At 31.4% G+C, this 276,625-nt stretch overlaps 32 protein-coding genes and 1 pseudogene across 53 annotated transcripts; 18 read left to right on the top strand and 15 right to left on the bottom strand.

The window, feature by feature from the left end:
* The first annotated feature begins 758 nt into the window (after positions 1 to 758).
* Positions 759 to 3,502, top strand: LOC148194834 (NADH-ubiquinone oxidoreductase B18 subunit). Its single transcript, XM_088095834.1, has 2 exons — positions 759 to 1,138; positions 3,301 to 3,502. Exon 1 carries the CDS (start codon positions 819 to 821, stop codon positions 1,113 to 1,115), a length of 297 nt encoding a protein of 98 aa, XP_087951960.1. The 5' UTR covers positions 759 to 818; the 3' UTR covers positions 1,116 to 1,138; positions 3,301 to 3,502.
* A 17,735-nt stretch (positions 3,503 to 21,237) lies between these two features.
* On the top strand, positions 21,238 to 25,314 carry LOC124839547 (myb family transcription factor MOF1-like). Its single transcript, XM_047315392.2, has 6 exons — positions 21,238 to 22,110; positions 22,211 to 22,287; positions 22,406 to 22,442; positions 22,943 to 23,099; positions 23,285 to 23,531; positions 24,889 to 25,314. Exons 1-6 carry the CDS (start codon positions 21,984 to 21,986, stop codon positions 25,180 to 25,182), a joined length of 939 nt encoding a protein of 312 aa, XP_047171348.2. The 5' UTR covers positions 21,238 to 21,983; the 3' UTR covers positions 25,183 to 25,314.
* A 3,051-nt stretch (positions 25,315 to 28,365) lies between these two features.
* On the bottom strand, positions 28,366 to 32,824 carry LOC124839543 (uncharacterized). The gene is made up of 7 exons (XM_047315383.2): positions 32,472 to 32,824; positions 32,341 to 32,387; positions 32,077 to 32,218; positions 31,790 to 31,973; positions 29,705 to 29,834; positions 29,035 to 29,205; positions 28,366 to 28,920 (listed from the first exon to the last, which is right to left on the bottom strand). Exons 1-7 carry the CDS (start codon positions 32,665 to 32,667, stop codon positions 28,762 to 28,764), a joined length of 1,029 nt encoding a protein of 342 aa, XP_047171339.1. The 5' UTR covers positions 32,668 to 32,824; the 3' UTR covers positions 28,366 to 28,761.
* A 1,366-nt stretch (positions 32,825 to 34,190) lies between these two features.
* LOC124839545 (mitochondrial pyruvate carrier 1) lies at positions 34,191 to 37,412 on the bottom strand. Its single transcript, XM_047315387.2, has 5 exons — positions 37,254 to 37,412; positions 35,963 to 36,073; positions 35,787 to 35,841; positions 35,562 to 35,697; positions 34,191 to 34,518 (listed from the first exon to the last, which is right to left on the bottom strand). Exons 2-5 carry the CDS (start codon positions 36,053 to 36,055, stop codon positions 34,479 to 34,481), a joined length of 324 nt encoding a protein of 107 aa, XP_047171343.1. The 5' UTR covers positions 36,056 to 36,073; positions 37,254 to 37,412; the 3' UTR covers positions 34,191 to 34,478.
* Positions 37,413 to 38,060: 648 nt separating this feature from the next.
* LOC124839546 (kinesin-like protein) lies at positions 38,061 to 40,202 on the top strand. Its single transcript, XM_047315391.2, has 6 exons — positions 38,061 to 38,494; positions 38,610 to 38,658; positions 38,791 to 38,842; positions 39,154 to 39,323; positions 39,512 to 39,625; positions 39,888 to 40,202. The coding sequence occupies exons 1-6, from the start codon at positions 38,121 to 38,123 to the stop codon at positions 40,044 to 40,046; spliced, it is 918 nt and encodes a 305-aa protein (XP_047171347.1). The 5' UTR covers positions 38,061 to 38,120; the 3' UTR covers positions 40,047 to 40,202.
* A 2,570-nt stretch (positions 40,203 to 42,772) lies between these two features.
* Positions 42,773 to 62,715, bottom strand: LOC124839542 (Sec23/Sec24 protein transport family protein). Of its 2 annotated transcripts, none has more exons than XM_047315382.2 (25): positions 62,559 to 62,715; positions 61,510 to 62,404; positions 59,468 to 59,701; positions 59,200 to 59,274; positions 58,573 to 58,671; positions 56,016 to 56,127; positions 54,749 to 54,876; positions 54,178 to 54,297; positions 53,242 to 53,322; positions 52,688 to 52,765; positions 52,498 to 52,590; positions 51,291 to 51,345; positions 50,514 to 50,590; positions 50,050 to 50,121; positions 49,841 to 49,924; positions 49,005 to 49,124; positions 48,854 to 48,922; positions 46,310 to 46,387; positions 46,042 to 46,180; positions 45,662 to 45,826; positions 45,043 to 45,188; positions 44,543 to 44,722; positions 44,219 to 44,307; positions 44,073 to 44,104; positions 42,773 to 43,177 (listed from the first exon to the last, which is right to left on the bottom strand). In XM_047315382.2, exons 2-25 carry the CDS (start codon positions 62,320 to 62,322, stop codon positions 43,068 to 43,070), a joined length of 3,249 nt encoding a protein of 1,082 aa, XP_047171338.1. In that variant the 5' UTR covers positions 62,323 to 62,404; positions 62,559 to 62,715; the 3' UTR covers positions 42,773 to 43,067. The 2 variants fall into 2 exon arrangements, with proteins under 2 accessions (XP_047171338.1, XP_087952060.1); XM_088095934.1 differs by having other exon boundaries at positions 61,510 to 62,324; positions 62,559 to 62,705.
* A 5,256-nt stretch (positions 62,716 to 67,971) lies between these two features.
* On the top strand, positions 67,972 to 71,179 carry LOC124839541 (uncharacterized protein At4g15970-like). Its single transcript, XM_047315380.2, has 4 exons — positions 67,972 to 68,412; positions 69,081 to 69,446; positions 70,159 to 70,640; positions 70,756 to 71,179. The coding sequence occupies exons 1-4, from the start codon at positions 68,152 to 68,154 to the stop codon at positions 70,805 to 70,807; spliced, it is 1,161 nt and encodes a 386-aa protein (XP_047171336.1). The 5' UTR covers positions 67,972 to 68,151; the 3' UTR covers positions 70,808 to 71,179.
* A 1,956-nt stretch (positions 71,180 to 73,135) lies between these two features.
* ARC3 (GTP binding protein) lies at positions 73,136 to 84,098 on the bottom strand. Of its 4 annotated transcripts, XM_088097759.1 has the most exons (17): positions 83,699 to 84,091; positions 81,912 to 81,970; positions 81,514 to 81,578; positions 81,001 to 81,135; positions 80,677 to 80,725; positions 79,977 to 80,089; positions 79,825 to 79,896; positions 79,563 to 79,673; positions 79,116 to 79,297; positions 77,105 to 77,380; positions 76,931 to 77,007; positions 76,445 to 76,830; positions 75,767 to 75,795; positions 75,222 to 75,326; positions 74,949 to 75,086; positions 74,346 to 74,512; positions 73,136 to 73,559 (listed from the first exon to the last, which is right to left on the bottom strand). In XM_088097759.1, the coding sequence occupies exons 1-17, from the start codon at positions 84,019 to 84,021 to the stop codon at positions 73,525 to 73,527; spliced, it is 2,322 nt and encodes a 773-aa protein (XP_087953885.1). In that variant the 5' UTR covers positions 84,022 to 84,091; the 3' UTR covers positions 73,136 to 73,524. The 4 variants fall into 4 exon arrangements, with proteins under 4 accessions (XP_087953885.1, XP_047171333.2, XP_087953883.1 ...); XM_047315377.2 differs by lacking the exon at positions 75,767 to 75,795 and having other exon boundaries at positions 83,699 to 84,090; XM_088097757.1 differs by lacking the exons at positions 75,767 to 75,795; positions 81,912 to 81,970; positions 83,699 to 84,091 and having other exon boundaries at positions 81,434 to 81,554.
* Positions 84,099 to 89,798: 5,700 nt separating this feature from the next.
* Positions 89,799 to 91,470, top strand: LOC124839544 (soyasapogenol B glucuronide galactosyltransferase pseudogene; annotated as a pseudogene).
* A 3,433-nt stretch (positions 91,471 to 94,903) lies between these two features.
* On the top strand, positions 94,904 to 96,391 carry LOC124839538 (soyasapogenol B glucuronide galactosyltransferase-like). The gene is made up of 2 exons (XM_088097904.1): positions 94,904 to 95,155; positions 95,275 to 96,391. Exons 1-2 carry the CDS (start codon positions 95,042 to 95,044, stop codon positions 96,250 to 96,252), a joined length of 1,092 nt encoding a protein of 363 aa, XP_087954030.1. The 5' UTR covers positions 94,904 to 95,041; the 3' UTR covers positions 96,253 to 96,391.
* A 10,167-nt stretch (positions 96,392 to 106,558) lies between these two features.
* On the top strand, positions 106,559 to 113,639 carry LOC124839540 (protein indeterminate-domain 4, chloroplastic). 2 transcript variants are annotated; one of them, XM_088096640.1, is made up of 5 exons: positions 106,559 to 106,845; positions 106,972 to 107,221; positions 107,602 to 107,998; positions 110,465 to 111,653; positions 113,298 to 113,639. In XM_088096640.1, exons 2-4 carry the CDS (start codon positions 107,068 to 107,070, stop codon positions 111,624 to 111,626), a joined length of 1,713 nt encoding a protein of 570 aa, XP_087952766.1. In that variant the 5' UTR covers positions 106,559 to 106,845; positions 106,972 to 107,067; the 3' UTR covers positions 111,627 to 111,653; positions 113,298 to 113,639. The 2 variants fall into 2 exon arrangements, with proteins under 2 accessions (XP_087952766.1, XP_087952765.1); XM_088096639.1 differs by having other exon boundaries at positions 106,559 to 107,221.
* An 11,198-nt stretch (positions 113,640 to 124,837) lies between these two features.
* LOC124827799 (proteasome subunit alpha type-5) lies at positions 124,838 to 130,762 on the bottom strand. Its single transcript, XM_047300946.2, has 10 exons — positions 130,643 to 130,762; positions 128,908 to 128,945; positions 128,691 to 128,772; positions 128,492 to 128,572; positions 127,854 to 127,967; positions 127,677 to 127,778; positions 127,219 to 127,277; positions 126,025 to 126,127; positions 125,310 to 125,375; positions 124,838 to 125,203 (listed from the first exon to the last, which is right to left on the bottom strand). Exons 2-10 carry the CDS (start codon positions 128,919 to 128,921, stop codon positions 125,111 to 125,113), a joined length of 714 nt encoding a protein of 237 aa, XP_047156902.1. The 5' UTR covers positions 128,922 to 128,945; positions 130,643 to 130,762; the 3' UTR covers positions 124,838 to 125,110.
* Positions 130,763 to 131,573: 811 nt separating this feature from the next.
* LOC124827798 (Tetratricopeptide repeat (TPR)-like superfamily protein) lies at positions 131,574 to 135,889 on the top strand. Of its 2 annotated transcripts, XM_047300945.2 has the most exons (8): positions 131,574 to 131,698; positions 131,849 to 132,033; positions 132,128 to 132,360; positions 132,909 to 133,158; positions 133,678 to 133,823; positions 134,094 to 134,299; positions 134,652 to 134,776; positions 135,165 to 135,889. In XM_047300945.2, coding segments are annotated over exons 1-8 (1,731 nt in total). In that variant the 5' UTR covers positions 131,574 to 131,696; the 3' UTR covers positions 135,749 to 135,889. The 2 variants fall into 2 exon arrangements, with proteins under 2 accessions (XP_047156901.1, XP_047156900.1); XM_047300944.2 differs by lacking the exon at positions 131,574 to 131,698 and having other exon boundaries at positions 131,712 to 132,033.
* A 1,096-nt stretch (positions 135,890 to 136,985) lies between these two features.
* On the bottom strand, positions 136,986 to 138,769 carry LOC124827797 (soyasapogenol B glucuronide galactosyltransferase-like). The gene is made up of 2 exons (XM_088097730.1): positions 138,222 to 138,769; positions 136,986 to 138,102 (listed from the first exon to the last, which is right to left on the bottom strand). The coding sequence occupies exons 1-2, from the start codon at positions 138,726 to 138,728 to the stop codon at positions 137,125 to 137,127; spliced, it is 1,485 nt and encodes a 494-aa protein (XP_087953856.1). The 5' UTR covers positions 138,729 to 138,769; the 3' UTR covers positions 136,986 to 137,124.
* An 8,115-nt stretch (positions 138,770 to 146,884) lies between these two features.
* Positions 146,885 to 152,778, top strand: LOC124827796 (GHMP kinase family protein). Its single transcript, XM_047300940.2, has 10 exons — positions 146,885 to 147,349; positions 148,109 to 148,307; positions 149,023 to 149,086; positions 149,195 to 149,258; positions 149,349 to 149,429; positions 150,397 to 150,483; positions 151,075 to 151,232; positions 151,346 to 151,394; positions 152,032 to 152,153; positions 152,248 to 152,778. Exons 1-10 carry the CDS (start codon positions 147,134 to 147,136, stop codon positions 152,468 to 152,470), a joined length of 1,263 nt encoding a protein of 420 aa, XP_047156896.2. The 5' UTR covers positions 146,885 to 147,133; the 3' UTR covers positions 152,471 to 152,778.
* A 1,486-nt stretch (positions 152,779 to 154,264) lies between these two features.
* On the top strand, positions 154,265 to 156,684 carry LOC124827794 (protein trichome birefringence-like 36). The gene is made up of 5 exons (XM_047300938.2): positions 154,265 to 154,777; positions 154,946 to 155,117; positions 155,203 to 155,384; positions 155,487 to 155,645; positions 156,053 to 156,684. Exons 1-5 carry the CDS (start codon positions 154,335 to 154,337, stop codon positions 156,348 to 156,350), a joined length of 1,254 nt encoding a protein of 417 aa, XP_047156894.2. The 5' UTR covers positions 154,265 to 154,334; the 3' UTR covers positions 156,351 to 156,684.
* A 2,447-nt stretch (positions 156,685 to 159,131) lies between these two features.
* Positions 159,132 to 161,806, bottom strand: LOC124827795 (Radical SAM superfamily protein). Its single transcript, XM_047300939.2, has 7 exons — positions 161,330 to 161,806; positions 161,095 to 161,258; positions 160,911 to 161,001; positions 160,649 to 160,806; positions 160,250 to 160,421; positions 159,690 to 159,800; positions 159,132 to 159,495 (listed from the first exon to the last, which is right to left on the bottom strand). Exons 1-7 carry the CDS (start codon positions 161,645 to 161,647, stop codon positions 159,415 to 159,417), a joined length of 1,095 nt encoding a protein of 364 aa, XP_047156895.1. The 5' UTR covers positions 161,648 to 161,806; the 3' UTR covers positions 159,132 to 159,414.
* A 1,009-nt stretch (positions 161,807 to 162,815) lies between these two features.
* Positions 162,816 to 173,087, bottom strand: LOC124827793 (uncharacterized). Of its 14 annotated transcripts, none has more exons than XM_088097765.1 (17): positions 172,954 to 173,087; positions 172,164 to 172,236; positions 171,674 to 172,078; positions 171,145 to 171,388; positions 169,994 to 170,271; positions 168,882 to 169,031; positions 167,995 to 168,768; positions 167,793 to 167,887; positions 167,382 to 167,441; positions 167,172 to 167,260; positions 167,014 to 167,079; positions 165,579 to 166,205; positions 165,097 to 165,171; positions 164,877 to 164,947; positions 164,660 to 164,717; positions 164,082 to 164,328; positions 162,816 to 163,873 (listed from the first exon to the last, which is right to left on the bottom strand). In XM_088097765.1, coding segments are annotated over exons 2-17 (3,891 nt in total). In that variant the 5' UTR covers positions 172,166 to 172,236; positions 172,954 to 173,087; the 3' UTR covers positions 162,816 to 163,223. The 14 variants fall into 14 exon arrangements, with proteins under 14 accessions (XP_087953891.1, XP_087953898.1, XP_087953895.1 ...); XM_088097772.1 differs by lacking the exon at positions 172,164 to 172,236 and having other exon boundaries at positions 171,674 to 171,863; positions 171,983 to 172,078; positions 172,954 to 172,971; XM_088097769.1 differs by lacking the exon at positions 172,954 to 173,087 and having other exon boundaries at positions 171,674 to 171,734; positions 171,825 to 171,863; positions 171,963 to 172,947.
* A 5,113-nt stretch (positions 173,088 to 178,200) lies between these two features.
* On the top strand, positions 178,201 to 185,421 carry ACR12 (ACT domain-containing protein). Its single transcript, XM_047300920.2, has 10 exons — positions 178,201 to 178,461; positions 179,863 to 179,917; positions 181,042 to 181,164; positions 181,688 to 181,782; positions 183,029 to 183,113; positions 183,302 to 183,361; positions 184,483 to 184,538; positions 184,672 to 184,777; positions 184,855 to 184,923; positions 185,063 to 185,421. Exons 1-10 carry the CDS (start codon positions 178,325 to 178,327, stop codon positions 185,123 to 185,125), a joined length of 849 nt encoding a protein of 282 aa, XP_047156876.2. The 5' UTR covers positions 178,201 to 178,324; the 3' UTR covers positions 185,126 to 185,421.
* A 222-nt stretch (positions 185,422 to 185,643) lies between these two features.
* On the bottom strand, positions 185,644 to 187,598 carry LOC124827790 (uncharacterized). Its single transcript, XM_047300918.2, has one exon. It carries the CDS (start codon positions 187,059 to 187,061, stop codon positions 186,126 to 186,128), a length of 936 nt encoding a protein of 311 aa, XP_047156874.2. The 5' UTR covers positions 187,062 to 187,598; the 3' UTR covers positions 185,644 to 186,125.
* A 3,656-nt stretch (positions 187,599 to 191,254) lies between these two features.
* TTN1 (ARM repeat superfamily protein) lies at positions 191,255 to 203,873 on the bottom strand. Of its 2 annotated transcripts, XM_047300917.2 has the most exons (17): positions 203,498 to 203,868; positions 202,866 to 203,413; positions 202,408 to 202,510; positions 200,591 to 200,767; positions 199,793 to 199,978; positions 198,633 to 198,749; positions 198,360 to 198,464; positions 197,530 to 197,700; positions 197,223 to 197,438; positions 196,546 to 196,744; positions 195,603 to 195,808; positions 195,261 to 195,485; positions 194,609 to 195,181; positions 194,259 to 194,528; positions 193,474 to 193,518; positions 192,120 to 192,305; positions 191,255 to 191,796 (listed from the first exon to the last, which is right to left on the bottom strand). In XM_047300917.2, the coding sequence occupies exons 1-17, from the start codon at positions 203,678 to 203,680 to the stop codon at positions 191,506 to 191,508; spliced, it is 3,801 nt and encodes a 1,266-aa protein (XP_047156873.1). In that variant the 5' UTR covers positions 203,681 to 203,868; the 3' UTR covers positions 191,255 to 191,505. The 2 variants fall into 2 exon arrangements, with proteins under 2 accessions (XP_047156873.1, XP_087952774.1); XM_088096648.1 differs by lacking the exons at positions 191,255 to 191,796; positions 192,120 to 192,305; positions 193,474 to 193,518 and adding an exon at positions 193,531 to 194,008 and having other exon boundaries at positions 203,498 to 203,873.
* Positions 203,874 to 205,804: 1,931 nt separating this feature from the next.
* LOC124827787 (uncharacterized) lies at positions 205,805 to 209,229 on the top strand. Its single transcript, XM_047300916.2, has 2 exons — positions 205,805 to 206,491; positions 208,560 to 209,229. The coding sequence occupies exons 1-2, from the start codon at positions 205,945 to 205,947 to the stop codon at positions 208,736 to 208,738; spliced, it is 726 nt and encodes a 241-aa protein (XP_047156872.1). The 5' UTR covers positions 205,805 to 205,944; the 3' UTR covers positions 208,739 to 209,229.
* Positions 209,230 to 210,467: 1,238 nt separating this feature from the next.
* LOC124827786 (ferredoxin, root R-B1-like) lies at positions 210,468 to 212,574 on the top strand. 2 transcript variants are annotated; one of them, XM_047300914.2, is made up of 2 exons: positions 210,468 to 210,625; positions 211,890 to 212,574. In XM_047300914.2, the coding sequence occupies exon 2, from the start codon at positions 211,911 to 211,913 to the stop codon at positions 212,379 to 212,381; it is 471 nt and encodes a 156-aa protein (XP_047156870.1). In that variant the 5' UTR covers positions 210,468 to 210,625; positions 211,890 to 211,910; the 3' UTR covers positions 212,382 to 212,574. The 2 variants fall into 2 exon arrangements, with proteins under 2 accessions (XP_047156870.1, XP_047156871.1); XM_047300915.2 differs by having other exon boundaries at positions 210,488 to 210,625; positions 211,903 to 212,574.
* A 2,795-nt stretch (positions 212,575 to 215,369) lies between these two features.
* Positions 215,370 to 216,872, top strand: LOC124827785 (replication protein A 14 kDa subunit B-like). Its single transcript, XM_047300913.2, has 3 exons — positions 215,370 to 215,542; positions 215,958 to 216,216; positions 216,495 to 216,872. Exons 2-3 carry the CDS (start codon positions 215,961 to 215,963, stop codon positions 216,557 to 216,559), a joined length of 321 nt encoding a protein of 106 aa, XP_047156869.1. The 5' UTR covers positions 215,370 to 215,542; positions 215,958 to 215,960; the 3' UTR covers positions 216,560 to 216,872.
* A 3,724-nt stretch (positions 216,873 to 220,596) lies between these two features.
* Positions 220,597 to 222,371, top strand: LOC124827784 (uncharacterized). Its single transcript, XM_047300912.2, has 2 exons — positions 220,597 to 220,884; positions 221,913 to 222,371. The coding sequence occupies exons 1-2, from the start codon at positions 220,788 to 220,790 to the stop codon at positions 222,197 to 222,199; spliced, it is 384 nt and encodes a 127-aa protein (XP_047156868.1). The 5' UTR covers positions 220,597 to 220,787; the 3' UTR covers positions 222,200 to 222,371.
* Positions 222,372 to 223,281: 910 nt separating this feature from the next.
* LOC124827783 (Polynucleotidyl transferase, ribonuclease H-like superfamily protein) lies at positions 223,282 to 226,728 on the bottom strand. The gene is made up of 8 exons (XM_047300911.2): positions 226,489 to 226,728; positions 226,347 to 226,418; positions 226,079 to 226,202; positions 225,907 to 225,994; positions 225,360 to 225,497; positions 225,190 to 225,277; positions 224,974 to 225,094; positions 223,282 to 223,666 (listed from the first exon to the last, which is right to left on the bottom strand). The coding sequence occupies exons 1-8, from the start codon at positions 226,568 to 226,570 to the stop codon at positions 223,483 to 223,485; spliced, it is 897 nt and encodes a 298-aa protein (XP_047156867.1). The 5' UTR covers positions 226,571 to 226,728; the 3' UTR covers positions 223,282 to 223,482.
* A 3,364-nt stretch (positions 226,729 to 230,092) lies between these two features.
* On the top strand, positions 230,093 to 231,624 carry LOC124827772 (B3 domain-containing transcription factor VRN1-like). The gene is made up of 4 exons (XM_088097274.1): positions 230,093 to 230,182; positions 230,438 to 230,840; positions 231,032 to 231,171; positions 231,275 to 231,624. The coding sequence occupies exons 1-4, from the start codon at positions 230,099 to 230,101 to the stop codon at positions 231,506 to 231,508; spliced, it is 861 nt and encodes a 286-aa protein (XP_087953400.1). The 5' UTR covers positions 230,093 to 230,098; the 3' UTR covers positions 231,509 to 231,624.
* Positions 231,625 to 234,246: 2,622 nt separating this feature from the next.
* Positions 234,247 to 236,659, bottom strand: LOC124827782 (hemerythrin HHE cation-binding domain protein). Its single transcript, XM_047300910.2, has 3 exons — positions 235,719 to 236,659; positions 235,360 to 235,514; positions 234,247 to 234,878 (listed from the first exon to the last, which is right to left on the bottom strand). The coding sequence occupies exons 1-3, from the start codon at positions 236,290 to 236,292 to the stop codon at positions 234,624 to 234,626; spliced, it is 984 nt and encodes a 327-aa protein (XP_047156866.1). The 5' UTR covers positions 236,293 to 236,659; the 3' UTR covers positions 234,247 to 234,623.
* Positions 236,660 to 242,671: 6,012 nt separating this feature from the next.
* On the top strand, positions 242,672 to 248,581 carry LOC124827781 (coatomer subunit delta). Its single transcript, XM_047300909.2, has 12 exons — positions 242,672 to 242,816; positions 242,944 to 242,999; positions 243,560 to 243,599; positions 244,435 to 244,658; positions 245,037 to 245,279; positions 245,367 to 245,541; positions 245,713 to 246,020; positions 247,048 to 247,246; positions 247,336 to 247,489; positions 247,795 to 247,857; positions 247,946 to 248,042; positions 248,154 to 248,581. The coding sequence occupies exons 2-12, from the start codon at positions 242,997 to 242,999 to the stop codon at positions 248,241 to 248,243; spliced, it is 1,596 nt and encodes a 531-aa protein (XP_047156865.2). The 5' UTR covers positions 242,672 to 242,816; positions 242,944 to 242,996; the 3' UTR covers positions 248,244 to 248,581.
* Positions 248,582 to 250,058: 1,477 nt separating this feature from the next.
* Positions 250,059 to 253,952, bottom strand: VAMP727 (vesicle-associated membrane protein 727). Its single transcript, XM_047300907.2, has 6 exons — positions 253,795 to 253,952; positions 253,144 to 253,387; positions 252,857 to 253,055; positions 252,657 to 252,777; positions 250,587 to 250,649; positions 250,059 to 250,441 (listed from the first exon to the last, which is right to left on the bottom strand). Exons 2-6 carry the CDS (start codon positions 253,331 to 253,333, stop codon positions 250,298 to 250,300), a joined length of 717 nt encoding a protein of 238 aa, XP_047156863.1. The 5' UTR covers positions 253,334 to 253,387; positions 253,795 to 253,952; the 3' UTR covers positions 250,059 to 250,297.
* Positions 253,953 to 254,989: 1,037 nt separating this feature from the next.
* LOC124827773 (omega-6 fatty acid desaturase, endoplasmic reticulum isozyme 1-like) lies at positions 254,990 to 255,756 on the bottom strand. Its single transcript, XM_047300897.2, has one exon. It carries the CDS (start codon positions 255,743 to 255,745, stop codon positions 254,990 to 254,992), a length of 756 nt encoding a protein of 251 aa, XP_047156853.1. The 5' UTR covers positions 255,746 to 255,756.
* Positions 255,757 to 260,127: 4,371 nt separating this feature from the next.
* On the top strand, positions 260,128 to 262,041 carry LOC124827778 (F1F0-ATPase inhibitor protein). Its single transcript, XM_047300906.2, has 3 exons — positions 260,128 to 260,347; positions 260,421 to 260,525; positions 261,819 to 262,041. The coding sequence occupies exons 1-3, from the start codon at positions 260,204 to 260,206 to the stop codon at positions 261,834 to 261,836; spliced, it is 267 nt and encodes an 88-aa protein (XP_047156862.2). The 5' UTR covers positions 260,128 to 260,203; the 3' UTR covers positions 261,837 to 262,041.
* A 2,480-nt stretch (positions 262,042 to 264,521) lies between these two features.
* LOC124827777 (Duplicated homeodomain-like superfamily protein) lies at positions 264,522 to 266,596 on the bottom strand. The gene is made up of 2 exons (XM_047300904.2): positions 266,001 to 266,596; positions 264,522 to 265,270 (listed from the first exon to the last, which is right to left on the bottom strand). Exons 1-2 carry the CDS (start codon positions 266,390 to 266,392, stop codon positions 264,934 to 264,936), a joined length of 729 nt encoding a protein of 242 aa, XP_047156860.1. The 5' UTR covers positions 266,393 to 266,596; the 3' UTR covers positions 264,522 to 264,933.
* Positions 266,597 to 276,625: the final 10,029 nt, after the last annotated feature.

Here is a 276,625-nt window from a genome sequence, read left to right as displayed (position 1 = left end):
TAGGTTTATTTGTGACAACGGACATGTTGGAAATTTTTCTGGTACATTTTCATCTTTAATATACATAGTCTAATATATATATATATATATAGAATTTTCGATTTGGGTTGGGTTCATTTATTTGGATCAAGTAAATTGAGGTTTGTTTTTTTTTGCACATCTTATATTGTAACATTTGATCTCTCGGCTTTCACCTAATGCACTCTTTCATCTTCATCACTCTTACCTAACAGAATTAATTATGCCTTTTATTTCTAAATTATAACACGATTTTAGTTTTGATCGAATGTGATTTATTGTCTGACACATCAATTTTATTTTCTTCCCTTGCAATGGAGTATAGATGTGCAATGGCAACACCATAAGTATAATATCAACCGAATTAATCATTTTTATTATTTTTCATAATTATGTTAAAAATGTTTATATCTTCAAAATCATGAATAAGTATTGTTTTATTTATGTTAAGACGTCATAAATATAATTAATTTGTTATCCACCTTCGTGTATTTGTAGATGTATCAGAAAATTAGAAAAATATTATTCCCCTCCCCTATTACTATACTAAATTATATTTTCATTAGAGTTTTTATAATTTTATTGTAAGCTTAATTAAATTTTAAGCATATCATAAATTTAAATATAATTAAATTCATTTTAAAAGATTACATTTTTTTATTAAACATTTATTCTTTTTATTTTCATTTAAATATTATTTAATTTTTAAATTTGAATAAGGGTATATAGAAAAGCATGTAGTATAACCCTGGGGAGGGAGGAAATTGATACACAGAGAAGAGTGTGTGGGAGAAAGAACGATGGAAGTTGAAGGATCGTCGAAGAAGATGATAGCGACGCAGGAGGAGATGGTGGAGGCTAGGGTTCCCTTGGCGTATCGGGATCAGTGCGCCCATTTGCTCATCCCTCTCAACAAATGCAGGCAAGCGGAGTTTTATCTTCCGTGGAAGTGCGAGAACGAGCGTCACTCCTACGAAAAGTGCGAGTACGAGCTCGTCATGGAGAGAATGCTTCAGATGCAGAAGATCCGCGAAGAACAGCAAAAGGCCGACGCCAAACAACCGCTAATCCTCGTCCCCAAACCCGCCAATGCCTGATTCCTTTTCCTCTACCTTTCGCTGTAAGTTTTTCAATTACTCTCCTCTGCGCTTTTCTCTTATCGTCAATTGTCTCGCCACATCACTGATCGCCCTCTAGGATTAGTGGATTCGCGGTTCTTGATTCTTCGGCAGTGCCCTATTCACGTTCTTGTACTTTACTAATTAAAATTGATAGGGCTACTAACAATTCAATTTGCCCCTATATCAAGTAATTAATCCCTTTTCCGGGTCTATGATAGAGTTCTTATGATTATACTATTATGTTATCACTTTCTGTACTGATTGTGTTGTGGCTGAAAAACAACTCTTGATACTATTCCATGTTGCAAATGTGGTTACCCTTTTAAGAGCAGTACTGAAGACTGGTAGTTTGGGGGTACTATGCAGTGTATAGTTGAACCTAATACTGGCTGATGGGGAGTAGTGTAGGACTGAAGGGTTGTAACCCTAAGCTTTGTATTGATAGTACTAATATGATTAATTTGGCTGGCTTTGTGTGTCGTAATCAAAATATTATTCTGTTTTGTTTCGACTGTAAACATCAGTATGCGAGAGTTTGTAAGATACAAAAGATATACTTGTTGAAATAAATATAAATAAATCTGCGTAAGAGTATACTTGAACATTAAGTGTAATAGGAATCTATTATGTTATTAACTCTGGCTTTTCAGTTCGGTCTGCTTTTCACTCTTCTGGCTTCCTCGTGACTCTTTTGCTGCTTTTCTGTACATTGGACAAAATTAGTTTGAATTTTTGAAACTACTTTAAATTTAGTTTTGATTTTAAATTGGAATTTAAATTCCTAGTCAAAGCTCACAATGAGTGGTGGATGATGAGCCAATGACATTTTGGTTGTAGCCATGTAGAGTATGACGAGCTAACGCCACCCTGGCCAAGGCTAACTAAATAATGTCTTGACCAAATGAGAATGTATCAAGATTGTCATTGATTTTGGATTTTGTTTTTAAATCCTACGAAATATCCAATTAATTGAATTTGATTTAAAATCCATCCATTAAAATGGATTCAAAATGGTTCGATTTGGTGTGGTTATGGATTGATTTGGAATTTCTGCACACCCTTTTTCTTGTGGGTTTTTGATTCTGCGAAGCAAGGACTTCCTCGTATCCCTTTAGACATGTCATGGAAGCAGTGTTCGCCTCAAGGACATGACCACTCAATTTCATAATTTGCCCTCTACACATCACACTGCTTTCCAACCCCTCTCCTTTTCCTCCCCAGTTTCATTGTGTGAAACACGAGCGTCTAGGTATAGTTGTGGATGAGGGAGATGCTGATGAAAATACCTCGGTCATCATGTTTCAGAAGACATAAGCGACATGCTAACAAGGATTGAATGTAACTTTTAACTTTTTTTTTTAAACGAAGAAAAACTCTTTTTAAATCTTTAATTTTCAACCTTAGATTTTTTTTATGTCTTTCAGATACAATAATTCTATATTAACATTATTTTCACATATTTACGAAGAAAAGATAGAGAAATGTGAGATAAAAAGGACTGAAGTTAAAAAAGTTGTATGCAAAATTAAAAAAAAAATAAAAATGCAGTGGTGTGAAAATAGTATTGTTAGAACAAATTAAGCTCAAGTTTTGTCATGTATATACACACACACTTTGTTTACCATGTTTTATGTTGTTTTTGTTTGTTATGTCGTGCCCGAATCTGTGCAACATAGTTTTGCTTTGATTAACTTGTGACACAGGAAGAGTCTGTTTTCTTAAGCTCATGAGGCTCTAAATCAACTTCGTGAAACAAATATAGCGAGCAATATTTTCTTTAAAAGAATAAATAAATAATTTGCCGCAAGATTTATGAATAGGTAAGTTTTGCATACAGCTGAATCTATAATTCTCTTGGATGTGGTGATATTTATGTTATGCTCTTCTGGTTAGACTCTGGTTTGCCGAGTGGTAATGATCAATGATATAAAACTGTTCTGCATTACTATAAGTAAATAACAAAGGGGTATTTTTTCCTAGCAGAGTAGCACTATATGGTTATAAGTCTATCTTTGTAGATTTCATTTCCACCTTCATATCCTTTACATAATCTGTTAACCTTCTTAACCTCTGCCGCTACCCCACACATGCGAACACACAAAAATCTCTATTTTATGCAGTTTCTATATCTTTTTGTTCATGTATTTTTAACTTTTGACAGGAACCATTGCTTGGGACAGATGTTATTTCATGTTTTGCTATTGTATGGATCAAAGTTACCTTGGAGTGTTTGTCCAAAGACTACTTCAGAGTTTTTGTACTTTTTTAGCTATTTCTTCTGTCATGGACCCATGTTTCTGCTTGGAAGGAATAAAATTTATTGTTAACATTTCATATACATATTAACTGACTAGTTTCATGCACACATCTTGTCCATGCCCTTGATCACTTTCAATAGCTTACTATTTTTAGATATTTCGTTGCCACATTCAGATGCGATTCTAGAACACCTGCCCAGTGATCTAATCTAACGATGTAATTAGACATTTGAATGAGGTTTGAAGTAACCCTGTCAACATGAATTTTGAGATGGTATCAAAGCCGAGGATGTAATATAGAATTCTGAAAAGACGATGATTTACTATATTAAGGAATAGAAAGAGTGTTAAGTTGCAAATTAGAAAATCCTGGGAAGAAATAGTATTATGTCATGAAACAAGATTCCACGACAATGTTTAGGAAGGGAAATCAATTCATTCTTGATTGCATTTTTAAGTTGGGTTTTGGCACTGCCAATTTGTTGGTGTTTGACCAGTGAATATTCCTGAGGCTTATGAATATCAGCATCTAAATATCTGACCGTGTCATAAGTCAGAGGATTTTGGGCCGGGAGTATTATATGGTTTTTGAATTTTCATCTTTTTATTGGGCTTGACTTTATAGCCCTGTATACGAAGCTTCAGTAGAGCTGTTTTTGGATAGTTAATAGAAATGATACTTTTTCTAACCTGATCAGTTGAATTCGTCCTGATTGGGAAATGTTTTCTGGATGCCCAAACTGTGGTTATCTTCACTTCTGTAACCAAGGTTTATCAGAAACATTATTTTCAATTGAGTATCGATGGGCATGAATTAATATGTTTACCCCGTAATATATCTGCATGTAATTGTTCTTTTTAAAACCCCTCTAGCAAAAGAAATTATAATTCACCTTATATAAAACATCTGTTTCTTTAAAAATTGATAAGAAAACAGTAGCAAACGAATTCTATTCCAGGACTGAGTTTAAGTGGGGTCACTTGACCTTTATTAGGCCAAATGTCCTGTTGTGCCCTGCAGCTTTAGTTAAAGGAATGGCAGCACTGCTATTGGATATTGGATGTGTCAATTATTTCTATTGGCTCACAAATTGTGTACAATTTTAGTAATTTCTATGCAACCTTTTGTGCACAACAGGTGCCGACTTAAAGGAAGCATGGACCTTTACACAGTTGGCTAGCGTCTTGGGCTCGGACCATCTTTTAACTGTCTTTTCCAAATACACTTTTGAGGGGAAAAATTAAAAGAAAAAAATCATGAAAATTTGACTTCTTTTTTTACAAAGGTGGAATTAATTTAGGTATAAGTTAACATGTAGAAAATTTATTATATAATTTTTCCAGAATTCCAATTTCTTTTTTAATTTGTGCGTAAATTAACTCTTACTTCTTCTTTTTCTAGAAACTTTTTTCAAAGAATAATCCAAACAGACCCTTACTTACAACATATCTATAACAGAAAATAAATAAAAGGTCTTGGTTTTTTTTTAAAAAAATAAAAATTGTCTATTTTTAATATTTCTAATTTTGAAATTTTATTCTCTGAGCGGTTGAATAGATAGTGCTTAGAAAAATACCTTTCAAAATTTGAGAAACTATTAAAAAAAAAAGGAGATAAACTGGAATTTAAATAAAAGGAGAAAATTAGTTTTGTTCACCTGTCCCTTAAAGCTAGTCAGAATAAGTGGAATGTACGCCGTGATGGACCTACTTGGAATTACTGTCGGCAATTGCACATCCTTTTATTCCAAATTTGTATGAAAATAAGCCAAACAAGTTTATTAGTGTATCCCTAAATTTATACATTATCTCATTATTGAGTGAGAGACTCCTATGTCAATATAAAATGTGTAGAATCTTTATATTATATTGTAATGTTATTTAGGGTAAAATATGCTTACATATAAAATTCCCATAATATTAAAAACAGTACTATTTTTATCTCTGTTAGCTCTAAATGTATTTTTTAGGTCTCTAAACTTTAAACATATATTTTGTAGGGTTCTCTAAATTTAAACTTGTTTTTAGTCTTTAATATAAACGAAAAAACATATACGAATAATGGTTTTAAGTGTTAGTTATATATCGAACATTATTTTTCATTTTAAATTTAAGTTTCATAATTTATATTAAAAGAGTGTTTGGGGGGCATTGGATTTGGTCGGGTAGAATTTTGACAGATCCATTATCCAACCCACTAAAAAATATTGGGTTGAGTTGGGTTGTATTTTTATGATAAATTCAATTCGATCCACTCTACAACCACTAGATTGAGTGATTAAGATTTGAAAAAAATTCTCTTAATATTAAAAATTATAATTTTCAAGTATCTCCTAATAAAAAAATAATACAATATTTATAAAAAATAATTCAATATTCCAAATAAGCTAATATGTCAAATCACACAAGTTTGTTCAAATTAATTTAATACATGAAGCGAAATATAATATAATTTGGCTACAACAAAAGTATTAGTAAGGGTGTATCTCGGATCATACATACTAAATTCATCCCTTAATTCCTTTAAGAGTATGTCATTTAAATTAGATCAGATTCGATCCAATCATAAATAAAAACTCAATGAGGTAATGGGGTAAGCTCACAAGACATGTTTAAATTGTGGAGAGACAAAAAATAATTTGAATTTTCATTTACGCTTAATATATTACAATATTCCCTATTATTTATCATTTATTAAATAATTGTTCTCATGGGCTCGTGTGTTGGGTACGCTACTAATATATTATGGAACGTAAACGTGAATAAAAGTTAATAGAAAATTAGGAGTTTTAAAAGTAATGGTCTCGTGTCAAGGGAATGAATAATGATTGAACAAAAGCTACCTACCACCTTGACTTTACATTCTCAAGGCATTGAATTTGGATTAGGTTAAAAACAAAAGTTTGAATTTAATCGATTCATTGTCGTCTGTCTCTCTGTGTGCCTTTTAAGCAAAAACACCTTCTCCCATATCACATACCAACAACTTTGACATCTTCCGCCTACAAAACAACCTCACACGCCTTCATAATCCAAAAACTCACATTATTTTTATCTTTTATACATTATACTCTATGCTATTAGATCGATCGGATGAGACCATCAAGGAAGAATGACCGGTCTCGGTAAGTCGTGGTTAGCTGTACTAGACGATATCCAATCAAGACAAGTATTGCTTACTAATCGATAGTATGGTCATGAAAAGGGGAGACCGGACATACAACTCTAGGATAAAGGCTCTTAAACATAACACATAATCAAGATTATTGATAAAAATTACTTAATGAAAATGAGTTATATTTGGCCATGATTAAGATTTCACTAATCACAAGCTCATTTGAAACGTATAAATAGAGGTAATTACATTTACTGGGAATTTAAGATTTTATTGCAATCCTCAATCATATTAATCACTGACTTGAGTGTACTGAACGTTCAGAACTACTTAAACTATCTTGAAGTAAAGTGTGAATGAATGTTTTATGAAGATCATCACCGTATGTCCGAAAGATACATCTTTAATGTCTTTCTTTTTTACTAGCTACTTAGTAATAAAATTGAAAATTGTTCAAAAAAGAAAACCAAATGAAATTAAAGAAGCAAAACGGTGAAGCTGATAAGATGCATGCATGAGTTAGACATACATATGCAACACTTGATCCAATGATGGGTACGTTGGATGGTATTTTTTGACTTTGGTATTTGGTAGAACTAATAATGTAGTGAGCATTTAAAAAGGGTGATACAGTAGAGTATACACATACATATATAGTAAATATGATTTGACGTGAAGAGAGCGTATATATAATGTAATTTAAGATTATTCCTTACAATGTAAAGGCACATACCAAAGTGACAGGTGACAATTGCATGCAATAATTCTGATTATTAGCCATAGCATGCAGTTTAGGACCAATATAATCCATATTCTTGACTAATTATTACTAATAAGACGATAATATTGAAGAGAATGACACAGAGATGAACACGAAGTGTCGATGCAGAAAGAAGTCAATGGAAGCACTTTATTGGGTGAAATAAAGTAATAGAAAAATAGAGATTCTTTGTCTATCGAGGGAATATATGATGACTAATGGAGATAGGTCCCATTTTCGTTGTCTCCATCTTCGTGCTTTGCTTTTGTTTAATCTTGTAAGATACAGAATTAGGTTTTCTTTTGTTTTCAAACCTTATAATATGCACGTAATTCGCTGTAGAAACTTCCAATATATAATTCATCATCACCTAATCATATGCCCTTCGTGTCATGCATTTATTTTGGTAAGTTTCTTCTAGGCTGTGTTCTTTTAGGGTGATTTGGGGGAGATGATTTGAGGGAGATGATTTGAATGGATTTGAGTGGATTTGAGGGTAATTTTGTTGTTGTTTTTTTGAGTAGATTTGTGGGTAATTGGGAGTGGATTTGGAAGTAAAGTTTGTGAGAATTAGTGTAAGATTTGATTGATGTGATAGATTTAAAAAATTTGTTTAATTAGTAGAAATTAAAGATTACCAAAATGTCCCTAGTAATATAAAATGTTATTTGTTAATGTTATATTTAATTGTAAAAATGTTTATAAAGAGTAAAAAATTAAAAAAAAATTAAAATTAATTTTTTAAAAGGTAAAAAAATTATAATTTAGTAAAATGAATTTATTAAAAAAATTATAATTTTTAGAAGTAAAATGAATTTAGTAAAAAAATTATAATGCTCAGAAGTAATTTGCAAACAACATCTATTAAAACATCAATTTTTGGAACTGCTTATCAATTATAATAATTAGTTTTAATTATATAGAAAAGCATTTGAATGAATTGATTTCATCGTTTGATTATTGTGGTATAAATTACAAAACTGATAACCTAATTGGAAAGAGTAAAGAGAACAAATTCTACCCATTTAGCTCTAACAATTAACTTAAATAAAGAAAAAATAGATATACAACAATTTGCTAATAAAGATTAATTATTATAATTTAAAACAAATTATTATAATTGATACTACTGAATCTATAATTGGATTTATTCCTACGACACTACCACACCCAATAGAAAGAATAACATACCTTTAAGAACTTAAAAATGTAATAAAAAAATGAGTTATCAAAACGAAAATAAACCAAACTCAGAAGAAGTGAAATTGCAATTGCAACCCTAGCCGAAGGCTTCCAACCAGCTCAACAATTTATTCTAGTTTGGACCCAATTAATTTGTTATGTTTTGAACAATTTATTCTGGAAGAGTTTGTTATGTTTTGAACAATTTGTTATGTACACTCCATCCTCCACCCTCCACCATCATCCACCTTCATCACCTTCAGCTGTTGTCTGTCAACAACAACAACAACATGCATCACATCCTCTGCTACGTCCATCCTCCACCATCATCCACCATCCTCCACCTTCCTCACCTTCATGCGGGTCTGTCAAGAAGAAGAAGAAGCTGCAGGCCATCCGCTGTGCATCGTCCAGGCTCCGCCATGCTCCACCTTCGTCTCCTTCATTTGCCATTTTCAAAGCCAAACGCCACAAATTTTCGAATGCTGGTAACCGGTTACTTAGTGCGTAACCGATTACGTATGGCTTCGTTTTCATCCTCTGCAGCGTAACCGGTTACAGCGTCCAATAACCGGTTACAGCGTCCAATAACTGATTACACCACCCTCGGTTTTAACTTCCTTCACCCGTAGCCACATCTCTGCACTGTATTTTACATAACCATGATTGTCTTCTTCCTCTTCAACCGCATGCTTCATCTTCACCCGCCCATTTCCTTCCCTTCAAAACACACCACCCTTCTTCGTCTTCAACACCGGCCGTCCACCACACATGCCTCCAACCTGCAACAACATTTAAAACTCTTCACACCTCACCATTACCTGATATGAACTCCTCTTCTCCTTGCACATAACTTCAGCTCATCCTCATACACCAAACTTTCTGGTTCATACACTCGCTTGTTTCACACACTCGTACACTCACCAAACAGATGTGCCTCCCTTTTGAAGGGGTCTTCCTGAACTTCAAAATCCATGTAATTGAAACCAGCTCATGCACGAATCTTTACTGTTTGGCAGGAATCTTTGCAGTGTAGTGTAGGGTTGTGTCAAGTAGAGAACCTTATCTCTGCATAACCCAGTCATCCCTATGAATGGCCTTTGACCAACACCAAAAGTGAGCATCTCCCTGCAGTGCCAAACTATGTGGGTAATATTTTATGTTATTATCTATTCGGTATTACGCAATTGGGCCAGGGCAAATGTGTAAATGGGTAACAATCCGCGCAAATCATCTCAATAATACGAAGATTGTTGAAACCGTGCCATCCCGCAAATCCGTCCATTTCCGTCTTCGACAATCACTTCAAACGAACAGACTCACCTCTCTCTATCGTCGCTCGCAAATCACTGTAAACAGTGAATTCCTCTCATGCGAACACAGCCCTAATCTCTATATTTTATCCATTTACTTTTCTTATTAAAAATGAAAAACTGTTCATTTATTTAGTCTGTATCAAATCACCATCGTGCTACACTCAACCTTTGGCTGTTTCCTTAAGTCATGCTGACGCTTATTGTGTGTCTAAATGACCAAAAATTTTCGATACTGCTGCCTATGTGTTAACCTTTTTTTCAATAATGTTTCTTTCTTTTAATTCTCAAAGTATATTAATAAGCTTTTTTTTTCTTTTTTCCATTGGGTATGAATATATCTATCTTAATATACATGCAGTCCTTGATTATCACATTAACTAATCTTGACATAAATTCCTACTATCATTTATTAGGAAAAGATAGTATTTTTACGCTTATATATTATATCGGTTCAAATCTATCAAATATAAAAAATAATTTTGTAAACAATGTTATTCTCATTCCATCAAATAAGTATACTAAAAAATACAGTTAATAATTTTTATTAAATCTTTTTTTTTAAGTAGTCTAAATATATGTTTATTGAAATAATATCCACGTATAATAACTAATCTCAGCAGTTTTATATTATAATTATTATTGATTATTCTATTATTATATTTGAAGTAAGAATTATTCTAATGAAAACATAAATTTAAGGTTCATGTTGATTCTACAAATACAACTAATATTTTTTAATAAATACTCACTATATTTATAAATATCATAAATTTTTATTGTAACATAAGTGTTAAAGAGTCTTTTGCAAGTGAATCTTTTCTCTCTAAACAATAAGGAATATTTTTCCTACTATCAAAAGCATTCACATAGTCAAATGCATATTATGGTTTTTTTTAGTTTATCATGTTTATATATAATTTATTGCATACATGCACGTTTGCAATTCCAGAAATGAGTTTGAGTAATGATAAAAATGAAAAATAATTAGCTCGAAGTCATGAGGTAGACGGTGAGATTATGAATAATAAGAACAAGATATTGAAGATCTTAATTGTGTATGACTAATTAAACAATCAAATCTAAAAGAAAGGGTATTTGGATAATGAAACTATTTTTACTAGTTTTAGAATCGATATAGAAAATTTCTATATACAAAATTTGATATTTTCTATATTTTATGCATATGTACCTATTCTCGAATTAGTATAAAAAATATTTTTTAGTCCATGTAAAAATCTATATAGCTGGGATTCAATGTAACGGCATCCTAGAGGAGAAATAAAGTTCAACCACTTTCCTTCTTGGATCCTATTGACTATTATGATTTAATTAACATAAATAAATTTGTGGTAAATAGTAAAGTAAATTAATATTTGTCAATATTCAACGTTAATCAATTTTTTTTGTTTTTTTTAATTTACTAGACCTGAAAACAGGAAAACAAAAAAATTCAATTTCTGGTATTTTATAAAGCATGAACTATGAACATGAAAACAGAAAAACAAAAAATTTTAATTTTTGGTATTTTATAAAGCATGAACTATGAACATGTAGTGTAGTATCAACAACAAGTGTAATACCAACAACAAACAACAATAATAAACAACAAAGAAGTTCAATCAAACAACAACAACAAAGAGGTTCAACCAAACAATAACAACAAACAAGTTCAACAAAAAAACAACAAACAAGTTCAACAAATAAGTTCTTCGAAATGAAAATGAAAATTAATCTTCAAAAGGTGGGTTCGTCGAAATAAAGTGTTGCCACCAGTGAGAGAGAAAACAGAATGCGTCTATGAATGAGAAGAACACGAAAATAATTGGTCAAAACAAACAAAAATCATACATAAAGTAGTTAATTAACATGCATTTGTAACAAATGAAAGAAAGATTACATATGATGGTTGTCAAACTTTGTTCCAAAAAAGTTTGAGCAGAGAAAAGGGTATCGCGTTAAGATAAAGTGAATGAATTTTCAATCTCTCGCTAAAATTTTTATTGAATTCACTAATATTTTAACGTCTAACGCTGGGGCATTCGACGTTTTATATCTTTTTGACATCTAATTATAAGGAATTCGATGTCATAAGTAAATCTTCGCGCTAAACATTTTTGCAAAATTTAGCCAATATAACAAATTGACGTCAAATTACAATTCTAAATGACGTCTAATAATTGCATTTGTTTACAAAAATGTCACCGATCATTTTTAACATTGATTATTTTTGCACTAATGACTAACTAACGAGTAATTTGGTTTACCATATAATATCAGTCATTTATAATGTATATATTCGAGGACTGAAGCTCCTTTTGATTTTTAAAAGATTTCAAATTAAACTTCAAGCTTCAGGATTTTTAAATGTAAAATTGAATTTTCTAAACCGTGACAACAAAAAGATAGTATTTGTGAATCCAGTTAAAAGAAAACCTGTAGGAAAAGACCACCTTAAAACTGAAGAAGACATAGGCAATATTAATAATGTGTAAGACATACTTTTTAGCTTGAAAATATATTTACAGCATGATATGTAAATAGAGGATGTAATGTTTATGGAAAAGTAATGTTTGACTAGGTAGGAGAAGCATAGCAGAAAAGTGTTGACAGTATAGTGAAATCAGAGAAACGTGTATTATACTCTTCAATAATGGAGTTCAAAATAGAAGTGTTTTGTCGGATGTAATTGTGTGTAATGGTCCCTTTATTTCTTTGTCGAACAGATTGTCAAAACAAGTGGGCAAAGAAAAGCATAAGCATGGGGTCAAAACAATTTGTCTTTTTGCCGAAATCCTAAAGCAAAAGGGTCTAGAAGAAGCTCTGATTGATCAGCCACTGTTAATTGTCAAACAATGTTTTATGTAGTAACGTGCCTTGATTTAAGTGTTCGTTTGAGAGGAAAAATGAAAGTTAACGTTTGTTAGGTTTCCTTGAATGAAGGAATGAGAAGGAAAGTGGGGTTTGTGTTTGTTGTGTGTTGTGTTGTGTTGTGTTATGGATGGATTCACGATCCTTTATTGACGATTTGGTTTTCATGGCAAAGAATGTCAAACCGAATTTAGGGCGTAGCAGGTTTTTCATTACACGTGCGTCATTTTCCCACTTTTCTATGCTGTAAACCTTCATTGACTTATGCTATTGCAGTGCCAGCAATTCATTAGGTGCAAATTCCAGAGACCACGCAACGGAACCCATGCCCACACTTTTCAATTTTCTACCCTCCAAATATCCATTTACTCTCTTTTACACTTTTTTTTCTGCATAAGCTCAATTACTTTCTACGTATAATTACTTCAATCATTTACGTACGCGTATAAAATTATTATTTTATTAATGAGGAAGTTCGTTAGAAAAATCAAAGATAATAACAATATATCAACCTGACTATTAGACTCTTTGCATATTTAGTGTAATTAAAACCTCTACTGCTACTTCGTCTAAGTTTTAATCTCCATGACCAATTTCAAAGGATGGATTTTCATCTACGTTTTTCTTTAAATTCTAAAATATTTGCCACATATATCATCCATTTAGTAGTTTTTCGTGTTTAAAGAATTTATAAATAACTGACAAATTTAAGCTCAACCCAAGTTCACATTTGATCAGTGACTCATCCTATCACCATGAGATAAGTTTCAAAATCAAACGAATTATCCATTTGTATAAATTATAGCCTTAATTACCTGACAACTTTACTCGACATTAATCAATAATAATTTTAATTGAAATTTAGTAAAATATTAATCTGTTTTACTTAATTTTCTTGTATTATAAAGAAACTGCAATTAAAAAAGGGAGATAAGTCGGGAACATCAAAGAAAATTCTAAATCACTTCAGTGATGAAAATCCTAATTATACAGCACTCAAAAAATAGAACTTAAAACTCAATTTTTTCCCACACAGAACAAATCATAAGGAGAAAATTAAAAAGGGTAAAATCAGACATCCCAAAAAAAAGAAAATCGAACTTCTTTGACTATCATATAAGTCAATTTCCACAGAGAAAAAATTTAGAAAAGTAGAAATAAAGAAGATAAATTCAAAAAGTCAGACCAATTTTATCTTACTATTGATACCCCTTTCTACAAACCAAACTCACCACTCTTTTTTCTTATTTTCTGACGAGAAAAGTCAAAAACTATTAAACCTATTAACTTTCCATTTTACCTCATTTTGTTATGCTCACACTCTTCCACGAGTATCAATTATTGCAGTCACGATGCTTATATATATATAAGAAAATAATAATATTTTATTCTTATAACTCAGGGTCATATTTTATGTTATGTTAGTATATTTTAGTGAAAAAGTTTTATAAAACCTAAATCGTTTGTCTTATGATTGAATCTCGAGTTTTGATATTGATTGTTTTAAATTTTATATTCCAATTCAAACAATCAAAATATATTTAGACGATATAAAATAGGTGATGTTTTAGTTTTGATTTATAAATGAATTAAAACACAAAATCATAAATAAATAATAAAAAAAATAACTATAAAGTTTCGGTTATTTTAATAATTGAAATGAAGTCAATTATATTTTTAAATTTTTATAATCGATTTTTCATAATAAAATCAATAACATGTTTGGTTGAAGAAACAATTGATAAGTTTATTAATTTACCATGTTATATTCATATTATATAACTTTGAATCCTAATTTCAGTTATATTTAATTTTTTTCCTTTAAATAGTTAACACAAGGAAAAAGTATAATTCATTTTTTTATACGTTTATTTTATCAAAATTCACAAATTAGAAAACAGTGTATACTGTGAGTATGAATGGTATAATCAGCGACGAAACTTATAAGAGAGTAAGCGTATTGTAAGTGCCTCCACTCCATTATCAAATTCACAACACTTTTTTTTATAACATAGTCACCTATTTATGTTGTCGAAGATCCACTAAAAATGTAGTTATTTCATATTATCGATTTACATGCAAGATAAAGATGATGACGTAAGAAAAGTTCGTTCATTTTACATTAATAATTTGAAGTTAAAAGTATACTTAGTTTAAATATAGTCCCAGATTTTGTTATCAAATTTGTCATTAGATATAATATACACGTAAAATCTAGGCTAAATGGATTAGTTTTCATTAATTTGAAATTACAATGATATATTATGAATATAAATTAAGATTTCTGTAACTATGTTTTGAATTTTTAATGTTATCTTGTGTGAAGAGGAGGAGAATAAATAATGAAGTAGAAAAAGAGAAAGTAACGAGAGGAGAGTGATGAATAATGAAAAGAATATTTAATTTTGGTTGTAATTTAGTATATTATTATAATTTGGATTATAGGAAGAAAGAAAGCGAGGAGAGTTGGCACACGTGCCGAGGCACATTACCGTTCGCCTGCTCACGCCAAAGGTTACCGGCGGCCTCGAGGGCAGCCCATTGAGGCTCTGTTGTTTTCCAGCGAAGAAGAGTGGAGATATTTTGAAACGAATCCTGATAATTAATAAAATTAATTTGTGATCCCTGTAAATTGAAAAATTAATATTATCCTATCTTTATCTTGTCTGTGTGAGAGAGAGAACAGTGGTATGTATTAAATTAAATGCTGTTTGGACTGTTCCATAAGCCATCATTCGATTTGAGCAGGAATTTCCAGCATTCTCTTCCTTTACTTTCTGCCATTTCCATCATTATAAAACTCTGACATACTCAGAGGATGAAGAGAGAGACACACACACTGTTTCTTAATTCTCTCTCCCAATCTGCACTTTTCTGCCATCTTTTAGAACAATTCCTTCTGATTAGCTGAGAATGCCATTTTGTTTCTTTCCTTTCCTCTCTTATAATGCTCACCTGCTCCCTCACTGCCCCAAATAAATACTCCTTTTTTCTTTCAAATCCTTTCCTTCTTTTCAATTCTCCCTCCAACTTCTCTGCATTTAACATAACAACTTCATTTTCAATTTAATTCCACTTTCTAAATTTATCTTATTTTAATTAAGGTAACAATTTCAATACATTTTTTTTACATTAAAACACATATTTTAATTATAAAATTAAATATTTCTGAGATTTTACATTCATATCTGTATTATAAATTCGAATATCGTTATTTGATGTTCAATCTCTAACATTATATCATATTGTGCTTTTATTATATGCTTTACTTATATAAAATTTTGTAATTAATATTTAGAACGTTCATCTAATATCTCATATATTAATATTTATATAAGTATAAACACCGAAACTAATTATCATCTAATATCATTAGAAGATGGTTTTGAGTAAAATAATACATGTATTTGAAGATGAATTGATTGTTATTTTTTTTAAGTGGATTTGAAGTAAAACGAATTTAGGAGTAAAATTTGTAAAAATTAGTGTATGGTCTTGTCAATGTACAAATAATTTTTTTTAATTGGTAAAAATTGAAAATTATCAAAATATCCTTAATTATAAAAGTAATATAAAATTATAATTGTTAATGTTATATATAATTATAAAAATATTTATAAAAAAAATTAACTTTTTAAAATATAAAAATGATAATTTAATAAATTGAAATAATAATAATAATAATAATTATTATTATTATTATTATTATTTTTTAATTCATCCCTGTGAATCTATTGCATAGAGAAATGTATAAGGATAAAATTGAGAGTGAATGATACTTAGCTGCAAATATGCACAGACGAAAGAAGATTAGAAAAATCCTTTCTCCTGTAAATTTGCACTTCCAATCGCTCTGGGATGTTTTAAAGTGAACAATTGATTCCAAACAGTAATAAACTATAACAGTATATTGATTCAAAACGAACACAACATTATAGTCTATTAAGAAGAAAAATAATAAAAAAATATTTAATAATAATGATAATAATAAGATTTGAATCCAATCCACATAAAGCATTAATATTATTTTTAACTCAAAACATTAAGATAAGATAATATGTTGATGTGTTTTTATTTTTATAAAATGTTTCATTTTTTTATTTTTGTTTAATGTGAGATGTAGATTTTTTTTTCAAATTTTTAACTTATATTGAGTTCGAATGAGTGTGATTGAAGATGAAGTTTGAAGAAATCATGTTTCAAACTGACTATTTAAATTGTTTAAGAGTTGTATTATTAACTTGTTTTTGAAAATATATCTAAAATTAAATGTTTTTGCGACCAAGATTGATTTTCTTTTATTTTTTATCAAATAGAATATTTTCATTTATACAAAAATAAAATAAAAATTCAAGTTTTATTCTTATTATTGTTTTCATTGAAGTAAAAATATAATTAAAAACAACTTGTTCTTAGTCATATTTTCACTTAAGCTAAAGTAACATTGACACTGTAATTCAATTCCTATGCAAAATTTGTTCAAACGGACACAAATTTTGTGAAAAGATTTTCGCTTATGGTATTTTTCTTTTAAACGTACAATCAATATTAATTTGTATGTTTAGCTGTTTTTTTTCTAAGTGAATTTTGTTATATTAAAATAATTTTGAAGACGATAAAAGTTATATGAATGTGTAATCACGTATATATGTGAGTTATTGTTTATTTTTGTATTAAATATTGATATTTATGGTATAACAAAATCTCTTTATAGTTTAATATGCTTAATACAAATTATACAGTTATAATTATTTTTATGTATACACTTATTGTAAGTTCGTGTTTAACTATCGTTAATGAATTATTTCTTCTATATCCTTATTTTATGTTAAAAATTTATTTCAATAACTTCTTACTTTATTACGTACACAAATAAAATAAAGACCATAAAGAATTTATTTTGAACTTTCTTACGTAAATGTTTATACATTTTTAAAATGTAAATACCTTATATATTACAAACCCTCTTATTTGTTTATAGTATAATGAATATTCTGTTTCCGAGTGTTGTAACATTAAGTATGAAATAATTGATTATTATTCTATAAATAGATACTAGGCTCTCAATAAATAAACTGTTTAATTTGAACATTTTTTTATATTTATTTATAGTGTATATTTAGCGTAATAATACTTCAGACACTTTTCAAATAAATAAATTTACACATTTTTTTTATTTCATCAGATAAATTAAAATATTTATAAAATTTACAAAATTTATAGTTTTCTTTTAATTTAAACAATATCATTCTTATTCTGTATATCTTTTCTTTTAATTCTTGTTTTTTACTTTCTAATCCACTGCACCCACACACGCAAATAAATAAATAAGTAAATTATCTATATGTCAAATTATACGACGTGGATTTTATTTTAATTAATTTCATGTGAAAAAATCTCATCTGTTTAAGAAAATGAGTGTCAAATATAAGTGTCTCTAATTAATTAAAGATTAATTTAAAAAATAATAATGTTAAGTAGTTAAAATGTTTGTAGTTAAAGTTAAAGATTAATTTAAACTCTAATATACAAATTAATTATTTTTTTATTAATAATATAGACCGTGGTATTAATAATTTTTAGTTCATTAAAAATATATAATTTAGTTAGTATAATAATTAATTATTTTTACTTCAAAATTAATTGCTATTTAATAATTTTTATCACATAAGTTATTGAACTATTTATTTCAATGAAACATGTTGGAATAGTTTAAAAATCCGAGTATATAACTAACAAACACTCACTAAAATACAAGAACATGTATAAAATGAAATTTTGTTTATCAAACCAATCATTAGGGACCTACCATACAATGAACAAGGATCAAATTATATTAATCCAACTCAATATTGAACTAAATTCTAATATTATTGCTTATTTTGACCTAGATTTTGCATATTATTTTGATTTGACTTAAAGTTATAATTATTTGTATGTTTTTATTTATTTTTTATTCAAAGGTGAGCTACGACGAAGAAAAAAAAAAGGTAAAAAGAGTCAAACCCTATCGAGTTTATTACATTTTTCAAAAGTTCACATTTATATATTTGTAAAATATTTATAACATTCAAGTCATTAATAATAGCTTTAGAAGAATAAATACGAGTAAAAAATCCAGAATATACAATTTATTAGATGGTAATGTGAATTTATAGAATTTTGAACATAGTTAATTAATCACAACAAAAAATATATCGGATTACAATTTGTAAAAGAATATATTTGATTACATTCGGTAGGCTGCTCAGCTAACAAGTGTTACACAAGCAAAACACAATAATATTATCTATTATAATAATAATAATAATAACAATATAATAATAATAAAAATAATAATAGTATACTCTCAATCTAAATATTTTGAAAATCATTCATATATATTTTCTACTTTGTATAATTATAAAACTAAAAATTTATGAATCTTATAGAGTGATATAAAATATAACTATTTAACGAGCTTTTTAAATCGAATTATACCTACTTCAAATTTTCAAACATGTATTTATTTAGTCACTCAAGTTTTAATTTTATTTATTTGATGCGTGGACAACTTTAACAGAATAAATGTTATTAGTTTTGTAAACTATCAATCCATTTATTTAACTTAAATAATAAAAATTATAATTATAACTATGAAGTTTTTATGGGTTAGGTTACCGAAAAGCAAATGCATTTGATGATATGGGTAGCCAAATCAATTCCTTCAAGCTATCCTTCAACTGTATAGTCTCATACCTACACAGTCTCTAGATCCCTCTCATTCCAATGTATGTTCGATTCATCAATGTGTCCCTTCCACTAGAAGCCTGTCAGGAGTCGTTACTTGTCTGTGTCCCTTGCACATCGTACTTCTTGCATCGTCGATCATTTCCGTCCTCTTCAGTGCCCGGGTGTCACATCTTGTTTCTTGTGCATATGTATATATTATTTTAATTTATATGTTTACCAAATTAAACATAAAATTTAAGTTTTTGAGATTATTTTTTAATTTGTAGAAGATTGCGATATAATATATAAAAATTGTTCAATTAGAGTAAGTTTTAAAGTTATAAGATATATAATCGTTATTTTACTAAAACTTTAATAGAAGTGAATATTTATTTTAAAACAAGAGGAATTATTAGTATCATTTAATATACTCATATTTTAATTATAAGTATATACTTACTTACTAATACATTGATTGATAGAAGATATTAAAGTGTACAAAATAATGATAAATTAATAAAAACCTTGAATTATAGTATTTGAATAATGTAATGATGATGATAAACAGGTACTAAGCATGATTGACTATTTTTCTACATACATACTTAAATGAGTCCGATGTTAAAAAAATAACCAATCCGTAGTTAAAAATTAATTTATTTCTCTAAAATTTATAATATTTATTCTAAATAAACACGAATTCATTGTTACACTCTAATATTATTTTTTCATAAGTAATTGAGTTGAAAAAAAATATTTGTTTCGGGAATTCTCGCTCTAAGAAAATAGCCGTAAAGATGAAATAAATTGTGAGAATACTGTAATATTTAATAAGTTTTATAAGTAAAGAGAACAAAGTTGTAAATGAATTATTATAATATTATTGCAAATGATAGAATATAAATATTGAGAATATATAGTAAAGAGAGTTGATTGATTGATTTTGATGGCACATCCCAGCGGTGTAGATTGACAATAGTTCAGAGTTGAAATTCCACATACGGAATTCATCACGTTGACGTAAAGATCCTTCCAACGATCCCAGCCGTTGATTTACGATGGGGTAATTTCGAGGTGCCACCATCTGATTTATTTTGGTGTCTATTGGGATGACAAATTTCGTACGCATCCCATCAGTGTGCTGCTTTGGCTATTTTTTGTAATTATTTTCTTTTATCTTATCTTTCTCATCTTCCACTCTCACCTTAATCACTTCCTAAATCTTAATCCTTCTGCATCTGTCTTTCTTTGACTTCCTTTTTTTTCTTTTATTTTTTTCTTGACATGAAAGATATATTCCCTACGACCTTAACAGAAATGTCTAGTCAATAATTCATAAGTCCATCTTCAATTTTGTTCAGATATTCTTCATAATTTTCTATATTTTTTTTTAAAAATTATTTTTTTATTTCTTTTCCATCCCAACCATGTGGAGCTTAAAACAAAGACATATTAACATATTCAGCTCCAAAAAGTACATGTAAAAAGCTCTCATGCAGTTGTTTAGAGTTTGAAACAAGATGGATAAATAGTAAAGTTAACAATTTCATGACAGAAACGAAAAAGATCGAAAGTAGAAAAAATATGAAAAAAGTGTGGTAATAATAATATTATTATGTGTACTATTTCCCATGCACGTCCAAATGGCATTACAGGCAGTTTATTGCTTGGCACACAGGTAACCTAAGTTTAGATTAGGGCTAGAAAGAGTGTGGGCCCCAGAGAAAGGGTAGAATGGTCTGCGAAAGATTGCAGTGAGGGCAGATCTGTGAAATTGTGTTGTGCAATAATGATCTTGCATTCACACAATGTTCATTCACAGAAAGGATAGTATAATAGGTATAATAGTAATAATAATAACTAGAAAGAAGAAAAGTATTTTCATGGGGTCTTACACAGTGATGATGACGACGTTGGCGTATGTAGCAGTGGTCATATTCTAATGAGTAAGTCTTTGTAGAGAGAGAAGGAAAAAGTGGCGTGAGAGAGAGAGAGAGAAGCAAAGGTCAAAGCGAGGCAGTTGAGTAATTGTAACACCGTTGATAGTACCCATTATATTGGCAATTGCATAGGTGTAATGATTTCGTGGAAGGTCAGTGCAAACAAGATCAGAAGCCTCCTCGTGATTTTTATCTGAGAAAAAGCGTTTTGAGTTTTCTGCTTTTTGGGGATTTCAGTTTTGAGTTTGTAGTAGTTTCTGTTCCCTTTATTTATTTTCTAGTTTATCTGATTGCTCCTTGGCAACTTAAAGGTACAGCAACCACCGTATATATCAGGTATTATCAGTGTATGTGTGTGTGACTCCTAAGGAATTTGCAGAGCTCTTACACATGTCTTCTTCGTCTTTTCATTTTCTCTCGTGATATTCCTCCTCTCTCTCTCTTTTGCCCCCTCTGCTTTCTGTTTGCGTGGGGAGCAAAAAGCTCATTCTTTTCTCTCTCTCTCTCTCTTTCTGATATATAAGACTGAGAGGTCCAAACAAACTAAACTTCTTGTGGGCAAGACGTAGGACCTTTTGGTGTTGAGGAAGAAACACAAGAAAGCGAAGAAAGCGAAGGTCTTTTTTACTCAACCAAGGGTTTCGATATATATCTATCTATCTATCTGCTTTGCATATATAAGATCAAACTGAACATGGGTAGTTGTGGAAGAGAAGGAGCTGTCAGGCAATATATAAGGTCAAAGGTTCCTCGTTTAAGGTGGACTCCCGAGCTGCACCGTTGCTTTGTTCACGCCATTGATAGCCTTGGAGGTCATCAAAGTAAGTCGACTCGTTTTTCATTTTTGGATATTTAAGATATAGGATCCGTTTTTCCTGGCTATTATTAATTTCTGTTTTTTTTTTTTTGTTATCTTTTCAGAGGCTACTCCTAAGCTCGTTCTTCAGTTGATGGATGTTAAAGGGCTCACAATTTCACACGTCAAGAGTCATCTTCAGGTTAGGAACGTTAGAACAACACGGTTTTTATGACCAGTCAAAATTTTGCTGATGCATGGTTATGTTTCATTTTCGGTGTTGTTTATTGATGTCGGGTTTCTCTCTTTACACAAACCAGATGTACAGAAGCATGAGGGGCGACTTGGGGAGACAAGGTACCGAACCCTCTTTACTGCAAAACACACGAACAATGATAGGGTCTTAATCTTTGTAGTTGTTCCTCATGACGATCGTGGTTCCTCAAGAGTATATTTCTGTCACGTATCCATGCCATACGTGGGGAACTATAGACCATGCTCTGTGCATTGAATGCTGATTGTTGTTTCTTCTCTCGGTACATATTTGAAGTTAAAAAACACATCCTATGAGCTCGCACTTATACACAAGTTGGGAAACTTGAAACTGAGTTGCACATTTATTAGTCTCTTCTTTACCATAACAGTGTAGGGAGAAGAAGGAGGCAATGTCCTTTTAAATCTTCCTCTAATGGCATTTTGATGAAATCCACAACTTTTTTTTTTCTGCATTGTTCATACACAACAAAGGTCGTTCGTTGCCGGCATGTGTTGAAAGCACAAGGCATTAATTGCTAACATGAAAGAAATGTTATGATTATTTTATAATGTGTTGGTAAGTGGGTACGTGTATTTGTCAGGTAGGACACACTCCCAACATAGGAACCAATCTTTTGAGGAGCACGATGATGGGTGTGTTGATGAAGTGAATGATGTTTGCGTTGAGTATTCATGTTCGAAACCCATGGGAATAGAATCTGATTCCTTCTTCGGCCACAGCAATCTCCCTCCGAAAAGGTCAGCCTATATAGCTTTATTCATCTCTTTTCTCAGCTGAAATAATTTCAGACTTTTCAAACGTCAAAAGAAAAGAGAAGCAAAAGAGAGCGGTGTTACGCTTGCCTTGATCTTTTGCTTTTCTGAGCCAACTTTTACTTTTTTGCTTCTTTTTAAATTCCTTTTCGTTTGGATTCTCTACTCAGAGCAAGAATCGAGACGAGGAGTTCCATCTCAGAGAGTCTGCAATGCAGCCAAAGATTATGTGATGCAGTTCCAAATCCGTACTGTTTTTATGATTATCTGCAGAAGCCCATGGCTGAGCACAAGGGAATAAAGGAGTTCTGTAAGGCTTCAACATGGCAGACACAACCCCATTCCTCTCTGTTACTACCACATTTTCCCACCCTCACTTCATTCCAATGTCCTAACCAACAATCAGATTTCCTCCAGGTCTCTCGTCTCTTCTTTTTCTGTTATGCTTTTAATTTATTATTTTAGGGTTTTTGCACTGTGGTTAATTGGAGTTTTACTTCCATAATACACATAATTATAGTCTGCATTAAATGCCGATATTCACTGTAAAGTATAATAAATAGCTGTGAAACTTAAAAGAATGCAAAAAAGTTTTATTCCTTGGAGGGATGCCGAGATGACCAATCCATAGGGTGGAAGCACTCCACTTTTGTTCAGTGTGATCTTACGTTTTGTCTGTCAAATGTGCACAGCTTTTGGGATCACGTTGTGTGTTAAATGGGAAACCGTTGGTTAATTTCTCAGCTGCCTGTGCCTCTTCTTTCTCTATCTTTTATAGAAAAATATATTATTAAACTATTATTAACTTTGTTCTGAGGTTCAAACAGGAAGCTCTTTTGTAGAAACTGGTGTCATTATTAAATAGTTTGGGTTGGAATGATTTCTTTGGGTGAAGCGATGTTAAAAGTGTTGCTTAGTATTATTAGTTTTGATATTGTTGTAAAGAAGTTGGTTTTTTGAAAAGAACAGCAGTTAAGTGTTGCAAAATGAAGAGTGGCTAAAATAAGGAAACGTGAAGTGTTGAACACAGGTAGACACATTACTTTATGTAACATTTAATCTGGTTGTGGAGTGGTTAGATTGTTTTGGTCCCCTTTTGTACGACTTGAGATTGTGGTGGGAATAGAGGAGAGGGTGCTTGTGATTGTCCAAAATTTATCATAGGCTGAAATGTGGCCGAAAGGGTCATCATGGCTTCTAATTTATATTCTGAGTTTTTTCACATTCAGTGGTCCTCCCAAATTATTGAAATTCTGACTTTGCAAATGGAAATTTATCTATGCCCTTTATTGCATCCATACGGATACTTCTTTTGAAGGTAGAGACCCCACAAGTAGGACTTAACCTCAACTTCTTTCCTCTCCATAAAATCCAAAACTTATAATTGCTCTCTCTGGATCAGAAGAAAGATAAAGACGTCAATGTATCTATTTTTGTTTGATTATACAAAATAAAAAATTCTTCTTTACGTTTTCAGTCAATTCAAATTTTAAAACTTTTCCAACACCATGTTTCTCTCTCCTTCCTTTCTTCAAACTTTCTTCTCATCTGCACAAGTCCACATAACATTTAGTCAAAAAATGCATGTGGGGGTGTGATTAGGAACATGATTTTCAAAAAGTATATTTGTTGTTGTTTTGAGTGTGTGTGTGTTGTGTGTATATATATATGTCTTAGGAATAGTGGTCAAATGAATAGGAAGGAAGAGTGTTGTTACTTTGCAGAAGTGAGATTTTTGAGACACTGTTGGTAATGTGTTTTGTGGTGTTTATAGGTGACAACATTAAATGAAGGAAAGAGCAGTGGAAAAGGAATTAATGTAGATGTGAACACTGAGACAGGTGAGGCAGAAGTTGAGGATGTAGGAGGGTATGAATTGTCATTGTCGCTTACATTGCCAAATCCTTCACCTCAGAGAAGTAATTGTTCATGTTCAGGCAGTGAGATCAGTGAGACAATCTCATCATGCCCTGCTGCAGGGTTTAGCAACTACAAGGACTGCACCAGTTCATCCAATCTCAATGAAACAATTAATTTGGACCTTTCTTTAGCCCTATGTGGCAATTGATTTCATCCACTATTGTAAAATCAATCTATTATAGGCATAATCTACTCTACTCTACTTTTTCTTTTCTTTTTTTTCTCATTCTCTTCACTAACAATTTTGCTCTTTTAATCCATTTGTTCACTTTTCTATCAATTAATCCAGACATGCTGTGTCAAACAGACCATCTTCTAATATCAATATGCTTTCTTTTTCCTTTATGAAGATTGTATCATAACTTTGTACAAAGATCAATTCTCATGAGTTTCCATTAGAAAATAGTACAAAAAAACATAACAAAATGTAAAATGTCACTACTTGGTTGATTTCTAGTTGAATAACATGTGCAAAACATGAGCATCTGTACAAGAAAAATTGAGAGCATGTACGAAATGCAAAGGCTGGATTCTAATGAGTTATACAATTGTCTTTAGAAGTGTAATATATATGATTAAATAGTAATAACTGTAATGATTAATACGAACAGACACAAGCCTTTTCCTTATTTACGTTTTTCTATATATAGAAATATACGTTTTAACGACAAAACATAAATATTTTTTGTGAAACTAGAATTGGGAAATTATGTGAAACTAAAATATGTCATAACATTACAGTATACAATACCCGAAAATAATTTCTTTGTATTCGATTGAATTACTCTCATAGCCGTTCTAAGTAAAATCTATCCCATCAATTACTTCTTAACATCTATAAGTAAATAATACAATTATTATGTTAATGAAATGAATATTACAATATACGAAAGAGATAAAATAAATTCTAAAAAACATTTAAAGCAAGATAAAAACAAAGAATTTGAAGACTCAAAGTATAAAGTAAAATTTTGAATTTATGGAATTTTCACAGGTAAATAACAATCTTAAAGCCATCGAAAATATTCATAACTCAATACTCATGCATAATAATTTAGCTAATAGTGTGAAAGAATAATTAAAAGCCAAATTTCTTACAAATATTTTATAAGGCAAAACACATGTTTTACTATTTCAACATGTATTATTTTGGATAAATAGTATTTTTAGTTTCTATATTTATACACTGATTTATTCTTTTTCTTTCATTTATTTTTTACTCAATGCGGTTTTTATTTAATTTTTTAAAAAGATCCAACATGACACGTTAGATAAACATCAATGATGAATTAACATATACTAATATAACCACAAATTCATTTTATGCTTTTTGTTGTTCAATCCTAAGACAAAAATGAAAAGAATGACAACAACCTTGATCTAACGAAAAAAATACATTAAATCATTATTGCAACAAAACATGCTATTAAGTGTATTATTTTTTATGACATTTTTCTTTTACAAAGTAAAGATAATATTTGAAAGCCCTATTTAATGTATGATTAATATATTAAAAGAAGAAAATGGAAAATCAAACTGGTCCATTTATGTTGAAAACTACATATTAATTGGTAGACAGTTACTTTATCCAAACTTTGAAGACTTGTTTAACGTAAGAGAATTATCCTAGGTCCACATTGACCCTCTCTATAGCCATCGTCTTTACTTCACATGTTACTATGATTTGGTTTTGTGGGAAATCATTCTTGATGAACAGTGTTTTGCCCTTCCGCCAGTGAAATTATTTAATTCTCTGATATAAAGGTAGAGCTACATGCCAACATAGTTAAATTCTTTTGCTCTATCTCCATAATTCTACTGTTATTTTTATAATTAACTGCATCTCTGTCTCAATCTGACATTTAGATGTCAGGTCAAAGTCTGAAACAAAATGGGTAAAAATGTTAATTACTAGCTGTAGCTAATAAAAATGTGTTGTTGGGAGTTTCTCACACCAGCCACATGTAGGGTTAGAAATTAATTCAGTGCTCAGTTTTATAATTTATAAAGTTTAGTTTAATATCATTTTGGTTTTTACTTGTTTTTTTATCTGTGTATTTATCTCGTATAAAAATAAAGTTAACTATAAACAGAAGCATGTGTGATTCAAATTCACTTCTTTCATTCAAGGAGTTAAATTTTCAATCATGTCATTCATAAATCAAAACACGAAATAAATCATGAATCATCGAATGAAGCTTGAAAGTAAATTGGATAACTTGAATTCCTTGAGTCGTAGGTACTAGGTACCTGTGTCGCACTGATTCGAAGTAATTAACATTGTAGAAAAATGTGGTTTGGGTTTGCTTGTGAAATAGCATAATTTGGTTGGATAAGGGTGGCTAGGATTTTGACCAAATTTGGTTGTTTGGTTCCATAATGGTAGGGTTGTGAGCATGGTTTGTGGGAGAAATTGAAAGGGTGACAAACTTCATAAATGAAAAGAAGAAGCTATTTGTTTAGGAATCTGACAAGCTACTAGAAAGGATTTAACTTTTAGACTTGTCATGTTTCATTGCACAACCCTTTATGTTAATGATAAATAATGAGATTAGACGCACTACTTGGTGGTTAAGCTTCATTTAATGATAGTTTAGAATGTAATTTTTTATTTATTTGTGAAAACACAAAAAAAAAAGTATATCAAATCAATAATTGATTCATAGAAATGGCCGCTGCATTAGTGGTTTTATTGAAATCGAATTCCTATCGTGAAATATATAATAACATTTTAGCTTTTAAAATGATTACTTTCAAAGTAGAACGAAAACGTTTATGGTTGGTTAGCCATGTAAGACAATTCCTGATGATGCATAAACATTGAACCCACAAATGAAAGAGATTGGATATTTTGAATTGAGGTGTTAAGCTATTATGATAACGAAATAGATAGATTGAATAATTTTAAGTAACAGTAATATGAGAAAAGTAATTATATATAAAGAATTGATAAGAAAAAACTGTAGAATACATATATAGAAATTCTCGCTTTCCTTTCATAATTCAGTTTAACGTAATGAAAAGAGACTACATACATATATAAGGTCATGGATGTTCAAATTAACATATTTTGTCCTTAAAAAAATCAATATAAAGCTATTCACTTGTTGAATTAAAAGCCAATTCTACAACTTAATTTACCACTATCCACTGAACGATTCGATCTTGAATTCACGTAGAATAAGGTTAGAGCTAGAATATATCATTTACATTCTTGACAAGACATTTTTAATGAGTACGAAAATTATCGGCACGAAACGGAAATAGCAATATTCTTCATAAAAAGCAACCATTAAAATGAAAACATCCATCCATCATGCAAATGGTACAGTTGCAACTAATCCACAGTCTTTTGTCATTAAAAACATCTCAATTTAATGCACTACTTTCCATACAAAGAATGCAAGTGTTCTACATAAAACTTCAGAAACCAGCGAGTATACGAAGAAATGTAGCGGATAAAGCTGGATATGTACGACGCGTATTCAACTTGATTTCGCAGGTCACATTTAATATTGAGATATTAAGATATAATAAGCTCAACAAAAATGGAAGGAGTGGAGAAAAGTAGGTAACTACAGATTTTACTTGTGATAAGTTAGAAAGGTAAGCTATTTCTTATTTCTAGCTGGTGTTTTTCCATTTCCATTTGCAGGGTCATACGAAATCCAATAGATATAGCTTCTAGGATGTGTAACCTGACAAAGCAACATTGTCCACGCAGTGTTCATGGAGCTAAAGAGGCTTCCTTAGTATTGGAAGTCAAGGCTTTGATGCATAGTCGAGGCTTTGTACTAACAAGGTTGCTGGGGAGGACAGAGACTGCGACTATTCTGGACCCATTGGGTACTCCAGAAAGGGGTAGCAACTCAACAAGCACAGAGAGCTGCAACGCCAGTGCTAATCAATGCTCAGAGTATATATAAATACAAAATACCAACTGCATAAAGGAAAATACCAACAGCTATAAATAGTTCAAGGTAAACAGTACGTCTTTTACCTCTGGAGACCTGAGATCCACTACTGAATCTTCCACAACATGATTGACTGCAGACGCCACCACACCAAAGCATTTATTACGGTCCAGCAAACTAAATGCTTTAGAATCATTTGAATTTTCCTTCGCAGATGTATTTTCTTCAATTCCTCTTCGGTTGAACCCAACAGCAAACTACAATGGCAGTTTATAATTATTTTCATGTGAGATCGATAACCGATGTACATCACATCTAAAGAATGAAATTTACCAAAATATAATTTAACTCTGAAAATATCAACATGAATATAACTAATTCATATAGAAATTATTGTGTGAAACTTACTTAGACTATATTTGTTTAAGAAATCAATTCATTTACAAATCATACCGTGTTTATATTTCATTATTTGTACAACCCAAACATGCTTTTTATATTTATATTGTACTAAATATGTTTTTTTCTATTAGAAAGTTGAGAAAGCTCCAGTATGTGCAATTATTGGTTTGACAATCAAAACAAAATCTTGGCTCTGGCTTCAGTTGTCATTGACACATAATCGGTAAATATTCGTTCAGGTTTATTGAAATTCAAATTTTAATTAAAATCTGTGTATCTCAAGTGATGAAAATGGAAATCAACGTTAGCTTATGCAAGGCTGATTTTCAGTTAAAAGGAAATACTGTATTGGACCTTTAGAGGTCGTTGTAGTTTGTCCTGTTTAGCAGCTACAAATTTTTTAACAAGCATTGACACTACTTCTTGTAATTCTTTTTCGTTCAAACTGCAGGTAGCCTGGATAGGGAAGATGCGATGACACCAACTGCAGTAGAAAATATGTTCACTATTAGATAAAAAAATGAAGGTACAGAAATCAGAGGGAAGAGCTTTTATAGTATACATCCACAAGCCTACATATGTCCACTCAATAAGTATGAAAAAAAAGAGAATACAGGTAGAATTTGCGTGTCCATATCTGCAATCAATCAACATATCAGCCATTCTAAAGCTAATTCTGCGGTTGTTAGAACTTGAATGTTCAATAAACAGAAACAAACAACAAATTAGCAGAGATGGCAGCCTAAAAGCCGAGAAAAACAAAAACGGATGAATTTAGAACAATTTACAAAATAACAAAGAATTGTACTATTCTTTAAGTTGAAGTTATAGTTTTAATCTAACAAATTTATAGGCTACTAGTTCGCTTTTGCAAACCTAAACCCACCTTATGGGAAAATCAAAGAGGAGGGAAAGTTATCCGGAGAGAGGAATATTATTCAGATCTGTCTAGATAAAGTTTTATAGGGAAAGGGGATTATATTGTTTTCTTTCAGATAAGAACCTTAGTAAAACCACAACATAAAAACTAGTCATTGTAATTGGGCAGCTGGGGGCCTTGTAAACCCCAAATAACAATCCAATATTTTCAATATTAAACTCAAGTCTAATACCTTACAATTAAATTCTACCATCAGATCAAGTTTCACAGGCCTTGGCATCCACATGAGCCATCTGTGCACGATCCCTTTTGATTAGCCTCGAGTGAGAAAGTTCTATTACCAACTGATAAGAACTAAATTTTAGGAATACTGATCGGTTGGGCCTAAAGTGGCTAAAGGATTATATTGGATGGTGCTTTTTTGGAAGACCACCACCTCCATTGATGTCAACCATGGTTAAGGTTGGAGCAACTTGCTGCCTTCTCTGACCAACCAGTCCCAACCTTCACCTCATCCAACTATGCTCGTGCTCACCAAATCAAAACTCCTCAGCCAAGTTGCCCACCACCTCAACAATTTCCCTTTCCCCCACTATATATACCCACCTCCCATTAACCCACATATCGCTCTACTGTTCCATATCGCCCTCCCCCATTATACACCCACAAACACATTGCTAACATCCATCCTCCCACCCCTTCAACCAAATATCTCCACAGATTAAAAACTCCCCATATCCCAGTTTTCGTTCCCTTCCTCGTCAGTCTGGCATTCCATTCATTCTAACGGAGAATCTCAGTCAACATCTTCCATATGCTATTTTTTTCTTCATGTCACTCAACACCCACTCATCACATATGGCATGTGCCCCCTCCTTATTGCATGACATGTGTACCCCTCCACGAATTCTAACCAACTTTATACCTATTGGACATTCACTTCTTTTGGTGACTTTTTCCCCCCAACAAGAATTTCAACGTGACTTCCAAACAATCTGATTATTTTAACATTTTAATTTTTCTCATCATATCATGTAGGTGATGTCCCATCAAGTCTTTGGCTGCCTTGCGACATGCCCACGCCTTGATTGCCCTAACATAAAACTTGAGTACTTGACCATCCATTTGCCACTTAAATGATAAGAGGACATCACAAATAAGTCAAGTTGTGAAACTGAAAATGGAACAAGCAAGTGAAGCAACACAATATTACAGAACCTTAGCAAGGGGCCTGTCTAAGGATTAAAGGTCAAATGCATCCATCAAGCTGCATTATGTAAAATATCAAGCTATTTCCTTTTCGTTAATCAACCGGTAGGTCAGATTCACAAATGGTCCACTGGTTACCAAGTTCAGCAACTTCATTACCACTTTCCTATCAATCAGGTCCCTCTAGGACCAACATCCATGGCTTAAAATTTCAAAGTTCCCCTATCTTTGCCTTTGATAGCAAGGCAATGGGGGACAGAACAAGTTTACACTACATCTAGCATCATTGCCATGCTAAAACACTAAACAAACAAAACATTTGTAACACAAGAATGAGCAAATTTACTTACACCAACAAACTTCCATTCCCGGATTCCAAAGCTTGGATGATATTTGAGACAATATTAACTGTGTCAGGTTGTGTGTGACTGGGAAAGGTAAGGAGAATCAACCCATTCCTTGTGAGCTTAACCAAAGAAAGATCAGTTACTCCATCTCTGTCTGGTCCTGCTTTAACAGCACTTGAAAGTTTACCTGCCATCAGAAACAATAAAACGTGGCTGGCTGTTTAATAAACCCTATCAAACAACATTCCATCTCCCAAAACTGAGAAAAAAGAAGTAGATAAACTGAATACCATCTTCAGAGTCAGCAGTAGCAGACTCAGTTTCCTTGCTATCCAAACATTCCTCACCAGCATCATCAATCAACTTCCGTCTCTTGGAAATACTATTCTCGTTAAGGTTGTTTGAAGAGTCAAAATGACCCGGCTCAACGAACTGTAACAACAATTATATATGGGTAATGAGACAATAAAGAAGCCATTTTCACTAATTTTAACAAATAAGGGAATATTTATGGTAGGAGGTTATTTTCAGGAAGAAAGAGAAGTAAAAGTGACCTTACGAAGGATGGCGATTGCTTCTTTTGTGGCGCTCTTCTCTCGCTCTGCAAAGAGAAATAGAAAATGAGAGAAATGAAAGGGAAAAGGGAATGAATGAGAAAAAGAAGATGATGAAGAAGTAACTGAACTGAGAGTGCAAGTGATGAGAAATCCAGAGTGAGAGTTACGAAGAAGAGAAGAGGGAGCGTTGTAGTCGAAACGAGGGAGGTTGATAACCGCCGCATGCTGCTCCCATGGACTCATCGTCTCCTTCTCCACTCCCTCGCTTTTCTTTTCCGCCATTCTCTCTCTCTCTTCCAAAAACCCTTTGTTTCTCTCTTCCATAAACCCTTTTTTTTATTAGCAAAGAAAACTGTTCATGCTTACTCTCTGATCAATCACAAACCCTTCTGCACAAATTCTGAGTTTCTTCTCAAATTCGAATAATTTCTTGGCTTTAAAGAGATCACAAAAACAAAATTGCTCACAATTGAATGTATGTACTCCAAAGATAAAAGCCTCTTTTTTTTTTTTTACTTGTCATTTGATTTTACCAAACTAGTCCCTATATTTAAAAATATTATCGTTCGTGTCTTGCTTGCTTTAGAAAAAAAATTATATATCAATGTATTTTTTTTTAAATATTAGGAGAAAAATAATTTTAAAGATAATAATATTCACTATACCATCTATTTATTTTAATGAAATTTGTTTATTTTTACCTTGTTATATATTTGTATCTATCCTACCTCTTTTTTTCTATCAAACATAGCTAAAAAGATATTTAACCATACCTGTAAAAATAAATAAATAAATAAAATGTGTTAACTCTTATAGAAATAAAAATATCTAAAAATGATAAATATTATGATTTATTATCTATTGATACTATAAAATAATTTACATATTTGAGACCATTAGACTCTTTTTATAATCATAGTTAGGCTTGACCCTTTTTCAGTAATATAATATAAATTAAAATGCTTAAAACCCGACACGCATTAATACTAAAATTTAATTAAAATATACTAATACTGATAATATAAATTTAAAATGTTATTAACTTTTAAATTGTCGTGCAACTACAAATTAGTCTTAGAAAGATAATTTAACAACGATAATGGACTTTTTTAGAGTGAATACAAAAACAAGAAAATAGAGAATGGTGCAGACACATTGTCTAAGCAACATGACAGTGTCCTTTTTTTGAGGTGAAGTTGTAGATGCCATTTCAAAAGAAACAACCACCATCCCTTACTCCAACTGCAACAAAAGTATCACTACAATCAGGGAAATAGAATCCGTTTATCACTCATGGCTTAATCTGATTTTCCAACTCCAACAACTAAACCAAAATTTTTATATTTATTTGATGAAGTGACAAGATTTTCTTGCTAAACCTGAATCAGAATTTATTACATCAATTTCAAGAATAACTCTTACAAGACTAATATTTTAAGAGTTTCTTTTTCTTTTTCTTTATTCTTCTTTACCTTTTCCAAATAACATTTTACTGTTATAACTGAAGGTCGTGAGAACATTTTATTATTATAATTGAAGGTCCTATTTAAGATGCAGAATCTAAATTCCATGTCTAACCGTGTCTTATAGAACCTAAATCTTAACTTATGACACTTTTATTAGATATACTTAGGAAAAAACATGTGACTATTGTACAGGTTTAACTTTTTTTCTAAAACAAGAAAACATAAGAAAAAAATCAAACAAATTTCTTTATAAATTAAAACTAATTAATAAAAGTTCTTATATTGATTTATTCAAAGTTAATTTATAAATTAAACTTAATTTTTTGTATGAAATTATTTTTATCTCAAGAACATTAACAAAAGAAATGTCACAGCACAATCTTCAACACTCAACTTCAAGTTAGTAGTTTGTAATTGAAATGAATTTCGGAAATAGACAAATCTTTGTTTATGCTTTAAGATTAAACATTCATGGGTCAGTCAATATGTAAGACGTATAAAACCCACCCATACGCCTTCAAATAATTTAGACTTCCGCTGAACTAGGCCAGAATCCTTAGCAGTTTCCACAAGGCCCTTCTTACCACCACTGATCACTTATTCAAACGTCGACAAGTTCAAATGCAAAATCTTTTAAATCACTACACCGAGGAAAGTGTTATCATCATGTTACTGAGATGAAGTTTCCTCCTTCTTATCAGACAGATTCCTTAAAAAGAAAATGCAAACTTCATCAGTAAACAGTATATCCAGCAGTCCATTGAGCTAAAAATAAATATATGACAATGAATAAAAGACCGGTTCAAATATTGCGAAAAGGAGCACCCCACATTACATAAACAATTACAGAGAAAGAGATATTCTTAATCACACTCTTCTTACATTAGGATTAGATAAAACTTACGTGACTCCCACTAAAATACACGAGCTCTACGTAGTAAGAAATACTGGTGATGTGTATCAACGTCTATGTAACATGGATTCGGACACAAACGATTCGACACGTGTAGTTCCAAATGTAGAATATAAGAACACAAATGTATATAGTAAATATTATGAATTATTTAATTTAACAAGCAATATTTATATACTAAAAAATCATCTATAAACAAAGATAATCAAATATAATAATCTAAACATATTGTCATCTAATATAAAAATGAATCTAATTTACCTGTCCAATATCCAAAAAGTGAAAAATAGTAATCATATGATATTTGTTCTTTATTTAGATAATCATAATAGAAATTTATGCAATAAATTTACAAATTCATGGATTTTAAGAAAATTATTGTTTTTCCATTGGAGTTTGAAGTGGACAATTCACTGGTACGTGTCATAAATGTGTCGTATCCAGGGTGTTCGATACCAGTCGAACACAAGGACACACCATTTGTGAAGTGTGTCCGAGCTTCATAGGTCAGAGTATTTCTAGGAGTTCACACTATTCAAGTAGAGATTGAAGTCGTAATAAATCATAATAAATCAAGAGCATGGTCATTTTCAAATATTTTCATTGCACAAAGTATGGCCAATTAATATTAGGCCTAATTTCCTAGTAGAGCTTGTTAATTGAAGAAGCTTTTTCAAACACCACACCCAAAGAGAGTCCCTGGTGACGATCTATAAAAATACAAGAGGAATGCATAACAAATACAAGTTAAAATAGCATTTGTAATTGCAGAGGGCAGCAAATAATAGAATAGAATAAAAACATAGTAATTTAGTTTCGCTAATATGCAAGCTGCTTACCCCTCTGCCCTTGCCCATCGAGAGAATTGATAAAGTTGAACAGTTTCATTTGAAGCATGACAAACAAAAAGTAGATAATTGCGTGGCTGTACCATCCATGCAAATCTCATGAACAATGCTGAATAGATACACATTGCTGCAGCATTAACAACAAACAATAGATGCAATAAGCAACCGACTGGGAAAAGGTTTCAACATTTTGTGGGACAGAGATGATAGATAAACCTCCTGTCATGTTGCCAGAGATCATTTCTGGAGGTTTCTTCATGTCAGCCAATCCCTTTTAACAAAGATTAGTTTACAATTCAAAGATTAAGACCAATGTGTTACAAATAACTAGTCGAGTGAATAAATGAATTTCTTCAACAATATAAACATATGATCATATGAGTGAAACTCACAGCTGCCACAAATCCCCAGTTGGCAACAGGTCCCCAAAAGTGTGTAGTTTTGGGACCCATTGGACTGTTCCAAAATGCTCTGAAGGAAGCCATACAATACCGGTGCTACTTCTGATTTGTCATTACAGATTGTAAGATGACTTCAACACAACAGAAATATAATAACTATGTATGTAAAATGCAAATATTTATTTAATATTAAAACCCGCCAAAGTAAGACGTGAAAGTAAGGTGGTTTCTCAGAAAAAGACTCATGACCATGAGCCCTCCTACATATTCAATAACATCCCATTGCATCATACAGTTATTCCACTCACAGGAAAGAAGAAACAAAGGTCAGCAATCACCCACTACATCACGGAGTACAGTGTAACAGTTCTACGAGACCTCTGAGTCTGTTATTGATGGCTATCAAAATGATGAATTGTTTATATACTGTTTGGACAAACATTTTCATAACCTCCAGTCATCTTATAAAAAATAAAATAAGATGAACAAATGAATTGAATTTCATCCACTAGAGATAGTTTATGTATAACTTAAACTTAGTTTTTCTTCATGCTTTTTCATGCTTTCTTCTCCTAAAAAATCCAAACATGACAATAATTTAGTAATAATCCCCGAAAAATTATGTGCTACTCTTTCAATCATTTTATCAGTTTTAGATTTTCGAGATCCTTGACAACGGTTTCTCTAACCAAACAAAGTCATAAACCCTGATCACAACAGATTCACTAAACCACTGAGAGGGTAAGCAGAAACTCCCTCTAATTCTTCTCTGTAAAGAGCAAAGCAAAGGTATGACTATGAAGATCTAATCAAACATTTGCCAATACAAAAGCATGATTTCTTCTCTTCTCCTATCCTTTCATTTATTTACTTCCCGTTTTAGTGTGCAATGTCTACTGTACAAACAGGCAACACACCGTTCACATCCATTAAAAAATTAAATAAATAAAAAAACATATGAGTAACTGTCTAGATTCAGCCAATCAATAAAATGATGGAACAAAGAATGTTGTATAATAATAAAAAGGGATTCAATTAGGTCAAATTACTAAGTGTAGTTTATAGAATGAAATGAGATGGAGAGAATTAGGAAGCTGAGATATATCAAGAACTGGAATTAAAGATAGAAGGAGAGAGAATCGATGTTGATTGTGGGAGAGAATGTTGTATTATAATAAAAAGGATTCAATTAGGTCAAATTACTGAGTAGTTTATAGAATGAATTTGAAAAATTATGCTCAAGAATGAATAAGATGGAGAGAAATGGGAAGATGAGAGATACCAAGAACTGTAGGAATGAGAATCGCCTGTTCAATGCGGACGAGGACAGCGCCGGAGAGTCAAATCTGAAGGAAGGGTTTTATTGCTTTTGATTTAACAACTCACACCTCTTCAAACGCCATCACTATTTGCGTTTCACCACTTATGGAAGGGGAAATGATACAATGTACATTACAATTTTTTGTTTTGTTTTACGCCTACTTACAATTAATAAAACTATATTTTTATTTTTAAATATACTTTTCCTTTTGGAAGAATTAAGTAGAAAAAAATAAATATATTAGACTAGTTTTTTTATAATTTTTATTACTAAATATTGTATTTGGAATAATGTGAAGAATAAAAAATTTGACTTAAATTCATAAAAATATTTCGTATAATGTTATTTTTTATATATTGATAAAGATGAGCTAAATATTTTTACATCCTTTTTTAAAGATGAAATTATGTGATTTTCCAAAATAATAATATTTCATATAATTTTACACTTTTTTCTTAAGGATAAGATTGTTATGAATTTTTAAAAATAAAATTATAATGAAGCTTGAAATCCTAAAATGAACCATATCTATTGCTCATAAGATGGTTTAGTGTAATAATTTCATTTTTAAATATCTCAAAGTTTAATATTTTTTAATTTACTTAATTGTTCTGACTATTTTATTTTATTTTTTTCCACCTAATTAGACCAATATTTATTTGTCAGGTCGTATTTTCTGCAAACGAAATTGGTATATTTTATTAAAATGATGATTAATTTTAATAAATGAAATATTCATTGTTAGGCCTGAAATACCACTTCCATTGAAGGAGAACAGCTTCATCAAGTGTTACCATTTTCACAAGACATAACATAACCTTCAGACACATGACCCACCAAGTGGTAAGGCCCCTAAGACAGTGGCCATGGTTCCACCACCACCGCACTTGTGTCACCCTTCCCCTCCTCCTCCACCGCCACCACCACCATCACCACCACCACCACATCCACCTTCTTTCTCCTCCACCACCTCATCCCAGTACATCTAAAACACCTCCAATTTCTCACCGGTTCTCGTTTGCCACACTCGCTTCGTCTCGTCCTAAACTTCGAACACCCAACTCTCCACTACCATCCACCTCTGACACGGATCTAGAGGGCAAGAAGAGCCGGAACGAGCTGAAGCGAGAAGCCAAGCGCGCTGTCAAGTGGGGGATGGACTTGGCTTCCTTCTCCGCTCCACAAATCAAACGCATCCTTAGGTTTTCGGTCGCTCTTTTCATTTCCCGTTATACCCTCTTACTTTTCCTCAATGCCCGCTTCGCAAAGTTCCCACCTTTGCTCAAAACATGTGTGCTTTATGTTGGGTTGATGCAGGGTCGCTTCCTTGGACCAAGTTGTGTTCGAAGCTGTTATGCTCGTTAAGGTGCTTTTTTCTTTTCTTTTGTACCATATTCATGACAATGGGAATATCTTATGTATCTATTTAACAGGTTGTATAATTGTTCTTGTGGATTAGTCTATTGTTGAAGAGAAAGTGTTTGTTGTTTTGCCACAGAGACTGGGACCTGATGTCCGGGAAGGAAGGCGGAGGCAGTTCAATTATATCGGTAATTAATTGCTTCCAGAGCATTTCAATTATATTGGGTTCAATGCATTATGCATTTACGATGATAACAAACATTCAAACCATGATCATATTTTTTTGGATTACAGATGTGTTTTTTCTGCTCTTCCCATTTTGTTTTGCATTAGTTATGAATCGATTTTTTCTTGTTAGTTACTTTGTTAACGTATCATTTCGCGCCAATTGGGGTAGATTACTGTACAATTGCTAATTGATATATACGTGGTAAGTTGATTTGACATTATGTATATCCTGCAGTGCAGATTCATGTTCTTCATACATAAATTGTCTCAGGGAAATTGCTACGGGATGTGGATCCTGAGTTAATGGATCGATTAATTAAAGCTACGAAAGATTCAGATCACAAAGAGTTGCAAGCTTTAACTGGCTTAGGGTCTGATAACCCTGAAGATGATGATGATGAAGATGACTTGGTTGAATCTGAATCAGAGGAGGACCAGGAGGTATGCATTCAACATTCATACTTGAACGATATACAGACTACACACGACTCTACTAAGTTAATACCACACCTTAATCTCACTCTCTCACATTAGGGTGTTGTTTGCTAAATCTGTCTGATGTATTTACTTATGATGTAATAATTATTATTTCCTTGAGGTGTATCCTTATTTTTGGAGCATTTTATCAGGAATCCAATTGGCACGATGGTCAGGTGACAAGGTGGTTTGATGGTTTGATCAGCAAGGACATTGAAATCACCAATGAAATTTATTCAGTCCAAGGAGTTGAATTTGATCGCCAGGTAGACTCTTTACTAGGTCGAAAAGTGTAAATCGTTGTACTTGTGCTGCTGCTGTCAGATTCTGATCAATTGTGACTCATACATTATCTTAACATGGTATGGGAATTAATTTCTAGAGCTTATTTCAAATCAACCAACCTAAAAACTTGAGGATGATGGCTGTGTCAGTTTTCAAATGAAACACTATATATTCTATACAAAAAGTATAATAGACCTTTTGAAAAGAACCTTCATTTATACGTATAATGAATATGTTTAACAGGAGTTGCGAAAGCTTGTACGTAGAGTGCACATTACTCAAGAGATGAAGGCTGATAATGAAGAAGAGGAGAAAAAAATAGAAACAGCAACACTTGGTGCTAAGAAGGCTCTTACTCGTTTCCTTAGTGGCCTTACGAAGAGAATCCATCATGAATACTAATACGTCAATTGATCAATGTTATTTTAAGTTGGTATGTCTTGGATTTAAGAATTTACCAAGAATTACATTGCCTTGGTGTGATTACATGCTGCTGAAAATCTTATATTCTTTTTTTAAGTTGACTATCACATAATATTTTGAACTCTTTTCCGTAAATTATTACTTTTATTGTCCACTGAATTTTTTACGGCTCAAAGATTTTGGAATTCGGGGAGTCATTAAGCATTAGAAAATGTTTGTATTAACTACTCGAAAATGAAAAGTGATAATGTTTTATTTGTATTATAATATAGCAATTTCACGCTTTTGAGAATGATCGTGGAAAAGTTTAACCCAAAAATGCTTCGGAAAATATTGTTTCTTAAAAGATTAAGAATGTTCCAGCATTCTGAGATTATTCGAAATCTACTCATGTAATTAACATTTTATTTAGGTATTAAAAAGCATTTAAGTTAATAATTATATTTGGTGGGATTAAAGGCAATACGAGTTCATTAATATTTTCACTGGATATTTCCAGCAGACAGCGGTTTGAAGAAACATTAGCGGTGGTCATCCGAAAAAAGGCACTAAAAAGGATAAAAAAAAGTCACTAACAAGGATAATATATTTAAATATTGTAAATGAATATCTTGATAGTTATAAAGTTCTGACCAATATATTGATAGTTATAAAATTCTGATTAATATCTTGATATCGTTTCCAGATGAATATTTTAAAAGGAATATCTTGATAGTTATAAAATTCTTACCAATAGTAATACGATTTTTATATAGCCTTGTTATGACCAAGAATTTGGGTGAATGATAAGTGTAAAATTATGTCTTCATTTAGCGTTTACTTTTTTTTTCTAATTAGTTTTTGTACTTAAAATATTATTTTACTCGTTGAGTATAAGTTATAAAAATATGTTAAAAATAATGTTTAGTTGTATAAATGTGTTTTAGATTTTCTGACGTGAATTAGTACAGCCGTAGTAAAAGATAAGCTTATAAAAATGTGAAAATAAGTTAATTAAAATTGTACGATATCTTTAAAATTAAGTCAAAATCAATAAATAATCAAACTTAAGTCAAATATCACGTGAAAATAGTAAAAAGGTATAAAAAAAATGAGAAATGGAGAAAAACTGACAAAATGGCCTATACAATTTTATCTATCTCTTTTAATTGAGAGAGTTTTGATAATGCAGTAATCTTTTTTTTAAAAGATAATTTGGACATATATTTTAAAATATTTGTGTTAATATTTTTAAATTGTTGAGTTTAATCGAGTGATTACTATAATTAATTTAAGTGTCTAATTTTAAATTAATTAAATAACAATCTTTTGAAAAATCAATGATGAATTCTTATTTGAAAAAGTAAGAAAATCAACTTAATTTCATCACATTTATTTAAGTATTTTACATTGTTCATTTTTTTTGAAACATTTCCCCATTTTCATCTAACTAGGTGCATTTAAATTTGCAATTTCAATTCATTTAAATTTATTTAGGTGCATTGCTTACATGGATTTAGAATAATTATTTTTATTGTATTTACTTAACCCTTTTTAACGTAAAGTTAAATTATTAAAAATAAATTTTGAGTTGGTTGAGAGACTACTTGAATTAGTTTTATCCTAACTAGTTAGGAAACAAATACTAAAGTTGTTAGAATAAAGTAATGTTAATAAGTAATATTAATTTGATCGTATTATCAAATTTAGCTTACATATTTTAGTTCTTATTTGATTTTTTTTAGTAGCGTACATATTTAATTACTTTTCCTTTTGTTTTTAGCTTTTCTAATTTGGCAAATTTAGCATTAGCAAGAAAAAGTTTGTTTTTTAGTTTTGATTGAGGATTTTTTTATTCTAGAAATTTTGGAAACTAGTTGGTGTTAAGTTTGTGCAAGTGATTCACCTCTTTATATTATACGGTCTCAACTTATTTCATTTTAGAAACTTTTTTCAAAGAAAAATATGTAAAACAGTTTCTCATTCCAAAATAGTTAACAGTGAAATTTTCAAATAGCAGCCAAATCAATCATATTTTCAAGAGCCTTTTTAAGATCCACGTCTTGAATTACCTCTCTCGGATTGAGTATCCACCACAACAACAATATTTTCCATTTTGTTTTCAGCAACAACCATATGTTCAATTACAGTTTTAATTGCTCTTGCTTATATTTTTAACTTAAAAATTCATAAAATGGATGTTAAAATTGTTTTTTTAGTAAGAGATTTAGAAGAGGAACTATATATATTAATCAACTTGAGGATTTTATATATGTAAACTTCTAAAGTTTTTATATGATTTAAAACAAACACCCAAAATAATGACAAAAAATTTGATCAATTGCTCGAAATACATAATGACACAAAAGCTGTCCATTTTTATTGTCTTTCCCTTATTTCTCTCTTAGAAGTCTGTTATTCTCAGAACTAAAAAGGTTAAAAAGGAAACGAACATCTAAAAAGGTTAAAAAAAGAAACGAACAGTGAAGACTGTGTCCACTAACATTTTATTCAGAATTTAAACAAGATATACTGTTATTCTCCATCAAGTAAATCTATGTATCGCGTTTCAATTGCATTATAAAACAATTTTTGTTCTTTTTCATTTTAATTTCATACTTTTCGAGCATATATTTTAATTGTCTAGCACTGAATCCAAAATGAATATCAAACAATATTTTCATAAAAGATGTGAAATTGTCCTTACTCTATTATTGTCCTCTCAATTTATTAAAAATGACACAATATTTCGCATTAAAACACAATTGGACATAAAATTTGATATGTCGAGTAACAGTAGAGCCCAAAAAAAAAAATCTCAGATAATCCAACTATCACCATCATTAATTATCTTATACAATGTACATCAACAAAACTTGACAAAATGTGTCGCATGGTTTTCCTCTGACAAACTCAAGGCATTTGAATGCGCAGAAATACGCAGAAATCTCACCTATACTTGGGGCTTGCTCTATCTTTAAGGTCTAAAAGCTTGCAAAAATGAAGCTGCCATTATACTCTTTATGATGTCATTTTATTTTGAATTTGCCTATGAACATGGATAAGAAACTCTACATAGGAGAAGCCACCCGCGCTCTTGTCTTCTATCATATATGAGAAGAATAACATTCCTGATGAATAGTAAATAACATACATTAAGTTGAAAAATCAAGAACACCACCATAACAATTGTCTACAGATTTCTTTCTTCTATTTGAATACTTCCTAGTCTAAGCCTAGCAAACCAACAACAAAACTTATTAATCAATGCAGCATCTGTTTAGGATTTCCTGACAAAAATATTCCTTTATGAATTTAGCAGACAAGTTGTAATTTACTCAACGTTATCGATACACAAACTTTATATCTTTTGAACTTGAAGATAGTATTCCTGGCTAAAAAATGTTATATAAAAAATATCGGGTTTTGCTCGTGTGACACAAGCAATCCCAATAATATGCAAGAATACTAGAAAAGAGAGATCATAAAAATTCAATCAACATACTCTACTGCCAGCATTACAAATACCACTCCATGACAAACCAATCCAGAAAAGTTTCACATAGCAAAGCATCATCCTAGGAATTTGCCAAGAGCAATCATGAAATGAAACATATAACCACTGAGCATGTTTAAAAATGAGAAAGAATGTTTGGGGACAGTTTATAAACGATGGTGAAATAAAATGTTCAGTTGAAATGAGAAAAAAAGCTCAGCATTTCTTTTAGAAACAAGTTTGCTCAAGTGGACACCCGTGAATTTTGAACATTAGGTACCAGGAGGCAATGGTTTCCAAGAAAACATCGAGCACTGGCTCAAGAAGAAAATATCGCCACAAAGAATAGGCAACATGTTTGAAGACAATACAATTGAAAACTTTGAAGACATTAAAAAAATGAATGAAACACCGGCAAAAGAATCTGAGGTTTTATGTTCAAAATTAACTTCCATATGTTATGTTAATAGCTAAAAATCCAGTCTGTATTGAACAATCATTTACACAATCATTCTATCTAAAGCACTGACCTGATGGATCCCCTTTCCTGCAGAGCTTTAACCTGCACAGATATAAAGAGTATTAAAAACATGCATTTTATTTAGTCATCAAATCACATGGAAATTTATTTGAAAAGGTCGGAAACAAGCAAAAATTCCCAAAACAATTAGCTTACCGGAGGTAGGAACATCTTTGCCGCCGTATCTCATTTATCACTTCATTTAACCTCTTCGATAGTGGATTGTCATATTGCTGCAATACAAACTGATAAAACATAATTGTTAACTTAGAATAGCCAGGTCTGAAATAAACAGCTCATTGAAGCATCATGATTAAAACAACTATTTCTTTCAGCATACTAGAAGGAGTCATATAGACTACTATCCATCAGATATGATTTAAGGATGATATGAAGTTTCCTTCAAAACACACCCACTGCTAGGGATAGAATGTTAGACAGGGACACCAGGAGAGAAAGACAAGACAGCAAGCAAATTACCAGAGTAGGGACTTCGTCAATTGTAGCAACGCCAAACAGTTTCCTCACAATGTCATGATTCACAGAGTCTCCAACATATATCAAACAATCGTGACCATTCTCAAGAAGATATATTCCATCATCACTAATGTGTTCACTAGAAAGAGGAAGAAAGGCAGGAATAACAGAATCTTCATCTTCCTGCAATTTATAAAAATCTATCAGTGCCTCACGAAGTAATATAAATACAAGGTTTAGGTTAACAGGCATCGGTACAAAACATAAAACGAATTCATCAAAAACATGTTACCCTCTTCAACACCTACAATACAACGGTAACAAATTTTCATATAAGTTAATTGGCTTGCACCACATTCCTATTTTCAAAAATAAAAGCTTATTAACATTTTCAAAACTCATTATTATGTTCTGATAAAATAATTGCTAATATGTAATATTACACCACATTGCTAATATCATGATTTTTTTATATATTCTTTTAATATGATTAATCAATATACCTTTGATTCAAGATCATGGATAGCCACCATCCTAGGATACACAAGTGGTATTGCCAATGGAACAGAGATAGAGGACACATAATTTATCCAGAATGACCGTTCATCTATTTTCCCCTCCGTTCTCAACCCTGTACTCTTAGTTAATGCTGAAAAAGAAACGAACAATGGAATTAGCACCCACTTATACGGCCCTTCTTAGAAGACCATATGTCAAAGTTTTAACTTCATTAATCTGGCCATTGACAAATCAAGCGATGTCATCTTTGACAGTCATCATCAATTAGCGAAAACAAGATACTACCTTCAAAACAGAAGGACCATCATAAACAAAATATTGCTGAAGTCAATGACCAGAGTATTATTATCCAATAAAATGCACGATAAAATATTCTAGAAATGCAGTATCATTCCAATGTTGGTCACACTTGTTGGTGGCATATGAATGCAAAAATGCAAAAGTAAAAACATACAAATATAAAGAAAAAGAAAATTGGTTAAAGATGATCTGTTAAATAAAAGGTAGAATGCAGCATATGAATAAACTGTTACAAATAATATCTTCAGTTCCATCACATTGCTCATCAGAAAAATTCTGCAATGCATGAAAATTCATACATACCAAGTGTGTACAGGGGCAAAAGCTTTAGTGCCTCAGGGAGAATAAGTTGTCCAGATGAGGACACCGTCGCACAAAATTTACGGTATGAAAATAGTGCATTGATGCAAAGGTTTGTCACTTGTTCCCGAACAAGTGGGAGTGGCTTTGAAGGAATCTCATTAGCAGCTGCAGGAAAAAAATAGTTAAAACTCCACCCAAAAATTATACCTGTAAACACTATCTAAAATATGAACAGGATGATACCACCACGGAATCATTTACAATATATAAAGCCAACAAAATTCAGCATAGAGCTGTTAACAACAATCCATACATGGCAAAAAGAAGAGTATAGAACAGAATAATAATAAGGGAAGTGCATAATCACGAATGATGTATACCCTGTTTTAAGAAACAGCAAAATTGAGTGTCCAAATCAGCTGCACGGAACAGATTACTGAGCATGCTAGTGACAGGAAGAGATAAGGTCACCACACGTATTCTTCTTTGGCCGTATAGAGTTGTGTAAAGAAGGGCACACTGAAGAGTTGGAGAATATATAATCAGAACAACAGTACAATATTTTCACCCAGTGACAACTTTCAAAGTAGGGTGAACTGAAGATCGTAAACCCCTTGGAATAAAGTTGAGCAGTAAACTTTCTAATACCTGAAAAGCACATTCTGATCCATCCTGTAACTTATCGTCATGTTTCAAAGTTACCATGAAATTTTTGTCACAGTCAATCTGCATAAAAGAAAAATTAGGACACAGGTTGAGCATTTCAAAGTATTTTAATTAATTCTACTTTTGGTAAACAAAGAAAAAATGGCACGGGTAAGTCATAAACAGGACAGACAGCATACCAAATATTGTTTATGGGCCAGTCTGTTTACAGTTTAGAAAGCAGTTACTCTGGTATTAAATAATCTAATTGCTATTTTGAAGAGATGTTAATTAATTTTTTTAATATCAGAAAAATAACTTTTTAAGAAAATAAGTTCTTGGCAAGTGAGTTTATACTTAATTTAGTCTCACAAAATCAACTTATAAGACGAGAATTACATCCTACTTGTATGTTATAATTCAGCCTTATTCTTGATAGGTCTCCAACAAACTTCCTCTCACCGACAAATGAACATCTCAAGCATGAGATTAGGTAATAGAAGCCCGATAACAATGGCCCAACAGCCCCAAAGAACTTGACTAGAATAGACTCTAAATAGGTATGATACCATCTAAGTGGATTAATGTCTAACTCAACTATATAAAACTGACTAGTAAAATTAGAATTTCACCCCCACTTACAAATTATAATCTCACCCTATTCTCTTTGGGATCTCCAATATAAGTAATTGATTTTATGAGAAACAATTATAAATAGCTTTTGACTATAATCAAACTTCCAAAACACATCAGAAACCAAAAATGTGATTCAAAAAAGTGTTTCTTTGGTGAAAAAAGATCTTAAATAAACTAGCCCTATAACTAATTCCAGGAATACCACCCTCCCCACATCTTTTCTGTGTTGATAGATGGCATCCACTCAGACAAGTCAATTCAGTAAAATTTAGAATAGAAATAAAATAACATAGTTAGCCCCCAGTTTAACCTACAACTATAAAAAAGTCCATAAAATTAATGTCTCCAGCACTTCAATTCTTTAGTACGTAAAAGATTTCGATAAACCAGTTAATAATCAACAATGATGGCTTTCCAAATCCTAACGACAACAAAAACAGATATCCTTAAATTAACTTCCTTCCCTTGTCCCTCAATTTTGTACAATCTTCTTTTGGAATAGGAAAAATGTGTGGTAGGTAGAATTTTCAAGCATTGCTATTGATGAGAAACAGAAATGGATGAGACTAACTGCAGTAGTTATTGGTGACAGATAGTAGAGATCTGAAATAGAAATTAAGATTTCTAATGATATATGTTCAAACCTCAAGTTTGCTAAGATAGCATTGCTTATTAGTCAACAAATTGAGGTATTCTCCGCTTTTGGAACTTGGTAGCTCCATCATGATTTTACTCTTAAAAGAAGCCTCTATAGGTTAAGGGAAGCCTATGAATAGCCCTAGGCCTCGTCTCTTATAACAATGTTAGACATTTGACCATACTGGAACATAAGCCCAACTCAAGGACAAAGGGGAACAAGTGTTCGCTTTTGATGCTCTTTTTGTTCCTAAATGACGTCAATGTTTCAACCTCAAGTCTACTAAGATAACATCATAAGAGTTGATCACCGAATCCAAATTATTATCCACTTTAGAGTTAGATGGCTTTGTCACAGTTTTGTCCTTAAAAAATTCATTAGTAGGCCAAGGGTCGTATATATAAATAGTCATTGGTTTTAACTCCTAAGTGATGCAAACATTTGGGCGTACTGGAACCATATCTATAATGTTACACTATATCTATATTTCATTCCATATAATCATATAAATAAGTAACAAAATGAAAAAAATAAAAATAAATAAATAATAACAGAATCATCATAGCAATAGAAGTTAGTAATATTTTCAAAACAAACTTGTGCGTATTTTCAACAGTTTCTAAGACAAACTCATTTCAGAAGCCATGGCAATGGATCAAAAAGCTCCAATACCATATTGAAAACAACTTACGATAAAAGAAACTTACGAGTTTTTGTTTGCAGCCATATAAGCCTACACGCTCTTCTAAAAGACTAAGAAGCTTCAGCAACATGACATGTAATAAACTACTCTTACAGAATACAACATATAATGATGGATCTAACTGACTAACTAACTAATTATCTCATAAAAGGAGGTATAAGAAGAATTAGAAATGGAGATCACTGTTTTCAGTAACATATCCGTAATTTATGGACAATTCAAACATATTAACTAAATCTGAAACAGCACAAGTCTAGTTGGTGATAATATTGATTACATCTATCCAGAATGCAGCAAGCTTACACAATTATGGAACACTTCTACACAAAACAAATTCCAATAGTTTTGTTGAAAAGAGGACTAATCCCAGCAGTTTAAACATTTTAATCATATCTGAACTATGATTTGGCATATATGAACAAGTTACATTATACGATTAAAAAAGTCAGCAGATCTAAATATCTTTAATCATTAACGTGTTAATACACAAACAAAGATAAAGTAAAGATATGCACAATGTCTATATACACATTCATATAATTATATCTGGAATCTTGAAAATTATACAAACCCCAGGTAAGTCAACATCAGTTGGGATGCGTTTACAGAAGTTGCCATAGTATTCCTGCACTTGGATACCCTGACAAAAGAACAAATGTGAAATTTGTGGAACCTATTTGTTTCATGAAAAGGTACCAAAGAAAGTGAAACAAACAGACTACCTGACTGCACCGCACACGCATTACAGCCTCAAAACCTTGTGGCCTAGTGATGTTCCATCTAAGATCATTGTAAAGTTTTGCCGTATCAGAAATAGCTGAGAAGGGATAATAGTAATAGACCTGTAAAAAAGTGAAAAGTTACGTTAGTAAACAAAACAAATAATTCAAAATGATGGAATGTGTTGAAAGGATTAGTAACAAACAAGTCACGTGTTGGGTACATGTATAAGTATTCTTATTTATAATGAAGAGATGCAACAATAATGAACCAAATCAATATCTAGTAGTAAGAAATATTTGGTAAGTTATTTCCCTATCAAAATGTATCATATATCCCTATTTAGTGTAATCAAATAATATTTGTAGCATAATCAACTCATGTCCCTAATAGAATGAACGTAATAAGTGTTGATGAAGAATAAAACACTCTATATTCCACTATTGACTTGTGAACAATCATAGAATCCTCAACGAAGATGGTATCATTACAAAACCCTTTAGGATTATACGTAATGTTTCCTCTTTCTTTGAAACAACTACTTCTTATTACATACTTCTGATATGATTTTCAATTATTTTCCCCTTGAACTACATTTCCTTCATTAAGAATTGTTAAAAGTGTCTCCAGCATTCATAAAGAGGGAGATTTATTGATGAAGCCGTGAGCAACTTGTGTCATTTGTAGTAGTAGCATATTAAAAATAACTTAATTTTCCATCATTACAACAAACATCTGATCAATATAAAAAATAACAGTGATCAGAGCTTCAACTCATTTAGCATGAAAAGCAATAACACATTAATAATTTGAACAACACATAAAAATTCACATAAACCTGTCCACCAGTAGTCCGCGGGATGACAGATATGGAAGCAATGTCTACATAAGTCTGAGTAGTCACAAACACATCAACACAAACCTGCAGCATAACAAAATAATTATACTTAACTAATCCATAACAAGGTGACCAACAAACAAGCTCGCAAAAATCATCCAGTCATAAAAGTAATGCCTGAATCACATGAAAAAGTAATCAATATCAACCTGATACTCAGCAAATTCAACAGCCAGTTCCTTGAACGTTTTATCTGCAGGTTGAAGTAATTTATGGGCTTCCTGAAATTGAACAAAATTTAGCTTTCATTGAAGTAGAAAAATATAAGAGCACCAACCTTTCAAAAGGTAGAACAGATAAAACAATATCAGATGAATCATGGAACAGATGTTATGCAAATGAATACTCCACATGTTTTCTTTTATAAATTAAAACATCAAACGCTGCATCAATGAAAATCAGTATCCTTTCCATTTTCATCACTAGATATACAACTGGACTTGCAAACGCGTTGAATTTATCCCATTGCAAACGCGTGGAATTTATCCCATTCCATGTCACCACTAACCAAGCTAGTGCTTATACCAAGCAAATGAAAAAAATAAAAAATTCATATATTTTACATTATACAGGACAAAATCCAACAATTCAACAACCAAATTGAGACAGATACCTTTTCACCTGCAGAGATGTTTGTTCTACCTTCAGCCTCCCGTGCAGAGAGGGCACCAATGCCAATAGATGGCAAGACTGGAGACAGCAAACCAAAAGCGTGAAAAACATCGAACACACTCAATGATGAGTCAGACAAAAAAACAAACACACAATCTCACACAAAGTATATAATACGGAAGAAGTGGACTAAGATAAAAACAACATGATGACAATAAACCAAACAAAAGATTACAGGATTAGGGAAACATAACAATATGCAAATGAAGATTTAGCCACAGAAGACAAACAAAAATATTCTAATACCACTATAAGTACTGTTTCAAAATGTGTTAATAAAATTTAAAGGCAAGAGAGTTTAATGGCAATATGTTGTTTACTAAAAACTTCTTTCGTGCTGAATTGACAAAACATGTTAATTATTTTATTTATTCAATTTCTGTAATTAAATTGTGACATTGGTAAAACTTTTTAAAGATATTTTTCTTTTATTTTGACCCTAATTGTGCATTTCAGAATATTCGTAGTTTCTAATTCTGATCCTGAATTTTACTTAATTCATGTCCCAAAAAGAGAAAAAGATTTGGTCACATAACAAATGTGGCAGATGCATACTTTCAAGCAAGAAAATTGGTATAACATGAACTATATAAAGGTCAGTCAATTAATATATTTACAAATGTGGCAGATACATACTTTCAAGCAAGAAAATTCGTATAACATGAACTATATAATATAAAGTCAGTCAATTGATATATATACAAGCTGAGAAACTCACCTGACTGGAAAACCAACAACTTTCCTCCAGTGTCCTTCATTGCGAGGAAAGCTGCCTAAAAGAAAAAAAAAAAGAGAGAGTATAATTGACATGTATTTATATTCACATTTTGATCTATCTAGCTTTGATAGAAGGACTAGTTAAACTTAGAGTGAGGACAGTAAAAATAATGTCAAATGCAATGTAAATAGCTTGTTAGAAATTATTTGGTTACTAAAGCACACGTCAAGGGAAATAGAGAACCAAATCAACGAATAATATGTAAAGGGCAGAAGACAGAGGTGGATTTTTGGCTGTAACAACCTTGCCATTTTGGGCAAGGTGAATGGGAAATAGAAAGCAAGGAGAAATTGACGAAGGGCAAGGATAAAAGGGAGAGACGGATCCTGGTGGAAGGAACCAATCGCATAGTGATTGCTTTTGCCCATGGGGCAGGGAGGAAGCTGGGGGATTGAAACCATTTTTGTTTCTGATCTTGTTTTACTTCTGTTTCTGAGGGATAACAGAAGACTACCTCAGCTATAACAATTCCATTCTCCATATTTTCCTAAATAAACTGAACAGACTGGCCTTTACAAGGGAAAAACTACATTAGAAGAAAAGGAATAAATATGTGAAGGATAAGTGTAGGACAGAAAGGTATTTGCTTGGAAGAATAACGGAAAAACAAAGTAGTTAGTTTTGAAAGTTAGCACAGTTAGTTTGCAGAGGGATTAGCTATCCAACTAGAGAGAAGGGATGGGTAGGAGGACCATTCAGGGAAATGTATTTTAAGAGATCCACGCGAGTTCTCAATTAGGAAAGGAGAAACCCTTTGTCAGGAGAAAATTAGTAGGACTCTTTATTTTGCATTCACCTCAGTCTAACAATAACAATTTTTTTCTTTACTCTGTTTCTTTACTCAAAATGAAACTCAAGCAAAACAAAATAAAATACCAACCCCTTCAACTTCTGTAGCATATTACAAAAAGATACCCTATGAAACTTAAAATATTCTACATCATAAAGACATCCAACATACAGCTAGGAAATCTGAGTTCGGGTGTAGATAAAACCTCAGAAATGCAGCAAATTAAAAAGTTAGAGAGTTCAGTCATAGTTGGTCCTTTATTACCCTTCCCTTCTTTTGAGGATTAATCATATTTTGACAACCATTCCAGCAAATAACAAATAAAGATAATTACAACTTTAAAGAAAAATTCAATACCTTGATAGCTGCACCAAAGGCTGATTCGGAGGTTCTATTATTTTGGAACATGGTAGGAATGCTTTCAAGAAGTAATTGTAAGTGTTCACGGCACTAAATGCAAAAGAAGCAAACAAGTCAAATATTGCCAAGTGAATACTTTCTCCAAAGATTATTGCCAAAATTCAAGGAGGAAATATTTGAAACTAACCTCAGATAGTGGAACAATTACGTCAGTTTGTAAGGGAGTATAAACATCTTGGACATCGGGAACGATGAGCATCAGTGGCTACAAGTTTTGAATTTCAAAATCAGCCTGAGAATCAATTACTTAAAATTGGAAAATGCAAAAAGCTTATTATCTAAACTATTCCACAGTTAGTTAGAACTGTAAATGGTAAATTCATCAAACAGTTCTCAAAGAAATATTTTTGAAGATATAATCCACACAACTCTCACAAATTCTAAACATCAATACAAACAAATAAAAATAGATAACGCATGCATCAACCGCTAAGAAACAAAAAAATCTGATGTAAAAAACCAAGCATTGCTCAGTTTTCCAGACACCAGTTAACTGTAGTATATAAATTTTCTATCATGGGGGCTTTTATAACAAAAAAAATCCATATTCAATTTTACATAACATTATGTATTTCTAAAGAACATACAAATTTATAAACTACATGAAAACATGGACTTACAACTAAATCTTGCAAATAAAGAAAAATCAGAATATATTTAAATTGTGTACTTGATCGATACCTGCTGCAGTGCACGTTTCAAGTTGTAGAAATGAATTGTTGAGTCAAAAGTTGCAACTCCCACAAATGTACGAGGACCCTCCTGTAGCAATATAACCAACAAATTTAGTATGAAGTATTTGTCAAGATATATTAGGGTGTCAATGTAGTCCAACAAAACCAAAGGAGTGTGTGTACGTGTGATTGTTTTTAAAACTCAAGGAATGCATCTATCTGTAATGTACGAAGTAATAATGAAACATTTTTAAAACAAATGGGAGGTTTGTGTAGAATTTTAAAAATTTGGGGATTCTGAAATCCAAGAAAACCTTACAGAATGTTCTTATAATCTACTCAAGACGAAACCCAAACCTTCCTAATCGAAATTCTGTCAGATATTGACCACAAACAGGACAATGGTTTACCAAAAGGAGTGTGAAAACAACTAAAAAGCCCTAAACAAGACACATATTTCAAAATTATAATCATTTCAATATTCCATGTCTCCCAAGTCTCCAGTTGTCTTTCTTGGGTGTAAAATATTGAATTCGTTAATGTGTACATCTGCTAAGTATGCTACCAATGTTAAATATGTTAAAGCCGCTCAGGCTCATTGGATGAGAAAGGATAAAACAAAGATCTGATGCACACACTTCTCCCTTGTAAGGAATAAATAGTGGGAAATTGCATTTTAATATTTCCCATCCAGTTCAAACAATTCATCAATTTTATTTCATTACTTGATTTGGAAGTTTCATTATTTGTTTCCGAGGCAGGTGGAGAAAAGGAGGGAAGAATCTTAAAGGTTTATCTTTTCTATATTTAAGTACCAATTCAAACAGTGCATAATGAAGCAACGTGTTTCAGTCCAGTGAAACAAAAGAAAATTTGGAAAATATTAAGCATCATACAAACTGTCTTTTATAAATTATTCAAGTTGCCAAAACTCAGAACTCACAGGAAGGTCCGAAATAACTTGACTTATTGCACTGCAAGCTGCAGCTGCTGCACCAGTTTGAACAGAATTCATGGATACATCAATGAGAAAGAAGTACACTGCAGGCATTGGCTCACGAACCTACACAAAAATAGTGAATCACACACCAGTGATAACAGACACTAAATAATGAAGAAACAAGAATAAAAGAAAAATAAGTCTTGTTCCAGGCAGAAGCATAAACTGCTTAGTTTATTATTAGCTTATACCCATGAATAAACTAAGCCAACCATATACAATTAACTACACATAACCAATCCAGTACACAAAAAATAAAATAAACCTGACTAAAATACGAGCAAACAGACGTGTATAAAACAGGCAGCAATAGCATAAAACGTAAATAAGCATGAAAAACAAAATTGTTCCAATATTTTATCTACGGTGATTTCCTATACATTACTAAAGTACAACTGCTCAAGAATTATTTGGTTCAGACATTTAGTAAGCTGCTACCTGTTCACTTCACAATTTCAGACTAACCAAGATTCATCATCGTTTATAGCCTGGTATATTTTACAAACAAACTAACCATGAATTCTTTTGTTGCAACAAATTCAACGGTCCCCCTACACAGCTCAGGCCTTTCATCAGCATCTCTACGCCGACCATCTGGACCTAAATTGCAGTGGTAGTCCCGTGGAGTTTCATCACTAAATCCTGGAACAGAAATATTAGTGATAAGATGTTTTGATAATGTCACAAATTGACAAAAAAGTTTAATAAATAACCCATCGCAAAAAAGCTAGAATTATGAGAAAATATTGAGACCTTATATGTAATCCACTGTTTTTTTTTATAAAAAAAAAAAAAGTAAAACCAGAGATACTATCCATATTAATGGCACATTGTAGGACTGCTTGCAATACAACTTTTACCCAGATATGTGTGTCATGTCTACTTGACCAGAATCTGTTCTTACATGTTCTTCTTTGTCCCTTTATGGAATTTTTCATCCTTTTTGGTGGTGACGGATCTTGAGTACTTTGAATAAACAAACAATATATGCTATTATTTTATGACACTTCATTAGCTCATCAGGTGGTTTTAAATATGATTAGGCAAGTAATATCTAAATGGAGTAAGGCACAAAATCTTCTTGAAGGGCTTTCCTTGACAGATATGAAGAGGAATAAAGCGGCTTTGCTCCATTAATGTTTTCTAGCACTTTCTTCTTTACCTTGAAGAATTTCTCTTATCAAAATATTAAAAAAAAAAAACGACAGTCTATATACACTACACACCGAGGTTAAACTGTGTTTATCACATTTTTGGGTGAACAACTTAATTAAGCACTGCTTGTTGAGCTAGTTTTTATAATTTAAGTGTTGCAGTATAATTTGCTACCATTACCGAAGAAGGAATTAAGTTAAATTGTATTCAAGTAAGTTGTAAAAATATTTTAAGTATCCCAGAGCACTTGCTAAAATAAGCAAAAGAGAAGCTTATTAATATACAATAAGCTATTTCCATCAATTTCTCCAAACATCCATACAAGCATTGAGTCATAAGATAAGCCTATATAAGTTCTTTGCAACACGCCCTTAAAACTAAGCATTAAATAACTAGTGCACCAAAAGCATAAACTTGTGATACAAATAACAATACCAACCAACCACTAAATCACTGATTAACTTATCTTTATACCAGCCGAGGACAAGAAATTCCCATTTCTCCTCTAATCACTCCAAGGGGAAGTAACATAAGATATTGTAACAACGTGTCATTTGCAGTTTACATAGTATGACAACAAAAAATAGTAGGATGAGAAACTGATAGCAGATATAATTAGTACTAACCACATAAATTGCATATGAAACGCCTTCCCTGATCAATGAATTTCATGAAGGGGTTAATGTAAGCCTTGCAACGAGAGCAACGAACAGGACCACTCTCTCCAAAATCAACAACCTAAAGTTGTATGCATTCAGTCAAAAGATTTACTGAGAAAATAAATACACAAATTCTTCATTGGGGGCAATATTTTAGAATTAAAAAAGAGTGAACTTAGTGAATAATATAACATAGTTTACATTCACCACAACAGCTGTACAAAAAAAAAAGATTTGAAGACAATAATTATGGGCTCAACAGCAGGCACTAATCGTATTAGTGTAAAGTATAAACAATTGGAAATGCTTAGCAAAAGTGGTGAAATATTTTTTTTCAGCATTCCCCACTGGCAAATATATTAAGAAACAGAAAATTATGCTATGAACAAACAAAAAAAACCAAATGATGTTAGTTCATGAATCTTTAATGTGGAAATTGTTTAGGGAAATTTGTTCAAAGATCGTTCAGTTAAACAAGTTTGTTTGATAGTTCATGGTAGTCTACTCTTCGAGGATCATCTGGTGAAAGGCCTATGACCCACCTAAGGAATGAAAAGTGTCATGTCTAGTAAAAAGATTCTCATCTACCCATTTGGTAGACATCTCGTCTACTGGTGAAGAGTGTCTCATCTAGCAGTCTGATGGGAGTGTGTCTTGTATGCTCTTGTGGTGGAAGGTCACCTTGCAAGCCATTAGCATTGACTGCTGTGTAGTGCATCTAATGTGTTTCCATCTAGTCCAAGTGCGAAACACACTGTTTCACGTGTCACGGATTTTGTTGAGTGATACCTAGAAGAGTTTTTTATATTCACGTAGTATATAATAGATACCTTGTGTAAAGCATGACGATAGGTTGTTGTTGTTAGAGAATTATAACATTAATTACATTGTGAGAATTCACTATATTGAGAGAGTGGCAATTAAGTTGTTACTTATCTAATTACATTCTCCTTAGTAGTTGGTAATCAAAAATTCAAAATTCTCCTTAGTAACGGATATTTAGTTGTTAATGAGGCTTTGAGTATGTCATCTGCTCAAGCAAGTAACGAGAAGACCTAATGGTTAGACGACATAAAGGAGGAGATGAATTCATTTCGTCTGAACAATACTTGGACTTAGGTTCACAGATCTATGGTTCTAGATTGGTTAGTTGTAAATGAATTTTCAAACAAAAAGGATGGAATTCCAGGAACTAATCAGAACAGATTCAAGGGGTGCTTGGTGACAGGAGGCTTTACTCAGAAGGAAGGAATTGATTATAGTGATATATTATCTCCAATAGTAATTATCATATCCATTCAAATGTTGTCAGCCATAGTTGTTGAGCTTAATCTTGAGCTGCAACAGATGGACATTAAGATGGTGTTCATATGTTGAGACTTACATGAGACCATCAACATGAAACAAATAGAAGGATTTAAGGTACCAGCAAGAAGGGTTTTGTAAGTTAAACGGATACTTATATGGTTTAAAGTAGTCCCCAAAGCAATGGAACAAGCATTACAATAATTCATTACAAACATTGGATTTGAAAGTAATAAATATGATACATGTGTTTACTTCAAGTTCCTAGTAGAAAATCACTTCATGGTATTGTTGGATGTTAATGACATTTTAATAGCTACCAATACTAAATCTGAGGTTTAAAAGGTTAAGGGGAGTTAAATGGTAAAGTTGATGTGAAGGATTTTGTAGCTGCTGATATTGGGTATTGAGAGATCATTAGACAACACAAGTTGTAATATCTATGTGTCACACAAGATGTATCTCAAGAAGATCAATGAAAAGTTTGGCATGACAAACTTGAAACATGTTTCCATGCCTCTGGTTTAGCATTACAAGTTGAGTGATAAACAATCTCGTTAAACAGTGGAGGATCATACCAATATGGATGTCATACCATGTGCAAACATTGTTGGAAGGTCAAACTACAAAAGGTAGTGGCTATGTAGACAACTAAAGTTGACTACATTATCAAGACAGAAAAAGCCTTGTGGCTAAGGGTTACCCAAAAAGTTGAGAGTGTAAGATCATGCGAATTGATTCTCCAGTACCATTATATCCACACATTGTATATAGATACTTTGTATAAAGCATCACAGTTGAGTTGTTGTTAGAGGATTGTAACATTGAGTACGTTGTGAGTGAGAATTAATTGTATCACAGTTGAGTAGTAATCACTAAAGTTCTCATTAAATTTGTGTGAGAAAAATCTTGTTCTTAGTGATTTGCTCTTGGATGTAGATTAGAGTTATTAACACTCTAATTGAACCATGTTAATTCTTGAGTTTCTAATTTTCTCTTTGTTCCTCCATTTTGTTTCTTGTTTCTTGTTCCTTGTGGTGTTTGAGGTGGACGTTTCTAGTTTCCAATGAACTTGTGCTATAGTTCCACAACACTTAAAATAACCAATTGGCCATCAAACATTTGAGAAAGATGAATTAACCTAACTTAAAAAAGAACACAAACTAATACAAAAAACATCTACAACTAGCACACTTCAAAAGAAATAAAAAATCAGTACTTGAATAGGCTCCTCAGATGGGTGTGGAAGGGCCAGGGGTTGGACTAGCATAGCCAATTGCATTCCTGATGTTGCCAAAAGATCAGCAGTGAAAGGAACCTAATTTATTGAAAAGAAGAACAAAGCAAACCAAAGAAAATCAATACAAATTACAGGTATCCCTAAATTTTCAAATTCAAGTAACCAACGTCAGAATATTATTGTTAAGACCAAAATTCACTTCAAATAAAAGATATTTCTTTAAAAAGAGAAGAAAACATCAATAGAATCAGGCATCTTCTTAGGGGAAACATATTGATAAAACTCTTCAAAAACCAAATCATAAAATACACCAGAAGTAAAAAGATGTTTACGCAGTCACAAATACAACTCTATACAATCAAGGAATAAAAAAGAAGGGTGTCTTGGTGCATGACTGCATGAGGCTGCCACCTAGTGGGAGTGTATGGAAGATAGACATACACATCCTAGTCCGGCAAGTGGGGAGTCTATTTCCAATAATTGAACACCACTGCACCAAGGCTCATCCTCCATAAAAACAAGTAATACAGATACGAAGCCTGGAAATCATAGCATTTCTCATAACCTTACATAAAGATTAATAACATTGCAGAAATTAGACATGACCTGATTGATTGTGCACTTCATGTAACGTGGACTGCAATTCCCTGTATCTCTTACAATGAAATCACTTGTAGCAGACTGAACAAAAAAAAGGTAGTGCAAGGTAAATGACTTTCCAGAATAATGGAGAAGAGGTAATTTATAATATGAAAGACCAAGAACAATCATTTGGACTTAGTAAGCCTCAACTTCAACATACAGTAATTTATCTCTATCTCTAGTTTGTTGAAAAGAAGAAAAAAACATGGATCAGTAATTTTCAAATGACTACCGGAGGAATGGTTGCCTGGTTGCCTTGACGAGTTTCATGCAAAATAACAGAGGAACCAGGAGTAGGTCTTGGAATTTGATTGGGATCAATTTTGGAAGGCCCTGCCATAGGGGCTCCAGTTTGACCAACGGCAGGTGATATGGTAGTAGTCATAGATTGATTTGCCATTGGTGGTGGCATGCCAAACATCCGAGGAGGCTGTGAAGGACCAGGAACAGGAGGAGGTGGTGCTACCTACATAATTCCAATAATCAGAATCCATACAATTTTTCAAAAGATTGACAAATGTGCATAGGACATATTACACACAGTTTGGGTACTAGATATGGTAAGGTATTATCATATCTATTTAAAGGCTTGTATTTTTAAGACATTATACTAAAACTCATGTGAGACACAAATGAGAAGATTTGTATAACAGCATAAAAAACATATCATATTGTGTCAGTTTTAAATAAAGACCAGAGGCAACAGCAGATATGTCGTATAAGAATAAATGCTTAAGGCCTGTTTGGGTAGGGTTCTCCATAAGAACAAATAGGAAAAGGGAAAATGAAATAATTTGACCATATGTTGAAATTAGTTTATGCATATGTAAAAATCATCTTTCAGATAAGCTAATAAGAGGAAGTTCTTGCAAATAAGTCTCTGGAGAAACTCATTTCATTTCTTCCTTCTTATTTTTCTTTTCTTAGAAATGCTCATGGAAATATTTATCCATACAAACGCTTCCTTTAACCATTCACAAGCACCGAACTTGCTGGAAATAGGAAAGAAACAGGAAAAAAAAATCAAAATAGGAATGAATTGGACAAATAAGTGGGAAAGCTTCAAAGGTTCCTTATTTTTTTATACAGTCATGTTATGCACATGACACATTAATAGTTTGCTCTAACTAGTTAGAGGAAAATACAACAGATTCAAAACAAAACTTGTACCATTGCATATATATAGGACATGTTCTTTTCTGGTATCCTTACTGTGATGGGTTAATAAACAATACTTGTATGAGGATTACTAATCAATACCTGTAATAAGAGAATATCCTGCCTCGTGTTTCTTTTTACTTCAACTTTTAGAAAAAAAGGATATAATCATATAGATGCAATTTTACATGGTACTGGAGAACATATTAATACAGCATAATTAAAATGGTATTTCGTCTTAATTAGAAGCAGAAATTATGAATATAAATGCAATCTTACTATTTGATCAATATGCACAGGAAAGACTCAACATGTTAAATATGTAAACTTGAGGTCATAACTTTCTGGGTGTATTAAATATCCAATGTCTGTTTCATGAGCATTTTTTAAGACTCTTTTTGCAACAAAGATTCTAATAAAAATTCTACTTGTAAGTTTTTTTTTAATTTTAAAACCAACATTTCAATGAACTATCTCTACTGAAGATTGAACTATGGAACCACAATTTAGAACCTCCATTTGACGAGCAAACATAAGAAACCTCCATCAAATATGAATCCTCTTTCAACCAATTAAAAACAATGAATTGCTGTAGGACCACAGCTTTGCTGATGATGCCCACACATATCCTTGTTTATAAATGCATGAGTTAATAAATTTGTGAGAAAAGATACGCAAATGTTTTCTGAATTTGCTTGAGTGCATTTTCCTACCGGAAGAAGAAGAGACTTGTTTTATAGCCAAGTGTATTACAAAGATACCACTACTTACTAGATCCATTGAACGTAACTATAAGAAATACCTAAGCTATTTAGACAAATTAACAATAAAGAAGCTCTTATCTCCAAAAAAAAATACTATTTCAAACAAAAAACCCGTGCTCTAATTTCTCCTGTTATGCACAAGACAAAAAAAGTTTAGAAGGTCCATTATTTTGTAAATATGCTTATGCTAAAGACCACGTAGTCGCCAAAATCCTTTTCCCTTTAAAAATGCAGAAAAAGACTGGTCCATGTAGTATTGGTACAATAATAGGTCACTTTTTTTTATCAATTCATCCAGCACATATTGTGGGTAAAAAACATACAATAAAGTTCAAATGTATAGAAGAGCTACCTGCTGGGATTGCATCTGCCAAGAAGGGGCTCCAAAAGGTGAACTTGGAGGCTGCATTATTCCTTGAGATGCCATGGGATAGGGGGCTTGGGGACCAACTGGACCTGGTGGAGCTCTCATGGTTGGAGGAGGTCCAACCGGAGGTTGTGTCACACTGGCAACAGGAAAGCGTTGGGGACCTGCCAAAGCCCCGGAAGAAAATACAGGCGGCCCATTATTCATGAAATTACCCGATGCACTGGTAGGGACTACAGCCGGGGGAGCACTCATTGGCGGTGAAGAAAAAGGACCCGGACTAGGACGAGCACCAGGAGTCGCTTGAGGTGGCACTAGCGGACGGGTTTGTGGAGAACCACCGGGAGGAGGAACCCCAGAAACAGGCGCAACAGCACTAACCGACGGTGGAAGAGAGCCAGGAGGGGGTCTTGACACAAAAGATGGAGGTTGACCAGGAGGTGGCCCAGTGGGCCTTCCAGGAGCAACATTTGGTGGAAATGTAGACAATGGTTGTCCAGTAGGAGGCCCTGCAGGCCTCACCATGGCTCCAGGAGGTGGCCCAGGTCGTGAAAATGGCGGTGAGGAACCAGGGAACCCCGGTGATGAGGCCGAAGAAGGAAAAGGTGGTGGTTGACCAAATGGGGGAGGTCTGGAAACAGGATTCGAGGTCATGGGAGGCCGATTAAGATTCAAATTGTGCATATTATCAGCGAGTGCATCAGGAGTGCCCCTGATGTTAGGGACATAATTAGGGGGAGGTGGCTGTGGTGTGTTACTGCCGGGTCTAGGTGCCCCTGGAGGCACAGGAGCAGCCATTACTGAATCAAATGAAATCAAATCCAAACTCAATTTCCAATAATCCTTATCAAAATAGTACCGCAGAAACAAAGATCCAAATCTACAAGGATTACAGATTCAAGAATCATTGCATTATTCAAGAAAATTGATTAAAAAAACAAAAAACAAGAATAATAGCACGTGAGCATGAATCGAGAATAAAAATGATCGAATAAGAATGCAGATTACGGCGAGGTAAAGGAATACGGAAAAACCTGACGCGAGATCGGTCGAATTGGAAAAAATTGGGAGCAGAAAGATGAGAAAGAACTTGGATCGGAGAAGGGGGGTTTTAGAGAGTGGTTAAATGGTGCGTAAAAATAACTTATATATCACTGCCTATTTAATTTGTTTTCGGTAATGATGTGTAACTGTTTAAGGGCCATTTGGTTCGGGCATTATCATTTCCAATTGCCAAACCTCCGCAATGTTTTTATCGTCTTGTACCACTGGTCCAAATTGTTTTTTTTTATTTTTTAAATATTCACTGAATTCTTTAATTTATATTTAAATTATACTATATTCTTTAACACTGATCAAAAAATGCATTATTTAATCAAATTTATGTTAAGTTTATTAAGACATAAGTGATTTTGGTGTTAAATAATATAATGATTTTATTTTTAAAAATAAGCTCAAGTTTATTTTATATTCTTGACCATCAAAATAATCATTTTTTTAAAACAAAGTTATCTAAAAAAACTATTGTAAACCTTTTTTTACTATTTAAAAATAATCCTTCGTAAAACTTTACTTATCCCTTCGTCGAGTCAAATCAATTCAAAATAAAGTTTTAGGACATCTGTGAAGTTTACGGATGTGAGACTATTTTTTAATGGATAAATGATTGTAAAAGGGATAAAAAGAAGTTAAAATTATAAGTTAAATTGAGTATAAAAATTAGAATATTAATTATTTGGTTATTTATTTGCAAAGTTAATTATCTCTCTAAACACTTTCTTTTTATATTGTTTTTTATTTTTCTAACTTTTATAAGTTGACAACCGTCTTTTTCTCTATATAGTATCAACAAAACAATAATAATAAAGTAAAGTTCAATTATGAATATAAGAAATTTCATTTACAATAAATTCATTTTTGTTTGTAAATTTCCTACGTATAATATTTTTAAAGTTTATGTGCATGGTTTAAATATTCACAAGTTTATAAATTGAGAAGGTGATTTTTTTTCAAAATAAACATTTGATGTTTTTTTTTCTTTTCTTGGTCCTAGAAATTTTTTTTTATTAATATTTTATATTCTTTCATATCTCACTATATCTATTTGACTAAGAGGATAAGTGACTCTCACGTAAACATGGTGAAGTTAAATTCAGTTGGATGCATTGTGATTGAATGCTGTGTTGAGTTGAATTTAAATTCGATTATTGTATCATATGAATTTTTAGTGAAAACTACAAAGTTGAATTGTTAAAAAAAAATGGTGGTACTAAAATATATTTGTAATGTTATGGTATTTTAGAGGAAGTAAGTGTAAATATATTTTTTAAGGATACAAACTTTATTTATATCTGAATCATTTATATTTTTAAACATGTTTCAATTAGAGCTCTTAAATACTTTTGTTGAAAAATGTATATTTTTTTATTATTTTGTTTTGTCATGATTTTTCAGAGTGATTCTTTTTAATTTTAAAAGAAAATGATATCGCGATGATTGTATTTTTATGTATTTCAAAGTTTATCATATTTATTATAAAAAATATATTATTGATTAATAATCTAATTAATTTAGTTATCGTTCATAAAAAAAACAATATAAGTAAGAATTAAACCTAACGCGATTCTAAATATAAAAAAATAAAAACTTTAATCATTTTTTATTCGAAAAGTAAAAAAATTAGTAATATAAATCTTAAACATAATTTTGTACTGATCATAAATATCGATCTTGTAGTTTGACAATATGAGAAATTATAGAATGATTTATACCAAAATTTATTATTTCTCTCCAAATTACAAATCAAATAAGTTATATTTTATTAAGATCAATAAATAGAGATGATGCTATAATTAAAACTGATAATAAAAAAATAATATTATACCTTTAATTACTTATTTGAATCTTTTTCATAACAATTTAATTTTTTTATAATAAATATAATGTGTTTATCATAAAGTGTATTTTTTTATCATGGTTTTAATTCCATAACTTTATATTTTTTTTTTCTAATGAACTATCATATGATAATGAATGATCTATGAGTTTTGAGAAATGACGAAAATTGTAATAATACTTAATATAAACTTATTTGAAAACAGTTATAAATGTTTTTCATATTAAAATTAGGTTGAAAATGAGAGTTACAATTTTATTTTGAAAACATTTTTTATGATGATGTAATTAATGACTTTTCAATGGAAACCCATATTCACTTCCTTTTAATCCATGATTGTTTCATTTAAGATGTAAATGAGTTGCATACAATTTACAAATTAATAAAACTTGACTCAGTTTAAAAATACTGTTTGAAACTTTTTAATGAAAATAAAATGTTTAAAGTACACATTTAAAAGATTAATGCTTCAAGATTTTTAAATTGTTTCGCTGCAATATTTTGTTATCATAGTTACTTGCATCATTGATATATGTGAAGATAAGTGCTATGTTTTTTCTTCCTCTCAATAGCCATACTATATAATTAATAAATTAACCAATATTCTATATTTAAAATTTTATAATTTTAATCATAAATTTAACTTAATAGGTTGACAATGGATTATAGAAAAGGAATATGTATTGAAATTAAATTAAATATAATAACAGTTTATTTCATTGAAAACGTCTTACTTTTAATTAAAAAAAACTAATAATATAATAACAAGATATATTAAGAATAAGAATAAGGTGTAACATAAGTGATATTTTAATTTTCAATCTTTTGTATTAAAAACATAATTAAATGACAGTTATACCGTTTTAGATAAAGAAACTGTTTATTTATAGAATTATATAAATATGATACTAATGATATTAAATGGCGCATTAATTTTTTTCTAACTTTGGTTTCTTAATTATATTCACAGATATCAGTAAAGAAGTAATTTTATAAATGTGTTCAGAAATAATCGTAATTTTATAAAGCAAATATTTAAAGAAAACGTAAACACATTTCCGAATTTGAAAAAGACAAAGTGTAAACAATTATCGGAAAAAAAATATATTAAATATTTTTCAGAAAATGAAAATAAAGTTTTGCATTTTAAATTTCATAAAACTTAAATAAAATCTTTGTTCCATATAAAAATTAAAATTAAACACATAATTTTACTTTATTTATAAAGTGAGAAAGAAGAGAGAAGGTAAAGATGAGAGAAGGGAGAGTAAGTCTAAAATCAATGAAATATTTTTTTATTGAAAATAACTATTCTCTTATTAATTTAACAATGTGGATTATAACGAGTAGAGCTGTCAAAACGAGTAAGCTGCTCGACCCAGCCCGGTCCACCAAAGGCACTTAGTGAGTCGATCCAATCCGGTTCACTTATTAGCAAGTTGAAAAAATTTGAATCTGGCTCGACCCACCACAGGTTAGTGGGTTAAATAGGTTGGCTCATTAGCTCGTTTAATTATAAGTTTTTTAAAATAAAAAATTAATTTTTTTAATTCAAATCTAAATAAATGTCACTCTAAAACGATGTTAAACTCCAAAAGACAATTCAAAATAATAAAAAAAGGTATAATACAATCCCAGCGTAATCCAAAAACATGTACGACGAACAAATATGTTTTTAATATTGTTAATTTTTGTCTCACTTATCCATTTATAATATTAGAATGTTAAATAGATAAATCTATAATAGTTTTCTCTCTTGAAACATCTTTTTTATCACTATCTACCGAATAATAAAAAATGCTAACTAATAATATTAAAATACAAAATAATAAATAATTAAATTAAATTAGGTGGGTTGGTGAGCCGGATTCAACCCGGTGAGTCGGGTTCTAAGTGAGCTGGGTTGAAAATTAGTCCGCATACAAAAATTACATTTTTTTCAAATCCAACCCGACTCAACAAATCTGTGGTGAGCTAGGTTGACTTACAACCCGTTTTGACAACACTAATAATTAGGGATAACAAAAAAATGTGGAAACGAGGATATTTATCAGTCGATATTTATTAAGTGCGGATAATGAGAGTATTTTAATACTCCACTTTAAATAAGTCGAATGTGAGTATTATATTATATGACCTACGGTATCCGTTACTTGGAAAAAATAATAATAATAATTTAATTTATATTTTAAATTAAATTAAATTAATAATAAAATTAATTTATATTTTATTAGGTTAAATTTAATTAAAATTAAATTTTAATTTATATTATTTTATATTATATATATTTTTTGTAATTTTATTTAAATTTAAATTTTAAAATATATAAAATATATTTTTTAAAACTTTTTGTAGATATGCGTAAATACCTATGAGTTTTAAAATATACGTGAAAATTTTTTAAGCGATTAGCCGTGTAAGTAGCAGCCGAATTGCGAATCAAATTTTTGTTTTGCGAGTTGAATTACATATAAATATTTAGGTCACTTATACTTTATTAGTACTTCATTGGGCTTTATATATATAATTTAAACTTTTAAAATGAATTAATAGAAAGATAAAGAATAATTTATTCTGAAAAAAATTATTACATAAAATTGTCGTGTTTTTCATCGAGACTTACAATAAAACTTAGGAGATTATTATTATAAAATCAAACTGTACTAAACTATTTTTTATTTATAAATTCTATATTTTAATGATAAAATATTTAAACTTCATTTTTCTTCTAACTTTTTTCTAAGAAGTCATATTATGAAAAAAAACATTAAGAACAACTTTATATTTACATTAATAACATTAACAAAAGTTTTATAGAAAAAAAAAACCATAACCACCTCTCCCTCCCTTCTATCTCTATATATTAACATTAATATTTCATCAATTACAATTTATGTCCTATAATCTATTTTTTCACTGCGGTAATAAATGACAATGTATTATAATTCATTATTATTAGTTTTTATAATAATAACGGTAATAGTAATTTTAATTGATTCACAATGTAATATTTTTACACTTAAAATATGTAAACTTATACTCTTCAATCAAAAGTACCGTTAATATAATTCTCATTGTTTTGACAAGTGTATTTTATGTATTTAAATTGTCATACTCATCAAGACTATACTCTTAAATTTTATATATAAAAAAGGTTGGAATTAAAGTAAAATTTTCTCTAAAAACCAGTGAATAGAAATCATGTAGAGACTTTGTTAATAACACGTCTAAAATTACTACTTCTATCATTACCTAGAAGTTTACGGATGATGACAAGTGACATTGAAAAATATAATGAACATCTCTGTTTTATTAATTTCATAAGCTTTTAGGAAAAATAAAATAGAGATAAAAATAGTATATAAGCGAGTGAGATTTATCATGTTAAAAAATCTTAAAAACAAAAGAAATTAAAAAAAAATAGGGTGTTTTTCGTGTTGACTCACTGCAGGTAATTGTAAAGGTGCAATGCCAGGTGTGCAGACAGTTAGAAACGGTAACAAAATGAAAGTAACAATGAGTGTGAGTGCAATGGGCACACTTAACACAGTAACACCAAAATGCGTTAGGCATTGCGTTGGTAACAGAATCACCTCGAATCTTGAGCTTTTCAACTTGCACACACAATTTTCGTTCATCCAATCCACCCACTTCTTCACACCTCTATTTTTGAATTTCTGATGTCTCGTTATCTCTTCACGCAAACGCTAACATTGCTAACATGACCTCTCATGCGCCGTCAGAGGACACGTTTTTCCTCCGCCAGAGCGACGCGTGGCTTAGCAGCTGCTGATCTCTCTGCCGGCATGCTTCGGGAGACCAAAGTCCTCCACTTACGGCGCGCCGTCGCCGCCTCGTTCTTCTTCGCCACCGTTTCCCTCTCTTTGTTGGTCCTCTTTGGAGACCTTAATTCTCGTAGATTCTTCTCCACCTTCCATTACTCTTATTCCCTTTCTAGCATTTTTCCATCGGTGTACAACGATCCCGTTGCGGTCAGTACTGTTGCTTGCTTCGTTCTGTTCTCTCGTATTATCCATTGTTTTTCATTTCCTGCTAATTGTTGCTGCGTATTCAGTCACTTCTATGTTTTTCGCATGCTTAATTAGTTAAGTAATGCATTGTCTCATTACCTATATTTATTTAACAATTAATGCACTGTCTTGTGTTTTTACGTGATGTATCACCAATTGAAATGCCATTGGAGCTCTAATTTCTTTCCAGTGTTGAATAGTCTCGATGTGTTAGTTTTAGGAAGTGTATTTTATGCATATCATTGAGAGACGCCATGAAATTTGGGGAATTAAGTGTGGTAGTGTCAATAGTACTGATGATTTTCGCTGGACATTGAGTGTCAAGTTTCTTTAATGGATATATTCGCAACTTTCATATATTCTCAAGTTTAGTTGACTGGGGCAAACTAGGTTTATTAACTATTAATTTAGTTTATTATATCATTAGAAACACTTGTAATAGCTAGTGATTTCCCAATGTAAAATTATTGTAGCGTCTGGTGTTGATATGAATCTGTCATACTTTAGTCATTCTCTGGTCTTATGAATAAAGTTATTCAAATGCGAATGTTTATAAACACTAAATCCATTTGTTTTATCTAGTTTCATAAGCATAATAAGCATAATCTTCATCATTGACTCTCGAGCAGACTAGCAATGAATATCCACTCGAAAAGGTCCTGAATGACGCTGCTATGAAAGACAGAACAGTAATCTTGACCACGTTAAATGAAGCATGGGCAGCTCCAGATTCAATCATTGATCTTTTTCTTGAGAGCTTTAGAATAGGAGATCGTACCCGTTCCTTTTTAAATCATTTGGTAATCATTGCATTGGACCAAAAGGCATTTGCACGCTGTCAGGTTATACACATTCATTGCTTTTGTCTAGTTAGTGAAGAAACCGACTTTCGTGAAGAGGCGTACTTTATGACTCCTCGCTACTTGATGATGATGTGGAGAAGGATTGATTTCCTACGTTCTGTTCTTGAGATGGGATACAATTTTGTGTTCACAGTAAGTTATTTTTTCCATCACTAATAATACCTCTTGCACCTCACAAGGACTGACTTGTGTGAACATTAAAGTGGTTTTAGTTTTAGTGGCCATGGAAACATTCTAAAAGTTGTGAAATTTATTATTTTTTGTGATTGATTTTCTTATGATGTAGTGCGTAATGGGAAAAACTGTCTGTCATGTGAGTGAGGGAATGAGTTACTTGTAAGTTTACTTTGTATACTTGGCTAATTGATTGAGTATTTCACAAACAAATAGTAGTCTATATTGATTATAGCAATGCATGGTGGTCTTTATCTATGTGGCAAGATTTAGAATTATTCTATTCTGGGTTTTGTTTGATAAGGAAAAGTAAAATATGGTTGTGGTTAATATAATATTCTGATCAAATCTTGAGGAAAATATTATTCTTGGTTATTTTTATAGAACTGTATGTTGAGCTAAACTTCTGCCTCTAACTTCCTTTTCGGAATTTAATTTAAATTGAAATTCGCAACTGATAGGAACTAGCGCATCAGTGCAGTGTCATAACGGCAAAGTTTAGGCTATACATTTTATTATTGATGCTCTCATGTATCTTCCTACACCGAGTTGTCTTTTTGAAAAAGGGGAAGATATGAAAAGGACAAGACTTCGGAAAAATCTATAGAAGAAGCTAGATAAATTTCAGAAGTATCTTAATTAGATACTTACTTTGGTGTTCCTGTCCCAGGATGCCGATGTCATGTGGTTTAGGAACCCATTTCCACACTTTCACGTTGATGCAGATTTCCAGATAGCGTGCGATCATTTCACAGGTAGATTTGATGATGTAAACAACAAACCCAACGGAGGGTTCAACTTTGTAAAGTCCAATAATAGATCAATAGAATTTTATAAATTCTGGTACTCTTCACGAGAAACCTATCCTGGATACCATGATCAAGATGTCCTTAACTTCATCAAGGCTCATCCTTTCATTACTTATATTGGACTGAAGATGAGGTTTTTGGATACATCTAATTTTGGTGGTTTTTGTGAACCAAGTAGAGATTTAAACCATGTTTGTACCATGCATGCAAACTGTTGTTTTGGTTTGGATAGCAAGCTTCACGATCTCAGAATAATGCTTCAGGATTGGAAACATTATTTATCTTTACCTCCAAGTTTGAAGAAGTTGTCAGTTGTTTCCTGGAGGGTTCCTCAAAAATGCAGGTTGGCCGTTTACTCAAGCTTTTCTATAATTTAACTTTGTTTTTCCTTACCATTGTGAAACAACTCTTTTTGACTTCTCATTTCCTGTTATTAATGGGGTGAAACTTCACCTCAGCCTTGACTCTCTCAGGCCCCATGATGCACCAGAAAGGAGTCCTGAAGAATAAAGTGTTAATTCCATACATATCTGACTTAAATGTGGAAGTTCAACTGTGCACTCGGATGAAGGTATGGATTAGGATAATCAACTTTGCTAAACCGATATTTGATGGAAGAATTCTTCCAAGTAAAATTACCTTAGGCAATGTGTAAGATGTAATAAGCTGTTTAATTCGTTGATTTTTTTGTGTGTTTTCCTAGAGCAAATTTTCTAACATTATGGTACTGGAACTATTTTCTTAGCCTCAACAATCAACATCCATGCCTTCATCTTTTCCCTCAATAAAGAAATTCAGAAACAGAAACCCAACAGGTCTTAACTAGTTTGAAATTGAAAGGACTGTAGATGAATTGTTTGAAAAGCTACTTTCTGTCTTTAACCATTGCCCTGCTTCCGTTTCTTTGCTCCCTATTACACAATTACTAATTTTGCTGTTAGTGAGTCGCAAGGTTTTGATAAAATTGAATGCTCTTAAATTCGTAGCTCTTCGGAGGGACGGTATGCAGACAGAGTCAGATAACCACCTAAGTATCTAAGTTCATATTAGGCACTGGGATGACATGAAAAATTTATTAAAAAAAACATAAAAACATAAAAAATTTACTAAAAAGAAAAAAAAAACATAGGAGGTATTACACAAAAAAAAAAAAACAGAAAAACAGGGAGGATATTACATTAATATTGAAGTGAGATATTGACCACATAATTATAAGACATTATTCTCTTTCCCTTTTCATCATATCTTTTATATTATTTACTCTATTTATTTTTACCTTTTCAATCTATCTATACAATAATTTCTAAGTGAATCTTTGTAGACAGAATAACGTGTTCAGAAAATAAAATAACTTCAAATATTCAATCACAATGTTGTATATATTCCCATAATATAGATTAGAATACATATACTCAATTAAATACTTCAAATATCATCATCTCTCCTTTTGAATTTGCATTTCCCACACTTTTCTTGTAATTAGAAAAAAAAAAGCTCCATCTAACTCATTCCCGAAAATTATTTCGAAAAAATTCGTCCAAAAAGCCATTCTTTTTAATATACCAGTTTTTTCATAATTTTCTTTTGAAAATCCAAACTAAATCGAAGTCGACAAATTTTAATGTCGCAGCTTTTATTCAAAATCGTTTTATGGCTCTCAATAAACTATTTCCAAACCAATTTTAAACTAAATTTTAGTTCAATACGTTTTAATTAGGTTTTGCAGTTAAATATATTTCAAATGAATTTCAAACAAATTATTCAAATGCCGTTACACACTCCAAAAACATGAAACGACCAAATTATCCATAGATATTGTAAACTTCGTTATATACGCACAAAAATTGTATCTTTTCTTAAAAATATGATTTTATAATTCTCATGCAATTATAGAATAAACTTTCCTCAGTAGTTCAAAAATAATTCTGAAGCGAATTTTTAAAAAATGTTAAATTATTTCTGGAATAGTCCTTAAATATCCTACCTCCCCACTTTGAATGCTGGAATGATTATACTACACATTATCTTTGAGATTTGCTACAGCTATTATATATATAAAAAATAATAAAAGATTGGTAAAATTTTGGCAATCTAGTTAAACTTTTTTTCTTCACAAAACTCATTCCGTAAAATAAAACCATTTGAAAATACTTGGGTAGTGGACTGTCTATTTGAATTCTTTAATTTTAAGATTATAATTCAATTTTATAAAATATAGTGTCTGGACAAAATATCTAAGAAAAAATAAAAGTTCTAGAATTTATGCACGTAATCACTTACAAGAGAAATAAAATGACTTAACATATGGAAAAATAGGGCCAGAATTTAAAATCTCTTATGTCTGTTTCTCTTCATATTTTACTAAATTTTAATTTTAATTTTAATTTTTATCAAATACACCAGATAGGATTATTCTTTTACCAGTGTGATATTTCCAGCTGACTTAAAACAAAAAGTTAATAAAAAAGAACTTCAACCAATTTCGAAAAATAATCCAAATAGATACCGGCTCCAATAGTTGTTATCCTATGAACTAAACTATTGTCTATAAATTGAAAAAATTTGCCACAAAATCTTAACTAAAGAATAACATCGTGATTAAAGCAATCATAAATATTAATATTTTAAAATTAAAAATTATTTAACATTGAAGTAAATTTGATAATTTATATTTCGGGAGGCGCAGGTTGCCGCGCAGGTTGCCACTCCCATTGCGTAGGAAGAAAGAGCCTCAAAACAGTTCCATACAAGTTTTGTTTCAGAATAGCTTTGTAAAAGTGAACCTAATTTAGTTTAGTCAATCTCGCAACTCAAAAAATGGTTTAATGGGATATCAGATAACATATACAAACAGATCAGATAAGCTTGTTTACAGTAAATTACAATACAAGATTTTTAGATATATGGTACACTGAAGATTCAGTATATGATGTTTCATATGCTAAAACTAATGCAAAAAACAATTCATTTTGTCTACTCAAAGATATAGTTGGTTTCCGAAATACTTTTAAAACCCGAAATATGGATACTAGCAACTTCTACCAGAATAGGTGGAAAAAGAAGCCAGAGGGTAGATTGGCCACGTGGGAAGATAAAGACAATAATACAACACAAAAAGAGATAAATAAAACATTAAAAAATGGAGACAAAGACTAAAATGCACAGTAATTACAAAATTTTCGGTACCGCATTCGCCCACCTCGTTCATCTGTCCAAATGCTTGCTATCTACACGAACACCATGATCCCAAATTTCAGTGTACCTGTTCATGTGCCAGTTACGCACGCAAGTCAATTTGGTGACAAACAACCATACTGGCAGGAAGGTCTAAATTTCGTTTTAGACCCATCAACTGTGTCTACTTACAAGTACATCAACTGTGTCCTTTTACAAGTACAGAAAAGGTGAAAAATTGAAAATTCTGACGTTTCAACTAAACAAATATGAAAGTCTACACAAGTTTGTGATATTGCATTGCAAGACTTCTGACTCCATATGATTGAACTTCTATTGTTAATATACAAGGACGGGCACAACCAAGCACTTTGCTACCATGTGGGGTCGGGTACAAGGGTTACAGGACTAATATTTTGTCTTAACTCATGTGTCTACTATAGACAACTTATTGACTTGTCAATTGTTTGGCACATAGTTTTCTCAGTTTCACCCTACCGTATCATATGTTCTACAATAGCGCTACCCCAAACTTTTGCTAATGCACTTATGAAATGAAACATTCACATTTCTGCAAGAATTTATTTTCTTGTCTTCCTATCATTGAATAATCAGTTCCCAATAAAGATAATTATAGAACTATATATTTTTATCAATAAAATAATTAACAAGACAAATGTTTTAACTTGATATGTTAAAATAAATATAAGCCGCACAAACACACTGTAGCTTAATTGCTTTTGTCAATTTATATCTTTATGAAGGCCCTTTGTTATCAAATTGAAGCTCATATCTGGCAGAAACTTCATATGTTAACAATTGCATTGGTAAGAATATCGAAACTTCACGATAACTGAAAGAGAGACCAACCAACCTTGTCCCGTTTGCATTAATACAGAGAAACTGGCCATGTCGCCACCCATCTTTGAAATTGCCAAAGAAGGCATCACCGGACTTTGTGTAGAATCGTCCCTCACCATTAGCTTTTCCCTTCCAAAAGTTTGCAAACCAGCGATCACCAGTGTGAAAATAAAACCAACCCTGCTTAATCAATACAGCAAATACGATCAATCTAGTCTAATGCACCGTCAAAGATTATTGTGCAATCCATTATGCAATTACGGACACTACACTTTCCAGATTTATTTATCAATCATATGAAACAAGAATCCACAATTACCATTCAATTTCGAAAATTGGTGTACAAGATCAATGCAGCCATTGCTAGTAATTGGATACATATACAGACAAGAAACAATTTCTTTTAGTTACAGGATGTATAAATTGCTAAAAATTATATTAGCGTTAAGAGATCCTAACACAACCTACGTATATACAGACTACCATGGCACAAACACACACAAGACGTTATGGTAGCAGAATCCAACCTATATATATTACAAAAGAAATTACGTTTGTCGTACTCCTGGCTTTGACAATTATATCTAAATAATCAACTTAAAAAAGGGGTACAAACCTTGCCGTGTATGACATCATCTCTCCATAATCCTTGAAACATATCTCCGTTTTTGAAATAGAATGTACCGGGACCCGATCTCTTACCATACCGCCATAAGCCATCATATATGCTCCCATCTCTGAGAACAAGGCGCCCCTGGTTGTAAATTTTCATTTAACATAGTTGGTTATCTTCAGCATTGGGCTGTGTAGGCCAAAAAAAAAGGGGAAGAGAAAAAAACATATTTCCGGAGCCTAGTGTGCTTGTTATTATCGACTTTTACGAATTTACCTTTCCTTCAGGTAGACCTCCTTGGCATCGTCCCTTGTATCTTCCTCCCCGATATTGCATTTCCACCACTGGACTCCACTTTTTTGAGAAATCACGTTCTGCCTCCTGTACAAAAATATTAAGTTAAATCTAGAATCATCATGCATGAATTAAGGTTGCAATAAACTATTACGAGTTAATAGTATTTTAGTCTCTTAAACAAAATCAAATTTTAGTTTCTATCCCTGTATTTTTAAATCATTGATTTTACTTCCTAAATTTTTTTAAATATCCAAACTTATTAATTTAACCTTTAAAAATAAGTTTGAATATTTTCAAAAATACAGGAACGATAACTATTGGTAATCAAAGTGGGAGACAAAAACTAAAATATGGAAAAATTTAAGGAACTAAAAGCACCGAACTATTAAAGTATGGCACGTGAAAAATTTAAAATTAGAAGTAATGAAGTAATAATTGTTATATAGCTGTTGATCATGAATAAATTTTCACAAATTTTACTCAAACAAAGTATGTATTACTTAAAAATTAAAGAATACTATGACCTCACAAAAAGGTTGGAATTTGCCTTGCGCTTGAAAAGCAACAGAGGTGTTAGTGTCTTGAGGTCATTTCTTTGGAAAGCTATATTGTCATGCAAAATGGGAAATTCAGTTGTATGACCCTCATCTGTAAGAGCTTGAACTGAAGAAACTACAACCAACACATTTGATAATATCCATAAAATTTGATGCTCACCACTGAACTAATTACTAAAGCCAAATTTGTGTAACTAGCAAAACACATATTTATGCAAAGCTGCAAAACTTTCAAATGTGTGTTTTCATATTTCTGCTAATAGGAAGCCGGGGTCAAACTTGAGCTCATATTCAAATACTAATCGAACTTAATTTGGAGTTAGTGAGGCTACACATTTTTTATCCCCGTTTTTCTATTATATTATTAGTAATAAAGAACTTTACTAAAGGGAAAGAACTGCTAATGACAATAAATTTTCTAGCACAGACAACAATTTAAAAGTAAATCTAAAAGAAGATAGTTGAATAGAAAATATCTCAAATAAACCACAGACAAAGCTACTAGAGTAGAAAATGACTAAACGGTGCACATCTGATTTAGGAGACATTTCCCCTGAATACGACTAGTATCACAATATTCCTCAATTTCTCTTTCAGTAATAAATGCATGAACATATATCATCAAAAAATGAAATACTCATTTACCAACATAGACGCAGCACGAACAGATAGTACTCCATGTGTCTTTGATTTATTAGCATTCTTTCCTTTCAAAAGTGAAGATGCAAATTCCATAACTGCTTCCAAGCTAGCATCAGTCACTGCACTCCAAGAAGACGTACCTCCATTAAATGATTGTGCTTTCACAACATTATCAGTATCAGGCTCATGCTGTTTTGTCATAAATGAGATTTCTAGTCTTTCTTTCAATTCTTCTGAAGGCCTCACGCCAACAGGAAGGTGGAAGATGCTTAGATTATCAACAATTGGTGTAGCATCAGCAGCTTTTTCCTGGGCCCATTTCTTTGCCACCTCAAATCCGGGACCTAAATTCCAGTTCTCAAGTTGCTCCCTTTGAAAAGCAGAGTCACCTAATGCAAGTTGATTTGAAATTCAATAGACAAACTCAACAAATTACCAGACAAATGTTAAGTCAACTGACACATTAATTGAATTATGTCTCAAAATTACCTCCTTCAGTAATAGAGTCATAGAGGATGTTATAGTTGGAAGAGGTGTCAAATAAATCTTCACTTTTTCCTGAATCCCTATTATATAGTTCAAAAGCAAAAATGAAAAACTGTGTAACATTGGGAAAATTTGCTGAAAAAGGTATGAGGAACAGGTGAGGGAGTCAGAGAAAACCTTGAAGCAGGAAACTTGGAATTGTTGCTCATTGTTGGCTCCAACTCCTCATAGTTTTTATCAAGATTGCTATCTATGCCATCTGAAGCGATCTGATTTGTCTTCTCATCAACATCATCAGAACTCATCATTTCTGGCAGAAATACTTCAGTCTGTTTCCCAGTGCCAACTTGTTGCTGACTATGTCTTCCCCAAAAGCTAAAAATAAGAGGAAAATGCATGGCAAGTCTGGATAGTATACCACCATTCTGGGAAGACCGTTCCACATTTAAACAGCTAATTAAATGACAAGAGAAATCTATCAGAAACTGTGCAGGGAATAAGGAAAAAATAAACAGATTAAAGAAAATTATCAGTAATTCAGGGCAGTTTGAACTATAAAATTGAGTCAGCTAATAGGTCTTTCAAGTAAATATCTGGCTTTAATTTCACAAAATGTATGCACGGTGTATTCTCAAAAACAATATTTAGGAAGTGAGCAGTAAAGAGTGGTTGTTTACTTCTTTTGTTTCATTGAACTACCAATTCGGCTTTTTGTGAGTAATCATCTTCATAATTTCAATTCTTTGGCTTTCATCAAATTGAAGCTGTTGTGTTATGTCCTAAGGACGGTAAAGAAACAAAATGTTAAGATCCTATGATATGTAGCATTTTCCATTCGAAATATGGCAAAAAAGGAATGAATGGAACACTATTATTTTGTTCTGTTAGCAGAACTATGAACCATTTTTAACTCGTGTTATGTTATGTTGTGTTTAAAATGTATAAAACTCATAAAAGAACCCTTGTTGAATGTTTCATCCTGTTATAACACATCTCCGAAACAAAACCTTCCTCATTATTCTACAAAACTTAATCTTACAAAAACTGAGCACATTTACTTAACGGTGAACCATTTGAAATTAATACGTTCATATGTTAAACCAATGATATGAATATAAGGTCTATTTGGACAAAGTTCTCCATAGCACTTCTAGGAGGGAAATAAGAAGAAAAAGATAATAACTTCACTATAAGCTTAATAAAGCTTATCCATAAGCTAATTTATAAAAGCTCCAGTGATTTACCTAAATTTTTATTTTTAACTTCTAGAAAAGCTCAGCTCATTTTCTTTTTCATATATTTCTGTCCTAAAAAAACTATGGAGATATTTGGCCAAACATAACCCAGTATTTTATTCGTAAATAATTTGATGAAAAATTCACCGTTTAGTTATTTAGGATTTCCACCTGTTTTCCAAGGTCTAACACCTATTTTGTAATTGAATCCTAATCTTTCCAGTTCAAATTGAATGAAATTCAGCCTTCATTTTGAAATGAACACTACTAGCTCTTTCTCAAGTCATGTGATATGAAGTTTCACTAATGCCATGTTTGGTAGAGTAGAAGAAATAGATTAAAAAAATAGCAGAGCTTAAATGTTTGATTGAAGAAAAATGGAGAAGAGATTAGTACAAAAATAAGTGAGAAATTAATTTGAACCCCTTTCATCCTTCTCCTTCCTCAACCAAACAGGGAGTAAGATAGAAAAGAAACATTATAAAACATACAATATCTCACTGCTCTGCTCAAATGACACAAAGCTGACATGATACACACCCCCAAAAAACTTCAAGTTTGACACTCGGTGCTTAACAAGACATGCATAAACAACGTGCCCCATTGATGGTAGTTCATTGCACCAAAACTAGCATTAAGCAAGCAAACCTTCTTTTAAACTCTCATATTGATGCATAGAACAAAGAATAGAATCCTCTGTTAAAATTTCAAGAGTCAGGTGTAGATAAATCATTCTCAATTTCAACTCAGCAATAACATTAAATATACGGAAGCTAAGAACTTTAATGTATAGATGTAAAAACACACTAATACGCTTTCATAAGTTCTAACTCTGAAAAAAGAAGTTTACCAACATGCGCTCATATTCATATCTTCAAGAAATGTATTTACCTAACTTGCCTTTCCTTTTTGACTTGAGAAACTTCTACTTTATCCACAAAAATAAAACTTACCCAAGTGTAAGCACTGTCGTTATGAGTAGGTTGGGCTCAACAGTAGGGTCATGTATTGCTGATATTATAATATCTTTTGTGTAATTTGTTGTTTGACGGAAAGTACGTAGAAAGATTTCTATATCACTATCACTGATGGGTCCTGAACAGGCAAGAGTGCATATAACTATGCTATTTGGATCCTGAACAAAATAGTAATCATAATAAGCTTATACGGTATAGGAACAAGAACTAGAAGTCAACGAAAAGAGTGATAGCCAAAAATGTCCAAAATAAATTTTAAAAAAAGGAACTACAATAACAAATGGCGGAGAGGGGCCAGTCAGTCATTCTGAAAAAAGGATTTAGCAACAATGGCCTTTAAATAAATGTATTTTGAAAATTTGTGATCCGTCAACAAATAAAAAATACCTATCATGCATGAATATGGAAAAAACTGATTGATACCTTCAATCGAGCACCCAGGAAAGGACTATCGAATATAGACTGCAAAATTGAAGCTTTTATGTTAGCAGCGGCTCCAAATCCAATCCCTGCTTCTTTATAGGATTCTAACATCTGTACACAACAACACCAATTTTATAATGAATGGTGTGAAAGAAAATGGAAACATTATTCAAATGCGGTCCTGTTTAAAGGAAAATATAAACTACGCTATCAAGTTGTGTAAAGAAGGGTCTGAATCATGGTAAAAATCATTGAAACCTACTTTATTAATTTCTGAAAGACTGGCCTCTTTCATCCCACCGTTCAATCTGTCTATAAATTTTCTGTGCATCTCCTGCAAAATTTTCAATATATAACCACAAAATAGTTTTATAAAAACAAATAGCAGGAAGTATATTATAAAACTAAACTTACAGACTTCAGAACAGAGACAGCCTTAATAGCAAGCAAAACTGCATCATTAGCAGTCTTCATGGCCTCATCTAGTGTCAACAAGTCTTTCTCAAGCAGTGCATCAATATCAATTTCTGTATCATAAATCAACAACTAAGAAAAATTTTGTAGCTTTTGTAGGCCTATTGATTAATGAATTAAGAGTAAATTATAGTATATTACTTTCCAATAGGGTAAAGACAGCTATCAATTAGTTAAAAAGAATGTAGGTTAAACAGTATAAAGGGGAAAATAGTGATTCTATTTCTACTTTACGGAGGTCACTTATTTACAGGTGGGACATGGAATAAATAGCCTCAGAAAAAGCTTAAGTAGAGAGAACCTTTGCACTTATTGATCAATTCTTGCCAACAGTACAAGACAGTATCACCTTTATTGATAATAGAATTCAATTTTTCTTTTACGCTTGGTACCAGTTTAACACAGAAACAGCTTGTGTAACATATTCCTCCTTGGACATACATCAGACTTGACATAGCAAGAAATTGATGGCTTTTTAGTGATGTTGTTTACACATGCGGATTATAATAAGTAAATACTCTTTCCAGAAAAAGAAAAACTCCCCTTTAATTATTAGCTATAATTGGCAAACATTAATGAGCCAGATAAGAAGTTCGTCAGAATCAAATTTTAACAAGCAAACATATGAAGTATAGCTCACCAATAAGTAAGTTTGTGTTCTCCTTAAGTTTCTGCATCAAGGCCTTCACCTACGAATTTATGGCACAAATAAAGTATTAAACATACTACATGATCTGGACATGACTTGACCATAAACATATTTTAGTCAAGGAATCTCAAGTAACCATAAAGTGAAGAATAAATAATGACCAATAACCTTAACTGGAATTCTCTCAGGTAATCATATTCAATAAGATTATATGGCCACAGAAATAGTCATCATATTACAGGTGGAAATTTTTAAACGGTGCTTGAAAGCATGTTTAGGCATAAAAGAACATGTAATTGAAAGAGTCAAAGATACCTCGTTTTGGCGTCTAAGCCCTTCAAATCTAAATGGCTTCAAAACTATAGCCACTGTTAATCCATTCCTGGACCTTACAGTTTCAAAAATATCAGCTGCAACAGTGTGGTACAAGCCATATCCTGCACTGGCCACCTAAAGAGAGGGGGAAGGGAAGGATAAAGGTTACACGTATCAAACAACTAGAATGAAAGCTAGCAAGAGTCATACATCTTATGATTTGCTTTTTGCATAAAATAATTAACCTTGCAAGGAATATAATGTTAACTCATGCCAGTCAGCTGTAAACTATCTACAACACATAATTACAGAATTTCATTTGATCAAGCAAGCATATCTCTTATGATGATGAATAATGAATTTAAGAATCTCAGTTGACTACTGCATGCTTCACAAAATCATCAGGTGAAAGGGATACAGCACACCACGTCACCTGGACACCCATGGATGCATATTACTACTACTGAAACAGAGGTTTTACTACAAGACTTTGAAGGTAAGGAATGTACAAACAAGAACAATAGCCTGTGAGCATGACTTCAAAAATATGGGAGCTTTGACAACTCTTGGATGAGATTCTGCAATAGATAGCCCAAAAATTATTAGATTTTAATCACAGAGATCAATGAGAGATATGTATGAAAATTTAAATTGAAATTCACGAACAACACAAGGCACTTTACCCCCTTTTTCCTTCAATATTTTCTTTTCATCAAAAACTAAGTTTCATTTTTGGTTCTGAATTGTATATAATAAAGACTGAATTGTATATAATAAAGAATTAATCAAGAAGAATGTTTCGATTAAACATTTTCTCCCAAAATACGCCTGCACGTGTCTCTGTATTAAAGTAGACAGAATATAATTATATGATAAAAAATAATCACAGTCATATTAAATCAAATGAAAACCTTCTTCAATTGATCTTTGTTGTAAATGCACTTCTTCTGATTCTGTCATAAGGATACTCCTGCAGAAGATTCCAGAAGATCAAAATGCAAAAACAACAAATATAAATCAATTCCAGAAGAATTTAGATCGTTTTATCTGGAATGGAAGAAGTAATTTAGTAAATACATAAGTCATTTCCAGTGTACTCTGAAAGATGTTTTTAAAATACCACAAACTTTACTAACCCTTGTAAATTATTTTACTTTCTTAACAACGTGGAATTTAAGCCTAACTTAATATTATAAAATCAATTTATAAAGTAAGATTTACACTTACTTCTAGTAAGAATATATACTATAATTTTGACCTTATTTCTAGTCTATATGAGTTCTTCAACACCCCCACGCTACACCAAATATGGGACATCTCGAGCATCGGACTAGGGAGAACCCCATAGTGGATGACACGAGGCCCAGCACTTTGCAAGGACAAACTCTGAATGAATGTGAAACCATTTTAAGAAAGTGAGATCTAAGTCTAACTCAACCTTATAAAATTGACTAGTAGAATGAGATTTACACACATTTATACACTTTACTAAATGAAACATATTGGAGATGACATTCCACTCCATTGATAGTCAAGGACAGAAGCAGCAAAAGACCAAAACGCAAATAGCATAATTATCACGTGAAACGTTTAAGCATAGAAACACCTTTAAAAAATATATGTCTTTCACCCCAAACAAGGTCTTAAAATGTGAGTTTAAATTTAACTAAATCCCACAGCTAAGGAAATAAAGGTTGTTCCCCCACTGTTATACTATTTTGAAGTTCTATATCGAGTAGTAGTGATATTGATATTGAAGGCATCAATTGCTATTGTTCACAGACAGAGTTTGATTAAACATGATCCAAGACTGAGTGCCAAAAAATTAAGGAATCTTGAATTAAGGAATCTTGTGCACCAGTAAAATTGGGATCGAGTGACAAGATTTGTGAATAACCAAATAAAGCTTCTTGGGGTCAAGGCCCAAATTGGAGCGCAAATAATCAAAATTATGTATTGTGGATGTCAGTCTTGAGAAGATAAGACGTAAAATAATTCAGACAACTGATGAGTGAACGGAAAAATAAACTCAGAGAAAGTTAAATAACTATAAAGGAGAGTATAAAATTTCTGCTCAATGCATCACATAAACTTTAGGTAGGACACATACTCTTAAGTATATAATGTTATGTACTAACTATTAGTTATAGTCTTTGATCTAGTGGTAATTGTGACATGGTCACCTCACCTCTACCATAGGAAGTAAAATTTTCACTCCCAAAGCCAGGGATAGAACAATAACAAAATTTCACAACCTCTCATCACACGATGCTTGCTAAAAATCGTTATAAGCTTTAATGATCCAACAGTAACAACACACTGATTTATTATCCTTTGCCATTATAGAAACCTACAAATAATTTGTATCAAACGCAAATAATTTTAATTACTTTTCTCTTTCCCGAACAAGCCTCCCGATGTAGATAAGGTTTATTACTTATTCAACTCTCCCTTAGGCTTTTAAAGAAAGAATAAAAGAAGAAGCAAACACATCCAAGAAGACACAAACCACACTTGGATCTCCGACTAAGGAGTAGTCAGAAGTTCCATACACTAATCCGTACCAAAAATCAATTGAAAAACATCAAGAGTTCAAGAAAAACAACGTAATCACACGTAAAGGACAACAGCTTCAAATTAACACTTCTGAAATGAAAATATAAAACGCGAAAACATTGAAAATAAAGTAGACCGTTACCAAAACCGCAGCAAAGGCAACTGAAACGGCGCGCTCAAGCAGAAATCAAAAATAGCGTCCTTCCTAGAACCAATGCCTATGACTTCGACGAAATCAGGTTTCGTTTCTCCGTTTTCGGTTCCACCGTAACCGTTCGACGACGAACATTTCTTCTCCGAACACATCTTGATCCGAACAAACAGTTTTGGCTCGGGAATCCAAGAGAAGCCATAATCGCCGCGACGAAGAGGAAAGGAGCAGCGGCTGCAGAGTTGATTAGAAGAAAATAGAATTAAGGAAGCATTAGAAACTGCTTTGAAGGTGGGGAAGGCAGAAAGCTCCATCTATAGTAGGGGAAAGCGTGGCACAGAAGATAAGGCTTCCATCAATGAATCATACCGTCTCCCGCTATGTGACTCTATTTTCTTCTTATTTAAGTACTTAAATTTTTTACGTTTTTTAATTGAGTATATATCGTATTTATTAGACGAATAGTATATATATATATATATAAAAGTAATAAAAGTTGATTGTTCATTTACATCAATTCACATTATTGTTTTATTGATCACAAAATATCGTATTAACATGACATGTGTAAACAAATAAATAAAATAACCGTCGTGTTATTTCATAAACAGAAAAATTAATAAGTAATAAAAGCTGTTTGTTCCTTTACATCAACTACAGTGTTGTTTTATTCATCACAAAATCTCGTATTAAGATGACATGTGTGAGCAAATAAATAAAATAACCGTTATATTATTTCATAAACAGAAAAATTAATAAGTAATAAAAGTTGGTTGTTGCTTTACATCAATTCACAGTGTTCTTTTAATGATCACAGTATCTCTTATTGACATCACATGTGTAAACAAATAAATAAAATAACTCGTGGTCATGGTATAGACTTAAAAGTTTATCCTCGGTTTTATGATATCCAAATGTTATAAGTATACGTGTTCACTTTAAATAGTATTGTCAAAATAGGTAATGCCGTAACTTAGTAACTTAGTGAGACAATACTCATTTATTAACAATTCTAAAAAAAATTAAACTCGGTTAATTCATTACATATGAGTGGTTAAACGGATTGATTTATTTAATTATAATTTTTTTTCAAATTCTAAAAACTTATAATTTTTTGTAATTTAAATTTAAATAAATTTATTTTTAAAATGATATTAAACTCCAAATATCATTTAAAAAAATATATCATACAATCCAAATGTAATCCAAAAGCAAACATAAAAAACAAAAAATAAGTTGTTAATATTGATCATTTTTGTGTCATTTATCCATTTATAATATTAGGACTCTCTTAAAATTTATTTTTCTTTATTTCATCTACAATATAATAAAAAATGTTAATTAATAATATTGAAACATAAAATAATAAATTATTAAATTAAATTAGGTGGGTTGGTGAATCAATTTCGCTCACCACGGGTTCAACCCGAGTGATCCGAGTTCTAAGTAAGACAGATTGAAAATTGACTCGTATAAAAAAGAGGGTTACTCCCTCCACTACCCCAACTACTATCTACATCTCTTCGGATTTTTTCTTATTCCAAAAATATCCTAGATTAAAATTTTTTAACTTGTACCATTTAACTTTATTTACTTTTTTTTAAAACTCTAATTCTGCAGCCACCACCCCTCACTTTTCTCTTTCTCTAATTACACACAAATCTTACCTCCCTCACTTTCTCTCTTCCTCTCTTCTTTGCACACAGCTCCCTCACTTTCTCTCTTCTTTGCACACAGCTCCCTCACTTTCTCTCTTCTTTGTACACATAGAGCCCCCACCCCTCCCTCTTTTTCTTCGTTTATTCTTCCCTTTCACATTTTTGTGGTTAAAACTTCCTTTTTTTGATCTTTTTGTATATGTGTACTGTAAATGGATTGGATGTATGTGGTGTGTTGTTTAAGAGGAAGAATAAGATAAACATGAAGGCTTTGAACAGATGTGGAAATCCGTCCAGCCTTCAACGGATCTTGAGATCCGTCCACGGATGTCGAGATCCGTTGAAGGCTGAACGAATTTCCCACATTCATTCAAGCCTTCGCGTTTCAACTCTTTTAATTTTTTTTGTTTTTAGTTTTTTTTTTTAGATTTTGATTTCTGAACATTGTAAATGTTTATTTGTGTAGATTTTACATAATGTAATAATTTTTATAATAGATCTTGATTTAAGTTAACCCTCGTGTGAAAAAACTTCTTTTAACTGCAGGACAAAACGAGAATAGGAAGGTGTAAGGAGTAACATGTGGTGGTGGAGGGAGTAACCCTCAAAAGAATACATTTTTTTCATAACCCAAACTTATGGTGGACCGAATTGATTCGCGTATTCTAACCGATTTTGACAACACTAACTTTAAGTCATCTTCTTCACACTGAAACTCTTTTTCACATTATTTGTATGCTACAACTAATAGTTGTGCGTGTTAAAGATACTTTGATACTTAAGTTAATTAATTATCCTAACAAATTATCAGTTAATGTTATAATAATGTTTTTAAAAAATCCCAACAATTATGTATTTGATTTATTTTTATAGAAATCTCTATCAACCTTTGATTACAAGTAACCTATTTTTTTTATATTTAATTAAATCTTATTACTAATATGTTTATTGACTGAATCTGAGAGGACCGATCAATCCAATCACAGAACAATTCATATAAAATAATTCCATCAATATAAATACGGGCCCATTAAGTACATTACTGATACTCCTTTGTAATAAATAAATAAAAGAATCATAGGAAATATACCTTTATTGATTAATTTTGTTCCTTAATATTATATGGACTAATCAGTTTCAGTTTCAATATTGACCAATCAGTTGTATTAACGTTTTCCAGTAAATTTTTTATTCCCAAGATTTGAACGTGAGGATTTAATGTGAAAATTCCAAATTCCTATTATATTTTAACAAAAGCTTGTAAGTAATTTATGATTAGTAGCATGACAAGAACAAGTGACCTTTAAAGGTGCATTTCCTACTGCGTGAAATTTCAATCTGCATCTCATAGGTGGTGCAGTGACTTGTTTACCGTAATATTCTTCACTTTATCTTGTTATTTTTTCTTTGTTCGTGAACGAAATTTCATTTTTTTCAATGGTTCTCCACTTATAACAGTGCATTTTTCACAGATTTTATCAAAATAAAAAAAATATTTATTTAAAAACACATTTGAAATTGTGTAAATCGACCGGAATATAATCCAGGATACAGTTTTATATTTCAAATTTTATATCTTAAAATAAAAAATATTGATATTTAACATTATAAACTGTATAGTCCAAAATGTCTCAGGATTACACATTCCTTATACACACCACTGAAAAATCTAAATCATAGGCTGAATTTAGAATTTTAAATTTTACAGGATTGGAGGTTGAAATTATTGGGGTGTAGAAAGAAATGTTCTGTTTGAAGGGAGTTACTACTGTGTTACTATTGATTAAAGGCGTGTGTAGAGGAAAACCTTTTCTCCGCGTCTCTCCGTCTTTCTTTTTGTGGTTTGCAGAACACAGTGAAAGCAACCATGGCGGAACGAAGCAACGGGGAAGTTCTAACGCTGGAAGCGCCACCGTCTTACAATAAACCTACCAGCTCGGACGCCGAAATTATGGACGCATTACCTTGCATTGACAACGATTACACCTACCCCGGGGTCAAACTCGAGGTTGACCGTCTCGTCGAGGATGAGATGCGCCGCATCTTTAAGAAACCCACGTATTTCCCCAAAGATTTCCCTCCTCTTCCCAGCTCCAATTTCGAGGTTCTCTTTTTCTCTATTCAACTTTTCTTTTGGAGGTTTAAGATGAGATATAACACTTGTAATTTCGATTCCTAACCTCACTGTTATTTATTTTTTATTTTTTAGTGTTTTCTGCGCAATTTAATTTATACTATTGTCCTTCATTACTCCAATTCTATCTATATCTACGGAGTTTATGTGTGTCATATATATATATATATATATATATATATATATATATATATATATATATAAATGGTTTGGTTGGGGAAATGGAGAATGATGTTGACGGAGGTGGAAATGAAAAGAAAGAAGGAAAATGAAAGGGAATTATAGTTTTAAAAATAAAAAATAAAATAAGTAAAGGTAAAAATAAAAATGATAAGATTGAAATTTAGAAAAAATTGAGAAGGTGTAGGAAGAAGATAGGGTGGTGGAGGAAATAATATTCTAAATTAAAATAGTAAAAGTAAAAAATTTTAATCTAAAGATATAATTGAAATTAAAGAAAATTGGAGAGATGGAGGAAGAAGGGGTGGTGATGTCGAGTGATAGGATTTGACACCTACCTCATTGGAGGCCCAAAACGCTTATTATGGACATGTTTATTTTTTAGGGTTACCCTTTCACCACCATAGGTTCCTTCCTGCGTTTTCTTAACTTTTTTTTTTTCAAAATTAATCTTATTTTAATATTTATTTTTTAATTTTACCTATTTTAATCTAAAAGTCTAATCTAATCTCACTTTTTTTCACTTTTCATTACAGTCTCACACCCTCACATCACAGAAACTTCTCTTTTTCTTCCCTTCCTATTTCCATTTTTTTTTATTTCAGCCTCACATCCTACTCCTTCGAAAAAAAATTATTTTTTCTTTTCATTATCTTTTTCCTCTCCTCCTAATATTTCTCTTATTTGTGATTTCTGTTTCCTCCTCCGTTTCTGATGCTTCCATTGTCATTGAGTTAGCTATAGAGATGGTTGGTTCGCGAAGAAGAGTGTGGTTCGTGGTTGATTTCGCCCCAAAAATGCGGGTATCTGTGTGCTGTTGTTTGAAAAACGTATAAGAAGCCAAACGCGAATGTCTTAAGGGATATGGAAGATTCGTTCGGCCTTCAATGGATCTTGATTTCTGTCGACAGATGTCAAGATCTGCTAAAGCTTGCATATCCGTTCAGATCTTCGTGTTTGGCTTCTTTTATTTTTTTTGTTTTGTTTTATTTTATTAATTTTATTTTTTTGTATAAATTTTTATTTTAGATTTTGAATTATTTATTAATTTAATTGTAATTATTTAATTTATTTTAAAAAATTCTGTATAAAAGAAATTCGTTCAAAGGCTAAACGAATCTTGACTTTTGTTGATATATGTCAAAATCTGTTGAAAGCCAGATGAATATGTTAATTTGCAGGACAAAATAAGAACGAAGAGGTGTAAACAGTAACATGTGGTGGTGGTGGAGAGAGTAACCCTCTTTATCTATCTTTTAATTCGTTGGAGTTAATTGAAGATTTTGATTTAGTTCTCATCAATTTCAAATATATTTTTAATTTTTGTAAACTTAACAATTTTTATTTGAAAACATTGTTTTTATAAATAAAAAATATTTCATATTTTTTCAACGTTAAAACAAAAATTATTACAACCAGTACACATTTTATTAGTTTGCACATTACGTATAAAACAATGTTTCATTTTAACATAGAAAATGGCTGTGCTTGGACGGCCATGGATGGATGCTAGTGTCATTTCAGCATAAAGAGACAACTATTACGGACAACATCCCCGCCTACATTTAGCCGGCCAGAGCCTGTCCACTGTAAACTAAATTTGTTAAAAATATATTATACTCACTTTTTCTAAAGGACATATTTTTTAATCATATTATTCATATTTAAACATTATTATCTCCTCACTGTTTGAAAATATTTAGAATAACTAATTTTGACGGACCTTGTTTTTTATTTAATAATTTAGTTTTGTAATTTAAAAATGAAACTACACAAAATTAAGATTTTAATAAAATTAAATTGTTTTAATATATTTTTAAAAGAAAATATAAAGATAGATTAATTCACAACTGTTGCACTTACAGTATAATAATGAGCATGTTGCTGTCTAACAAGTTCTCTTTGGCACCTGTCACTTGAGGGGACTGGGAGGGTTGCATCGAGACCGTTTTAGGAATTACAAGTATTATAAATAATATGGTACAAAAAAAAAGCAAAATATTTAAAACAGTGAGAGTCTGTGTATTATATATAAATTTTTTAGAAGTTTTCTTATAAATTAGTTGGAGTTTTCAAATTGATTTTATTAAATGAAGAGAACATATAAGAACATTTCAAATATATAACTAATTCCTAAATTGAAAACCGTGGGCTAAGAGTCATTCTTGATCTTGATCATCATGGAGTCTATTGGTGTTGAAGGAGAGTACGAAAAGCTAAAGGCAATTTTTCTGCCTTTTATAACGCCGAGTCACCTCGTACCCGTCGTAGACATAGCCAGGATCTTCGCCATGCACGGCGTGGATGTCACCATAATCACCACACCAGCAAACGCCGCCGTTTTTCAGAGCTCCGTCGACCGTGACGCCAGCCGCGGTCGCTCCATTCGAACCCACCTTGTCAAGTTGCCGCACGTGCCGGGTTTGCCAGAAGGAGTGGAAACCATCAACGCTACCACTTCCAAAGACATAGGTGGAAAACTCTACGAAGCACTCAACAAGACCATCCAAACTCAATTCCAACAACTCTTGCATCAATACAAACCCGATTTCTTAGTCTCCGACATGTTCTACACTTGGAGTGTCGATGCTGCTGCTGAGTTTGGAATTCCGAGGCTCATATACGTCGGTGGAACTTACTTTGCTCACTGTGCCATGGACTCTCTCGAACGGTTTGAGCCTCACAAAAAGGTAGAGTCGGATGATGAGAGCTTTTTGATTCCTGGGTTGCCCTACAACATGGAGATGACGCGTTCACAGATACCCGCACGGTTCAAGAAACACGATGACCCATTCTCCCACTTAATGAAGATGGTTAAGGAATCAGAGAAGAGGAGTTACGGATCACTGTTCAAAAGCTTTTATGCGTTTGAAGGAGCTTACGAGGAACTCTACCGGAAAATCATGGGGACAAAGAGTTGGAACGTGGGACCCATTTCGTCATGGGTGAACCAAGATGCTTCCGATAAGGGTTCAAGGGGACACGGCAAAGAGGTGGAAGAAGGAAGAGAGAAGGAAGGTTGGCTTGCTTGGCTTAATTCAAAGCAAAAGGGCTCTGTTGTGTATGTGTGTTTTGGGAGCATGAACAACTTCTCTGCCACACAGATTACGGAAATAGCCCACGGGCTTGAAGATTGTGGGCATGATTTCATCTGGGTGGTGAGAAAAATTGATGAGGACGAAAGTAGGGCTCTTGTGGAGGAGTTTGAGAAGAGGGTGGAAGCAAGCGAGAAGGGTTATCTGATATGGGGTTGGGCCCCACAACTTCTGATTCTGGAACATCCTGCTATCGGAGGTGTGGTGACTCATTGTGGGATGAACACAGTAATTGAAACTGTGGATGCGGGTTTGCCAATGGTGACATGGCCTCTTTTTGCGGAACAGTTCTTCAATGAAAGGTTGCTGGTGGATGTGCTGAAAATCGCAGTGCCAGTTGGAGCAAAAGAATGGAAAAGTTGGAGTGAGTTTGGGAATGAGATTGTTGAGAGGGAGAAGATAGCAAAGGCTATTTCTTTGTTGATGGGTGGAGGAGAAGAGAGTGAAGAAATGAGAAGCAGAGTGAAAGCGCTGAGCGATGAGGCAAAGAAAGCAATCAAGATTGGTGGCTCCTCCTATAACAGTTTGAAAGATGTAATTCAAGAGATGAAGTCACTCAAACTTGAAAAGCTCAAGAAGCCTGTGTCTTAGGGAGAATTCTTGTTTCTTGATCAGATTATCACCCTCCTTTCAATTCTCAAACAATTTGTATTTTAACTGTAAGTTACAAAACTACTCATGAATTAAGCTTCAGTATTTCCTCTGGTTGTTGCTGTCTGCTTTGCTGTGTAGTTATTACGTTGGTGATAGCTGTATTCTGATCAAGATAATATTTTTGGTCCCTGGGTTACGTGCAGAAAATAGAAAAGGGTTAAAATGAAAAAATAAATAAAAAAATATACTTTTGACACAGATAATTTTTTTATATTAATTTGACAATACTTTTTTATTTTTTATTTTTTAAAAATTACAAAAATATATTTTTTAGAACTATTTTATTCTTATTACTTTTTACTTTTTTCGAAAAACTACAAAAATATTATTTTTTTAATATTATTTTATTCTTATTAAATGTGTGAAATGAAATGTATGTTACCTTGTTACAAAGAACAGTTCATCGTGAACCTCTAAAAATACCATAAATATCCTTAACACATTCTCTCTGTCTAAATTTATTAAAATCTATATATTTTTTAAAATTTGTTAGATGTTTTTTTTTCTCGTAACGTAACCTGTAAGTTTATCAAGTTTTTTTTTTCTCGTATCCCCACTTAGTTGATTATTTTCACATGCATGTTTTTTTAGTGAAGTTTAATTACTGTTTTTGATGATGGAATTAGAATTGTTAGAATTATTCGTGCTAGACATTTAAAAAGTAAGTACATAATTAATTAATATAATAAGTTTATGTAGACTTCGGATTTTTTGTGAGGTGTAGTAGTTTGATTGTGTTTTGATTTATAGATATATTATTGTGTGATATTTGTATATTCTTGTAGTATTTTAAAGCTAATTGAATTAAAATAGGTATAATTTCGTTAGTCTAGAGAGGAAATTTTTTATTTTGACTTAATTAAAGTTAAGTATTTGATTTATGATTTAAGAAAAATATAAATAACTCGAATATTTACACAGATATAATTCTTTACACAAATATTAACGACATCTGAGTCAAATCATATAAGAGATTGATATCACTCTCTAACAAAAATCTTATAAGACAATGAGTCTTTAATCTTTATAAAGTGTTTCAATTTCTCATTTTTATCTAATGTGATTAGACTCACATTTGAATTCCCAACCATCTCAGTGTTTCATTATTTATTTTCGTTATTTATTTGTTATGTTAATACATATCATAAAAAAGTATCATGGTAGTGTTACCTCTCATCATCCATGTAATTTCTTAAAATATAATGAAAAAATTAAATTATTTTAGGCGTAGGGGTAAAAGGAACCATTCTGTCTCATTTTAAACAGAGGAGAATAGTTAAAAACAAGATAAGATTTTAAGTTTCATGAAATGTATTATTTAAGATTATCTTATAGCTAGTTTTAGTTTGATGGACGTAAGTATACATGTTTTGTGAACTCTCTTCATATTAATTACGATATATGGATCTAGATCTTCGGTTGTAGATCCACTAATAATAAATTATAATTCTTTTAAATGTGTATATTTATAGTTGCGTGTCTTGTATATTAAATCTGTAGATTTCATCGGGTTAGCGTGCGGGTTGACATAATAATTCACGAATTTGAACCGATAGTACTTTAGCCCGGAAAATCATACAAATAATAGATTAAACAAAATAAATTTGGTATAATTTAATAGTTTTTAGTTTGATAGGTTTTAATTTTTATATTCTAGTTTGATAGGTTTCAAAACATTTTTTTAAATAGTTAAATGTTTTTTTTTCTTAAACTATAAGACAAAATTGAATTTGGATGGTTCAAAATTTTAATTGTGTTTAGTTCTTATATAAAAAAAAATAGATTTATTCTTTCTAACTCCGTTCAATCGTATTAAATTTTTGTACGAGGGTGACAAATGATATTCTACTAAAACATATAAGATATTAGACAAAATTGAATGTTTTATTGAATGAAAGAAACTAAATCTATTGATTTTTAAAAGCAAGAAACAAGACAGAATCAAAATTAAAAAGAAAGAGACAATTTCAATTTTTCGTTATAATTTAGAAATCAAAACCATATTTATTTATTTTTTTAATTATTAACAATTTTTCTGTATATTCTTCACAGATATAAAAAATATATTTTCCGTAGAAAATTTGTCTTTTACATTTAAAAACACGTATTTCCAAACCTCTTTCCATCTTATACAATCCATGCACGCTCGAGTGAATGAAGCAAACTTTGTTTAACACGGATCGAGACCTAGATACTTGTAAAGAAACCTTACTATATTCTTCATTTTCTAGGTTCTTCAAGAGAATCAAATTCAAAATATATAAAGCTGACAATGACAGCTTGTTGATTAAACGTATATGATGATTTTGTATAAATAATAAAAGTTTATACATTTACATTTTATTTTATCCTACTTTCGTTTTCTTTTTTTCTTTTTTTTTTTATTTCCTATCACATGATGTATTATATTTTTCATTTTCTTTATATTTTCCCTCTATATCTCTTTCAACTAAACGAGTGGAAAATAAGATTTGTGTTGATATGTTCTATAATCGTTATATGAACACCCTTCAGTTAAAGAAAATAACATTTTCTGTTAGATATGTTTCTATAATCATAAATCAACACCTTTTAGTTAAAGAAGAGAAAAATTTGTGTCGATATATTTCTATAAATCATACATGAACACCCTTTAGTTAAAAAAAAGGCACATATACTAATACTGTCTTTCTTTATATCATATAATACATTTTACTTGCAAATTTTCATACTATTATGTTATTTTAGTATCAAACATATATAACATAAAGTATCTCTTAATTCAGCTTATCTATCTATATAATATTTGACTTCTATGGATCATGTATCAATATTAAAAGTATACCAGATGACTAAGAAAACCAGCACCTCCTTATAACAGCTTTTTAAAATAATCCCTTGCATTCCATGTGTTACATTAATTAATGTTTCAGCCCAGACTCCTTACTAATAATTGTTTTCCTTTTTAATATACATGTCGGTGAAGATGATACGTATGACTGTTTCCAACACAGTCAAAAACATGTCTGCACAAAAATTACTTTATGCCTGTAATAAATAATAAATAAAAAATAGGACTGTAACACGAGGAGCATCCAAAGATTGTTGCAATATTAATTTTCCTCGCTCACGTTGATAGAGAGAAAGTAGAGGAATAGAAAAAGGATTTATCCAATGTATATAAAGAGAAATGAAACCCGAAAGCATAATGAATCGATAATTTTCCATTAAAGATCCATAACCATGGGGTCCTGTGAGATCAAAGGTGAAGCTGAAATGCTGAAGGTATTTTTCTTCCATTCATCTCAACCAGTCACCTAATTCCGGTGGTGGACATGGCGAGGCTCTTCGCCACACACGGCGTGGATGTGACGATAATCACCACACCAGCAAACGTCGCCGTCTTCCAAAGCTCCATCGACCGTGATTCTAGCCGTGGCCGCCCCATTCGAACCCATGTGGTAAAGTTCCCGCAAGTCCCTGGTTTGCCAGAAGGTGTTGAAACCATCAACGCCGACACTCCTCCACTCTTGACGATGAAAATCAGCGAGGGACTGTCCATTCTCCAAGGCCAGTACCAGGAACTCTTCCGTGTTATGAAACCCGATTTCATTGTCACCGACATGTTCTACCCATGGAGCGCCGATGCAGCCGCCGAACTTGGAATTCCAAGGCTCGTTTATGTCGGGGCCTTTACTTTTCTCACTGTGCAATGAACTGCGTTGAAGAGTTTGCTCCTCACGCCAAGGTATAAAAGCAAGATTCTTAACTATGTACATCTGAAACCGAATCAAATTACAATTATAAATCATCATGTCTCGTGAATTTTTCTACTTTTTTGAAGCGGGTTGTGTATGTGTTTCATAGGTAGATTCTGATGGTGAGAGTTTTGAGCTTCCTGGGTTGCCCCACAAGTTGGAGATGACACGCTCGCAGTTACCGGATTGGCTCAGAGCACCAAAGCCCTATACCTATTTAAAGAAGATGATTAAAGAATCAGAGAAAAAGAGCTACGGGTCACTGTTCAAGAGCTTTTACGAGTTTGAGGGAGCTTACGAGGAGCATTACAAGAGGGTCATGGGTACTAAGAGTTGGAGTATAGGACCAGTTTCGTTGTGGGTGAACCAAGATGAGTTGGACAAGGCTGGTAGAGGGCATGCAAAAGAAGGAGAAGGAAAAAGAACAGACGAAGAGTTGATGAGATGGCTTGATTCGAAGAAAGAGAACTCTGTTTTGTATGTGAGTTTTGGGAGCATGAACAAGTTCCCTACTGCACAGCTTGTTGAAATAGCCCACGCACTTGAAGATTGTGGACATGATTTCATATGGGTGGTTAGGAAAAACGACGATGATGGGGATAGGGGTTTCCTGGAGGAATTTGAAAAGAGGGTGCGAGAAAGCAACAAAGGTTATCTGATATGGGGTTGGGCACCACAGCTTGCTATACTAGACCATCCTGCTACTGGGGCAGTGGTGACTCACTGTGGGATGAACACTGTGTTTGAAAGTGTGATTGCAGGATTGCCATTGGTGGCTTGGCCTATATTTTCGGAGCAGTTTTTCAATGAGAAGTTGGTGGTGGATGTGTTGAAAATTGGAGTTTCGGCTGGAGCAAAAGAATGGCGAAACTTGAATGATTTTGGGAGTGAAACAGTGAAGAGGGAGGAGATTCGAAAAGCAATTGTTTTGGTGATGGGTGGAGAAGAGTGTGTAGAAATGAGGAAGAGAGTGAAAGTGTTGAGTGATGAAGCAAAGAAAGCGATTCAGAGTGGTGGCACTTCTCATAACAATTTGAAAGAGCTTATTGAAGAGCTCAAATCAGTCAAACTTCAAAAGGGTATATAATAATACCACTCAAAAGCTTCGAAAGCCGTGTGGAAGATGTTAGATCGTGAGAGTTATCAGCTTTTATTTATTGTTAATGTATCGTTAGTGCTGTTACCATCTATGATCAGCTTGCCAGAATAATATGCTTAGTTTCTCACTTTTGACTGATCTATGTTTACTTTGGCATTATTTGGTGAGGTCTTGTTGAATATAATCACCAGCTTTGGTTTGTTAATTAAGGCGAATTTACAAGTGAGGCGAATTTACAAGTGTGGTGAGATACCTTGAAATGATGCTCCCAACAAATTATTTTGTGGTCCTACACATAATTAACTCCAACAATCATGACAGAAATAATAATATCTTAAAAACTAGTGGGAGTTTTATATAAAAATAAAAAAGGAATCATATCATATCAATTCATGGAAGCATTCCCGTGGTCAGAACACCCAACCAAAATTTCTATTCTTAAATAAATTTTAAAATTATAATAATTTGTATATCTGTAATTAAGTATTTTACTAACAGTTTATTTTATTGCGCATTGGAATATTGTAGTTTTTTTAATCTTTTTGATAGATTTTAAGAGTAGTTTTTGTTATGTTACGTAATTATTATTGGCGTGTTTATTTGTCATTATTTTTTTATTATCTTTTTAAAAATAGTGCCATTCTTATTAATGTTTGAACTTGAAAGTTGTTTTTATGTGAATAAAACTAGAGCTCTGGCATTAAATATTTTGTTTCTTCATACTTGAATGAAGATCGAGGTTTATTTTTCGTCATAAATAATGCAGTATATTCTTTTTGTTTCCTTGTCTTTTATTCATTAACATTGATAGTGACTGAAGATATGTTGTGTGTATTGACAACGAGTTATATTTATTTTAGGTTTGTTTGCATTTACTTTAATATATCTTCTCTTACTATGTAGTACAATTGAAGTGAATGTTGATGTCTTCACTAGTGTGAAAATTTCACAACATCGATTTCTGACATTTAATAAGCTGTTGTAGTTAAAAAAAAAAAGGTAAGATGGTAAAATTACAATTTTTGCAAATTTTTTAACTATAGTTAATTTTTTAACTGTCATTAAAAGTAAACATCACGACAGTTATATAAAGAACATCGTTGAAAATGGAACAGAAAATAAATAATAACGTTTATATAGAGAATTATAGTTAAAACTTACAACGATAATTATATAAAGAATCATTATTGAATATACAGTACTTTTATAAAAGCAAATGTGTTGTTTTCCCTTGTATAATTTTTATTTATGTTTCATTTTTCTATGCACTTTCATATTCTCTTTTCTACGCATTTTCATTATTTTTTCCTCATGTATTTTTCATAATTTTCGCTACCATTAATGGTGAATTTCAGGAGCCACTGCCAATTGCAAACCATTCTATATGAACACTCAGTCATGAAGCATTATCTGTTACTTTGCATGTTACAAGTCTTTGTCTTATTATGTTGTAAAACTCACGTTGTGAAGCTCTTAATACCACATCGTGGGATTTCTTTGCGAAGTTTCTCACGTCATGTTGTAAAATCCTTATTAAGAGTTTCTTGTTAACAAAAAAAAATGTATATATATATATATATATATAACAAATCACTAAATATACTATGATCATTATATTTTATTTGTCAATGATAAAATGATTTAATTTTGTAAATATGACTAATGACATTGTCATAAAAATTTTATTGTGTAAAAAGTATTAATAAATTAATTTGTTGAATCAGTCAAATTATAATTATTAAAATTTATAAAAAATAAATATAAAGAGGTCACATTCCTTATCTGTGAACATGTTCATTTATTTTTATTCCTTTCTTTTTATTTTATAGAGAGAAAATAAAAAAGAGACCTAAAGTACTATCTATATAGGAAAAAATAAGAGACGAGTACATGTTAATTTCTTAATTGTTGTTCCTAATGGTCAATTCTTTAGGTATGTTTTAAATTGGAAACGACTCATATTAAAGATTTAATGCTTATTAATTATTGATATATAAATTTCATAAATCTAACATTTTTTCTTTACCTATAATTCGTACTTCATATTTATTCAATAATTTGTTTACTTATTTTTAATTTATCTTTACAATTTTACAAGCAAACAAATGGTGGACTCATGAAATATTTAATCAAAACTACTATAATTTAATTATTTTGACATTATCTAAGCACAATCTTAATTTATATTTTATTTATTAATTTAATTTCACGTGGATGAATATCGGTGACATGGAATATTTATTGTAGTAGATTTATAGAAATTGAATCATTTGGATCAACATAGGTTTTTTAGTTGAATTTCTTTTTTAAAATATGGTTGTGTTCGAAAAGTGTTCGATTAAGAAAAATCTTTGAGTGATTACTTTTCAACAAACAATAGTTCTAAACCTTAACAATAATATTCAATGTTAGTAAAGAATTATGGATGAAACGTCAGACTGAACAAATGGATATAATATGTTTAGAACTCTTAAGCCACTAAGATGCATGGTTCAACCAATTCAATGTTTGAGACATGGATATTAAATGTTTTCCAATGAAAACATTTTACTAAAACATATTAAATATTTTCAAAATGTGTTTGGCCAAAAAGTTAAATTTTATAAACTAATATATTAAGCAAGGATATTTTAGTCCTTAAACATAATAATTATTTCTTTTAAAACAAGTACATTAAAATAAAGATATTATAATTTTTAAACGGAAAAAAGTATATTTGATGAATAAAAAAAAAATTAATTAAAAAATGGTGAACTTAATAAAAAAACAATACTCAAACAACAGTTATTATCTTTTTAAGAAAAAAATAGTTCAATAGCACACAAATGAAATGTCTGTAGTCAGTAAAGTTATATATGGATGATCAATGTTTATGTCTTACATAAATTTAGGCTACTGAAATATTATAACGATGATAACAATGAATAATTTATTATTATTATTATTGTTATTATTAAATAAAATTAATATGAAATATACAAAATAAATAAATTTTACCTTTTTTTTTCTTATAGTATAACTCTTACAACATCATTCCCTATAGAATAATTAGGTAGAAGACATGTAATATACCTAAGGTGATGTTGGAGTGCATTGAAAAAATGCACTAGTAGGTCGGGTTACAGTGGTCTACGTGTTCTCACATAATTACTAAATACACCCCAATAAAAGAAAAAGGCTAAAAAAAAGAGAAAATGTGAAAAACAAATTATTTCGAAAATTTCTTTCTAAAACATAGTTCATATATTTTGGAAAGTTCAATCTAAAACTCTTATACATATTTTAAGGGATTTAAAAAAATATTTTGAAAAATAAATTTCATAATATATCTGATCACTCTGAAATTTGTTTCAAAAATCATGTTTTGGAAAACAAATTTAAAATTCTGTTCCAAAACATTTTATTCCTGAAGTCATCTTGAGAACTTGAGGGAGTGCGTGGAGAAATTCACGGGTACAGGGAGTAAAACTCGTGTTCTTGACAAAAGTTGTTTGGTCCTTGCTCCAGAAGCTACTGCTTTTGACAAAAGTTCTTCAAAACTTTTCTTGCACCCCAGAAATTACTTTAGGTTTCCAAATTTTAGTAATATTTTTTATTATAACAGGAAAGGTGTAAATGAGTGAAAAATTTAATTTCTGAAGGCATATTCTATTTAAAAAACAATAAAAGCAACTTTGAAATGCATTATCTTAATTTTGAAACGTACAATTTAAAATTTACTTTTACCATCAACATTGGCTAAATTTTATTGGTTAACGTTGATGTAATTTTTTAAGTAAATGTTAGTTATCTAAAGATTTCTATCAATATCAGCTAAACTAATTTTTCATCAAAATAAGTTAGGAATTTTGTGGTAATGCTAATAAAGATTATTTTCTGAGTAACAGATGTTATTATTTTATTGCTGTTCATTGGCAGAGTCTTTTTAATTGATTTTGAACAATATTATTTTGGAGAATTATTGAGAACACTGATTAAAGTATTTGTGGGTGACGTTACATGCACATAACTTTTATTGAAGTTAATAGAAAATAAATTATTGTTAATGCAAGTGGAAAAAGATAAACCTTGGTATCAAAGTTTTGAAAAATGTAGACTAAATTGCAGATAGACCCTTAACTTCAAAATAACTTTGACATATGTAGACTAAATAAATAACTAACCAATACTTTAAAATGACTAAACATAGATTAATATTAAAATAAATTTGTGCATTTAACTATAATTGAAATAATTTATTTAAATAAAAACATTAAAACCAAAACATCTTAAATATTAAACAATTTAAATATAAAATAATTTAAATTTAATATATTTAAATTTTATAAAAATTATGAAATTCTCCATACAAACAGGTTAACAAAAATTAACAAAATAAATTGAATTGATTGAAAATTTGCACTAAATTGCTTATAAATTTGCACTAAACAATTAATTTCAGTTTGTTTAAACCATTATCCAATTGAGCTTAATTACCTATTATAATTAGATCAATCTCACCTCTGTGAGTTATATTGACCATACTGTATTTCTTGGTCACAGTTTTTGTTTCTATACCCCCATATTTTACGCTATAACATTTTAAAATCTATTGTTTTTTTTAAAAAACAATACTCAGAAGGTAATAAAAAAACAAATTTTATACTCCCCTGTAGAAAAGAAAATTTGCAAAATGCATTTATCTGTTATATTATAAGATACATAATAAAGAAATTATGTTTAAAAAAAATACTCATTCAAAAATAATCATAATGACATTTATTGCACATAATTACAGACCATGAACAAATAACGTAGAATTTATAAATTATTCTTTCCTTGCATGTTGACATTTTAAAATTTAATCCGTTTAAAATATGCAAAATTTTGATTTAAAACAAGTTAATATGTAAAATTTTTCAAAATTCATTTTTGTTATTTCACCAGAACATGTTGAAAGAATTACATGTTAAAAAAAACATTTTTATTTATTTCACTAACAGGAAATATAAAAATTATTGAAAATATAAAAAACAAGCAAAAACCTTGCTTTTCTGAAAACATTGAAACTTATGGAAAAACTTAGTCCTAAAAAGATAGATTTACTTATAAAATAATTTTTTTATCACGTATATTTAAGGGTAAAACTTAAACCAAACATTTAAAGAGAAGTCAGATATAAATAATAATATATCATTTCAATTTTCATGTGAGGGTCTGAATATTAAGAAGAAAGACTCTGTCTAGAATAATTTGTGATATTTCAATCAAAAATATAATTGTAATATATATATATATATATACATGTGTGTGATTTGTTAACATTATTGAGGTTTTTTTAGTTGATACATTTTAGCAATTTGTATCGGGTTTTAATAGACAAAAATACCTTCATATATTATTGATTCTAAGCTTTAAGGTCAAAGATATTTAAATAATTTTTATTCTCAAAAGTAAAAAAAAGAAACCCAAACCCTTACTCACCTTTCTTATTACTCTCAACCCTTTCTCTTTCATTTCTCTCACTCCAACTTTTTCTCTGACATCCCTACTGTAGCCTCAACGGAAAAAAAATCATAAACATTCGTCTAACCCTAATTCACCTTCCTCACTTATCTTATTTGTTTCTCTCTCAACTCCATACTCTCTCACCCACACACAACAACCCGTGACACCGCAATTTATTGCTCTTACTCTGTTCGTTCACTTGTTTTCTACTTTGATAACAAAATAATTGATGATGTTGATGTTGATTTTTTATCAGAGGGTTGTGTTATATTTTTTCGCTTCTAATTGTTATTAAATTTTAGAATTAGTAGTTTATCTCGAGGGAGAATTGATATTTTGACTATTAAGTTGTCTGAAAATATTTTTCCGAAGAGAAAAACTGTTATGTGAAAAGGGGATTTAGGAAGGGATAAGTCATTGTCCAGAAAATGGAATATACTTTTCACCTTCCTTCGTATAACCAATGTCAAAAAACATAAAAGCTCTTGCATATTATACTAAATGATTTAACCAGAACAAATTATTGAGGAGAGTTATGAACAAAGAAATTTGTTGTTGTTGACTTTATCCCCTTATTCAGAAAAAGATCACTGTTCGTTCCCTCTCGAATATTTCATATTGATAAACATATTTTCATTTCATTTTTGTAAAAAGAATAAAAATATTCTAACAAATTACACATCTTCTAGATTTGAGCAGATTGCACAATATTGAGTAGTTTTTAAGAAGAACTGCATTGATATACCAACTAATTAAAAATCAACCAGAAATTAGTAAACCAGTCATAATGAACTTGTTAGCTCTTAAGTTAAACCAAAAAATTACATTCCAAAGTAAATCACATCATGTAAGTGTATTTTAAACAATTCACATCTCCAACTTGTTTGGTCAATATAAATATGATGTCATTCTAATATATCATTTGCGGCAGAAGTGAAATTAAGAAAAACAAAACACTTTCAAATTAGAATTTAAACTTAATAAATTTGTTACCATCACACTCATGTTTAACTTCTACTCCTTTAATTTCTATGATTTTATCAGAATTATAAACATGATATTGTGATTCTCATTTATCATTTGCAGCATAAGTGAAATTAAGAAAAACAAAACGTATTAAATTTCAAATTGGAATTTAAACTAATAAATTTGTTACCAATCACGCTCATAATTTAACTTCTACTCCTTTCATTTCTATGATTTTATTAAAATTGGTATTAAGAAACTAAATGCTTTGCAACTATTATGAGTTGATGCTAACATTTTTTCGTGGGAGGTTTCTTATTTTTTTTAGTTTTGAAGTTATTGAAATTATTGTAGACTTTAGTTTTTTACAAATTTAATTACAATAGAAGAGAAAATATATAACACAACTCTCCAATCAAAAATCAACATCAACATCATCAATTATTGTGTTATTAAATTGAAAAACAAATGAACAAACAGAACAAGAACAACAAATTGCGGTGTCGCGGGTTTCTGTGTGTGGATGTGTGAGAGGATGAAGATGAGAGAGAAACAAATTGAATAAGTGACGAAGGTGAATTAGAGTTAGGTGAGTGTTTCTGATTTTTTTCGTTGGGATTACAATAGAGATGACAGAGAAAAGGTTGGAGTAAGAGAGATGAAAGAGAAAAAGTGGAGAGGAATGAGAGAGGTAAGTAAGAGTTTCGGGATTTTTGTCTACTAAAACCCGGTACACATTACTAAAATATACCAACTAAAAAAAATCTTACGCATTTGTTAGTATATGTATAAAAATAAATCACAGTTTTTTTTTTCAAAACTTATACAAGTCAGCCACTTATGTTATGGGCCTATTCAGGGTGAAGTAAACTGTGAAATTAAAGGTGTGAGCTAATGCGTGTATCAAACTCATAAAATCTACATTTTTAATTTAAATTTGAGATTTTCTGTCCAATTTCATGTTATTTGTTTACAACTCCCATGATTTTGTTGGTATTTAACTGAGGGAATTTCCGAAGACAACAACTACCTATATAAGGCCAACAACCAATTACCCGACAACATGAATTAGGTTCATTTTATTTATTTTTGAAATTTTTGAGTTAATATTAATAAATAAAATATGGATTGGGTCCTGTAGCTAGATTTCTGCTAATTCATGCAATGAACTCTAGCAAGGTGTCAAATTCAAACACGATCCCATTGATGCTAAACTTTTGGGTGCTACAACAATATTTTGACTCAGAATAACAAAACAATATGTAACCTTTTTCAATACATGGTATGTACTGAGGAACGAGTTTGGATTGTAGTTAGTAAGAGGACATGAGAGAAACTGTGAGAAAAGACAACGCTAGCTAGTTTCGTGAGAAGAAAATGCCGCCGCCATTGAAGATCGTATTGGAACGTGCGTGTCCTTCTGATCATACCAGACTTTGTATTTGTGTGCAGCACCATGAACTATATATATGCATGAGTGGTCACTAAAAGTCTAAAAGAGTCTTACCTTAGTCCTTGTCTTCAAATGTTTTTCTTTTCATTGAAAATTAGGTTTCGGTTGGTTCACACTTCCGATGTGTCTTTCTTCAATGTTTCTATAACTGTTGGTTTTTTTTTCCTTACTATTATACGTTGCAGACTTAGGACCAGTAGAATGAACGTTTCTGGTTCGAATCAGAATATATATTTCCAAACTCAGGGTAATTTTCAGATTTTGTTTAAAAAACTAGCATTAGATATTTTATTTGACTATTTATTTTTTTTAATTCTTTAGTTGAATGTTTTGAAGACTTAAAAGACTAAGTAGAGAGTAGTACTCTTATGGATGCAGGCTCTTATCTTATTATACACACCATAATTTTATTTTTTATTTTTTCTACCGGTCTCTTCTGCTTTGGATCTTTGTCTAAAAGAATGACAACAAACTAGAAACCAACCAAGAAAACCATGATTGGGATTTCATTACATGAACTTTAATTATTTATTTGTTCTGGGGTCCCTTCTCATTCATCAACCTAATAATCAAATCAAAATAAAAATACAACAACCCCATACTTCACCAACTTCCATATCAATTATAATTAATCTACAAATTAAGTTTATGAAAGGTTTATGAATTGAACTGTTTATATCTATCTCCTTAGTTTGACTACTTCAGAAATTTCTTTTAAAAGATATGATTGAAGTAAATTTTAGTCCCACATGTTTTTTTTCCTTATATATATATATATATATATATATATATATATATGAATATATTAATTTTAGCATGATTTACTATTTTATATAATGTTTGACATCAAACTTGTTAAGTATTTTAATTTTCCTTTTGTTTTAAATAAATCTCTTCATTTTCCTTTTTGAAAATGACAGTTTAATAGGTAAATTTCATGAAATATAGATGATCATGGAAGTTTTGAGAGAACTTTCTATTAAAAGTTTAGGAAAAAGTAAAAAGTAAAAAAATTAAATTGTAATGTAAAAATATTTAATAGATAAATTAAACATAAATTACAAATTAATTTTAACTTTATGAAGAGATTGTATCTTGGGAATGTAGTTAGTTAGAAGATGAGTAGCAATTCCTTATATAAAGTAGAGCATTTATGAGTCTAAAGTTTGACTTTATATCTCATTAATATCAGTGTCAAAAATCATAATTCTTTACAGTTAAGGTGTCATGTTTTTGCCAAAGAATGATAACGCCCTTTGTAACTTATGGGCTGTTTAATTATTGAAACATAAATGCCAATTAATAAAGTAATAAATTTAATAGAAAAGACAGCGAAGCAAAGAGATGGAATAAATTGTGTGTTGAAGAAAATGATTTATTAATATTAATATTAATATTAATATTAATATTAAAAAGTCGATAATAATATTAATAACTATCTCTGTCAAAAGACCTCATAATTCCCCTAAAAGCACACATTTCACTTTATTCTATTCTATTCTATTCCATGGTAATATCTCAGAAAGAAAAAAAGGTGGTCGATGCAGTTGACAGTGATATTGTTTCCACAGGATCCACGGTGTAGAATTCATCTGTGACCATAGCAACCTCAAAAAAATTCCTTGGTGATTTGTTTATCCATAGTGGTTGGATTAGGTCCTTTCTTGGGTGTTCTGATTGCGATTTTCCCCACTTTTTCAAAAAATAACGAAACTACCCTTCCATTGATGTGACCTTTGGGCAGGACCAGCCAGGCACTGCATACATTGCATGCAACAGCAGAAGGGAAGAAGGACCTCAACCCAAGTCAGCCAAACACAGCACATAGAGTTTCAGAATCCTTTTTTGCCCTTTCCATGTCAGTTACCATAAACGGTAACAGTACAGTACACTCTGCCTCCGCTGAATTTCAGACAAACAGTGTCATTCACCCCTCATCCAATCAACCATCAGGTGTTTTTATTTTTCCACTTTACAAACCAAAACCAATATCAATACATTGACACAACACAACATCATCCCTACATATTCCTTCCTATCATTTTACCATTTAAGTTCTGCTTAATTTAATTACTGCTATTTCCTTAACCGAGGTTGTTTTATTACTGCTATTTATTTTTGTTCTCTCCATTGGTTTTACGGTTAAAGAGTTTCATTCATTGTCCTTTTTTTTTTCCTTTTGAATTTTGCGTGAGGCCCAGTGGGGCTGAGTGATGAGTGAAAGTTTGTCTGGGAGTGAGTGAGAAGATACGAAATATGAGATAGAGAGAGAGAGAGAGTGGTGTAGCTGTTTCATGCTGCTTTCACACATCCTATGTCGTTATGTGGCTGAGGATTGGGTCCACCGACCCGTAGGCCTTACCCTCTCTCTCATTCATTAATTTTTGCTAGTGTAAAATTTTCATTTATGACAAGGGAGAACTGAGCAAAATCTGGAAAAGCTTTTCAAGAGAATAAAAGAAAAAGGGAAAAAAAAAAAAGGAAATGTTTTGTGAGTATGTGTTGGTGTATCTGCATGACACCAAATCAGTGAAGAAACTGAGTAATATTGTTGCCAGCTCAAATTTCTCATTTATAACAAGCCAACCTGCGGAGAATATTAACACCAGGGCAGTGTCTATGGAGGAGTTGAATATTTGCTATTGCTATTAATTTCTTCCTCTTCAATTCTCTTTGTCCGTTCTATCTCCCTCTGTGTTTTTCCTTTGTTAGAATTCTATTAATTGCTTTACGAGTTTTTCTTTTCTGAGATCGGGGTTGTGAATTGAATAGTGGACTCAAATTGCATGTGGGTTTTCCAGAATTCTGATTCAGTTGTGGGGTTCAAGGAGAAAAGGATACTCCCAGACCAAACAGAAGAAGGTTAATTTAGTTATATATAGAACTTGCTACAACACATGGCGGCATCATCTTCCTCAGCATCACTCTTTGGCTTTAGAGAAGAGGATCAAAACCAGATGAAGCAACAGCATTCCTTGACACCATCTTCGTCTGCAACACCAGCTGCACCACCACCCCAGAAGAAAAAGAGAAACCAACCTGGAACTCCATGCAAGTATTTTTGAAGTTTTTTTTTTATCAGAAATTAAGATCTAATCTCTAAATGGTTCTCTATGATAAAAGTTCTTTTTTTTTTTGTTTTCCTTTCATAGATTGTATCTATTTTCATTCCACAAACTTTTTCTGGTTATACCCTTTTGTTTCACTCGGAATGTGTGAATTCCCGAGGGAACCCTAATTTCAAAACAAATGTAATTAAGATGGAACGGGATTAAATGGGCATGTATGTATTTGGAAATCCTTGTCTTGAAGCTTTCTCGAATTGATTTCCAGGTTTTGGTAGTATGTTCTTTTTTTCTTTTATATTTTGCCTTGTGTGAACTGAAAAATTTTCTAATAATTTGTTGTTTGTCATTTTTCCATGGCAACAGATCCAGATGCGGAGGTGATAGCACTATCTCCCAAGACCCTAATGGCAACAAACAGGTTTATATGTGAGGTGTGTAACAAAGGGTTCCAAAGGGAGCAAAACCTACAGCTACACAGAAGAGGACACAACCTGCCTTGGAAGCTTAAGCAGAAGACTACAAAAGAGCCAAAGAGAAAGGTTTATCTGTGTCCTGAGCCCACATGCGTCCACCATGACCCTTCAAGGGCTCTTGGAGACCTCACAGGGATTAAGAAACACTACTCTCGCAAACATGGTGAGAAGAAGTGGAAGTGTGACAAGTGCTCCAAGAAATATGCTGTTCAATCAGATTGGAAAGCCCATTCTAAGACTTGTGGCACCAGAGAATACAGATGTGATTGTGGTACACTCTTCTCCAGGTAATAATAATAAACACAGTACTAATTAAGTAACATGTATCTTATTTTTGCTGTTACCCTTTTTCCAAACACCGACTCTTTTTACCTATTATGCAAAATTTAGCCTAACACAGCCAGAAATGGCCATAAACAGAAGAAGGAGAACAGTGTCCGGTTTGGTTTTGGCTTCTTTGGGGTTGGCTTAAGGGTTATAATAGATTCTTCTGGTGTGAAGACACTCATATACAGTAGCTTGCTACAGTGAGGAAAAAGGCTTAGATGCTTTTTTTATCTTCTGAGTATGGTTTCCTTTGAATTTGATTGATTAAGATTCTGTCCACTCGGTTGGTTGCTTCTCTCTCGTATGGTTTCCTTTGTCATCATTCCTTTCTATTGGTACGGTGGCCAACCAAGAGAAATGGAAGGAAACATCCCCCCACGTGAATCATCTCTGGAAACTGCCTTGGTTATAGGGCTTTCAGAACAAACACACACGGAGGAACAGCACCCTCTCTCATCAAAAACCCATAAAGCTATGCAAAAATAACCCTTCCTTTCTCATTTCACCTCGAAAACACCGCTCTTTCCCCCATTTTTCCTTTTCTTTTCTTTTTTTCTCTTTTCTGTTCACGTGTTGCTTTGCCATGAAGAGGAGAGAGAGAGAGAAAGAATATGTGTGTGTTTGTGTGTGATATGTTGTTACCACCTTTGTTTTCTTCTGGGTTGGCTAGATGTGTTCAGTACTGTGCTCTTGCAGGTTCTACTTTTCATGATAACGTTATGGCCTAATCAAGCATCCAACTCTCTCTCTCTCTCTCTTTCTCTCTCTCTGTTTTAATGTATCTAGTTGTGGTACTACTTTTCTTTTTCCTCGGTTTTAATGTGTTGTGAGAGAGTGAGTGGTCAAGCTGAATTCACATCAGAGATATGCAGTACCTAATAAATGTTAATCATTAACTCACAAAGTGGGTACATCCTTGTTGACAATTCTCATAGCATTACAGTCAAACTAACTCCACTTCGAGCACAATCCCACAATCATGCTTCTTCAATGTTCGCTTTTACATCTCAAAAACATTCAATACTGTTCCTTGCTTCCATTTATTGAACACTCAGACCACATTCTCAAGTCAAGTCCTTCACAGCAATTCTTAATTCATTGGTTAATCTTTTTTTTTTATCAAATTATTCCACCTACTTGTTTTGTACCCTTTTGGAAATTTTCACTTCTCTTCTCATTCGCTTCTCGAGTTGTCACCGTGTTATTTTTTTTTCCAATTTATAGTTTCATAAATACACGCTAATGTTTGTCCTCGGGCCAATTAAGGCTTTTTATTCTTATATTTGGATCTTAACATTTTTTAAGTCATTTTGTCATTAAGATTTTTATTGTCTTTTACTTGGAAAAAGCCAACTCCTAATTCTAGTTATCTATGTATATATCAGATACGTACCAAGTTTAAATTATCTTTTTCTTATACTGTTTGTTTCTCAAGTTAACTATTTCGTTTAATTTCTTTTTATTCTTAATTAAGCTTAAAAATCATTTATGAAAATTTTCCTCCTTCTCCTCTCTCTCTCTCTCTACACACACGCTACATACAAAATCATTAGCTCCTATAACCATACGTAAACAAACTCTTACTGACCTTTCATAATTAAATTTGAAACAACCAATCCTTGATGTAATTCATAATATTTTGGACGAAGAACTTCCTTTTTTTTTCACAAATCATCTGAGATAATTTATATAATATATAGTTTTCCATGATGAACTTCCGTTTCTTGGACAAATCATCCAACAAAATTTTAATATATATATTCATTTTCTTCTAAAAAATATTTTTTAATATCAGCTAAGTTTTGGTAACAGACATATAAGTTATGGGTTTCAAAGTTAATTTACATTCAGAAATAATTTTCCTTGTTCTTCTGAATTATTTTTAATTAATTCACTCAATCATTCATATATTCTCTGCTAAATAAAAAAAAATATTAGATAATTTAATATCAATTCTCCAACTAACATATAAGTGATTCCCCAGAAAAAAAAATTTAACAAAGTTTTATTATATATCATGTGAAAGTTGACGGAAGAAAGATAGTTCAAAATCATGTAATAATATAAGTAACACTAACACACATCCTCCAAAACATTGAAAATCAATTTAGATTAACTTGAACATTTGTTAACTAACTAAAATGTATTCTAAATATAACTTTAAAACAATTATTGTAAGAGTTGAATGGTCATATTTAGTTATATTTACATTATTAAGAAATTCTTAATAATTTTTTATATAAATTTCAAAATTAATATTATAAAAATTAACAAACTTATTGCATGTACATTTGTGATTAAAAATCAAAAAGTATAAAACTGTTCAGCATTTTTGATAGAATATTTGATGTGATCTATCATAAAACTCAATGTTCTTTATCATAAGAAGTGTGTGATTAATCCACTAGTTGTTTGAATGAATGCAGGAGGGACAGTTTCATCACCCACAGGGCCTTCTGCGATGCACTTGCTCAAGAGAGTGCAAGACATCCACCAAACCTTGGCGCCGCCATCGGCACCCACCTCTTCGGAACCACCGCCAACACCATTCCTCTAAACCTTTCTCAGGTTGCTTCTCACATTTCCAACATCCAAGACCCCAACACCCAGCCAACAGAACTCCTCCGCCTCGGTGGCGCCGCCGCAAGAACCTCCCAATTCGACCATCTCCTAGGTTCTCCCTTCAGACCCTCCCAACAACAACCACCCTACTTTATGGAACCTAACCAAAACTACCACCCCGACCAACAACAACAACAAGGGCTGCTCCAAAACAAACCCTTCCAACAAGGACTGATGCAGATCCCCGATCATCTCAGCAACAGCAACTCACCCTTCAACCTTCCTTTCCTTTCAAACACCACCAACAATGCTTCCTTCACTGAAAACTTCAACAATACCAACAACAGCAGCAACAACAACGAGAGCGCTAACTTCTTCACAACTTCAAGCGCTCCCTCTCTCTTCAGCAACAACAACAACAACGCTGTCAGTGCAAACGCCAACGCCAGTGCACTATCTCACATGTCCGCAACTGCACTGCTTCAGAAAGCCGCACAAATGGGTGCGTCTTCGAGCAACAGCACAGCTTCGCTGTTGAAAAGCTTCGGAAGCGCGTCCTCCAGCAGCGGCTCAAAATCCGAGCAACACAGGCCACTGGTGAACGCTGCAAACTACGGCGGCGGAATCTTCGGAGGGAACGTGAACGAACAGGGTAACAGCAACCTTCAAGACCTGATGAACTCGTTCGCTGTTGGTGGAAACTCTTCCATTTTTGAAGGTGGGTTTGAAGCGTATGATCATAACAGTAATAATAACAACAGGGAGGGAAAAGTGCATGCAATGAGTGGAAGCAGCAGCATTGGGGGGTCCGATAGACTCACCCGCGATTTTCTGGGTGTGGGTCAGATTGTTAGAGGCATGAGTGGGAGTGGAGGAGTTGCACAGAGAGAACAGCAGCAACAACAGCATGGCTTCAACTTGAGTTCTTTGGAAGCAGATCAACGAAATAACAGTAACAGCAATAATAATAACAATGCTGCGCCGTCAGGTCAAGCTTTTGGGGGTGGTGGAGGGAATTTTCAGTGAGGAAAATCATCGAACAAAAGTACAAAGGTACGTCATCAACTCAAAAGCATTGTACTGTATATTAATTAGTGATATGTTATGAATAATGATCATTATGGTGTTATGATTCTACGTTGTGATTAGGGGTTGCATTTTCTTGTGTGTTTTGATGTGATAAAAATAAGATGAAATTGAAGTGGTAGAGAATGTGATGTGAGTGTATAAAAAATCTGTGTGTGAAATATGATTACTCTGGTTAGAAAGAAGATGCTGCTACTTTTGAGAAAAGGGGAAAATGAGTGTGTTCAGAAAAAGAGCGTGTGGTCTGACATGTTGTCTTGCATGGGGTGGACAACGACGTTGTACAGTACTTTGTTTCTTCTCTTGTCTTCTCCTTTTCATTTTCTTTCATTTTTGGATATATTTTGGGTTGGCAGAGTCACGAGTGTCAAACTGGTGGACCCTCACTCAACCAATACAATACCTGCTCTTATCAACATGTTCTCCCACTGTCATATATATATTGTTAGATATATTTATCATTAATTTCTCGAAAGTCTTGCAGAGAATGTTTGATCTGGACGAATTTCAAACACTTTATATACACAACTTTTTGATGTATATATGTCTTACTGTGATTAGATAATGATAACTTTCTAGTTCTGTTTATTAATCATTTTTCTTTTAAAAAGCAGCAAAGCTATTTTTTTGCTGCATGACAGTATACATATATATATATATATATATATATATATATATATATATAGTTGTATGTTTTGTGTATGAGAGTAAACTGAAAATTTAAGTTCACTGCTAATGTATTGTTTTCATGTTTTATTTGTTTAAATACATGTTATATTCTCCTTTAACATTTGAAAATATAGTTTTTTTTTTTTTAATTTTAGTTCATATGGATAATCTTTATTGATTGAATTGCTTTTTATGTAATATTTTCATTTTTTAGAATATGAGAATTATAAATGTGATTAAGATTAAAATTCATTAATTACATGGCTATTTAAAAATCGTGTACTTTAATATAAGTTCTGTATGCTTATTTTTTATTGTTTAATTTAATTTTAATCATTCAAATTATTTGATAACTCGTATTTATCGTCCTGTTTTAATTGATAAAACTTTACTAATAATGCTTTATACATACATACATATATATTCTTTCAGTTAACAAATAAATCAATTAATTAATATTTCAGTATTCATTTATGATCTGCAATACAATTTCTTGTATCAGTTATTATCACCAATAAAAATTAAGTTTCTTTGAGAAAAAAAAAACTCACAAACTCATCATGTACTCTAATTTTAATAATTTATAATAAGATTTAAGCATAAGTATTTATTCATTTCACTGTGGTATGAAAAATCCTCTATTTTTAAAGTCCCAAATATAATATCTTAATTTATTTTTCATCAGTTATTTAAACTATGCATGCAGTTGTTAGAATATATTTATATATATATATATATATATATATATATATATATATATATATATATATATATATATATATATATATATATATATATATATATATATATATATATATATATATAAGTCCAACTATACGGTGCCCTAGTTTAGCTAAGTAATTAGTAGCAGTTTTAGAATCATCTTTTCAGTTTTGGCAACAGTATAAAATTGACAATTATTCGTGGCTTGTTTTTTTGCAGGGATTTGAACATGCTCCATTGAAACTTAACTTCTCAGTTCATCTAATCAAGGGTTTTTAAAGTGCAGCGTTAGGGAATCAGATGTGGAAGTTTCTGCAATTTACTAATAGCGCAAGCAAATTAGGCTTCAAAATTAGGGTTCTTTTACCAACTTTCTGCTTTTTCTTTCTTTCTATATGTTTATTCGGATTTTAAACTAGGTTCAAGATTTTCATGGTTTAATTTAATAGATTTTGTTATTGGACAATGCATTACATTGCTTATATTTAAACTTCATGCCATCAATGACTTTGTTCATATACACTTTGGCATTTTCTGCTTAAACGTGCTTGGATATCTTCACATCGTGATGGTCCCGTTATGTCACATGCTTATTTACAACTTTATTTTATTTAAATTAAGTTGATTATTGAATTTTGGTACACTGGCTTTAAATGTAGTATATAATGAACTCTTTCCCAAATTATGTTAATTTTTTTTATATAATTTTGTTGATTCAAAAGTATATTGGGGTGCTTTTGATTAAAAGGTATTTTATTGTACAGTTTCAAAATTTATAAATACTTTTAATTTCAACATTCCACCTTGTAGACATACATACAAAAAGAGAAAATTATACAAACATTCCTATACTTTCATTTTTCACAATTTAATCTTCATAATGAAATAGTTATTAGAAGAAGTAGATTTGGATAGTTTTTTTTTTTAACTGTAAAGAGTAAGCTCATTTCGTAATTAATAATACAAACATGCCCTTAATTCTATTAAATTTTAAATATGTCAGAGTTAATGTAAATTAGATGAAAAGTAACTCTAAGAGAATGACTATGATAATAACAACTATATATCATTTTGAAATCCTCTATGTATCCTGAAAATCATTATCAATAATGTATTTAAAAATTAAAATTATGTATGTTGGTTAGTAAATAAAAAGGTGTCCAAATTATATCTTTTAGAATACATGTTTCCCAAATTTTCACTCGATGACATTTCGAAATGTATAATTTAAAAAAAAATAGTGATTATTGATATATTAAAAATAAATAAAAGTAAAATATTTGTTTTTTTTTAAATAACAGGTATGAAAAAAGAAGAACATCATGTATTTGTTATTTTTTTTTTGGATGCTGTGTTTTATGTCATGTATATACTATTTTACTTAAAGTAATGGTAAAGTGGTATATTTTTACATTCATTTAACATAATATAAATATACAAAAATAAGATAATCATAAAAGTTCAATTTTTTTATTTTTTTGAAAATTAAAAAAATAATAATAATTAAGAGTCGTATCAAATAAATTTTTAAAGTTTATGAAATATCATTTTTGTAAGAGTCTGAAAATGTAAGGCTACTGGGCCCTGCAGCCTGGCCCAAGAAGCTAAGGGCACTAGGACCTCAGAAGAGACCTCATTTTTTCAGCTCTGAGTTCATTTTTCAGTTCCCCTTTCTCTTTCTAAACTCATCTCCATTTTCTCCTTCTTGCTCTGCCTTCTCTCTACCCTTGCACTCATTTGAACCGTTGAAATTTCAAATAGGTAGTGTTCTTTCGCTCACGGAGTTGAGAGCTTCCCTTCTATCCGATTAGATTTCTATTTGGACGGGTAAGTCAGTTTCTCCACTTTTTCTTGAACTTAGGGCATGCAACTTTACTGGTTGCATAGTGCTCCTTTTGATTCTCTGTCTATTCTATCTCTAAGAGCTGTTTCCATCACCATTTAGGTGGTTATAGGGCACTGTTTGGGTTTTCTCTGTGAAGGCACGGTTAGGGCACTCTAGTTGACTATACTGCTCAACTTCAGGATAAGGGGAGCTAATTACTTTTGTATGAATTTATTTTATAAAAATATATGCATATGAATGTTGAACTGGTGTGGCTCTTGTGAAACTGTTTTATGACTTTTATTGTATTGGGTGTTATAACTGAAACTGTGAAATTGTGCATGTTGTGATGTGATGAATTTAATCTGTTTTGAATGAGTTTGTTGGCTGAAATTGATCTTGTTGGAAGGTCTGGAGTAAGGGTTATGTAATAGCATGTATATGGGTATTAAATAGATGTACAGGTACTGTTTGAGGTTGCTGTGAGAGGAAGTGAAAATATTAAAATTAGGCATTTCAGATTTAGAGCATAAGAGAACAAGGTAGATAATTTAAATAAATTAATTGTTAATTATTGAGAACATTTCTTTGTTGGTAGGATAGAGGAACCTTAAAAACCTGAGTTGGCACATCCTAATCATAGAGCAGCCTGATCCAGTCAGTTGGGACTAGTCATATGTGCTGGCGTCGAAGGTGAGTTTGATGCGTTCAGACATCTCGGTCCTCTCCGTTTACTAATTGAGGTAAAGAAAGATCTCTACTAGGATGAAAATAAAATAAAGCAAGTTGATTGTAGATGCATAAAGTTATGATGTGTTAATTTCTAGTCAATTATAATTTTAGAAAATCAATCACTGTGTGTTTGGAATTCAAAGTAAGGATCCATATATAAATATATAAATATATAAATATATAAATATATATATATATATATATATATATATTTAATATAATATATATTAGTTTAATATAATATTAGTTACGTATCATACATATATATATATATATATGTATATGTATAATAATATAATGTAAATATATATATTAGTTACGTATCATGTATATATATAAAATAATATAATGTAAATATATATATTTATAAGATAATGTACGTATCATATATATATATATATATATATAATAAAGTAAGGATAGTTGTTTCTTATATTGAAACGTGAGTGTTAATCAATAATTATATTACTTATAGGTATGTATAAATTGATGCATTTTGGTTCTTTGTATTGATTAAGTTAGATTCAATTGGGGAGATGTTATTTTTATATTGTGAGTGGTGAGTAATGTATATTGTTGAGATTGTGTATATGTTGATTGTGGCAGAAAGTATATGATTACAAAGTGATGAAAGTATGATCCAAGTTGTAAATCAAGTTCCATCTGTGTGGGATCTCTTGGTGAGATCCTTAGTGTAGAATGATTGCATGGTAGCTCAGTCTTGGGGGTTTTCCTGACGCTCCAATGGTCTTTCATTCTCAAGTAGAGAGGATTGATCCATGTGGTGAGGAATAGCAGGAGGTCCTAGTCTTGGAGGCTTCCAGTATGCTCCAGGGCGCGGAACGGATTAACCTCGTGAGTGTGGTAGGGTGGAACCCATTGGCAACGGCTTTGCAAAGCAGTATGCATAACCCGCCATAGCTTGGCAATCATTCTGGTCCGGACGAGTCGGTCTATAAAACAATGAGTCTTGTGAAGTCAATGTATCATGTTTGAGTGGCTTTTACATGTCGTGTGTGATTGAATAACATGATTTTTATATCTAGCTCACCCTTGCTTGTTTGTATTGCTTGTGTATGTTTCTTCTTGCGATGATCATCCACTTGGATGGGAGCAGATGGCGAGGAGGTTCGTTTGGAGACAACTCTGGAAGTTGAGGATCATGCTGCTGCCTAGTCTCCTAGGATGCTATTAGTTGATCTCACATTCTAGAATACTATTTCCCATTTCAGTTTATATTTTATATCTTTTTGGAGTTTAGGTTTATATTCTGAAGTTACTTAGAGGATGAATGTAATCCTATTTACTCTCAACTACTTTCCTATATTATGCATGTGGACGTCTTTATTATATATGTTGTCTATATAATTGGGATGTCACAATTTTTCTTTCTACTTGTAGACTTCAAATATTATTCCCTTTTTTTTTCTTCAATATTGTTGGGAGATTTTTTAAAGAAAATACTGAGCGAATTTTTCTTTGGTTGTATTTTAATCTAAATGTTAGTTAAATATTGGCCATATTTTTAAATGTTCTGTTTACGCAAGAAACCCTGTGAATAAAATATATTTATCATTGAAAACTTTTTTTTTATAAAAAAATAGGAAATAAAATGTTTTTTAGATATAGTAGTAAAAGAGTAAAGTTTATCGCATACTTTTTAAGAAAACGCTTTTTGGCATCACCCTAAACTTTTTCTATTGTAAAAATATTAAAGTTTCTTTGAAAAAGGATGTAATGAAATCATGAAATTCATTTTAATGTGCAATCTTTAAAAGGTGTGTTTGTTATAATATAAAATTAATTAAGATGACATTTTCTTTTTCCCATATATATGGAATTATACTCATTCAATATTTGTTAGTTTTGAAACCCAAGAATTAATAACACAATTCAAATATGACAATGATATTTTGACAATATCTTTTAAAAATATTTTAATAATATTTATATGTCATTCTGTAATTGGTTTATGTTGTTGTTTATGATTATTATTATTATTGATTGTGGAGTAATTTTGGACCAATTATATAATGACATGTATATGATATTAAAATATTGTCAAAAAAAATGTTTTGTATATTATCCTTCAAATATGTCATGAAAAATGTAGTTGACAGTTACTTTATTCTATGTGTCTATGTGTAAATAAAGAAGAAATTAATAAAGAGAAAGGTGATAAAATAAAAGTAGAAAAAAAAATAAACAACATAATTATTTATAATGAGATAAGTATATTGTTATTGGACCGATAACAATTTTTTTTTCAGTTACTTAGTTTCATGCTATTTAAAAGATATTTATAAGTTTTATAAATTTTAAAATAAATTTAAAAAATATAAAATAAAAATTAAATTAAATTAAATTAAAATTAAATTTTAAATCAAATTAAATTAAATTTAATAAAATATAAATTAAATTTCAATTGAATCTAAATAAAGAAGAAATTATAAATTAAATTTCAATGTGAACTTTTTATCAATAATAAGTATTCACGGATGCAAATGACATTTATATCCGTTATAAATAAATATTAAAATAATAATTATTCATTATTTATATATATTTATTATCTATAAATACTACCTATCCATGATAATGGTTTGAAAAAGAAAAAAGTTATACAGTGACCACCTGACATTTAACCAGAATAGAGGGACCAGACAAAAGTTTCCACTGTTTTGTAATTTGAAAAAATCAATAACAAAAGGGAAAATAATAAATATTAATATATAGAGAAAAATAGTAGAGTAAAAACTATAATTTTTGGGACTAAAATATATTTTAATTAGTTTATAAATATTTTTATATTATGCATTTATTTATTTATTTTTTCTATGATACAATTTGTGAATCTAGTCCATTATTTTCTGGCTCTGTTTGGTTTGTAAAAACAGAATATAATTTACTGGTCTAATGTAATAAAATAGGTTTAATATTTTTAAAATTTATTGCTTTAGAAAAACAATATATATATATATATATATATATATATATATATAATTAAAAAACACACATAATTATATTAATATTTTCTGATTTTTAATTAATTTATTTATATTTTTAATCCGATAAATTAAATAATTATTAATTTTATATATTAAATCATTTTGGTATACTTAATATTTACAATTTGATTTATGAAGGTTAATAATCTAATGAAGATATTTTTATTGACTTTGTATCATTTAAAATTTTGAAAGTAAAATGAAAATTCCCGAGTCAACTCTCTTACTCTGTCTCCAAAATTTTAAAAATTGAAAATTAGCTCAGCCTACAAAAATTTTACGGACTGACTATTCAACTCTTTCTTTGATTCATTCAAATTGGACATGAACAAGGCTTCTACTTTTTGCACTTCCACAATTTCCTTCCCTAGTATTTTTTAAAATGACTATTTTATCTTTTGTCAAGTCCCATAAGGCTTTTCATTCCCACTCCATGTATTATTTTTATATTTTAAATTATATAGTTAAAAATATACTTTTTATTTTATTCATATAATGTAAAATATAAATTTTATATTATGAAATGTGTAATATAAAATAAAAAGTTTATATTTTTTAAAGATGTATAATTCAAACTACAAAATAAACATGCTAAAATATAAATTTTATATCCTGAAATATACATTATAAAATACAAAAGCATTCAAGACTCATGAACCACCCATTCTAAATATTCATTCTAAAATGCATTTTTTTTGTATTTCAAATTATATATTCTCAAATATAAATTTTATATTAAAAACTATATGCTTCAAAATATAAATTCAATACTTTACATTGTATATTTTGGATTTTGTATTTTAAAATAAAAAATATTAATGTTTAACATTTTTAAATTATATAATCCAAAACATCACTAAACCATCTGAAGTTAATTTTTGAATTTTGAAATTTATAAAAATGCATGATGAAATTAAGGGAATGCTGAAAAAGTATTCTGTAAGTTTCACACCGAAACACACTACTCACCACTTTAGAGTAATTTTAAACCAACATAAGACGTGTCGTTAAACAAATGTAAATCCATGTTTACGCTGACGTTTTAATTTTTTGTGAGTGTATTATTATAATATAATTAGAGTGAAACTCCATGTAAACAAGGTTGCAAACCAAACCAAACACGGAGAACAACTAAAAATTAATTTACGAACTATTTTAATTCTTTTTTCTACTAGAAATGTTGGAGTAATTAATAATACAAACATGCCCTTAATTCTATAAAATTTTAAATAGGTCAGAGTTAATGTAAATTAGATGAAAAGTAACTCTAAGAGGAATGACTTTAAAAATAACAACTATATATCCTTTTGAAATTCTCTATGTATCCTGAAAATTATTATCAATAATTTATTTAAATATTAAAATTCTGTATTTTGATTAGTAAATAAAAAGGAGTCCAAATTATATCTTTTAGAATAAATGTTTCCAAAAATTTTACTGGATGACATTTCGAAATGTATAATTTAAAAAAAAATTGTGATTATTGATATACTAAAAATAAATAAGCGTAATTTAAAAAAAAATAAGAGGTATGAAAAAAAAAAAGAACATCAGGTCTTTGTTATTTTTTTTTTCTTTGGGGACGCTGTGTTTCCTGTTGTACGATGTACTATTTTATTTAAATTAATGGTTAGATGACCTATTTTTATATTCATATTTAATATAATGTATGGATAAAATAAGTATAGAGAATGAATTTTTATATTTTTTTAAAAGATAAAAAGTTAAATTGAATACAACACTTTTTGTTTCTTCAATAATGTTGGAAGATTTTTTAAAGAAAATACTGAGCGAATTTTTCTTCGGTTGTATTTTAATCTAAATGTTATTTAAGTATTGGCCATTTTTTTAAATGTTCTGTTACACAAGAAAACCGTGGGCAAGGTAAGGTGCGCTTAAATAAATATATTTATCATTGAATTTTTCTTTTTATAAAAAAAATAGGAAATAAAATGTTTTTTAGATATAGAAGTAAAAGAGTAACATTTATTGCAGACATTTTAAGAAAAAGCTTTTTGTTGTCATCGCCCTAAACCTTTTTCTATTGTAAAACTATTAAAGTTTCTTTGAAAAAGGATGTAATAAAATCATGAAATTCATTTTCATGTATAATCTTTAAAAGGTGTGTCTTGTTATAATATAAAATCAATTAAGATGGCATTTTCTTTTTCCAAAATATATATGAAATTATACTCATTCGATAAATCCAAAAATTAGTAACACAATTACTTTATGCTACCTGTTTGGAGTTTATTAAAGAGGAGAAAGGAGGAGATTTATTCAAAAGATAAAAATACGTGAAATATTAATTAAATTATATAAGGAATTCACATCTCACTTTACCAAAATTATAAGAAAATGGATTAATAAGAATACTTTACTTTTTTATTTTTATCAAACGTAAGATTAGGATTCATACTTAAATTTTAACGATCTTTCCTTTAAGGATGTATTCTTTTCACATTGATACACTTTTCACATCAATTTGTATAATATTTATTTATTACTTTATCTTTATTTTTTGTTCCAGTTAATTAATTTCATGAGTGTATTTAAAAGATACTTATAAATTTTATATAACTCATAAATATTTATGAATATCAACAAATGTTTTAAAAAATATTTATATTTTTAGAATAAAATTAAAAAAAATATAAATATAAAGTAAACTAAATTAAATTTTAAATTTAATTTAATAAAATATAAATTAAATTTTAATTAAATATATTTTAAGAAATTATAAATTAAATTTTAATGTGAACTCTTTGCCAATAATAAATATCCTATACTTATATCCAATCTCTTTATAAATAAATATTAAAATAATAATTATTCATTATATATATATATATATAAATAAATATATTATCTATAAATACTATCTATCCATTTAGATAATGGTTTGAAAAAGAAAAAAGTTATACGTGACCACTGACATTTAACGTGTATGTATTTTATATATATATATATATATATATATATATATATATATATATCACCTATCCATCCATTTGGATGATGGCTTTAAAAGGAAAAAAAAGTTATAGGTGACCACCTGACATTTAACCAGAATAGAGGGACCAGACAAAAGTTTCCACTGTGTTGTAATTTGTTAAAAAATCAATAACAAAAGAGGAAAATAATATATATAGAGAAAAGTAGTAAAGTAAAAAGTATAATTTTTGGGATTAAAATATATTTTAATTAGTGTATAAATATTTTTATATTATGCATTTATTTATTTATTTTTCTATGATACAATTTGTAAATCTAGTCTATTATTTTCCAGCTCTGTTTGTTTGTAAAAACATAATATAATTTACTGGTCTAATGTAATAAAATAGGTTTAAAATCTTAATTTGTTTTTTAAGTATATATATATATATATATATATATATATATATATATATATTCTGAAAACACACATAATTATATTAATATTTTCTGATTTTAAATATGTTAATTGATATTTTTAATCAGATAAATTAAATAATTATTAATTTTATATATTAAATTATTTTTATACTTAATATTTAAAATTTGATTTATGAGTGTTAATAATCTAATAAAAATATTTTTATTTACTTATATCATTTAAATAATATAAATAAAAAAATTAATTTTAAATTTTCAAAGTAAAAAGAAAATTAGAGAGTCAACTCTCTTACTCTTTCTCCAAAATTTAATTTTAAATTTTGAAAGTAAAAAGCGAATTTTGAAAATTAACCCACCCTATTCAACTATTGGAAGTTGCGCTCCCTCCACCACCACCGAATGCTCCCTGCACCACTCATACCAATTTTGCCCTTTTCTAAAATGGATGTCAACATCCGTTTTACCTTCAACGGATGTTGACATCTGTCCGTTCACACATATTTTATATTTTAAATTTTTGTTTTTATTTAAAAAAAAAATCTTCAATGGATGTGGCGACATCGGTTAACAGATTGCCACGTCCGTTTTAATAAAATTTTTAAAGTTATTTTGATTATTATTTAAATAATAATATATAAATTAAATTAATAATAATTATTTTATTAAATAAAATTAAATTAATTCATAAATAATTAAGTAATAGTTTTAAATTAATTAAATAATATTTATATATTAATTTAAAATATAATAAATTAAAAATTAAAAAAGAAAAAACTTCATGGATGTTGTCACATCCATTTTAATAAATTTTTAAAAACTATTTTATTATTTAAATAATAATACATAAATTAAATTAATAATAATTATTTTATTAAATAAAATAAAATTAATTTATAAATAATTAAGTAATAATTTTAAAAAAAATTAAATAATATTTATATATTAATTTAAAAACTTAAAAAACCAAAAACTTAAAAAAAAAAAAAACTAAACGGATGTGAGACATTCGCTAACGGATGTGGCACATCCATTGAAGAATTTTTCTTCAACAGATGTCGATATCCGTTCAAGATAAAAGGAGGAGGTGTAGGATATTTTAAAATATAAAGGATAGTTTTGAAATTTAGAAAAAGTGTTGTGGTGCAGGGGAGCAATGTGTGGTGGTGTAGGAAGAAACCCTCTCAACTCTTTCTTTAATTCATTCAAATTGGATCTTGAATAAGGGTTTTACTTTTTGCACTTCCACAATTTCTTTCCCTATCTACATATTTTAAAATGATTATTTTATCTTTTGTCAAAGACTTTTCATTCCCACTCCATGTATTCTTTTTATATTTTAGATTATATAGTTTAAAATATATTTTTATTTTATTCGTATAATGTAAAATATAAATTTTATATTATAAAATGTGTAATATAAAATAAAAATTATATATTTTTAAAGATGTATAATTCAAACTACAAAATAAACATTCTAAATTTTACATTCTAAAATATAAATTTTATATCCTGAAATATACATTATAAAATACAAAATAAAAGATCATTCAAGACTCATGAACCACACATTATTACCGTGTGGAATTATTTTAAGATGGCTATGCAAGCCTATTTACATTCTAAAATGCATTTTTTTTAGCTTTTGTATTTCAAATTATATATCCTCAAATATAAATTTTATATAAAGAATTATATGCTTCAAAGTATAAATTAATACTTTAGATTGTATATTTTGGATTGTGTATTTTAAAATAAAAAATATTAATGTTTAACATTTTAAATTATATAATCGAAAACATCTCTAAACCATGTGAAGTTGAAACTAAAAGTTAAATTTTGAAATTTGAAATTTATGAAAATGCATGATAAAATTAAGGGAGTTCTGGAAAAATTTGCCCCGACATAGTGTTTTGTAAGTTTCACACTGAAAGACACTATTCACCACTTTAGAGTAATTTTAAATCAACATAATCTTAAGATAAATAATATTAATATAAATATAATATCAAGATAAAAAAGTTATAGAGTTAAAAATTATATTGCTAAATATAATTTTTTAAAATCCATGTTTACGTAGACGTTTAATTTTTTCTTTTTTTTTTCTAAGTGTATTATTATAATATAATTAGAGTTAAATTCCATAGGTTGCAAACCAAACAAATACGGAGAACCACTAAAAATCACATTTTCTTTATATTAAAAACATCGAGAAATTTTGTTTTATAAAAAGCTAAAGAAGCTATAACATATAGTTAAAGTATCTCAATGCACATTGATGCCATTTAAGATGTTGCAATTTTCTTTTAAATTATTCTTAAATATAAACTATTTCATTTACACATAAAATACATAATTACTAACTTTATTGTAAGTGCTACACTTAACAGTTAATTTTCAACATTTAAAATTATTTTTATAACTTTTTAATTAATAAAATTCAATACTCAAATTACATTTTAAAATTTTCAAATGCACAGCGTGTTTTTCTAGTAATAATAATATAATGAGATTAAAAAACTAGTGATGACAGTTTATAACTGAAGTATGTTTTTGAAAAAAGGATAATAGTTTCTGTAGAAAATTTTAACAATGATATAGTTTTTAAAGGAAAATAACCAATCAGGAACCACATCTATTACAGTGATACAATTGGCCGAAGAAGTATTTTTTTTAATGTATCTTGATTTTTCCTTTTCTTTCAATAGTGCACACAATGCCTATGGATCTGTTTACTCTCTTTCATTCCAAAATAGGAACGTATATTCTGAAATGCCTATACCAGAATAAAAAATAATACTGGACAAAAGATATTTGTAAGGTGCGAAAAATTGGACCCATTCCTTAAAATTTCATCCAGTAGGAAAAAAAAGCATGGTATTCGGGCATCAGTCATGGATTTTTTGGTCCTCAATATCACTGAATGCAGCAAATATGACAATATAATCTGATACAGTGGACAACTTGATCACAAGTGTAGCACTGCATAGCATCATCCACCAAAGAAATATTCCTCAGAATGCTAAATAATTAGACGTACAGACAAGAGGTATAGGAAACATAAATGTTGAACAGAGGAAGTCACTAAAAGAAAATCATAGACGACTTATCACAGCTTCCACCTCGGTGGGGGTGTAAAGATGATATGTTGGAGCCACCTTGGCAATGTCAACGTTGTTGGGAGTGACCTAAGATGAAAATCACAAAATAAAACAATTAGTTTTTTATTCTCCCTTTTATTTCAGGGAGGGGCGTCAATCAATTGACAAAACATGCATTTGATTTGTTGCTTACCTTCTCTTCCATAACTTGCTTCAAAATGGATAAAGCGATAGTCTCAGCTTCCTGAAGAGTTAGGTCCTGCACAACATAATAATTAACACCAGATTGCATTGCTTTATACTATGTTTCAGCATAATTCTAGAAAAATAATCACTGATTTTTAAAAAGCACTCTCAGGGACCTAAAAGAAACACTTATTTCTCCAAAATAAACATTGAATCAAACACGCACTTAAAGCCTCTAGAATGAAAGATGTCCTTTACAGCAAATATTGGCAGTGCATTGACAGAACTCCAGAACAAAATACGAAAATGGCATTAATTTGACCATCAAAATTATCAAAAAAATTTAACTAGCTTAACTTTTTCCTAGACATGGACAAAATTCATTATAATTAGTAGAATTTAGAAATATAAACACTAAAAACAAGCAACAATGTCAACTGAACAGTTGCCGTACGTATATTAATGCTAAGACAGGAATATGAAAATAGGATTTAAACAAAAATCAGCAGACTAGGTAAATTGTTTTATCTTCTGTAAATTGGAAACTAGGTAAAATCCTGAAGACGAAGTTTAATTTTGTGATTCCAGATAAAAAGAATATATATAGTTTGAATAATATTACCTTTTGTTACGTTATTTTTAAGGGGAGGTAATCAACTATAAGTTTACTGTTACAAACAGCATAGAAGGTTTATGTACAATAAATATAAAAATATTGATACCTTGTTGAATTGTTCTTGCAGTGAACTGTCTGCACCTTCCGACCCTGAACCAATTGCTTTTCCGTTGCATTGCCAAAATGTGCCAGATGGATCGGTGTAATATCTGAAAATCAGAACGTTTAAATCCAGTAAATGTAAGAAGTCCAAAATGAAAAGGGCTGGGAAGAAGACCAGAAGAGATAACTGCATATCATCCAGTGACTGAAGAAATAAAAGCCTAGGGAGTAGGCCAAAAACAGAATAATGCTCTGCATTTATTTATTGTCTAATCAGTAATCTCCATTAGTGTATCTGCGACATACATGAATAAGAAAATTGTTTATATTGAGCCTTAAACCTTTATATGTAGGTGAACTACATGCTACCCTCAATTGTTTCCTTGTTAAGGTAGAAAAAAGTTGCAAGTTGCAACCAACAACTGATTACCATTGCATAACAAAAACCTCAATATATACTTTCTTGAGAGTAGATTTAACAGGGTAGATAGGTGAACCATAAAATGAAATAATGCCACAAAGGAATGGTAAAACAAGGTACTTTGTTGAACCAAAAATAGCATTATCTTAAAACTACAAAGAGCAATAAGATGCTGCAGTACTGCATGACTATGAAACACCTGCAGAGAATGTCAAAGTTCCGACTTCAATTAGACAAGGAAGATGTAATATACACCAACTTTTAAGAACTTTTTTCTTAAAAATATCTTTTGAAGCATGTTATAAAATGTTTGGGAAATCCATAAGCTTTTTATAAAAATAAATCAAAACAATATCAGATTTTATAATGTTTTTAGAAACTACAATGAATAGCTTCAAAAAACAATCCCCACAAAAAGCACACTTCTACACAATCTCAAAATTACTTTTTAAATCTTAAACAAATAAGCTCTCAACATAAAAAGGCCTTGAGTAACAACAAAAGAGGATCCTAAAGGAACAATCCTATGATCATGAACGACCAAAATATTAATTGTTATTGAAATATCTTTTATCCAGAATTGCTTTTTATAATTTTACAAATTACTAGATAAAAGCAAAAGATAATAGGAACAATAACATCAATTTAAAAAGATCACCAGCATCATAAATTCAGACAAACACTTTTAAAGTAATCATTGGATAAACATAGAAAACAAACCAAAAGGGCAACTCCATCAGAAGTAGCCATTTCTTAATAGATGAAACAAATACTTACAAGCTAGGTCCATTCTCATCATGACCAGCAATGAGAAGAGATACTCCAAATGGTCGAGACTGCCAAAAAGAAGAAAAAAACGGCGTATGTTAAAATACATGCATGATGATCTACTGTCACTGCTATTAAGTGTTTTGTACAAAAAGAAAAAGGCTTATTGGCACATGCTTCTTAAGCACCTTATATGAGGAACTGTATATTTATAAATTATAATGTTGAACGTTCAACGATGGATGCAACCAGGATATCAGTGCATTAAGAAATGTTTAGGTAAATAAACATTTGTTTATATCTCCAATCAACAGTTGTCAAATGCAATATACAAATTATCGATATTCCTAGCAGATACTTCAGAAACAACTTCACAAGTTCATAAACTATTTTTTCCTAAACAGAAGCATCAGAAACAAGCAAGCAAACAAATAAAAGCACAAATATCAAAGTTGAGAAATTCTCACCATGGATTCTTCATCACCTTCACCAAAACGCAAGGCGAGATCACAAAGAGCTTGGGTTGTAGACTCAACAGTCATTGGCTCACCATAGGAGAACCTATGGTTCTGCAAACAAGAAACCAAAATATATCAATCATTAACTAATCAACTACTTAATATATGCTATAAGGTTCACAATACCTGAGTTTCCACTCGTGCATGCTCAACAAGTGTTCGAGCATCAGCAATCAATCCACTCATTGCACAACCTATGTGCTCATCAATTTCCATAATTTTCTCAACACTACTTGGCTCCTGAAAGAAAGTAGTAGGCTTTTAACAATGAAGGTGCAAAGCACAAGTAACCACAGCAAGATAAATCATGTTTCTTTATATCCAATAAAATCCATATAAACTATAAATTCAGTTATAGTATAGGCAAACATTTATGTGTTCACGATACACAGAACCTAACAATAAATGACCCAAGCCCACCCCATCAGCAAAAAAAAGGGTCTCTTTTCACCCTAAAACAAAAATGAAGAATACTATGATAGCAGAATATAAAGGAAACAGCATTACTTTTCGTGGTACATGACTGTATGCACAACCCACATTTTTGTCTATAAAATGAACATCAACAACAGCTTGCTACCAAAATTCAATTTATGTGAAGCATATCTATGGCAAAAACCAACATTTGTACAAGTATATTTCCTACTTAATTCCATCAACCTGTATACTTATAGTCAATGGTCACTGGCACATTTATGGGTAAATGGTAAATGTCACAGTAAGATGATAAATATACCGAAATAATTAAAAGTAAAGAAACAGACCAGCAGTGGTGAAGTTATGCGCTTTTCAACAGCAAGGACAACACCCTCTTTAGTCTTCAACCCAATTGCAGTTGATCCCAGCTGCAATCCATGAATTGACAAACATAAAAATCAGGAAAGAAATAGTAAGCCTTTTTCTTTTCTTTACTGATGGATAACAATAATCACAGAAGAGAAAGAACAGAATGAAGCAACATACCTTGATGGCTTCAATTGCATATTCAACCTGAAACAAACGGCCTTCAGGAGAGAAGGTGTTGACTCCTCGGTCATACTCAGTTCTATTTCAATCACAACGTAGACAATTAAACAATTAGGAAAAAAATAATGGATTCAGGAAACCCATTGGTTTATTGAATCAAGCAAAACGGAAAAGGCCTGAACTGCATGTTAGAAGCAAAGGATGGGGAATTCACCTTGTGAGAAACATCTCTGATAAAATTTGGTGAAATTACTGCACAAAATGGTGGAAGCAGAAGAGATTAGAACAAAGAAGGGCATGAGTAAAGAAGGGGATAGGTTCGGGGGGTATTGGAATTACTAAAGAGGCATGGTTTGTTCCTCAAGGGGTTTTGTAGGAATAGGAACAAGCCGGGGTGGGGACACATTTTTCCCTCCCCAACCCCCTACCACATTCCCAGATAGGGCTGAAAACATCCCCACCCATGATTACTGTTTACCACTTTTAGCACATTTGTTAATCTACCAGTATATTTCTCAAGCCCTACAGTTTATAATTTAAAAATCTAATATTAATTTAGAAAGTCAAATCTAACAATATAAAACATACACGAGCACAGTAGAACTTACTATAATAAGCTGCTAATGTAGCCTCATTATAAGTAATTGAAATGTAGTCTAGTTAAAATAATAATCAGATATCAATCTAACATCATAAATCTAATACAAGCATTGTAGAAATTTCAATAATAATGTACGGCATTCACCTAGTCCTTATATTGGGTATTTTCAGACTGCTAAAGTTTCCTATAACTCCTACACTGTCCTTCAAAAACCTGGAGCCACTGATTATCTCCAATAAAGGAAATAGAACAGAGGTTCATATTTCTTGTGTACTGAGATTATCACCGTGCCTACCAAAGTAATCAACACAGTTACTGGACTTGTACACCAGGAACACAAAACTCCAGTGGACAATTAAGCTTAAGGAGATTTTAATATGCTCTAAGATTAAGAAAACATCTAACCAGATTACCATAAAGAAAATCCTAAATTTATAATTTTTACTTAATTTAAACATACGTTCATAAGTGATGCAAGCTTTGGCAGGCAACACATCTTAATAGATGACAACGCACCACTCAAAAAGAAATGACCAACAAATGTAATAAATTGAAAAGTTCAACAACAACAGTGGTTTTATAGAAGTTGCAAAACAGTAACAGGTACACTGTTGCAAACGCGATCACAATGCCTAAGCAAAGACAAGCAATGAATTAGTACGAGATATTCACCAAGAACTCCCCCTGTAAAGGAGTAATCAATTCCTTATTCGGCAATCCAAAAACCAGTCCCATATACACACATCTCTCTCATGTTTATCAACACTTGATACTGAACCACTCTGATATTTCTCTCCAATTTTTTTTAGCCACTTGATACTGAACTCTAAAGGCACAAGACTAACCACCCGACCGCACCCTCTCTAATTCATAATATCCCTCAAACTGAACATTTTCCTTTCGTTTTAAAACATACAGAAAACCGACCTCTCATTCTCACTTGCCAGCTGTCTCTCTCTCTCACCCTTTGATACCTTTTCTATAAACATTTAAACACAAATTCCCTCAGATTCCCTTTCTTTACTTCGTTTCTTTAAATTTCTATGCCTCCATTAATCAACCCATTTAGTGTGATATTCACCGAATAACGACGATGGCTGGTGCAGAAGCTCTCATATACACAGCCATACCCAGCTCAAAGCAACCACTGACTCACGAGCAATCATGAGTCAGCACACTATTGAGTAAACATCATCAGATCATCCATCCAAAGAATGGACAAGAATAGATTAGAATTGGACAACATGCAGTGAATCAAAGAGGGGTAAGTGAGGAAAGGGGAAACGAAATTGAAATTGAAATTGCAATGCAAAATAAAATCAAAAACACTTAAGGGAAGAAACCCTACCTCCCGTTGGATCTGCGAATGCCAAATGAGTGTCCCGCACTGCAGCAGAGGGTTCGGCTTTTGAACTTAATTTGCTTGCTCAAGGGGCATTCTCAAAAGAGTCAAAAGTAAAATGGAAAAATAATATCGATACTATAAATATATTTAACAGAAAATTACTATAAAAAAAATTAAATAGGTATATAGTGTGGCATATGGGATGAGAAGGTTGTTTTTCTTTTTTACCATAGAAAAGTTTATGTTGATGTAAAAAAGGGTATTTGTTGTAATATATTATATTATATCTTATTTAATTAGTTTTTAAATTAATTTAATTAATATAAAAACATTGAATAATTTTTTTAAATAGTTTATTTTAAAATTTTAAACTTATTACAAATTAATTTATAGTTTACAATTTGTTTATATTTCAATACATTCTTTATATTTTAAATTTCATTACAAATTAGAGTAATAAATATTTTATTAATTTGAAATAATAAAAATTACTTATCCGTTTATATTAATTGAAATATTGTTTTATATTAATCACAAAATTTAATATTTTTTAAAATGTAAGTAAAATAATGGGATAAGACAAGAAAAAGTAATTTCCACCTCACTATTTATTTATTAAAAAAATAGTAAAAATTTAATTAAAAATATAAAATATATATATGTAATTGAATAAATTAAACAAATTTAATAAGAAAACTAAAGTATCTAAATTTATATAAAGGGCACAAATATTAAAACAATTTTTTTTATAAATTCTTATTAAATTCCTAAAAAATGATTAATTATTTTTCATAAGTAAAAAAAATTGATTGAGTAAGAAATGGAAAATACAAAAATCATATTATTTTTTTCTAGATTGTGTTGGCACATCAGATCATAGATTTAATTCTTACAAGCCATGAAATTGGTCTTCCATTTAAACCTTTCCTGAGATCTTTTCATTGATATTTGCATTCATTTGTCCATTTGTTCCATATCAAAAGGCCCATTTTTCTCCACTTAGAAAAAAAATCCAATCATTCATTATCCACACTCGGACCTTCTCCTACTTGCCTTCATGTAAGCTCCATCAATTTTTCTTCATTTCAAATTTGTGTTCCATTCTTTCTCACAGATGTTTGTACATGGTCTGTTGCATTGACACATGACATAGTTATGCCAATTCACTCTTGAAGCGCCACTGAAACTTAAATGTTGGCTCATGCACAGGTTAAATTCTATATGCACTCTAAGCCACACCCTTATAGAACCACGAGCTTGCATGAATGATTCTGAATGGAAAGCCAATGATTCCAGTAGTGTGGCTCTGGAGAAGTTCAAAAGAGACAGCGTTTACATTGACAGAAATGGGAAACTAAGGAACTTCAATCACAAAAAAGTGTCCAGGAAAAAATGTAACAAACTCTTGAAACATGAGTATGTTCGCTTGTTCATTGAAACATGTGTGTTTGTGTCATGTTTGAAAAGTGTGTAGTTTTCTATGACCAGGTGGTTCTTTGAGAGGACGAGGATGGAAATACGGTTCTGGGTTTGTTGATGGGATTTTCCCTGTGTTGAGTCCAACTGCACAGGAGATTCTGGATTTCCTTGAAAAGGGTGTGGAGAGTGAGGGTATTTGGAGTTCACTGGAAAAGTTTCCAGCCACTCTTGACTTATGGGATGATATTTTCACTGTGGCTGTTCAACTTCGGATGAGGAAAAAATGGGATTCAATCATTTGGGTCAGAAACTCACATTGCTGCCTTCAAACTTCTCATTTATTTTTCATTTTTGCATGGCTATTGTCTTTTATTGGATTATTAAACATGATTATGCCTCTGAAAAGATGTTACAATATATCGATTTTTAGTGTAGGCCTTTCTTAACCCATTTTATCTTCAGCTGATTGTAATGTTTTGTAACTCCACACTCAAATCTTAGTTTTCTGTTTTACTCTATAGATTAACTACTTTCATTCTCTTTCTCTTACCAAAATATGTTGTGTCTGTCTCTAGTATTGATAATGACAACATTTGTTTCATAAACTTTTTTCTTCTTCTAGCAGATTTACCTTGCTGGTAATGTTTTTGCCAGTCAAATTCTTTGAAGCGTTAACTGTATGGGTTGCCTGTTAAATCCATCATACATTCATGTTCATGTGTCACCTGTCATTGTCTATTTTATGGGACTAAAGTGGCATGAATACTAGGGCAGTGACACTAAATTTTTGTTTTTGTTTAAGGAAGTTATCAGTTTGTTTTGGTATTTCATAACAGAAAAAACTGTACAGATATGTAGATGGATACTGCTAAGGAGCTCCTATAAGCCAGATGTAATCTGCTATAACTTACTCATAGATGCTTTTGGGCAAAAGCTTTTATACAAGGAGGCCGAATCCACATATCTGCAGCTTCTGGAGACTCGATGCATTCCCACTGAAGATACCTATGCCCTTCTTATAAAGGCTTATTGCTTGTCTGGGCTACTAGAAAAGGCAGAAGCAGTCTTTGCAGAAACGAGAAATTATGGTCTTCCTTCAAGTATGTTCCTGAATTACCTTGTTCATCCACACATGTTGTGACTTTGAGGACTAGGACAATGTAGGTAACCTTAGTATAAAACTGAAGACACTGCCAAATTACTCTGGTTCTAGTTTGTATTCAAAAAAGTGTCATTTCCTTGCTCTTTCCACGGATTCCTCAAGGGTCATCTTAGTTAGACATGCTGACTATATATTTTTCATTCTAGTAACCTTTTCAATTTTGTTTACTAGGAACCTTGGATAGTGAAAAGGTTTTTATGCCAACTTCTATGCAATGACATGGTGAATATTCAATTTTAGATTTCAAACACAGGGAAGAGATAAGATGTTAGGGGAAGTGAAAAACACATTTTATGTAACTTGTTTTCACCAACTTTGGTTTTCTTCGGCATTTATTGAGGCTATTCCAAACTTTACCCAATATTTTTTGCATGCAAAACTTTTATGTGCATCCATTTTTTATAACTGGAAATTTGATCCTTTAAAATAGCTAACCATATGAGAATAAATAATCCAGGTGCAGTTGTATACAATGCTTATATAAATGGGTTAATGAAAGGAGGAAATTCTCACAAAGTAGAAGAGATTTTCCAGAGAATGAAGAGGGATGCGTGCAAGCCAACCACTGAAACTTATACCATGTTGATAAATTTATATGGAAAGGTGAGCTTATGAAGATTCAATATTTTCTGACTGTAATTTTACTTTTGACATTTTCTGTAAGATCGGATCTGATGGGTTTCAAAATTAGGCAACAAATTCTGTGACTGTCCTCGACTAAACCAAATCTGTGTAATTGTTGATGACCTTCACAGCTACAAAGATGACACATTTTCAAGACATTTATGATATATAGACTTTTATGCATACATTCTAGTGTTTTCCTTACAGTGCAGTCATAACATAAAGTCTTAAATTTTAAAAATTATGCAGGCTGGTAAATCCTTTATGGCCTTAAAAATGTTTCATGAAATGACCAACCAAAAGTGCAAACCTAACATTTGCACATACACTGCTCTGGTGAATGCATTTGCGAGAGAAGGACTGTGCGAAAAAGCAGAAGAAGTGTTTGAGCAAATGCAAGAAGCAGGGCTTGAACCTGATGTATATACTTATAATGCCCTCATGGAAGCTTACAGGTTGTTAAGTAAGAGGCATAAATACCTCTTTGATTGTGATTTATTATCCGTTTAATCTGTTTTGCTCTATTTACTTCTCTTAGATAACCGTGAATCCATGATATTTTAGATGTTCTGCAGAAGAAACTTAATAAATGCAGTGAACTTACATGACAAATAGGCTTTATCAGGTTATTTTGGATAACTGATAAAAACCTTCACCTCTGAGGTTGAGTTAGAAGGTTTACTGCTGTAAATTTTTACAAAAGTTGTCTCTGTCGAATGTGTCAATTCCATTTTTTTAGTGTTCTCTGTTATTAATTGCAATGGTTTCATATCTAGGAAATATATCAAGAATTTCTTCTTCCAACAGTCGTGCAGGTTATCCTTATGGAGCTGCAGAAATTTTTTCACTAATGCAGCACATGGGATGTGAACCAGATAGAGCCTCGTATAATATATTGGTAGATGCATATGGTAGAGCGGGTTTTCAAGATGGTAATTACCTTCCCTTGGAAGTTATCATTATGTTTTGTTAATTCAAATGAAATAGCCTATCAGAAAATCTCATGAATTGATCCCAAAAGTTTGCATTACCTGTCTGTAAACAACGTTATTTCAGATATCCCCACCCCACCAAAAAAGTTTTCTTTTTTCAGCAGACATAAAAGAAAAAGTGAAAAATTTCTTGCAAATTCGGTGAAATTTATTCATTCTGGACTATCTACTTCAGAATCTTGATCTGGGTTTGTACATACGAGAGATACGCATGCACTGCAACCAGTATGCTGAAATTTTTGTCACGTATAGTCTTCAGATCTGTTTATCCGCTTTACTGGTCTGATACATTGTTTTTTCTCTGCACTTCCTTATGAATGAAACTCAGATGCTGAAGCTGTTTTTGAAGATATGAAAAGAGTGGGAATAACACCAACAATGAAATCTCATATGGTTCTTCTTTCTGCCTACTCTAAAATGGGCAGTGTGAACAAGTGTGAGGAGATTCTCAACCAAATGTCTAAATCTGGTCTGAAACTAGACACCTATGTTCTGAACAGCATGCTAAACCTGTACGGACGTTTAGGCCAATTTGCAAAAATGGAAGAAGTTCTGACAGTGATGGAAAAAGGATCATATGTAGCTGATATCAGTACCTATAATATCTTGATAAATAGGTATGGACAAGCAGGATTTATTGAGAGAATGGAAGAGTTTTTCCAGTTGCTACCTGGCAAAGGTTTAAAACCTGATGTGGTAACTTGGACTTCACGTATTGGAGCCTACTCCAAGAAAAAGCTTTACTTGAGATGCTTAGAAATATTTGAAGAAATGATTGATTCTGGTTGCTACCCAGATGGAGGAACGGCTAAGGTTCTTCTTGCAGCATGTTCCAACCAAGATCAGACAGAGCAGGTTACTACTGTGATTAGAACAATGCACAAAGATATGAACACTGAATTGCCAGTTTAACTTGTTTGATCTTTCAGCTGCTACTGTCAAGAAAGTGTTATACATACGATTTTTTTTTTAATAAAATGTTCAAAAGTACAGTTACTTTAATAAGATGAAAAATGATTAAATGAAGTAGCATAATGCTATTTTTTTTTTCTATCCTGCAATGTTCTATTGTCATATCTTAATTTAGTAACTAAAATTTAGCCTCTAATAATTGGTTAAACTTTTAGAAAAAATTTGCTTTTCTATCATAAAATTGATTCATTTTGAACGAGAATTTGCTTTTATTTATGAGTTATTCTTTTTTATCCATGAAATGAAATTGTGAAATGTTGTAGTTCTCTGATTAACTTTTAAATATTTCGTGAATTAAAATTAATTCTAAAGTTAAAATGAATATAATAACTACTTATATGAAGGGAATGTACAGTGTATTTTTATATCAATTAAATGTAATTATTAAGATTTTATTTTTTATGATTTATTACATACATGCAATTCTATTTTTTAAGTTTTCTTTACAATCTATAATACCCTCTATCTATTAAAGTGATCGTGTGTATGACATGTGTGAAAATAAAATTATACAATTTAAATTTCTAGTTTTTATTTATAATTTTTAATTAAAACTTTGTTTTTTTGTCTACAATCTTTAACTAACGATTATAAATAAAATGTTGAATTTTAAAAAATATTATACGAAGTTGCAAAATAATAAAATAAATATAACAAAATAATGCGTGCTCTTAATATATATTATGGCATGTGTATATTTCATGAATAAAATTTTAGTTTTACACCCAATAACATAAAGAAAAAACAATGCTTTATATCTGTGTAAATATTCGAGTTATTTATATTTTTTTTATATCATAAATCAAATACTTAACTTTAATTAAGTCAAAATAAAAAATTTCCTCACTAAACTAACGAAATTATACTTATTTTAATTCAATTAGCTTTAAAATATTACAAGAATATACAAATATCACACAATAATATATCTATAAATCAAAACATAATCAAACTATTACACCTCACAAAAAATCCGAAATCTACAGTAAAATATTGATTAAAAATGATTAAGAAGTATGTTTTTAAGCCTCGTTACGTCCCACAAAACTGGTTTATACACCTCACTTGTAAATTCGCCTCACTTGTAAATTCGCCTTAATTAACAAACCAAAGCTGGTGATTATATTTTACAATACCTCACCAAATAATGCCAAAGTAAACATAGATCAGTCAAAAGTGAGAAACTAAGCATATTATTCTGGCAAGCTGATCATAGATGGTAACAGCACTAACGATACATTAACAATAAATAAAAGCTGATAACTCTCACGATCTAACATCTTCCACACGGCTTTCGAAGCTTTTGAGTGGTATTATTATATACCCTTTTGAAGTTTGACTGATTTGAGCTCTTCAATAAGCTCTTTCAAATTGTTATGAGAAGTGCCACCACTCTGAATCGCTTTCTTTGCTTCATCACTCAACACTTTCACTCTCTTCCTCATTTCTACACACTCTTCTCCACCCATCACCAAAACAATTGCTTTTCGAATCTCCTCCCTCTTCACTGTTTCACTCCCAAAATCATTCAAGTTTCGCCATTCTTTTGCTCCAGCCGAAACTCCAATTTTCAACACATCCACCACCAACTTCTCATTGAAAAACTGCTCCGAAAATATAGGCCAAGCCACCAATGGCAATCCTGCAATCACACTTTCAAACACAGTGTTCATCCCACAGTGAGTCACCACTGCCCCAGTAGCAGGATGGTCTAGTATAGCAAGCTGTGGTGCCCAACCCCATATCAGATACCCTTTGTTGCTTTCTCGCACCCTCTTTTCAAATTCCTCCAGGAAACCCCTATCCCCATCATCGTCGTTTTTCCTAACCACCCATATGAAATCATGTCCACAATCTTCAAGTGCGTGGGCTATTTCAACAAGCTGTGCAGTAGGGAACTTGTTCATGCTCCCAAAACTCACATACAAAACACAGTTCTCTTTCTTCGAATCAAGCCATCTCATCAACTCTTCGTCTGTTCTTTTTCCTTCTCCTTCTTTTGCATGCCCTCTACCAGCCTTGTCCAACTCGTCTCGGTTCGCCCACAACGAAACTGGTCCTATACTCCAACTCTTAGTACCCATGACCCTCTTGTAATGCTCCTCGTAAGCTCCCTCAAACTCGTAAAAGCTCTTGAACAGTGACCCGTAGCTCTTTTTCTCTGATTCTTTAATCATCTTCTTTAAATAGGTATAGGGCTTTGGTGCTCTGAGCCAATCCGGTAACTGCGAGCGTGTCATCTCCAACTTGTGGGGCAACCCAGGAAGCTCAAAACTCTCACCATCAGAATCTACCTATGAAACACATACACAACCCGCTTCAAAAAAGTAGAAAAATTCACGAGACATGATGATTTATAATTGTAATTTGATTCGGTTTCAGATGTACATAGTTAAGAATCTTGCTTTTATACCTTGGCGTGAGGAGCAAACTCTTCAACGCAGTTCATTGCACAGTGAGAAAAGTAACAGGCCCCGACATAAACGAGCCTTGGAATTCCAAGTTCGGCGGCTGCATCGGCGCTCCATGGGTAGAACATGTCGGTGACAATGAAATCGGGTTTCATAACACGGAAGAGTTCCTGGTACTGGCCTTGGAGAATGGACAGTCCCTCGCTGATTTTCATCGTCAAGAGTGGAGGAGTGTCGGCGTTGATGGTTTCAACACCTTCTGGCAAACCAGGGACTTGCGGGAACTTTACCACATGGGTTCGAATGGGGCGGCCACGGCTAGAATCACGGTCGATGGAGCTTTGGAAGACGGCGGCGTTTGCTGGTGTGGTGATTATCGTCACATCCACGCCGTGTGTGGCGAAGAGCCTCGCCATGTCCACCACCGGAATTAGGTGACTGGTTGAGATGAATGGAAGAAAAATAGCCTTCAGCATTTCAGCTTCACCTTTGATCTCACGGGACCCCATGGTTATGGATCTTTAATGGAAAATGATCTTCATCGACATGTATATTAAAAAGGAAAACAATTATTAGTACGGAGTATGGCCTGAAACATTAATTTATGTAACCCATGGAATGCAAGGGATTATTTTAAAAATTAATGTAACACAACGAATGCAAGGGATTATTTTAAAAAGTTCTCTGATGTATAAAAGGTTTTAGACATTTATTTTTTTTATTTTTTCATATTTGTACTCGACGTTTGTGTGAGTGTCGTTAGTCAGACGTTAGAGATATGCCTCAGACGTCTATATAAACGTCCATTGTAGTCAGGCCCAACGTTTATATAAACATTCGAGACATATCCCCAATGTTTATGTAGACATCGGAAGAAGATACTCCAACGTTTATATATCTGAACGAGTTATTTAGGAATTATGGAATTGGACGGTGGATTTTCAATTTAGGAATTAGTTATATATTTGAAGTGTTCTTATGTGTTCTCTTCATTTAATAAAATCAATTTGAAAACTCACCAACTAATTTATAAGAAAACTTCTAAAAAATAATAATATACAGACTCTCACTGTTTTAAATATTTTGCTTTTTTTTTTACCATATTATTTATAATACTTGTAAGTATATTTGTTATTGACATTTATCATTTACAAATACCTTGTTTTTTTTTAAACATATTCTTAGAGTTGAAAAGTCGGGAAATTTGAAAAGCGCTGCTAAATGTGACCTACTTTTTGTTTTTTGCAGCAAAAATAAAAAACACTATAAACGTGGTCCTTCGTAAAGGCAGCAGTGTTTAAATTATAAAAGCTTTTCACGCTGGATTTTCAATACTGGATATTTATTTGTAAATGATTAGTGTATGATTTTATTGAATGGATTTTGGGGACAATGATTGAGGGGATTTGAAAGGATTTGAAGGTAAATTTTTTTTGTTGTTTATTTGAGTAGATCTCGAGGTAAGTGAGAGTGAATTTGGAATTAAAGTTTTTAAGAATTAGTGTAAGATTTTATTGATATCATGGATTAAAAAAATTTAGTTCGAAATTCACTCTGAAATTCCCTCAATTACTCTCTTCCATATCCATTCAAGTGAAGAAAGCCTTAATATGAAATTGACAATTATATTATTGATAGAATTCAATAAATTTATGTAAATTATATTATTTATTTTGTTTAACTTCATAATTAGTTGGGATGAAATCCTTCAAATTTACTTTGATTTTTAGGCTATTTGCTTCTAATGCTTAAATTTTAAACTTTGTTTTCTCTGGTATCAACTTTATAATCTATTTTTCTTCAAATTTCAGCTATAATAAGGAGTATTGTAATAAGATTTATGCACATCATCCGCATGACAACTATACTGTCTTCATTTTTATTTTCAAAGTGAAATTTATTTTAATTTTCGTTCTTAAGAATTTTTTATCTAATCACAGTTCTCAATAGGTAGGTAACAAGTATATGTATTTTTTAACCTTTATTCATCATTATTATTTTAAATATTAATTAAATAATTTTTTGAAATAAAACTTCCATCAAATTAAATATTATATTATCAAATATTTAATATTAATAAAATAATTTCTTTTAACAATATAAAATATAAGAAAAGAAAAAAGTTATAATTACGTAAATATTATTTCCGAATATCAAATAACAGGGTAACAATTAAATAATTATAAAAAATAAAAATAATAAAATGTATATAATTTACACGGTATAATTTAAGTTAAACCACAGAACCATTGTAACATCCAAAAATACAGTATAAAAATTATATAAGGGAATAATCACGTATTAATAATATTCCAGATCAGTCTTACAAAAGATGAGACGTATGCTTATGGCCGAACGGTCTTACAAGATAACAGGAAAATTAAAATTGTACAAATATGCAATCTAGACCGAACGGTTTACAGAAGACGTACCGAACGGTCATACAAAAGAAGAAAACAACAGATGACCGAATAATTATCACACAAACAAACTAACTACTCACCGAACAACTCTACTGTTCGGTCTTAACTTCTACCTCGACCAAACTTTCTTCTTCCAGCGCCTCTTCCAGCAAAACTTCTCCTTCTGCTCACATCCACACGGATGATCATTGCAACAGAAGGACAACCGTCGAACGTACAAAACGGACAAGACAGGAAATAGGGTAAGCTTATGTAATTTAATTCAATTATCAACATATATCTCACTCAATCAATTTAAACAAAATAACTCATTTACTCTTTCATACAAAGCCTAATACTAGACTATGACTGTCCGGACTGTATGAATTATGTGTAGCTACGACGTTCGTGCACCCGGGTGATGTAGTAACTGGGATACCCTCAACAGCTGCTACCCGAGGTTAGTCCGTTCCGTCCAAATTAACCATAAGGACGAGGACCTCCTGCCATTCCCACACATGACTTACCCTTCTCTACGTGAGAAACGACTAATCACGGAATATCAGGATGAACCGCTAACTTAGCGTGCTCACATTCATACTTTATCATTCCAATATCAATTCATGAGATATTCCTCCCCGGAACACTCTTCCATAACCAAAGTCATTTCATCCATATCATATTCTATCATCTTTCATTATTAAAACCTCAACTGAACCAATTTGAATAATGATCCCTTAGGATACCAAATACCGCACGTTAGTTTTTAATCCAGAACAAGACCGAACACTTGGAGTGAGACTGAGATGTCTCCAACTCAAACATAATCAAATTGAGAAAGTTACTCACTAGTTGTGAAAAAGACCGAATATAATAATACTTCCCAGAGACTAATATAATCGAATGTTGTTTACCAAGTGAGCCAATTTAATGAACTGACTCTTAAGAGTTCAAACCGAACACCGTAAAGCCTAGGCCGAGTACTAGGACTCTAGGCTGAAACCAATTGAGACAGGTACTGTAGGACACCAAATAATAGTACTTGACGAAATCATATGAAGAAACCGATCGCCAATAAATACTTAGCTTCTTAATGAGCTAAACCTCAAGGAAACCGAATGTCAGTTGAAGACTGAGCACTGTAGAGAGCGAACTCTATGGAGTTTGGACGAACGCTCTTATTATAAAGATAGATTACGAAAACGAGAACGAGTGTCTGGTGTAAGACCGAGCACTTACTTAGTACGAGCGCTTGGTGTAAGACCGAGCACTGCTTAGTACGAGCGCTTGGTGTAAGACCGAGCACTACTAAACTTATAGAAGAAAGGCTTGATAAATATAATAAGATACCATTTAAATAGTGTTCACGAACGAACGAAATATACAAATACATATAGATATACTTAAGTTTACCATCAAACACCAAGGAACGAATATCCTTGGTTGAACGCTTATATATAGATATTACAGAACGAAGATGCTCGGTCCTCAACTGGAATTCTTTCCAAATGAAAGAATCCAATTCCAACCGAGTCCACAGGAAAACCCAACGGTCAAAGATCTTCAGTGACGAACATAAATTTTCACATAAAACTCTAGACTTAGAATTCATAATCTTATCAATACATTTCTCAACATCTATCTTCATACACTCATACATCCATATCATAGTAAATATTCACACTTCATACAGTCAAAACATATCAACAATCATACTTCATATTCATTCAAAAATCAACGAACGTACATCCATTCAAAACAAGAATCTTAATCAAATTATATAAGCTTCCCTTACCTCTAAGCGTGACCGAACGTTCACAGTTCAGAATACAGGTTCACCTTTACCAGAGACCTTAGCGTTCTACAGTCACACCTTAAGAAACTAAACCAAACAGAAATCCAGAAACTCTCAGAACAAGATGATTGACTCATGCAACCCATAAACTAGGTTTGCATGTACCAGGAAACCAACCGGCTGAATGAAGAGAGAACTTACCAACTTAGAACCCGAAACTGATCGGTTCAAACGAACGTCCTCGACGCCGAAAATGCTCAGGTGTGGTATGTTTGATGATCGGAAGAAGAAAAGAGTGAGATTTTGTAGAGAGAAGTAAGAGCTTTTTAGAGAGAAGGAGGAGAAAAATGAAGTTTTAGAAGATTGAAGAAGATGGTTGCATGCAGAGAGTGGCGTGAATTTGGAAAAACTAAGTTTTACTTCTACCCTCCAAAACTGAACGGCCACTCGATTGCTCACACCTGTCTTCCACTTTCTGATTTCCGGCTCCCCTTGCTCGACATTTGTCTTCCACTCAAATGGGATTTTTATTGTGTTTTTAATGGTTATGACAACCATATATATAATCAATAATATAATAAGATGGATATGAGTAAATATTGTAAAATTTGAAAAGTAATAATTGAAAGGGAATAAAAATAATTGTATAATAAAAGAAAAAAATAAGTACTTTTAACAAACTATAAATATTTTAGTAATTTAAATTAGAAACTAGTATTCAAATAAAAAATATAACAATATATATATTTGATTATGAAAATTATATATTATTTATATTTATATAAATTTTAAAAAGATATGAATGTAAAATCTTTTCATTAAAATTGGAACAAATCCAAAAAATCAAGAGTTCATTTTCACCACTACTTTTAAAATGCAAAACTTATTTTATCATCGAGACAATTAAAATGTGTTAGTCTAAATAAAAATATCGTAACCAAAATTAAAAGTGACCATTGGTCGAAGTAGTAATATTGTTTTTTCTTAATCGAAGTACAATAAAAAAATAAATTCATAGATATTTGTTGAATATTTAAAATAATAATTTATACATCTGAATAAAATTGCTTAAGAATATAAAATAAAATTTAAATACAAATTAAGTTTAATTTTAATTAACTTTAACTTAATAAAATATAATTTAATTTTGAATTTTAATTAAATTTAACTTAATAAAATATAAATTAAATTTTACTTTAAATTTTTATTAATATTAGTGTATCATATGAGGAGAGGTGGGCCTTCAATCCCCAATTTATTTACAACAACGATGAAGATCATCCGACCACGCTTGAAGAGGCTGAACGGTCCATTCGAGTAGCAAATTACTTCTCCAGAGACCCAATTAAGGGTAAGTATCAATCACTGTAATGGATTGAAATTGAACTGATTAAAATTCTACTAATCTTAGGTACATTATAAAATTAAATACGAAGACTTTGTTCTGTCATCCAGATTAATTACTGACTTAAGCATCGGATTACCTTTAATAGATATCCCGATCGGTTTGAAAAACTAACCGAAGAAGATTTGGACTTAGAAGGAATACATGTATTCTTGTAACTAAGGAGTAAGAAGTAAAAACGTGAAGGTATATTTTATGAAATTATTCGATCTACATTCAAAACAATTAATATCGCAATAAATAAATATTAAATTATTTAAAATATAAATTCCGCAGGTGGAGCAAACATAAATACTTTTTATGTTCCTTACCAAACCATATATTTTTCTACTATCGTATGTGCCAAAGAAATCAAGCAATGGTGTATGATTCGACGTACACAACATGTGCTTTTTTTAGTTGAAAAACACAACACGTTTGCGTATTTGTCGGTATTATTATAGAATTACACGATTTTGGAAAAATATTCATTATTCAGACTTATCATTTCATATAATTTATCATTTATCAACAAAATAACTAGGGATGTTTTGGTGAACAATCAATTACTGTCAGGGCTAAGTAGAAAAATAGATTTAAAAAAAAACAATTAAAATAATGCTTTTATGATTAAAGAATGAGAAAGTATGTAAAACATTCTTTTTAACAATAAGAGGACCATCTTTCTCAACAATGTGCCAAGGGTATCTACTATTTAAAAACAAAAAACAAAAAACAAATAACAAATAACAAAATATTAAATTATCAAAGGTCAACCTATATATTTTAGCATTTCTTAACAAATATTACTTATCATTTTAACAATTTAGTCCTCTTACTTAACAAGAATAAATAAATCGAAACAAACACAACCTTAAACACATGATATAAAATTTACAATATATATTTTATCACACAATACTCTCACATCATATATTATATATTATATAGAAATTGAGGTTAAATACAATTTAATATTTTTAATAAAACATTTTTTAAAAACAAAATTGTAAAGGATAAAATTAAAAAATAATTAAATATACATTTATTTTAATAATATTATTTGACGAATTTAGAATTTGAACCTCACTCTAAAAGGTTCTGTAAGTCATTGATTAAGAATGACTAATTATTTTTCTTAGATTTTCACTGAAAATTAATATTAATTTTTATTTTTTAAGGTTTTATTCACTTCAATAAATTTGGAAGAGAGTGATCGAGAGGATTTGAAAATAATTTTTTTTATTGTTTATTTGAGTGAATTTGGAAGTAAGTGAGAATAAATTTGGAAATAAAGTTTATAAAAATTAGTGTAGAATTTAGTTGATATGACAAATTAAAAAAATTTACTTTCAAATACACTCTCACTCACCTCCAAATCCACTCAAATAAGCAAAAAAAAATGTAATTTCAAATCCTTTCAAATCTTCTCAATCACTCTTCTTCAAAGCCTAAAAATTATTATATAAATTTTTACTATTTTCTTTGTGTTTGGAATCAATTATTTTTCTCTCGACTATATTTTTTCCATAATAAATACTAATTAATTAAAATATTAAATAATTTCGAAAAAATAAAATATAATAAAAAATATTAATTTTAATGAGATGGTAGAAGGGTATAGAAAATTAAGGGAGGTGCATGTAAACATTTCCATAATTTAATAGTTAGAATTTAAGATTTTATGCGTAACTGATTTGGTAGTTATCTTATTTAAAAATATGGAAGCACGCGCATGCATGTGTTGTGTTGCTCGTGGTACACGAGGATACTGCAAAACAAAATACAAAGGAAGGTGTTTCGCGTGGTACAAACTTTCCTTAAAATAAAATTATTAACCTTCCTTAAAAATTATTGTACTGTTAGAAACAAACACCACATTTTGTATGCAAATTATCTTTGACAATTAGGCCTTGTTCTTTTAAATTTAAGGGAGTGGATTTGAGGAGATTTGAGAGAATTTGAACATAATTTTTTTTGTCATTTTTTTGAACAAATTTGGAGGTAAATGAAAATTAATTTGAAAATAAAATTTGTAAGAATCAGTATAGAATTGTATTGACGTGACAAATTAAAAAAAATTATTTTCAAATTCACTCTTATTTACCTCCAAATTCGCTCAAAAAACGATAAAAAAAATTATCTTCAAATCTTCTCAAATCCCCTCAAATCCACTCCCTCAAATAATAATGAAAAATAATTTCAAAAATAATAAATAAATAAATATAGATAAGAGTTTCTCTTAATAAGATACAGAACATGTATCAGTTTCATTAACAATTACTTTTAGATGAAAAATGTCACTAATCATTCATAATAATTTGACACAAGTCCACTTTTCACCATTTTTGTTAATATCCTAATTTGGTTCTTTTTTTATTTATTTTAGTCCTTAAATTTATTTTTAATCATTTTTTTTTTGTAAAAAAAATTAATGTGTCTCATTTTTTTAAAATTAATGTTAATACAGCTTTGAAGTTTCTTATCAAAATTTAAGTCATATTTTTTTTCAATTTTAATATATATAATATAAAAGGTCATATAATTTTTTTAATATAAAATAGGAATTCAATTATTATTTTTTAAATAGAAATTCAATAAGAAAATATAAAAATCATAATACATTAAACATCTAAAGATAAAATCAAACTACTAATTAAACTTAAATAAAGTTATGAAACTTTAATATGTATTTCAGCGAAGACTCTATATTTTCACACGGGTAATTAATTCTATTTAAAAATGACAGGGATTAGTGTAGGTAAATATTTATTTGAAATCATAACTAGCATTAATTTTTTGCACTAAAATACTTTTATTAATATTACACTTAATTAATATCAGCGACAGATCATAAGATTTATTAATGTCTACAAGCAAATTACTAGAATATACAAAAATTGCTTTAAAAGTAAATAACAAATCCCGTGACTTCTACACAGTCATTAAGAGGAAAGACACTGCTACTTACTAATTAATTATAATTAATTACGGTTAATGATGGCTGTGTGAGAAGTTAGAACTGTAATTAATAAATACAGATGAAGTTGTTGAGAGAAGGGAAGAAACATGCATTTATTTATGAATGAGAATGACGAAAATGAAATTCAAAGACTAAAACCAAAGCAGAGTTAATTAATAATTCTTGCATTGGCTTTGGTTTTGTTTTCGTTTTCATGCTATATAAAACCGTATTCCGCTTCCAATTACTCTCTCATTTCAATTCCAATTCGGCATTCAGAATCTCATATCTCTCTTTTTTCTTCTAAACCCAAGCCTTTCTTACCTTTCTTGTGTAATCTCATATCTCCCGCTGTTCATTGATCGATTGTAATGGCGAGTGAGTCGCAAAATTGGGTGGTGATGGTGACGGCGCAGACGCCAACTAACATTGCTGTTATCAAGTATTGGGGGAAAAGAGATGAAACCCTGATCTTACCGGTTAATGATAGTATCAGTGTCACTCTCGATCCCGCTCACCTCTGCACTACCACCACTGTTGCTGTTAGTCCCACTTTCCACCAGGATCGCATGTGGCTCAATGGCAAGGTAAATTTTATTTTCCTGTCTCATTTATGTTTCTTTTTTTTCTCCTGCTTGTGTTTTTGTGGGTTGTAGGGAATTATTTGTTAGAAAAAGAAGCGGAGTTATTATGTCATTATGTATTCGGACACTTCAAAAGCATTTAGAGTGAATCTTTGATAGGTTAGGAGGAAAAAGAAAAGGATCAAATCAACGAGATCAATGTTCTTGAGTTTTTTTTTTTGCATGATCTGATTTTAAGTTAGGGAGATTGTTGATTTATTTATTTATTCTTAAATCGTTAATTTTCTTCTCAAAAATGGCAGAGGCAGGGTTTGTGTTGTGAAGGCCCCAAAGAAAAATGCCTCGAGTTTTCTTTCTCTCGGATTGGGACAATTTTTTATTTATTTTTTATATGTGGAACTTAAAGGGAGTTTAAAGTTTTGGGGGTGATCATGGCGTCCCCATACGACCCCTGGCTCCGCTACTGCAGATAAGTGGTTGTTGAAAAGTTTGGACGACAGTCTTAATCACTGTGCAATTTGATCACGCTCTTTGCATCTCTTTTATTTTGTGCGATTCCCTTCTGACACGTGCACAAAGGGCAACTGCTTATTTGTAGTTTGATTCTCTTAATGTTTAGTTGTCGGAAAGATTGACGAGTAAAAAATGGAAAGGGATAAAAAAGGAGCCTTCTGGCATGACTAGAAGATGATGAATAGAGATTTGTTACTATACTTCTTTCTGTTTTTGATTCTTGGAATGTGGTTGTGCTGGTTAGTGTAGGAGATTTCTCTTTCTGGGGGCAGGTTCCAGAACTGTTTAAGGGAGATTCGCACTCGGGCTTGTGATGTAGAGGATGAGAAAAGAGGTATCAAGATAAAAAAGGAGGATTGGAGCAAATTGCACGTCCACATTGCTTCATACAACAATTTCCCTACTGCGGCAGGGCTGGCTTCATCAGCTGCGGGTTTTGCCTGCCTTGGTAATACAACGTTAATCTTGATTTTTTGTTTGTGCTTTCTTTCATTCACCAGTTGTGACAATTGAGTGGATTGCTTTGTAGCTATTGCCAAGATTTGGGCATTCTTCCATTTGCTCCCTTGTTCTAACAACTTATTTTGCCTTCTATATTTCAAAATGATCATCTTTCCATACTTTGAGCTTAATGCGGGATGCTTGAGTCATTCTATCAAATCTGATTGTGATTACTTGGCTTCTTTAGCTGGTTTAAGATTGGTTATTCCAGAGTAAATATGGCAAGAATGACGATAAAGAAACTCACTAGGAAGACAAATTGTAGCCGGTACTGATATGATAAAATTTCCCGTGGATACTGGACTTTGGTAACAATTAGCTTGAAGTATGTTTTAATATTGATTCAATATTCTGTCATGGAGAATGGTTTTCGTGTTCAAACAGGCTTATTTCATAAAGTATGTTTTATTCCTTAGAATTGAACTCATAGGAGCAGCGTCATTTTTTATTCAATAATATTTTGAACATTTCATCTCTCCCTTTATATTCTTTAGATTTATGTTTAGATATTCAAATTTCAGTTTTGTTGTGTCTACTACACAAACTTCATCAAATTTCCATGCTTTCTTATTTGAAATAGAAGGCTCTCGGTGTTTGTTAATTTTATATTAGGCATAATATTAGTTACCACCTGTTATAAAGATCTTGTTTTCTATTTGCAGCTTATGCCCTCGGGAAGCTAATGAATGTCAAAGAGGATGAAAGCCAGCTATCTGCTATTGCAAGGTCTTTCTTTTGTTAATGGGTTTAAAATTTGCAAGCTGTTACGGGATTGTTTGAACAGTTTGGATCTTAGTAACATGTTGCACTTGTGAAAATTGTCATTATGTGCAGGCAAGGATCAGGCAGTGCTTGTCGCAGCTTATTTGGGGGATTTGTGAAGTGGGTAATGGGAAAAGTAAGTTTATTTATTTTCTAATTTATATTTTGATACAATACCATGCTATCTGAGAATCAATTTCTAATTTTTACTTTTCAACATCTATAGGAGGATAATGGAAGTGATAGTCTCGCAGTTCAACTTGCTGATGAAAAGCACTGGGATGATCTTGTTATTGTAATTGCTGTGGTATGACACTTTCAGTCTCTTTTATTGAGTAGACGGGTTTGCTGTTGAGTTCTGACTTGATATTTCATTAAAAATGGTTTGTTGTGGTCATTTCTCAATGTAAAGCCCATAGGTTTCCAGTTTCTCATTTCTTTGAAGCTTTGTCACAGTCAGTTCATTTTTTTTATTATTGTGCCAAGTGTATCTTCGCTTTGGTGTCAACTTTTTCCACTAAAAGTGCTGGTTCTTATTCATTTAATGTCATTATCTATCCGATAGAAACACTGGTATTATGGTATCTCAGTTTGCTAACCTGATAATAATCATATTATCAGTAGGATATGTGCTTTCTTCAGATCATATAACTCCATATGCTTGAAATTTGTTACTTGTTTTTACCCCACTCAGTGAACACTAAACTTTGTTTGTCCATATAATGTATGATTAATTTTTTTGCAACATCAGTGCAAGTTAAGTGTTTGCATTTTTTTATGGCTGCTTTCCCTTTTTAATATTTCCCGATTGAGTTTTTAATTATTCTATGAAGCAAAATAGTTTAAAATGCTTCATTATTATTTGATATCACGTCTTTTCTTTTTTAGCAAAAGTTTTTTGTATTATTGAAGTATCCTACATATATATCTTTTATGGAATCATAAGTATAACAAATTTAGATCTTGATCTTTGTTTTCTAATATGTCTATTCCATGTTATTCTTTTTTGTAAAATGCTTCATTATTATTTGATATCACGTCTTTTCTTTTTTAGCAAAAGTTTTTTGTATTATTGAAGTATCCTACATATATATCTTTTATGGAATCATAAGTATAATAAATTTAGATCTTGATCTTTGTTTTCTAATATGTCTATTCCATGTTATTCTTTTTGTAAATGACATGTTTCTATTTCATCCTGGCACTATGTGACTGCTACATTGTATCATATCATATACTTTACTCAATACTCTCATTTTGTTATCTATTTTTAGGTTAGTTCTCGGCAAAAGGAAACAAGTAGCACCTCTGGAATGCGTGAGAGTGTTGAAACAAGTTTACTTTTACAACACAGAGCAAAGGTACTTCATCCCTTGTACTAGTTTTGTACCACTCACCATGTCGATGGTTATTTTACTGCTCTTGTTTTTATTACAATAAAGGCATTCCTTGCGTATGGGTTGTTTCAATACAGCTTCAAAGAAGCTAATTTGGACTTGTAGAGGACCTTCCTATAAGATATTTTTGGTTTATTTCAATAAGCTTTGATAGCCACATTTCGGAATAAGCTTTGGTTGCGTAAGTGCTTTATTGAATTATTTACCCAAATACACTTATATGACACCAAAGAAAGGAAATCCATTGGTTTTTTTCTTAGCACCTGGATATTATGGGCTTTTAATTACTAAAATCAGGGAGAAAATTGTTACTCTGATGCATTTTGTCCTCCCTAAGAAACTTACCTCAAGCTACGTACCATTTTTAAGTATATAATTTATTTTCCACTGTTATGCTGTCAATTTCAATATTTGAACGCAAACACTTGTTTTTAATTATTGCTTGAAAGTTTGTGGGCTGTTCATTGCCCTTTCTAATATAAATAAGTAAAAACCTATCTCAGTGAGTTAGTTTGAACAATTTTTTTATGTTGTTTTCTCATTTGGATGCAATAGGAAATTGTGCCAAAGAGGATACTGCAAATGGAAGAAGCCATTAAAAATCGTGATTTTGCATCTTTCTCACGATTGTCCTGTGCTGATAGCAACCAGTTTCATGCAGTCTGCCTGGATACATCCCCCCCTATATTTTACATGAATGATACGTCCCACAGGTAGTTACTTATACTAGCAAGATGTGGTTATTAATTTAATGTCTATGTGATTAAGTTACAAGTATGACATGGTTCTTTCCTAATTCATTATTGATGGTGCATTTTTTCATCAGAATAATCAGCATCGCTGAAAAGTGGAACCGTTCAGAAGAAGCTCCCCAGGTTTGAGTTACTTTATTGGTCACATTATTGTCATATGTAGCACAGTTTATTCCAATAATCAAAATTTGTGAAGTTTATCTCAAATTGAAATAAACATTTTGGAGTTTTATGATAATATTTTTTTTATAATTATCTTCAAGTTTAAACTTAGGGACATATCTTTTTGCATTCTGTAAGTTGTCTGTATCCTATTGATAATCATATATACTTGGAAAAGGATATATCCCCAAATTTCATTAATGGTTGAATAATACGAGACCTATTATTGTTGTTATTTTTATTATGATTATCATTATTAGTTTTAGTATTATTTTTAAGAGAGCCTAGCAGCATATAAGTAATAACCAAACTTGTTTTCTTTATATAAAAGAACTATTTGGGATGACAGAAAAAAAGAACTAGATAATGTAGTTTATGCGAGTGCAAAACAGAGAAGGGAACTAAGTACCGAAGGGATACAAAAGTTCAGGCTATCCAGGCTCTGAGAGATAAGAACTTCATTGGATAACTTCCCTTCTTGCTTTTTATCTTTTGCTTGCAAGGAAACAAATGGAAAGAGAAGTACTTCCTGTCTCCAGTTTTGTGTACACTGGTCTGTATATTTCTGTTTTGATATTTATGTAGTTTTGACCTTCAGGTAGCTTATACATTTGATGCGGGGCCAAATGCTGTTCTAATTGCACGTGACAGGAAAGCTGCTACCCTTTTGGTTCAGAGGCTGCTTTATTACTTCCCCCCGAATTCAGATGACCTCGACAGGTGCTTTTCAAGCTTTTCAAGTTGCATGCATACTATTCTTAGAGTTTTGTCAATCTCGAGTTTCTTACTTACCTGCAAAACACTCTCCCTTCAGTTACATTATTGGAGACAAATCAATTGCAAAAGATGCTGGAATCAACGGAATAAAGGATGTGGAAGCTTTGCCACCTCCTCCAGAAATTAAAGATAACATTCCTTCACAAAAATACAAGGGGGATATCAGTTACTTCATATGTACCAGACCTGGAAGGGGACCTGTTTTGCTTTCTGATAGCAGTCAAGCACTTCTTAACGATGAAACTGGACTTCCCAAGTAAGTTTATGGGACTGGTTGATCTATTCTTCGTTGGGCTTCACTAGCAGCAGGCTTTATGAGCCCTAAATATTGTGGCTGGAGGACCCTTTCAAGGAAGTCCCTGCACCCATGGCATAATGATTTACTCATTACAAGTTCGCAGTTTTATTATTTGGGTATCCGGTAGTTTTTGTTTCAGATACAGTTAGGCTATTTTGATGGAGAAAATAAGTCTCTATCCGTTTCTGTATTGAGAAAGCACCTTCAATTCACATGAGCTTGTAAGTTAAACTCAGTTTTTTCTGCGATCAATTTCCTTATTTTGCTATATTTATTCCATCGTACCTCTGCTTAAGAAGTTTCTTCTTCACCATGTGGACCCCTCACCCGTAACATTTTGTTCAAGCCTACACACAAGTAACTCAGCAGCCAAATAGAACCTGTATTATGCAAGTACAGGCATTGCACCATTGTTACTTGATTTCAATGCTGATACTCTTGCTGCTTAGTGCACATTTCTTCATAACAGAGAACGTGTCCAATCTGTTACGCCATGAAGACGACACTTGCGTCAATTGCTTCATGTGAACGTTCTCAACGATGTCTGGTAGATGATTTATGACAAAGGTACACACATTGGACTGAATTATTACAGAATTAAAATAAACTTTAATTTAAATGAATTAAATTGACTTGCATATTTTAATAACTTAAATTGAATTATACTATTCTAATTTGTTTAAATTATATAAATTGTTTGATTTATTATCGATTGGATCCTATCTTGAATATCATTTTTCATTATTACAAATTGTATTTCAGTTTAATTTAAACAGTCTTATTTAAGAAAAAGAAAATTAACTTTTACAAACTAAATTGATATAAAAACTCGATGCATTTAAAAAAAATCAGTTTTTGTTTACAAACAATTCAGTTTAATATCAATTCAATTCAAATACTTTTTAAAAAGCCTAATTCAAACAATTCAGAGATATCAAATCATCGTATAAAATGGCAACCGTGAACTGGGTAACCTGTCTTTGTATGGTTGAACGATCAATCTACATTGATTTGATAAGGTTCCAAGTCGAAATGTGGTTCTAAACAAGTAAAGTGCTTCAAATAGGGTTTGGAAGTTAGTCAATATTTATTGTATCGTATGTTCCAACGTTAGCCTAAGACTTGATAGTGTACACAATCAAGATCATCTATTAAACCAGATACCAAAGTCATTCTTAAATAACAATTAAAATTGGTATAATTAACTTAAGTCAAAGTATAATTATTATTAGTTGAGTTGTGATTAGGTCAATGTTAATATAAAAATAATTATAAAATCTATAAATACAAATTTAAGATAGGTGATTGAATTTATTATATATTTATTGTTGAACTTGAAAAAAAAATTGTTGACCTTCTGCAAATAATCTCATTAATATATATATATATATATATATATATATATATATATATATATATATATATATAAAATGTTTGTTATAATTGATATATTGGTTTATATATGAAGTTAACCAAAAATTATACTAATTTAACATTATATATACTAGTTTAACCGAGTGTAAAATATGTATATTCTTCATTTAATTTTATAAAAAGTTCCAATAATATCAATTAGTGGCAACAAGTTTAACCTTTCTCCTGAAATCGTTTACCACTACCACTTCAAATTACGAATCTATTAAGCAAAAGCAAGTGCTGGGCATATCAATCAATCAAATACACTAATACACTATTTACACTATGTTCTAAATATCAATATAATCATTAGAGAAGTAAAAAGGTCAGCAATTATAGTAAAAAGAAGAAAAGTGCTACAGATATCAATTACCACAATGTACAGCAATGTGAACAAGTGAAAGTAGCGCATGTCCATGGTCCACACCACCGGAAGTCATGCCTTGACGAAACACTTTTTTCAAGACAAGGCCCTTCTAAATTACAGAGCCCTCCCTCCTTTGGATCACTCACATTGTGCTACCATGGCAAAACTAAAGCTTCTCCTGCTCTCCTTTCTCTTCTATACCATCTTCCCATGTTTCTTCCACTGCACATTATCACTCATCAATCCCCAGGATGAGCTAAGCTGGATTGCCATGGAAAGTGAAGACATTAACATGGTGCAAACCCAGAGAGATTCTTCGAAAAAATGTGACTTCTCTGAAGGAAAATGGGTTTTTGATCAATCATACCCCCTCTATGATTCCAACTGTCCCTACCTCACCACTGCAGTTACATGTCAAAAGAATGGAAGGCCAGATTCTGACTATGAGAAGTGGAAGTGGAAGCCAAATGGCTGTTATATCCCAAGGTGTTTTTATATTATCTAAACATAATGCCAACATGTTATCACTATTATTTTGTATGCATGCATGACAGATAGATAGATTTTTTCTTTCTTTGCTATGATAGTTATTAATGCTCAAAATTCAGTCGGGCAAAGTTGTATATAAATTTTTCTTCTTGATGACACCTGCAGGTTTGATGCACTGGGTTTTCTGGGTAAAATGAGAAGAAAGAGAATAATGCTGGTCGGTGATTCCATAATGAGAAACCAGTGGGAGTCTCTTGTTTGCTTGGTTCAAGGAGTTATTCCAACGGATCGGAAAAGGGTGACCTATAACGGTCCTTTAATGGCTTTCCATGCTATGGTAGGAGATCAACCAAACAATGGAGCTTATTCTTTTTTTTTTCCTTTTGAAAGTGACTGACTCCATATTATTGTTCACTTTGCAGGATTTTGAGACATCAATTGAGTTCTTCTGGGCACCATTGTTGGTAGAACTTAAGAAAGAGTCTAACAAGAAGAGAATTCTACATTTGGATTTGATTGAAGATAATGCAAGGTATTGGAGGGGAGTTGATATTCTTGTATTTGATTCAGCTCACTGGTGGACTCACTCCGGTCAAACAAGCTCGTAAGAAAGCTTTTTCATTCTCCAATCTTTCCCTGCATAACTGAAATTTTTAACCTTTTGCCAGCTTCACATGTTAATGGATTCCCTCTTGATGAATATCAGGTGGGATTATTACATGGAGGGAAACAGTATCATCACAAACATGAATCCTATGGTTGCCTATCAGAAAGGACTCAGTACATGGGCAAGATGGGTGGATCTTAATTTGAATCCTAGAAAAACCAGAGTCATTTTTCGAAGCATGTCACCTAGGCACAACAGGTACAGTATGTTTTTATTGCCTAATTTCAACAAACTCTGAATTTGACTCCTCTAAAATAAGAAGATATTATCATTATGATTATTTATTATTATTGGTGGTCATTTTTTATTATAATTAGGAAATGTATTCTTAGTCTAATTTGGAGTATTTTAAGTGTCTGTAATTTTGTCTTAATTTGTGTCTCGTAATATGTATTTATATTGATGGCTTGATGAATAAAGAAGTATGAGTTTTTTGCTGGAAAACTTGTCAGTATTGAAATAGATGCATGATTTGTAATCTGTGTAAATTCAAACACAAATTTTCACATCAAGGATTGAATTGCTCGCTTTAGTGGATCAGGATGCAGGATTCATAATTTTTTTCACTACACTCAGCTACTCCGGTTTCATGTTTTCACATGTAGGCAAAATGGCTGGAAATGCTATAAGCAGAGACAGCCTTTACAATTTTTCAGCCACTTGCATGTTCCTGAACCTCTAGTAGTGCTGCAAGGAGTAATTAAGAGAATGAGATTCCCAGTGTATCTGCAAGATATTACAACGATGACTGCTCTCAGAAGAGATGGCCATCCTTCAGTGTATAGCAAGGCAATGAATGAAGAGAGGCACAAAGCAGGCACAGGTCTTTCCTCTGATTGCAGCCATTGGTGCCTCCCTGGGGTGCCAGACATTTGGAATGAGATGCTCAGTGTGTTGCTCTAACTATGACATCAATCAAATACCTATGGAAAATGCAAACAGTCTTAAACAACTCATCTTCATAAGGGTTTGTTTTTATCATGTATCTAGTGAGCCTCCAAGAACATGGTTGTATGTTTTTCATTATCAATGTTATCTGATGGATGACATTATGCTTGGATTTCTATTTCTGATTTCCACAGGACACCCAAATTACCCTTTAGTTTGTAATTTTAAGTGGAGATTACTGAAGTGGGGAAAATGCATATATATGTTATGTATCAGTAATAATACTTGTGTTAATGCAAAACCAACCCATCTTCTTGCTAGATAAAGAGTCTTAAAATTTAGACTTAAATGGATTTATATTGCTATGTTAGTGTTGAAATTCAAATTTGATATTTTTTACAAAACTTGATCTCCCTTTATTTTAATTATGTAGAGCTTTATTTCAGCTGTTAATTTCCATCCAATTTTCTTACAGAAATGCTGACCTGATGCTCTACAACATCCTACATCATCTAGAGAAATGCGTTAAACAGAGTGGGAGAAAAGATTAACAAAAGATTAGAATAGATTCAAAAACAATAAATGGACTTTTATGTCTAATGAGACTAGACATCAATGAATGATCCGATAATGAGTGAAAGAATAGATCCAACAAACAACAAATTTTACTAGACTCTGATATCATGTTAAGAAGTGGATTTTAAGTCTAATTCAACCTTATAAAACTAGTTTGTAAGGTGAGGTTTGCATCCACTTATATATTATGAATTGACTTTATCTCTAATCGATATGAGACTTCTAATTTCTTCTCAAAGTGCTTGACACCTATAGTCATGCTTATCTGGTTCCCAAATAAAAAAAGGTATAACAGCTAAATGCACATGAGAGAAAGCAAATTATAATGCTTGTAAAAAAGGTTGAACAACCAAAAGGAGGAAGGAGAATAATTAAGAAATGAGCTTTTGAAGCAGTTACAGCCCCTTTGAAATTATACTGCTGGTTAAAAAACCCTGCCATAAGTTAAACGTAGAAAAATGGAAAAGTAAAGAAGTAGACACAAATGAGAAACATGTCCTGAAATGTGTATAATTGAACCAAATGTCAATGATTGTGTTGACTTTAAAATATGTCCTGAAAGCAAAAAGCAAGAAGTTGGAAATAAAGTACCAATCAGTTCAAACAACTCTTAATCTCCATAATTAACTGAAGGGAAGTGACTTTTCAAAATGGAAGCACTTTTAAACTTAATCATGGTAGCTCTAAAATCAGCCCTTGTAGTAAAAAGGGCTGAATTATTAAATAATTAACTATTAATCAATCCAATGACTTTCTGTTGATGAGATACTAACGGAAATAACAACTATCAGCCACATTCTGCAACAGGTATGTATAATTGTAATATTAAATTTTCCACTTTGCGTTTGAACCTTAAATCCTCACTGAAATATTTAAGGTTCAATATTTCTATGTCAACCCTATCATTCATAAACAAAAAGCACATTTTAACTAAAATATTCTTACAAAACCGAAATCACACTCTAAAGATTCCACAATAAGCATCTCTCTGCACTCTTCAATCTTTACACTCCAAGAGTGTTCAAACCTGGAAACACATTTGAATTCACTGCCATGAAAGAAAAGCCATTTTGGTTGAGTTCCCTGGAAATTTTATGCCAGAATAGGTGAATCTTCCACTGTTGCTGTTGATGAGTTCTTGCAAGTTAAGTTGTTTATTAGACTATGCAAAAGTCGATGACTGGATCAGGATCAGAAGCCAGAACACCAATGATGAAAGCAAACTCACTAATAGAACTGCTATTTTGTTGATCGTTGCTTTGGAAGGGAATGTGACTATCTTTTGCATTGTCAACATTTGGAAGGTGATATTGAAAATAAAGGAACTGGTTGGTTGTTTTGGCTGAAGTAATGTAGAGTTATTGAGTTGGGGTGATCCAAGTGGGTTGTTGAGTCAGAATAGAAGACTTTTCTTCTCCATTTTGTCTCATCAATTATTATGCATTAGTTCAATTTATAGGGGATCATGATTTCTTGGGCATCTTTGCTTTGATGGTAACTTTTAAGAAATGCATTTTTATAACCTTTTTATTAGATTCTTACGTGATAAAATCTAAAATATTTGCTTATATTTTAACAAAACTAAAGTTCAACTTTTAATTAGAAAAAAACTAAGTCAAATGCAATTAAAACTGAGTAAACTCTTGAATATATACAACTTAAATAAATAAAAAAATTATGGATAATAATTTATCTTTTAAAACTATCGAAGTAGAAGGAAAAAAAAACATTGATTTCGCTTAACTCGACCAAACTGCTCCCTCTCAAATCATGAGTTTATTTCGCTTTTGAGAAAAAAAAAGTTGCTAGTATATAACAGCTTCACAAAACGCCAAAAACTTCGTAATTAAAATACATTGATATTGTCCTCAGAAGTTACCACTGAATTTGACCTTGGACTACACTTAAATTACTAATAAAGAAGGTAATTATTGGTTATTGAAGTTATACTTTCCTGTTTAGAAAAAAACTTTCTCAGTTTATTAAGAAAGAAATATCAGAGAACAAAAACAACATTCATTAGCAACCTGTCACACTCAGTATAAAAGTTCAAAACTTAGAAGAAATCTTCTCCTTAACCAAAACACTATTTGTCCACTTGTTTCGATGAATGTTAAGCACAAATACTGAGAACTTTTCTTTTAGACATAATTTTATCAAATAAAATGGCAACAAGAGTAACCTATCAAAAACATCCAAGTCCACCAATAATCAAATCCATAAGAGAAAACACCCTCCTTTATGTAAATCAACTGCTATACTTTTGTATGATGTTTTCCAAATTTGTGTTCTGTTTTACTCTCAATTCAACTTACGTATATTGCCAGTAATTTACTGAAGAATTTAAATTATGAAAATACTGGTTCAAAGAATGTATAAAGCTTCCTAACTTCAAAACAACTGAATTTTCTCTCCACGCCTAACCATTTTCCTCCTCAGCAATGGACATGCCAAAACCTCGTTTGCCGTTGCCTAGTATACATAATCACAGAACCAAAGACAACTATGAGTCACCGGCATTCTTGGTCTTTTCTCGTACCATTGTCTTGACAAACAGCTCCCCAGCCCTGTACGAAGATCGCACCTGCAAAACGTAGAGGACTTTCAGTAAGGATTCGATGAAGATGATAAGAAAACTGTACCACTTATCAACTGAAGTGGGGCTATTGAGGAGGCGTATTAAAACCACAAAACGGTTATTACAGACACACATATGTTCATTGAGTCATACCACAAGAAGGGTACAATAAAATTCTAATTTATTTGTTAAGAGCTTACCAGTGGACCACTTGCTACATAACGAAAACCAATAGATTCCCCGTATTCTTTCCAGAAAGCAAACTTCTCAGGGGTAACGTACTCTTTGACAGTCAAATGCAAGGGAGTTGGCTGCAACAATAAAATCTTTTGAATTAGCTATAAGCCACAAGAAGTTAGCAATCAATAAGAAAGAAGACTTGAAAGGTGTATTGTGAATGTCAGCTCTACCAACCTTACAATAACCTCACGCAGATTCAATAAAATATGTCATTGCAACTTAGAATTATAAGATCATGTGAATGATTAGCACAATCTGTAATCAAGGATAGAAGTTTTAAGATTTGATTTCAAATCTATGAGAATGATACTGTATTTAGTGTGTATTCTAGTTTCTGTGCAGGTTGTCTGTTGAGGGTGCTGAGACAGCACCCTGTTAGGTTAGTTATCCAGCCATAGTATGGCAGCTGGAAGTCAGAGTTTAGTTATTTAGCTAAGCTGTCTAGCTGTAAATATTTTAAACGCTTCAGAGTTTAGAGAAGCAAGTCTGGAAACCATTAAAGTATTCTCCAATAACTAACCTGTAAATATTGACCAAATGTCATAATATCGACATCAATAGCCCTTAAAGCAGCCATTGCTTCCTTCACCTCATCATCAGTTTCTCCAAGGCCGAGCATTATAGACGTTTTTGTTATCATACCCTCCTTGCTATGTTTTGCATGCTTTAGAACTGACAGGCTTTGCTCATACCTGCAATCATATATAACATATAGGAAATACTGTACTTATTCCATACACATTTGTTATAGTAAAGGTTCTGTATTTCCAGTATAACAACTATTCCTAACTAAAGAAATTATATATATATATATATATATATATATATATATATATATATTAGATTTTATTGTACTTTTAAGGAACAATGGTTTATGGTTGATACGAGGACAAATCTCTCGAAGCAAGATGCAACGTACCCTGCCCTAGGATCTCTAACAATTCTTTGGAGGCGTTTGACTGTCTCAATGTTGTGAGCAAAGACATCTAAACCTGAATGAACCAGAGTTTCTACAGCCTTCAAATCACCCCGAAAATCAGAGGTTAAACACTCGACCATGATCTCAGGTTTGAGATTCTGCAAAAGCAAATCATACAGGCAACAATCAGTATGTATATACAATTTGCATTGTATACCCTGTGAAATGCATAATAAAACAACATTCTAGTATAACAAAGCACCTTCAAGGCTTTGACAGTCCGAGCAAAATGGCCACTTCCTCCATCGGGTATATCATCACGATCCACACTTGTAAGGACAATATAATCCACACTGCAGAAAAGGGTAACTCGGAATTAAAAGAGAATAACGATTTTTTTTTTAATCAAACTATCAACTGTAGCATAATCCAAACACCCCACTCACCCCCAACTTGCTATGGCCTTGGCAGTGTTTTCCGGTTCCATAGGATCAGGAGGTGAAGGGTTTCTACTGGTCTTCACGGCACAAAACCTACAGCCACGTGTGCAAGTATCCCCGAGAAGCATGATTGTCGCAGTTGCAATCCCATCTCCGCCTCCATTCCAACACTGTGCACACACACATTACAATCCAAAACTCAAAAATAACAGCAAAAGCAATGAAGAGAATTGAAGCTAACCTCTCCTATGTTGGGGCACTGTGCCTCTTCACAAACAGTGTTGAGCTTCAACTGGGAAAGGGATCCCTTAATCTCTAGGAACCTTTCACCCTGTGGAGCTTTCTGCCGCAACCACTCGGGCTTCTTCACGTTTGGGTCTCGCCCCGTGTGCGGGCCCAGCCCACCAGGCCCAACAACCTTCTTCTCTACCGACACCGACGATGCGTCGCATCGAATTGTTCCCCAACTTGGAGGAGCTAAACGGTGGCGTTTATGAGCAGTGGGAGATGGGGTTGAGAAGGAGACGGAAGGAGTGTTGTAGAGCGATTGGCGAATCATTTTACTGTGAATGGAAATTTGAGATGAATTGCGATGATGCAGAAGTTGTAGTAGTTGTAGGCATTGGTTTCTCCGTCCACAAAATGAAATTCTGTGTGGTTTTCTTGAGACTGGTTTATAAAAATGGAAGAGGGTGAGAATGGTTGAACAAAGCAAAGAAAATTACAAAAACCCAGAATAGATATAATTCATTTTCCTTACATCCCTCACGTTTCTTTTTAGTATGTAAATAAAAAAAAAAGTGTATGTGTATTTCTGTAGTATATTTTAAATAATTAAGAAAAGTTATCCGAAGAATAGGAAAATAAAAGTTTACAGTTATATTTGTGAAATTCCTAAAAAGTATAAATGTAATTTACTTTTTATTTATTCTGAAATGTTTTATATTATAATTGTTTAAATTATAAAAATTAAATGAGCTAAAATTTGTACAATATCCATCAGTGCAAATTACTATTAGTATAAGTTCTGAATTGTTAGTTATTATAAAAGTTAATAATTATTCCGTATGAGATGATAGTTTATTTTTTACATTATTAGTGCATAGACAGTTATTCAAAATGAAACTCGGAAAAAATGTATAAAATCTGTATTATTTAGTTGAAAATGAAGAGAAAAAAAAATATTTTCTAAAACGTGATGTTTTTAAAATAATTTTACAAATACGAATACTTCAATGTCTTGTTTTTAAGCTTCCATACTTTTGTTAAAAATATGAAGATATCACATTTTTTAATTTTATGTTTACTTTAAAATCTCTTAAAATTAACAAATTATTCATTTTATGCATACACAACAAAAAAAAAACATAATATTTGATATTTTTATACAAAATCATATGAACTCAAGACCAAGACAAAAATAAGTCTACCAGTTGCCTTGATAATTCCAAGATTCAACTTTTGAAATCACAAACAACCTGAAATATCGTGAAAGGAACCAGTCAGGCATTGCCAAATAGATCATTAAACAATTTCATTGAAGAAAGAATAAGTAAAACCAGGAAATCCCTTGTAACAGCAAGAACATTTTAGATCAACATTTCTACGCAGGCGCACTCGAAACAAAACACTGTATGCAAAACAGTTAACTTCGTCAGCCCACATCACAAAACCATGAACCTTGTAGGGAGATTTGGATAGTGAAGTTCAAACTTTAGAGCTATCACTATACGAAAAAACATGATAGCATAAAACACGATAGCGTATACTGGCAGGTGTTTGAAAGTGCGTACAATAAAGCTGATAGGTTCTAACATTGTAAATAACTTATAAGTCCATATGGGAAAATGCACAGAGGGATGACCAAAATTTTGTTGAAGAATGTAGTAGTTACAACCTAAAGAACTCTAGATCATATGAACAATTGACTAGATCTTTCTTTTTCTTTAACCCTTTCTTTGGGTTTCTATGTTTGTATTTTGTAGATAATAAGTATACAAAAGAATGGGCATAATTACAAGTTCCCGTCATAAGAGGCACGAATTGTATGAGCACCTTTCCACCGAACAGCACCCTTGTTCATAAATACCAAATACTGCATGGGATTGGGAATGTATAGTATCTTGCATTCGTCTTCATAAAATCATGTTCAAATCAGACAGATCATCCATTGGTATCTCTAGGCCAATAGCGTCATTATCTTGCAAATCGTCATCAATGCTCAGCAGCCAAGAATCCAGGTCTTGAGGTCCAGTAAGTTCATTACCTACACCTAGTTCTATGGAGTCTAATTCATGCAGGTTTGTGATGTCCGTGCGTTCCTCAGTTCCAGTGGACACATTGTGAGGTACAGACCCAGTTTTACTTTTTCTGTTGCCATGACTGGAAATAAGTTCATTAGAACCACAAGCTAATTGATGCTCAGAGTTATTATTTTCCATTAACTTGCTAAGAGTACCATTTCCAGAACTAGATATTTGAGCTGTCTTTGGTTTAGACTTTGCTTTCGTTTTTCGCTCACCCCTCGTATGACTTGTAGAAGAACGACCACCTTTTGATACAGAAATTTTTCCAGAAGAGTCTTTGTCCCTGTCTCGCTCACTCCTCTTTCCCTTTGCACCACCAGGAGTTGATGCAGATCTTAGAGAAGGACTAGCACCAACATCATCAAGCAGTAGTTCCTTTTTCTTCCCTCTGTTTACAATTGGTCCTGTCCTAGCAAAGTCCTGGTCGGAGGGCTGGTCTAGATTTCCAGACACATCCTGCTCCTTGCGAGGGAAATAGCCTGCAAGAACAAGGCCCAATTTGTTAAGCAATTATCCTCTTAGTCCAAATCAAGATATCAGAAAAAAAAAGGAACGGAGATATAAAATAAATTAAGCAAAAATCAACAGCCCAAGGAAATTGTTTCTTGACAAGCATGACGCCTCTGCTCAATTTATTCCAGTATGAGTACCATACCAAATGATTCCAAAATAATTAAAACAGGAAACCTGAAGGTGCGAATTCTTGCTGAGAATTTTGACCAAGTGATAGGTTTGCAGCATTAGCTGGACCAGTATTGTTGTCATGAGAAGGAGCAGCAACTAGGGCGTCTTTAAAAACAGGGTCCAAAAAACAACTTCTCCCTGTTTCCTCAAATTTGTGGCATCTAGCAAGAGTCCTCTTCATAAAAGCCAGAGCAACTGGCCTTGAGACCTTAGAAAGTCCGTATCTCGCAGCACTAGTTCCACGGGTTGCCTGCAAAAATTATCGAGGGTCATTTCACGGAGCAAATGTTATGCTACCTTAACTCTTTTCCGACAAAAGCATTGTTACTGCACAACTCTTAAAAGAATAATCTGAAGGGAACATGCTACATGCTTAGTAAACATGAGGGGAGAGGAGACAGTAACCTCCGTAATAAAAAAAAGTACAATGCATTTCAATTACAAATAACATATTGGAAATAATCTGTTAAATAGCTCAATTTAATTACCAGTTGCAACTTGTAACAACATCCACATTCAACAGATTATCAATTCATTGAACAAAAAAACAGCAAAAAAGCACAAGAAAAAAACTTATTTACCAGTTTTTTCTTAAAAGCCAGCTCGACAAGTTTGTCCATGGCAACTTGCTCAAGGGCTCTGCAAAGTATACGACATATATTAGTTATTGGTGAGGATGCCTAAAGATACACAACTAACAATTTATCGACATAGAAACGATAAACACATGAAACAATTTATCAATATCAAAAGTATAATCAAGTAATGAAAGAAACCACATGATTCTGAATTTAGTACCGTTGTTCCATTTCTCTGCCTCGTTCTACTGCTTGAATAAGTTTCATAAAGCATTCTCTCTTTTTATTGACCTGTGAAATTGGTCCAAATAGAGTGTACATAATTGAGTAAATAAATGAATCAAGAATAACTAAAGATCATAAGGAGATTCTTCACCCAAGACAACTAACTACCTTACATTTCAGCAGTCATATCAAGCATAAAACAAAAGAATCAAAACCTGTTGGAAGAGTCCCTTCTGTAATTGCATAATATCTTGATTAATAGCTTCACAATCTCCATCAGCAAGATCAGGCTTTTATAAGACAACAATAAGGAGATCAGTTAAAAATTGAAGCCTCATTAGAAAAATGAACAAATTTAACCATATTTAATACGCATTAAACTATCTAAACAATAATATTTCTCTAAAAGCACATCATGTCCTGTTCCAAAGAGATTAAATTAGACAGAGGCATATAAACAGCAAATCTCTTAACACCATCACACGATCATTTTAGCTTGAACCATAAACTATGCATATGCCAACTTTATAGTGAGGAAATTTAATTTTGTTTAAATAAATAGGGAATTAAACAGCAAACTATCTCTAACAAACCAATTTCATGGATAGCCATAGTTGTTGAAACATACAGAAAACCTCCCATATGAATAAACCACGATCTATTGGCTTCTAAAAGTTTCTAAAAATGAGAAGCTTACCACTTGTTCTGGATATAGGCCAACACTCTGTAGCTCCAGTAAGAGTTTATCCTCCATGCTCATTTGCTCAAAATGGCAACTGAAAGATGATGAGCATGAATTTATGTGCATACCCAAAGACCCATCATTGCCATCTTCAGATAATATGGCCAGCCTTTCGATTTCTGGACACAATGATCCCTGATCAATCTGCAAAGAAACGCCAGGTTCTTTTATAGGGATGTTTGCACAACTAGTATGCATAGCATTCCCATTACAAGAAACCTTGCCAGAGTTGAATACATATTCCATCTTGATGTTGGATTGGTTCTCAACACCCTGAAAGAAGCAAGGCAGCTGAGAAGAACCATCCCTTTCACACAGAAAAGTCATATGTCCATCTCCAACAATGTCTTCATCAATTTGATCATCAATGATCAGAGCTGTCAGCACTCTTTGATACAATGGTGCAACTTTGTTTCCTTCGGAACCCATTTGTTTGCACAAAATACTAAAATCAAGATGTTGATCAACCATGTCATCCATTAAGGATATCTCTTTCGAATCAGTTTGATTTACAGTGCTTCTATCTCTTTCTCTAGAGAGAGGACTTTGTGAAACAGGATTTTCGGTGTGTGTAAGTCTATCCTGAGAATGTAAATGAAAGATAAATGTTGAAGATTGGATAATTAACATCTAATTTTTAAAAAGCATTGGCAATGTAAATGTGCTTGAAAAATGTTCACTTTTCACTTCTGAAATAATTAATGTAAAAGTCATATCTAAGTTAATTTCTAATCAGTTGACATTTGACAACTTAATCTTTACACTGACAATATACAAATTAAATTCCTTTAACATTCAAGTTCACGTCACCTATTTCAAAAGTTAATTTATGCTCTACGGCTTTTCAACGTAGTATAATGAATAATCACAGGCAATACTTTAAAAAACAAATGGACCAGAACCTGTAAGTTCTCCCACGATAGAGAAACAGACAGACATCATTCAACATGTTCCAGTAGAGGCACTCATGCAATGAGCAGCACATAATTGGTTTTTTCTAAATTATGGAAAATAATTAAACAAGATAAAGACACATATATTTCACTAACAAATTATAGAAGAGGTTTTACCACGTCAATGTGATGTGATGCATCTTATTGGCTAATATATATGATGCAAAAGAATGGAAGAATATAATGATAGTAAGAACCATAAAATTGGGATAACAGCTCCAGAATTGCTGTTTAGGTTTACTTTGGAGGTGGTGCAAATAACTAACAAAATAATCGTACTTCAGCTACATGCAACCTCAAATTCAAATTAAAACTAAAAGCAGGAAACATGCTCACTAAAATAGTAATTACATTGTTACAAGTACAAAGCCAATTGACATTACAGTACGAGGTATCAAAAAGATAAAATGCTGCAAATATAAGATATTATACATTACCAGTGCATCACTTTCAAGGCCTAGCGTTTGAGACAGACATCTGAGATCAACGTCTGTTGTTTTAACCTGATATCAAGAATAACATAAAAGGAGAGGGAAAATGCCTCCATTAAATGCCACTTAAAGTTCATAAAAGCAGATATAGTTAAAGCACCCACCAGGTGCTTCAAGTAGGACATGTTTTCCAAGCTGACAGGAGCAAAAATAGGTTCCACATTCTTCCAGAATGAACTAGAACAGCCAATATCTGCCAAGGCCAAAAGCAACATATAAATGGAATTCTTTTACACATACATGTATACACGGTTGCAACTGGCAAGAATACAACTGCAAAAGCATAAACCAGTTTTTTGAGTTTAGTTACATACAACTGGCATTGCTAGCAAAGTTAGCAGCAGTTAATAGCTCCTCACGATCATCATCCTCCACTGGCATTTCAGATGGTTTAGTCCATTATGCAAAAACGAACAGGCAACACAATCTTAAATTTTGTATCCACAAAATTCCCCCACAAAGTACCAATGAGATCTAACTTGATAACTAACATATCCCCCTTAAAAGAGCAAGAATACAAAAGAGAAATGCTAGCACTAAACTCCATACACTACTACTAACAAAATATCATTGGAAATTACAAAATTTTGGTTCCACTTCCGATTTAATGATGATTTTGTAATTTTAAATCAATTTTAACAATTAGAGTTTATTGCTATCACTCTGTATAAAAGAAAACATAAATGATGCAGGAAAGAAGTAGTGACTCAAACATATGGATATACCTGATATATCAGGGGAATTGTTAGTCAATGGATGCCCAGTTCGAATAATAGCTTTCCTATCACATGATTTCTTCAAAGGAGGACGCCCTGGTTTACTGAAACAAAGACAAAGTCTTAAAAAAATTTGCAGCTTTCTCTACTGCACAGGGAAAGTGCCATGTTTGTTTTGACAACCAGAAGAGACTGAGAAAGAGAATTATACCTTCCATTCTTTTCAGAAGCAGGCTTCATATTTTTAATTGGCTTCATCAAGGTTGAAGTCTCCAACTTCTCTTTCATTGGCAAGATGCCACTCTTCAAAACTGAAGAGCCCCTACCACCCCTTCCCTGTCTACGCATATCATCTCCAAGCTCTTCCTTGTACGTTATTTTTTTATTTTTTGATGTTAACATTGAGGAACTTGTAACATAAGAATGATTTGCGGCACTTTCATCTATTTCATTACTTTCCATTCTTTTCACCTTCAAATTATTTTCACCAGCACCAGATTCTTGACTTACAGATAATCTGATTGGGGATGACATGTTTTCATGTTTCACTTTACCTGGTTGAATGCCACTGTTGATAGCACCATTGGATGTATGTAATCCACTAATAGTAGAAGACATTTTGGTACCAACATCAGAAGGGGACGAACCTTCTAATGATGTATGCACTTCATCACAATTTAAGACGGGGGACATAACATTTGCTCTTCGAGTACGAGTAATTTTCTGGGGTCTCTGCCCAACCCATTGGGCCATAGGGGATGAAGATGATCCTGCAGGCAAAGGACGCTTGCGATTTACAGTACCACTTACTGAATGAGGCTTGTTCACATTTAAAGGTTGTTCCTCAGTTTCATGTAATTCAGAAGATCGAGAAGCAGAACATGAGTTTCCAGCCATCAAAGCACCAGTTCGCGGAGGCCTTGAAGCTTTTCCTTTCGACAAAGTATGGATACCACCAGTATGATTATTGTCACGGACATTAAACCTAAAAAAAGGGGAGCAAAGAGATTAACTGAAAAGTTGTAAATTAATGTTATCAGAGATGATTAAAAGCTATTTATAACAAATGCATCATGGATATGAATGACATATACATACTTATTTCCTTTAAGTACAACCCGTTCCTTATTTGATCCGTCCACTGAACCCCTTGACACCTTTTCTCGCTCATTATTGGCAGCTGTACATGCATTGGGTGTAGGAGACGAAGAACCGTCAAGTTTGCTACTAGTGCCAGAATATCCTGACCTGTGACAAACAGAATGTTGAAAACAGATTATCCCTCCTGTTTGTTCAGAGTAAATTAACTGAACGAGAAAATAAGAAAAAGTCAAGATGTGCATAAAACCAAGGAAAAATTAGAATTTTAAATATTTCTCAAAGTGCAAAATCAGAACTTACAGAACACCAGTAGATCTACTACTAAAGGAATTTCCCTTTTGAGCTAGTGTGTAACCAAGTAGCTTTTTATTGTCTTTTGCAACACATTGTAAGTCCTGATTTTATAACATGATTACAGTGATTTATTTATCTAATCTAACTTGAGGGAGAGTGTTGAAACATAAGCTATATCATTTGTATTTATAAGCATTTGCACTACAGACAGTAGATAGCCTCTTAAGTTACAATAAATTAACACTCACATGCTATACTCTTGAGCAATTATATTCAAAGAATTAAGGGTTCTCTCTCTATATCCTGTCTCTTTCTAAATGGTCCATGCCCTGAAAATCAAAAACTCAATTACTTGTTCCCAAAAAATATGAAGCAACCACAAAATAGACTGGATGCTATTACCCAAATGATAAAAGCCATCGTGTTAAAAGAAAGCAACATCTTACTTAAACCAGCTATCTACTATCATTAATGTCATATAGTAACATGTCCATAAGTCAAACCATCTCAGATATACCCATTTTTGCAGCTTTTTACTCTTCTCCAATAAGAATATTTTATATGAAGGAACCAATAACTGCCTAAACACAAAAAATATTCCTAAACTCAATACGATAAATTGACTTCATAAGTTGATTTGCATGAATAAACACAATACGTTCATAAATCCAACATGATAAATTCGCTATTTATACATTTAACATTCTATAACTAATTTCTACAGCTACTGAGACCACTTTCCAGACATCAGGTATCATTGTCGTTTCTTTAAAAACAGAAATAAGAAATCAAAGCATTTCATAAGTTTTGGTTACCTCAAACCATGAGCATCAGAACCTTGCAGACCTGAATCATTAGCTAGCCTTAGATGCGTCACTTTTTTTAGTTCTCCTTCCCCATCAATGGATCTGGCAACAACTATACCCATGGAACGTTTTCTTTTCATTTTTCTATCCCACGTTTCTCCACCTGCAGGTAATCTTCGAATCTTCTCTTCAACAATATCACAACCTCTGCTAACATCCTTGATGTTGTCTCTATCCTTTCCAATGGCCAAAGGCTGCCTTGCATTGCTATTACTTAGTCCTTCAGCCTGGTGTTCTTCCAACAAAACATACATCGAGTAAATATGAATGATGAAGAAATTCAAGTTATGACATGGCAGAAAAATGTGTAGCTATTGGGATTTAGTTAAGAAAGAAAGAAAAAGGAACATGGCATAGCCAGTATCCAAAAGATGAAAACCAAAGCAACAATTATTTATCAATGGCTTTTTACAACAAGTGATAGCCTTCAAAAAGTTATAGGTGCAATATATGTATATCAAGTCAAGTCCCTCTGGATAATACAAAATTATTGACAATGAATGTAGGATTAAAAATAAGTAAATATCTATTAGTATTTCTGCGACAATTGAATCTCTTGCTACTTCGTTGTTAACTTCATCCATTTATCATCCATTACAACTTTGCTATGCATACAAGTTTTAATGCTTGCTGTTGGTCAGTCTGTCAGCCTCTTCCAGAGTGAGGAATCCCTGTACCTTGAATATTCCTTTGCTTGTGCCTTCTTCTTAAATAGTGATAATTGAAAATATGAAAGATGTCTAACTTGGCCCATCCTCAACCATAACCGTAAAAATGCATCCTTACTAAAATGACTGATAAGATTGCGGCATTAAATATTCAAGTATTTCACTCAAGTCAATGGCTAGTGTAACATCTAAATCTTTAGAAAAGCACATTCAAACAAAACATATATATAGTTGTACCAAATACAAGAGAATATTATCACCGTGTCATACCTTATGCACCAGAAAAATTATATTCTATTGTTTGGTGCTACTGGAATTATATTCTGTTAAGATTTACAGTAAAAAGTATGCAATAATAATTAATTGAATGCCATATAACCAAAATGTTGCTACAGAAAATGCAACAATTAATTAAGAAAACTGGCTACAAACCCGTGTCTCAGCTACTGATGTACGGATGCGCTTATTCAGAAAGTTATTCTTAGGTCTGTCCTCTAGTCTTTGATTCACAAGCTCTGATGGGTTCCGCTGAGTCTGACTTCCCATTTTTGAGAAGGGCGATCCACCCAACCTTTCATTTGGCAACAAATTGTCCCGAAGTTGCTTCTTTAAGCTTACAGCCTCCCAACACTTGTTCAATTTGTCTAACGATTCATCCAACCTTTTTGATCTAGATCTGAGAGGAATCTTAAAACTTCAGAACAAAAGAGGACTACTCGAGTGACAATAAATGAAGAGTCCAGGTCATCAGTTTTTAAACAGTTCTGGACAATTTAGTCAAAATAAATTGCAAAAAGAGAGATAAAAACTATAAAAATGATCGGCATTCAGTTATACATGCTGCAAATGCAAGTTCTCTGTTACAGAATTGATTGAAAATTATATCGAATGGGAAGAAATATTATATTGGTATGACTTGGAGAAAAGAATTAATGGTATTGTACAGAGTTCCTCAAACTACCTAGCCCTGATAGAAGCATCTTTTACACTTGCTTTGAATAGTTTTAGTTCCTCCGTAGCCACTGGAGGGGGAGACTTCAGATTAGCAGTTCCAAAAGCATAATCTTCAAGAGTATTTCCAAAAGATATCCCCAGGACTCGTCTTAACTCACCTGACCTAGTATACTTTTGATCTCCCATGGTTATTGGATCTAACATCAAACATTGAGTAACATAAGTCAAATCCCCTGCAGATGTGGAATTCCCCCGTGACATATTAGCACCCGAAATAAACATTTTCCCCTCATTACCCTCACGAAAGCTTGCAGACCTGTCCAAAGTGCCATTCATCAAATTCCCTCTCTGTCCATTAGTAACGCTCCCCTTGAAAGCCAATTCCTCTGATCTAGCAGCAGTTAAATCAAACCTAGTATTTCCAGCCATACGTCAGTGTTAACTAAACCAACAGGTGTATTGAGTACCTTCAACCATATTTTCTCTTAGGAACTCACATGGCAAAGGGTCTCTTGACAGCAAGCCCTTAAACCATAAACAAGTATGAGTAATCAGATACTTCAAATGTATCTGCAACAAGTGAATACCATGAACCATAATCAATATACACTTCATACAATTTCAACCCGCACTCAATATCACTGAGAGCAAGTACACCTCAAAAAAAGTGACCCAATGGTTAATGCCACGCCATACGTACCCGAGATGCACAAAAATGTCGACAAACCTTGCAGAAACCCAAACTACTTCTACTTACAAAACAAACAACATCACTGTAACCATAAAACGTAAGCGGTTTTAACTTCAAGATACAATAAAGAAGTGAGAAGAAAAGAAACCTCACATTACCAATGTCATGCATAACAACAATGTTATGAGATTACAGATAAACTAAAATCAGAGTAAACGAGATCAAGCGTGGTTCCCCGGCACACAAACGTCACTGAAAAAAACGCACATTGCTGAAAAATAAACGAAGCAAGAACAGCTCGAGGTTTGAAGCAGCGAGCTGAAGTTTAAAGCAACGAAGCATGAGAAGATAATGACATGAGGATAAAAGAACGCGGGAGCAAAAGGTTTCGAAATTCAAATTTGCCTCCCGAAAATAAAGCAAAAATAAAACGAGCGAAAAAGACTCGCAACCTAAGAATCCGAATCCAAAAGAAACCGAAACAAGAAACTAGGGTTCCAAGAAATGCAAGCAAAATTGACGGTACAAGAGCGAAGTACAGAAAGAATTGAGAGAAGGGATAATGGAGAGAGAGTGGAAAAGCGGCGAGAGAGTACCTGCATTGACCAGGGGATTGCGGAAGAGATCGAATTGGAGAATAAGAGGGTTGTTTGTGTTGGGGTAAATTGGAGAGTGGTGGAGGAGAGAGAAAGGGTCCCGCATGATTTATGAAATCAGGGCGCTTTATCCGATTTCGGAAATTTGCTCACCGTCAACTCAATGGTTGACAATCTTCCGTGGCCAAAAACTACTTTTATTGGCAAATTATTATTTATAAGAAAATAAATAAAATACGGTATTAATATTCTTGATTAAGCCAAGATAAGTTGTTTTTAAAGTAAATATAATTTCAGTGAATTCATTAATTAAATACATGTAAAAGAGGAACATAATAGGATTTTAATTTCATTTTTCAAGTGATGGTTAATACTAATTAATATCCTTGTGGTAATAAAAGTAATTAAAATTAAATATTAGTAATTTATTTTAATACATGAATTTATAATATTAATAAGACATTATATAAAATATTATCATTATTTTGAACTCAAAATTTTGATATAATGATTCATATACTTAATTTTCTTATTTTTATTTAATATAAGATTTAAATTACACATTGATTTCCAACACTTTTGAATATGGAAACTATATTTGTTTCGGAGTAATGGGAGGAAACCCGTACCCAAATAGTAAGACTGCAAATAGAGATAAGTTTGTCATGAACTGCATATTTGTATTTTTCAGGTAATGTAATAAAATTAAAGTTAATATTTCAAATGATTTTTTGTTAATTATTAGTTTAATAGAGAAAAAAAATGAATGCAATGGAGAGTTAATTATGATAGACTAGCAAGCTAAAATGTATTTTCACCTCATAAGACGAATATGAGTTATTGTTACACACATAGAATACTGAAATGTGGATATTGTGGTTTATAAGAGAGATAAATAAAAGACTTGTTATGTTAATTATTTATTAAATAAACATAATATATTTATTATGGCAATTAGTTGTTAATTTATTGTGGCAATAAGTTGTTAATTTTTCATTAATGACATTAATGAAATATTTGTATCATTTAAGGTTTGAAAGACGTTAGCAATTAATTAATTATTGTGAAGTTGATGTTGGATGTTAACTATTACAAATAATTGATGTTTGAACGAGAATGATGAATATTATCATTTATTATCAAATGGAGAAACACTTTTACCTGATGTTCACCTTAAATTTTTATCTTAATTAACTTGTCTGTTGAGTCAAAAGGCTTAATATATTTACAACTATCAAATTGTTTTAATAGTTTTGTTGTGGACAATGGTTTCCTTTTTAATTTGTTGTTTTGGATTGTGGGGTCGAGAGTTACTCCTTTACACTTTATTATTTTATTCTTTTTCAATATGGTCTATTTTATTCTGTTTTAATTCTTTTTAGTTTTTTCAAAGTTCAAGTTGAAGCGGTGTGTATCTGTTAAAAGCGCCAAGTTAGTTTACAATATTCATATATTATCACTGTTAAGTCTTAAATGTCTCATAAATGCAATAATCCACCTCTTTATCTTATCTTAGTATTTATAGAGTTCGAAGTGGACTTTTGGTCACGAATGTCCCAATTACGACCAATGTCCCATAAATATGTTTTACCTTATTAATCATGTTAAGTTTGAGTTGGCGTTTTTGATATGTAAGGAGTCGAACAATTACCCGTAAAAATAACAACCGATCGGTTCATATTATTATGAGATTTTCTAGAAAGCAGTGGATATAGTTGACCGAACCATCACTTTGAGATGTGTTTGACCATACGGTCTATATGATACACTTTGTTTTCAAAAACACATATTTATTGGTCTTGTTCGTGTTTGTAATATAGGTGGTGGAAAAGAAAAAACTTCAGTCCATTTATTGTGTCTGTGTATGTGAATGAGGTGTAAGGTGTGATTATAGATAATTTTACATATGGCGGAGACAAAATTTTTTTACATTGTTACATTATATGCACTTTAATGTTGTTTCACAAACTTCTGATACTGATTGGCGTAGGATGACAAAAAAATTCGCGCTCGCGAATATCCGTAGATAAAATCCGCAACGGATAGTTGGTACTCGTGGATATTTACTACCTGCAGGTTGCGGGTTTTTTAATACCCGCTTATAAACGGGTCGGGTGCGGATATTACTATCCGTACCCGCAGATATTATACTATCCGTACCCGCGGATATCCGCTACCCGCAAAAAATAAAAATAAAAATTTAATTTTTATTTTATTAAGTTAAATTTAATTAACATTAATTTATATTTTATAAGATTAAATATAATTAAATTAAATTTTAATTTATATTTAAGTTAATATATATTATATTTTTTTAATTTTATTTAAGTTTTATTATAATATTTTATAAAAATATATTTTTTTTAAATATTTGCAGGTATCTACAGGTTTAAAAATATTCGCAGATATCCGTGCAGATAGTGGATCGAGCGGATAAAATTCTCTTTTTTTGTCTGATCGAATTGCGGATAAATACTATTCGTGTCCGACCTGACAAGTTCTCATTCCTAATTTGGTGGTTGTTGATGAACCTAACAATTAAAGAATGCAAGGGTGTTTGAGGATTGGACAACTTGGTACGTTATAAATCAAATAGCTCCACGGTTGTTATTTCTTAATTGATTTTATTGAGGAATCTTCACGAGATATTTTGGGATATCAAGATAGATGTGTAAAATTTCCATAGATGCCTATTACATAAAATATACTTAAAAAACATATTTATACTATAATTTACATATATATAAAAAAAAAAAACTGGGGAGTCAAAGCTCCTTATAAACTTTTTACGGTAACAAAGTCAAACATTACAAAATTAATTTATAATTCAAATTATTATAAAATTTTGATACAATAGTTCTCATTATTCATCTAATGAGATCATGGTTAAAATAACTTTTTGTAATGTAATGGATCATCCTGTTAATAAGTCAGTTTGGGTTCATTTATTTAATTTGATATTCTTTACCAGTTTTTGTTTTTTTTTTCATTATTACAGTGGATAGAAAAAAAGAGTTTTTATCAAGTAAATATATACTTCAATTTTTTTGTATAAAAACTTTGGCTAATTTCTTTACAGAAAAATATATTTTTTTCGTCGTTGGATTCATACTTATAGTTGATTTTAAAAGCTTGGATGTATGCATATGGGTTAAACTATTTTCAAAGATGATTTTACCCAAAGTGAATGTGAAGAATACCTTTTTGAAATTTTGGATTGATAGGTTTTTTTTGGAAGGATTGTTAAAAATATACAATATTAATGAGATATGAGTTCAATTCACATTTAAGGTCTTTTTAAGTAAAAACTTTAAAACAATAAATTTGTACATCTTCATTTTTATATGAAGCTCAAATTTCTCATTTTTACTTTCAGACTTAAAATTATGATTTTTTTTTTAAATATTCGTGAGTATCCGTTGATATTTGCACGTTTCTTAAAATCTATGGGTAATTGATGGGTAACAAGAATGATAATGAGTGAATTTGTGTTGCAGTTTGGTAACATATAAGCACTATTAATGTTCGACCTGATCCATTGTCCTACCTATCTCCACTAGAGGTATGACAAATTTATAGTATAAAACCGTACCTTTCAAATTGATTTTATAGGATTGACTTATGTTTAAAGTATTATTCTTAACATGATATCAAAGTCACTATTTATCCCAACAAAGTTTGTTGCTTGTTTAGTTTATTCTTATTACCCCTATCAGACCATCACTACTGTTTAGTCTCATGCTAAAAATGTATATGCACTGACATAAATGAAGTGTGTTGGAAGTCCTATATTGTTTAAATATAAAACTAATTTATAACATACAAATGCTTGCAAATTTTACATTACAAACCAATTTTGTAAGGTTAAAGAGACTTTAAATATATTTTTTAACATGTAATACAATATTTTCTATAAATATAATTTCATGTAAAATTTTCATTTAAATTTAATTACGTTAACCTCCAAATGATATAAAATTAAAAAGAAAAACTTTACTTTCAAATTTTCTTACTTCGTCGATTCATTCTCTTTCAAATTCATAAGTGAAAGTTAACAACCGAATTACATGCATCTTTGAAGTAAAACTTTTATAATTAAAGTTGAATTATTTATAGTTCTTCTATCATTAAAAAACTTCACTTACATCTAATAGTATATACTTACATCTTAACCGGTTAATATAAAGATGTTAAATATGTTTTTAATTTTTAAATTTTCATGTGAAATTAAAATTATTTTTTTACATTGATATATTTTGATCTCAAATTTTAAGAATGAATAAATATACTCCTTTAATATTATTCTTTATGCATGTCTAACATATTTTTAGCATTGGAATTATTTACAAATTTCACAATAAAAAATCAATAAACTAAAGGAAAATCTAAAATACATTTGAAGGAAATAAATATTTGATTAGAATGATTAATTTAGTAGATAATCAATTTTTTTTTATTATATACTCAAACTCTTTTAAAACGTAAATGACAGTATGTAATATTACGCGACGAATTAATGAAATGTTAAAATTCATATGCACTGCATTATAGTATTCTGAATGATAAATTGATTATTTATTCAAAGTTTTTGTAGTCAGAAAACGTTCTAACTAGTCTAAATAATTAAATTACCAAACTATTTATTTTCAGAAAAATTTAAAAGCAAAAAACAAGTAAAAAATACTGTAAAAAAGTACACTCAATCACTGTATATATATATATATATATATATATATATATATTCGATTCTGTACTACAATCAGTAATAACGTATAATCTGTAACACTTGTGAAGGAATAATACATCACATTTTGTTTAAATTTTTATTTTAAAAGTTATTTTTTAATAAAGTAATCATGTTAACAATTTTCACAGATAATATTATTTTAAAAATATAAAAAGAGAATTTGTTTTTAAGAAAACTACATTTTAGAGAAGCAACAATTCAGGTTACTTCTTAAAAGCTAAATTTTACTTTCCTTTCCCATTTTTACTTTTACACCATCACTTTCTTTTTAAATACAAACAAAAATATCCAATATTTTTGGTAATATGTTATCCAACTCCACCTCTTAAAAATATTAGTAAAGAAAGACATTTTATAATCATTAGTGTGAATAATTAGCAAGTTGTTTATAAAAATAAAATGGTGACGTCGATGAAGCAACAGTAGCCGTTGGATCCGACGTGGTCGTCTCATCCGTCCCCCTCGAAGCGATCGTCAGCACCGAGCAACTACACTCATCAACCAGACAAAGCCAAACAACCAAATAGCCAAAGCACCGAGTTTACTATATATATAATAACGTAGCTATAATATACACGCACCTCTTACCAACTCAACTTCCACTCTCGTCAATCATCACAGACAATGGCTTTCACCAATGTTTTCCTCGCTCCTTCATTCGCCCTACACGGTGGTAGGGTTTCTGATCCGCGTTCCATTCCGCTCCTCTCTCCTCCTTCCGACGTCGTCTTCCGTTCCTCAACCTCCTTCTCTAGGAACGGGTGAGAATTGCTCTTCGCCGCACTTTACTTTTCCTGTTTTTTTCTTTAGTAGTTTTTCAAATCGGAGTGTTTACTGAAGCCAATTATTACGGTGTCTTAATCCACTGCGATTCTAGTCACGTGTGGATAGATGAAGACGGAAGTGATCGGATGAGAATAAGAGTGAGAACGAGAAAGAGAATGTGATGTTCCCCAGGGATGGAGTGAAATCTGAAGTGTGATGCTGATTATCATGAAAGAATTGAGTAGGAACTATAAACCGAATATTGATAGCTGACTTTTGCTTTTTAAATTTTGGTTGTTTTTCTATTCATAAAATTAGTCAATGTTCTTAGGAACAAAATTTGACGGGAAAGTGGATTTTAGTGGAACCAGTATTTAGTTGTGAGCTTATACTATTCTTGAGTTCAGTGACTCCAGTGCCCGTGTCTAGATATTTTGGTTGAACCTACTCTTGTTGTGTGTAAATTCAGTGGGAGTGATTCGAGTGAGCAAATGTACGGGTGTATTTGAAGTGTTTGACTAAGAGTCAAAGTTGGATGACTTTGTCATTCATGCTCCAAGTTATTTATCTTTCCCTTTGACCATTGATCTATTATTTTATTGTCCTGATGTTTTGGAAGAATTTTCACGTCAAGTTCTTTCACCCAATTTGTCAATGCCCCCTTCTCAAAATCAAATTCCGCTTTCAATTCATGATAATGCTAAATAGTAAAATAGTAAAAGTTTGGTAGTTCCAAGGCAGTCACCTCAATGCATTGTTGTGATTGAAGCTATCCCTTATTCATTTCATTTGTATATACTGAAAAATTGATGGTAGTATCTTAGTAGTCAAAACTATAAATACTTTTCTTTGATGGAGGTGGAGGCAGTGGCCTTGGTACCTCAAGCCATTACAGTTGGGCATGTATGAAACATATATAATTGTGACAATGCCTATGTTAAGTCAGTGAGATGATACTGTAAACCTTAAAGCCTGTATCAATCAATCCATACAGTAATCTTTCTCTTATTTAAGGGCATTTCTTTTAGTACCAACGTTTAGTTAGGAATGAACCATTTCACTCCTGCTTTGAAAACCCTTATTCTTGAAAGCTTCCATTTAGCATCCATTCCCCATTATGGGTAAACTCTGTTTATTCAGTTTTTGTTATTGTTTTTTGCTTATTGTGCATCCCTTTGTATCCTATATGTGGGTTCATGATCCCATATATGATTTTAAGATCAAGATATGTTTGATGGTGCTATTTTGTTTAGTTAATGAAGGTTGGTTTGGCCACTTTTATTGATAGGGTTTGCATTCTAGTCTATATCCCTAATGGAACTTTAATATTCTAAGCAGTAGTCACCAGGATGTATCTATACCACTTGTCTCTTATTACTGGTTGGCACGTTTTGCAGGAACATTATATTTGCTTCTGCATATCATGTGAATGCAGTTGGTTCCGCTTCACTGGTCAGTGTTGTGTTTCTTGCCCCCATTGCATTCACATATACCATTTGTTTGGCAGTTGAAAAATATGATCAGTAAACATCGATTTTATGTGTGCTCATCTTTGTTATTATCCGTAAATTGTATAATTTTAATCCACAAGGAACTGAATTGCAAAGAATAACATAAAAGTGAGGGACTGCATTAGAAGAGAAAAAGTAGTTTCGGACTCAATAGGGCTATTGTGTCATAACATTATAGTACATAGTGTTTTCTGTTTCCTTCCTGATCTTAGAAAGATATCTTTTTTGCTATCATTTTTGCCTCTTTTTCCATTTTATATGAAATATTTTTCTTTACTAGCAGCCAAATGGAGCTGTGAAATATACGTTGAGGAACCATGACTAAAGTCGGAGAATTTCCTTTCCTTCCCCCTTGCACCTTCTGATATTTTCCTTTGTTACCAAAACCTTTTAACTTTCTGAAATTTGAGTATGATACTTTTAAACAAAAAAAGAAAAAAGAAAAAAAAATCATAGCTTTCTTTTTTAGATTGTTTTGAGCGGTGAGCTATGTCTAATGAAGGTTTTTACTTGAGTCCCTGAGGATCTGCGTGTAGATGATGCAGATCACCTATCTTAATGTCCAAGAGGGATAAATATAAAGTTTAGCTCGGTTTGAAGGACTGCTGCACAGGAATCTAACTTTCTTGTGGGCTTCCAATTATCAATCCTCCAATCAGTTGATCTGTGTCGTTGTAATTTTGTGATGATCATGTTTTCTCAAACTCCTTTTGTTATTGAGAATGTTATATGCAGGTCTCAAGCAATTTCTTTTTTCTTTCTGGGAAATTTCTCTCAAATGTGGATTAATATCTACTGGACTAGATGTCTGTTGCACTACAGTTCAGCTTATTCTTTACATTCGAAACTCCTGTGTATTTTACAAGTGTATTATATTCACCTAGTGTTGGGTGTGTTTGTGCTGGTCTAATATTGTCACTGCTATCATTGATAGATATATTTGCCAAGAGTATAGCCTTTTGTTAACAATTCACTACATAGGCCCTGAGCCCTCTGGTTTTGTATGCTATGCTTATACATACATCTATTTGTGACTTTTTTTATTGGTTAATTCACACTGTGCAGAAATCCAGTGACAATCCCGACAATGTTCCTATGCCAATAGTTCTAATTGACCAAGACTCAGATTCTGAAGCAACAATTGTGCAGCTTAGCTTTGGGGATCGCCTTGGAGCTCTTCTTGACACGGTGATCTGGCTACAGGAAACTAAATTATGCAATTTAAATGTTTTCAATCCAGTTGGATCTCTACAATGGGCTATCCTTAAACTGATATTTTCTTGTTTAAGTGATGCTGTCACTATTTAATTGTTAGACAAGTTTTATCATGTATATGCAGGTCCCAAGTTTTTCTTCGTTTATTTATATTTCTTCATTACATATGTCATTGCCCCTTAGTAAACAAGCCTCATTGGTTTATTTCAAGTTGGTTTTATAAAATTCACCCTAAAGTCACAGAACATTATAGTTTTTAAAGAAAGAAAAGAAAATGGAATCATCATGAGTGTTGAAAGGCTTATTATAATCAATAATTTTTTTGAGATTATATTGGAAAAGATAATATTTTAGGGTTTCAGATCACTGTTTTTTTCTGTCACAAGAGGGCTTCATTTATATAGAACTGTATTAGAATTTTTAGGTCATTTTCTCTCTCAACGTCATTTCATATTTACTGTCAATAATTGATCTTTATTTGTTCATATCAAGGCAGATGAAAGCATTAAAAGATCTGGGACTGGATGTTTCAAAGGGAACTGTCTCTACGGAGGGATTAGTCAAGCAAACGAAATTTTTCATTACACAATCGTAGGTCTCACTTTCTTTTTCTTCCAGTTCTTTACAGTGTTTTCTTTTTATTGAGTAACAATTTCTGCAGTAAATGAACAAAATGAGTGAATTTGTTATTAACTGATAATTGTTCCTTTTCTTTGATAAATTAATACATTATTCAGTCTTTTTCATCTTTAACTGAAATTTCTCTTATCTGTGAGTCATGGTCATGTTCTCTCTAAGGAGACGTGTCTGGGTTCAGGAAAATCATACTTTAACTCAATGGATCACCCTGTGTTCTTGGATGTTAGTTTGGAAGGTGATTTATTTTCCTTTAGTGGTGTTGGAAAGCTTCCTTAGTTGTAGTGTCAACTTTAGCCTGCCTTTGTTGTGGTCTCTATGCGGGCTCCTTAATTACAGTCTTAGTTCTGGCTGAAAGAATTGGGAAGCTTATATGGGATTTTCTTTTGTATGGGGTTGTTACTTAGGAAATTTGTTGTAGAACTTAACAGGAAATCAAGTTTATCTATTTGAAATTTGGTTTCCGAAAACTATTCTTTGGCAGACAAAATGGGTTTTTGGCTTTTCCGTACATGGACCTGTTCTTTATGCCATCAAGTTATCCAAATTAAGTGTGGCTGCATTCAGATGGGAGGGATGTCAGTTCTGTGGTCACTGCTTTGTATGTTAACCCATTGAAATTTATATCTCAAGGTTATGCTTCTTCTGGATCTCTTCATTCCTTGGATTTGGGTGATGATGGTTTAAAGTTTGCGAGAGTCCACCATGAAGGATTTCCCATTTGTAATTTGGTTTCATTCTTCATCTCATTCTGCTACGTTCTGTAATTTTCACTTATTTAGAAATGAGCATGTTAGGGAATTTTCTGAAATACAGTCTTCGATGTTGCTAAATTCAATCAATCTTTCTCAAGAGTCCACATGAGAAAATTTGTTCTCTTGAATGCTTGAGGTGTAAGTTGCTCTTAGTCTCCCACCATCAATAACTTGTAAAAGTTCTATTTTTATTGACCTAACTGTCAAATTATAACCGTATGTTACTGAGATTATTCATATCAAATCTTGCAAACATGAACAACATTAGAAAGGTGATCAAATTATTCTTAGTTTTGTATTTTCTAAAGTATGTTAAGTTAATCTCAATGTACTTGAATGTATGAAAATCATATAGATCTCACTGTTTATTGATTGTCTATTTTGTTATCAATGCTTCATTGAAGCTTTTTAGTCTTTACAGACTTATTTGATGTTCATATTCTCAGAGATACTGGGCGCAAAGTTGAAGATCCTGATATGTTAGAGAGAATTCGACTTACCATCATTAACAATCTGTTAAAATATCATCCTGTAAGTTTGTCTGGTAGATTCTTGCCTATGGGTTTTTTAAATGATTACTTTTACATACGAAAAGCTTGGTTATAACTAACAATTTCTTATAAACACAACTTTTCCTAGTTACTTTTTCCCAATATACCTTTTTTTTGCTCTTAATTTTCAGTTTTTCTTTACTCACAAATATTATATAATTTTTGTAGGAGTCAAGTGAACTACTAGCGATGGGTGAAGTGTTTGGCATAAAGTCTCCGAAGAAGAAGGTGAATTGTACTCTTCCAGCTTTGGTTTCTTGAATAAAATAAATATTACTTATTTAATGAAGACCTCTGCTTTGTTATTATTACTATTTTACCTTTTTGAGGAAGAACGCAACTATTTATTAACTGTTTCCTAATTTATTTGATAGACCAAAGTTTTGTGTGCCTGGGTGAATGTCAAGGCCTCGGAAAAAAAAATACTGACATCATATCTGATTTATTAATGCATCCATGTTGCCATTTCCCAGTAGATGGCTTTGCCAATCTTATGTTAATATTTATTCTATAAATTAAATAGAATGTTGTTGTCGCTTTATGTTCAGGTAGTGGATAGTTATTTTTTCACTTTTTCCTTTTTAATTATCTAGTGTTTTCTATTGTTAATTAAAATTTTTGGGAGCTGCCTCCTGATTTTGACCGGCTAGAGATCAAACATCATTATTCTGAACGCAGACCAATTATACTTATTCCTGTATTTGTGTATCTCTTTCTATTTGAAAAATTGAGTGTCTGCATTGGAAAGCCATTTGGGTTTCTCTTCTGCAATCTTGTCAGAGAGATTACGTGATCACCTCTTTTTTAGACTTCTTGAGATTATTCGTATTAAATGATAAAGATTCATTCTTCACTTCTCAGATTCCATGGCCACTGTGGCTTTCTTTATATAATTTTCCATGTCTAATTATTGCCTGCATTATCACTAGCTGACTAAGTTGGGGCTGCTACATTTATATACTGGAATGTTCAAGTTATATAACATGCCACACTTTTCGTGTTTTTGGTGCATATTATCATGCTGTATATAGATTGGATTACCAAAAGATGATTGGTTCTTTCTATATGGAACAAGGGTTTTGTTAGCTTTTGATGGGATTAAAATAACTTTTATTACTCAAGTCTTTATTAATATCTTGAGTTTTTTTATTAAATGTTTGTAATTTTTTATTAGTTTCTATTCTCATTCCCTAACGAGTGTCCTAGCTACATATTCACAAAACCCTAGATAAAGCTCGGTTCTACCAGATTCTGCTGGTGGCAAGTAAACAATTCAATGAACTGATTTATGGGTCCGATGCATGGTCTCAGTCTTGCTAATTTAAACTTTCTTTTGCTGTTTTATCCAGCGTAATGAGGATATCAAAACTCATATACAGGTTAAGGAAGATGGGCCCAAGAGGAGGTTTGCATCTTATAACGACTGGATGCTGTAGTCTTTGAGCTGTTTATTACTTGCTCGCGCCAAATAATATTAGCATAATAAACAACCCAATATGAAATAGGTGTCTAATTCTTTTTAATTCAATATCTATCAGCTTGCTATGTATAGAGACGGCAGATAAGCCTGGATTGCTTGTTGAAATCATCAGAGTCATTTCAGATGTGAACATTGATGTTGAATCGGCTGAGATTGATACAGAAGTATCTTCCTCTTTGTCTATGTCGCCTTCTGTTTGCCCCATTTACCCTTAAGTAACTTTACCGCTCTTTTCTCTCAGGGTTTGGTTGCTAAGGATAAATTTCATGTCAGTTACGGTGGGGCTGCATTGAACAGTTCGATGTCTCAGGTAACCCTTTGTGTTAAAGAAATGAAAACTATTTAAAATCTTGATTTTATACAAGTCGCCTTACCTTTTATCCAACACCATGTCATTCCGCAGAATTTAATTGCACAACAAGTTCATTTTTGTGATTTTGAATGAGCAGGTTTTGGTGAATTGTCTTCGTTACTACCTGCGGACGCCAGACACAGATATTGATAGTTACTGAAGGAACCACCTTTACCTGCTAAGCAAGCCACTATAACTGTTCGCACACCAAATTAGCCGTGACCTCGTGATCACGAGCTAGAGTCATACGGTAGCTTTACTGCTACCACATTATGGAACGGGTACGTGTTGCTCTTGTTGCTTATGGAACCTATGAATGAATACCTGTAACTAATTATGGAACGAATAGATGTTCTGTTGCCTATGGTATGGGATCTATGGATACCTGGAACTTACTGATCACCCCTTAAATCAGATATGAAAGCTAAAAACAATCGGAACATGAATTTTGCCTCATTTGTTTATTGGTTTCTACGATTTTCATAATTTCATTTTGTAGTGAAACACAAGCATTGCATTAGTTTCAATAGAATTTTTTTAAGATCAAAAGGAAGCAGAATTGCAGAATTTAGGGTCCCTTTGAATACTATTTTCAAAAAGAGAATATACTTTTCTGTGTAAAGAGTAAATAACACTTGCAAAAAAGAAATACATCAGAAGTCATAGTTAAACACCATCTTGCAACCAACAATCTTCGCTCTAGATTTGTCATTTAAAAAACAGGTAATTGCAAATGATACAATAGACAAACTTCACAAAAGCCTGCGAACATAGAACGAGACCGGGGTTATGCTATCTTATGTTTGGTTGAGCTAAGACTTGTGTGCTTTCACTTATCATTGTCTTATAGTTGAGATGTTGTCTCTTTCGTTCTGATGGGCTGCTATGCTGTGCAAGTCGTGGTTTTGTGAATGGAGTTTTCCTAATTAGCGTTAAGTATACTCGGAATAACCGCATTGTCACGAATAATTTATCTCAAAGTAGAGTTTAATTTAAGCAATATATTTGCACTCGAGTTAATTTGTTATCCTACCAGACAAATCTTTAGAGACTACAAGTATTTTTCAACGAAAACAATAAAATTATTAATTTTTACAATAATTATGTTGAAAACGGACCACTTACACCAGTAATGCCTTTGGTTTCACAAAGTGCTCTATTTAAATATGCTCTTGCTTGCTTTTCTTTGGAGATTGGGATTCAACGTCCATGCTATTTTCAACGTTGTCGATAGAGCCCTTATGTTTCACCAATCCATCTTCGTCACGGTAATGTTCCTCCTTTATCAATGAAACATACTCCACCTTTTCACCATATCTTCTAACAATAATCAAGTAGAAAGACATGGCGAAAACGGTGACTACAATCAACAAGAAGCTGAATTGAATGTTCACCAAGGAGATAGCACGATGAAGAGACTCATCGTCACTGCATTTCACCACATATTCATCAGATTCTTCAAGGTGCATGAAACAACCTTTGGCTTGAAATCCTGGTGTCCAAAGCAAGAACCCCATGATCATAAGCCACACACCTTGGAAGACAATGCTCACAGAACGTACAAAGCAGACCAAGAAGCTCTTAGGCCTGCCAATTCCCATGAGGGTTGTAGCCAAAGAAATAAGAATCAAAAGTTGCAACAAGAAGTGGTATTGGCCTTCTGGTCCCATGTGATCTCTAGAGTGAAGGTGGATAAGAAGAAATTGCTGTGTAAAAGCTATGGCTCCCAGCAAATGAGTTAGCTCATTTTGAGCTTTGCTGCATTTTCTATCAAGAACTATGGCAAAGATGGCATACACCAAGAAAGCCATGGCCATGGAAGAGTGTTCAAAGTTGTGGAGATGGGTGGTGGGAATGGTTCCATCAACGTCAAATGGTTGGTGATGAATGGGAGCAATGAAGAGCTCCATGGCAATAAAGATGGTGCAGCTTGCCATGATGAAGTGGAGCTCCAAGTATCTGGATATTGTGGTGGGAAACCATAGGGTTGATGTGTAGGACTTAGAACTAAGGGCATGGAGCTTGACGTGGTTGAAGAAGTGCCATAAACCAACTACAAAGAAGCCAAAACCCAAAAGTTGATGCCCCTCTAGCATAGTGCCTGCTAGGCCAACCCAAGAAAGAAAGAGGAATGAAAATTCCAACACAGTAACTAAAGAAAAAAAAAGGAAATGCAGTATCGAGTTAGTTATGACGAGTAAACAAACACTAACACAAGTGTTTTATGTTCCAAAGGTCACACCAAATTAGAGGATCTTTTATAGTGCTGTTATTTTGGAAGTGGATGAAGTTAGATATGATGAGTAAATGAAGCCAAGTGACACGGCCAGGAACCTCCTTTCACAAGGGAAAAAGTTGGTGTGGTTGGTGCGTGTCTCATAAGGCAAATAAAGGGTTTGGTATTTTACGCCAAGTAAGAAGAGGTTTTGTTTTGGGTTGTTAAGGTGCTTTTCCATTAAGGAAATTTCAGACTAACAGCCACATCCTCTTACAATACCAATTGTACCATTCTCCAACTATCGACAAAACGTAAGTGTTGCATTGGCCGTTAGAGACGTAAATATGGATTTATGATTCAAATTAGTAACATAGAGAGGCTCATTGTTTCGGAATAACTTTTTAATAAATTATTATGCTCTACAGCGGAATTTAATTAATATATATTTTTATAATAGTTACTGCACTCAAGTGTGATTTAGAGTGAAAATATATTTACACAAACTACCAAAATTAAACTCAACAAGATATACGTTGTTAAATAACATCTTTCAAGAGTTTATAAGACAATGACATGACCACTACTTTAATGAAACTTGCGGACTGATCCATCGATTCTTAAAACAACATTTAACAACTTGTTTTACGACACTTTTAAGTAGATTCATATGACACTATTTGCGTGAATGTTTAGTTTATCTTATATATAAGATTATTGTGATAATATCACATGATTTTGCAGTTAAATCAATATGAATTTACATTTTTTAAAAAAAATATTTTCTCTTTTTGAAAAATTAAGCTCGTTTATATGTGACGATGATTATATTTTCACAAATGCGGAGTTTAACACGGCAAGTTACTTCACGTCAGCATGAACAACTTGACTTAAAAGATTTATTCTTCAGATAACTAAATAAGGCTAAACTTTTCCCATTGAATTATTATATTATTTGTACAATCTTACTTGATTGTACCATATGCGTGAGAATAATTGCGAACGAAGAGGCAACATTCATATTTTTATTATTGAGCTTTATTACAATACAAACTAACTAGTTTTTTTTTTCATTAACATATGTGCAGTAGAAGATTATCTGAGTTTCCTTTTAAGATAGAAATTGCAACGTTTTGTAAGAAAGAGCCACCTGGAGAAATTTCTTAGAAATTTCGCTTGTTATAGTTTGTAGTAATGTCCATTCAACTCTTATCTTCTCAATTAACAAAAACACTCTTTGTATGCATTATTTTGGACATCCTATTGAAATACCTTGTCCATATTGAAATTTAAAAACATGTATTTTTTAAAAAGTATTTGAAATTTACGTGGCAATAACTCTTATTTTTGTTGGTGGTAGAAATGAATTCTATCAAACTATTATATTCTAAGTACCATAGTAACTCCTATACATAATTTAAAAACAATCAGTTCAATATTGAGGAAAGCAAAGGGGTGAGATGGTACTGCATTATAATTTCTCTTTGCAAGTTTCTGAATTTAAGTCCTACAAAAATGTTTTGGATGCCAAATTCAAATCCTGAATTGAATAATACATAGATAGCATTCCGAAAGCAACGAAAGTGGTAAGAGACAAACAATAGTCCAACGACGTCTTTGAAAGGACCGAAGAAGGGGAATCTTCGTCCGACTCAAGTTTGAAGAAAAAGGTTATTTGAATTGTGCATTTATGCTACTTTGCGTATTGGATGGGTAAAGTGCTATGTCTTTTACACAAAATCCACATGTAATTATAATTGCCTATTAGAGTTCCAGCAATCTTCCCTGCTTTCTTATAGACATGATTTCGCTCAAACAACAAATGAACATCACAAGGCACAAGTTACATTCTATACTTTGTCTCCATGCCTCTGCCTCTTACACAAAGATCACGATGTTATCAATGCCAAAACAATCTATTTCAAATCAATAGTTACACAATCCTAGAATATACAATACTAGAATATAGACGTAAACAATAGTGGTAAAATTGGTTCAATCTGTACCATATATTCTTTAATATGCCATTTTGAATTTTCATATAAACATGGATAAGAAACACTATCATATATTTGAAGAATAACATTTCTGATAGAATAGTAAAGAACATAAGTTAAGTTGAATATTGTCTACAGATATCTGTCTTCTATTTGAATACCTCCTAGTCTAAGCCTACCAAACTAACTAAAAACTCTGGTAAACAATGTATCATCTGTTCAGGATTTCTTACAAAAAAGAATTATTACCTGCAATATGAAGAATTATCCATTATTCCTGCATATTTAGATAGTAGAGAACTAAGTGGATTCTGTCAAATTAGATAAACATATACTATATATTAATTTATAATAAAAGGAATATGTAAAGGATTTTCTGGATCACGCATCCGAACCGATCCATCATCTACATCTCGGCCCAGTCCTTTTATACTGCATTAGCAATGTTCAGTTGAGAAACCTGAATTAATAATTCTCTAATCGGAAAAGGATTAAAAAATTGGGCCCAGTTCTTTTATACTGCATTAGCAATATTCAGTTGAGAAACCTGAATTAATAATTTTCTAATTGGAAAAGGATTATAAAATTAAATGTTTAAGTATTTAAATCTGAATTACTATATAAATTATAAGATACAAAATTAACAAAAAATAATTAACTCTAAATTTATTATTTTTTGTACTTACCTCTATTGCATTAATTTGATGTTTATCTGTCAATCTCTGAAATCCTATGAGCTCAAATATTGAGGAAATTTCTGATACAATGTCTCTTAACATTCCATTTTCGGCTAAATTAATGTTAGATTATTCACTTCATTGAGACCAAGAGTTGAATTCAAGAATCCATCATACTAACAGAACAATTTAGATGTGAGTTACAAATTTAAGTTAAAATTATAATTGAATATAATTAAAATTTTGTTCATATATAATGTCGCAAGGGAAATGATGATGAAAAAAATAAAACATGATTTGAGTAAGATATATTACATTATTATTATATTATTATTTTGACTTTGTTCAACAACAATAATAATTAATAATAATTTATATTTATATATAATAAAGATTCTTATTTTCCGTGTACATTTGCTTTCTAATTTTTAATTAACCGTTATTTTAAATTAAAATAATTATATTTCAATTTCATCCGGTGGCTATTAATTTAAATTAAATTATTTTTTAAATTAAAATAATTATTTCACTATTTTATTTTTTAAATTATAATTTATTTAAATTCAGTTACTTTTCTAATTAAATTAGCTATCTATAATAAAAAAATTTGAACAAACATGTCCTTCATCAACTAATAATAATTATTTTATTTTATATTAATTTTAACCGTAAGAAAAAATATAACCTTATATTTTAATTTTTATTATATTTTTTTATTTATAACAACCATCAAAATTTTCATAAAATTTATCTCAATATCTTCACTTTTACCTCTGTCTCTTAAAACAAATAACATCACAATCTTCTTTTTATCTCTATAAATATATTGATTCACTTTCCTTCAAATCTATTATAGAGTCTTTGTTTTTCTCAAACTTTTTGGATGAAATTTTCATTTTTTTCCCAGTTTCAGGAATTTATCCCAGCATCGCAACCCTATTATTATTTTCAACTTTCTTTAATATAGCTTTTGCTGGTAAAAAATGTGAAAGACTTTCAAAACCTCATTCAACAAGGGATAACACGCAGTGCCTAGGATGTGAGTGACTTTGGGACCCAGTAAAACACACCAGGACTCTAAATATTGTTTAATTAGCATTGTTACAAAGTGCTTTTCTAGCATTGATGTAAAGATGGAAAAGTCAGCATGTAATTCTAACATATTCTAACAGCAAATTCCATCACGGATAGAATAGATTACAATACCTGCAAACAATTTAGGGCAAAAAATTGCACAATTGATATGTAAGAATCAAAATCACACATGTAAAAGGTGATTGAAAGTACAAGTTAGGAATTTCCAGAACAGCTTAGAGCCATGATTGATTACTAATTAGTCATTATCATAATAAGGAATGATCAACTACAAGTTAGTAATGGTCAATAAGACACGATAACTCTGAAAATATGAATCGTGTAGGATCTACCATTAGTAGAACAAAAGACAGACAGACATAACAACTCAGAAACCCCATCTTAACCTTTAATTTCTTTCCACTCAGCTCCATGACTAAACATTTAACTTAGTAAGTGCATAACGGCATTGAGGACACGAGTGTGATTAAAAATTAACCAATGCCCATGAAAATTTCATATCAACTATAGCAAGTTACATTATACAACAGCAAGCCTGGTATAGGACCAACAAGAATTAAAACCCAGATGACTCAACTAAAGAGGAATATGATGCATTTTCATCAAAGTTTGAAGGCTTCTTACTACCGGTTTTCCTTGATGTGCCATCACTATTATTGCCAAGAGGCCTCACCTCCAGACCAACAATCTCGTACAATTTTAATCTATGTTGTTTAGCTAAATCCACATCACCATCCCAACAAGTCTCAGAAATAATTTCAAGTGCTTTATCAATCTCCTCTTCACCCACAAGATTTCCATTTTCCAAGAGGACAAGGTACAGCTGTTCAGCTGAAGCTTTTCGAATCTGATTATCATACACAAAGAAACATAGTATGAGAAGCCACAAAGCAAGCAACATAACTAACATGACCCACTTATTCAAGATTAATAAAAAAGTAATTACTTTTTCAACTTTCGAGAAACACACTGAAACACTTAATTTAAAAAAAATAAACAATCATCATAATTTTTAAATATATTTAGTTAAATTATTTTATATAAAACAAGTACAAACAAACAATCTCCTAATTGTGAAAAAATAAACTATCTGATTTGCATGGGATTGCAGTTAAGGGAAAACAAGATGCCTAGTCGTGAATCTCATACTGGTGAATATCCAGGAATCACCTTAGGATAGCGATGACCAAGAAAATCAAGAAGTTGAGCAAAGGCCTTCTTATTGATAGGTTCCTGCACTGAAGCTATGTAACCTAGTATTGCAATACCAGCATACAACTTAGAGAAGTCTTTTGATCCCTTCAATTCAATTGACAGACAATCCAAAACAGCAGCACAAAAAGTTGCAGTGTGAGCCTGAAAATGCAAATTATTTATCCACATGTTCTCAGCAAGCATTTGAAAAATTAAATTCAATAAATGGAAGTATAGAACAAGAACATCCCATATCACATTGTCATAAATTAAAAATATGCACATCAGTTTTCACTCTATTGCATTCCGATTCTTTTCTTATCTTATTTATTCACGGCAATTCTTAATCTAATTTTAGCTCGCATGATGTTGTGTTATAAAATTATTTTACTTCTTGATTGTCCCAGTTGTTTAAGCACTGCTACCTATTATATATCATACTAGTTATAAGTACAAGAAATATTTAATTATATTATCTTAGAATATTTTAGAGTATCTTTGGCTATCTCTTAAGATTTATTGTTCCTTTATATTTTGATTTATTTCCTTATTTAATTAGGATCTTCATAATTATAGGAATATCTTATTAGAATCAGACTTATTAGAATATAATTTACAGGCATATCATATCATGTATTTATTGTCTTCAGCTTATATATATATATATATAAAGTGCCGTCCATATACACAGTTTTCAACATCTCTTCCATCTATTTTTTTCCCTTTCAACAATTCCCGTAACTCCTCTACCGAAAAAAATTACAGTTATCAAATCAATGTCGAAGTTACTAAAATTTTAGATATTTTCCTGTCATGATAATAAACTTTTGTAAAGGTTGCCACCACTATATACGAAAGTAAAACCATCATATTTCATAAACAACAATGGAGGTTGCACAGATAACCTTAATATGTAGTGGCTGAGTTATGTATTTATTATTTTCTTAGAGGCACTATTTTCCGACATTTCAACATTATGCAAAGTATATTGGTTTCAGTGCACAAACAACCAACAAGGTTAAATAAGAAAAGTAATTGAGAGAGGTTAAATGAACAAATTAAGTAGCTACTTTGGGTGCATGATGAAGCTTTATGCATCTTAGAGACTTTGCAGAAAGTTTCCTTCTCGTATTAGCCATTATTCTTTTTTTCTTTTAATATTTTTCATTGTTTCCAATAAATTTAAAGGATGACCACACAGCCCACAACTAAATGTAAAGGAATACTTGATCACCAAACCAATCCAGAAATATTAAATATATATAAAAGTAATATTAGAAAACCTACTCACAAGGGATATGAAATATAAAGAATAGAAAGGCACACTAACCTCCATATTAAAGAATATTTTTTTGCTGAACAGAATCTCAATGGTCTGGAGTGCAGAATAAGCGCATCAGTATATTAGAAATTCATGAATAAGCTTATAAAAGAAGAATTAATGAGTTCATAAGTATAAACACGAGTATTATATATGAAACAAAAAGAAAACATGCTGAACATTTAATGAAATCATTTTAGAATTCAGTTTGGGTAGGGCAAGCAGTTCGTTCAGCCAGTTGGCTATGACTGTTTCTGTTCCTTGTAGAGCAAGCTACTTAAAGCTCTATAATCTTTGTTGAGACAAGATTCTAAAAGCAATGAGAAATAAATACATTCTTGATTCAATTCTCTCTCCTTTCTATTCGCTGCGAACTCTAACAACAAGTACTACACCTAACTTGTTACAATAAATAAATATGAACTTGAAACATAATTAAAATGGAGACACAGAAACATTCCTTCTCTTTCAGGCTTTCTCTCTCCCACACCCTCTTTTATATATTTCTGTATGGAATTGATACTCAACTATCAGACTCCTTCCTCTGTAAAAATAAAAGAATCCATGTTCAGCCTGGAATTGACTGCTAGTCTTGCAATGCTAATATGCCTGTGGTTGCAACTGTCACATAATGGGCTGTTGGTATAGAGCTTCGAGACAGCACTTTGTTCACATTCAGAATTTTTGTTTTCTCCAAGAGAAAAAATGGTGTGTGTGTGTGTGTAATAAAATTGCTTGAAGCTTCAATTTCACAAAAGCGAGAATAATGAAGTATTGTTTAAGAAATTTAGTACCTTTAAAGTGGGTACAATAACTCTGTCACTTTTCTTGAATTGTTGGAGAACCCACAGGATGTCAGCAGATAGCATGTAAACCCTAGATGTTCTTGCATTTGGATCTTCAGATCCAACCCCTTCTAGATACTCTAACAGGGCCAAGAGTGATGCCCTCTTCAAAAAATCTTGCAACCCACCAACAGATATAACCAAACCTGATAGCACATCTCTGCTATAACAACCAAATTGAAGTAACTGTATGAAGCGTGGGTAAGAATAGGAAGGAACCTGCAACAAAACAATAGTCTTTCAACAGAAAAATTCTATGCAACCAACCCTGAACTGATGAAAGATCTACTTAAACTTACAGCCCATTGTGCATCTGCCTCCTTGGGAATGATTTCTTCTAACTTTTCTCGGAAAGGTATATAGGGAATATATATCATCCGGTTGTACAGAATTCTGTAGAGAACTTTTGCTGCTGCTTCTCTCAGCTTATCCATCTTCTCCACAGCTTGCTTACAAATAGCTCCAACTAAATTGGTAGCAAGATTTTCATCAAATAAAGAAAGCTCTCGGTTGTTCTTAAGCATGCCATCAGTCAAAGGATGTGCCGTAGCTTCATTTTCATTTGCAACTGATCTTTCAGAACAAATCGACTTGTCTGTCTTACAGAGCATGTATGTACATTTTTCCAGGCCATCTAATGCAGCTTCACGAACCCAAGAGCCTACATCACCTCTGTTATCAACAGAATAGTCATCAAGAGCTTTAAATAAACTCGTCATCACCTCATTCTTTATCAGTATAAACAGAGAAAAATCATCTTCGACAAAAGAGGTGGCAGTATCTTCTCTTCCATCAATTAATGTTTCACACACTAATGTGAGCCCTTTGACAGCATTTACTCGTGCTTCAGCATCTCTGTCTTCAGGGTTTTCCTGCACATGATAAAACATTGTTTAACACAATCATTGAACCTAAGATGGTGTAATATATAGCATTTGCAACATGAAGCACCTCAATTTTACACGAGCCACAAAGCTTCAAAAGCACATTTCTCCATTGATTGGCTAATAACTTATATGGCAAAACCCCTAATGCCAAAGCAGATCCTCTCCTTACAGCTACGTTTGGATCAGGTAACATACTGAGGTACTTTGTTGTCACGTCATTTGTACCTTTGTTATCTGAACCATGCATGTAAGAACAGATGAAGTGTTTCAGACCTTTAACAGCAGCATTCTGAACATCAAATGATGATATTACTCGTCAATTTATAATGCTGAATTAGCATAAGCTGACAATATTAAACAAAAGATAAAATGGTAACACAAATTGATTATATCCAAGGGATAGAACCTGTATCTGAGAATTAGGATGTCTCAAATTCTCGTTGAGAGTATCAAGTAAGCTTCTCTTTATCTTCTCTGATAACACTACTTTATATATGGAGATGCACTCAATAAATCGAGAAACAGCAGCACGCATTATCTCTCCTCCCTTTCCGCGATAAAGTCGTGCTTTCTCAATGGCAGGAACAACACCAGAAAGACTTTTCTGTTTATCTGGCAATGACAATTTAAAAAATGTGACAGTTCAGTTGGCATCATCAATATTTTGAAACTAATCACCTTCATTAAAGAAAGGTTTAACCATATGACCAATAGTTGGCGAGAAAAACTAAGCCAAACTTAGCATATATCTAACCTCAACCACAACTACATATCTATCTCCCAGTCAAAGACTTTTATCCATTTTATTATCATGTTAAGGAATGAACTCAAATAGTTCTGGCTATTTAATTTGAAGGCTTCTTCCTGAAAATATTTTGTTTGAAATAATTGATATTCTCCTTCAGTCTCATATAAGAAAAAAGAAAAAAGAAAATTACTCAACTCGTTTGTGTAACAAATTGTGCCTTGGTAGTCATAATAATTTAAAATTCAGAAGGAAAATCGGCACATTTACAAATGAGAATATAAAGTTGAGACAGAGAGGGGAAAGAGGAAGGAAGTGCATCTGATACTTTAGTCACTATCTGAACAGTTAAGTCACCAAAGACTGGGGCTCCGAGTGTTTATCTAATCTTAAAATCATCCCTTCAATTTCCAAAAACAAGTTTAAATTATGGACCAAACATATGAATGTGTATAATAAAAAATATATCACCGTAAGGAAGACAACAATTCAATTCGATAGCCCCCATTTCTATTTTGATTCTTTGGCTTTGATAGAAGAAAACTCTTTTAATTTCATTACTAACAGGCAGCAACAAAATAAAAAGTCACAAGAAATTATCAACCTGAAGGAAGAGCAAAATTGCATTGGTGTAAAGCTAAAACAAGTTCTCCTGTTGCCAACGTTGCTCCATGGCGCATGCATAAATCGGATGAAAGAGTGCAAGGAATTAACTTTTCCAAGACAGTGCTTGCAAAATACTGAGGGTCATATTTTACAAGAGATGAGAGGGCCTCTGCGGCAAGTTCTCGCAAGCTTTTATCCTGAAGGTGTAATTTCCAATAACTTCTCTCAAAATAAATTAAGAAACAGGAAGCAAACTATAAACTGTTGATAAATGCCAAAATATGAACAAATTTACACCAATAAATATACAGTGACATGAAATAAGAAATAAGAAATTAAATATAATCGAAATTAATGGCTAGACCATCCTCTTAACTCTTTAGTCATACCTATGGAATAGCAAATGTGTGCGTAAGGCATGACTCCTTTTCATCCTTTGAATTTTTTTGAAGAAAAAGTTTACCGAAAAATAAAACTAGAAAGAAAAAATCCTAATGTATACTCCTGAATAGAAGAAACTTCGTCAAATATCAAAATATTAACCAAAACACATACATACGTAAACCAAAAATCCATATCGCAATTGCAATAGGGTCAACATAGGAGCAGAAGAATAGGCAGCTCAAAGAGAAAGAGAGAGACAGAGAGACGGAGAGAGGTTTAATCAGAACATACCCAGTGACAAATTTTTCTGTCCAGCAGGTCATCCACAAACGGAAAAAGATATCCTTCATACTCAGCAATGGAAACAGCAACATGAAGATAAGAATTTACTCGTGAAGAAAGTGAGAAATAGTCAGCAGTATTCACTATGTCAATTCCATGTGGATAATTCCCTTGTCTTCCAACATTCTCTTGAAATGCAGCTGCCGCCGCTCTTCTGCAGTTAACCTAAGTATCACAGGTTAGTCAGTCATTCTCTCCCCATGTGTGAATATTCTAAAACAAATGTCAAGAGAAGGACGTAAAAAGATATAAGGACCTCACGGTCATAGCATGCAACTGTTAGGAGGTGTGGAGCAAACTCTTCTAAGATGTTCCTCATATCTGTATGATAATACGCACGTCCAAACGCCCAACATACATAAGCAGCAGCATCACGTACATGAGAACCAACACTGTGTGGACCTCTACGAACATCATAATGTAGTGCCTAATAAACAAGTCTTATACTTAATACCACTGCTATACAGTAATGTATCTCTCAAATAAGGGTTCAACTCAAGTCTTATTCAGAAATAAAATTAAATAAAAAGTTTGGAACGGAGGCAAGAAGATCAACTACAAGATGCAAAACTACGAAGTACCAACCATAAAATGTATTGCCAAGGAAGCTTAAACTTTATATGCATTATAAAATAAGAATAAGAATAGTGAACATTTAAGGGAAAAACTGCCTTTTTTTCTTTATTTCCAAGGTCAAGAACATTTTTATCTTCTCCTTTCTTCTACAGCCTTTCCCTCATTTTTTTCTAAATCATAAACATCTGTTGAATTGAACACGTGCCTATAAAATTTGGTTCAATTATATAGTTTATTTCCTATTAAGGAATTTATTTAAGCTGTTTATGTTCTGAATGTTAGGTTGTCATGGTTTTTTTTTTAATTTCAAGTAGTGTTGTTATGGCCATAAAATAAGAAATTGCAATCTGGTATAGATTATGCTCTTCATATTTAGTTACTACCCCACTTTTTAAGCCGCCAATATAATAAAACATCGTCTAAGAAACAGTTGTAAACAGCCAAGATAGTTTGTTGTCACAAAACCTACAGCCAGAAACCTATGCATACAATCTATCCATTATAAACCACCTTCACAATAACAGGAACAACTTTGGGAAGACTAGAAGGTAAGAGCAAGCCTCTACGAGCAAGTTCAGCCAAAGCTAAGCAGCCTCCGTGCCATGAACCATCACCCTGAAACAAGTGTTACACGTGAGTAATAACAGTGGTCCCAGACAAATATAGTTAACACAGTAAACCTATAATACAGTAACTATATATATGTAAACTTAGGTGAATGAAAATTTAACTAGTAAACTCCAGTTCTCAAGAACATAAATAAACATATGCTTAGGATCACACCTCGCCGGGAGAAAACAGCTCCAAAACAGACAATAAAACCTCTTGAGAAAGAGATGATGTCAGATGTGAACTTATGCGCCCAATACCTTTTGCTGCAGACCAGCGGACAACGGTGTCCTACAATCCAATGCCAGCATAAGTTGTTCATTGAAGTGATAAAAGCACTTGGAGGGATAATACGATAAAGAAAACATGATCAGCTTAATTACTTAGCACTTTGTGAATTCTTGTGATGTTTAAACGAGTATATATTGGGTAATGGCATGTCCTTTTTATCATCATAATTGACAATTCACTTATTTTCACTTCCCTTGCTGATATTTTTCAACATTAAAAAAAAAGCATGACAAGTACACCAATTAAATATAGTCCACATCAATTTTCAGACAACAATCCTTAAATGAAATGAGCTAAAGGCTTAAGCTTTTAAGCAAGATATTAATTGTGGTTGCTACAGCCTCCAATTCTAGTACTATCTCAAGTGAAAGCCAATAGGGTTTTTGACATGGATGAAGTACATGCTCAGAATTATTTGTAATTGTAAAGTGTTATTGATAGGGCACTAGTACCATATCAAAGAACCACTCATTCTAAGAGATTATACTGTTAAGCAACAGCCCTAAAATTTTATTGATAAAGCAACACTGTTTACTCTACAACTAAGATTATAGTATACAACGTAAATCACACAATACACGTACAGGATCTATGGAAACCAGTATAAATAGAGTAGCCAGCAGTGATATAAAGCACTACAATTCAGGAAAAACCCAGGACCGTTATTTTAAGTCATTTGAATAGACTTCTCCATTTTCGTAACTCAAACAAAGACAACTGACTTATATCAAATAATGTTAGAGCTCTTCCATATTCAAGAGCACTCATCCAGTTCTATTTGTAGGATCAGTTACTTCATAAAATAGGTACAATATTAGAATAATTAAACATCTCGTACAAATTCATGAGACATCAACATCTTGGTTTTAACAATTTTTGAAATAACAATTTCATGAAGACGTTAATTCAACCATCATTTCAGATGCATCGCCAGCAGCAAACATTTAGACATAATATCTTATTTTTCATTACCAGAACCGAGCAATGTAGTATAAAGCTGAAAAACAAAATTCACTAAAAAAAATCTCACCCTTTAGACATACCATATCCCTCAAACCAGATAACAACAACTCAATAATCTCTTCAACATTTTCTGGAACATCCATATCCTCATCTTCCTCCCTGTCTGACATATCATTTGGATTGGAATCATTTTCGTTCACACCCAAATTAGACTGATCAACTCTATTTGATGTACTCAAAGAAACATTTAGTTTGGCAACTCTTCCCTGCATGATGGGCATATAGTCATTAGATACAAAAAACGGTGACAAAAATGAAGCTTCTAGAATTGTTTATGAGGCCCAGCTAAAACTAGCCATAACACCTAGATATTTGTAACCCAATACTCATGAAAAAAGTACAAATGTATGTCACTGAAAGAGTTAGCATAGATGAAGGGGGCGAACAACTTAAACTAAGTTTCAATTTAACACTTAGTGGTTAGCACAACTCCGTTGACTTGGGTATGTAACATAATAAAAATTATTTCATGAAAAGCAGCCAAATTTTCTGGCTCACAAATTATCCAAATTATCTAGTGTGATACCATAGCCAAAGTGCCTAAGGAAGCACTAAGTTCAACTCTTCATATATCCATTATTAATAATGGCTCTAATTTCATCCCTTTCTAGACTTGCATGATGAGCATTTTTTGTTTTATCAGCATGCCATGCATGTCTGAGTAATGCATCTAACCATAAATTATTAATTACCGTGGCTTTGTATTCCACCAGTTAAAAGTAAAAATAAACAAATATGCACAAGTGAACAGAAGCAAAGGTGTCATCAAACATTTAAGAAACGAGATCCTATAAAACTTGGATCAGAGAAAAGCTAACCATGTATCGCCATGAGGGCAAACGATGAGGAAGAGCAGTAAGCCCAATTCGTTGGGTTAATTTCATCAGATACTTGCGGAGCAAAGGGCTTCGAGTTGCATCTGAAGACTTGTACAACATTGAAGTGTCATTCCAAACAACAGGACTTGCATCAAGCAAGAGATTCCGACTACCTGCCTACTCAAAGAATTATATTATAACAATTAGAAACATTAAAGGTAACAAAGGGACATAGCAAAAGCAATACACAAAACTAGACATGCAACCTTGTCATCAAGAAAATTGGTTCACCTAATCAATTTAATTATGGTATTTGCCTTTTGTTTGCCGTTTTTTGTTAAACTCCAGGAAAGAGAGAAACATTTAGCTGAAACTGTGTTTCGGAAACAGCATGGATGCTTTATTTATGATAGGAAAAAACAATAAATACAATAAATAGAAGAGAATTGATATCCTCTAATAACAACATTATGATATGGGAATGAATAAAAGCGTTCTTAATAATAGATACACAATCTAGATATTACTGATTATGTAGAATCAGTTGATTATTTCTATAACTAACAGTTTTGAAAGCATCATATTTGCATGAAGAGCTATAATAAATCATTAATATTGCTGGAATTGTCAGGTCTATCTGTGTTAGGTAAGGAAGTAGAAAATCGAGACAGAGAATAAAAGGATATTAAATTGAGAGTGTATTATAACAAACCCAGTAGCCTTACTACGTTTTAAGCTTGCTCCACCGCAGTTGGATGGAAAACAACTTAGAGAATTGTTAGAGAAGATGAAGAGACTACTATTGTTAGAGAGATTCGTCAACTTGATAGCTGGAATGACAAAAAACAAGACAGAATTTTCTTGGCAAGTAATCAAGCACACCACAACAAGACCCAAACTCCTCCAATCAAACCGTTCAAGACAGACAAGAACTTTTATCTTAACAGGATTGTAGCTGAGTGACAGGACAACTAATGTTTTTCTCAAGCCCAAAAAGTATGAATTTCAATACCAACTAGAAAATTTACTTGTGAAGTTTTTGCATTTATATTTACACCATCACATTATTCAATTCCAATGTTTTATGGAATAGAAAAACTATTTATGGCAGATATCCTGTATTTCCTCACCTATTTTAGATATATACGTAACCAAATTAGAATGTCCAATGAAATACAGACATCTTAACACTCGCTCTCAAGTTGGTAGATATATAATATATCCATCAGGCTTGGTACATATGTATATTATCCCACAGGAGAATATAACATAGTTGATCATTACAATTCAGAAATGTATTGATTTCTTGGGTAAGAAATTTTTCACAGATGAACAAACAATATCTTTAAGTTAATACACACAAGGAAAGACCAGAATAGAGGCAATGTTGTGCATGGCCACGTGATTATGACAAACCAGATTCATAACATGGACCCTATTTTGTAAAATCACAATCAGTATGGTTCCAATGCTTTGCTGACACTATGCAATCTAAGCAAAGAAGAAGAAGAAAATTTAATAGATACTCAAAGTCGGAATATTGAATTGATCCAGTGTGTACTGAAGATGAGATACAAATACTAACTTAACAGTCCTATTAAATAAGCGAACATAACATGTCTAAGAATAGGTAAGCTTCCAACAAGATAAGATTCCTAAATATAAAGTAACACAATTAACCACAACATGACAAGCTATCCCAGACAATTATGCACCATTATCTACCTCAAATAATTTGTAGAAATCCTTACACAAATGATAGATGAAAACATTTTCATTTGAGGGTCTAAACAAAACAAGGCAAAAAAAACACAAACCTTGAAAATAGCAGCCAGTGCTTCAACGACACCAAGTAACTGAAAATGATGGAGTAAATCTTCAGTTACAGAGGACATGACCGTATGTGTCCACTCAACAAAGCTGAAGCAATTAGAAAAGTCAGAATAAAAAGATGATTGGTAAAACGAGAGGTTTTATACAACACAAATGTGAGCATGCGCACAACCCCAAACATGTCTGTAGTGATAACACATAATGTCGTGAACTAACAAAACTCAAATCTAGACATTTTCAAGAGAAAACAAAACCATTATTATATTTGTAAACACAACCCAAAAACCAAGGAGTTAATTGATGATTTGAAATAAACTTTGACTAACACGAAAATCATCTTTACACAAACAACACCACGACAAAAGACAACACAAATATATTAGGCAGCCGGAGAGAAAACTTAACAAACACTAAACAAGCTAAAAAACATGCTGAAATAAACCTCGTAAAGGCTTTCGGCATATCAGGACGGGTAAGTAGCCTCGAGAGAACTAGACCAGCCATAGTTCGCATAGGTCCAGCAGTTGAAAGGTAATCCTTACAAAACCCTATAATTCTCAACACAAGAGGACTGAGCTCAAACTCGGTTAAACTGTCATCATTGGCAATACTGGTGTCAACAGTGGAAATGTCAAAAGGAACCAACACAAGTATATAAAGCCACAACAACGTCACGCATTTAGCTTCCATTTCTCCCGTGCTTTCCTGCCTCAACGACGTCACCGAATTTGTGCTGTGACACTTCTCCAGCAGAGACACGGCTAGTTCGAGATCGGAAACTTGATGCGGAAAGAATTTAATCACAGATTTGTAGCCACAAACCGTGACTAACGAATATACAATTATACATATAGGTTTAATTATTTCGAGAATTTCATCCGAAGCTGTCCCGAGTTCAATTGTTCTTGACCGAATAATGTTCATCAGAGGAGAAACTATGGTTTCGAGGTAGGGTTCCAGAAGTTGACCTTGCTCCTGGTACTTGTCCAACTGCAAATAAAAACAGATAACTGTTCTTCAATAACAAAAATTGATAACCGGATGAAGATAATCGTCATGAACAAAGAAGAGTACAATGGATCTGATTCTGTGGACGGAGGAAGAGTCGGAGACGCGAGCATTGGAAACGATGTCGTCGAGGAGCGACTTGACGATGTTCCATTCTTGGAGGAAGTACTTTTGGAGCACGCTCTCTTTGGAATCCAACTCGTCCTCTTCTTGATTCATCGTCACCGCCGTCTCTTGATTCGCTTCCATCACCTCTGAGGTCGGTGAAGTTTTGGCGGGATCTTCAAATCTTCGGTGTAAGTTTCCAAGACAAACGCAAGCACTATTCGTCGGAGTGCTGAGTTTGAGTTTGATTTGAAGTGAAGAAGGTGATCATGGGCCGGGTCTGGACTCTTCACCGCCAGTATCGTTTCTTTATAATTTTTTATATTTTCAAAATATGGTTCTAATGTTTATTTCAATGCAATGTATTAAACACTTCGTTATTTATAAGTTTTTCATTGTAAAAACAAAAATTGGACGGGATATGGCGCCTTCATTGCCCTACTTTAAAAGACCTTTTTATTTCTCATTATAAAATAAAAATCCTAAAAAATAAAATAAAAGGAAATGTGGTGTCGCTCCTTCCAAAGTAGTTTAAGGTTTAAACTTTATCTTTGAGTAAAATATTTTGTTACATTACTCTATGTTTTCATGTTATTTGTTTTTGAAAAAAAAAATTATCTTATTTTCCGGCTTCTGTTTTTGTTTAATAAATATTATTTTATTAATATTGTTTATTGGTTTTAATTATTTTTGTTAAATAACTATCTATCTATATATATGTTTAATTATGTACATTAGTTTATCTTTTATAACCTTTTTTTATTAAACTATTTTAACTTCAACATATCGTTAGGTAAAAGTTAATTCACTCCCCAACAAAGTCACTTCTATCTTGTTATTTTTCACTTATCAGTTTGAACATGAGAGCGCGGATTTATTGATGAATGAAAGAATTGTATCATTCTCTCTATATATAAAGATTTGATGGTATGAGATATGATTTTACAAATCTAATCTTTTTTTAATATTTTTTTAAGTCTTTTTCATGGTAGACGTTGTCATTATTACACACATATATAATTATAACAACAATAAAAATAATAATATATTAATTTTTTAATTACATTATTTTTACAAAATATATATTATCCATAAATATCATTTTATATTATTATTATCATAAATTATTAATAATGTATATTTTTATCTATTAAAATATTTTTTAATCTATCATATAATTAATTATCTTACGAACACTACTTTCAAATTCGATATAATCACTTCCAAATCTTTTACTTTATTATTAAATTCTTTTAAATTTATTCATTTACTCTTTTTCAAATTCGTAAACACAGTCTTAAATAAAATTGAATGTCATAATTAGGATAATAATATCATGGTTGGTTATTGATTTTAATATTTCATTTTCATTAGAGTTGGTTCTAAAACAGCGATGTAATATTAATTAAAGTGTGGAATTTTATATTTGAGTTGGTCCTAAAACAATAATATAATACTAATCAAAGTTGGTCATAATTTATGTAAAAGTGTGAAAATTTATAATTTTGATTTATAAATCTCATTGCAGGGTGTTCAATCCATGCCCAATAATGAGAAGGATAATTGTGTACGAATTACAATATCATTCTTTTTAGTATAAAGTATATTAGATATAATTTTTGGGTTGTCATTTAATGGTGCGTGTTATAAGACCACCCATCACACTTACAAAATCAACTTCCAATTCATAACAAAAAAGGTAGTTTCAATCGATACTTGTTAGTTTCCAAAATAAACCCTAATATCATTTTCCTTTTGTGATTACTTCTCCTAACTTTGTCACATACTACTTTGTAAATAAGTTGGAGTATTATGGTTAAACATCAACTTAAGTCAAGTTTAGTTTAACATTTGAATGTAGTCGTTATTTTATGCATATGTTATTGAAGTACTCGTAGGAGTTTGAATTAAGAGAAAGTTGAAAAAAATACGAAAATTAGTTGAATGTCATCTCCAAAAATATTTATGGGAAACATTGATTTTTTTTTCAAGTTAAAAATTACTTTTTCTTATTCATTATGTTTAAACAATGTTATTTATACATAATAGTTTTTGAAGTGAATGCATTTATGTATTCCAGAAATTCAACATGTTATTTGTATACAAATTTGCAAGGTGAAAGTGTTTTAAAGTATTTGTCTTTGTTCATGAACAATGTGTCATTTCTATTATTATTATTATTATTATTACTATTATTATCTATTAGTTAAATGAATTTATATATATATATTATCTTTTCCATTCTCCTTTATGCTGAACACGCCGAAAATGACAGAGAGAGGAAGTGGAATAACGATCCATAAAATAATAATTATAATAAAATAGCAGTTCCTCGCCTGCTCCACAGTTATAGGGTTCATTCCTTCTTCTCCTAGATCACCAATCTCGTCCAGAATCGGAAGAACAAAATGGGGGTGGGAATATCATTTCTCATAGCGGTGAAAGCAACAACGCTTTTTCTATTCTTCGTTTACCTGAAGAACCTCGGTTTCACTCTCTTCTCCCTCCCTTTTCTATACGCTTCGCTCATCTCATTCTTGGTCTCAATCGCCTCTCACCCTTCCATCGACCTTCCCATGCTTCTGGGAAAAACCACCGATGGAGCTTTCCCACTTTTTTCACTGATATTTTTCGGCCCTTACATCTACTTCGTTCGCGTTTTCTCCAAGCTCCGAAGACTTCGAAGCGGAGAACCTCCTTACACACAGGTTCACGACTATCTCTATGTCGGTGGCTGGCCATCCTCGCCTCACATGCTGCCACCTGGCGACCCTGCCATTATTGATTGCACGTGCGAGTTCCCGCGTGTCAAGGACTTCACTGCGGGCTTGCCCTACCGCTGCATTCCGACGTGGGACACGAGGTCGCCTCAACCTGCTGATATCGAATCCGCAATTAAGTGGGCCTCTCGACAGAGAGACCTCAACAGGCCCATTTTCGTTCACTGTGCTTATGGTTAGTCAGCTTTATTAGCCTGTTCAAGTTAAATTCATGGTGAATATGAATGCTCTTAAGATTGTTCTTCTGTTTGTTCTATGTAATCTGCAGTGAGAAATGTGTAGTTTAGAATCTGTGTGGGATGACTCAAGTTATTTATACATAGTCTTAATCTGTTTTTGTGTTGGTAAATTTATTGATAAGTGGTCTCAATGTAAATTATATTCATTTAGATGTAATATAAATCAATTTTTATGATATGGAAAAAGAGCACGTGTCAAAGTTGAAGGGGAAAAAATTGGTTGGAGGGGAGTCATTGTTCTAAATATATACCTGAAATTGGTAACAACTTTTTATCCCAAAACAGCTGCTGAAATCTCTATAAATAATATTTTTCAAACATGTTCTACACATAAAATCGCCGCGGAGAACTATGTGCTTTTGAAGGCATACATTGTTTCTTTTATATTCAAATTTAAAATTTGTGACCATTTTTTCATGCCCCCAACCATGACTATCTGTTATGCAACCATTTTTAGCAATTGATTGGTGTTTCTCTTGTGTTAGCGTTTCTGCTTGTCTTTCGTGTGATGTGTCTTGTAAATAGTTTATGCAAATTTTAGCATTAAGGCCCTGTTTGGATAACAATATTTTCGATAAGAACTTAAGTTTTTACTGGAAATTGAATGCCCTCGGAATGAGCTATTTGTGGGCCAAAGTATTGATTCTAACGAGGATTGAACATAACACCGAATGGATATCTACTTGTGGACGATGCTCTGGTGATCAAGTCAGAGCTGAATAGGAGAGAATTATGAGTAAAAAATATGTATAAGATTGAGATTAAGTTGAAGTTTAAGTCTTCTTGGTGTGGACATACAAATATGAGATTTGAGAACTTTATCCAAATAAAACTTACATGAAACGTGACCTCTCAAGTGATGAATTTTTTGTTTTTATAGACATTAATAGTTCGATTTGTATTCTGTAACTCAATGATTATATAATGAACGACAATTTATTCTGTCTTATGTTTGTTTTAATTGCTGCTGTCCAAACAAGGGACTTGAATTCAGTAGACTTTTGAGAAAACCAATGATGTAGGTCGTTGCTATATTCTCTTTACTCTAAATGACTTATTGAAATTTAGAAAAGGGAAAGATAGCAGAAGCAGCGTTGGACAAAGAGTTAAACTGGGAGTAATGTAACCAATCAAAGGAAAAAAACACCTTTCCAATTCTGTAAGAGGTTGTAGATCTTTGAACCACAGCATCCCTAATTGAGAAAATAGAGAACTGAGACAACCAGGAGAGGAAAGAATCTGATTACAACAATAATACGTGTTTTGGGTGTAGTATTCTATTTTCATCAACTCCAGCTACAAAAGGTTTGACATCGCATCGCCAGTGGATTGGCATTTTGCTTCCTTCATGAAGAATATTTTTGGTTTCATACTGCTCTGGTAGCTTATCTCAGGTTGACTCTTTGATTGTCAGTGAAGATTGATAAATGCAATCGTTTGGCTCGACAAGAAGATAGTTGTTAGTTTTGATATTGAACAAAGTTTTTCAATCACTACGCATGAAGTATGCCCTTGGAGGGTTCTGCATTGGAGTGTTAAACTAGGAATAGAATCGACTCAGAGGGGATGTACATTGTTTTGAAAGGAAGACCCAGTGAAAATGAAAACTAGGAATAGAATGAAAGGTGTCATTGGAAGGTTGAAAAAGAAATTCTCACTAAGTATCGATCCATTACCAAGTTAAAATTTTTAAATTATGAGAAGTTATTAAAGAGAAACTGGTTTCTTTGCCACTCATTATTAGTAGCATCAACATATTCTTTTATGTGTCGTGTTTTAATGGTCACCCGTGCTTTTAAGTGGGTGTCTGTCACTTTGTGGTTGTTCTTCATTATTATGAGCACTTGCATGAGCCTGCAAATATGAAGATATTATTTTAGTTAGGCATACTATTAGAACTGTAGTTTTATCAACGAGGTAGATTATATGACATTATAAATGTTGCCTTTATACTCATTTTAGATTATACGACCATCTTTAACTTTTTTGTTTTTTGGTGTAAAGGTCATGGAAGAAGTGTAGCAGTTATGTGTGCACTGTTAGTAGCACTAGGCATCACCGAGGATTGGAAGACTGCTGAGAAGCTGATCAAGCAAAAACGACCTTACATTCGAATGAATGCTCTCCATCGCAAGGCCCTTGAAGAATGGTCCAGACACCGGTTGTCTGCGCCGAAGAAGTAGATTAGACGTACATGAGCGTGGGTTCCTCCTGTTAATCTGATTCTTTCGATAATTTTATAGTATCATTGTTTTCCTTACAGTTGCAAACGAAGAAAGACTTTAGAAACGTAGATTCTCCTCGTGCCATTACTTTCTTAGCGTTCTTGTTACTGAACCCAAGATCTAATATTTGGTTCTAATTCATGGTTGCCAATTATTCTGTTGTCAGCTTCTTCTGCTTTGGTCATGTTGAAGCTGATGCGCGGAATAGTGGGATTACATATCGTGAGAAGCTGTAACATCATCAATAGACATCATTTCATTGTGTGATGTCCCATGATGATTCCTTGTGTAGTTTTTGATAAATACGAGTCATGCCTTATGTCAATTGTTTTGAGTCTAAGAACTATATCAAAACGAGGCATCAGTTTGAAAGTGATACGTATAATTGCTGAAGAGAGTTGGAATCAGATACACCAAAATAGAACGAGACAAATCATTTTGTTTCTTTTCGTTAGTGCCCAATATTTTTTAGTTTTTTTTTTCATTTAAACCTAAAATGCATGTAAAACAAATATATTTTTCTTCTATTAATTTTTTGTTAAAATATACGAAAACAAAGTATGAGAGGATATACTAAATTTGAGCTGATTTTCCATTATATAAGAGGATATAGTCCCGTATCCTTGTTTGTATGAATATTTTAAAAAGTTTGATTTAGTTATTTTTACAAAAATCATCTAAAATTTAAACTATATTATTTTTCAAAAATATTCTTCATCAGTGAATATAGTAAAATAATTTTTGGACTCTTTTCTCGGATAGAGATAAATTGTGGGCTGTATTTCTTAAGACGCATTAATTAATTAGATGAATATAATTAAGAAAATAATTTTGAGAAATTTAACAGCATTAATTTATTTCACTAAACTCATTGATTTCCATTAATTGATTAAAGAGGTCTAAATTAATTAGCGATAAACTCATTGATTCCCATGAATGATTAAGGAGATCTACATTGATAGCAGTAGAAGTTAAGGGCCAACTTTAGTTTTTTAAATATTTTTATTTAATAAAAAAAAATAGGTTCACTAAACCGAGAGAAAGTGAACATGTTTAAATCTGTTCTGAACTAGGTCATTGAAAAGGCTCAACTTGGACAAATTTATCCATGGTTCCAATAAGCACTGACTTAATATCTTTGGATTTTTGGAGCTGGAAATAAATAAGCCATGTTATACAATTTTACATTCCTTTTTGTTTCTGGGTCTAGGTCCCAGTTACGTACTGTGAAATGTTTGGTTGTTTCTCAGAAGATGCACATCACCTGAGAAATGTAATAGACACAAAAAAGACATCTTTAAATATCAATCTTCCTCAGAGGTTACAACCATCCAAGTGTATTCGATTAATGCACTGAAAACTAATTTATGCTTAGCTAATTGTTCAAATTCAATAGAGTTTACTTGGTTTATTTATTTATATATTTTTTAGTGCTATTAAAAGGTGTACTATTTTGACCTTAATTCCAAAGTTATGCGCGTCATGGTGGCCTAAAAATTATTGGGGCTTATTTTTATTTATTTTTATTTATTTTTATCTATTAACCATTATAATTAGGAGACTAATCTTTAATTCAAAACTTAATCACACGTAAAACCCCACGACCCCACATGGGAATTCAATGAACTTGGGCCTTTTGCAAAGGTCACATGAAAAATAGGACACAGTGGTCTTAACTTCCTGCGCCGACTTGACATCTCTGACTCGCCGAGCCTTCAAAGGGTCACTTTCCCCATACCCACCCCATATTTTGTCCATTCCACTGTCCTTAAATATAAAACTCTCTTTGTACCCTCATTTTCGTTCCCACTTCTTCAAAGTCACAATCTTTGTCGTCTCTTGACCGTAAGTCTCTCCCCACTTTCCATGGCTTCCTTTTTTCAATCTCTTTCTTGATTTTGGATTTGGGTTTAACCTGTTATGCATATTGCTTGCGTGCTTTTGCTTTTATATGTTGTGTTTGCTTGTCATGAAGTTTTGTTTTATTGGGTGTTTTTTTTTTTTGTCTCATGCACAGATCTTTTTATGTTTCGATTGTTTGATCCACACCCTCTTTCCCATTTCCTTTGATTTTAATTTTTTTTAATTGTTCGTCAAATTTTCAATATCTGCTGCTGGGAGGAAGAGGGTTAAGATGGGGATCAAGATATGGTGATAGGAGGGCAAAACCTTTGATGTGGAAACAAAAAGGTTGCGAGCTTTTTGGACGGTGTTCATTCTGGAGGAGATCTCTGAGTTTATGATTACTGCATCATTTTACAATTTCATCAACAAAAAAGTTGCGAGCTTTTTGGATGCTGTTTATTATTTTGATATGCAGTACTATTTACAGCTGGAATTCACGACCAAAACACCTTTTTTTATAAACTTTGATTTGGTTACTTGAAAATATTTATGATAAAAGTTAGATTAACTATAAGGCTGTGCTTATATAGTATTATCCTCGTCCTACAGTTTCGTAAACTAGTGTAGGAGGCTGATGATGTTTATTTCTGGTCCAACTTCACCGAGTATCTTTTTACCCGCACCAACACTGATTTTTAAGATGCAGCTGATTAGATTTTCATAATTTAGGCTTAATTTATATAATATACGTTCAAGGTGTCTGGTAATAATACTTGATCTGACTTCGTTATTGAGAAGCAATTTCTGGTAATCTGAGTTTCCCTATATCCTAGAGTGGAGCAAAAGCAAAACCAATTTCTTGAAAAATCTACAACCTTCTAATCTTTAGTGCATGATAGGCAATCTTGTCGTTTTTTACTTGTAAAAAATTCCCAAGTACTGTCAGTATGTCGCTGATTTTATAATTAGTTTGAATATTGTCACCTTATCTAATCAGTAAGTTGCTTGTCAGTTCATATAACAATCAACAAAGTTACAAGAGCATATCAGTTATGTTTTTTTATGTGAACTTGAAAATCAAGGTTTGTACTTGACTGTGTTGAGTCGTTTTAATGGCAAGTTCTTGAGTCTTTCACTATTTTACAAGGAAGTCCAGTCTTGACAGTTAAATATTTTTGATGTATTGTGTTCCGTTTTGGGGTAAACAGTTACTTTTATTTGGATTTAATTTGATAACAATTTTTCTATTTAACTTGTACAACAGTTATTGGATTCAGGTATAAACATGTCAGCTGTGAACATGTCCACCATGACACTTCCAATAGCTTCCTTGTCTGGAGGATCTGTGCCTGCTGGGAGGAGATCTTGTGCTCTTTTTAAGAGTCCGTCATCTTTTAGTTCTGTGAAAAATGTGTCTAAAGCATTTGGACTGAAATCATCATCCTTTAGAGTGTCAGCAGTGGCAGTATATAAAGTGAAACTGATTGGACCAGACGGTGAAGAGAATGAATTTGAAGCCCCTGATGACTGTTACATTCTGGATTCAGCTGAGGATGCTGGAGTGGAACTACCATACTCATGCAGAGCTGGAGCTTGCTCTACTTGTGCAGGCAAACTGCTTTCAGGTGCTGTGGATCAGTCAGATCAATCCTTCCTTGAAGAACAGCAAATGGAGAAAGGTTACCTTCTCACATGTGTCTCGTATCCGACATCAGATTGTGTGATTTACACCCACAAGGAGGAAGATCTCTGTTAAGTGATCATGTTTATCTCTTAATAAGGTTTATGGTCACTGCTTCATTGATGTTTGTTCAACATTTTTAGTCGTTTAGTATGCAGCCATTGGATTGGTTAAGCCAATAATAAGGCCTTGTTTTACCTATAATATTTTCAAACTTTACTTCAAAATATGTTTTAAAATTAAGAAGCTACTTTGGTTAGTGTTGCAATAGGTTTTTTCCTAATTTTTATTTATTTTTTGTGTGGGTTTTATTTCTTGGGAGAGACTATTTACACCCCTCTTTTTTTTTCTTCACAACCACTTTTTTGACATTTTTAAAATATCTCTACGGTCATTTTTCACATATCTTGACCGAAATTTTCTGTAAAATGGCTATCTTCTGATGAGTTCTAGAAAATATTTTTCTTGAAAGTCATTTTGTAATATAATATGAAACATGGTGGACAGTATGAGAGAAAATAAAAACAGTTTCTTTTTACACTTTCATAAACTTCTTCCTCGTCTCATAAAAAAAATTGTTTTTTTTAATTGTGTAATATTTTTTTTTAGAAAAAAAAATCAAATAGTAAAATTTGAAAGTTAAAAATTATTTTTGAATTATATAATTTGAAAACTAAATGACTTCTAAATTATATAATTTAAAGGTTATTTTTTAATTAACTATTTTTACCTCTAAGAAATTGATTTTGATTTTTAGATTAATTTAAAAACTAGTTTTAATTTTCAGATTATAAAAATCGAAAAGGATGAACAAATAAAAGAAAAGCAAAAAAAGAGCTATAAGTGTTTGCATGAACCAAGTTGAAGAAGCTCACTCACAATAAGTTTTACATTATGTTTAACTTTTCAACACTATTACCAGATTTTATTGTATATGTAAGATAATTGAAGCACTTAAAAATATAACAACGTCTCTTCTTTATATGTTCAAATACAAATTAAATAAGCTCTACTTAAAATTATAAATATAAGTTCAAATAAAATTAACTTCTTTTAAAAAGTTAATTCCATATATTTAAATAAAAACATAATTATATACAAAGCTCTAAAAAATTAAATATCCACTGCCATAAACTTTTGGTTGAGTGAACATTTTTTTTCTTTTAAAATCGTATAATCTATTTGATTTCCTATACTTGTAAGTGTTGGTTACTAATTCAAATGTTTTTTTTTTTAAAAGTACTAAATTAAGCATATATTATATTAAAGTATTAAGGTGTAGACTTTAATTTTAATTTAACCTTATAAATTGACTTTTAAAGCTTACAATATTGTAACATGGTTAAGATTATTTTATGCTCAAACTGAATAATGAAAGTATTTGATAATCAAGAGTAATAAGATGAGTCATGATCTACAAATCAAAATAGGAGGATCATGTTAATACTTTAATCCATCAATTTGTGTGTGTCCAAAATAGGATATATCACGTTAATATTTGTAACCTATCAATTTATTTTGGTCCAACTAACTTAACCCACCAAATTAATAGATCAAAGACAGACACAATGAGCTGGTCCGATGACCTTTTATATTATATATATATATATACATATATATATATATATGTATATATATATATATATGTATATATATATATAGATATATGTATATATATATATATATGTATATATATATATATATATGTATATATATATATATATGTATACACATATATATATCTATACACATATATATATCTATACACATATATATATATATACACATATATATATATATACATATATATATATATATATATATTAAAAATAGATTAAAAGATTAAATTTTTTATATTATATTTTTTTAAGAATGATTTAAGATAATAACATTTACAAAATAAATTATAATTGGTAGTTATAAGAGTAATTTAATATTTAAATTCAATCATTGTTTTCATTTATCGAAATTAAAAAATTAATTAATCAATTAAAAAACTTAAAAATTAATTATATGATTAAATATGTTTTCAATATTTATTTATATATAAATAAAAGAAAAACTTTCACATCTCTATCAGTCTATAATTGAATGGGTTATAAATTTTAGTTTGTTTTATCGTGACAGTTAGTCTAGCCAGATTTATTTTTTACGAGTCAATGACAAGCGAAAAGTCAAATTAAATCATGACTTGTTTTATTACTTTATTAATAATACAAATTCATATAATAATAAATATTGTAGAATATTATAGATTGATATTTGAACCTTTATCTTCTCTTAATATATGTAATATTTTTTCATATTGATATTTAATATTTGCAAGGATCTTACTTTTGTATTTTTGAATGTTATTTTATATGTACCTGTGATACGATATGGAGATGAACATATTTCATTATAAATTATTTGTGAAAATTTCAGGAATTTTTCATAAGACATTTACTCGTAAATGGTTTAATTTTGATGTCATTGATATTTAAACTTATAACTTTAGTGCGTATATAATTAACACAATACAAAACTGTATGTTTTTCTAAATTACTAATATATAAAAAAGATTATATTATGACTAATGTTTACTCATTCTCATTCCTAAAATAGTTATTCTCAATTTGTAATTAAATATATATACAGTAACACGAATACTATTTTAACATGTAGTTACTAAATGTTTTAAGAATAAAAGTACATCAATATAAAAATATTGAGTTATGTAAAACACGGTTTAATAAAAAACTAAAAAAGACTACAAATTCATGAAAGAAAAATTCTATATCCCATGGAACCCATAAATTCAAACAAACTTTTCAATTAATAAAAAAAAAGTAGAAAAATCACAGGCTATGTGTTTTTTTTTTTAAGTTTCCCCCTCAAGTTAAATAATCTTCAAATATAATCAAATTTAATCCATTAATTTTCACTCCATTAAAGTATGTTAAAAGAAGCACCACAAATTTATTTATCGATCAAGAAATAAATGAAAAAGAAAAGGAAGATTAAATAAGAAAGAAGGAAATATAAGCATAATATATATATATATATATAAAGTGCGTTGTTGGGATCTGAGGGAGAAAAGGGTAAAATGAAATATAGTAGTTTCCCGCCAAACGAAGAAGCAATCGTTTAAGGTTCCCGCTCCGTCTTAAGCGCATTTTCCGTTTCAAATTCCATTTCTCAGTGTGTCTGCCAAACTACTCAGCAAACGCAAAGGGTTTCTTTCCAATAATTCAAAGGTTCACTATTCACTCTCTTATTCTACTCTGCTTCGTTTTTATTTTTCATTCTGAAACAATCACTACAGCGTAATTCTGAATTATTCACCTATTCCGTTAATTTCGTTCGTTTGAGTTTTTATATTTAGACTTTTATTCACTGATTTGCATTAACTTTAGGGTTAGGCGATTCTCTACAGACAACACTTGTGTTCATTTTTTGTGCACTCAACATGTTTGTGTAAATTTCTCTTAGACTATAATTTGTCGCAGTTGTTCGTTTTCTCTTCCACTGTTAAATGTATTTGTGCTGCGACGAAAATGGAGACCAGTTTATTTTTTCCGAACATTCAACCATTATTTCCATGTAAGCAAATAAAACATTTGTTTAAGCTTTGCTTTCAAAGCTTGATTTTTTTCCCCCTTTTCGTTTCAGGCCATGGACACGTCAAATCCTGCTGTATTTGTGAATGCTCAGTTGATTCCCAACTTTATAGGGAAGAGAGTAAGAACAGTGGTTCAGGTGAATCAATATGGTGGTGGGGTTGCCACAGCAAAATCCACCGATGACTCTCAATTAACAATAAAAGGGTTGCCGCAAGTCCCCATTATGAATTTTATCGAGGTAATCGGTATTGCTGAAAGCAGCAACTCTATTGATGCCGAACTATGGACCGACTTTGGCAACACATTTGGTACGAAGCATTACAATTTACAATTTTTCTCACATGTCGTCAGTTGATATGTTCGTTCTTTTGTTCTCAAAGTAGGAAAGGGTTCACTCGAAGTAAATATTTCTCCAAACATGTGTTTTTGTTCAAAATTAAAATCAAAATTAGATTTATTTGGCGATTGCCCTCTTCCTCTGCCATTGGCGCAATAGAAACTAAAACCAGAAACTGTTTATCATTTCTATCTTTCTAGTGTTCTGTCCTGCTCATTTATGTTTGTTTTGATGTGGCACTCTCTATAGATACCAACTCTTTCAATCAGTTGTGCCAACTAGCAAATGGTGAATTCAAAGGCCTGTTTCTCTAAGAACATCAAAGAATGCCGCTCAGCAACTGGATGACGTTTGAAGCTTTTGTTTTACATGCCAAGGCACCCGTTTACATGTAAATCTAGGAATTATGTTTGAGTTTATGGTATCCCCAGAATAGCCGAGCAAACATGCTTTCTACAAACTATTACGTTTTTCAAATCTCCTTTAACTTACATCGTGTTATATGTCTAGTTTGGCATATGTCTGCAACTGTCTCCAGTGTCTTCAATTACACTCCTATGAAAAAGGTATTATTTAGATTATTTTACTCTTCACCTAACTAAAATATATTGGATATTTTACCTTCCATTCATGTTTATTGTTGTATTTTGTAGTACTGTGTATATTTACTCTGGTCCATAGATGCTTCCTATGTAGCTTATTAGCAGTAGTTTTGTTCACTATTTTAATAATTCGAGATCATTATGCTCATTTAACATTCAAAGCACAAAATTTTAGACCACAACTCACCACACTCCAAAATGTATGCGAAGATAAAGTTATGAATATTGCTCATGGTTGGTGCTTTTATTGGATGCATCCCAACTACGTCATAAACTTCCTTCACTTGGTGTGTTTTAGAGCGAGTCTTTCAGGAACAAATGTAGTTAGTTCAATTCTAGAAGGATATGAAAATGTCAAAAATATCCTGATAGTTAGTGACTTGTCACATGATCAATATCTTCTGTAGTTTTATCCCGAATCTTTAGTGCTTCATAGTGAAAGAATTTGGCGGTATGAGACCTTTCTCTTTACCATATCTCTTATTTTGTTAGGCAAGCATCTAGCTTTCTTTACGCCTCACATGAGTTTTTTCACCGATCAAGGATAGAAAGTGATTCAACGCATTTGATAGTTTCTTTGTATTGAGAATATAGTATCGTCGCCCCCTTCATCAAGGTAAGTTCGCATTCCCACACACTTTTCGGATAAGAATAAAGTACGAAGGAAGGAGGGCAACAAGAAGGGAAAAAGTAAAAGGAAAATAAAGTAAAAAATGACTATTGTTTACATAAATAAAAAAATAAAAGAAAACTCTTTATTAGTTTTTATGATTAAAATAAGGCAAAAGGTAGGAAATAAATTACGTAACTTGCATTATTTGAATGTAGAGGAATTTCTACCTTTAATTGAGATATATTCTTCCGTGTATCAAAAGGATTTTTATTTTTAGAGTAAACAGTTGGATTAGAATAATAATTATTGTTATATTTAGTTTTTAGTAAAAAAAACTCAGTCTTAGCTTAATGATTATAGTGAAGGAAAATATGTGTATTTTAAATTTGCCCTAACAAAATGATGGAAACTAAATAAATCAATTTAAAAAGTGTGTTTATTAACTCAATTTTATAAAATTTGTTTGTAAATGGAGATGTATTTTACTCATTATAATTTATTACATTTTTAGATAATTGTTATCATTATTTTATTAAATATTAATATTAGAGTAAGTGTTTACAGATAATTTGATATGGGATGAAGTAATAAGTTCAATAAATTTGTTATGATATACTTTAGTATCACGTTAAAAAATAAATTTATGGTAACTTAATCTTATAACGGTAACTTTTTTATCATATATTTAGTTAATATAAAATTTGATTCAAAACATTTCATTTTTTATCAAACACACTTAATCTATTTATCATAGGATTTGGTTTACACATTATAAAGATCAGTCATTATTTTGAAATATTTTTTAGTTAAAAATATGGTTTGACTGGCAACAGAAATTAATCAATATCTTTTGAGATTGCACATACAATTAATTAGCACAATAGTTAGTGAATGTTATTGTCGACTGAGTAATACTAAACAAAAATTGAGTAATCTTACAGCGAATCAATTTATGGCTAAACAAATTGATTCATATTGTGAAGATAGTTAAATGTAATATGAATAATTGTGCCTTGCTCACACTTAGGAGCTATGAGGTTTGGAAGATTTCCTTATCACTGAATCACGAATATCACAATGCTGCCAATGACTTTCTTTTTGGCTGTTTGGCCTTTATGCTATTCTCTCTGTAAGGACTTTAAGGAATCTTCCTCAACATTCCTCACCTTTTCTTTCTTTCTTTTTATCTCACTTCACATCATTTAAAAGGAATACAAAATTATTTAACTCCATTCATTCATCAACACTTTATTTTACATACCTATTATCAATTGCCCTTAATCCTTTTTCAATTAAATTAATAACATTTTAGTTTGATTAAATTAATATTAGCGATTAATCATTAATTTGGCTTAAAAAAGAGAGTACTATTATAGTCACACAATCCACCGTAATAATTTACGAATACTAATACTAATAATAATAATAATGTAGCATTTGCTAATTGCAAACCATAAAAAATCTAAGCTAGAAATAAGTGAAAAATAAACGTGAAGATAGTCATTTAAAACATAAGTCAAAATATTAATTTCCTTCAACAGCAGACACTCTTTCTTTCTGATAAGATGGAAGACGAAGTAATTTCTTACACTCTCTTCATATTATTATTTTTTATATTTATAATTATCTATAGTTATAACAGCATTATTAAGTAGATTTTTAAATTCAGTAAAAGCCACTTTTATGCGAGTTTACCGTAGGAGCGAAACAATTCTTATATGAAAACGTTCCTTAATTATATGACAGTTTTTAAAATTTTTATAAATGTATCATTGAGAAGAAAATTCTTAAATCCTATGTAATAGGACTAAATAGAGTTATAATTGACGATGATGTTATTGAAACAAACAAAAAGGTGTTGAAAATAAGTGGTAATGACAGTCTGATTGATTTTCAACATCGATCTGTATTCAATGTTTTGTCTCTTATGTTTCTTATTGTTCTTCATTGAATTCTTATGTCTAACATGAATGCGACATCGCGTGAGATTTCATACTATTACAGCTAAAAGCAACTCAGCTTAACGTGCACATTTCACGTGAAAACGTGGAATAAATTATCAATTGGATTTGGAGTTATATAATTTCTTCTGTGAACTTCATCATAACATTATTTTATTCAACTTTATAAAATTTAGATTATCTCTTCTCTAATAATTCAACCTGTCAAACGAGTTACATTGTTTATTATCTTTTCATCAAATGAGTGTGAATCCTAGCGATATATACTTTTTTTGTCAAGCAAATGTCTTATGTATTGATAAATGGAAATGCAACATGGTTTAAAATGAAAATAATAATAATAATTTGAATTTCAGAAGTGCATTGTGAAGGATAGAAGTAATGTGGTTATGAGTAGTATATGAAAACTAGTCATTTGATATAGTTTGATCTAGTTTATTGCGGATTAATCACTTAGTGAGCTAATATGATTTACTTATTAACAAAATTAAAAAATTCAAATTTGATTTATCCATCATAAATTGATGGATTAAATAAATTGACTTATTAACTTACTCAATTATAATATTTTTTTCTTTAGTCTAAAAAATAACAATTTTTTTTCTAATTAAAATGTAAATAAAATTCAATCAAAATATTATTCAAAATAATATAAATTTCATATACAATCCCGAATAGAAAAAATAAAATATAATCCAATATGTTAAATTTTTAATAAAATCCAAAAGCAATATAAAACAAATCTTACATTAAATTATTATTATTTTTTATCCATTTATAATATTTGAAGAAGGTTTAAGTTTAAAGTTTTATTTTTTAATATAACTTAAAATTTATAGATAAATTGGTAAGTTAATTTGACTTATTATGAATTTAATCCAAATAAATTGAATTTTTAATTAATTGGACTCAATTTCAATCCATGTCAAAATTTATAATTTTTTTTAAATCATGAAAATTGTGATGGATACAATGGGTTTTAACCCATTTGAACATGATATGAGCTTGTGTGGGACACGTAACGATGGTGGTTGAAGATTGTAATCAGTGTTGAGTGTTGAGATGAGAGTGTGATTGGGAGAGATTCGCGATTTAATATTTAGATTTTGGACCACCCACTATACTTTACTTTCTTATATTAATTAAAAGGTTCACAGTGAAACCACTTTCTTCAAAAGATAAGGCCAAACTTCCTTTTATATATTATTCTTAATTCTGAAATTCATTCATTCATTAACCTGCAACCATCTCCTTCTGCGTAATCCCTCTGACCCAGAAAGTGAGAAGATGCGCCAACAAATTTTCATTTTCATATAAAAAGGAGTCATCTTGAGCTAGATTACTAGCTAGAGTCCTATACCTACAAATGGGTTTCAAAGTCTTAGCATTTTCTCTTTTCATCTTCATCTGCTTCATTGCTATTACTTCTTCTGCATATCCTCTTCGCAGCACCTTTTCTTCAGGTAGTCTTCTAATTTCTATCTCTTTTTAGTAACTAAAACATGTCTTAAAGTTCTAATCAAAGCAGCATTTTATGTTTTTTACTGATTTCCAATCAAAGCTGATGTTTTAGTTCGATAAAATTTACATTAAAAGAGTATACGATGATCGAAGTGAAAACTTTGATTTAATTGAAAAATAGTAAAAACAACACTTCAATTATTGTATTTTAGTGCTTTCTTTTTTTATAATTTTTCTTCACTACAGAAACAGATATGAATTCATATACTGTTGCTTATAGTTATAGCTCTAGCCCTTTATTCCATTTGTGGGTACCTGCTCTGTGTATGCCAGCTAATAGCTGTGGTGTTCATCTCACAGTAAACGTACTATAAGTAACAAAGACAGGAAAATATCATATCAAGATTGTGGAAAGGAGCTTAATAATAATTTATGAGGTTCACAGGCATAAGCTTATTGTTTAATAGAATTATTATTACAGGGTAATCAAGCTGAGTTTTCTAATTGTAGAACTACTGAGTAAGGATTGACCCTTTCCAGTGCTAAACAATTCCTATTCTGTATCAAGAATTTCAGATGGTTTAGTATAGTATTAGTTTGATTCTATTACTGTCCTTCTTACCTTAATATACTATCTTCTTTTCTTTCTGTGCATGGACTGTTACCTTTTCGATGTTCCTTGTCTCCCACAATTAGAAATCTCAGATGCTATAACAACCTTTTGCTGAAATTCCATTGCAAGACAAGGCATATAAATTTTTGTACAGGTCGGTTAGAAAAGAAAAATATGCTTTTGAAAAATATTAGTGGTCTTTTGGGGGTATCCAACACCACATCAAGGACTCACTTTGGATAACTAAAATATGTAAAATTTAGTCATTATATAGCACCAACATTTACCAATGGAATGTGTGCACAAGTGTTTTTAGTAACAGACCACGTCATTTTCTGCTGCAATTCTCATTTGGGCAGAATTTATGACCTTGTTAGTTTCTTTCTTGAGCATGTGGTGATACTTTTTTTTACGTAGAAATTATGCAGAAGAGAAAGTTGGAAGATAAGGTAATAGATGGAAGTAAGATAGAAGGAGGTGGTGGTCATGGTGGCAATCACGGAAATGGAAATTCAGGATCATCTGACACACGAGGAGGAGGTGCAGCAGTTATACCTGTTTATGCAGCAGGTGCAGCAAACAAAAATAACCAACATCAGACTCGTCATGGTGCTGCAAGCTGCAACCTTAACAAAATCAGATTTTCCAATATGCTTATGATAGTCCTGATCTATCCTCTCATACTGTCATTTCTGTTGATATAGAAAGCGAAAAAAATGGTTCATTGTATATTCTGTAACAACTGTTACAGGTTCTTTGAAGGAATATAGTATTTGGTGATCTAGCGATGTATTTTCTTTAGTTTGAATTTGTGACAATTTATGTTACGTGTATCTGTTTCTTATGAATAAAACTTTATTCAGATTGCACCAAATATATTCAACACTCAAAATATCAAACAAGGCACTTATAAAGACCGTGAACTTTTGAGAATCTGTACCAAAAGGAACTATTTGCACGTTCAATGTGGACGGAAAGGGCAGGGTTGACTGAATTATATGCCTACCGGAAATTGCAAGTCTAGACTTCATAAATAGTATAGGTAAATTGTACAAAATATTAACCTTCCTTTTGATGTCCCTCCACTTGAAAGAATGACACATGGCTAAATACGAATTCTCTTTCAAATGTCAAATTTTCTATCCTGACTATATTCTTTTATTAGAGTGAAACAAAAGACAAACCCAGAGAACAAGTGGGTTGATTTTAAACATAAGGCTGCATGAACAAAACTGAAAACAAAGTTTTGCTTTGCTCCTAGCACATTAAAAGTATATTATCATTTTCTGGAATCTAATATGAAAGTTGTTTACAAGAGTTTCTTATATATATATATATAGGCTAATGTCAATTTCAGAAATATGAATTCATTTTATAAAATTGAACAAAGTTCTGTGTAATAGACAATTTTCTTCCATCAAAAATATTATTTGTAAACTTCACATTAAAATCTTGCTTATATTATTAAGAACCCATGCAAAGAATTTATTGAAAATGTTCAAAAGAAATAGAGTTTGCAAGTTGAATGCAAGCATTTCAAACTAAACAAAATTTATTGTTTGCCATCTTGTTTTGCACAAGGGGAACACAAGTGATTTTGGAAACAATCATCCAAACAGATGGTGTATTCAATCAAAATCACTACTACCAATTCCTTGAAGAAACTCTAGATTTTAAACTAAAGGACCAGGAATTGAAGCATGTAAGCCTGTTGGGGAGAAATAGTATCCCCAGGTATTTGCCTGGTGAGCTTGGTAGAAAACATTGAGTCATTAATAGAAATAGATGTTTAATACCACGGTTTAAATTTTAATCCAATAGATATACTAATTTAATATACAATACCCAAGGCAGGCCTTGTTAGAGTGAAGTATCATCTAAGAAAGTCTATATACAGAAAATGTTACCCAAAGATGAAATTGGAATGTTAACATGGCTAAAAATTACTGGAACAACGCAAAGGGGGGACAATATTAAAGCATCGCTCTTAGAAATTAGTAAGGTGCTCAAGTTTACGAGCCTGAAAAAACCTACAGCGTCCTTTACCACTAGATTCTATTTCTTCACTTCCCCTCTTGGATGAGGTGAAACCCACATTGCTTAATTTCAATTGCCGCTTGCCATTACTATTTTTTCCACCTCCGCCATCTTCATCCAGATTGTCAGAGTCCCTGTAAACAATAACAAGTGCTCATGAAGAGTGATAATCATAAATAACTCTTGCATGAATCTTGGAACATTAAAACAGAGAAAGTGGAAAGATGTTTTCGCCTATATCCAGGGTGTGTGACCGTGCAGGTGATTCAAATTTCATCAAATCATGGATATGATCATGATGGGCGGCAATAAATTATAATTTTCAAAGGATTAAGCTATCAATTTCAAAGAGGGAAGCCAAGGGATTGTGTTTCAACAGAGATTTACAAATGGCCAGGAGTTCAGAGTCTTCCTACCCACTTCATAATTAAATTAAAGCAAAAGGTCAAAGGTCCTGTTCATTTTTTATGCTTCAGGCTCAAAGCTCAGGTGAGGAGTTTGTGTTAAAAAATATTATACCACACCTAACACCTTAGGTTTTTACAAGATTGCTAATAATTGTAGCAAGTAAACCTTGAAACCTTTAAAACACAAAAATAGTATTCTTTGGAAGATACCAAAGAAATTTAAAGGAAATAATAGTGAGAACAGGTTTTAGTTTGTAAGTTGAACCAAACACAGGACTTAGGTTGCCTATGGTTGTTACAAACAGCACCTAGCAGTATGTTAGCATTGTTCCCGAATGATCCAGGGTAGTCAAGTAGACCCTAGTTCAGGAACACAAATGGAAAGTGTCAACAATATATGAAAAACTCTTATCGTATCTTAGAATATCCTTTAGAACTAGTTTCCTCATTCCTAATCATCTCTTAAAATTGGTTACGATATTTCCTTATCCAATCATTTGTTTCCTGTTTAGTTAGGATTAGTTAGGATCAGTATATAGTAAGGGTCGGTGCTTTAAGGGTTAAACTAATAATTGGATTTTAGCAGATCTCATTAAGAATCAACCTCTTTATGAAAAACCTTATTCCTTGGAGGGCGTATAATGACTAAAGTTTTTCTGGGACTAAAACATCAGAAACATAGTAAAAATAGGGGTCAATGACAGTAAGAGGCTAAAACTAACTTTTTTTAATGTAGGATCTAATTGTTGAGTGTCACTTATAGTGACCAAATGATTAATTTGACCATTTCCTTAAGTTTGGCGAGCATATCACCTTGTAATATATATATATATATCACACCATACCAAAGTAGTAACAATTTAAAAAGTATTTAGTGTCTTTTATCACCATTTCCTTCCTCTATACCTAAAACCCCATAATTCATGTTAAAAAATGATATGAAGAATGCATTAACATATATTAAGCAGAAGAAGCTACGGAATCTTGTTCTATAAAGTTAAAGACTTCCCCAAGGCTTAAGAAAGCAAGTTTACCATAACACTTGTGCAACGTCTTTAAAATAAGAGTTGCAGGTTCCCCAACTAAATCGAACCAATGTTGGAAATCCAAAGATACGATGTTTGTGATCCTCCAGCCAAGCTTTGGTTTGAGGGTCTATACAAATGAAAACATAACCAGATTTATTGTAAGTACAATGTTAATCGGAATGATAGATACTGCGACATTTGATAGAATCACAGCATTCTCACCTCCAGGATATCCAGAACCAAAGTCCCTCTGCATGTTCTCAGCAGTCTCATCAAGTACCCATTCTCTTAAAGCACGGTCCCTTGTAACCTGAAAGATTGGATTAAAGTTGTAATTAAGCTATGGGGCTGTGAGACTTCACCCAAGGAATTTTTATAAAGGAGATCAGTACCTTTGCAACTATACTTGCACCACTGACAACGGGGTAAAGGCTGTCAGCCTTCTTTGCAACCACAAATTTGATGGATGGAAAATTTCTAGACAGCTTCATTTCATATTTCCCTGCATCTCCAACTGTGTCTATATACACCTGAAAGGAACAAATTATGTGTTTCTCACATCAGTAATTGAATTACCATTTTCTTAATATCACCCCTATACACTTAACGATAACAAGTTTTAACAGACTCTCTTTCGGTACACAATTCCACTACATGTTCCGAAGAAAAGAAACTAAACAACCAGTGTTCATTGAAAGTGAAATTCATGAATAAGAGCTTGTTTGAAAGAACATCCAGTTGAACATAACTAACATCTTTCTCAATATATCAACATTGTAGCTCGTTAGTTATTTGAACTGAAAAATGGCCTCGTGGTAGGGAGAAACGGCCATCCAAAAACACACAAAAGAAGTGGCATGGGCACCAGCCTTATTGAACCTCAAATCATTTGAGCAATAGATAAATCAACTTATCATATAAATTGGGCAAGGTTTTGACCTCGGTTAGAAGCACTCCCATTTTTAGCACCCTATCAATGAGGCCCATGGCAGAGTCATGTGAAATCTCATTCAAGTTTATCTTATTCCTGTCAAAAACACAACAACAAAAAGTCTAGCCAGTAAACAGAAAACCCAGTGAAAACCGGAATGAATAAGCTTGATCAGTTTACTTCTTAAGCATTTTAGCAGAGAGTTCCCGGGGATCAATGACATCAACAGCCCATCCAATAGAATCATTAGTCTTTAAAGTTTCAAACAATTCTTCCCTCTTCTCTTCCTTTAGTGTCTTAGAATCTTCACCAACAAAATTGCAAGGGTGAGACCTCCAATTTCAATCGATTAAACTACTAAGTGAAAATAGTAACACATTTTGTAAAAATCCTACCAATAATATACGATATTGAGAACAGATAATAATAATTTGTCATTGTATCGTACCTGCAAAACTCAATGTGGCTAGGGTTTTCAAATAGGACTGAGCACAGTACAAGCAACCGTAAACCATAGGTCCTGAAATGATTTCCAAAATATGTTAAAAGTGAAACGAGAAAATGAAAAATTGGAAAAAGGGAATGCAAACCTAAAACAGGGCCTCTTCCAGCTTCGTCGATTCCCATGGCGCAGGGTTTGGATGCCCATTGCGGAAGAATTTTGGATCCCATTCTTTATTTCTCTGTAGTGAAGCGAAAAGAGCGAAAAATATATTTTTGCTGTGAAACGGTGTATTGTCAAGGCAACTTTGTTTTTGTTTCCCGCCACAACCCGGAATTAGGGCATCCTGAATTTTTTTAGCAACGCATGAGAAATTTAGAGTTGTGAATTTTTTGTCACATACCATAGGACTTGCTTCTCATCACGTGGAACAAAAAAAGAAGTTTATAATGTCAGAAAAGTTCCTTAATTAAAAATTCACAGGTTAAAAATATGTACAAAAGTATCATGGTTAGGTTAGATAATTTTTTTTTAAACATGAAAAATTATTAACTTTTTTAAAATACATGAATAGATATTCGGTTTATGTCGGTGACATCTAATTTAAATTAGACCAACTAGTTATGACCTTTGGTCCGATCTGCATTAATCTTACATTTCAGTTTGAACTAGAGATGATAATGTATATCCATTACTCGACATGCAACAGAATCTGTTTCGTTAGAACATTTAGAAAATAAAAATCATTAAAAAATTAATAGGTCTATACTAAACATATTCGAAGTAAGTAATTTGGGAGTAAAATAATTTTCTATACATTCACTTTAATATTTTTATTGGTAAAAACTTATTGAAAGTAATACCTTTTGCAAGTTTTTTATTTATTTATTATTTAATGACTTTTCCTTCTGTTATACATCTACAAATAATACCATTTTAATATACTTAAAATACATATATATTAATTGTAGAGGTAATAATTTTTAAGTATAAAAAAATTACATAACTCAAACCAACTTTTTAATATAAATATAAATTTTCAAGTTTTTATAGTTACAAAGAAAAAAAAATCTTTTTAATATATATAAATTTAATTCTTACGGAAAATACCATAAATAAAATAATATGTATGATAAGAAAAAAAATAAAATAATATATATTAATTTTGGCCTATATGTTATTTTTTATTTTTAAGTATTAAGTTAACAGAAAAACATTACTTTAAGATGACATTATTTTATTAAAAAAACAAAAAAAACAAGAAGAATTATATTTAAACCACATATCAGTACTAAGGCGCCAAAATTGGATCAATTCCCAACTCTTTTCAAAATCCTTACTGTAGCACCATCATATACTTCCTTCAATAAAAAAAGACACAGGAAGACGAAGAGCTGGAAGGCTAAGGCCGAAGGGACTGGAGTCCACCGCTGTTGGAGCGTCTCAAGACCCAAATCAGGTTAGAAACACTGTCCCTTTAATGATATAATTTTCTATCAAGATTATAATTGTCTATCAAGATTTTTTATAAGTTTGTAAACCTAAATTGTTTTTATAATTGTGTATCAAGACTGTTTTCTAATGTTTTTGCATATGCACCTATTTAGTCTTTACTTGTTTTTAGTGTCATCTTTTATTCTAGGTTGATTTCTTGATATATGGTTCGAGAATCAGGTTTTTCAAGTCTCAGAGAGATCTTGATATTTACTGGCCCTTGGATGCATCTTCTAACTTTGAGTCTGATCCTCAATATAATTCCGGCAGGATGGTTCTAGGCTCTGTCCAAAATCCTATAAGGTTATAATCCTAACATTTTTCACAAGATGTTTTAGATAATAATAGTTAAATATGAAAATGTAAATCATGTTTCTGACATGCAATAAGATTTGCCATGTTTATTTCCTCTATTTTGTGATTAGTATTTACTATTTTATTATTGTAAACAGTTGGTCGTATTTTCTTGATACTGTTAAAACCGTCTTATCTCCAAAATATCAATAGTAGTGCAACTTAAGAAGAAGATGAATAAGATGAATGAAATCTAATCTCAACACATCTCTTAAAACTCAATTACAACCAATAGTAGATCAATAGTATTGATTAAAACCATTACAAACACGATTTCATTGAATCTAATTTAAATTTAAATATTGAATTATTTTCATAAATTTCTAGATTATTTTATTGATACTAAACATATTTAGTTCACTTGCTGAAATTGATTTTGAATTAGATAAGTCTAACAACAAGTTTTTTTCTTTGGAAATTATTTGATTAAGATAACAGAATATTTATAATCAAATTAAATTGTTATATTAATTTGTAGATATATAAAAATTAATAGACTTACTCATATTTTTTTAGCTGTTATATAACATGTTCTACTCAACTACTTCTTCTTACATGTAAAGAAGAAAATATAACCAGATCTTCCTATTGGACTTTGAAATAGAAAAACAATTTTGAGGTTCATTATAATTTATAATCCAATCTATGTAATATAATATTTATAGTCTAAATGGATGTAGTATATGTGATTTTTTTTACATTGATAGTCTAAATAAATGTAAACAAACTTATTGATTTAGTATTTTTTTTTCTTTTATAAATTTGGATTATTTTAAAGATTTATATGAGGGTTTAATATTGATATATCCCAGTGTCATTTAGGTTAAATCTCTAATTGATATAAAATAAAATACTAGAAACATCAAACATTGAAGGTCTTTTTGTTTAACATAATATATAGTCTCAAAATAAGCTGTAAATATTATTGGCACTTAGCTGCACCCACAGGAAGGAAATTCTCACCTGTGATAATCTAAAATAAAAATTATAGGCTTAAACATTATTTTCAATTTTATTCTAATATAAAGTAAACAATTGTGTACCCGAAAAAGTTATGAGAGGTAAGTATTTGAACTAACATTATTAAGTGTTGCATATGAAGTTATTAAGTGTTGCATATGAAGTGTTTATTGTGCAAGACAGTGCAATTGGCATGACAGTGCAATTGGCATGACGGAGAAATTAAATTTAAAATATCATATTTTCTCTAATCAAACAACTAAAAACTCTATTTATTTAAAAAAATTAAATTACAAAAAAAAAGGTAATTAAATCAAAATTTCACATAAGCAGTCACTTACATAACTCAAAAATTTTTTAAAAGATTTTAACTTCAAAAGATGATATATATAGATAATAAACTGAAAGTATCCTACTACAATATTTTTTTTGTATTCTATAAATTAACAGTAGTATCGTTTTCAATAATAGAATATCAAATTTAATGTTTTTTTTATGGAAAATATCTTTTTAATAATTTTTTTTTTACTTTTTATAAATTAGTGTGTGATTGGTCCGTTTGAAACAGTGATACATTGTAAAAAAAATATCATGGTCTTTTTTTATATGTTTCAACCATCGTTTAAAAGCTTTACATAGACAATGAGACAGCTAGAGCACGCCTACTTTGACTTACAAGAGTAGGTGCAAGCATTTACCATAAATGAAGATTTCAGATTTCAAATTCACTGGAACGCATGCTGAGCCTGATGAGTTTTTAGAATTGCAGAATTGCACACACGTCATTGGATTGGAAAGCAAGCTGCCCGATTCGCATGCTGCCCGGTTGAGTATAGCAGTGCAAAACATTACTTTTATATATATATATATATATATATATATATATATATATATATATATATATATATATATATATATATATATATAATTCCCAACTTCAGATTCCTCTCATGGCTTCTCATCTTGGTCAGATAAGTGCAACTCTTCCAATCCATTTTTTCAAGATTATTCTTGAAACTAATATTGAAAGGATAGTAAGTGTTATTCATATTTTAGTATACTTGTCCTTTCTAAGCAAAGTAATTTAGGTGTGCTTGCATGAGATGTATGTATCTGCATCAGATGTTTCATATTTGTTTTTTCTTTTTGCTTAATTTGGAATAGATTACACCTGCATAACATGCATTATAAGATTTATTAGAACAGAAGAAAAATTCGAAAAATTGCTTGTATATTTATGATAGAAACATGAACCCTTGTTTAGGATACTAATGCTTGGTTCTTTGCAGAAAGTACCTAGTAAGTTTACAAGGAAACATGGGAGTTTTCTGCCAAATCCAGTGTCTCTTAGGCCTCCAGATTCAAAGGAATGGGTAGTATATTGGACACAAGAAAATGGTGAGGTTTGGCTAGATAAGGGTTGGAAAGAGTTTGTTGAAAATTATTCCTTGAGTTATGGATATTTTGTGATGTTCAAATTCAAAGGAACATCCCAAATTGATGTAACCATACTTGATCCAAGTGCTGTAGAATTAGATTATTTTTCTTCTGGTAAGGAATCAGTTAATACCATGAATGTAACTCAGATGGAGCAAGAGGCCAGACCAATGCCATCAATGGTCTCTTCTCAACCTTGTGGAAAAAACCCAGAATGTGGAAAGAGACGCCAATGTGCAGCAACAAGTGTATGCAGATAAGGGTGGTCCTTCTCATCAAGGGACAAATGTTCAAAAAATAATCAAGCAACAACCAAACTGTATGTTATTCATGAAAATATATCTACTGCACATAACATGTATGAAAATATACAGTTAGTTAACATTGTTAAATTCAATAGGGGTCTAAAATTTCAAAATGACGAATTCTACTTGTGCAATTCACAGGGGTGAGGTCTACTCTAAGTGGAAAATGTCTGAATAAGCCAAGGTCACTAAAAGCTCAGAAAATAACCAAGAATTTTAAATCAAAATATCCTTACTTCACATCTTTGATAGTGAAGGCTAAGTTGGAAGAGAATGCTACGGTATATAAGTTTTGATACGAATGTTGGTCATTGTTTTAATGAGTTTATTATAGGTTCTGTAGTGAGTTTCTTTCTAACTGTGTAATATTGTTTCTTTATGCAGAAACACGTGCCCAAGTTTTTGAATTGTATGAGTGGCCAGAAGGATGTGATGTTGCAGATGGAGAATAGGGAGTGGTGGGTGAAGTTAATCTGTTGTCGTGAAAAATATGATGTTTTCTCTTCTGGTTGGTCTAAGTTTGCAAAAGAGAGTAATTTGGAAGTGGATGACGTTTGTATCTTTGAGTTGATTGATCCTGCAATTCCGATGCTTCGAGTTCATGTTGTCAAAAGCTAGCTATGTCCATTTACTTTATGTTCTTGTAACTCTTTTAATTTCTGAATTTCTGTCATTTCAGGTTAATCATGCAATGCTTCTGAGAAATTTGAATGAAAATTTTATGTTAAGTGATTCTCTTACTTGATTAATATCTGAATTTCTTATTTTGTTTAAGTACTCGAATTACATAAATAAGCCCTTCCATGTACCCTACTGCAAGTATTCAGTGATATAAAAGATCATGTTCTTCCCCAAACTGAGTGGCCCATGAATGAAGATGTGTTTTCATACAAAAATGATACCAGAGAAAGTTTCTTCCAATCCTTGCTCTGATACAAGCATATGTTTCAGTATCAGTTTGTTTATACTGATAAGCATAGTCATGTGTATCCTGCAAAATAGATCGATTATATTAATTCTGTGTATTCTGCAAAATAGATCGATTATATTAATTCTGTGTATTCTGCGAATTATATTAAAAACAATCAATTATATTAATACAGCTTCTTCAAAATAGATAAATAACTCGCTGTAAGTGTCTGCAAAATAGAACCATTCATTAATTCTGTGTCTTCTGCAAATAATATTAAAAGCAATCGACTATATTAATATAGCCTTGCTTCAAAACAGAAAAATAACTCTTGTAAGTTGCGATACTACGCTTATTGTTTTTGAACAAAATGGTCAATCAATTTTTCATTTTATTTTTCAGAAGATAGTAATAGCTATTAATGTTTACAGTGAACACATATTTTGATTAAACTAATAAACTAAATCAATAGATTTTAGGCAAACTTTAAGTTATATAGATAAAGTAATTCATTTAATGAGTTATAAATGTGAAAATAAAATATCAAAAATGTACTGTACGGTTTTGATGTACGGTATGGTCTCCTCTGAGTCGACTGTCCGAGTGCGGTGTCCGTCCAACTAGTTTAGCCAACCGACCGGGCCAACCATCAAGCCAATCATTCTGGCTGACTGCCCATGATCAGACTGCTAATGATAAACGACTCATTAAAGCCCTTAACGAAGAATTAAGGTATGATTGGACTGTCATCAGGCCAGGCCCACGAAAAATAAAATTTCATTACAACCAGTATAAATAAAGGTCTTTTCATACCAGAATGCAATATATACATGCATTACTTACCGCTTGGTTACATTACTAACTTGAGCGTCGGAGTGTCTTTGACAGGTGTCCGCCCGCCATGAAGAAGGAGGAGAAGGACGTCCACCTGAAGTCCGTGGAGCGACGCCCGATCGGTCTTCAACCTAGAGCATGGAGAGACACCCTTATGGCCGCCCACGAATCTGTCTACCCTACCAAAGGATCATCCAGTCATCAGGAACCGTCCAGTCTTCAATGTCCATCCAATCTTCAGTGCAACCAAGAGTGTTTTAGCGGGAAACATCAAAACCTTACCGAAACAAAAAACATGCTCATGTTCTTTTTTTTTAATGCTTTTCTTTTTTCTCTTTTTTAATGCTTTTATTTTTTTACGCAAGTATTTTAGATATTTTTATTGTTTTGTCCAAAGGGTGTTTGTCTAATACAACCTTTAAATTTTTATGATTATTAGTTCTGTAAATACTTAAAAATTTGTGTTCGTTATATATATATCATCGGAGTAAAATTAATCAAGTTTACGTTTATTTTTTATTTTGTTAAATTTGTATCACCTCTTAATAATTTTGTTTTTACACGTGTATTTTAGATTATTTTTAGCATTGCTCTCCTGTATGAATCATGGGACATGTCAAGTGTATTGTATTTTCTACCTATACATGCGTATTAGTATCTGTCTTATCCTCGTAGTATCTTTATGTTTCCATCCTTGTCCTTTTCCTTTTATCACACTTCGTGCAACTATTAAGATGCCAAACTGCATTTCATTTATGCACCATTTTCCCACTTTCCGTGGTTTTAACCCAAAAATGGAGGATCAAACCTTGAAACAGAAGTAAGAAAATAAAACAAGAGAGGTTACACTGACGAAAGCATTGTAAAATATTACACGATTGCTTTGTGATAAGTTCACCATTAGGGCAAAGGTAACAATCAAATTTAGGGAGTTTATGAATAATAGGTGAGAGTGTTTGGTAGTACTGAATGTTGAAGCGGTTGTTAGTGGTTAGAATGGTTCTGGTGATAGTGAAGCTTCTCCAGTGGTGACGTTGTGTGATTGTAATGAATGAAGATGAGTGCAGTGAAGGTAACAATAATGAGACGATGATAAAAGAAGTGTGTCGTATATTGTTAATAATGACGGTGAGGTGGTTAAGATAGGGAGAGAGTGGATTGTAGACACCAGTGACAATGATAACAATAACATAAAAACTATGACAAAGGTGTGGAGGTGATGGAGGAGTTAATGAAATTTGGTAGTGCCGTATTGGCAATGTTTCTGGTTCAAATTGGTAGCCAAATGACCATGGTTAGTTATGATGTTATGACTGACAAAATTATGCAAAACATTTATAGATAATAATGAATTTATTCTTCTAGGTACAGGAGTGTGCCAAGTCATAATCCATTATACTTAATCTGTCAAATATCTCAACCCCTGTTAAATTAACACGCCATTGAAGTTTTACACCAGTTTTGAATCTGTAAGGTTTTGAACAGTGGATCAAAAAAAAAAAGAGACTTACTGTTTTAATGTAGTAAGGAAGGTAGCTTTGAATCTGATGCTTTGGAGATCAGCTAATGGACAAAAAAGAACTTGGCTAAATGATTTCAACAAACTGTGGAGTTAACAATCAAAACAATCTGGCAAACTTAACTTACTTTTGAGTATATTTGAATGTACATTATTTAGGAACATGTTCATGACAACCTTATCCAAACTATGATGAGGAAAAGGAAAAGAAAAAAGCAAAAGAAAATGCCCTGCTTTTCCAAGTGTTGTCCTTGCTTTCTGTTTCCTTAACCGAAAGGCCAGGCTGACACGTTGAAGCAGAATGTCACAGGTCACAAAAGCCGAACCATGAAACCCCACACATATGCTGGGAACTTGTTTCCTATAGAAGAAGAACTCGCTAAAAAAAAAGCAATTTTACATCTATTGACAAAGCAAGCCTGACAGTTCATCCATGTGTGCACAACCATTGAACCCATTAACAAGATCTGTCACTTAACTATCGTCTTGAGCATAGATTCCATTTTTTCTTTGTCCCTACACTTGCTGATCAAGTCTAGATACTTCATAGCATCACAAGAAGGGAGACCTTCAAGAAGAAGCTTCAATAACCGACTGTGTGTTCCTTGCATCACGTCAAAACACTGCTCTAATGCACTCAATTCCTGTTCTTTGCTCAACTCCAAAGCCTCCATTAGTGGAAGTATTTCCACCTCCTCTTCCGCAAAATGTTGTTTGCATTTCCCCTAAAAAAGTTATCAACGAAATCACACAACAAATAAACACACACAACACACCCAGATATCAAATTGACATGGGTAAAAAGAACTACAGAAAATGCAAAAATCAAGTACAATTGACAGTCTTTTCCTGCTGAGTAAAATCGGTTGTATGGATCACGCCACAAATAGTTGTGTTTGGTTCCATAATCCAGATGTTTTTCACGTTCAATAAGAAGCTAATAGTGTTATTTTGGAAACACGTTTTGCCCTTAAACACATTCATGGTGTGAAAAGCACAAACTAAAACCAACGGTGTTCACTTTTAACCTAAAATAAACAACACATCTAGATCCGTTTCCAAACACAGAGTAATAGTTACAGTTTCCACATCCCAGATTTGATTTCCTATTTCTCAACAGGTTTTCAACCATGGCAAAGTCAAATAGAATTCAAAACATCCAAATTTAGAGCATGACAAATAGAATTATTTGGGTGCTGAACATACCAGCAATGACTTCAGCCGAGTAAAAACACTGTACAAAGCCTCTTGGTAATCAGGGCTGCCAGAGTCCAAAACCCCAACAGATTTGATGACTTCTTTTATGCCATTCATAAGAGGTAGGTCCCTAGCATGTTCTTCTTTTGCAGCTTTAGCAAGCCCTGCATTTTTTTTTCTCAAAAACAATTACCACATAACAAACATACATTCGTTCATCCATTCACAGCATTGCTTCAAAGGCAAGTAAAATTTCACATGGGCTATACGACCAAACCATACACAGCAAACTATGTGGCAAAAACTTTATAAAACGATAACTACAACAAAATATATATAAAAAGAATGAAAATTGTGCCGGTAGCTACCTCGATCGGCGTGATCGAAAATAGGGAAGAGGACGGTTTCTTCCATCTGTGCGTGCTCCACCATGATCTCAAGCAGCTCCGAGTAGCTCCTGGCGAATTTCCTAATCTCCATCCTGGGAGTCCCCATGGAGGGATCAACGATCTTCCTTCCACCACGTGTAGTCAGATCCTCCGCCCACCTCACCATCCGCTCCAAGTGCCACAGCATGCTGGTGTGTTGCACCCGCGTCAAACTCGTCAACAACGGCGCCGTTTCATCCTCCCTCACGTTCCTGCTCCCTACGGAGGGCCCAGGGAACCGCGCGTCGATGAAACGCAGCAACGTCTCGCGTGACCCCGACACAACCTCCGATCCCACCTGCAGCGTCACCGCAGCCTCCTGTTCGTTTCCTCCCACGCGCTCCGTCTCCACGAAGTCCAACGAAACCTCCCTGTGGAGGAGCGCGAACCGAATGTACGCCGCGAGAATACTCTTCGGCGAGCCATGTAACCGGACGGTGGGATACACTCTCGCGCCGTCGCGTGAGACTATCTCTGCAGTTAATTTCTCCGACTTCCCGCAACAGTTCCCCATGAAAAAATGGTTGGGTTTAGGATTGGATTGGATTAAGATACCCGTTGTAGTGGAAGTGTCTGTTCTTCCTTAATAGGAATAAAATTGAGATAGATGACTCTTAAACGAACTGAAAACGACACCGCATTTGAGATTCTATTGTCACGCTATTGCTGTGCGAGTGAAGAGAAGGATTTGATATGGTTTTGACCCGAGTCTGCTGCGTTGGCTTCCATGTGAAGCCATGAATGGATACTATAACTCTGTTTTATGCTTAGTTTTGAAGAAACAGAGAAAGCAAAATCTACTCCTTTTTTCTGCACTCAATTTTACAACGTGAATAGTTTTGACCATAAACATCTACAGGATGCAATCTAATCTCACACTTCTCATTTCTTAATTATGCAAAAAAAAAAAAAAGTGTGAGTGGAAGCATCTACTGGATCCTCAACCTCAGCACGTGCCAAGGTTTTTGGGCTTAGTTGATCCTTGAGAGATACGTGATCTCGTAAACTACGTCCATGTATTATTATTATTATTATTATTGTATTATTATAAATAATCTAAAATACATTAAAAACAGTACACGAGGAAACAAGAAAACTGGGTCAGATTAACTTATGCAAATACTGTTGGTCAACACCAAATTTTCCATGCATTTAATACTCTCTTTTTCTGAAATTTCATTAACAACTTTCTTTACTACACACAGGCTATTTTTAATTTTTTCATATGTAATTTATTTCTAGTTCTTTTAAATATTAAAAAAATAATATTTTCTTTTTTTTAATATTATATGACATTTTTAACTGTTTGTGAATTAAAAGAATGTGAATTTATAATTTTTAATAAATGTTTATGATAAGACTTACAATTAAAATTCACTGGATTTACATTAACTAAAATTTCATTTCAGTAAAAGAAAAAGTTATTTAAGAATTAAGAGTGCTTATTCAAGTGCATTATTTAAGTGAGTCAATGGGACTTTTGTGATGAAGTATTTATTATTTATTAATTTTACTTGTTCCTTTATGTATTAAGTTAAAAATAAAAATATTTTTTATTTTTTTATTTTAAAAACTTTAGAAAAAGGAGATAAAAAATTATATAATTATTTTTTCTTAGAATAGTGCATGGCTTATTGTTTCCTCCAAGTAACCGTTAGATTATGTTCTGTTGTCTAGTAATCCTTGGCTCTGGTGCCAACATTTAATGAGCCAAGATGAACAAATTCTTTTATTTCTTATTAAAAAAACATTTTTTTATATAACATACAGATAAGCATTTTATAATTTTAAATTTCAGAGATAAAATTTGGAAAATGCTGATAAGCACAATCACAAGTTGTAAAACTGAAAGACCTATTTGGGTTTGGTGAATTTGTTTCAATTTCTAATTTTTTTTTAAACAAATAATACTTTTAATACAACTATATAAATTTACATGGAAAATTTCCTCCTGAAATCCAAAATTAATCTTTTACAGATTAAATTACAGCAAAATGCTAGTCCAACTCTACTTTCCTTCCTTTTCAGGTTTAACTAAATCTTAAAAATAATGGTGATACTTGGAGTCATTAATTTATATTTAATGTTACTAAATTAATGTTCTGATGGAATGAACCAATCAAATTATTTAGAGTGGTAATCTTATGATACTAAAACTATAATATTTTAATTAATCATATTTAACACTCTAAGATCATTTTTTTTTATTTATACTTATATTATTTTTAATTTTTTTATAATTAAAACATATAGATCACAATTAATTTTTTCTGTTACACAACAAAGTTTGATATTTTATTAAAGACTTACTTATATTTCAACTTTTTTTATAAATTTAAATATTTTGAGTTACACTTTTATTAAATTTTTAATGATATATTGAAAACTTAAAAAACTTTATCTTCTTTTAATGACATTCATATGATTTATTTATTTTGTTAATAAGATGACATAAATGTGACATTAAATTATAATCACGTTAATTAATGGAAAAAATTAAGTTACAAGAATTCAATGAGAAAATATATATTTTTTTAATACGATTACACAAACTTATTTAGAATTCAATTGAAAATATATAATTCTTAAATAGTTGTATATAAAAAAATGGATACAAACATATAGATAATAAATATATATTTGTTTAAGTGTAAGTGTTAGTATAGTAGAAATTACACTTTTATTGACATGTCTTACTTGTAATTATAATAATATAATTAGGAATCTAAGTATGACTTTTAAAAATTTCATTAAGTACAGATAAAAAAATTGAGTGATATATTAATGAATATTAAATCTAAAATTTATGTTAAAGATAATGTCAAATTTATTACACATGTATCTAACATAAGTTCTGGATTTTATTAATTTTTTTCTTAAAAAACGTTTTCAATAAATATAAGGCAGTTTTTTTCTTTAAAGTATTTTAACTTTAGATACTTAAATTCATTATTAAAATCATATTTAACTTGATTATCACACTCACTGAAAACTTATTTTCAAATATAATTAAAGATGACCATAATAACAGTTGCAGAGTTTTATTGAGCTGAGACTCCGATATTTTTCATATTATTAAATTAACTTATAAGTAAAAACTAATTTATTTTAATTTTAATATATTTTTATATGTTTGACATTTTAAAATTTGTGTACATCTACGACACATTCATAACATTCTTTTTGAAAATGATCACGACATACCAATACAATTTATCAATTTATGTATATTTCATTTATGTAAGTGGTACTTTGTGTTATATATATATATATATAAATAAGTATTACTTGGATTAAAAATTAATTAAACATTTTAATCTAAAATTAGTGTAATATTTATATAAAAATTAAATTTATTTTAAAAAAATATTGTTTTATTTTTAAAAATAAATAAAAATAATATATAAAAAAATTAAATTAAATATAAAACTGGGTCATTATATTAACATGTGTCATGGACCTTTACCTGGCATCATCATCATTATTATTATCATTATCATTATCATTATCATTATCATTATCATTATCATTATTATTATTATTATTATTATTATTATTATTATTATTATTATTATTATTATTATTATTATTATTATTTCTTCGTGAACATATGTTAAGAAAAAAATAAAAAGCTACGACATAAGTTTCATTATTTGTCAATTATTTATATAATTTTATAAAAAAATTAACAAAATAATAAAAATTTAAACTTTAATAAAAAATAATATTAAAATTAAATCGATAAAATCTATAAAAATAAAAGTAAAGACTAGATTAATATTTTAATCTAAAATTTTTTGTACATTGACACATACCCTGTACAAATACAATTTATGTAAACTAAATAGAAAAATCTGGTTGCGTATGGTTGTAGATAGTACTAATAATAATGTGCATTGGTTGAGAGTAAAGTTGATTTATGAGAAATAGAATGGGCAAAGTAGCCGTTATAGGGAATGAGTGGATGATAGAAGATGTAAAGAACACATGTGCAAGTTGCCATGTGAGTTCGGTATAAGCTATGAAGTCAGCATATGTAAGTTTCCTTATTGAGTCGTGGATAATAATGTCCAAATGGTGGACCATGTTTAGGTTAGTGTTGGTCATTTCAGAAATGTACCACAAAAACCATTCTTTCTTCTCTAATTCAATAAAAACTAAAGACTTTACTCTTCTAACAGTTATTACAAATGTTGTTTCCTCAGTTGTGCAGTGTTGGGTGTACGAGGAAGAAGACATATGTTTCTTTGTGAAGGAAGGGGTAAGAATATTGTCATCAAAGACCACTACATATAGATTGAATCAAGGATTTATGGAAGAAGTTGTGTGAAAAGTTGGAGTATTATCCTCAAAGGATGCATATTGAGAAAAAAAAATCAATAATCTTGCTGAAAATTTCATGCTTGTGCAACTAAATATCATCAAACCATGCTAACCCCACATGCTCCCATGATGTTTTTATTGATGAAAATCTACATGTGAGTAAAATGGACTCTCCTTGTGTTATATTTGCTACCAATGAAAGAACTCAAACTATAAGCTATTATTTCCATACTATTGCTTCCAGCACCTCCAATATTCCAAATGCACCTCACACTAACCAAAAAGACTAAAATACCCTTTAGTATTACACCATTTCATTATTTTCATTATTATCACTGCTCTTGTTGTTAATGCTTTCACCGTTGAAGAAGAAAAGAATGATGTAAAAGAAGAATAAACGGGAAAATGCAAAAACATCATTTCAAAATTTTTGGAACACATTTTGTGAAGTGTTTAAAAAGAAAAGTCATTTCAAAATGTATTATGAAAATTTCTATTCCAGAAAAGTTAATTTAGAATGAACTAAATGTATTTTGAAAATTTTGTTTCATAATTTTCATTTATAAAATTTTATTTTGAATATTCAACTTACTTTTTATGGATGTAAAATAGTTATTTTAAAAAGTTGAGGCTGCACAAAGATATTGTAAGAATGTAGGAAATAAAAACTTTACTTTTATGAGTCTTTGATGCTTTGGGCCTTTCACTGTGTTGGTAATAGTCCCAAGAAAGATGATTACTTCCTACACCACCTCTTATTGCTTTCTGCACCATCACACTACCAAAAACACTCATCTTCAATAGATTTCGAAATCCGTTAAAATTTTCGAAAATTTCTTAAACAGATTTTGAAATTCGTTTTAAAAAATTTCCTTAACGGATTTCGACATCCATTAAAGGAAAATTTTTTCAACGAATTTTGACATTCGCTAAAGAATTTTTCAAAAACTTCAACGAATTTTAACACTTTATGTTCTAGCTGAATAATATCATGTGTGTGGATGATTCTTTTTATAGTTTATACTATAATATTGGGATCTTACAACTTTTTCTTATAATGTAATTACTTTTTATCAGGAGTAGTTAATTGAATTTTAAAAAACAGTTATACCATAATAAATAATAAAATAAATTATATCAATAAATTACTAAATATATGTATTGATATTTATATAAAGAGCTAATTACATTTCTATCTTTATATATTTTTTATTTAAATAATAAGCTGATATATAAAATATAATTCTAATCCAAAGAATTAAAGATTATGAAAAATGAATGGTTATATTATTTTGGGTGGAAAAGTTAACTAATTATACTTGGTTGAGAAGTTACACTCTCGTGTTAAGACACGATAGAAGTAGTTAAATATGTTTTTGGTCACTTAACTTTTAGTGAAAATTGAAATTAGTCTCTCTTCAAAATTTTGACCTAATTTAGTCCCCAAACTTTATTTTGTTAGGTTTATTTCATGTTTCAAGTGCATTTCATGATGACATTTGAGTTGTTTATACCTTTTGACATATTTTTGTTTCAATGTTAACTGAGAAATGGGTTTGAAACATCAAACAATGTTTAACATAAAATTTGGGACTAAATCAGTTAAAAGTTTTGAAGAGGGACTAATTTCACTTTTGACCGAAATTTAAAAGATCAAAAACATATTTAACCCTAAGAAATTTCTCCTGATTACATCATTAAATAAAAAAATAACATTAATATGATTAAAAAACTGTACTATTTTACATATTTGTATATATTACAAATAAAATGTAATTCTAAAATTTTAATAAAATGATTTATTATAAAATTTAATTTATAACTAACTCAAACAAATTACAATTTTATCATATTAAAAATATATTTAATGTTATTATTTTTATGAATAATTAGTTATTATATATATATATATATATATATATATAATTGTATGTATTTATCTTTACAAAAATAATATTAAAAAGTTATGTAACTTTTGTTTTTAAAAAGATAAATTATGTATTAAATATAGAGAAATTATTTATTTTATAATTTTTTTAAAATTAGTATTTTTAAAATTATGTAGCAGTTATTTTTAAATAAAAAATAATTAATTTATTGTAAAATAAGTAAAATTTATTTAATTTTATAGAACAGATTAATATTTATGTTATAAGTAAAATATTAGTTAAAAAAATATAATAAATTGTATAATTTTACATAATAATATAGAAAAATAAGTTTTATAATTTTATTATAATTTTTTTTGTAAAAAAATATAAAATGACATTTTTAGAAAAATGATTTATTTTAAAATAATGAAATTTGTTTATAATATTATGATTTATTTTAAAATGTTTTATTATTAAAATAATTGACTCTTTTTAATTATTATACTTTTTAAAATATAATTTTTTTAAATATTTATATTTTATATTAGTAATTATAATTTAGAGAATTAATTAATTAAAAATTAAAATAAAAGTTATATGTATATAAGTTGTCAAAAAAATCTCTTTATTATAATTATTATTAATGTTATAGATATTTTTTTATATATTTTCAGTACAATAAAATAACCTAGAAAAAAAAAATTAACGAGACCATTTCATTAGATGAACCTCTCTTTGTCTTCCATTGCAATCTTTCTCATCAGTGAAACCATTTCTCCTTCATAGTCTTAGCTCTCTCCTTCTGAGATCAGATCTGCGCTCTCCGATTTCAGATCGCGTTTTGGTAAATTCTCTCACTTGCCACTTTCACTATTTTCTTCTAACTTCCTATTCGTCGTTCAATTGTACCTCATTGAACACCTAACCTCTGGATCTGACGCTGTGGAATAATGTTTATTTTTTGTTCGTAGATTCAATTGGACACAAGAAACCCTCTCTGCTCTTCAAAAATTGAACGGAAAAGATGGTAACAATCCTTACACTCCTCTGGTTTGATACTCGAGGACTGCTTTTTGTTAAACTATTTGACACTTGTTACTTTGTTTTTGTTTCCTTTAGTTTCTTCATGCCATTTGTCTCTTTTTATCTGTTAGCTATATTGATGTTGGTGGCGTGATTCTCCCCCTAGAAATGTTATTTTGGTTATGTGAATGTACTTTTATCCCTTGATCTAGAATTGTAGGCCGAAGGGACTTAATAATCCGTCTTGATCTGTGTGAGGATATAAACCCTTGTATAATGTTTTAACCCCGTGGTGCCGTAGTCCTGGATCTTCTGTTGTAGCTTATGCTGCATGTGTTGCTTTTGCCTATCTTGATTATAGCTCTGAAACTATGAATCTGAATTAGTGCAATGGGTGATTGTAAGATCAATTTTGTTTCAAATGCCAGTTGGGATGGTAAGGGTGGGATGTGTTATGACCGAGTTCACTTGGGAATGGGGTGTGCATATTCTCTTCTTTTTTTTTCAACTTTTTACTTTCCCTTTGCACCGATAATTTTTTTTTTCATTTTACCTGTCTAACAGGTTGTCCTTGCTGCATCCATTGTGAGCAAATCTGGCAAAGGTTAGTTCTCTGCAGACCTCTTAACCTGACTTGTTCATTCCTTGTTGATGGTATTATTTTCAATGATATAGTGTGGTTTTGTTCCCATTTTTAGTCTTCATATTTTTTTTGTACACAACTAAATGAGAAGTTCACCAAAGTGAAGAAAAACATATTAAACATCTATTTAAGGAGCATCTTAAAACAAGTTCTAGAGTATGATCTGAATTTGAATTCTGAACACCCATAAGCTGTAACTACGTTACTTTTATTTTGCACCATTAAAAAAAAAGGTCTCTGTGTGTCTTGATCAGCACAGGGAAACTTGATTTTGAAGTGCACTGTCTGTGTTTAGATGAGCACGTTTGTAAAATTGATTTTGAATGGAAATTGATTTTGGATCAGTTTAATTATATTTTCAAATAAATTTGTGCTAATTTTGTAAAATTTTCAACTTAAAGTAAAGGCTACTTTTTATCACTTATTGTCAAATTAAGATTTGGAGACAAAACCAATCTGACACTAATCTGTATGATAAAGTTGGGAAGCATGACCTGTATGTGTTGTTGTATGTTTTCTATATCTGTATAGTGTATAGGCTATCATCTCATCACACTTTAAGCAGCATATTTATGGAATCCTTTTCATACTTCAATAATTCAATCTGTTAGAATGTAGAATTCTCAATAATACTTTATAAATTGTCATTAATAGATTTTTTTTTTAAATCAGGATTATTTTTTAGTTTATAAAGAAATTTTTTAACAAGAATCGATGATGAATTTGAATGTGCCTAAATAATTACGTATTAGACATCATTGCTCTCATGCTGTCAAGACATTTGCTTTGTTTGCAGTGCTGGTTTCTAGACAGTTTGTGGACATGACTCGCATAAGGATTGAGGGTCTACTAGCAGCATTTCCCAAGTTGGTTGGGACTGGAAAACAACACACATATGTTGAGACTGAGAATGTGCGCTATGTTTACCAGCCAATAGAAGCACTGTACCTGCTTCTTGTAACAAACAAAAACAGCAACATACTAGAAGATTTGGAAACTCTGAGACTTCTCTCTAAACTTGTATCCTTTTTCTGATGCCTGAATTTTGACATCTTATGTTATTTTGTTTTCAATTGCTTGTCTTTTGTTATCTGGGTTGTGGCATTAATGGTATTCTCTCCAGTATGACTTATCTCATCTGTGCCTTGTTTACTAATTTCCTGTCATATTGGTTTTCTCAAAAAGTATTAATGGTGCAATCTATTTGTTTATAGGCTTCTCTTACCATAAACATAGCATTTAGTATTTGATTTCTATAGGAAGGGTCAGGAGGGTTTAAGATTGATCAAATGGTTGCAGTGGGAGGTTGTTTTGGATTTATTGGTCTTTTTAGAGTCATTCGGTCAGTCTTTTTCCAAATACCAATATTACAGTCAGTTCATTCCTTAATACTTTTAGGTACCTGAATATTCGTACTCCCTTGATGAAGAGGGTATTTGCAAACATGCCTTTGAGTTGATTTTCGCATTTGATGAAGTCATCTCTCTGGGGCACAAGGAAAATGTGACTGTTGCACAAGTTAAGCAATACTGTGAGATGGAGAGTCATGAAGAGAAGCTGCACAAGTTGGTTTTGCAGAGCAAGATTAATGAAACTAAGGATGTCATGAAGAGAAAAGCTAGTGAGATTGATAAAAGCAAGGTATGATTGAAGGATGTATGTTTCATTATGATGCTTATATTTAAAGCCTGGGATTGCATATCATTTATTAAGTCACGTGTTCTACAGATTGAAAAGAACAGAGGTGATAAAGGAGGATTTGGTCCATTGCAGTCAATGGGCTCCGGTAGAATTGAAAATAGCTTTAGTGATTTGAGTATATCTAGCAGTGGAACTGGTTTTGGAAGCGGCTCTGGTTTTGGATTGACTACTGATGTTGACTCCTTTTCAGCCAAGCCTAAAGGTTGGCTTTCATAGATTTTCTTGAATCCTTCTAGAATGCTTTTTATGTAGTGACTTAAAAGGGTATTGAAGAATGCTGTACCGTGGTTGTGGTTTACTCTATATCCTGAATTAACATTTGTTAAATGAGAGTAACCTTTTCATTTATGTACTTCATTGACCTCTTGCTTAGGTCGTCCCACAACTTCGTCAGCCACTGCTCCACCTAAAGGTCTTGGAATGAAGCTTGGTAAATCTCAGAGGACAAATCAATTTTTGGAATCATTGAAAGCGGAAGGTGAGGTCATTCTTGAAGATGTTCAGCCAAAACTCTCCCAGTCTCGTGGTGCTGCCCCACCACCTACTGATCCCATCACTTTGACCGTTGAGGAGAAACTAAATGTGACACTGAAACGAGATGGTGGTGTCAGTAACTTTGATGTTCAAGGCACATTGTCTCTCCAAATTCTTAACCAAGAGGATGGACATATTCAAGTACAGGTATCACACTCTCACTCTCTTTAAGTTGTGTCTGTCCACTAGGCTTCTGATTTTTAAAATTTGAATAGTTTCTTTTAATTGATTGATTATTTATTGTTATGACAAATTTTTCGCTAAATTTATCAGTATTAAGGGAAAGAAGTTCATATGAAATACTTTTTTCCTATAAGGAAAAGAATCAAAACCTTTTCTGGTAGGTGGGTCAGTTATATGGATCAAATAACACTATTGTGTCATGTCAAGAACAAATTCCTCAGATCTATGAAACAGATTTTTTCCTCTGACTAATATATTTTCTTTACTCTGTCCTCATATACTGTCCACGGTTTGCATGCTTTATAAGAGTAGTATAGCAGGTAGACAATTAATTAATTTTCAAAAGAATAATGTTTCAAAAGCAGCCTGTGTTTGAGCCTGGTGCAATCCTCAAATAAGTTAACCACAAGTTTACCATGACATTTTATTTGAGACCTAGATATAAGTAGCTCTAAGTGTACTTAGTCATTCAAAATAATCTTCTTGTCACGCACAACCAAAGGGAATGAGAACGGATTGCAGTGACAATTCAGTTAGAGGCAGAAAGAGGAAATTGAAAGGAAAAGTGGTGGTTATAATGCCTGTAGTGTGTGATAATAGTGTTGTTTCCTTGGTTTGTTGATGAAGTATTCTGGTGCTTTTGGTATGTAGTGTATATCAAAGCATTTCCTGAAATAATCAATTTGGTTAGCATGGATTTCTAGTTTCTTTCATCATTGAAGCATGAAAAACAAAAAAAGGTATTTGTATGTTTGAAATGCAATTGTCATGCCAATATTTGAACGATTTATTTTATGTGCAGTTTTAATTGTTTTGTTTCAACCTACTGTTTTCAAAATTTCGGCACGGTAATTAATGTTGATCCTCACCTTCCTTCATCTGTAGTGCTCCTAGATATTTTTCTTGCTCAAGACTGGTTTTGAATGCAGAAATAGGCCCAGTAGGTCAATTAAAAATATTAATAGTTGTATGTTGTGCCTTACTTTTGCAGGTCCAAACTGGTGACAATCAAGCTGTCGCTTTCAAGACACACCCTAACATGAATAAAGAATTATTTTCCAATGATTCTATACTAGGCCTAAAGGATCCCAACAGACCTTTCCCCACTGGTCAAGCCAGTGATGCAGGAGGTGTTGGTCTTTTGAAGTGGAGAATGCAAAGTACTGACGAGTCAATGGTGCCGCTTACAAGTGAGTTAATAACTATAATTGATCTTTCTCTCTACTACTTTGTATTGATGTAGTAGTTATAACTTAGTCTGACATTCGTATCTATTCAGTCAACTGTTGGCCTTCATCTTCTGGAAATGAAACGTATGTCAGCATTGAGTATGAGGCTTCATCAATGTTTGATCTGCGGAATGTTGTGATCTTTGTACCTCTTCCAGCTCTTCGTGAAGCCCCATCTGTTAGGCAGATTGATGGGGAATGGAGGTACGGATTTATTTTTCCTTCCTCACAATAAGTGTTAGGGACAACCATAGTGTTTTAGGTTGAATTTTTAAGTAAAAAGCTGATGGTTTTAATTATAAATTATCGTGTTACACATGCTAATCGTGGTTTGCAGTATTAGAAACTTTTAAGTACTGAATCTATTGACTTGATTTGAGTAGATAAGTAAGCTCTATGGTTTTTCTAGATCATGAATTTTTTATTATAATAATTAGTATTTTATTTTTAGTTCTAAATAATTTAATTTCAGGTTACGATCTTGATTTATTATAAAACTGGTTTTGTAGGTATGATTCCAGGAATTCCATTTTGGAGTGGTCTGTCCTTCTAATTGATAATTCCAACCGCAGGTGTGCTAAATCTAGAGTATTTTTTGTGGCTAATTTATTGTTTCTATCTTTCTTTACTTCTGTTTTGTCTGACTAATGTATTTGGCAGTGGGTCCATGGAGTTCGTTGTTCCACTAGCAGATTCATCAGCTTTCTTTCCCATTTCAGTCCGATTTATGGCTACTGATACTTTTAGTGATCTCAAGGTTTGTTTATATTTGAAAAGTTTCAAAATGATATAGTTGAAACCGACATTAATTGACCCGAACATTTATTTAGCGGACTTAAACTTACCCTTTTTTGAATGCTCGTTGCAGGTTACCAACATCATACCGTTGAAGGGTGGTAATCCCCCCAAGTTTGCTCAGAGAACACAATTGATAACGGATAACTACCAAGTTGTGTGATTGACTTTCTCTTGAATTTGAGCTCCTATAACAGTTTTGCTTTTACAGTCGCAGTTCTTTTATGAATAGGATTTTCTTCTCCATGTTGTACTCGCCTCTCGCTTCATGAATTTGTACTTACTAGTTTTACTTCGCAAAGTATGATTTATCAATTAATACTTAAGTGTGTGTATCTGTATGCATCTCCAATCATCCCTTTTCTGTGTGATAGACGAATCTTGTATTTTTCTGAGACATTCGTATCGAATACACTATTCTATTAGATTCAATTAGACGGAGGAATTTAACTTGTAATTTGAATCCTTACTGTATTTAATGTGGAACTTATGCTGCTACAATCATCTCGTTACTATCTGCCCCCACCTCTGTCCCTTAATGTGATATTCGAGTTGGGATTTCTTTCGAATGCTTATAGAAGAAACAATGCTCGGTTGTGTAATGTTGGATTCTTTTATTGACGTACAACCGTTGAAGGACATGCTAATATGCACCAAGCCAAACCCAGGCAATCTCATGGAACAACCATGGCGGAAAAGAAAGTTCTGTCATAGACAGACTTTTTTAACGATGGAATGTTGGGAGACATCAAATTTCTAATTTCATTTTTATAACGTTCCTTGCAGTTAAAAATGGTTTTTTATTTTAGTAAAATGCTTTATCTTTTAATATTAGGGTGCTCAAGAATATGAAAGTGTTTAATATGTAGGGTCAGACAACTCCAGTATTTAAAGACTGACTGCAAATGACTAGAGAATAAGGCGCATAATGATAAAACAAAAAGGGGATTCATTAAAAGTCAGATTCATAGTTTTATTATTACTTATCCTTGTATTATATGTAGAATATCCAGGTTTTTGTTCCCATTGTATTTCTTATTGCGTCACAATTGTTATTGAAAAGGAAAAGTACTTATCCTCCTCTATCAAAGAAAAAAAATTGTGTAAGGATATGCTATGAATGAGAAAGGTGTACATAAAATGGGTCCAGTCCATGAAAAGACCAACCCAAAAACAACAAAAATGAAATCAGAAACTTGAACAAACTGAAATAATTTCTTTTATTGACCATATTTACTAAACTTATTTTATATTTATTTGAGTGTTATATTTATAAAGTTTTGAACGCTAAGGATTGTTTTAATAAGAAATTACATTTCTTAAAATTTTTTAATATTAAATTTTATTAAATAATTTCAGTTGATACTTTTATTAGTTTTAATATTGAAATTTATACTTGTTAATTTATTTTATATTGATGAAAATTTAAATATTTAATACGAAACTTATGGACTAAAATTCTGGAAAATGATAGTCTTTTTTTTTCATGATACTAATTGATTTCATCAATATTTATATATATTAATTTCATTGGTGAGTATTTCTTAATTGATTTAGCTTTTCAAGAGCTAATATTTAATGCTTCACTTGGAGATACTCTTTGTTTACCAAAAAATAAAAAAAATCACATTAACTAATACATGGACAACTAGACAGTAAACTTTCTCTTCAAATTCCAATGGAATTGTCAGACTTGTATTACTTTATTATCTTTCACCTTACATTATGTGCATATTTTCACCTTACTTGCGATCGGTTTAAATTTTTTTCTTGTTGACCCCAAACATGGGGATATGTGATGAATATGTATGATTGCTTTCGTCATTCTTGTTAAAGTCAAATTGAGATTGAGTTTCCAGCGATTGGTAAGGTGACAGGTCTCAGGCGAATGCTAATGGAAGTTGAGGAAGTATGCAATTGCATAACCCATGCTGCTACAGTTAACAATTTTACTTGAAAAACATAAAAAAACTGGGAAGACAGGGAAAGTGGAAATAGTCTATATAATGCTAAAAACATTGTTGTCATGATATACACAACAAATCCAGATATGGCATCTAAAGTATGAGCTTGATTCAAGATAACTAGCAGTTCTTCACACAAGCTTAATTACAGTCTCTGACAGTAACCACAAATTGCAGTGCCAAATTTCATGTACACGTAGTAAATCATTTTGTGCATCCTGCCTAGTACGGACTTCAACTTCTTGTGGCTCCATCAACATTTAAAACCCCCACAGGCAATAACCCACAGAATTATGATTAAGGTAAGGATTCCTCCTCCCACCATCAGCTTCATTTGGAGATTCTGCAGCCACATCTTCCTTCTCAACTGCCTGCCCTGCCTCTGAAAGCTGTCAGCCTAAATTTAAAAATGAAAATACAATAGCATCAGTATGATTATGTCAGAATTCAGGCTAGTTGATTCAAACAGTGTTTCTTTTAGATAAACAAAGAATTTATTAAAAGGAGATATGCAAATGCTTGATTTGGACAATAATACATACCTGGAACTGCAAGTTTTCTGTTTTGTCCACCAGCAGCTCAATCTTCTCTCCACGATCCAAAACCTTCAAAACGGAAAAAACAAATGTTTTAGAAGTGCTTGATATTGAGAGGAAAGTGGCTTTTGGAAAAAAAGTTGAAATGTTTTAGCAGTCTCTTATTCCAGTTTTTATTTACCAGTTCCATGACAGTTTTAATGTGATGAAAATCTCTTTCCCTCCTAAATCCTGCGCGGATCAAATTCTACAGTAGCACACCTTTCTAAATATCAATCCACCAAACCTACCAACGGCGTCAACATCCTTTTTGTTGGTCTAACTGTTACAATACTGAACTTATGCTTTTAGGCACATACATTTTATGAGTAACCAAAAAGGATATTATTGAATTACAGGCTTTGAAGAACCTACTAATATGCTATGAAGTCAAACCAAGCAATCTCATCAAGCTACCATGGCATAAAATGGACATTTTTCACTTAATATTGAATCCAGAACCTCTCTTGTTAAATAACAATAGAAGATTCAGACAGAGAAGTAAAGGTGCAGTTCTAAATACAGCTAGAGGACCTTATAACCCACAATGGCAGGTATCTACTCAGAAATGTCTCTCTCCAATCAATATAATGGTCCTGCGTGATAGGAAGGATCTTTTAGTATGCCTAAACTTAAAATTGAAATATATGAAAACATTTCTTGTATGAGCCATGTCATTTTACCAGCCACATGAGTGCAATCTCTTATGCATGCACTGGAAACTGATATTTTTTATACATGTACGAGTAAAAGCCTCAGCAGCCAGTCTTCATATACCCACCCTCAGGTGGCCCAATCCCCATGCTGTCCTAAAGCCAAAATACAAAAGTATGAATCTTTTCATTGTTGAACACTAATGCTATTTTTTACTCTCTTTTAAGGATATTGAAGAGAGATTAAGAAACGTAACTAATATCCTTATCCATATGCATATTGAAAATATTAGTAATTCCCTAGCATTCCTTTCATCTATTCTATTAACAACGCAAATAAATAGCTAATATTTGCATGATAAAACACAGACAATAAAAGAGTTTATAAAGTTAAAGTATTTTATTTTAACTTGTAGAGAACATCTTCCACTAAGTAATTCTTCAATAGACACAAACCTAACATTTGATCTTTTGAACACAACCAAACAAAATATTACACATAAAAGAAGACAATAAGAAAAGTTAATTAACAATAACAATAAGAAAGAAGCACAGTCCTTATGCAGTGACACATTCTCTGCCCTCCTCTGTTTTTAAATTGTTCTTTTCCCTTCTTGAGCAATATAAAAACTCCATCGGTGGTCCACAAAGAAAAATGGAAATGAAGTCCAGTGTAGTCAACTATGAGAACAACTGAAGTTTAACTTCAATTCATGTTCTCATGAATCTTATATTGTGTCTAATTTTATTAAGAAAAAATGGACATCAAATGCCATGGTCCATAGAACATGATTTCACTTTTCAGAAATGGGAAGGCAAAACGAAAAAGCAGAGAAAGGGCTGGGGGGATAACAAGCCCACTACCCAGCCTTTCTTATTTTTCTACATTTTTTCGTGTTGTAACTTTTATTGTTTGTGACCAAAGACAAATTGGAATAACCGCATACACTAACATAGTCATGTATTTCTCGAGCAATGGTAAATGTCTCTTTATTAACATTTTGTGCATTTTATGTAAAGTGTTTATCCACCCCTAAATTCATGTTAGTGTATGTAGGCTGTATCATATCTTATATTAGAAAGAGTTTTCAGTATGTCCATATCTGTGTAATGTCGCAACAATACAAATACGTATTAAGTATACGGGCTTCAAACGTTTGAGTCCCACTAGGAAACCACATTAAAATTCTCTAGTTTGAAACAGAGTACAATATTAAATGTTATCATCCCTTATTTACAACTCCTTCCACCCTTCCCCAAAATTAAGGAAAATCGGACAAACGATAACGTCATATCCAGTGATAAACTAGTTAGAATTTATACAAGGATTCAGAGGTAAGAAACATTGATAGCAGCCATTTTAGGCTTAGTTACATATACGTACCTTCTCAATATTGTCCATCATTATCCCCTTAACCTCAGTTATTTGAGCCTTCAACTTTGATAGTTTACTTATTTCTTCGGGATGATTCAAGCAATACTGCATATGCTCCTTGAGTGCTGGTCTGCACAACCAGATAAAAAATTTAAAACAACTACAAACAGAAGTAAACAAAAAATTTAAAAGGATCAGTAACAACGAACCCAAATTCTCTATCAAGATTATACGCAATGCTAAATCTGTCCTCAAACAAATCATCGTCATCGTCATCATCAGCAAGTGGATGGGTACTGTCATTATTAATGCTTGCTCCATAGCGCTTCATAAAGTCATCCTTCACCCGTTCAAGAAATACAAAAGGAACACTCCTTCCAACTGACTCATCAGCAACAACAAGGAAAACTGCAAAGCGGAGAACAAAATTCTGACATTGGCATATGTATTAACAGTCAAATCAGTAGAGCAGGCAATAATACATAAAAACAAATACCAAATCCATTGTCTATGAGGAAGTTAAAGGTGTGCCCATCACAGGAATACGTGTATTTGCTGCTATTTGAAGGTAGCTTCTGCAGGCACTGAACAGCAATAGTACTGAAATTCCCCGTATACTGTGTGTGTTCCGCTAAAACAACAGTTCCTTTGGCAACAAAGCTATATATTAAACCCCTCTGATTCATCTCCAATCTCCAACAAATTCCTCCACGAGAAGGTACAAACAATTACACCAACACCTGAATCCCACAACAACCAATCCAAGATGTAAATAACGAAAAATCAATCACAAAAACCCACGTACTGTAATCGCAATTCGAAAATACTGACCAAACAGGCTCTAAATGCTAAATCCAATCGAAGTCAGAACCTAAACCTAATTTGATTCAATTCAAGATACAGTGATCGCAAGAGAAATCTCGATTCACGATAAGGGAAGGGGGTTGCATCAGTGCATGCACATTCTGAATTTGTCAAAAATCTAAACTCAAAAATTCGTGTCAGATCCCGAATTTTATAGGTCATAGGTGAAAATGGGGGAAAAGACGGGTTTCGAACCCTGTGATCTAATCGAGAGATTTACGAATCTGAATGCAAATTGTTTGTTAGATGAAAATTTAGAGACAAAAAGAGAAAATCTAACAACCTGAGTGAAGTAGCGAAGGAGATGATCAATCAAAAACCTAACACAAACACAATCACAACGCTAGCTTTTATCAGTTTGGGGAAGAAACTTGGTCTTTCAGCTTCTTCTGCGTAACACAAATTCTTCAATTTTCTTCTTTTTATTTATTTATTTATTTCCTTTGCGTGTGTATTAAGATAAGAAGGAATGACACCCACACTGATTTTCTAATCAGACAATTACAAGTTTGAATTTTATTATGAAAATAATAATACAGTAAGTAGACTAACTTAAAAAAAATACCATTACACACTTTCACATTCACGTAATAAAATTTTGTATTTTTTTAAATAAGGATAATGTCAAATATAAAAAATTTAGGTGTTTGAAATAATTATTTTTAAATCAAACACAAAAATGTAAAGAACCTGTCACATGTTTAACATTATATATTTTTAAATAAATCAGGTGTTAAATTGTTAATTAAATTTCAGACAAAATTTTCTAACGTTAAAAATAACATGAAAACTATATTTTATCTCGTTTCAGATTCTATCTCTTAATAATACAATGTGTTTCTTTTTATCATGAGATTTTCTAAGAATAAAAAGCATGGAAATAAAAAATGGATTATAAGACTTTTATGTACAAATTTATATTATCGTTCAATCATTATAAGTCATTTTTGCCACTCTTACTTGTGCTTTTTTTCTTTAAATATATAGTCTACAATTGAAAAACTGTGTAACTCTATTTATAACATTAGCTTGTTAGGATCAGAATAATAATAAATGATAAAACCTATAGACTTAATTATGCGAAGCAATTGAATTTTTTTCTTAATTTTAAGTAATAAACACCACATTATATCAATAGAGAAAAAAATTGTGTTTTTTTCTGAATGCAAAAAAAAAATGTTATATGTTGTTATATTAAGTGTGATAATATTTGAAGAATTTGATTAACATATATTAATTAAGTTTTTTATTAATAAGTTGATGATCCGAATAGAAATGTAATATCCTTAAATAAGATATAGATAAAAGATATAATTTTGATTGGGAGAGTAAAACTACCACAAATTCAACCAACTTAATACAATAATTAATCACTAATAAAACCGATACTAATTAATAAATCTTATAACTTTGTAATTAGCTGATACATAACAAAAACAACATTAACCTCTCCCTATGATGTCTCATCATTGTTTGCTTCATGAAAACTTGTTCCTGTACCAATACACGCCCTTCTGGGAAGTTACTTCGTCTGGTTCCACATAAAGACACTCTTTTGCTTCTCTCCACAGAGCTTTGTAAAATGGGGTGTTATCAAATTGATAGTACTCACCCAATATAGCTTTGATTGCATTGGTTGCCTCCATTGCATGGTAATGAGGCATTGTAGAGAAGAGATGGTGAGTGACATGCGTATCAGTTATATGATGAAACGCCTTGTTCAGAATCCCATAATCTCTGTCCATAGTGGCCAAAGCACCCTTCAGCCACTCCCATTCCGATGAATCATAGTGAGGCAAGGAAGAGTGTGTGTGCTGCAAATATGTGATGGTCACAAGAAAGCCATTTACAATGAGCAATGGCACCCCATAAACACAGACCAGCCAAACCAGCCCTCTCACAGTTGCAATGCGGTGGAGAAAGAATGCGACACAAAACAAAGAAACATCAGAAACGTAGATCAGAAGCCTTTCACTGTCTGAGTATATGGGAGCATAAGGGTGGTAGTGGCTTGCAAAACGATCATAGCGTCTACCAGAAACATTGAAGGCTAAATACAAAGGCCATCCCAGTGTGAGCGTGATGAGAAGAGAAACAGCCCTTCCTATTCGATTGTTGAAGCACTTGTGGTACCATGAAACATTGGATTTGGATTTTGGGACAAACACTTCATCTTTACCACACCTCACATACAAGTATTTCCTCTTAAAACCAATGTGCTCTCTTGCATGCATGCTCTTCTATCATCTTTACCACACCTCACATACAAGTATTTCCTCTTCTGTTAATGAACTCCACTGTAGAAACTATAAAATAAGTAAACAAGTTACATGAATTGATAGTTCAAACTTCAATCTCTTTGGGTTTTGTAAATTCAAATCAAGCAAAAAGAAGAAATAAACAATGTCAAAAATATATATGCAGGACATACTGTTGAAGTATTAAAAAAGATGGGAAAGTTTTATTGAGATGTGAAATAACATATACTCACTGTAGAATAATCTTCTGGATTCTGAAAATTCAAAATTGAATTGTGTTTAGCTCATTTTAAGTTATGAAATACTATCTTGATTGAATCGGTTTTGATGTTTTGAGTTTTTCTTTGTCTCGATATTCTAGATTTCATCCAGTCTTGTCTTGACATTCCAAGTTTTGATTGGTCTCTGCTGATTCTGGTTAGCTTGAACTAAGTTCGATAAGTTTCACATTCAATATATGATAAGTTTAGTTAATCTCGCGTTAAGTCAATAGATCTAGTTTCACATTCAATTGAGTTGTGTTAGGTCTGAGTTTGATCGAGTCAAATGGAATTTAGGTTAGTCGAGCTTAGATCAAACTAAATCCAGTTCAATCCAAATCAAGTCAAATTGAAATGGAATTGAGAAGGACCGAACTACATTGGATAAAGTCAAATTAAATTTATGTTCAATTCATATCAAAGTGAGGTGAGATGATTCCATATTAATTACGTCGATCCCATATTGAATATAATTTGATTTACAAAATGAATTTAATTTATATTTAATCCAATTTAAGTTGGATTGAAAAAAACTAAATAAATGTAATTTAGTTAAAATAAATTTAAATTTCAGATCCAACCTACTTTATTACATATGGATTAAGACTTTATTTTTAAAAATTGAATCCTTAATGACTCTATTTCATTAATAATAATCGTGTGTTGTTGTTGATTGATTGATTTGTTTTTTAATACACAAGGAAAGCAAATTCCAAAACATGCGACTAAACTTACAAGCTGAAAATCATGGTAGTTCATTTTGTAGGTGATCTTATATCCCATGAAATACTAAAATATAACAAGAGAAAGGAACAAAAGAAGTTAACCAAGCAACCCTTTATAAATTTTCCTAGAAACATATACGATATAATAAGATAAGAAATATAAAATCAATACTTAATTTTTGTTTTTCTTTTATATTTAAATATTTTACCATTCTCATAGGAAAAATAAAATTACTAGTAATTGTTATAGGAAGAGGTGAGAAGTAGAAAAAAGAACTCAAATTTCTTTGCTTGAAAATGTCAAATATAATGGAGTATCTAGGTGCTAACCGAGATATTTAGATTCTTTTTCAGGAGCTTCTCTATTCAAAGTTTTATTATGAAATTTTCTACATCCTTCACTAATTAAGACTTTCTAGATATTCTAAACTTTACATAAGGAAATTCAAGAGGTATCTAGATATTTCTATATTTCAAATTACAATAACATTTATCCCCTTTAATTTGAAATTTTCTTCAACACATTAATCTTTGCTCTTAGCATTTGAAACTCTTCAAACATTAGCGGCTTCATGAAGGTATATGCAACTTGATCTTGAGTCTTGACATACTTGAGCTTCGCTTCTTTTTAAAAAATGCATTATCTTCTGAAATGATATCTCGTGTTTGTATGTTTGGGTAGATAATGAAATATTGTATTATTTCTTAGTGCTTGTTATCTATGCAAATCTTCATAGCTTCCATTTGTGACAAATGAAGTTCTTTCAATAATCTCCAAAGCCAAATTACATGACAATTGCGTCAAGTTGTTGCAACATATTTTGACTCACATGTTAAAAGTGTGACAATAGTTGTTTTGTTTAAACTCCATGAAAAACGCATCTTCTCATGAAAAATATAAAGTTATTGGTGTTTTTTCTATCATTGATATCTTTGACATAATCACTATTAAAAAATTCATATAGTTTGAAATCATTAGAAAATTAATAAAATAATCCATAGTCAAGAGTATCTTTTAGAAAATGGAGTATCTCTTAATAACTTTATATGAGTAGAAATGGGAGTCTCCATGAATCGACTCACTGCTCTAACTGCATACAAAATATCGAGTCTTGTACATGTTAGGTATCTCAAACATCCCACAAGACTTATTTTATATTAATTTTCTATTTTATTTACAAATTTAAACATGGTATGAAATTGGTTAATAAAAAATAATTAATATTTTTTTTGTTAATATTTAATAATATAAAATAAAACTATCCATTTATTCAATAATAAAAGTTAAAATTATTCTGAATTGAAGTTTGTGTGATAAGCTGATAAAGAATCTTTCTGATGAAGAAAGATAAAATATCAGTATCACATGTCATAATCTTTAAAGTAAATCACAATAAATACTCTTTTTGAGTATGATGATGAAGAAAGATAAAATGTCAGTATCACATGTCATGTCAGTATATTAAATTAATCTTTAAAGTAAATCACAATAAATACTCTTTCTGAGTATGATGATGAAAAAAGATAAAATGTCAGTATCACATGTCATGTCAATGAATTAAATTAATCTTTAAAGTAAATCACAATAAATACTCTTTCTGAGTATGATGATGAAAAAAGATAAAATGTCAGTATCACATGTCATGTCAATGAATTAAATTAATCTTTAAAGTAAATCACAATAAATACTCTTTCTGAGTATGATGATGAAGAAAGATAAAATGTCAGTATCACATGTCATGTCAATATATTAAAATAATCTTTAAAGTAAATCACAATAAATACTCTTTCTGAATATGATGATGAAGAAAGATAAGATGTCAGTATCACATCTCATGTCAGTATAATAAATTAATCTTTAAAGTAAATCGCAATAAATATTCTTTGATGAAGAAAGATTAAATGTCAGTATCACATGTCATGTCAGTATATTAAATTAATCTTTAAAGTAAATCACAATAAATACTCTTTCTGAGTATGATGATGAAGAAAGATAAATTGTCAGTATCACATGTCATGTCAGTATATTAAATTAATCTTTAAAGTAAATCACAATAAATACTCTTTCTGAGTATGATGATGAAGAAAGATAAAATGTCAGTATCACATGTCATGTCAGTATATTAAAATAATCTTTAAAGTAAATCACAATAAATACTCTTTCTGAGTATGATGAGATGTCATTAGGTAATTTGCAGTACAGATTGTATTACAGATAAAATTTTATTATGATGATAAAGTATGATAAAATATGAATGTGACATATATTTCTAGTAAGTGTTATATAATTAAATTATAAAAATAAATATGAAAATAAAAATTCTAATAAGATTAAATATTTTTACAAAAACCTATTCAATACATTACTCCTAATAAAAGAACATAGGAATATATATATATATATATATATATATATATATATATATATATATATATATATATATATATTAATAAACTTTGTATAAAAAGATTCCTTCTAAAGTAAATTATATTCATGAAGGTTTAGATTTTTTTTTTCACAATGATTTTTGTATTTATTTTAATAAAAAGGGCTTGGTTTCAAAATAAGTAATCAAAATAATCAAAGAAGTCTGTCTTTCTTATTGATAATATTTAATAATGTAAAAGAAAATTACAAATTAACTCAACCATCAAAAAGTAAAATCACTCTGAAATGGATAAATGTGGCTAAAATAGCGGTGATTAATATATAGCAAAATAAGACAGACTCAAATCATTCACTCCTTTCTTCACATTTGATAACCATCAAAGATAAACAAAAATAAAAGAAGAGGAGAATAAAATACTTTCAATTGAAGAAAAAGAAGATTTATAGAACTTTTTAAGTTTTGTTTCTTGATATATCTTATATTTATGTATTCCTTTCTGTTAATAAACAAATTTAACCACTTTCAAAAAAATTAAATTAATTTATTCTAAAATTATAATTATGAATTTATTAGCTAATTCATAAAACTTTTTTGTTTAACTTTTTTACGTTTTTATTTTTTATTTATAATTTTTTTTTCATTATATTATTTATACAAATGAAACACATAGAATAATCTCTTTTTAATATAATCTTTATCATATTCAATGTTTAAAGTGACATTAACTTTTAATAAATTATATATACATATATATTTATATTATTTTAACACAGAGTTGTATTGTGTCTACTAGAATTGGACATGATATAATTTGTATTATATTGGTCTTTAAAGGTTCCTATATATCAGTTAACCATTAAATCATTGTATGAGATTTTACATTCTCAAGAGAAGTAAAAAAGAAAAAAAGTTTAACGGGTTGGTTAAATCGGGTCGGATAGAGATTGACACGGTGATTATATAAAAGGAAGGAAAGAAAATTCTAGGGTGTTTGACTTTCTTGCATATTTCTTTGTAGTGATAAAAGCACCGCCTCCACCGTGTAATATTGTTGATTTAATGGCTATGAGATCGTGGGTGAGTCGGGGATCCGTGACTCGTGTGATGGACTCAACGAATCGCGGTGCTTTCAGTCGCTTCTTCAGCGACAAGGGTCGCGTGCTCAGCGAGGAAGAACAGGCCAAAGAGAATGTCTACATCCAGGTACTCTCATTTTTCGCCCTTTTTCGAATCAATCTTTGTAATCCAATGTTACACGTTTTTCTTCTGTGTGTAGAAATGGGAGAGGGAAAGATTGGAGAAACAGAAGCTGCAGGCTGGGAGGGTTAGGGCTGAGAAGGACAAAAACGCTGCTGAGAAGAACGAAGACACTGCTGATAAGGTACACGCTTTTCTTTTCGGTCTGCTCATACTCCTACCGCTATTTTTTTGTCAATTTGATTTGTATGTCAACAGACTACGTTTTGGGGCCACTGTTGTTTCAATTTGGACCTTTTCTTTTTTTTTTGGAATTTGTTATTTTTCATATTTCATGTTGTAAAGATCACGATGAAGTTTAACTTCCAGAAGTTTGTAATTTTACACGATGGATGGTTTTCTCTTTTCATTTTTGTTTGATTTGTGCGGTTCTTTTCTTACAATCTGTTGTGATCGTGATTTGAGCGATTTGTTTATTAACATTAATATAGGGGTTTTACAGAACACTGAACTTACTCGTTGCGAATCGTATTCTAACTTTTGACCGTTTCTTTTTTTGGTTACAAATTTCGTTGTTATCAGTTTTGTGGGGACGGGTGACTGGTAGGTCTGTCTACCTCTTTTCTGCATTAGTTACCACTTGAGATCATTTGAAAATTCTCTTCACTAGTCGTCATTTTGTGGAATTTGTTCAGCCCGTTGTTTCTGTCTCTCTCTTTTTCCAGTGATTAAAGAAACTACTAATTTGGTCTCCAAATTATCATATCATCGGCTAAGTTGTTCCCAAAATAATAGAATTATGTATGTAATTTCTGAAGTGCTGTGAACATCAATCACTTTTATCCCTTATTTGATGTATTTCAACGAAGTTTAAGGATCAATTTCATGTGTTTGTTTATATTTTGTGGACTATTTTGCACGATTTGTAATACTTTTTTAGACTACTCCAGTAGTTCCTTTCACTTTGAGGACTACATTGGAGAGAATAGTAGTTTAAGGATGAAATTGATGGATTATTATCCAATGCAATGTTTAGAGTGAAATCGTACAGCCTTGAAAGACTGCATTGAAGTTCTTCTGAAATGTTGATTGCTGTTACTGTTTATTCTGGAATAAATTGTTTGCTATTGCTCAGTTTTTGGTTAAATTCAATTTGGTGTAAACCAAGGGAGCCATTTCCCAAAGTCAAAGAGTGCAGCATTGTGCTACATGCATGGACGGAGGTAGAGTTTAGGTGGGACGGCCTTTTACCATGATTTGCACTTTATCAAAGCCAACCAGGGGTGATTGCAATGTTCCATATGCCTGGTTCATGTATAAAATTATTTTTGTAATTTATCTTTGAAATGGGAAGAACTTTATTTGTTTTCATTGCATCTGTTTTTTATCAACTTCGTGGCATTGGAATTTTACTGTGGATGTTATGTTACTTGCCTCTCTACTTTTCCCACAATTTAACGCTTTTTTTTTTCTGTAGAAACCTCAAAAGGAGTGACTTTATCATTCTCACAAGCCGTCAACGTCACTTTGTGGGGAAAGCATGGCGAATAAAACACAATGACCCTAAGTAGTGAACTTTGGTCTTTGTATAGAGTGTGTTTCTTGTTTATCCGTAGTTTCTTCAATAGTGATTGATGAAACCGTGTCGTTGCATCAACAAAACTTGGTATGTTTATTATGATATTATCCTTTCCAGTTAATTTTCACTTTGTTTAAGGAAAAAAATGGGGAAGTTAATGAGTTTCGCCGTGGATGCATTTAGTCTAGGAATGATTAGGTAATAGATCAAAGCTTCTAACTTTTTTTCAAGTAAAAAACCATTTATCAATTTGAACGCACATAACTGTTTAACTCGGCTGTAATATTTGGATTAAATATGAGATGACTGGATTATGAACGGATAATTACTATCTACACCGCTGTAGTGTGAAGTCAGGTATAAGAAAAAGTAAGGTTTTTTTTGTTTTGGATTTTGAGGTAGTTGAAGTGGATTACAGGGCTGCTTATTCTTCATTAATGACTTGTTTTGTCTGTTAAGTACAAAAACCAAGTTGTATGTATCAAAAGAGGAATCTTGCCCCATTTTTATAAAATGTTTTACTGTTCCCATTACTTCTATTAACTTTAATTAATTGAAGAAATAATTTGAAAATAAAATAGCAAGTACAAAAATAAGTAATAATCCGCACTAAAAACGGGTAAGATTCAGTTTAACATTTTGTTCATTTGGGTTTGATTGTATCAGTTTTATAATTCAAATTAGGTTTGTAGTTGGATGAATTGCAATGTAGATATAATGATCCTAAAAATGAAACAGTGGATGCCGCTAGAATGCGAACAACTAACCATTAATAAAGATTTACTAATTTCATCAAGCTGTTCCAAACTATCAAAACAAAGATTTATTGATTTCATCAAGTTGTTCCAAACTATCAAAACGACCAATTATTATTTGACAACATGAAAAAATCCAAAATTCTGCCTATGTATTTTATCTATCCAAGGGATAATAGAAGGGCAGAGTCTTTTGAATCCCCTAAGACGAAAATTAGAATTTCACAATTAATACTATTTTTATATCATGCCTTTTTTGCTTGTCCTATTATGCATAGAGGAACTATATGAGATCATTCCAAACTTAATGGTTAAACTATGATGATAATGAAAGGGTCTTGCGAAAAAATAGTTCGATGATACAAAGTTTAACACTTTTCATTTTTATTACTTTTTCAATATAAAAAATTTAATAAGAAAGATCATTTTATTCAAAACTTCAATTATGAGATCTCTGATCTCCCACACTTCACATCTCCTCTTGCCCATAACTAACAAAAAAAGGAGAATGATTTTCCCTTTTGGGGTAGGAAAATTATGATTGTGCAAGTGGATGCAAAGCTAAGGAACTCCAGAGTAGTTTGTAGAAATAGAATACCTTACTGCTTTTGTGTTTTATTCAATCAATTTAGTATGTCCTAATATCTATAATTTGATTTTGATTCTGATTTTTGTGGACAAATATCAGAAGAGTTTGAACTCCCTTATGGGTTACTTTAACTAAATTTCTTTAGTGGTATATGTGCCAAAATAAGTTGCAAGAGATTTTTTCCGAAGGAGATGATCAATTAGAAAAGTGAATTAATGTGAGAGTTTTGTAGATTTAATAGTTGAATTATAATGTTTATGTAAAAAGATATTTAATTTGTAAAAATATTTTTTATAAAAGCATTATTTAAAATTGGGCTAAAACCGAGGATTTGTTGAAGGGTTGGAATCACGTGCTCTTAATGTGACAATGATACAATTACAGAAAGTGGGGACAATCACGGGATCTCTCAGAAATGCAATCTATGGTTGGGGATTTAAAATCGAGTTACTTGTCGGCATTTTATCTTTGTATAACGGTGCTACATGAAAGGAACGGTAACCCAGAAGTCGCATTGTAGTAATTTATGAAGGAATTTCCGTAATAGTCTATATTATTAAAATTACACTTTTGATTAACTTTTCTAACGTAATTTCCTCTGGCTTCCTTGTCCCTTAACAATGACCAGCAAAGTGAAAGTGATTAAATTGAATGTTTTTGTCAAGACAAGAATAAATCATTAAAAATTCATGGACAATCTAACTTATTAAGTGGAGTTTGGATAGAAGACATCGAGTTTAATTAATTATACTATTCTTTTATCTCTATAGTTACAAGAATTTTCCTTTTTAGTTTTATATGAGTTGTAGTTTTAAACATCCCATTCTAATTTTCGTGGTTGGAATATTTCCGTTGTTTGTTTTTCGCTGTCAATGACCCAGCGAACATATCTGAAACAGTCTTCGTTAACATTTGATGACAAGAACCCAAAAAAAAAGTGTTGTAAATAAAATTACCTGAATAAAATATTCTTAATCAAAGCGACTAAAATAGCTTGCATAGGTAGATTGGAACATGTTGTCGGAATTTGGGCCTGAGGCCTGGGTGTAGCAATAAGTTCACAGTCGTAGTAACTGTAATCGGGATCCTAAAAAATTTATATTCAGAATTCTTAGGTATATTGGTTTGTTTTTTCGTAATCGCACTTCGTTTCGTTTGTTACCAACTTTAAGGTAGCTTTGTCTTGGGCTAAGAACAGGGAAAATTACAAGGGATCAGTAAACAATATGAGCGCCTCTGAATCACAGCGCATTATGCTTGATAAAAGTTCTGCAACGCTTTTCATTACCTTTAATAAGATTACAGGCTTTTACCATAAAGTCGAAACAACCATCAAAACAGGCTTTGATCGCTGATTCAATGCATAGTATATGCTTTAATCCTAATTGCAGAGCAATAATTGAATTTGGCAAATGAAAATAATTTCCATTACTATTCGATTCATCCTAAAAGATTGACTAGTAACCCTTTCATCCTCACTGCTTCATTCATAGGATTCACCAAGGTACACGTACTCAGAACATAACCTACACTAAAATATTCAATAATTAGCAACAGCAACACTCCTAATGACCCTTGTCAGCTAGCGAAAGCATAGAAGCTTTACAAACATACGATACGACGCAAAGCTACAACACTATACAGCGAAACTTGTATCCACTGCCATTCTCTACATTTCAAAGCCATAGTTCGAATACCCAAATGGACCCATTTGATCCTGCATGCTGCTGGAAGCGTACGACAGCATGTCTTGTGATGACTGCTGCATTGAAGTACCAGGTGGAGGAACCCAGTTCTGGTCAATGGGCACAGGCAGAGAGTTACTATCCACAGTGGTTATGTCATGGATGCTTGATCTTTTCCTCTCCTTCTTCCCAGAATTCTGACGGAGAAAGTACTTTTGAGCATGGCTGGCTACTTGAGTCGGTGTTCTTGTCACAACCACGTTTCTTGAAATGCTTCTCCAATCTCCTTTTCCGAATTTGCTCAGCCCGATCAGAAATAGCCTGTCACACAAACACTGTGTCATTGTACTTCTCATTGTTCATGCACTTGTAATAAGGACTCGAAACTACAGATAGTTGAATATGGATTCTGCGCGTGAAAGTTTAACTGAATTGACGTGTGAGAAGAGAAAATTTGTGGGTTTAAACCATCTTCAAATGCATGCATGACGATCAAGAAAGTATTGCAATGCACACGTTTGATATTTGCCTTTTTCAAAATTCTGATTCGGTTTTCCGAAAATCAGTAACCGAAAATGCACTATCGTAAGCGAAGACGATAACGCTGTCACTGTAATTTATAGAGACAAGAAAACAGAGGACTCGAGTTTCATGAACTAAGAAAACAAAAAAGAGGAAATTAAGGTTTTTATGAATAAGAGCCAGCTGAGTGCAGCTGAAAAATAAAATATTCGAACTGGAGGGGATTCATTTTAGAAATAAAAACACGCAAATGATTTTTCATATAATAAGACCAAAGGATCGTCAAAAAGTAAAATTCAGAAAAATTAAAACGAAAAGATTTTTTTTTTGACGGTCAAAACGGCATCAAACTTGAGCAAAACTCAAAATTGGTTTGAACTTTTTCCCCTTCTTTTTTAAGATAATCACACCCGATTACGAAACAGCTCGCTGAGAAATGAAAGAAAATAAACCCAAAAATGAAAACCCCAAACACTAACACACGCAAAGAAGAAGAAGGAATCGAATTGAAGCGAAATCGTTGACAAACCTGTGTTCCTCTTCAGTCCAAGGCGTGCCTTTCTTCCTTTCGGTCTCGCCCTGCTTGGGTTTGGACCCGAATGAGATCTGATTAGCGCTGTCCCACGCAGAATTCCCGGCACCGCCACTGAGTTGTGGTGGCGCCAAGTCATCTACGTAACTCGGGACCTCGACTCGGCCAGAGTCAATCTCGAAGACGTCGTGGACGAGCGCGTCGTAGTGTTCCCTGACCTCCGCCGGAGTTTTTCCCGGAACGTGGACGGCGATCTGGTTCCAGCGGTCAGGGAGGTCCTCGGGCACGAGGAGCAGAGCGCGCTCGAAGAGCTTGTCGTGGTAGCGAGTCCACTCAGTGGGCTGAACCGGCTGTGGCTGCCACCGAGTCACGCTGCTCTCATGAAACATCGTGGGTGTCGTGTTCTCAGTTGAATTGAAAACAATGAACAAGGTGAGGATCTGCTTCTCTAGGGGTCGTGTTTCGTGTTCCAACACTTTGTTTGTTTCTTTGTTTTCGCTGACTAGGCGAAACCAAAAAAACAGAGAGAGAGAGAGAGAGAGAAAAAAGAAAGAGAGAAAGAGTCTCGCTTTCTAGGAGATTTCGCTTCTGCGTTTGGTGAGAGATTTGGGAAAAAAACGCGATATATTTATAGGGGTGGCGAAATTAATTAAAACTGGATTTAAAGAAAATCAATATTTAAACCATTGTTGATGAAAAAGCTATTTTAGTTTTAGGTGGGGTTTGGGAAAATCTGTTCTGGTGGGTCCAGCTCATCGGGTCTTCAATACCAACACGTTTTTGCTTTTATTGTTTTTTCTTTTGTTTCTTCTCAAACTCTACAGTGCATGCTAAGAAACCTACACTCTCATTTCTCCTCTTTTTGGAAAACAATCACTATAATTAATCATTCCACCCTCATATACTAATTCATTGCACTTTCATCTTTTATTTTTTTTCTTTTCTTATTTATTTTTACACGTGTCTCACTGCCGTGCTTCTTGCGACTGTGTTTATTTACACTTCTCACACTCACTTTTATAATCTTTTTTTAACCCTTTTCATAACAAGTACAGCTGAAATCAAACTCACGGTAACAGATTGAAAATAAGTAAATTAGAAAAAAATGAGATGGCATGTGGTTTGGCTCGGTTGAATATGATTTTGGTGTGTGCATAGTGATTCCATTCTCTGACAGTGCGTTCTTTTGTTGTGAATGTGAGATTGAAGATGCAGTCGAAGATAGAAGTAACGTATTGGATTTACGCACTTCCCAATTTGGTTTGAAAACAAAGGTGCGAGTGATAAGCGAATAGAAGAAAATTTCCATTTTGTTGTGCTTTTCGAGTACCGTTTTCTCATTCCAATTCCTGAAACCTCGCGTGGTTGCAGAGGGAAGAATGTGTTCTACTGGAACTTCATCATCTTTTTCTGTATAAAAAGTCTCTTTGGTCAAACCGACACCAATAAATTACTCCTTCCCGAATAGAATCCAACACCAACCGTTTTTACTTTATTCTTCTTCCATCGATTTAACTGTAGAATCTTTTCTGTGTTTATCCATGGAATCTACAATTATCTATTCTTCCACTTACCATTCTCTTCTTAAATTTTACTATTTTAATCAAACACTTTCTTTATTCCTCGTCTTACAACATAGGAAAGGTAAAAAACTTTACAAAAATTGTGCTTAATTCGCTTTAAACTTCTTCAACACTGATATTGACCCATCGTGAATGTAAAAGTGAATCATCAATTGCCATGCGTGTATTGCTAAATATCATGTTTTTCGTTTCTGAGATTGTGCTTTCGTTGGACTGATTTTCAATGTAAGTGTGTTGACTGTGTAAAATCATAACTATAAACTTTCTTTCTGAATTCAAGCACCGAGTCAGATTCAAATTCAATTCAGTATCGGTGCATGTATTATGACGTATGCCACATGTTCGATTAAAGTTCCTTTGACATAATAATTGTTTTTTCTATTGAAAATGGGTAAAAAATAAATCTTTTGTTTAAAATTATGTAAGAATGATGCAAGGGTAGTAAATTACTCAATATTTTATATTGGAACACTGAAGAAAAAATTAACAAATATTTAAGTGATTGTGTATTTTTTATTATTATTATTAACACCGTGGAGAGATATTGCGTTGAAATTATATGCAGCTAGTGTGCGTGGATGGAAAAAAAAAATCTATTTATTGAACCTTAAAAAAAATATTACATTTTCTTTTACCTAAAATTAAACGTAGATGCCTGAATAAGATAACTTGCCAGGAACAAATATATAATCTGACTTTGAAAAGATTAAGAATTCAAAAAAAATTGTTTGTGATGCTATTTAATTAAATATGTCATAGCTGGATTATTTACTAATTTACCAAGCCTTTACAAACAAATTAATTAATTTTGTCCTATTTAATGGTATTATTTAAAAAAAAATCTACTAAATTGAAATTGTATTTTTAATTTGTATACAGAACACTTTCATTACGTACAACTTAATTAACATTATTTATTGTTTTTTATTAATCACTTTTCACTTAATTAATGCCCTGAAATAAAAAAAATAAATTATGTGACTGTATTATTACTAATGTATAAAAGCAAAATAATTAATAACATTGTTATTGTAATTAAAACCTAATACACAAGATCAAATGACAGAACAACATTGTATGACCAGTATTAATACACTTAGAAAAATTAACATCATGAGCAATTCATTTAAATGTTCACTGAACAACCATGGACACTGCCATATTTTTCTTCTTACCATTGTGTAGAATACCTTATATACAAATATTCTATGTATTTTAATTGTTTGTTATTTCGTACCATACTATCATTATATTATATGTAAAATCATCTACTTTATTATGTCATGTGTGGCTTTGTGTAAGGAGCAAATAAAAAGTTTTTTATTAAAACATAAAAACAGTTCAATTTTTAAAGGCAGATGTCAGATCAATTGATATTTTGTTTCAAGTAAAGCGGTGGAGCAGCAGCTTTACTCACATGAATGTCAACTTTACATAAATTAAATAACTTATTATATTTTGTTTTCTATTTTTTTTCTTCATGTCAATAATAATACGAGTAAAAGTTCCCTCGTCATTGAAGAAAAAGGAAATGAAATCTAAATAAATACATTAGAAATACACTAAATAATATAGGTTGTTTGATTAAAAAATAAAGGGCAAATGAAAGTTGTTTGGTTAAAAATATATAGAAAATGAAACGAAATATAAATTGTTTGGCAGAGAAAAAAAATGAAAACTATTTCTCAATATTACTTGATTTTAATAAAATATTTATTTATTACTTTTTTTAATAATAAATTTATAAAAGGTTGGTTCATCCCTATTCTAATAATAAAAATATTTTATTATTTTTGTATGATTTTAATTGTTTATTAGTTTTAGTTGTGCGAATTGATCGTTTAATATTTTAAATAATAAAATATTATTAATAATGTTTATTTGTTTTCTTAATTATAAGTTATGTTTTTATTTTCACTTTCACATTTTTATTATAGAAATTGGTGGATAAGATTTATATCCATGTCTTATAAATTTATTTTATTTCTAATTTATACAAAATTTTTAATATACCTCCTCACACCAAAATATGTAAATTTTGAGTGTGAAATTATATATTAATAAGAATTCTATTAGTGATTTAATAACGAGTGATACGACAGATTTAATAAATAATAAATTTTGTTATAATTTTAATATTATTTTAAGAAATGAAAAATTTGTTTAAAAAATAAATTTTACACTTATTTATATATTAGAAATTTATTTATCTCAAATTAATACGTTATAAATATAAGTTAATTTTCATTAAATATATTTTATAAATATATAAAACAAGTCAAGAGAATATCATATTTACAAGTCAACGTGTCTAACTCGCTAACTTGGATAGGTTAAATCAAATTATCAAATTTTTAACTTTTTTAAAAGATTAAACAAGTTAACTTATTTTGAACCTAATAATGTACACTATGTTAAATTATTTTAATATTTTGTTAAAATAAATTTGTCACTTAAATAATTTAATTAAAATTACTTTGTTTATATATAAGATAATTCAAAATACACCTAACTTATCGTAAGTTTGATCTTTTGATAATCTTTCTTTTCAATATATTTATTTGCAAAAGATAGCCTGAAATTTAAGTCAGTGTGTAATGTAACAATCTTGTTTATATTTTTTAGTATCGTCAAAATGGATTGAAACCCATGAGTCAATCCGGTTCACTACGGGTTTGAGCCGGGTTGAGTTGGAAAAAAATGTGAACATTTTGATGCGAGCCAATTTTGACCCAACTCGCTAAGAACTCAGCTCCTCCGGGTTGAACCCGTGGTGAGCGGGGTTGGCTCACCAACCCACCTATTTTTTTTATTGAAATCAAATTAATTAATTTAATTATTCAAATCCTATTTTTTTTTATTGAAATCAAATTAATTATTCAAAACGCACAACCTTTACTTCACAGTAAAGCTTTTCGTGCTGCGTTGTGTTGTTGTTTATCCAAAAGTTCCCCTCTGCTATATATTTTTGTTAACGGTTATGCAGTTTCTTGGTCAAACGGTTGTGTATGTCTCATTAAACTAAATTGGCAACATTTTATGTTTGATAGCTTAAAATATATAACAATAGAGTTATTTTGTTTCATTTTCTTTTATATCAATTGATCAAATTATTACTATTTCAATTTGATCGATCAAAGTAACATGTTATAAGAATCTCATAAGAAGAGGGTGAAAAAGAGTTAAGTGAGCCAATGAGTCAACCTGTTTAACCCATCAACCCGTGGTAGGTCGGGTCGGGTTCAAATTTTTTCAGGTCGCTAATAAATGAACCAGGTTGGATTGGCTCACTAAGTGGTCAACCCATGGTGGATCGGGTTGGATCGGGTCAGATTACCCATTTTGACAGCTCTAATATTTTCTATGGATATTATTTGTAGTAAATTTTTATTTATCAACAACTTAATTATGACATAATTACTTTTTATTTTTATTTCTTGATTAATTTGCACTTCTGAACTTTAACTAGTCGATCATATTGAATGAACGAATAATCAATCAATCGTGTATCGATTAAAGCATTCATCTTGATACTATACAATTTTTATCTTACATAAGTTTTTCTCAATCCAATTATATTTTTTTTATCCATAAAACTCAAACTCCAAACTTTACCTAAAGAAATCACTTCACATATTGATTTAAAAACAAATAATAATTAAATTAATATTATAAAATATTAATGTATGATTATATTAGGTTATATCCATGTTAATAATTACCATACAAGGTTTTAATTTATTATTTGTAAGTATCATTATGCATTTAAGCTTTTCTTATAATATTTAATTTAATGCAAGAATTTTATAAGATTTATATTTATTAATATTTTATTTTTTTTGCTTTATAATTTTATATTTTTTATAATTTAAAACTTTAAGCAATATGCCATATTAAGATATTTCAATAAAAGGAACGATATCTAGGTTCATAATTTGAAGATGACTTTTCTGAATGGAAAATAGTTTTAAAACACTGCTTGTAAAAGATTATGTATGGGTAGTTGTTTTCTTTTCATACAATTTGTCAACTTGTACTGAACTTTGAATTATCAATGAACCATCAATACTTGAAAAAATAAATTGTATGTCACATCCCAGTAATTACTTTAAGAAGAATTAAATTAAATGTTTTGTTACCGACCGTACATCTGACAAATAAGTGTAAAGTGTAACCTCGTCGTAGGTCACACATTATCCGTACAAACACCCGACTTAAATTGATTAAAAAAAAATCAGATCGATGGAACCCTATTCTGTCAGAATTTTCCCAATTAAGAACTTAGAACCATTCAGAAAATATGAGGTTTTTATTCGGTGAAAACGGATAAAAGATCGAGTGCGGTCGAAAAAATAGAGACACAATAAATGGATGTCCGATATGAAAAAATGGAATTATAAAAAGGAATATTTTTTTTTACAGAAGCGTTCAGAGGTGAACAATAAATTAATTTGTCGTATTTCTCCTCCTATTTAACTTCACGTGCGTTAAACTTTTTAATAATTATTAAATCAACTTTTATTCATCGTTCACTATATACTGACTATAATCTTATTTTAATATTATTTCCAAGACATAGTCAATTGTTTTATTTTATTATTAATATTTTATAACTTATAACTACAGTTTAGTTGTAATTTTAAAATAATTTGCACTTATATTGTTTTACTTATACTTAGATATTTATTTTTATTTTAATGATTTTAGTTTTAAATTTTTTATTATGATTTTATATTTTTCAATTTTTTAAAATAAATATAATTTTAATTTAAAAAATTATTAAGCTGATTGAGGAGGTCAAATAAAAACTATGTACTGCTGGTAAGAATTCTCAAAATTAATTATCACAATAGTTGTTCCTTTTTCAACAAAGAGATAAGTTATGATAATAAATTTCAAATAAAAAACTCTAACTCAATATTATAAACACAAGGTTAGGTTTTATAAACATTGGAAATAATGTTGGGCAAACAAACTGATTACAATATATGCATACTCTCAACTTATTTTAATTTTTGTAAATATAAAATTTCAAGTGATTAAATATTTTGTTGGCAATATAATATAATACTTTATTGAATAGTTAATGTTTTTAAAAGAATGTTGATTCAACATTTAATATCTTAAGAAAAACATTGATATGTTATTTTCAATCTTATGTTACTATAAATCGAAGGCTTAACCAATAAATCGATGGGTCATGCTTCCATTAGACACCAGCAACACATATCGAGAATATATATATATAGGTAAAACACATTTGGTTAACCTTTAGGTCTTTTTGGACTGTGATTAGACCAACACTAATTAAAAGTTCATTTTAAATCGTATAAATACAAAGATAAAGTAAGAAGATATGCTTTGTATTTATTGTGAATTTAAGACTTTATTGTGATAATTGATCGACACATATAACTAACTTGAATGTTGAAGTGTCTTTGATAAATATCCATCTGTTCAGTTCAGTTTGGAGTTTGAAGATATAACTGAGAATAATTTTACAACAAATACTTAAAGACTCAAGACAGTGTCAGACAACGTTTAAAAGATTAACAAACAAGTGTGAAAAAATATTGATTTTACCTTAAAAATAATATTTCTTTTTCAAGGATGTTTTACCATGGAAATATGTTAGGAACCTTTCATTTGAACATGTTCCATAACAGTTTTCAAAACCATCATATAACAAATTACACTATTTTATAGAGTAACATTGTCAACAAATTGCATTATTTAATTTATGTATTTTAATAATATTCTGTATCATAATAAATAATGTTAAAGGTACTAGTAATAAAAGATTAACTTAATATTTAAAAAACAGTAATTGAAAGAAAAGAAATAGAGAAAAACTTATGAATAATTTAATTGATACGATAGATTAATTATTTTTTAAAGTAATGTATATAGTATTTGGTTGTCATAAATTAATTTTAATTGCATGTTAAATTATAATTTTATTAAATAATTAATATTTTTATTATTTATTATTATATTAGTGTTATTATTTATTTCATAATTACTTTCATGTTATGTAATAATGATCATAACTAATTAGGTTTACATTATAATATGCATATATTAGCTATATTTATACACATAGCTTACTTATTTCGATATAAATGTCTGTTGCTTAATAATAAAAAAATAAAGATAGGTGACTATTTATATAATTAACTATGTTTACATCAATAAATATAAATATACATATTAAGTATATTTATACACATAATTGATTATTTACGTTATATAAATGTATGTTACTCAATGATAAAAAGAAATAATAAATATATGAAAATTTTGTATTTATTATATACTTTTTCTTCTATCTCAACCATAAACAAACAAGGTTTTGTATATTTCATAATCTTATTCAGTCTCAGACTAGAATTGATTAACCCTAATAAATATAAAACATCTTTATATTCAAATTAGTTTAAATGACACAATAGTGAAAATTGTGAGGTATGAGTCTCTTATAATCAGAACACCTCGATCTTAATCACGAATATTTTAAATGAGTATTATTTTGTAATATCATTTCATAGCGCGATATGTTATATCATTATTAAGTTTATTTTTTAAAGGAGACATGAAAAAATTTAACACCACCAATAATTCATGAAATTATTTTCAATTCAAAATCTGAATATAATAATTTTATATGTTCTACTTTAAAATTATCAAAGAAAAATAGGAGATGATAAATAAATTCAGTTTAATTTGTTTAAGAATTATTTTCAGAAGGACTCATAATTAATTGTGATAGTAGCTAGTGCTTCGAAATTAAGGTTTAAAAGTAACTATATGTTTGAAAGGTATTATTGGTGGTGGAGTAAAATAACTGTACAGTGACAATGCAACAGTATTTGTAAAGTTATCCGTAAGAATATAATAATATTATTTGTTATTTTGGAGAAAAGGGTTAAGTATTTTTTTAATTGCGAAGGAGAATATAGATTGAAAAGAAAAAGATAGAAACGAGGAGTGTGAGAGTGTGAAGCACTGTGGAGTTGTCGGCGAAGGGTGGTGGTGGTGGGAATGACAGTGACGTCTTAGAACAGGCGGTGGGTCCCACTTCTGATTCGCTCTGGAAACTACCAACCTCATAAACGTCACCAAAGTAAATATCCAAAATCCAACCGAACCGAATCGGAACAAAAATATAGAACTACTCAAACTATGTTCCACGGTTCCATGCCACGTGGCTCCCACTTGGAATTCTACTCGTGGGCGTCTAGGTTCCTTCAGTTCTGGATAAGATCGAACTGCCACGTCATCTCTCTTCCTCGTTTTTCTTCTTCACTTTCATTGCTTACTTATGATACATTATTAATGCCCTTATCGTTTCCCTTTAAAGATTTACGCCATCGATGCAAAACCATTATTTAAGCTCTGCAATTCCACGTGATTTCACTGTTCAATATCTCATAAATCTATCCCTAAAAATGGACCCAAGAACCTTATTCTTCATCTTCCCAACAACTTTTATGTTACTGCGTCATTATAACTGGTCCTCTTGCCTCACAAAACTCACCATTTTTCCTCCTATTATTGCCAAAATTATGTTATTCATTCAAATAAATTCCAGTTACATCTTTTCGAATATCAGGATATACAATATTACATAATTTCTGCTCTGAATTGAAAAGAGAAATTCAAGAAACAGTTTATTCTTTCAGCATTGCACGTAGTTTATTTATCTGGAGGTTCCATGTTAACGATTAATTTATATAAATGAATTCAATCTCTTTTTTCACTGTTGATTTCTTAATTGATTTTTTAAATTAAATTTAAAATTTACTTTTTAAGAAAATATCATAATTATTTGAACTTTTATGAGATTTGATATTTATTAGATTTATCATATTATAAAATCGTCTATTAATATTAGATTTATCATGTGTTAAAAATTTTACATTAACTAAAAATAGTATAAATTTACAACACTAAATCATTGATTAATTAAAACGATTTTGAAGAGCACTTTTCGTCATACATTTTAAGGACTATAACTTCTTTAAACTTAATTTTTAGTTTTTACAGATTAAAAAAATTGATGAAAATTGGTGATCGTATTACGTATTATTTTAATCACAACACATATATCTGCATAAGCTCTCTGTAACAGAGACAGAAAGAAAGGGTGAAATTGATTAATAATTTAATCGGCAGAGTGGACGTGCGAATGTGTTTATTAAATTTGTATTGATAAAGAGAAAAGAATATTTAATGGTGAAAAAATGGTACAACAATCACGCATGGCTTGATATTGAGTTGGGAGAATGAGTGATAACAGTAAGTTGAGTTTAGCGTGGTAGCCGTTATTTTGGAAACCCAACTCAAGATAAAAATAAAACATCGAAGCTTTTTTCAATGGACAAAATCATGAAAGTAATTGTTGAATTGCTGAAATACGTAGCAAGTGGGAAGAGAATCCATTTAATAATTCTTTAAAACCTAATTGTCAATATAATCATAAAAACTTTATTCATTATATTTTTCTGCAGAATTGTAGCAGTTGTGTTCTGAACAAAACGCAGAAGTTGTACAGTGCTACTGATTTATACAGTAAAACTTTTGGAATGAGAGAATTCCGGGAGGAAACAAATATGACCAGCGAAAAAGAAGCTCTGCATGTCGTTTTCTCTTGTTTCGACTCGTATAAACAAATTATATATATTCGTAGATCAAATAAATCACACAAATTATTCAATCACAATTATCTTTTTCTCATGGAGAAGGAATTTAATTGTAAGTTTAACTAATTTTTAAGTAATTAATAAATCTTTTTATTTTACCGAGTATTTAATTTTGTATATATTTAGCTTAGTTCTTGTAATTTTAATTATTTAATTAATGAATTGTTTCATAAGAATATGTGGTTAAACATAAAAATGATAGTGGAATATAGTGTAAAAATAAATAGTGGGTTTTGTCATTTTCGTGAAAATTCTATTGTTAAGGAAAGTTATCATGTTTATTAAGATTTTATATAATTACTTAAAATTGTCTAAACATCACTGTTGATGAGATTGT

The sequence above is a fragment of the Vigna umbellata genome, chromosome 8, assembly GCF_029865625.1.
Source record: "Vigna umbellata cultivar VRB3 chromosome 8, Vumbellata_1.0, whole genome shotgun sequence".
Lineage (NCBI taxonomy): Eukaryota > Viridiplantae > Streptophyta > Magnoliopsida > Fabales > Fabaceae > Vigna > Vigna umbellata.
The sequence above is the reverse complement of the archived record's forward strand: the minus strand, read 5'-3'. Positions and strand labels throughout refer to the sequence as shown.

Bases quoted from the DNA above. Each gene is read 5' to 3' on its own strand.
- LOC148194834 (XM_088095834.1), top strand. From the start codon at position 819: ATGGAAGTTGAAGGATCGTCGAAGAAGATGATAGCGACGCAGGAGGAG.
- LOC124839547 (XM_047315392.2), top strand. From the start codon at position 21,984: ATGGGTAGTTGTGGAAGAGAAGGAGCTGTCAGGCAATATATAAGGTCA. The intron at 22,111-22,210 runs GTAAGTCGACTC...TTATCTTTTCAG, and splicing joins TAGCCTTGGAGGTCATCAAA to AGGCTACTCCTAAGCTCGTT. The intron at 23,100-23,284 runs GTCAGCCTATAT...TTCTCTACTCAG, and splicing joins AGCAATCTCCCTCCGAAAAG to AGCAAGAATCGAGACGAGGA.
- LOC124839543 (XM_047315383.2), bottom strand. From the start codon at position 32,667: ATGGAAGAGAGAAACAAAGGGTTTTTGGAAGAGAGAGAGAGAATGGCG. The intron at 29,835-31,789 runs GTAAGTAAATTT...TTTCTACTGCAG, and splicing joins GGGAATGGAAGTTTGTTGGT to TTGGTGTCATCGCATCTTCC. The intron at 29,206-29,704 runs GTCCAATACAGT...CTGCCATTGTAG, and splicing joins AACTACAACGACCTCTAAAG to TTTGCTGTTGGGTTCAACCG.
- LOC124839545 (XM_047315387.2), bottom strand. From the start codon at position 36,055: ATGGCTTCCTTCAGAGCATTTTGGAACAGTCCAATGGGTCCCAAAACT. The intron at 35,842-35,962 runs GTGAGTTTCACT...CTTTGTTAAAAG, and splicing joins ACTGGGGATTTGTGGCAGCT to GGATTGGCTGACATGAAGAA. The intron at 35,698-35,786 runs GTTTATCTATCA...TTAATGCTGCAG, and splicing joins CTCTGGCAACATGACAGGAG to CAATGTGTATCTATTCAGCA.
- LOC124839546 (XM_047315391.2), top strand. From the start codon at position 38,121: ATGACCCACCAAGTGGTAAGGCCCCTAAGACAGTGGCCATGGTTCCAC. The intron at 38,843-39,153 runs GTAATTAATTGC...AAATTGTCTCAG, and splicing joins GAGGCAGTTCAATTATATCG to GGAAATTGCTACGGGATGTG. The intron at 39,626-39,887 runs GTAGACTCTTTA...TATGTTTAACAG, and splicing joins GAGTTGAATTTGATCGCCAG to GAGTTGCGAAAGCTTGTACG.
- LOC124839542 (XM_047315382.2), bottom strand. From the start codon at position 62,322: ATGGCTGCTCCTGTGCCTCCAGGGGCACCTAGACCCGGCAGTAACACA. The intron at 53,323-54,177 runs GTGAGTTCTGAG...ATATTGCTACAG, and splicing joins AAGTTATTTCGGACCTTCCT to GAGGGTCCTCGTACATTTGT. The intron at 51,346-52,497 runs GTATTGAATTTT...TTTTTCTTTTAG, and splicing joins CCTTTGGTGCAGCTATCAAG to GCAGCTTTCCTCGCAATGAA.
- LOC124839541 (XM_047315380.2), top strand. From the start codon at position 68,152: ATGCGCCGTCAGAGGACACGTTTTTCCTCCGCCAGAGCGACGCGTGGC. The intron at 68,413-69,080 runs GTCAGTACTGTT...ACTCTCGAGCAG, and splicing joins TGTACAACGATCCCGTTGCG to ACTAGCAATGAATATCCACT. The intron at 70,641-70,755 runs GTTGGCCGTTTA...ACTTCACCTCAG, and splicing joins AGGGTTCCTCAAAAATGCAG to CCTTGACTCTCTCAGGCCCC.
- ARC3 (XM_088097759.1), bottom strand. From the start codon at position 84,021: ATGGAGCTTTCTGCCTTCCCCACCTTCAAAGCAGTTTCTAATGCTTCC. The intron at 81,971-83,698 runs GTAACGGTCTAC...AATCTTCTGCAG, and splicing joins TTGCCTTTGCTGCGGTTTTG to GAGTATCCTTATGACAGAAT. The intron at 79,674-79,824 runs GTAGGTTTCAAT...TGTTGTGTACAG, and splicing joins GTCTTTCAGAAATTAATAAA to ATGTTAGAATCCTATAAAGA.
- LOC124839538 (XM_088097904.1), top strand. From the start codon at position 95,042: ATGGAGCGCCGATGCAGCCGCCGAACTTGGAATTCCAAGGCTCGTTTA. The intron at 95,156-95,274 runs GTATAAAAGCAA...TGTGTTTCATAG, and splicing joins AGTTTGCTCCTCACGCCAAG to GTAGATTCTGATGGTGAGAG.
- LOC124839540 (XM_088096640.1), top strand. From the start codon at position 107,068: ATGGCGGCATCATCTTCCTCAGCATCACTCTTTGGCTTTAGAGAAGAG. The intron at 107,222-107,601 runs GCAAGTATTTTT...CCATGGCAACAG, and splicing joins AAACCAACCTGGAACTCCAT to ATCCAGATGCGGAGGTGATA. The intron at 107,999-110,464 runs GTAATAATAATA...GAATGAATGCAG, and splicing joins TGTGGTACACTCTTCTCCAG to GAGGGACAGTTTCATCACCC.
- LOC124827799 (XM_047300946.2), bottom strand. The intron at 127,968-128,491 runs GTCTGTTTCTTT...ACTTTCTTTCAG, and splicing joins GCATAACTTCACCACTGCTG to GAGCCAAGTAGTGTTGAGAA. The intron at 127,779-127,853 runs GTATTGTGAACC...TCTTGTTTGCAG, and splicing joins ATGCACGAGTGGAAACTCAG to AACCATAGGTTCTCCTATGG.
- LOC124827798 (XM_047300944.2), top strand. From the start codon at position 131,841: ATGCACAGGTTAAATTCTATATGCACTCTAAGCCACACCCTTATAGAA. The intron at 132,034-132,127 runs GTAACAAACTCT...TTCTATGACCAG, and splicing joins AAAAGTGTCCAGGAAAAAAT to GTGGTTCTTTGAGAGGACGA. The intron at 133,159-133,677 runs GTATGTTCCTGA...TAAATAATCCAG, and splicing joins AAATTATGGTCTTCCTTCAA to GTGCAGTTGTATACAATGCT.
- LOC124827797 (XM_088097730.1), bottom strand. From the start codon at position 138,728: ATGGGGTCCCGTGAGATCAAAGGTGAAGCTGAAATGCTGAAGGCTATT. The intron at 138,103-138,221 runs GTATAAAAGCAA...TGTGTTTCATAG, and splicing joins AGTTTGCTCCTCACGCCAAG to GTAGATTCTGATGGTGAGAG.
- LOC124827796 (XM_047300940.2), top strand. From the start codon at position 147,134: ATGGCGAGTGAGTCGCAAAATTGGGTGGTGATGGTGACGGCGCAGACG. The intron at 150,484-151,074 runs GTACTTCATCCC...TGGATGCAATAG, and splicing joins TTTTACAACACAGAGCAAAG to GAAATTGTGCCAAAGAGGAT. The intron at 151,395-152,031 runs GTTTGAGTTACT...TTTGACCTTCAG, and splicing joins GTTCAGAAGAAGCTCCCCAG to GTAGCTTATACATTTGATGC.
- LOC124827794 (XM_047300938.2), top strand. From the start codon at position 154,335: ATGTCCATGGTCCACACCACCGGAAGTCATGCCTTGACGAAACACTTT. The intron at 154,778-154,945 runs GTGTTTTTATAT...TGACACCTGCAG, and splicing joins AATGGCTGTTATATCCCAAG to GTTTGATGCACTGGGTTTTC. The intron at 155,385-155,486 runs GTAAGAAAGCTT...GATGAATATCAG, and splicing joins CACTCCGGTCAAACAAGCTC to GTGGGATTATTACATGGAGG.
- LOC124827795 (XM_047300939.2), bottom strand. From the start codon at position 161,647: ATGATTCGCCAATCGCTCTACAACACTCCTTCCGTCTCCTTCTCAACC. The intron at 160,422-160,648 runs GTACGTTGCATC...ATATGATTGCAG, and splicing joins GTTAGAGATCCTAGGGCAGG to GTATGAGCAAAGCCTGTCAG. The intron at 159,801-160,249 runs GTTAGTTATTGG...TTATTGTTGCAG, and splicing joins CATTTGGTCAATATTTACAG to CCAACTCCCTTGCATTTGAC.
- LOC124827793 (XM_088097762.1), bottom strand. From the start codon at position 172,095: ATGGCTGGAAATACTAGGTTTGATTTAACTGCTGCTAGATCAGAGGAA. The intron at 168,769-168,881 runs GTATGTATATGT...CCCTTTTTTTAG, and splicing joins GTTGTACTTAAAGGAAATAA to GTTTAATGTCCGTGACAATA. The intron at 165,172-165,578 runs GTAAGCTTCTCA...GTCTTATAAAAG, and splicing joins GCCTATATCCAGAACAAGTG to CCTGATCTTGCTGATGGAGA.
- ACR12 (XM_047300920.2), top strand. From the start codon at position 178,325: ATGGCTTTCACCAATGTTTTCCTCGCTCCTTCATTCGCCCTACACGGT. The intron at 183,362-184,482 runs GTGAATTGTACT...TGTTTTATCCAG, and splicing joins TAAAGTCTCCGAAGAAGAAG to CGTAATGAGGATATCAAAAC. The intron at 184,924-185,062 runs GTAACCCTTTGT...TTGAATGAGCAG, and splicing joins TGAACAGTTCGATGTCTCAG to GTTTTGGTGAATTGTCTTCG.
- LOC124827790 (XM_047300918.2), bottom strand. From the start codon at position 187,061: ATGCTAGAGGGGCATCAACTTTTGGGTTTTGGCTTCTTTGTAGTTGGT.
- TTN1 (XM_047300917.2), bottom strand. From the start codon at position 203,680: ATGGAAGCGAATCAAGAGACGGCGGTGACGATGAATCAAGAAGAGGAC. The intron at 203,414-203,497 runs GTACTCTTCTTT...TTTTATTTGCAG, and splicing joins TCCACAGAATCAGATCCATT to TTGGACAAGTACCAGGAGCA. The intron at 200,768-202,407 runs GTTTGTGTTTTT...TTCTTTGAGTAG, and splicing joins CACTGGCTGCTATTTTCAAG to GCAGGTAGTCGGAATCTCTT.
- LOC124827787 (XM_047300916.2), top strand. From the start codon at position 205,945: ATGGGGGTGGGAATATCATTTCTCATAGCGGTGAAAGCAACAACGCTT. The intron at 206,492-208,559 runs GTTAGTCAGCTT...TTTGGTGTAAAG, and splicing joins TTTCGTTCACTGTGCTTATG to GTCATGGAAGAAGTGTAGCA.
- LOC124827786 (XM_047300914.2), top strand. From the start codon at position 211,911: ATGTCAGCTGTGAACATGTCCACCATGACACTTCCAATAGCTTCCTTG.
- LOC124827785 (XM_047300913.2), top strand. From the start codon at position 215,961: ATGGACACGTCAAATCCTGCTGTATTTGTGAATGCTCAGTTGATTCCC. The intron at 216,217-216,494 runs GTACGAAGCATT...CACTCTCTATAG, and splicing joins CGACTTTGGCAACACATTTG to ATACCAACTCTTTCAATCAG.
- LOC124827784 (XM_047300912.2), top strand. From the start codon at position 220,788: ATGGGTTTCAAAGTCTTAGCATTTTCTCTTTTCATCTTCATCTGCTTC. The intron at 220,885-221,912 runs GTAGTCTTCTAA...TTTTTTACGTAG, and splicing joins TCGCAGCACCTTTTCTTCAG to AAATTATGCAGAAGAGAAAG.
- LOC124827783 (XM_047300911.2), bottom strand. From the start codon at position 226,570: ATGGGATCCAAAATTCTTCCGCAATGGGCATCCAAACCCTGCGCCATG. The intron at 225,278-225,359 runs GTACTGATCTCC...CCAATCTTTCAG, and splicing joins GTGCAAGTATAGTTGCAAAG to GTTACAAGGGACCGTGCTTT. The intron at 223,667-224,973 runs GTAAACTTGCTT...TATTGTTTACAG, and splicing joins GACGTTGCACAAGTGTTATG to GGACTCTGACAATCTGGATG.
- LOC124827772 (XM_088097274.1), top strand. From the start codon at position 230,099: ATGGCTTCTCATCTTGGTCAGATAAGTGCAACTCTTCCAATCCATTTT. The intron at 230,183-230,437 runs GTAAGTGTTATT...GGTTCTTTGCAG, and splicing joins AAACTAATATTGAAAGGATA to AAAGTACCTAGTAAGTTTAC. The intron at 230,841-231,031 runs GATAAGGGTGGT...TGCAATTCACAG, and splicing joins TGCAGCAACAAGTGTATGCA to GGGTGAGGTCTACTCTAAGT.
- LOC124827782 (XM_047300910.2), bottom strand. From the start codon at position 236,292: ATGGGGAACTGTTGCGGGAAGTCGGAGAAATTAACTGCAGAGATAGTC. The intron at 235,515-235,718 runs GTAGCTACCGGC...AAAAAAATGCAG, and splicing joins TTTCGATCACGCCGATCGAG to GGCTTGCTAAAGCTGCAAAA. The intron at 234,879-235,359 runs GTATGTTCAGCA...TAACTTTTTTAG, and splicing joins CTCGGCTGAAGTCATTGCTG to GGGAAATGCAAACAACATTT.
- LOC124827781 (XM_047300909.2), top strand. The intron at 243,600-244,434 runs GTTAGTTCTCTG...CTTTGTTTGCAG, and splicing joins TGTGAGCAAATCTGGCAAAG to TGCTGGTTTCTAGACAGTTT. The intron at 245,280-245,366 runs GTATGATTGAAG...CGTGTTCTACAG, and splicing joins GTGAGATTGATAAAAGCAAG to ATTGAAAAGAACAGAGGTGA.
- VAMP727 (XM_047300907.2), bottom strand. From the start codon at position 253,333: ATGAATCAGAGGGGTTTAATATATAGCTTTGTTGCCAAAGGAACTGTT. The intron at 252,778-252,856 runs GTTCGTTGTTAC...CTGGTTGTGCAG, and splicing joins AATCTTGATAGAGAATTTGG to ACCAGCACTCAAGGAGCATA. The intron at 250,442-250,586 runs GTATGTATTATT...TTTTAAATTTAG, and splicing joins CAGAAAACTTGCAGTTCCAG to GCTGACAGCTTTCAGAGGCA.
- LOC124827773 (XM_047300897.2), bottom strand. From the start codon at position 255,745: ATGCATGCAAGAGAGCACATTGGTTTTAAGAGGAAATACTTGTATGTG.
- LOC124827778 (XM_047300906.2), top strand. From the start codon at position 260,204: ATGGCTATGAGATCGTGGGTGAGTCGGGGATCCGTGACTCGTGTGATG. The intron at 260,348-260,420 runs GTACTCTCATTT...TTCTGTGTGTAG, and splicing joins AAGAGAATGTCTACATCCAG to AAATGGGAGAGGGAAAGATT.
- LOC124827777 (XM_047300904.2), bottom strand. From the start codon at position 266,392: ATGTTTCATGAGAGCAGCGTGACTCGGTGGCAGCCACAGCCGGTTCAG. The intron at 265,271-266,000 runs GTTTGTCAACGA...TTTGTGTGACAG, and splicing joins TGGACTGAAGAGGAACACAG to GCTATTTCTGATCGGGCTGA.